Genomic DNA, 275,982 nt, shown 5'->3' with positions numbered 1-275,982 from the left:
CATATCAAAATTGTACATTCAATAAGTAAGTGTAACATCATTTATGAGTTCAGAAGTTGACATGATACGTGGATATCGTAACAAAACTAAATATATATTATATAATAAGCTGGAATACGATATTTGTAATTAAATAAAGACGCAGTTTGCTTGTTCCTACGAGTACACGTACATTAAATTAATTGTTTCAATATATTGTAGCTTGTGCATATTTTATATTACAACCAGTTCTCAAGAAATGACGAAACTCAACAGTTAAAAAATTTCTGATATTTGCTGTCAAATTAGACTACGTGACAGGGTCAAATAACAACGAATCGACCAGGCCAGTATGTAACTCCCTATATATAGATCGACTTGATAGATTAACATCACAATCGAACTTGAAAACCGCAGAAAAAATTTCAAAAAAGTTAATCGAATATGGGAGTAAAGGAAGTTACTGTGCACATGACTGTAGGAAATGGTGAAACTAGCTACGCCAACAATTCTGCCCATCAAGTAAATTACACAAAAAAGATATTAATTTGTTTTTTTTAATGTGATTTAACCAATGTATTGTGTGTTTATTCTTTAATCTCTCAGAAAATAGGGATATCGAAAGCGAAGTATGTCTTGGATGAGTGCCTCAAAGAAATGGTCGCGGATAATGGCTTCTCGAAATGCTTCAAGATGGTTGATTTGGGTTGTTCGTCTGGACCCAACACGCTCTCTGTCGTCGCTGAGATAATTGACACGATCGGAAGGTTGCGTAAGCTGAACAACGTTGATCACGAGTTGCCTGAAATGGAAGTGTTTTTGAATGATCTTGAAGGGAATGACTTCAACAACTTGTTTAAGTTGCTGCCGAGTTTTTACAAGAAACTGAATGAGGTGACGGGAAACGAAGGGATTAGATGTTTTGTTTCTGGTTTGCCGGGATCTTTCTATGGCAGACTGTTTCCAAGCAACACTCTCAACTTTGTTTACTCATCCTTCAGTCTCCAGTGGCTCTCAAAGGTATACATGCATGCATGTTTCTTTGGTACCGCTTGTTGGATCTCGGTTTTCTACACGCCCAAACGCTGCGGAATTTTTAAAATTTTTATTTTATTTTGACAATCAAAATATGTTTTGCTTTGGGCGCTCGTATGATTTTATCATAAACATTCATAGGATGTTTAAAAGTTATACCTTTGGTGAATAAATCACGTGGCTCCAACTAATCCGGTATAAACGGATTAGCTCTTGATTAATCCCTACGAACTTTCTTCAAGAGACCCCTTTCTTTCCTTCTAATTAGGTCCACGACTGGATGATCTATTCCTCTTCCAATTTGCACTAGAAAATATGGAAGAACTTTTGCGTAGAGATATAACACGAAAAATTCGACTCAATAATTTAATCCAAATTTTCTTTTCTTTTTGAAGAAATTTTCGAGAGCTTTTGATGAATTGTGATATGAGATTCTCGAAAATCCCAAGTCCTCTTATTGGAGGCTACCTTTTATTTTTTATTTATATATTAAAAACAAAAGCTTTTAACCTAAATTCCACAATTATAGATTTAGATTCCTTAATTAAATCCAATGGGCTTTGTTAATTAAATGGACTAGTCAAACTAGTTTAATTAATTATATTAAAGTCCATTAAGAACTTTAATCATTTAATATGTTGGACTTGTACTCCTACAAGCCCATTAAACATATCTCCCATCATATTTAATTTAATATTTAATAAACTCAACTTTTGAGTTTAATAAATTAAATTCATTATAAATTCAACTCCTTTAATTTTATCACCTGCAAAATTTAATATTTAATAAACCCAACTTTTGAGTTTAATAAATTAAATTCTCAAATTTTATAAATTCAACTACTTGAATTTATTATCTCCAAATTTCATAAATTCAACTTCTTGAATTTACTATCTCATAAATTCAACTCCTTGAATTTGTTTTTTCTCAAAATTTAATTATCATGAATTCAACTCCTTGAATTTACTATATTATAATATAAATTCAACTCCTTGAATTTATTCTCTCAACGGGAACAAACGATCCAGTGCTTGTGTGACCCTCAATGGTTCAGGGATACAGCTAGCCGTGGGTTCACAACTCCTTGTGATTCAGGACATAATCCTTTATTCGGGCTTACCCTAGTTAGCCCCATTCTTTTCATCAACACCTTGATCAAGAATGTCAGAACTCATTTCTGATTGCACCCATCGGATCATGGTAAGAGCGTCTAGTAGCATCGCCCCATGATCCCCCAGGTATCACTGATAGTGCCTGCAAGAACCAGTCGATTATGATTAACGTACAGTACGGTCCCTTCATCTCATATATCCCGATCGAATCTGCAACCATTGGTTCATCGAGGGTTGCATATTAATTCGATAACTATATGATAACTATAATAGTGGCATCGCGTGTACTATTTTGAGAACTCCTTCTGTAACGTACATCTCATACTCTGGCCAGAGATTCCATGCACTATTATTTCATCAGATCACATAGGATATCTACACCCGTAGGTGAGCGGTGAATCCCCGACTACAATGCACTGGCTCCTATATGTGTCGCAACTGTACCCAACCTCGCCACCTGATGACTCTCCTGGAGCCGGTAAACGAGTCAAAGCACAGCCCTAGCATATAGAGGCTTAGTGTTGTCCCGGGTCGTAAGGACTAATGGTGTACAATCATAACCACAGACTTATCCTCTCGATGAATGATAACCACTTGGAAAGTCCGATGGAGGGTTGTTCGGTATAATCATCATATGACTACCCATCTGCATGTTTGGACATCTCTATGCCCTTACCAAGAAACGCAGTACACAACATCACAGATGCTAGTCTCGAGCTCAAGCGGCCTTTATCCCTGTTTTAGGCAGGCTGAATCGACTAGGAACGAATTTAGAATATACAGTGTTTACAAATGAGTTTCAACATCGAATTACGATTCATTTGTATTAAAGCATAATCAAGGACTTTATCTATGCTGTTTGCATGGGTATACAGATAAAGTATAACAAGACCATAAAAAGTTAAATTATATTAAAATAAAGATTGCTTATTTCACTTGAGTCAATAAATTCCCTAGCCAACCGTTGGCTTGCAGGGCATCTACTCTAACACCGCTGTCATCGGGTATATAATATTACATTTTAATTAGAATCTGTTTCATAGTTTCAAATGCTGCAAATGATGTAGATTCCTGAAGGACTGGAGAATAACAAAGAAAACATTCACATGGCAATGGCAAGTCCCCCGGAGACATTCGAAGCATATGCAAGACAATATCGCCAGGATTTCACCACATTCTTGACTTCACGGGGTGAGGAAATGGTCCCGGGTGGTCGTATGGTTCTCACATTTGTCGGCAGAAGTGTCGAGGACCCGTCCACAAAAGATGACTGCGCACATTTCACACTTCTTGCGAGCTCACTTCTTGAAATGGTGAATGAGGTATATCGGGAAAAATAGATTGGATATTCATATTTATGACAATTTGATGTTATAACCAAAGAACATAGATATCAGAGACACATGGATGATGTCTACAAAGTTTGTATATATACATATAATTTGCACGCATGATCATCAAAATAATATTTCTAACCAACCAATCAAATTAATGAACCAGGGACTTGTGAAGGAGAGTGATTTGCATTCATTCAACATGCCTATATACACACCAAGCAAACAAGACGTGGAGGGAGTGATACAAAAAGAGGGATCCTTCAATCTCGACAAGTTCGAGGCCTTTCTAGTTCCTTGGGATGCACATGTTAAACATGAAGATACACTAGACCAGATTTCTCATCTTGGCGCAAACGGGTCCGCCCCAGACCACAGCCGTGGAAAACACGTCTCAGATTTCATCCGGGCTTATACAGAACCGGTATTGACGAGCCATTTCGGGAGCTCCATCACAGACAAGTTGTATGGAAAATATGCAAAGAAACTCGCTGAGTATCTGTCAACGGAGCAATCATCTTTCTACAATATTGTCATTTGCTTGAGAAAGAAATGAGTGCTGATAGAAAAGTTGATCCATGAAATCACTTTAAATAGTTCATGTATTAATAAATGTTCTTGATATTATCCAATAAAAGCCGTGTACGTGATTCCTATATAAATTTAGTTTAGTACCATCTATGCGTTAATAATTGTCAACGAAATATCAGCAGTTTGATGTTTTTGATAAGAATTTACGTTTCGTACCCAATTCATGCGAACAATTTTACATGATAAAAATTGGCAATTTTGTTCTTATTTTATCATGAGTATTGATATGATATTGTTAGGGGTGTTCATTAAACGGTTTACATCGAAAAAATCGACCAGACCATAAATTTCGGTTTTTTTTTGTTCGGTTTTAACGGTTTTTCGGTCGGTTATGGTTTTGATTTTTTTTACTTTCGGATTTTTCGGTTCGGTTATCGGTTTTTGAAAATTTAAAACCGAACTGACCATTTAAAATATAATAAAATAATTAATATAAGTAATATCATTAGGTTTACTATTTTACCGCCTTGCCTTTCTTCTAAACTTTTCACCTTCCACTCCAATCTCTCTACAGCCACCATATCAAATATTTCTTAACTTCTTTGTTGTTTTTTTCTTAAAATATTGTAACACAGGTATGAATTTTTTTTAATCATTTAAAAAAAATGAAGGATACCCATTTACACAAACCATAATAACCGACCGTAATAACCAAACCGTAATACAAAAAAACCAAACCGGACCGAATTATAATGGTTTGGTTTAGGATTAGGCATTCGAAAAACCGTAAACCTAAAAATCAAACCGAAGTTTATTAAAACCGAACCAAACCGACCGTTGCACACCCCTAGATATTGTACACGTGTGTGCAACATATGTACATGTTAGCACCACACGATCACCTCATCAGTACCTCATTGAAAAATGATCAAAAATTATGAAAAATAATATAACAAATTAAAACTAAAATTTGATAACATAGATTACAAAATTGCAAATTCGATAAACTAATAAATATGACAAAAATTGTAAATTTTCCTAGAATATGAGACACTTATAAATTTGAGGAAACTTTTCATGTATGTAATTATAAAGAACATATAGTAACGACTAACGACCACTTCATTGACATTGATACTTAATTTATATGGTGAGGCTCAGCAGATTCTTGTCTTTAATAAAAAATTTCACTTCCATATCATGTTAAATTTTTCTAGAATATAAATTTAAGCTTTTGTAAAACTGGATAGTTAATTTGCTGCAGTTCACATGTACGTACATAGAATATTAATTAAGAAAAATACCATCTTCGCACTACAAGAAATTTTACATTTGACGACGCATAATGTGAAATGGTACCATATGACGACATGCGGTGCGTCGCGATGGATCAGATTTCTTGTAGTGGTTATTGGTTGAATGTCTTTAATCGGTAGAAGCTACAATTATAACCTCACCTAGCTACTAATACTAGATAGAATCTTAAACAAACTAGAATATATTTTGTCATTGAACTAATATTATATATTTTCTGATCAAAAAATGTACCAAAGAATGTTGTAATCCATCGATTCTTCGTATCCGCCTTCTTCATCTTCACGCCATACATCCGAACGCCCTAATGTTTCTGAGACGACACCTCATCGTCATCCTCGTCGTCGTCATCGTCTGAACTGTCGTCAATACCACAAAAGTCATGAGGATCAACCTCAAAATCATCAGCACTGCTCTCAGGGTCAAGAACATGCAACATAGACACTTGATGAATCTGTTGATCTCTAATCTTAACAAGGTTCAATTCATCTATCATCCCCGGATAATCACTAAACCCACGTCTTTGAATCTTGAAAAGCATCAAAAGCAAGAAGCGAACACTCCTTTCTATCTCTACCTCGTGACAAACCCTATGAAACTCCTGAAGAACAGTCCTGAACTTGATGGGCAAGAATTCTTTGAAAGTCGAGCCACATTCAATGCAGAACTTCACCGCAACCTCGACGTGAACCGAGTTCGGATTCCCCATCAGAAACAAGCACACGTCATTCGCCAAAAGCGGGTAAACGACCAACTGATTCACAAAGTGCGCCAAGAACGGGGAAAGAACCCGCAATCTTTTCATGTTACCGCTTCTGCCATCGTAATTATACTCGTTTTTAAGCTTTAAAAGAACCCTTTTCACCAGCAGAAGCCCCAAGTCAGGGAAATTAGAGTTGATGATTGCCACTAAAGCAGCATAAACATTGGTTAACCGAGGAGAATTCATCTGGGATTTCATAATCTCTTGACAGAACACACCCCTACCCTCAAACAGATCTTCCTTCGAGATTTCTGCCGCGATTTCTCGGACGTTGGAGATATTAACGTTGCTCACTAGTTCCGTGATTCTTTCTTTCATGGAGAACCACTTAATCCTCTTTTCCTCGACGATCTTTACACATTTCTGCGTCAGCCAAGAAGATTCATTGGTAACAGAAGACTCTGTGTCTTTGGATCCCATTATACTCTATCTTGAATCACTTTTTTCCTCGTTTTTTTTGCCAAGAAAATCGTCGTCGCAAGTAGGAGGGTTTTGAGAATTGTTTAACTATATAATAATCAATTAGAATTCTAATAGGATTGTGATTTGGAAAATTTCTTCTGATTGGGCTACAAGTAAACTTGTCAAAGAAATTGTATCTTAAACGCGCAGGACTCTCTCGAGCATTAATTGAAAAAGGGTAAATAATCTGATTCAGGGGGATTCTTGACTTAAATAAATCTAAGAGATAAAACAGATATTTCCTTTTAAATATATTGTGATTATATGTCCTTATTTGTTTCAACTTTTTTTTTAAATTATCACTTAAAGTTAAATAAAACAACTATTTATTCAAAGAATTGGTCTCTTTTGAGACGGACTCACGGTTCTATTTTCGTGAAACGAGTTATCTTCATTCATACATACAATACAAAATAATTGTTTCAATTTTTTTTAAAAAAATTTATCACTTAAAGTTAAATAAAATGACTATTTAATCAAAGAATTGGTCTCTTTTAAGACGTACTCACAGTTCTATTTCCGTGAAACGAGTCATCCTGATTCATACATACAATACGAGATAATATTTTTGATATAAAAACTAATATTTTCCAAAATCAGATCAAATATTATCTCACAAAATTAACTCGTGAAATAATCTAACAAGAATTTTGTGTTAATCGAGTTAAATATATAATCATTGCAGAATAAAGGGCCAACAAATTCAGATTTATATCACGAAGAAATTTTTGTTTTCGTATTTTCTGATATTTCACATGTGAGAATATATATTTGAGCACGTGCTTCGAATGGAAATACCGCGTCAGAGTCATTTTCGGAAAATAATTTTCCGAAAATCAAAATTCATAAATAGTAGATATTTAATTTTTTTTTTATTTTTTGTGTCAAAATCTGAATAAAAGCAGCCCAAATATTCTAAAAGCCCAAATTTTAGTGTTAAAATCCGAATAAAAGCGGCCCCCCATTTATGCTTCAGTTTACAAACAAATCAACCACTTGCCCTGTTATCAAGTCATCTTTCAAAAAAGAAACAGTCGTTTATTTTGATTTCAAAAATAAAAATAACAAATTTATTTATTTTCTTTAACTCAAAATTTAATAGTAATTAATATTAGCGACTGGGCACACACATTAAATTTGTAATTTAATACATAAATATTATGTTTGTACATATTTTGTTTTTCAAGTTTAGTTATAATATTTACAAAATTAAATATAATATGGAATTTAGTAAGATGAATTTAATTTTGGAATTCAAAATATTTCACCAAAATTAGTTTTGGAGTGTCCTAGATTTCACATAATAATCATGCAATTAATTAAGATGTTAGATTAAGGGTGTATGATTGATAATAATAATGTGATGAGTGACCGTTTGGTAAGTTTTCGTACGACAAGCTGGTGACGCTACGACATTTGATATAATTGTCTATATGAGCAATAAAAGAGTGACATCGAAGTTTTTGATTGGGACATGGTCGACGGTAAGTAAAGAGTAAGACTGATCTCTAAATTTTTTTTAGACAAAACCAGCAGATAGACACGCATCTCTCAGGACACATGAATCTAATACCTAGACTCATTAGCATCCAAGTAGGTGCATTTTGTGTCACCACGAGTATAAAAAAGTAAAATTACAATTTGGTCAACAGTTATAGTTGGCCTGACGGTAAACTCTTGATCATATTGTACTTTTTTTTAAATGATTTATTTTATAAAAGGTCCTCAATAATTTTTTTGACCTTGAACCTACATACGCTACCTTTTTTTTATGCGTTTTGGGTAAATCAGCAGGGTAAATGCAGTAGTATGAAAATCACGATGACTAGGTAAACAATACTGAACAAATTCAGTGTGATGGACTCAAATTAGGAAGAGAGAGAAAAGAATTGAATATCTGACATATTGATAAGTGTCCGCCACACACTAAAATCTCAGCATCCCCTTGGGAGCAAAGGTCCTCTATATTGATTTTACGGAATTTGTGTAGTAGTGATATTAAATTAGTGTTCTATATAATTCCGAATTATTCAACGAGTTATTCAATTAATTTGCTAATTTATTTTATATCACCAGGTGCAAGTGGTTATAACTATTTATCAAAATTCATATAATTATTCGTTGAATAATTCGAGTGGATGGGGTTCAATTTGGAACCCTCATTTGAAATCATTAATAAATTCTTGGACTTACTTAAAATTAACCTAGAAAAAAAAAACATTTGAGAAGATCTCACTAAACCAATTTTATGATACAGATCTTTAGCTTGATTCAATTCATGAAAAAATATTTCTTTTTATCATAAAAATATTAATTTTCAATTAAGTATGGAGAAAGATGATCCATCATATAAAAATAAGAGTATGTATTTTGTGAGACGGGCTCACGAATCTTTATCTGTGAAACGGGTCAATCCTACCGATATTCACAATAAAAAGTAATACTATTAGCAAAAAAAATAATATTTTTTTCATGGATGACTCAAATAAGATATATGTCTCACAAAATACGATCCGTGTGACCGTCACACATAAGTTTTTGCCTAGAAATAGATATGTAGTAGATGTGTGCATACTCTAAAATTAGTTGGTTGAACCAAATATCTAGTGGTCCAAACTTGCCATCTTAAGAACAAGAGGCTAGTTAAAATCATCATTATTATCTTCCAATTACTCTAATCTTTATCGCTCGTGATCATCGTTCACCCTCGATCCAACGATTAATAATCGTTCTTTACATTATAATCGATGCAACTTAAGTTCATTTATCAACTCTATGTGGTGTAATGACCAAATTAGGGGTTTTTAAAAATAAAAATATGATAAAGTTTAGGTAGCAAACATGGTGGGGACATCGGATTTAAGCATGAGATTATGGGAAATTAATACGATAATTTAGGTCCGTGGACGTGTTGTGATTGGTGGATAGGGAACCCCGCCGGTGTGATTATCAAGAAAAAGTCGTTAATTAATATATTATTCTCCATAATACAACAAGCTAAGAACGAGTCATCAAAGAATCCAACCACTGTGTTTACTTGGGGGAATACAACCTTTTTCCCCTTCAAATATTCTTAATAATCTCTCCAAAGTTATGAAACAGATAAATAATAAATACAAAAGGGCTTTAGGATTTTATAATTTACGATTGGTTCAAAACTCCTTTAGATATTTTTATATAACAAAAATATTGTATAAAAGCAAGTAAAAGTTTATTTATACGGATTTATATTCGTCAGACGAGTTGAATCGATTCATATTTACAAAGAAAAGTAATTCTTTTGACGTAAAATGTAATATTTTTTCATTGATCGTGTCAATTTGAAAATCTGTTTAAAAAATTGATATATGAGACCGTCTCATATGAATTTTCGTGATTCTCGTTGAATTTGGTGAATTGAACTTAGCATCTTGAGTGTATCTGATGGTCAATTATTGTTCTTTAGAAAAAAAGATGTATGTTTTGATGGGCCATTTATTTTATGTAAATATTCAAGTCTTTTATATTACGACATATGATTTGTTGTTAGTATAAAATTCTGATATGTTATCATTTCGATCTTAGCCATTTTTTATTTTTTAGAATTACCAGTTATATTAATTAAATTGGTCTTTTGTTTGCCGAGTGAATTACCCATTATGTTTTGTAGAAAAAAATTTATTATTCTTGATAACACCACCAACCACGCTCTGGATTTGAGGCGTATTGTTTTTGAGTATTTTTTGTGAGACGATTTCATGAATCGTATTTTGTGATAGAATGAAAGCATCGTGACAAGTTGGCCATAGGACCACTCGCTAGCATGTTAGTCCCACTATGATTGACTCCATAAATTTGTCCTAAAGTGAGAAATTATATTTAAAAAAATTTATATTATAAAGTTGAAATGTGCAAAGAAGAAGACAAAATATATATAAATAAGTAGGAGTGTGTGATGGTAGATTGATGGTCTTGACAAGATCGATTCGATGGCAAGAAGAGACTGGTAGATCTTTTGAAACCAGATTGGCTTTAGATTTACGTGCGCTCTAAAAAAACTAATTAAATCTTTTTTAAAAAATTAGGAATTAACCAAAAAAAATTTAATTTGTTAAAAACTTTCTCAGAAATTCAAAGATTCAGGCTCCGTAATAATTAAAGCAAAAACTTATGTGAGACAGTCTCACGAGTCGTATTTTGTGAGACGGATATTTTATTTGGATCATCCATAAAAAAATATTACTTTTTATGCTAAGAGTACTACTTTTTATTGTGAATATCGACAGGGTTAACCCATCTCACAGATAAAGATTCATGAGACCGTCTCACAAGAGACATACTCAATATTTAATACTTTCATGTTAAAAACACAAGAAGTCCTATTTTTATCCAAGATAAACATATACATATATATATATGTGTGTGTGTGTGTGTGTGTTTACAAATACATTTAATTGCTTAAATTGTTTTTTAAAAAGTATTCACAATTAGTGTCGGTGTGCGACTGAAAACGTAAATGAAATATATGATTTATGATGAACTATTGTATTTAGTACTTACATAGATTCTGATGCCCCCGGAATTTGTGGGGGGTGAGAAATAGGGTAAACTCATTTTCATATATTAATAATGAACTCATGTTTTTGTCAAAAATTTTAATAAATTAAATATCCTATCTATAATTTTTGTAGAAACTCAAACAAAATTAATTTCTCATCATTTCGTGCATTACTATGCTTAATTTTAGAAATTTTACGTTATAAGTTCTCAGAAACAATTTATGTCATGTTGTTATTGGTAATATCTATCAAATATTTTATATATTTTATTATGGGGTATGAAAAATTCATTCATTCTCCCATGTTCATTCATTAGTCGTGTTTCAATATTTCAAGTGTTAATTATTTATATTGCGAATCATATATCGTCCTAAGATTTTTGGGCTCCGAATGTCATATGCCTACGAGCTTCCGCTTGGTTAGTCTGAGCTTGGAGAAGGTATGCGAGAAGACAGGAGAATTGAAGAGTGGTGTAAATTAATGACACCTGAAAAGTGTTTTATCACATGAATAATTATTACTTTCATTTAATTTTTATTACAAATTAAATTTAATATTTTCCTGCTATGATATCATCTAACAGATGAGTTACAGGGTAAAGAGTTTGAAGTTTTATTTTTCTGCTAAGTCATCGCCTAGCGGAGGTGTAGGACCGAGTGCTTACCGCTTTACCAAAAGCTATAGATAGTAGTAATGGTGCAACTAAAATCTTTTAAACCGCACAGCAGCTCAAGCACCACGATTTGATCGCTCTACCAAGCAGGGACAATTATTGCACCCAACAATCTCCCTCTCAATAATTGCACTCCTGACAATCAATGAGAATCGAACCCGTGACCTTGGCTCTGATACCAATTGAAGGACTGAGTGCTTACCGCTTTTTCAAAAACTATAGCTAGTAGTAATGGTGCAACTCAAATCTTTTAAACCGCACAGCAGCTCAAGCACCACGATTCGATCGATCTACCAAGCAGAGATAATTATTGCACCCAACAGGAGGAGATAGAATGTAAGGAGGTGAAAATTATATTTTCACGTTAACGCATATATTAGAATAGGAATAAAGAGGTGAGGAAGATGAGATTTTACTAGCAGAGAAGTAAAACGGTGGGGAGATGAAAATTTCATTTTTCTTTCTAAGGCATATCTTAGCAAAAGAGTTATGAGGTCACGATATTAGAGTTTTTTTTTTCTGCTAAGGTATAATCTAATTGAGATGGTGAGGGTGAAGTTTGGACCCTAGGTAGAGAAGCTTGGGAAAGTGTGAACGAAGTTTGTATTTTTGCTGCTAAGCTAATAAAGATTTAAAATTTTAATCTTTTTAATGCCATTTTCTGCAATTTTAGAGGTAAATTTTATTAGGAGTATTACCGCAAAAGAAATATTTGTTTCTCACTTCAATTAAAAATATTTCTAACTTTCCGACAGATAAATATAGATTTATTTGAAAAATCACGCAAACAAATGTACTTTCAAAATAAATAGAATAGAAAACATTAACAAGAAACTAAATCATTCCCGCATTCAAGCTGGCTTATTATATTTCAATGCCTCTAACGCTTTGTTTGTTACGCGGGCGATTATCTTTTCTCTTAGGGTTCGTAAGAGCGATGATTTGTATGAATCTTTCTTTCCATGTGGTGTTTTTTTTATTTGACAACATCAAAATTATTATTAATATTCCCATGTTTAGCTAGCTACCGACGGTGGAGGTTGAGTCGAGTTAGAATATTTCAATTTTTTAAGGTTTCGGAAAACTGACCTTGAAAAAGGACACCCAAAGTGATAGCTGCACTTGCCAATCACAACATAAGAAACTCGAGTAGAATTATTATTATTATTATTATTATTATTATTATTATTATTGCTGTTGTTTTATTTTTTGTTGGGTGCAATAATTGTCCATGTTTGATAGAATAATCAAACTGTGATTCTTGAGTTGTGTGGTTTAAAAGATTTGAGTCGCACAATATACTACCATCTATAGTTTTTGGTAAAGCGGCAAGCGCTAAGTCCTATATTTTTTAAAAAAAAAAATTGCATCATAATATATTTTAGTGAATGCAATAAAATAGTTTTTGAAAATGTGTGTCATTATTGGGCATTATTTTTTCCACATATATATAAATTATAAAATCGAAATAAGTAGACGAAAACTTACCATGAAAATAAAAAATAATTTTTGTTTACTTGGAACAACATGAAAATGTTTTATTTTTTATGTAATATAGACATAGTTTGAATCATTTCACGAATAAATATTCATATGATCATCTCATAAGAAACATATATATATATATATATATATATATATATATATATATATATATATATAAAGTCATCATGTCCCTTCTTTATCCCTATGTGTCATAATTCATAAATAAAAATTGATGGATGTGTGTGAGCTTTTCATTAGATGATCGAGGGAAGTAATATATCATTTTATTCTAGTCAAATAATATTTTAAATAAATAAACTATATATAAAGTAACTTAAGTAAGTAGTGGAATCTATAAACTTTTCCAATATAATTAGTATTAAAAGATAGATCTTATTAATATTTTCCGATATAATTAGTATCGAACGCTTGATATTTTATCAAAAGTTATAACTCGTAGTAACAGTTCAACTGCTCTGCAACTCAAAACTTTTAAATCGCATAATAGGACAAGCAACATACATGTTTCGATCGTTCACTTGATAAGAACAATTATTGCACCGAATATTAGTGTTAACAAATTTAAACTAAAAAATTTCATGATTTAAGCTCTCACTTCTACATGCGGTCATGAAATAAATTAGCAAATACAATATATAAATAATGTCATCTTTATTTATTTATTTATTTTTGTAACATAATAATGTAGATGTGCACTGGATAAATAATCAGACTAAACGCAATAGTTTGTAAATCACGTCGATCAGATAAAACCATCTAGACAAACTTTGCGTGAAAAATTCACACATCTTTATTGACAAAATATTTATTATATGATACGAAAATAAATCACATATTCATAACTAAAGTTTCGTTAGATGATCATCATGAAGGCATATTTACGTAAGTATATGACTAACTGGAATATTGCTTATAACTAACCACGGGCGGAGCCATGTGTTGCTCACCGTCCGGGTGAATTTTTTTCTCGATATTTTTTATATATAAAATTTTGTCTTATTTACCGATAGAAAGTGGCTCTATTTGTCAATATTAGTTCAACCATTGTTTAAAAAATTTTAGTCCATGTAAAAATAAAAACCTGGCTCCGACACCGATGATGTTTTACAAAAGTTGAACAATGATTTTTTTATAGTTGTCAAAATATTAATATGCATTTGATCCAACTCTTTTTTCCATCCCATTTTAGAATTTTTTTTATGTGTATCTTTCAGGAGAACCTTAATTTGTAATAACATGTGTATTATAGTTCAATTCAATTAACAATTAATAAAACAATCTCACACGGTACGATGGAACATTAATATTACAACCCAAGCATGGATGGATGGAAATTCATGAATTTTAAAGAAAAAGTTGGTTATAATATATATATATATATATATATAGCAACATGACACCAAAAATGTTAACATGTAATCGGAAAATATTAACATGACATAAAAAATTCCTGATATGTTCAACGTCACGTCAACAATCCTGCGAAATATGATTAAAAACCAACAAAAAAACAAAATTATAGGACTAAAATTCGACTTTGAAAAATTAAAACCTGAAAACTTACCGGACTAAAACAAATATGAGTAGGTCTTTTGTGAGACTTTCTCACAAATATTTATATATGAGACGGGTCAACTCTACCGATATTCACAATAAAAAATACTCTTGGCATAAAAAATAATATTTTTCATGGATGACCCAAATAAGATATCTGTCTCACAAAATACGACTCGTGAGACCGTCTCACACAATTTTTGTCTAACGAATATTTCCCCAATAACAACTTGAATCATATTGTATTTCAGCACAAGTTTGACAAGTAAATGGATAATAAAGAATGCTATATATATTATACATTAATTACACGAATGGATGATAAAGAAGCACAGCCTCGTCTGATTTAACCCTATTATATATATTACGGGGTATTATTACTGCTAAAGCTAATGTAATAATATTTTACTGATGTCAATGCTCATGTTTTAGACCATTTTTATTTTCTGTCTCTCTCTCTCTGATCATTGCACTCCATCTTCGACCTTTTTCTTTCTCCCCACTCGATTCCCCTTGTTTTCTATTCGCTCTAGGGTTTGAATTCGTGTGCTTTAATTACTTTATTCATTCATAAAATAATTCAGATCATTTTTATACTGTTTCTTCTTTGCTGAAAATTATTATTTTTCCTTGTTTCCTGTTCTATCTTAATTTTTGTTGTAGTATATGGCTGGTTTGGACTTAGGTTCAGCTTCTCACTTTGTTTCTCAACTCCAGAGAACTGAGCTCCATCTTCAAAGATCTGAAGCTGATGAATCGAATCGAAACCGGTTTTCAAATGAAAATACTGATGATTCCCAGCAGGGTTTCGATCTAGTCACCTCAGGTGATGCGGTGGAGCGTAGGCCCAGAGGCCGTCCGGCGGGATCCAAGAACAAACCTAAGCCACCGGTAATCATAACCCGGGAAAGTGCAAACACACTACGGGCGCAAATACTCGAGGTGAGTAGCGGCTACGACGTGTTTGATATGGTGGCCACCTATGCGAGTAAGCGGCAGCGAGGGATCTGTATATTGAGCGGGACGGGCACGGTCACCAACGTTAGTTTGCGGCAGCCCTCCGTGGCAGGCGGCGTCGTTACTTTACAAGGCCGGTTCGAGATCTTGTCATTGTCTGGGTCGTTCCTGCCGCCGCCTGCGCCGCCGGGAGCCACGAGTTTGACTATATATTTGGCTGGCGGGCAAGGACAGGTTGTGGGAGGAAATGTTGTCGGCGCTTTGATTGCTTCGGGGCCGGTTATTATCATTGCGGCATCGTTCACCAACGTGGCCTATGAAAGGCTGCCATTAGAGGAAGAGGAAGCAGAACTCCAGATGCAGACGCCGCCGTCGGTGTCCCAGCCTTTGAATGGTGGTGGAAGTGGAGGATTACTGGGTGGCAATCAGTATCCCGATCCATCGTCAATGGGGCTTCCTTTCTTCAATCTGCCACTCAACATGCCTAATGGACAGCTTCCAATGGACGGCGGTGCATGGACCGGAAACTCCGGTGGCGGTGGACGGTCATCGTACTAGGGCACGTTATATGGTTAGAGAATTAAGTATCAGTAATAATTCTCTTCAACTTCTTCCATTCTCTTGTACATTCAGAGTTTTACTATATTGTTTGTGCTTATCATCAGTTAAGACAAGTAGATCGATGTTGCTTGCTTTAATTGAATTTTCTTCTGTGATGAACAAAATTATCATCTTTAATTTTCTGGAACTTGTGAAAATAATTTAATTAAAGACTCGAGACTTTGTATGCACATTTCTTTAATGCAACTTGCTTAGTGCTTTTATATATACATATATATATATTTATATATGTTTAGTTTCTCTCGTACCAAAATACTTAACAAGAGACCAAATTCCTCAGTCTGTGTGTTAATTGCTACATTTATAAGTAAGAGACCAAAAACGTAGACTAATGCAAAATCTGAAGAAAAATACAAGTGAATTTACATGATCTATCAATAATGATATATAATAAACAAATCAAGGAATGTGCATGGTCTGATGAAGAATGATGAAAATAAACAAGTACAAGAAAAAAATTCTACCTTGAACAATGGTAATAATAAAAAAATTGAATCTTTTCTTGAGTTTGTTATGATTTATGCTGAGTTTTTGAATTAGGAAAATAGTAGATTGGACAAAAAATTCCTCAGCTCATGAGTTTAGCTAAATGTACGTAGAATGCACAATGTATTAGAGCTTGGTAGAAGATCAAAAACTTTCTAGTTATAATTTTTATGGTAAGAGGAGCTTAAGCTATAATCCCATATCAAATAAAATATAAGTAATATATAATGTGTTATCTTCTAAGGAAAATTCAGAAGATGACAACATATAGATATATCAAAGTTGAGGCTAATGTCTTTACAAAGATTTTAACTCACTCTTAGTGTTTTTGGAATATGACAATCTTCTCCCAAAGATACAACTTCAACTTATAATGATATCAATAACCAGTGAACGGTATAAACTCTCTTTACTTTTGAAGATGGAAGAATGTAGGCAATATGAAATGCAAGTATGTTCAGATTTTCTGAAAAACATTTTTTTATATGATATTTGATCAAGCATTTAATATTGTTAATCTGAAGAGACATGTTGATTCAATAATATGGGTGTCTCTTGGTCCAAAATAACTGATGAGAACATATCAAAGGCCAACATTTGAACATAAGGATATCAGAAAAACTCGAAAAACCACTCGCCTGTTCGTGAAACTGGGTCATGGGTTTTGGGACGCCACTTTTCGGGTGCCCTAATGACCAGGATTTTCCAAGCAGTATGTTACGCACTGGGGCGGCCAAAATCAGGCAGCCCTTGTGGCACTAGGGTGCCCATTTTTGGGTGCCCTAGTGTGTCCTCTACTGTCGGAGCACTTCCCAGATAGCCTTTTGAGCGTTGGTTTTTACTCACTATTTTCTTCTGAGTTTCCTATTCCACTTTGCTTAATTTCCACTCATTAAGTTCTAAAATTCCAACAATATATGTACTTCATACATAACATTCTAATATTTAAATTAAAACATATCTGATCCTGATATATTTATGTATCAGGTTGAATGAACTTCACTTCCCAATCTTCTGGATCACACGTCATTGTATCTAACAAATCATGTGTACACCCTAATGACCTATGAATCGATTGTGTCACAACTATTTTCATTCAGTTGTATATATTACATATAATATATCACATGTATAAATGAGAAATTGATTTTAAAATACAATCTTCTTTGTAAGCATATAAACTTAAATGACTATAAATGATATGATGCTTAATTTGTTTTCTTCTTCTTCTTTTTTCCCTAAGCCGCCCTACTTACATTTAAGATATTTTGATATCATTTTTTGTGCAAATGACGAGGTTCGACATCTTTGAATCGTTCCATATACCTCTGCTACGTACGTATGTTTTGGGATGTTTTTACTTAATTAAGATCTGTGCTTCTACGATATACAATTTAACTAGCTAGCTCCTTAACGATCGTGAAATATAATCACTGGTAAGAATTTTAAATATGTACTTCCAGACACTGGAGATTTTAGAAAACCCTCGTCTTTGAAGTTAATACGATCGTCCGTCCATCTGGTTAAGCTTAAGGAAAAGAAGCCCAATTAGCATTCCATATTTCCTCTCTAAATCATGGACTCTTGGCAAAAAGAAAAAGCCCTTCCAAAGGGCCAGAAGCTCGGCCTTTGGTGTTTGTCCCATCCAAAGAAAAAAGTAGGACCTAAGCATCCTTTCCAATGATAATCCTACAATAATTTACTTTCCAAAACAAGCCGAACAAAGGAAAGGCTGCGATACTTTCTTTAATCCACTTTCATCGATCTTATTATATTTATGTTTAGCATATATCATTTCTATGCTTTCACGAGAAACAACAGATAATAAATTAAAAAAGAGGATTCTCTAACATTGAATCCAAGATCTCAATGAACTACGATCCTCTTTACCAAGAACTTATCATAACAAAAACAACATTTTATTTTAGAATGATCGTTGGGTTAAACGAGCATTAGTGAGAGTGCTATTGAGATGAGTAATCTCCTGAAAAGTTCACGTGCATCAAGTTGTTTACGTTGCGCCGCTTGATCTGGTTGGTTAGGTAAGTTGTAAAAGAGTGACACCAGATCTTAATGGGTAATTAATGTCTCTGCTGAACGCATGGTCGACGGCAGTGAAATTATAAGACTAATATTTGTGAGATATGATACAACACCAACAGAACACGCACTTCCCCAAACTCATGGGCCTAAAAGCTCGACCCATTAGCACACAAATAGATGGTGCACTATGTGCTACACAAGTATAAAAAAATAAAATTATACATTGAGTAACATCATTAGCTTTTAGCCTAATGATAAACATTTGATCATAATATCAGATTGATAGGTATATATGTGTGTTTATTTTGTGATAGGACCCGTGAGACCGTCTCACACAAGTTTTTGCCTAAATTGTTTATATTTTTAGAAAAATTACACTCAAAATTTTACTTAATTTTACATCTTCCGCAATTGAATTCGACCAAGCCCAAGGTTTTAATATATATTAGTCATATGTATCATAATCATTTTTTAAATTTTAATACATAAAGAAATTAAATTATATAAAAAATTTATAAAACATCATTTTAATCTAATTAACTAAGAAACATGCCACGTTGAACAAATTTTTTTTACTAAATTTAGTTGTTCTGTAAAATAAAGTTGCCGATAAAATTGTAAGAAGTATTTTTATTAATATTTAGCATTATAATTAATCTGGTTAAAAATCGTATATTAAATTCACTATTTTATTAAAGTATACGAAACTATTTGTTAGTAGATTCTTTACAATTTGTCAAGACCTCTTAGTTTACTGGCAAGGATGAGGACCCAAAACTAGGGTCAAGAAAAAAAATTATATTTTCGATATATTGAGGTTAGAAAATATCGAATTTATCGAAATTTTATGAACGGTAAGATATCGATACCAAAACAGTATCGTATATATTTGAAATTTCCGGTACATATCGAAATATCGAAATAATATATATTAATTTAAAATATATATAATATTATAAATAATAAATTTAAATTTTAAAAAATATAATGTATTTTTCGGTATAAAACAGTTAATACTGATACCGTACCGAAATATCGTCATACCACAATATTTCGATATGTTAATAATACATAACGAAAATTTGCGTATACCAAGTCCCGACATATCGAAATTTTCAGTACAATATGCATTTTCCAATTCGATACGGTATATCATCCCTACCCAAAACCTCAAAAGATCATGGATTAGAGTCTCGCTTTTTAAATTGTTTAGTTAGACGAAAATTCTCAAATCTCCATTGTATAGAAAACTAGCTTTTTCAGAATTTTCCAAAAAAATTTATAATTAGCGGCTGTATTAATAAGTAGATGCACGTGTAACTTCCATTTTTTAAATATTACACGTATGGAACATTTGATCTTGTCAGAAATGTAAAAACTTGCGTGAGACGATATCACGGGTCGTATTTTGTGAGACATATCTTTTATTTGTGACATCCATTATAAAATATCATTTTTTTATGCTAAGAGTATTAATTTTTATTGTAAATATCAATAGAGTTGATCCGTCTCACAAATAAAGATTCGTGAGACTGTCTCACAAGATACCTACTCTATGAGAAAATAATACTCGTTTGTGTATATACAGTACTAAATATTTCTTTATTTTTATTTATTTGAATAGTATTTATTTTAATTTTTAAAATTAAAATAACTTTTCTTTAGGTAAATCAATGATACTTGGTGGTGCAAGATTCCACATATGGATGAACCACTCCAAACAAATCTCAACAACCTGAGGGAATTGGATATAATCTATAGAATAAAGCTATTTTATTTTTCCTACATATATATTTCAGTCATTTAATATTCAAAGTTTGGTTACGATCAAATAAGTAAAATGGCAAAAGAAGAAAAGAAAGTCGAAGTAATCACTGCTGTTTACAAAGCTTATTTGCATTGCCCAAAATGTGCAGTCGACATTCAAAGGCCTCTCATGGGAATCCCAGGTCTGTTTTTAATCAAATTATTAATCCTCTTTCTTCTTCTTTTTTTGAAATTAAGTACATAATGAAAAGGAAAAAAATGCCATTTGATCTTCTATGTTTGTTTATTTGATATTTTGGTCATCTATGTTGTCAAAATCAGTTTTAGTCGGTTATTATTATTTTTTTTTTTGCAATTTTAGTCTAATTTCCGATGTAGCGCTGATGTGATATTGATTATGTGATTACATGGAGCCGATGTGGCCCTAATCTATGTAGTTTCACATCAGCACGATAACAAAAAATATAGATTGCATGAAGACTGAAATTTGACAATATATATAAATGACGTTTTTTAAGATGTAACTAGCTCTAATAGTAATGTTTTTATTTATTTATGCAGGAGTACAAAATGTGGACGTAAAATTTGAAAACGGTGAGATTACAGTTAAAGGTATCAATATTGATGCAAAGAAGATTCATGCACGCCTAGAGAAATGGAGTAAGAAAAAAGTTCAATTTGTCTCGGAAAGTAAGTCCAAACTGGATGAAGAGAAAAAAGTAATTAATTCCCCACTTTTATTTGCTAATACATTCATTGTTTAGAATAAACGAAAAATAATCTATACATATATATATATATATACATACATATATATATATATACATACATATATATATATACATACATACATATATATATATATATAAATCATAACATAATATTTAATTTAATTTCTTGTGTCGGAAAAATGAGAAAGATATAGACAATTATATATCCTCTCAAAAGAATTTAAAGCTATATATCCATAATTAACTCAAAAAAAATTATATTTTTGTTGTGCATGATGAATTAGACTAAGAAAAATAAATATATTATTATTTATCATCAATTATTTAATTAATAAATTTGAATTAGATCAAGGAGACCATAAAAACCATTACTATGAAGGCTTATTTGCACTGTGATGAATGTGAGAAGGAGGCACGTAGGAGATTGCTCAATCACAAAGGTAACAAACTATTACTAATTTTCTTTTTTAAAAAATTATTCCCACAAAAACCCTTTTATTTTCCATTATACATATAGTTTGATATCACATATGAAAACCATTTAATAATTTGAAACTATATTTGCAGGTGTACATAATGTAAAAACGGACATAAAAGCTCAAACTATAACGGTCGAAGGTGCGATAGAATCCGAAAAACTCGTAAAATTTATGCGCGAAAGGGTTCACAAGTACGTTGAAATCATACCACCTAAGGAGAAGAAAGAAGAGAAAAAGGAAGAGAAAAAAGAAGAGAAAAAGGAAGAGAAAAAGGAAGAGAAAAAAGAAGAGAAAAAGGAAGAGAAAAAGGAGGAAAAGAAAGATGAGAAGAAGGATGAGAAGAAAGTAGAGAAGAAGGATGGGAAAAAAGTCGGAGAATTTAAGGAAATAGAGAAAATAGAAGTTAAAAACAAGGAGGGGGAGGTCCCTTACTTCATCCATTATGTGTATGCACCTCAATTGTTTAGTGATGAAAATCCGAATGCATGTTCCATTTTGTAGGTTATAATTTGTAATTATTACATTTTATGTAATGACTTTTTAAAAATATATATACAATTTTTATTCACAATTCAGGATTTACAGTTTTCTGGTTACCAAATCAAGAAGAATAGGTCTCTTGTGAGATGGTCTTATGAATCTTTATCTGTGAGATAGGTCAAACATACCGATATTCACAATAAAAAGTAATACTCTTAACATAAAAAATAATATGTTTTCATGGATAAACCAAATAAAATACCAGTCTCACAAAATACGACCCGTGAGACCGTCTCACACAAATTTTTGCCAACCAAGAATATGTCTTCATAGATAGGTAGGTGCATTTTAGTTGATATCATTAATGTATCTTGAAAATGTTTAAAAAAAATCTTTAAGAAATTCACATGTAATGATTTTTTTTTTCTTTGGTTTAAATTGTTTCCCAACTCTTGCATCAAAACAAACTAATCATATTATGGAGTTAAAAGTAATAACTAATAAGGCACAAAGTTGCACGAAATACAATTCATTCAAGATCGAATCTTGATACGTTGTTCATCTATCGTGCTTATTAATTATGTTAATCACTGAGATGACGCTCGTCTATTGCAAGAAATATAATTATATGTTTTACAAAAAAAATATGGTGGGGAAAAGTTTGTGAGTCAAAGCTGTCGAGTGAGAATAATAATAAATAAAGTAAAGTACATTAAATTTATTTTATTTTATCTCTTGAAAATGGAAATTTTTTCAAGAACATTTTGAAAATTGTAGATTTTGATAAATGTCGTTTCAGTCGATCATGAAACCTTTTGTTCTAATTTAATTTTAAAACCCTTATGAATAAATCTTCAAACTAGCGACCAGTCAAATTTTGCTTGTTTTGGACATATTGATTGGCTGTCTAATTTGTGATAATTCATCCTTAATTTGCTTAACTGATAGAAATTAATCGTAATATTGGGGTATTTTACGTATTTGCAATCTCTACAAACAGTGATCATGGATTTTTTTCATACATTTTTGTTAAAAAAAATCTTTAATCACTTTTGTTAGAGATCATTACGAAGATGAGACCGGTCTTTTAATTTGCAAACATGAACAGTTCTTGTCGATATTTATGAGACGGATTGATCCAACTCATATCTAGTATAAAAATTAATATTTTTAATATAAAAAATAATATTTTTCACGAGTTAATCGGATTGAAACTTGAAACATGTCTCACATAATTTTTCGTTGAATCTTTAAAAAAATAATATTTCCGAGATTATCATGATTACAAATGAAACTCCAATAAATCGAAAATGACATAACACTTAATGATCTAAGATATAATTATTAAATCCACGGAAAAATCAAAGCATTAATTAAAGTATTTGAATATGTTGCTTTAAAACGAAAAATATTTTCCGATGTATATAATATTATTTAAAATTAGCATAGAAATATAATCTCGGAACCAAGGAAACTGATCGTGCCGTTGTGCTCACATCAAGTTGGTGGTTGGGCCGCCGGGCATGTTACGAGCGTATCCGGTTCCGGTGGTGGCACCGGAGCCCACGTTGGTGGTCGTATCAAAACCGTCACAGTCATAGGGATCTTGTGGGTCGCCGCCATGAGCACTGCCATACCCAGTGTTGGTTGAATATCCAGGCGATGCCGCCGGGTAATTGGGATGCCGAGCATAAGCGTAAGAATCCTGCGTGGTGGTGACCATGCAGGCGACGGTTCCATTGTTGGGATTTGGATGCTTTCTCTCATGCTCCTCCACCTTCCCGACGGCTTTGTTGACGTGGAGATCCATGGCCGCTTCAGCTTCTCGGGCCAGTCTCACCTCGCGGGCTACCTCCACTCGTGCTTTGGCCAACTCTCTCTCTTCCTGATAAAAGTCATCAAAATCCACATTGACCGCCAAATTTACGTCGTTTTGACAAATGTGCAGCCACGTCATCATAAAAATTCAATAATAATATCATTTATCTAATTACAATATTTAAATTAATCCTCGAACATAGTTAAATATCACACCACAATATATATATAAGTATATATAACACATAGACATATTTTAGCTAATGCAGAGAAGCAACATCAAAATTCATGATATTACTAAAGGAATGACCTTTTCCTCTTGTTTTGCATCGGCCTTGGCTTTGCGCATTGCGCTCATGTCGTTCAACTTCTCCTTGATTGCCTGCATATTTCTTTTTACCAATACGAAACTTGCTGTAGTTGTCTTTTTTTAAGTTGAAGCAGATTACAGCATTACACCATAGATTTATAGGCCATGCATATGGCTTCTTCATTAATAGCTATCTCCTTTGTCGGGGAAATGGATCTCATTTACACCAATCTTTGGTAGAAACAAACGACACTTGTTAGAAATTGAGGTTTTCTTTCTTTTATAAATACCTACTTTTGACTAAATCATCGTTAATAAATTTTAATAATAATAATAATAATAATAATAATAATAGTTCTTTCGACTTCGATCCCCTCCGCTGCAATTACAAAAATAGATAGATAAATTTAGAATTGAAAATTTGGAAAAATAAATAAATAAATAAATATGTTTTGTTGGACTGTGGAATTTGGATTAGACAGCCGAATCTCTCGTGTTAGAAGTTTGAAATAACGTATTGACATGTTTTGGAGGATTTTATATTTGGGTCAAATTAAAGAAAAATTATAGTATTTTCCAAATATTTGCCATTTCAATTCCAAATATTTGCCAATGAAATGTTAGTAGAAGTACCACTTTCACCGTTTACTATCGCACTCAATCCATATCGTAAAATTTAATGATAAATAAAAAAAGTTTAATAATTATCTAAATTTCTAATTGACCACTTTTTAGATCTGTATTGTAAAATTAGATGTAATTAGTATATCGCTTTCTTATATAACACAAAACCTATTCTGGGACAGATCTTCTATTTAAAATATTTATGAAAAAAATATTATTTTTATGTCAAAATATGAATTATTAGTGTAAATACGAACACAATTGGCTCGTCTCTCAAAAGAAACCTATTACTTGTATAAAGTGATCAAACTATAGTATAAAGCACAAATCAGGAATCGCCCCGCTAAGAAAAATCGAACCAAGACCTGCCATGCCCCAAACCCGCAAGTCTAATTCGAGTTGGACCCTGCAAACCTGTTAAACGTAATTTTTGTTCAATTTTTAAGATTTCTGCACAACAGAAATAAATAAAATATTCAATATAATAAATAAATTATTAATAAAAATTATTAATTTATTATATATATGAAGACGGATTTATTAAAACTTGTTACCCGTTCGGACATGCTTTTAGAACCTTTGGATCGTATCTAAACCCAGTCGATGTGGGTTTAATATGAGGTCAGATTTAATTCGGCTCAAATAAAGATATGGCTCACAATATTCACAATAAAAGTAATACTCTTAGCATAAAAAGTAATACTCTTTTTTGGATGATTCAAATAAGAGATTTGTCTCACAAAATACGACCCGTAAGACTGTCTCACACAAATTTTTGCCTTAAAAATAATACTACATTTCATTTTAAACAAAATACTAGTACACAATTTTTCCCCTTTTGCTTATTTATCATAATAATAATGATAATGATAATTTTCGCTTTAACACCAATGTAATTTCTTGAACTCAACAGGAAAACAAGGATAACGCCGCCACCTTCCGCCGTGCAACTGCAAGATTTTCACCACCCTTTCCGTGGTCGGCCCACCGACACCGCCGTCCATTTGTAACAGCGACACCAATCTTCCCACCGCCCCACAAACCAATATTTCTTCCAAAACTCTTTCACTCGAATGATAATTTAAGATCAACCAAAAAATCTTCACACCAATTTTAGTAACAAGATTCGACACGTTCATCATCTTCTTCGAAACAGCAGCAATCCCCATTCCATGTTCAACAAGAGCCAATCTCCCTTCCGCACATTCGCACATTAACTTCATCAAATACATAATTTTCTCACATTTCCATCTGTTTGAATCCGGGAGAAGTTCGACCAGTGTACAAATCGCTCCAGCTTCGATGGATTTTAGCCTGGCTTTTTTTGACGAATCCAAGATTTCTACCAACACTTGCAAAGAACAAGAACTTGCTTTAGTACAATTTTCATCAGATAAAATGTCTAACAATGTTTTAAAGAAATCGATCCCATTTTCTTCTGCAACATGAACATTCCATTGATAATCTGATCTTGAAATCTTTTGTAACACTGAAATCGTGCAAAATCTTGCTTCTGAACTGCCTCTCTGAAGCATGATCGCCATGGATTTCATGCACTCAGGTCTCATCAAGATATGAAGGATCCTCTCATCTTCTTCTGAAAATGGAACCTGATTCAAAACTCCTAGAGCCTCCTCACAAGCTCGGAACGCTGCGAAATCCAAAGATTCGGCTAAAATCTGTGTGATTATCTTCACAAGAGCCTCGACTCCTCCTGATGCCTTGAAATCTTCCTTAAACTCATCACTCATTTCAAGAATATCCCCGAGTTTTCGCAAACAACTTACCTTAAACGGTGTCGAGTCAATCGTTCCAAGAATCGAGACGAATTCATCGTGTTTACTCGAAACGGGCCCAATAAAACCAGGTTTCTGATATCCTTTTGAGATACACCATGCATATATCAAGTTCTTGAGGGTATGATTTGGAGTCACGTCAAAAACCTCGACCATCTGCATAGTTGCAGGACATGTCGTTTTCTTGTAAACGTAAAACCATTTTTCGATGTTTTTCCGCTCGTAGCTGACGCCTGTAGAGATCGTTACAGGATCTTTCATGAGCTCCGTTGAAATGGGACATCTAAAATCTTCAGGAATGTCCATATTTTTCTTTCTTTAATTAATTCAGAGAAGATTTTAAAGCCTCTATAAACATGGGAAATGTCTGAATTCTTGAGGGCTTAAGCAAGAGATTTGAAAGGAAAAAATCAAAAACAAAGTCAAAACTCATGTAGATTGCTTGCACTCGCAATTGCAATTGAAGGCTGTGCAAGTGTAGAGTGGAAAAGGAAGCCCTTGAAAAGTCGGATAATTTTGAATACTTTTTGCTGAAGATAATAATATTAACTTTCGCCCCAATATCTTAGTTTAATTGCTGTTTAACCCTATGATGTTGTTTCATGCAATAACAAATTAATAAATTATTTTGGTTTCACACTAAATCAGTTGTTGGAATAATAAAGATTAAATTTTGGTATGTGGTTAGTAAATAACCCAATATATTTAAATAAAAATATCATATTTTTTAACTAATTTCGTTTCCTATCATCTAAATAAAACTTTATGTTTTCCTAAGATATCATAAACTAAATGTTGAAATATCATTTAAAGTATAATATGTATCGTTTGGTTCGTGAAAAAAGACGACGAAAAATATGGATTTATAAATATTTATATTATTTTCAATTTCGTTTTCAACTGTACTGTTTCAATTTAATTTACATATTGAAATACTCAACACTTGAATAAATACGAATGTTGACTTGAATAGAAAAGTTAATAAATTTAATGCAAAAACTTGTGTGAGACGATCTTACGGGTCGTATTTTGTGAGACAGATCTCTTATTTGGGTCATCCATGAAAAAATATTACTTTTTATGCTAAGAGTATTATTTTTTATTGTGAATATGGGTAGGGTACATGTCTCACATATAAAGATTTGTGTGACCGTCTCTCAAGAAACTTGCTCTATATTTAAAATCATTGGACTTTTGTTATATTGTTGAATAAATAAATATTGACTTGGCCTCAAATTTGACTCGATGATTTCTTGTGTTGTCCCTCGCTGCTAATTAATGAGATATAATTTATAATTTGGTTCAAATCCAAACAAACACAAATTTCATTATTAAAGATAATAAGAGAATGTTTGCAATTAAAAAAACAAAAACAAAATAATTTTTTTTAGTGTTTATTAGACCAAATTTTAGCTTTGGCTTTTGATCACTTTAATAATAATTAGAATCTCAAAGCTGGTCTCGATATGATTTTTCAAAAGTGATTATGATATTTTAATTAATAAATGAAAATTTCTTTGGACATTATTATCTTCAATATTTTTATAATATAATAAAAATTTAACATTTACATTCACTTTAATAAATGAAGAGAGATGTGTTTTTATTTTCAAAGGCTTAATAATTTTTTCTATTTTTTATAAACTATAAATTTAATCAATTTTACAAAATATAATATTTTGCAAATACTCTTCCACTCCCTCCAGGAGGTACCGACTGAAAACATTAATTATGGTATTGGTTGAACGATGGGAGTTGAATTTTAGACATCCTACATTTATTTATTGAAAAAATAAAATATACTATCTAGCAAAAATGTCAGATTATATATTATTATTAATTTTTGCAATTTAGGAGGTGATATTATTAAAAATTAATTATTATTAAAATAATATATATTTAAGTTTTAAAAAAATTATATAATTATAAAAAAATAAAAATAAAAAACTATTCTTTCGTTATTTTGAATTTTTTTAAAATATAATATATGTCGATTAATTTTTTTGGCTGATAATCACTATCATATATTAAAATTTTAGATTGTATTAGTTTAAGGCGATAAGATGGTGCTTATCGTATTTACTGTATTGATGTCGACAATCAACTTAAATAGATATTATTATTATTTTTATGTGATAAAATAAATATTTTTAGATCAAATTCAATAAAATTAATGAGAAATCATTTTTTCAAAATTGAGTAACTTCGTAAAAATACTCATTCACAAACAATTTTGTGACATGGTACGTGTTCGATACATTTGAAAGATAACAATAATTGTTACATCAATATTTTTATCCAATTTGGTTGTGATTGTATCCACAGAATCTCTCATAATGTAGACAACTTATTATTCCTAAAGAAAAAATGAAATATGTGATCATAAGTAAACTATGTATAAATTATAAAATTTATTTTATTAACATTTACTATGTGTATTCAAAAACAACGCCAATAAGTTTTATAAGGCGTCCTATTATAAGATGTGTACTTCCTTTAGAATTGGTTTAAGTCTTTCCATTACGAGACATTTTATATACCATGTATCATGAACTTTGTAATATAGAAGAAAATTATCACATTAACTAATGTGTAATAATTAAATTTTTGTACAAATTGGAGAATAATATTATTTACTTCTCGAGTCATGAAAGAAAGATTTCAAACTTAACGTCTCATTGTTCTCATTGTTTCTATATGTAGGTAGTTCATAACAGCATACAAATTAAGTTTAAAACATTTCTGATTATTGAGGGTAATTTAATGTCTATTTGAAACCTTTTTGAATCTCTTTTCTAATTTTATTGTGCTCTTTTATTTAAATTTTAAGAAGACAGTTCGAGAGATACAATATACATATAGTTTTAAAAGAAAACTATTATATATTAACTCTTTCAAATTAATGTAATCTCGAAATAACATGCATTTTGGATCAAACATTTATGATTACTAAATGTTAATTTAACATCTATGAGAAAACCTTGTTTAAGTGGTAACTTTTAATACTCAACAATTTTTTTAAGAAAAATTAAATAAATTAATTAAATATTGTATTTTCTTTTTTAATAAGTAATTTGGGCTGAACTTTCCTGTTTTGGCAAAAAATTTATATATATATATATATATTATTATTATTATGTGACGATCTCACGGATCTGTATTTATTAAACAAATCAATATTTTTTATATTTGCAATTAAAATAATATTTTGACATAAAAAATAATATGTTGATGGAGGACCCAAATAAAAAACCCGTCTTACAAAATTAAATTATGTTATCGTTTCGCAAGAGTTTGTGCAGCATACAATATTAAGTATTATTTTAAATTTTTTTTAGAAAACATTTTTAAACAAATAATATTAATGAACCTGATTCTTTTCAATAACATATATCCGAAAAAAATCAAATATTTTATCGCTGTATATATATTATACACGATTAAGCATTTTTCAAGCTTTTGAAATCATAAAAATAATCTAAATTAAATATTAATGCAGCTGACAGGTAGAAAGCAAAGATAAATCAGCTGCATTTATAAATGTCGCGGTTTTTCTGATTAGTTGAGCTGTCTCTCAGGTTATTCACTTACGGAATGGACTTCCATCTCAGTCCAACTACATTTTCAAGATACTATTTAATTCCAAGGCCCTACATTTTTAATTTGAAACCAACCCAGTATATCATATTCCAAGGCACTGTCATCTTCTTTGTCTATTTACTTCTGCATATGTAAGAAAATCGAACCAGACCTTAAAAATAATTTTTTTCTTTATTTTGATTACTTTTACATTGCTTATTATTCTGATCCGCCTTAAGCAGAAGGAATGAACCAGTTGTTAATTGGATTTTAAATTTGGGCTGAAATTTAGTTTTAGAACCAGTACAAATCTCTTGATACCGTGTAATCCGCCTAGCGACGCCTAGCCACCGCCTAAATGGCCTAGGCTCTAGATGCTAGTCTGGGTTCCGACTAACGCCTAGCGAATTTTAGAATCATGTTAATAAATATAAATGATTCAAATTGATGTAAACGGAACCAGAATATGCATCCTCTGAGAAAACCTAGTATGTTATGAAGAAAACAATACACCCTTGCAAAGGATTCAGCCTCCAGAACAAAAATAAGGAAATAGAAGCAGAAATAAGAGCAGAAGCATAAAATCCTAGAACCACCTTACACAAGCTTCGTGAATAGTCTACAAATACACGAAACAGCATAGCTCTGCAATCAATTCGAGCTAGCATAACACTAATGTATCTCTTGAACCAAACAAAACAAAATGGTAACAGAAGATAAATTAAGAACTGATTGCACATATCATGTTGATACATGCTAAAGATAGGACGTATTAACAGCGAGCAACAGTAAACTTAATGTATCTCTAATGCTATGACCATATTAGAGGTGATGTAAGCAAAAAAAGAAATGCTGAATCAAATTAAATATTGCTACAAAGAAACAGTGCGTCTATAGAGAATTTCATCTTCACTGTCAGCCTCTTCTTCTGATACAATCTCACTTCCTGAAAGCTCTAACTTGCCACCCATAAAAAAGGTTGGACCCGTGCTCTCTGCATCTATATATTCTCCTTGTAATCTCTCTTCAAACCTCTGATCACTACAGTTAAGGAACCAAGCCAAAGAACATCTAATCCCCTTGCTCTGTAATCTCTGGTACCTTGGTTTAATCCTTGATTCTAAGCTGTAAGTCAAGTATTCAGGAAACTCGACAAGCTCTTTCACTGGCCTTCCTATTTCAGTCTTGTAATAATAATAACTGTTTTTCATAAGGCCGATTTGTAGAGCAACTAATTGAGGGCACTTTATGACCATTTTTGCTACATCATCGGGAGAAATACCCCGTCCAATAAGAAATTCTACAGGTTTCATAATCACCTTTTGGTTAAGGCTAACTATCTGCGGCATTTTCTCCACCACTAGAGCAAATCCATCAGGACTGATCTTGAGCTTCAAATTGAAAAAGTATTGTTGTGATGATAATTTTGCTTTCAAAGGGAGTCCAATAATTTGTGGATATTGTGCAATAATTGAAGGAAGTGCTTCTCTCCGAACACCAAAACTCATCAAACAATCAATGTTTGGTTTCACAGTTTCTTCAAGATTATAACCAAGAATATATGCCCGCTTCTCAAACATTCTTGCCAAAACCTTCTTCGGTAAACCCAACGAGACTAAATACTCGACAAGTGGTTTTATCATTGTCCCGACTCGCATCCCCAAGATATATGGATACTGAGTCACCATTGGTCCGATATCCCGAGGGTTAACCCCTATACTAACCAAATAAGCAACCGAAGTACTCATCGTTCCTTCAAGCTTGAAACCTAAAAGTTCTGGATATTTCATCAATACATACCCGATATCTTGTTTTTCCACATCAAGCCCACGTAAACACCTAATAACTGGAGCAAGCTCCACCACTACACTAGCATGTAAGCATTGAGGATAATTTTTCACAAACTCGCCCATTCTTCCCCTAGGAATCCCAATCTTTTCCAAGTATCCCAACACCGGAATGATGTTCTTACGCACACTGCAACCTAGCATTAACGGGTATTCATTAAAGTCATCGATAGTGAGGCCTATTTTCTGCAAAAATTCGACTCTCTCGCGCATTACCTCGACCGTGGAGGGCAATTCAAGTCCCTCCAATTCATCTGGGATTATCCCTATAGATTTCAAGTAGTCGCAAACAATAACCCTTGACACTAACTTCTCCTTCCGGCCTTGAATTACTCCCCACGTGACCGTGGGCATTTCATATTCAGGAAATTTCGATGAATTCGTCGAATAGGGTTTTTGAAGCGATTCTTCAAAACATGCGACCGGGAAATTTTGGAGGTGTTTCAAGAATGCTATCAGAATCGGATTTTCCGAGGCTACTCGAACTACGGCTTTCAATTTTTGGACTTTCCTCACAAGCATGGCCATTTTCAGCAAATTTAACTCAAAATGAAGACAGATAGATTAATATATTCTCAAAAATTCTGGGTACATGCCCATACATAAGCGGGAAAACTAATCTCCGAAAATCTGTGAATTCATCGGACACATTTGTGCATAATAGAGAAGGTGTTACCTGAATTCGAAGGAGTAGATGCCAAACATGGCCATGAAATGGGGGTTTGGAGGAGAGGAGAAAACAGAAAAGAGAAGAGGGGCAAATAGGTCAAAAGGTTTTCGAACTTATATCCCATACCAATAATAACAAGGAACCGAAATCGGTAAATCCGGTCCATTTAATTTTAAAAGCAAAATAACAAGAGACCGGCCGGTCCTTTTAATTAAATATATTACTTTGAATGGCGGTCCTTGCGGTTTTTTATTTGCAATCACAGTTTTTTATTTGCAATCACAGCTCTTGCCGATCGAACAAAACTATTCAATAACTGAACCGATATAACATTTTTTTACCAACCAAATCGATAAATTTATATAAGTAAAATCGAACCGATATAAAACCGAACTCAACCCAAATATACGATTTTTTTTTTTGAAATGTAATGTCAGAAGAATTATGATACCATCTAAGCTAAAAATTATATTGAAATTTCAATATTTTTAATTTATTATATACATTGATACCCTCGAGATAGCCCGGGTTGTGCCCGAGTCATGGACGATTCTTGTGCCCGGGACATGGACGACCCAGGATACTGGATGGATGGCCAGAATCAGGACAAGTCGGCAGGAAGGGTTCATCAGGAGCCGGGCGGGTGAATGCCCGGGACGTCTCCTCCCCGGGCCACTGACGCCCGGGTTCTCGTTCAAGCTCCCGGGAACTTTCTACCCGGGCCACTTCGATATGAGCACCGCACTCGAGTATACTAGCAGAATAGGATGTGGACGACTGTCCCATCTCTGACACCAGGCTGATGGGTTGACAAAATCAGATGGGCTGGATGTGACCAGTATGAGATTTGACATGTCAGAATATAGGGTGTGCTCAGCCGTCCTACTATAATTAGTAGGTAGCACGGAGAACGAGGTCATCATTACTTCTCCTACTATAAATATCAGGTTCTCTCTTTATATTTACATTCATTCATTCACACCAATATCACAACCATCACTTGGTTACATTGGTTCTTGGCTTGAATCATTCACTGACTTAAGCATCGGAGTGGCCACGCCGGATACCCCTCCGGCGCCCATTTACGTGGTTACCTTCTTGAGTGCAGGAAATCCTCTCCGCCCGGGAAAGAAGCTTCTGGTTCAGATATCTACATTGCTCTTATTTTTTCATTATTTTGATAGCAGATCCGGTGGAGCACCCGACCCGGCTCGTTCATTTCGCCCGGATCGCATCATTGGCACCGTCTATGGGAAATTGAGCTCAAGACGTAGATATGATTTTCATTCAAAAATAAGCCCAACTCTGCTTGGCAAACATACAAGTCCGACAAGCTCGACACTCAGATCTTATATGTGGATTTCATATGGGTTCAAAGCTCAGCAGCTATCCCGGATTGGCATGAAGAGCATTTTCTATGCACTCAGTAGCATACAGCTATATTAGTCACCTAATTTAGCTCAACCAGAGAAATTTTACTCTACCGAAATTGAATTCGTATTCAATATTTTCAGGTTAGTGATTTGATTTTTAATAAAACTAATATAACAGGAGGAACAAAAAAGTTAAAAGCCCGGGAGGTATGAGGCCCCGGCATCCTATTTAAAGCCCGGGAGGTATGAGGCTCCGGCATCCTATTTAAAGTCCGAAAGATATGAGGTCCCGGCACATTCTTGGAAGCCCGGGAGATATGAGGCCCCGACACATTCTCTTAAGCCCGGGAGCTATAAGGCCCCGGCACATTCTTGAAAGTCCGGGAGATATGAAGGCCAGGGCTCCGCACCCTTGTTATCTATTAATTCCAGGGATCCGTACCCTGGCTCGGGGCTTCATACCTCGACCATTTATGAAGGCCAGGGCTCCGCACCCTGATTATCTATTAAGTCCAGGGATCCGTACCATGGCTCGGGGATCCGTACCTCGACCATTCATGAAGGCCAGGGCTCCGCACCCTGGTTATCTATTAAGTCTAGGGATCCTTACCCTGACTCGGGGCTCCGTACCTCGACCATTCATGAAGGCCAGGGCTCCGCACCCTGGTTATCTATTAAGTCCAGGGATCCGTACCCTGGCTCGGGGCTCCGTACCTCGACCATTCATGAAGGCCAGGGCTCCGCACCCTGGTTATCTATTAAGTCCAGGGATCCGTACCCTGGCTCGGGGCTCCGTACCTCGACCATTCATGAAGGTCAGGGATCCACACCCTGGTTATCTATTAAGTCCAAGGATCCGTACCCTGGCTCGTGGCTCCGTACCTCGACCATTCATGAAGGTCATGGCTCCGCACCCTGGTTATCTATTAAGTCCAGGGATCCGTACCCTGGCTCGGGGCTCCGTACCTCGACCATTCATGAAGGTCAGGGCTCCGCACCCTGGTTATCTATTAAGTCCAGGGATCCGTACCCTGGCTTGGGCTCTGTACCTCGACCATTAATGAAGCCCAGGGCTCCGCACCCTGGTTATCTATTAAGTCCAGGGATCCGTATCCTGGCTCGGGGCTCCGTACCTTGACCATTTATGAAGGCCAGGGCTTTGCACCCTGGTTATCTATTAAGTCCAGGGACCCGTACCCTGGCCTAGTGATCCGTACCCTGGCTCGGGGCTCCGCACTTCGATCATTCTTCATGCTCGGGACACGTAAGTTCCCGGCACCTCATCCCATCTCTAGGATACATGAAGCCCCCGATGCTTTTACAGACAAACTAAATATTTTCCATGATCGGACACACAAGACTAATCGGCACAGCGAGTATGACTCTAGCCCGACTATTTAAGGAGATAGTTATGAAACCCTCGGAATAGCCCGGGTTGTGCCCGAGTCATGGACGATTCTTGTGTCCTGGGGCATGGACGACCTATGATACTGTATGGATAGCCAGAATCAGGACAAGTCGGCAGGAAGGGTTCATCAGGAGCCGGCAAGTGAATGCCCGGGACGTCTCCTCCTCGGGCCACCGGACGCCCGGGCTCTCGTTCAAGCTCCCGGGAACTTTCTACCCAGGCCACCTCGATATGAGCACCGCACTAGAGTATTCTATCAGAATAGGATGTGGGCGACTGTCCCATCTCTGACACCAGACCGATGGGTTGACAAAATCAGATGGGCTGGATGTGACCAGTATGAGATTCGACATGTCAGAATATATGGTGTGCTCAGCCGTCCTACTATAATTAGTAGGTAGCACGGAGAACGAGTTCATAATTACTTCTCCTACTATAAATATCAGGTTACATTGGTTCTTGGCTTGAATCATTCACTGACTTAAGAATCGGAGTGGCCACGCCGGACACTCCTCTGGCGCCCATTCACGTGGTTACCTTCTTGAGTGCAGGAAATCCTCTCCGCCCTGGAAAGAAGCTTCTGGTTCAGATATCTACATTGCTCTTATTTCCTTCATCATTTTGATAGCAGATCCGGTGGAGCACCCGACCCGGCTCATTCATTTCGCCTGGATCGCATCATACATATATATGGTTAGTATTTGCGAAGATTTTTTCGTAATTTCAATATGTTTTTCATGAAAAATTGAAAATTGTATAAATTAGCTCTAAAGAAACTACTCGGAAACTGTGTGCGCACGTTATTTCCCATAATTAAAAATAAATCTATATAAAATATTAAATTTTTATATTAAAAAGTATATGGTAAATTAATGTAGAATAATATGTATTACATACATGGATTTGTGTATACTCTGGAATTAGGTAAAAACTTGTGTAGACGATCTCATGAATCCTATTTTGTGAGACATATATCTTATTTGGGTCAAGAGACGTACTTTTAGATGGATCTCTTATTTGAATAATATTAATTTTTATTGTAAATATCGGTAGAGTTGACCCGTCTCACAGATAAAGATTCGTGAGACCGTCTCACAAGAGACGTACTCTTAAAATTAATTTGAATAATATACACATACAACTATATTATCCCTGATTTTTTATGGATCTATAATATATCATACTAAATAAAAATAATAATGTATCAAATATTTAGAGTAACTATCTTGACCATTTTAACAAATGAACAAGACTACATCTTTGTTTTATCAATAAAAATCATTATAAAATTTAAAATAGTTAAATAATTTGTTAATCATAATCAATAAAATAAAAGAATAAAAATAATTAATTAAATTTAAAATATATGTGAATTACACATTACACATGTTTAGCAAAGAAATTATAAAAATGTAATAATAATTTTTTCAATAAATAAAAACTAATTTTTTTTATTATAGTTTGCTTATAATTAAATAATTAGACAGTGTAAGATATTAACATCTTGGCAGTGTCATCACGTGGCAATGATCCACTTATCAGGTGACACCAAGTCCCACTCTCCCTGCCTTCTGTGCTCCCAATGTTCCAAATTCCAGTCATCCATCACACTCACACACACTTGAGTCTCTCTGCTTTCATAATTCATAAACATTGTTTCTGTAAACCCGTCAAGATTCTTGCTCTGAAATTGTGGGGGGATACGTATCATACACGCAGACGCGCGTGCCAGAGTGTGTGTGAATGTGAGCGGGCTGAAGATGGGCTGTTTGCAGTCCAAAACTGCCAATGTCCGCTCCCCTGATCAGGAATCTTCACAACCCGACTCAAAACCGGATCTGGGTATTCTTTATTTTTCTTTGTTTTGTTCTTCTCAGCAGTCTGTTTTGATTGGATTTTTGGTGTGTGTATTTATGTGGTTCAAGAGATTATGTTGATTCCCACATTGTTAGTTATTAGTGAGTAATGATTTTACTAGCGTACAAGGTTTTTGCATCGTAATTGATTTGGCATATCTCGTATCAGTTACAGCTAGTTTGTGTGGAAATTGGGTCTAAACTTATATTTTGTTTCTGGGGGAGATTTGCAGAAATGGGTGAATGCTATAATATACATAGAGATGCTAGTCTTGCAGGAGAAAAAAGATAAGGATTTTGAGCAGACTCATTTGTGTGACTGACCCATGCCTACTTGCTTAGAGTCACGTTCAACATTTGTTTCAGTTTGGAACTCATAAAATCACATTCGTTCCTTTTTGAATTCATTCTCCTTGACATAAGTTTCTGCATGATAGGTTTGCAGTTATAGTTTGTTTGGCATGTACACAAAATTTGTTGCTTAATGTCCTACTGTTTACATGTATTAAAACTGGAGGATATACGGGTTCTTGTATGATCTTTAAATGTGTTTTTGAAGGGAATGGTGACCCAGTGGATCAAGATCAAGTCCCTGCATTCAAGGAATTTGGGCTTGCAGAACTTCGTGCAGCAACAAATGGATTCATCAGCGAGCTGATAGTTTCCGAGAGTGGGGAGAAGGCACCTAACATTGTCTATAGGGGGAAACTTCGAAGTAATCAGCTTGTTGCTATTAAGCGCTTCTCGAAGCAGTCTTGGCCTGATGCTCAGCAGTTTGTGGTGAGTTCTCTTCATCTTAAGGAGGTTAATCTCTTCTTTTATTCACGTCTGCGTAATGTTTATTCCCGAGTTCTTTAAGATGGTCTGAAAGTAGGTCTTTGGTAATTTGACAGTTTGACTTGATGTCTCGTATTGTTAGATTATTTTGTCACCTTATCAGTAATAAATTAGTATCAATTATACTATTTTCAGTTGCATATTGCGTTATGATGGTTGTAAATTTTTATGGGTGGAATTATTTTGAGTTATTGAAATTTATTGATTTTTGTTATAGGTACCTCCCAAAAAATGGATTTGTGGTCCCGTTTTTATCTATTGGGACTGAATAACTTATTTGTTATCTAATATGGTTTAATTTTCATTATAGATTTGTCTGTTTTGGAAGCATACTTTGCAGTTCTATGCAATCAATTTAAACCAGTTATCTTCAACAGCCGAGCTCTATTTGACTAAACCACTTGATTGTTTATAATGACAATTATGTTTATGGAAATCTGTTTTCGGGAATATTTTGGTAGACTTTGAAATCACATTGTCAATAATGATGCTCTTGATCTGATTCATTTCCAGGTAGAAGCTGCTGAAGTTGGCAAGGTTAGACATAAGAGATTAGTGAACTTGATTGGTTGTTGTGCAGAAGGGGATGAACGCCTGTTAGTTGCCGAATATATGCCCAATGATACACTTTCAAAGCATCTCTTTCACTGTATGATTATGTTTTTTCTCTTGACTGATATGCTTCTGAACGTCAATTTCTATTTCTATTATTTCATTTCACGACTTATTCTCAGTTAGCTGATCCCCCTGTTTGGACATGATGCCACTCTATTTCGAAGACATTTTACCAAAACACAGTTTTTTGATTTCTTTTGCTGTCTCTTACTGTGTTCTTACATGTTTGGTTGTAGGGGATAAACAGCCTTTGCCATGGGAAATGCGTTTGAGAGTTGCATATCACATAGGACAAGCTCTTGACCACTGCAATTCTGAAAATCGCAAAATCTATCACGACTTAAATGCTTACAGAGTTCTTTTTGATGAGGTCAGGTAGCTTGAAATGAATATTCTTTCTCATTATTGCCATTTTCTACTCTTCCTTTGGTATCTCTTTCTGCAGTTATGAAGCATGGGAAAACGTAAAGGATATGTTTTATCTCTCAATTCTGGAACATGAACTTCTTCGTGGATGTTAAACTCTCTGATACTCCCTTAGGTGTCATTTTACTTGAGATGCACAAACTGTCTAAATTGTCATAGAAACATAAAGAATATGCTCTATCAATTGATACCGAATAATAGGCATCGAGATTTACAAGGCTGATTGGATTAGTTTATGTACAGGATGGTGACCCTCGACTATCCAGTTTTGGCTTGATGAAAAACAATAGGGATGGAAAGAGTTATAGCACCAATTTAGCTTACACTCCTCCTGAATTTTTGCGTACAGGTAAGTTCATGTGTGGTGCATCCCTTGCAGCTATGCCCCATCATTTAAGTTCTGTTTAGCGTAATTGTTAAGTTTCATTCTTGTATGTATTCTACATGACTCAAACCAAGACTTTCGTTCTAGTGAACCAGGTCCTGCACCACTTGTATAATTGGTTTACAACTAGTTTGTTGAATATAGAATGCACATCCATGGGATTTTAATTTGAGAATCTTTACTCTTCATGCACTGTTATTTGTGTGTAGAGCTGCGGCCTAGATTTCCAATTGAAACTAAGTTGAAAAGAAAAACTGAAAATGACAACTGTTTTTGCCTGAAATTCTCTCCCATTTTCATCTAGTTCTTTTTCTCACATCTGAATATATAAAGGCATATGTCTAAAGTCTATCTGAATTCCATTTTTTAGCTCGGCAGATTATCTACCTGCATGTTTGTAGACAATCTTCTTCCATCTCACAGTAGGATTATTCCTCATGTTTTCATGATATAGATTATGTCTGTGTATAGACTCTTACAAATAAGGGTGAAAATTCCTAGCCAACCAATTCCCTCCATAAGTTTTTTTTTTTTTTTTTGTGTTTTTGACATTTGAGGAATTCTGAGAGAAATATAAGAAGACTGTTGCTCTCATACATCTTTATCGTGAAGATTGACTTCCATTTGATTGAGTGCTTAATCATAGGCATAACATGAAATTTGTACATTTCCTTTTGATACTAATGGATGCAAGTTACTGTGCCTTCCCTATCTTGACCGGTCTGAAAGATTGCATGTCTATACTTGCTAGAGAAAGCAGTATATAGTCTTTTCATATAGTTGTCATAGTTTATTGCCCTTTTCAGTTGAGTTATTCTTGTAAGGACCTCGGCAATCAAAACTGTATCTCGTGACATCTTCTGCAAACTTTGTTGGTTCTGTACGTTGTGCACTTTTTCTATTTTTGGTGTCTTGAAGTACCATATTCAGATTTCAGCCATTGCCCAATTTGAAAATTTATTCACTTATATGTCTTATGCTCTTAAGCTAATTCAACTTTTGAACTTTTCGACCTGATATCATTTCTACATGTGTTTGAACTCCATACTGTTTTGTTTCCATTTGGTTCTTATCAATTATCAAATCTTGCAATGTTCGTCTTCTAATTGACTTCTCTTTGCAGAGTATAAATTATAATAATCATGCATACTTGGTAAATTACCATAACCCTTGTTCAAATTTTTGATAATTAAACAATCTATTTCATTTCTTTGTACCTTTTCAGGGAGGGTGATCCCAGAGAGTGTCATATATAGCTACGGAACCGTTCTTCTGGACCTTCTGAGTGGAAAGCATATTCCACCTAGCCATGTATTCGTTCTTCCCTTACTAAGAGTGCTAATGTTTTGGTTACTTGCGTGATAAAAAATGAGCAATTGGCCTTATTATATATATTGTTAATATTTCAATATATGAAAGTAAACTTATGTGCAAGTTCTTTTAATGAGTCTCTAGAAATTGAATGTCTGTTTTTCCAGGCATTGGATTTGATTAGAAGAAAAAATGTTCTGATGCTGATGGACTCGTCTCTGGAAGGACAGTATGCTAATGAAGATGCTACTGCGTTGGTTGAACTTGCCTCAAAGTGCCTCCTGTATGAGGCCAGAGAAAGGCCTGATTTCAAGTTTGTTCTTACGGCTGCTGCGCCTCTTCAAAAGCAAAAAGTGGTAAAGCTGGCCATTTTTTCATCTGTCATTACATGGAGAAGAATTGTTAGAAATGAGGGGAAAAAAGTTCTGGAATCATAGTTGATATTATTAAGATTATATCATATTTTTATATGATTTTATTGTTAGGGAAGCTCTTTTGTTATATGCATTCAATATATTTTTCTCTTTGTAAAGAGGTGAATTTATATTCTAAACTAAGATAGAGTAATAAAGTTTTAGCCCTTTGATCACTGGTGTATGTTTTCTTGGGCAATTCGCGTAAATACTCTTGTAATGAGTTCTCTTCATTGTAATTCTACCGTTTTAAATTTCAACTGGGAGCAGCTACTGAGCTTAATGTACGAGATTGACTTACAAAGATAATGTTTTTCTCTGCTGTTCTAGGTTGCATCACATATACTAATGGGTTTAACAAGAACCCCTGTGGTTCTCCCGACAATGTTTTCTCCGCTTGGAAAGGCTTGCGCGAGGATTGACCTTACCGCTGTTCATGACATCTTGCTCAAAACAGGCTATAAAGATGAAGAGGGTGCAGACATTGAGGTCAGCTTATCTTCCCGCTCTATTTTTGTTGGGAACTAATAATTTTCGATTTTGTGGCGCTACAATTGAAAAATGGTGTGTGGACCTCTTTTATGGTTTAAAAAAATTAATTGGTATCATGATCGTCAACTATAATTTTTGTGGTATGATAACAATAAGTTCTACACACATGATTAAAACAAATTAAAGTCATCTTATGTTTCTCAATGTAAGTCGGCACACTCTCATGTTTGTATAGGTGTCTCTTTTGAATACATGTTTTTGTTATCTATTCCCGTTTACTGTTTGTGAGAGGAAATTTTGTATCATGCACGCTTACTTTATGTTGTAATTGGTGAAGCTTTCTTTCCAAGAATGGACACAACAAGTTCAGGATATGCTAAATACGAAGAAATTTGGCGATATTGCATTCAGGGACAAAGATTTCAAGAATGCAATTGACTACTACTCCAAGGTTTCTCTTTTTTTTCTTCTTCTCATTTATTTGGTTTGATGGTGTAGCCTTCTTTCTGCAGGAGACTTCATAAATTCCTCCAAATATTCAGTTTTTAAACCGAAGCTAAGCATCATGTATAGTTTGCAAACGAAGAGTCTGAACTCACTGGTCAGTTTTTCAGTGTTCATCTATTAGCATCCCAAATGCAGTGGTTAAAAGTTCTTTCGAGGGTTAATACCTGATAATACATTTCATAAGCGGTTCATTCTAATGTTTCTGTTAGAAATTAAAGAACAATATATTTAACATAATCTGATTGTTGGTTAGTTATAGGAAAATTTCCTACCATATTTATCCTAAAAACTAATATATATTTTTTCACGTATAGAAATATCAAACAAATAAGAATTGATAGAGTTTCAATACTTTGGCCATCGTGTCATGATCCAAGTTCTTTATGATTGAACCACGTAAAATTCTGTATGAATTGTTTTCTATCCTCACTATATTTTTACAGCTTTAAAGTTCTGCAGAACTCTGACCTGTAACCGTTTCAACTGATCATCTATCCACAGCTAGTATCAATGATGTCTGTTCCATCTGGCACGGTTTTTGTGAGGCGGGCGTTTTCCTACTTGATGGTAGGCCAACCTGAACTAGCATTGAGAGACGCTATGCAGGCTCAAGTTTGCTTGCCTGAGTGGCCTACAGCCTTTTACATGCAAGCTCTGGCCCTTTCTAAGCTCGGAATGGAGACTGATGCTGAAGACATGCTCAACGATGGAGCCTGGTTCGAAACTAAGAAGCAAAATATTTGGCGTAGGTAAACTACTACGCTGCAGTATTCTCAGAAAGCTGGTTTTCTTGCTGCTGAAGGATTTAGATTCTTCGATGCAACTTGCAAGACTGGACCGACGAATCGAGTATCAGATTGTTGGACTGGTTGTTGCTGAGTTTGATGAGATGTTACGGTTTGATGATGGTATTTCTTGTAGTTAAGTAGGTTCGTACAAAGAAATGAATAAATCACTTTTTAGGCCAAAAGTTGTGGAAAGTTGAATTCATTACTTGTGAATTATGATTGCACATTGGGCATCAAAGTAGTGTGATTTGGGAATCCTAAATATATTCATAAAAGTTACATTCCATTTTAATTCGGACAAGTTTTGAACTAAGTAGTTTGACTGAAATTAATATGGTCACACTACATAATTAAAAATATGAAATTCTTGTTATAAACATAGATAATTATTTTTATTTACTTAGATTTAAAAAAGTTGTGATCTAGATAAATGTAGAAAGCTAAGATCCGTAAATATTTGTATTATGTTATTTTTCTCTATAAATAAAGTGATTGAGTTCAATGAAATTTTTGGTGAGTATGAACTCAAGAATTTTTTCTCTTATCGTATGAATTATGTCTATCTATATCTCTTTTCTTTTATGATTTATATTTGTTATATAACAATCAAGAACCGATGAAAACAACTTAAATTTAGAAAATGTGTTTTAATCTGTGAAAGTCATCATGTTATCCTCCATATGTTAAGTGGGTTTCATTAGAGGTGTCAATTCGGATGTGTCAAGTGGATACATGGCACTATTATAAAATTGTCCAACCTAAAAACTCTTGATCTGAACCTGACTCGAGCTGATTTTTATTTTTTAAAAATAATTAATTAAAAATTCAAAAAAATAATAATATTTTTTTAACACATAATAACAAAACATGTGCAGTATATTATTTAAATTTGAAAATCGAATCATAGAAAATTAAAAATATATCTACTAAATCAAATAAATAATTTTTTTTAAAAAAAATGCACAAAATAATATTAAATAATGAAAATTTTATGATATTAATCTACAATAATTTTTTTAAAAACATATATAATATATAAAAATGTGGACAATATTTATTATTTTTTAAACAAATAAATAAATTTCTGATCAGCCTGAATTTACCCGAACCCGATTACTTTTTCGGATCATATATCGAGTTCAACTTAGTCTGACTCGAAATCCGATAACCTCCAACTCAAACTTTATTTTTTTTGGGATCGGGTTAGCGAGTCAGCTTCTATTTTAACACCCTTACTTTTATTACATTTGCTTAAAATTAATTTGAGTAGGTCTTGTGAGACGGTCTCACGAATCTTTATTTGTGAGATGGATCAATCCTACTGTTTTTCACAATAAAAAATAATATTTTTTTCATTATTGATCCAAATAAAAAATCGGTTTCATAAAATTATCCGTGATTTCACTAAAAATTAGGTGTCACCATTCATACGACATAAGGTCCCACATGAAACTCAAATTGAAACAAAGTTTCACCTAGAACTCTGGATTTCGAATGAAGTTATTAAATTAAATATCGAAATCTGGAACGTAAGAATGAATCATGAAAGATAAAATTTAAAAATTAACTTAATATTTGACAATCCATTGAGAAATAGCTAAAACCCTAATCCCTAATTCTCTCACCAGTGATCACAATTCTGGTACCTGAATGGCTTCTCTTGCCTGGTCCATGAGCAACCTTCTGAATCCCCATAAAGCTTTTCACTCAACTCCTCGAACCTCATCACTCATTGTGAGATTTTGTTTTTCTTGCATGTATCACACCCTGATTTCTCTGAATATATATTGGTATTTGATGCTATTGTTTTTCTCGTAGAGCTGTGATAATGTGTTGGAATCGATGAAATGGAAGGAAAATGGGAAACCAATCACCGTCGGGCTTGATCATAATGGCCAAGCTACCCCGTTTCCCAGCTTCTTGACGAGCCCTAATCAATTATTGGACAGAATTCCGGCTCAGAAGAATGATACACGGCTTCGTATTTTTTCTGGGACCGCCAATCCTGGACTTTCTCAGGTTTCTGCTTGCTTCGTGTTGTGCATTTGTTTGCGTGTAAGAGGGGTGATCATGTACTTTTCAGAAAAAGAAAATCGTTTTGCTGTCATTAACGTACTGTTGGAGCAAATTTACATGATCGAAATGTGAGACTCGAATGTTTGACATTCTTGAATTTGGGTCTCAGTGTTAGATTGTGAGAACTTGGAATTGTTTACAGTTCATCGAGCTCGATTACAGTGATTAAATTTATGATCTAAGTGCAGAATTAGTGTTGGGTGGTCTCTCGTCGTGCTGTTCCAGCCCTGCGCGGCAAATTTCCAATTAAAGTTTGTTGCTCCTATTTTGGTTTGAATTGCTGTGTGAAAAATATCCTGTTGCTTCTTGAGTTTCTCTGAATCTCTTTATGGATTTTCTCCGTATTTTATCTATTTTTTTCTCACTATATTGCCATATGGGCAAATGCTTCATTTACAGGAAATTGCTTGTTATATGGGTCTGGAGCTTGGAAAAATTAAGATCAAACGTTTTGCTGATGGAGAGATTTATGTCCAGTTACAAGAGAGTGTCAGAGGATGTGATGTGTATCTTGTGCAACCTACATGTCCACCAGCCAATGAAAATCTCATGGAGCTCTTGATAATGATTGATGCTTGCCGGCGGGCTTCTGCCAAATATATTACAGCTGTTATACCTTATTTTGGATATGCACGGGCTGATCGAAAGGCAAGATTTACTCCTTTTGTTCTCCGTAAAGAAAAAAATGTATATCAACATGGATCACATGTGATTCAGATTGCAAAATGTACCAAAAATAACACACAAACTCTGGTTGACTCGGTTATCTCATGTTGAAATCTGGACTTGACGCTATACAAATTTTGGGGAACATGTAAATTATAAAGTTTGCCCATCTGCTCATCCTTGATCCTAGACTCTATCTGCCCATGATAATTGAGATATTTAAACATCACCTAGTTGTATTTTCCTTTGGATTCTTTTCATGTTATGTTTTGGGATGTTTTTACTTTCACACTCAGGAACTGATAACATGTATAACTGGCTTCAATGTAGTAAATCACATTTTATGTGCTTCACCTACCGTTTGATTGATGCATTTTTGAATATATTCTCTTCTTCTCATTTTAATTATGCACTTACATTTTAGACTCAAGGACGTGAATCAATTGCTGCAAAACTTGTGGCAAACTTGATCACTGAAGCTGGTGCAGATCGGGTCCTTGCTTGTGACCTCCATTCAGGGCAGTCAATTGGTTATTTTGACATTCCAGTGGATCATGTGCATGGACTGGTGATATACCTTTTTAATTGTTGCTGCGATTGAATTATTAAAGCTAGTTGACACATATAGGTATTTCACGTGAACTAATTCCTTCTCCATTTTTTGTATATGTGGTGGTGGATGATTGGTTCATACGCACACAAGCAGCCTGTCATACTTGATTATCTTGCCAGTAAGACAATATGTTCTGATGATTTGGTTGTGGTGTCACCTGATGTTGGTGGGGTTGCTAGAGCTAGAGCTTTTGCCAAAAAGTTGTCCGATGCTCCTCTGGCCATTGTAGATAAGAGACGCCATGGGCATAATGTCGCTGAGGTTAATAATGTTATCTCTTAATGGTCCCTCGCTAAAATATATTTATTATTTGTCTGTCTGATTGATTGACAAATTTGTGTACTTTGATTATAAGATTCATATTAACAAATTAATATGGAAGTGGCTATTACATCCAATGGGTGATCTAAGATAGGCCTTTCCTGTTGTAACTTGTACTCGTTCTTGATATACTTCAGCTGTCTTAAATATAAGAAAATCAAATGCTCAGGTGATGAATTTGATTGGTGATGTCAAGGGAAAAGTAGCAGTGATGGTGGATGACATGATTGATACTGCTGGTTAGTTTTTTCTCACCTCCTGACTCAGAATCCTTTCTTTTCAATCTGGAACAATTAAGGAATCAAAGTTAAATATAAATAATTCCTGAAAAATGATATGGCAATCTTACATGAAATACGATATTGCCACAAATTAAGTGTGTATCATATTTGATTTATCAGGGGGTGTGAATTCGGTATTTATTAATGAAGAAAATTTATTAGAATAATGGGGAAAAAGGGTATGAAATGGAAAGAAGAATGCTTGTACATGATGTGGTGAAGTTCAGTTTTAAGGATCATACTTTCAAAGAGTTAAAAGTGCTCTAGCTGGCAGGATTTACTCTCGTTTTAATTGCTGCACTATGGTGACCATAGGATTACTTCTTGCATCCTGTTCTGTGCTAATTCATAGGTATTAGTTAGTCGCTTGGACCCAATATTTTATGCATCTACCATTATTTGAGGGTCATTAATTGACTGTCAGTTTTAGTTACTTCGTCTTGTTTTTTGTATCCATGGTTGGAAACTACATTTACTCCAGATTATTTGCAGGGACTATTGCAAAAGGTGCGGCTCTATTACATCAAGAAGGAGCCAGGGAGGTTTATGCTTGCAGCACTCATGCTGTTTTTAGGTAAACTTTTTGACGAAATTTTGTTAATAACATGTAGGATGGATCAATGGACACCAAATTCGATGTTACCAGTAACAATTAAATTAACTTTTGAGTTGCGTTTTAATTTCTACAAGCTACACATTCTCTCCCGAACGTGTTACAAGTATCAAACATTCGTGGTGTATATTTGCATATTTGGATTTGTTGAGCTGCTTGAAAATTTTTAATGGATGGCCAGACCTTAATTCTACCAATTTTTCTTGAAGCGGTGTATTCCTTTAATAGCAATGACATTCATCTTTTGATAATTACTGTATGTATTCATTTTCAGTCTTCATGCTGAACATGTTTTTCATTTAAAATTTGTCTTAATTTGTTGCAGTCCTCCCGCTGTAGAGAGATTGTCGAGTGGTCTGTTTCAAGAGGTTATCATAACAAACACTATTCCAGTATCCGAACTGAACTATTTTCCACAGCTTACAATCTTATCTGTGGCAAACCTCTTAGGCGAGACTATATGGCGTGTGCATGATGATTGTGCAGTAAGTAACGTTGGTATTTTGACTATTTAAAATAGATTTTTTTTAATCTATTTAACCCGGTTCCCTGCTTCAGTCCCAGCCAAAAAATGTTGAAAAGATGAAACACGATAGCAGTTTGTACAATTTAATTAAAAGATGTATATATATGCACTAAACTGTTATTCTACTTTATTTGATCATCGAATGTCCTTATTTTTGCCTTTCGCTAATATTGTTCAAAAATTTAAGTTCTGATTTTTTCCCCTTTTCATTTCAGGCAGGATTCGAACCTTACTCGAGTCTGGATATCGATTGATGAATTCCAGGTCACTCGTGCATGCATGACTCCAAGATTGTAATTCCAATAACGCAGAGCTCTTAAATGAATCTTATAGTGTAAATTTTCAAGTATTTACCCCCATCTTGAGATTGTAATTGCAATATTGCAATGCGTGTAAATGGATATTGTTGCATCTCTTGAGATTGTAATTGCAATATTGCAATGCGTGTAAATGGATCTTGTTGTATCAAAATTTTCCAGTAACAGAAATGTGTCCCCAATAGGATTTCCAAATGAAATCGTGGCATTCTTGAGCAATTTCATGCAACTTTATTTGCGAGTGTTTCTTAATCTTATTTGCTGTAGGCCCGTAGATTGATTCCCAGCAGCTCTGCTAAGTAGAATTACTTCTTGATAAGCTGGAAAACCTGGAAGGATATGCCAATGATACCATTGGTTGAAACTTGTTGGGAGTTTGTCTGACAAATGTATGGCAGAACTAGAATAATTCCATTTGAGCCAATGCCTGGCTTCAATATCCAGAGTTTCGGGGGGATCAAAGTTATTGCTGCGACTTCGGAATGGCGTTGAAGCTCTGTGATCTCATAGAAAACTCTTTAATTAACCTGGAAAAGAAAGAATTTTCCCTTTCCAATAGCTTTGCTGGTGTGTCAAACTCAGCTATTCTGCCTGCTCAAGAGAAAAGCAACAGTCGTGCATTAAGATTAATACCAGTAAGTAGGAGTATTTGAACACACACTAGGAAATTTATTCGTGACGTTGGTTCTTACCATCACTCAGAACCAAGACAAGATCGTTGTCTGAAATGATTTCTTTTTTCAGTATCGTATATGAGTTGAATCTTTCCAAGATGTAATATTCGTTTAAATTTATATTTGTTCGTTGTTATAAACTACCTACATATGGAAACAACGAGAACAACGAGACATTAAGTTTGAAATATGTCTTTCATGATCGAGAAGTAAAGATTATTATTCTTCTATTTGTAAATTTTTTAAATTATTACGTATTACTAATGTGATAATTTTTTTCTATATTACAAAGTTCACGGATACATGAGAGTATAAAATATTTCGTAATGGAAATGATTAAGCCAATTCTAAAGAAAGTAAACATATTATTAGAAGACACCTAATAAAATTTATTGACATTGTTTTGGAATACACATAGTAAATGTTAATAAAATAACTTTTCTGATTTATACATAATTTACTTATGATCACATGTTTCATTTTTCTTTCGGAATAATAGGCTGTTGTGTATATTATGAAGAGATTTTGTAAATAAAATTACAACACATTTGGATAAAGATATTGATGAAACAATTATTGTTATCATTTAAATGTGTCAAATACGTGACATGCCACAAAATTGTCTGTGAATGTGGATTTTAACGAAATTAATAAATTTTTAAAAAAGTATTTCTCATTATTTTTATTAGACGTGATTTAAAAATATTTTTTTATCACATGTTAAAAAATAATAATATATAGCTTCTCGAAAATTAAAGAATTAAACATGTATTAAGGTTGGTGGCCGACATCAATACACTAAACACGATAAACATCATATCATTGCATTAGGCTAACACGATCTAAAATTTTGATACATGATAGTGATTATTAGCCAAAAAATTAATCGACATGCGTTGCATTTAAGAAATTTTTTTAAAATTAACAAAAAAAATAGTTTTTATTTTTATTTTTTATAATTACATTTTTTTTAATTTAAATATCTATTCAATTTTCACTAATTTTTAATAATATCTTATCTCGCACCGATTAAATACTAATATTATTAATATAAATCAAATTAAATAGAAAATTAGGTAGATCGGCAGAAAATAAATAAAAAACAAATTAGATAGACTACTTTATATATATAATAACAAAAAAAAAAACCTTGAATTTGTTAATTAAACCCATATTTGAAGACTACTTGTCGCTCAGCAGCTTCGACAAAGTGATCTTCCGTAATGGAAGATCCTTGCTCAGTGAATAGCCCCCGGAGGATCCTAAGCTTCTCCAAAGACCGGAGAGCTCGCGTACCGCCTCCGGATTCAGACGACCGGTCTCCCACCGGATTCGGTGTTTCCGGCGAACACGGACCTAAACTTTCAGAAGTATATGGCTTTGTCGGATCCATCACCACGGTTGTCGCTACCGGTGAGTTTCAACTTCTCCCTAGCTTTATATGTAATGTTTGGTTAATGCACAGGTATTTTAATTCCCTCCAATGCTTATCATGTAAAATTAGACTTTTTCCCTCTGGTTTCTTGGGACGCTATCAAATCGGGCTAAATTTCTATAGATGAATTGGGAAAATTGGATGAATAGTAACACAAATTTACCGGCTACGCATCATTTTGTAAAAGTCTTTTGCTATATGAAATATATGTATATATTTGCTTTCTATGACTGTCTCTGCCCCGTTCCTCTCTATTGGTTCCTCCCCAAGGTTTCTTTAGCGGATGAATATTATTGAACTGTCTGGATTCGGTTTCTCTTCTTCCCAATTCAAGAAATTTATTTGAATAAATGGATGCATCATGATAGAAATTTATGAGTTTGAATCCTATATTGTGCAAAGCACAAAGCTGGAGATATGCACAGCATGGTGCTGCTGGATCCAAACCAAAATTTAACATATTGAAGATTGCATCATTTTCATTCTTCAAGATTGTAGGACAAACAATTTGATTAAAATTTATCCGTCTTTTTTTTTACTGAAACAGCCATTTTCATAGTGTGGGCCTATTTTCCGGACCATTGGTTACATTCCATGGGGATCTATTACTATCCAAACAGGTCAGTATTATGGAATATATGCTTTCCTTGTCTGGTTTGGAACGTTTTTCCAGTTCTTTTTGTCCATTCATAAACTTTTTATATGCTTATTCTGCACCCGATAGAAAGTTATCTAAGCTAGCGACTTAAAGCATCTAACTTTAGTAAAAAGAAGTGGTCCCAATGACACTGATTATTCGTTTTTCTCTTCTTTCTGTTATAGATCAGTTCAAGTTTATTGAGGTTACTCCAATCTAACACTCCAATGAGATTGGAGTGGTTTCCTTCTCCAGTATACTACTCAATTCGGATGAAATATAATTGGGATTAAATGTTTCTTATTGATTTTTGTCACAAACTCACCAATGCTACAATTTGAAGTTATAGATTATAATCAAGTAAAGGGGGTCAATTATTGGAGAAAGAGACCGGGCATGGTTGTCAATGTCACAAGGCTGCCAAGGGAATATTTTTGATCTTAATAGGGAAGTTTATTTGACGGCTTAGTTTTAGCCAAATTACAAACCAGTATGCCTGCATGGATAATATAATTGCGATGTTGGTTCAGCGGTTGCAAGCTTCACTAAATGTTTCCACTTGCATATAGTTGTAATTTAACATATGATCTCCGCTTGAACAGTCAAATGTTGTGTAAGTTCGTAATGAGACTAGTCGTTCTTATGATATGTTTGCGAAACGTTTATGTGGTATCTTACTTGAAGTTGTCTATAGGATTGGGTTATTCTCTTCTACTATTGCGCGCATAACTTTTCAGGTATTGGGCATTGGCTGTGCCGACATATCTTATTGTTACAATCGTACTGGCAATTGGATTTTATATTGGCCTCAATTTTTTGGCTACCCCTCCTCCTGTGTCCTTGAGCTCAATTTTTGGTAGGCTGACTCCTTATGAATTGCATTACGTTTGTCGTGCCTTCTTCTCAGGCTTTTAGTAGAACCTGAAACAAACAGGCTTAAGAAATAATTGTGATGGGACTTGACTATTTACCTCCGAGAATTTTATTTCCTTGTTTCTGCTCTCCTTTGCAGATGAATTCAGTAGGGAACCGCTGGATACAATCCTTTTACAAGATGACGACGGAGAGTATCCCATTGAACCTATATCAGATATTGACGTCAACCAAATTAATGACATTATGTTTAGCAATCTGAACGATAACCCTGACACGGATATAGTCACTTAATTGTTGTTTTATTGGGTTACGTTCTCAAAATCTATATATTATCTGGTGCAGGATGTCTTGTCCTTTTGATTCTTCTATCACTTATCTAAGTTTATGGAACTGGAGTTATTAGAAAGTAGTTCTAAAGAATCAAGGGAGCTGCAATTGGTTGGAACTGTGCCTTGCAAACTCGTGCGACTGGAAGTTAAGTGGCAAAAGTTGAACAAGGAATTTTGATGCATACTTTGTTAAGTTGTAATATAATTATAATTCATTGCTCTCCTGGACCTTTGAGGAAATATCCAACAAGGTATTTTAGCTTCAAGAAAAAGAAAAAGAAAGGCATTTTGGAATAGATCAGATCATGTTTATGTTCCCTTCGGCAAAAGGAATGGTCCCAAAGAATGCTTTAACGTGTTGTATTCTATTGAGTTGATGAAGACTTTTAATGTGGCATGGCAAACATGAAACTAGAAAGTACACTAAGCCAGAGCTAAGAGATCGTAACCCAGATGACATCTTTTGAACCCTGCATTTTCAAATCAATGTTGACATGTATTTCCACTGGTTCTTTGTGTTTCAATGCTATTAGGATAAATAAGCAAAATATGAAACACCGAATATAACAGAAGATGACTTCTAATTTATTTCATTATGACGTACAATCTAAGCACAATGTAACAGATCAATTTGCAACTAAGGACACAAATAAAACTTCATTGGAAAACGTATATTTTGTACATCCAAACATGGTAGCCTACTCATTTTTGTTGTGCCAAGGAGTGGTTAGCTATGCAAAACCGGGGTGATATGTAATATTTCTATTGACATGAGCTATCATATCCCATCAACCAACCATATCTCAGTTAATCATCAACGGATCTCCAGGATTCGTTCAATGCGCTCTTCGTATCTGTGCAGATGTGTAACGAAATCAAATCAGGAAATGACAATCTGTTTTATGTCCTTGGCAATATCTCACGACCTCAGAGTTTCTTGATTGCTTTCAAGTTATTTTTCTTTGCTGACTGAGAAACTAGCAGTTCATGCACCCTCCACTTCAACTGCAAGAGAAACACAAAAGCCACAAATATATTAGGGTTTGTGAAAAAAATGTCAAGGGAAATTGTTACGTCTCTTGGACTACACAAAAGTGCAATGCAGTCAAATGCAGCAACTACAGAGAACCAAGCGTTGCGTTGAAAGTGTTAATATTGGATGCTGACTTGAGCAAGCAACAGCCAGAGTGACAAATGAATATGTGGAATCCCTGTCAGTAAATATAGTATGCAATTTGGTGTGATTAAAGGTGTTTATTAACCAATAGTTGGACCAACTCGTGTGAATGTGCTACCAAGTGCACTGATTTTCTAGTGAATTTCGTCTATATAGGTGTATCATGCGTTATAACATAAAATTTATGTATAGTGAATCTCAACTAATTTGGAATTAAGAATTGTACAGATGATAGCAATTATACGGTTTGCGTGTTTCTTTCATTGAGATAATGTTAGCGTCCGTGTAGTCAAGTATTTTCATGCAGGCATTACGGGTCGTTGAAGATAATAATAATGGATAAGTAAACAAAAGATAAATTCATTGCAGCTGCATTTTGTTCCCCTGCAAGTTGTCAAGATCAAGTGGAAGTTTAAATGCATACCTCATCAATTCCCATTTCATTCGTGACTGAGACACGTATAGCTCCATCAGGTACAATTTGACGATACTGTGCCAGCTCTGAATTATCGGTATTGCTATCTTCTGTGATGAAGACGACGGGAGAATCCTTTACCAAATCACACTTGGAGACCATATCAAGCCAAAGATGGTCACTCAATCTCTCTTATTTCTCCGTAAATGGCAAACTGTTTAAAAACCAGCAAACATGCAAAAATGTGAATCAGTACTCATTACAGTCCACAGCATAATAATGCAGAGAGAATTCCTGCATATTCGTCACTCAAAATAATAACTTCTAGAAATAACGGGAGAGTACGGTAGCTTTCCAATACGCAAAAGTAAGAATTATACCCACTAACAAGGAAAATAAGCAACATAAAAAGTGTCTTACCGTCATGTCTCCTTAATAGACCAGGAGTATCTGTTACCTAATAAAAACCTGAAGTTGAGCTTCAAGATAGATGAGAGATTTTGACATAAGGTCGATCCCTCTAAATTAAGTGAACCTGAAAATTCTGGAAGCTCGAGTTGATGTGCCCCATCAGAATTCCTCTGGTTGTGAAGGGATAATTGTAGACCTGAAAAACTAGTGAATAGCGACTAGTTGACATTAGAATTTACAAGCTATGAAAAACAGATAAATGGAGTAATGCATAAAACAGTTTATGAGGTCTGACCGTCCAGATACATACCTCAGGCTTTGCTGTTGATAGTAGACGTACCAATGATGATTTTCCTACATTAGGTGCACCAACAAGACACGGAGTGTGTGTTTCCAAATCGACTACAGGCATTGCCCGCAAAGTCTGTAAACATGTCAATCATAAAATGTGAAAAATTACATCCACCTTAACTAGATCAGCACTACCGAAATGCAACTCGTATTTTAAAGCTTATAAACATTTCTAGAGGACCAACAGAGTATATCATAAGTTATATAATTTACATAACGAGAGAAATCATACAGTAGTTGTTGAACTGCTTATCTTATCTATTATCTTATATTTAATTAGTTGAATAGGAACTTATCATCTTATCTTTACTTATCTATCTTCATTATATCTTTGTATTTTAATTCCTAGGATTAGGTTATCTTATCGCTTTATTTCTTCATTTAATCCTTGTAACCTAAACATTTGATCAATAAGAAAATACGGTGCTTTTCACCGATTCTCTATCTCTCTCTGTTTCAATTTCAGTAGTTAATATGAACCTTTACTTAACATGGTGCTTACATTGATGTTTTAAAATTCATGCCCTTTCCTTGTAATCAATCCATCACATTCTAAACAAGACAATTGGGTTCAACAATTCATCCACAGATCTTCCTTCACAACTAAAAAATTCTTCAATTTTATTCATTCCCTGCAGAAAAAATCCAAGCTTAGGACCTACAGTCAAACGAACTTCACAGTATGCATGTGTGGAAAAGCTAACCTCACTCAAGCGCTCCTCAGCTTCACGCTTTGAGAGTGACTGACAAGAATCATTTAAATATTCAGCAGGAATGCTTTTGTAACCAGTACACAAATATAGCCAAGTCTATCATAGAGTCAATGCAAAGCATAACTTAATTGAGCTCCAATCTTGGAGTGAGAGAGTTACTAAGTATGCAATTGATAACTTGTTTCAAAGATCTAGTTGGTGCCTTTTCCATCTTACCCCAAACTTTATGGTTAGCATCCAGCTCGGGAACCAGTTAACATCGCCTACACTGGTCTATAAAATTCAGATGCTCCATTTACACTGTAACTTAAGTTCCCATTATTGCAAGTGTAAATAATTATTATCAAGGGAAATTTATAGCTGTTTACACCGTGAATATTCGCTAGTCAATTCAATGTCATATTAATTTTCTGAAATTAATCAAGACCGTGATTCTTACATCTAGATAGACCCAATTCAGATACGGTAGTTTACATCTCACAGCCCTCAGAAATCAGCCAGTTCAGGGTGTAAAAAAACATAAAACGAAGTCATATTAGTTTGATTTATGCCCCAGCTTAGTCGATGTTTTATACATCATACGAAAAAATGGGCTTTATTTAGAAATAAGATAGTTGGCAGAAGATGTAACTAAAACTAACACAGACCCCTCAAAAGGTCAAAACTTTTTGATCTTGACCAGGATACAACCTAGTTTGTTGCTGATATACTTTATATTGAATGAATAACGAACAAATGTCTCACTAGGAGTAATGAGAATGTGAGTCATGGTTAAAATATCCCAAGTATTATCAAGTATCAAGAAAATGATTCAATTGCAGTTGCCATAAACCAGGCTTTTACTGAGCCAAACTACATTAACCTGAAAATTGAGAAATTGTCTAATTATTCATCGTTTCCTAGTTGTTACAATGGTGAATTCAGAACAGATAGCACCGACACCATAGTAAAAATCAACTGATGCAGAAAATACAACCAATTTTCTCTGCATTTGGTTTTCGCTCAGAAAGATCATACCACCCATTTAATTTTCCAACAATTGCAGAGGAATGCATCCATCGGTTATCCACTCTAGAAAGTCAGAAACCTGGTGGACTTTCTTCCAAGCAAATTAATCCATGGATTTTATTTACTTTAACTGAAACCGTTGGAACAACCAATATTTTCTACACAAAAGAAAAATACTTACACCGGGCTTTTGCTCCCTTGCGAAGTATCAGCACTTGGAACATATCTTCCATCCACGATTCCATAGGCAGTGGTCAGCATTTGCTTTCTGAAAAACACCACCAGGCCCAAAACCTTCGGAGGCGCAAAATTAAGAACTACGTAAAATAAAAAGGCAGCATTTTAGATGATAAGACAACGAGAAAACGAGCAGAAAACACCAGCAGACAAGATTCAATGTATCTTTGGGAAAACCGCGTCTTCTCAAGAGTAGAGAGGTCGGTGGACTTGCCGCAGCTGGATTATACTTCACGCGCCGTTCCAATTCCGCGTCGCAAATCGACGCTCCAGAGGGCAAGGGAGCCTATTTCTTGGGCCTCTCTTAGTCTTACAAATGGGCTTTCCAAAAAGTTTTTACGGGCCGGACCGCTATTGGGCTGTTCTATTTACTGAACAGTAATAATGCAAACCCCGGAATTAGCCTGTCTATTGAAGTTTTGTAATTTTTTTAATTATATACTATTTATTTTCGATTCAAAACTAAATGTAAATTTCATTATATGTTTAAAAAATTAGAATTAATATAGATTTAAAATAAAAAAGTGCTCGAGAAATGAAATAAAGGTAGCATTTTGTCCTACATGAGTTAATATACTAAGCTTTATTTTGTGCTTTTTTCGTGACATTTTACCAATATTTGTTACTTTTCATTATGACAACGATACTTTTGATATTAATTTATTTTTTTTTAGTTGGGATAAAAGGTTTGTTAAAAAATTGTGTTTTGAATCTGAAATCTCGTTTTAAATTTGAGATATTCATGTCAGATGAGTTATAAGTAATAATGGGATTATACTAAAATTTGATATGAATTCGTCATAGTAATAGGAAGTTATTAAAAAGGACATTATTGTTGATTTATATTGTAAAAACATAAATGAAAATAAAACTAAAATAAGAATGACATTATCTTATATAATTTGGGAGGCGAGACACATGTCCACGATAGGAATAAAGTTCCTTTAGTATATTTAATTTAACATTTTAAATTCCGAATATTCGTTTATTAAAATGGCAGAATCCGAAGGAACTCGAAATGAGTTCTCAAATTCTCAATTAATTTTTTTTAGTTATTTTCCAATGGTTTCATATATTAATCGTGTCATTCTCTCCTCCAAAATAAATTCAAATGTTTTGTGTCTCAAAACAAAATCATATCATTTTTTTATATATATTACACACTCAACATATACACTCATATGATATCGATGAGATGATAATAACATATTGAATGTAGTGAAACATATCGAAATTATACATCCGATAAACGAGTTGTGTGTAATGTGTATACAACATATCAAAACTCTGTAATCATGTTTGACTTTTAAAAACGTAAAACTAAAAAAGACCATTAATTTTATAAAATAAAAGTTTTTATGTTTTTTTCGACAATTTTATTAAGACTGCGAAAATGTAACAATAGTTGCCCGAAAATGATAATATCACACGAGAGCCACAGAAGCGCCAAAATCCTCACGTTTATCGCTCCAACTTTCGGGAGACTTGGCGAACAGGGTGGCAGCTTTTTCGTCGCGCCATGTTGCCTCTTCTTCAGCAATGCTCCCTCCATTTTAAGCCCAGCATCAATCCCCTCCTCCTCTCCACCCCACTTCTTCGAAATATCTCGGCCAATTTTCGAGCCTTTTCTCCTAGGATGACCTCATTCTCAGTAAGGTACTACACATACACCTATATTTTTCACTTTTGCTCTTTCTTTTCGGCATTGGGTTTTGTCTTGTATTCCCATCGGGCAAAGATTGTGTTTTTATTGGTTTGGTTTTGATTCTGAGCTTCACTTCTGGTGTCATTGTGGTTTTATACTGTTACTGCTTGATTCAACTAGTCACCCACCTCCCATTTTTAGGTCTATGGTTGGTGAAATTCATTTTGAATGTGGGAAGGAAGATTGAATATGATCAAATGGAGTCTTAGCCATCTGAGTCTTGCGTTGTGGATGTTCATCTTTATTGCCAAACTATGTGGATATTGTGTTGTATTGCGTTCTCTGTTCACAATATTCCTGTTATTCAAAATTCGGACATAATCTTTTTACCTTCATTTTTATCAGACAATCTTCACTTGGTTCTATTGCTCCTTTGGAAGCTATACTATTCGATATAGATGGCACACTATGTGATTCTGATCCTCTCCACTACTACGCCTTCAGAGAAATGCTTCAAGAGGTTTCTTATTATTTTTCTTTTTTTTTTTTTTACTTTCTTAAAAGTTGGATTATTTCTTTGAAATTGCGTTTTGATGAGGAGTGGACTCAACGGGGGAGTGAAGGGAGCTCATTATGTCAATTTAATCCACTAATGCAATACCTTATTTTGTTCTGAACATGCTGAAGTTTTGTTCGTTTTCCATATCGAGCTTTTAACCATAGCCTGAGAACCTAAATGTAATTCACCTTTTACTTTCTTGTTCTTATTCCTACTCTTGTTTTTGCTTTGATTTGTTTTGTTTTGTTTTCGCAACTGAGCAGATAGGATTTAACGGGGGAGAGCCCATAAGCGAGGAATTCTTCATAAAGAATATTAGTGGCATGCATAATGAAGAACTCTGTCGTGTTCTCTTACCAAATTGGGAAATTGAAAGAGCCCGGAAATTCATGGATGATAAGGAAGCAATATTTAGGAGGTAAACTAAACTAACAACATTGAAGTTTCTATAAAGAATTTTGATTAGAGGAAACGAATTGACTTGTTTGAAGGAGTAGATTTTACATTTCTTCAAAACTTCTTCGCAAAATAGACGGGCTTCTTCTTTGCGTTTTCATTTTTATCTGAAAGGGTTAACTGGCATTATTCACCTCTTGTGGAGTTGCCCCGCCCCTATCTGTTGAAACTTGCAATCAGCAAAACAAAACTTCGTGTCTTTTGATCCATTGAGCAATCCAATAGTTTTCTTGTAATATAAATTTAGGATATTGTTTTAGACTTAATTGGACAAAGTAAATCTTCTATATTTCTAACATTCTCATTTCTACACCTGTTTTTTATCATCATGTATTCGAGTTCTTTTGTGATAAAGTCTTTCAGAGATATAATAGCTGATACTTCATAAAAACACAGACTGGCATTGGAACAATTAAAACCCGTCACTGGTCTTGATAAGTTATGCAAATGGGTCGAAGATCACGGTTTAAAACGGGCTGCTGTTACCAATGCACCACGACCAAATGCTGAACTGATGATCTCTATACTAGGCTTAGGAGAATTTTTCCACCAACTTATCATTGGTAGTGAGTGTGAACGAGCAAAACCTTTCCCAGACCCTTATTTAAAGGCTCTACAGGAACTTGGAGTATCATCTGCCCACGCCTTTATCTTTGAGGTTCGATTTTTCCCTTAACAAACATAATTTTGGTAATAGATATATTCACGAACCATTCATTAAAACCCCTGAACATTAATGTGTTTTTTTTTTAAATGAAGGATTCTGTTTCCGGGATAAAAGCTGGGGTGGCGGCTGCAATGCCTGTTGTAGGATTAGCTACGAGGAATCCTGAGAAGCTACTATCTGATGCCGGGGCAAGTGTCGTCATCAAGGATTTTGCTGACTCTAAATTGTGGATGGTTTTAGAAAATCTAGAAAAGAAAACGGAGGCAATGGAAATCACTACTTGAACTGGTGACTCCTTTACTCAACATGTTCGATGTTTTAGCTCCAATTTATTACATTGTCAGGGGATTTGCAAATGAGCCACTTATCAATGACTATGGATTTCACCACATTGATACAACATCTTTAGTATTTTCAGAGAAGATAAATCTAATTGCATTTTTTAAGGGTTAACGAGGGAAATTTCCGCATCGAACTGTTTTTGGGTGCTACCTTAGAGTATTGTCTTAAAGGGCATTGCCTTTGAATCCATATACAGGGGAGACATTTGCCCGAACATCAATTAAATAGAAACGTTATATCACACGGGTTGTTGGCATGTGAGTTGTGACACCCTTCGATTACACCACATATGCTTATTCCATGAATAAATTAATTTAAAACCGGGGATATGCTTGGTTCTAAGCATGTTTATCGGTTCATCGATTCCGGATCTGTTGGTGCGGGAACTGATCAGAACCATTTTTAGTTCCAACCTTGGAACCAGTATGAGGTAATCCAAACCTCGGACCGGTTCTATGCTCGGTTCCAGTCCAGATCGAACCGGTTCCTGATTACAGGTTGGACTATTATTATTTTTTAGTATAAAATTACTTTAATTAATAAACATTTTTTATTTAGTATTTTGAGTTTAAAAAAAAAAAAAGAAGAAGAAGAAGCGTGAGCTACGGACAAATTATTTGACTTTCGGTCTCGGGCTACCTTTTTCCCAATCAAATGAGTGAAACGCTCCTAAAATGGCTGAAAATTGACATGATCATAGATTCAACCGAAAAGTTATTGGTGGTGTAAAATACTAATATGTAATAATATTAAGTGGAATACGAAAACAAAAGATAAATGTTAACCTTGAACTTCAAATGTGACATAAACGACATTAAGCTATTCCGTGAGGTGAAAGAATATAATGTTCTAGATGCCTGTTGCACTTAAAATTCCTTGAGAGTTGTGAAAGTTCAAACAATACCAAAAATGGTTTGATGAGGTAACCGAAATGAACCAGTTTCGCCAAGATGGGAGGACCAAAGGCAGATTCTAAACACAGATCACCAAAAACTTGTGTATATAACAATAATATTAGAGACGTTGAAGTCGTAGATTCATCACTGATATCCTTACACAAGGATAAGGTAGTGCAATGAATGCTAGGTAAAAAATACATCAATCAAGCCAAAAAACGTAAGAATGAATCCCTGTTCTAATGACAATCAAGAATCTGTAAGCCTTGCTACCGTGTAGTGTATTAAAACATACAAATTACAGAATAACATGTCTAAGGCAAACCTGAAATTCATCGAACCCATGAGACAGAATCAATCTCATCCCTTGCTTTCTTGTATAATTCAAGCCTTTTAGCATATTGCAGCCTCTTCTCCATCAATGCTGGATCTTCGTCTAACAACTCCGCGAGTTGCTTACCCTACACAAAATCACCGAATGACAACATTTAAAAAAATGACAATCCCAGGTAACACAACCATAAAAGAAATAACTACGGCAGACATTTAATTTGAAAGCAATTATGCAACCGTCTATTTTCTGTTAAATTGTTAGTCTAGATTGAGTACCAATTACACGATATTCCAACTGAAAATGGGTGACATGGAATATAATATAGCAAAACAATGTGAGTCTTACAAGACTTTCCCATCAAATTTTAGAGAAACAAATATCATTATGAAAGAGGAAACATGGGACAGTACCTCTTTCTTCCCAATTAGAATGTAAAAGTGATTTAGCAAATTCTGTTTCGCCTCCTTCACTTGACAGTAAACCACGGCCTTCGGAATTGAGTTCCTCAGAGTCTCAGACACCATATGAACATAAGATGAAACATTTGACCCTATCCTCCTGAAATGTCCATCGCCATAACGATCAATGGGTGGGGGTGGGGCAGCTGCTGAATTTTCCCTTGGATTCTCCTTTGGGTTACCCCCTGGGTTTCCCACTTTCTCAATTTCCTGGGGAAGTCTCCGGAAGAATTCAACAGTCAGGTAAGACGATTCCATATCAACCAATCTAATCACTGTTTTCTTGCCCTCCTCACGAAATCGTTCCAAAGCTTCATTTGATGCCCCAGCTATTGCTGATTGCAGAGATGGAAAACGCTTCAATTCCTGAGCACATAAATCAAGAAACAAATGACGCACGGGTACACCCAAAAACATAACCCAAATACAACTATGAATAACCTAAAATTAACCTGACACTCCCCAATTGACTTCCTCACGAGTTCCTTTAGAACGAAGTGAACCTGAACAATAGTTTTGTTGGTCGGTCATGGGTACATAAAGACATAAAACAGTCATGAGGGAAAAATGGCTCCAAAAGATATACTTACAGCATCCACAGATGCTTCGGCTGGCCCCCTAAAATAATTTAGTGAACCCTCAATAAGTCGTCGGTAACCTTGCTCAGGAGCAATCAAGTGTGGTTGATAACCATCAGCTTCTGATACAATCTTTTTTACATTCTGCAATGAGAGATGCCGATCAAATGGAAGCTTTCTCAAAGCAGCTGGCAGTTGGTTGTCAAAAACTCCATAAACTCGATCGCCGCCCGGTCGGCTGACATGATAAATACATGCTGCTAATTAGAACCATGAACCATGTGCAAGCATAGAACAAAGGAGGTGTAAAATGAAAGCAATAGCTATCAAAAGCACAGATAGAAACATTACCCTCCATCAAGATGCTCCTTGAAAATTCGGTCAAAAGCACGACAAAGTTCTAAGATGGTGTACAATTGAGCCTGAAACATATACTTCAGTACCAAAATTTTTGTTCACGTTCTAATAAAAAATCACAATTAGGTAATAAGCTCACCCCTGCATCGACAGCTACAGGCCTTCCGAGGTGGTCCAGCTCAGCATCTAGTTCATCAATGCTTTTGTTAATCAGTGAAGTGATACTTGGTATTCTAGCCCTTATGACAGATTCCAGATGCTAAATAAAAAAATCAACAATCTGAGCCTCAGATGAATTAAACAATACTGAGCACTACGCATGCATGCAATGAGAAAGTCAAATTTAAATGTAAAACAAGACTACCTTCGAAAGAAGCTTTGCAAGATACTCGGAGCCCATTTTACTTGACAAGTGTCCATAGTCAGGACTCGTAGCAAAATACTCACGTTCCTTCCGCCGAGCAAGAATCATATCAACATTTTTGTTAATATCTTCTTGTGAACGATTCACGACACCCACCCATGGATGTTGTAAACGATATGATCTTCCTTCCAGAACCTATTGAGGGTGTCATAAGAAAGTTATTGAGCAAGTTGAAAGATAGAATCTCTACATGAAAATTTTGAAATGCAACAGCAACACAACGGAAGAGAGACTAGACAACAACAAAAGAGTTACGAAGATAAGATTTACACAAAAAATTGGAAGACAAGAAGCAAATATAAACACATCAATAAACGATCGTGAAACTGAATTAACAACAACATGAAACTTTAGGCGCTTAATACAAGAATGCTCAGCACAGGGAAACAAATGTGTTTGTACGAGAATAATACCCACTGGCAATAGCAAGTTCTTGTCTATGAAAACTATCGTGGTTTCAACAGAACAATACATGTCTATAGTTTATATTTTTCTATAGTTCACCCTTTCCAGAGGTGCTTGTGCTCGAGTACGTGTGTGTCTAGAAGGTACTGATAGGGACAAAAATTTACATCCACTGCATTAGTTCCTTTATCCATCAGATCTAGCTTAGTCAGCACCCCAAATGTGCGTTCACCTGCATAATTGCAAATAGAGCCATTAAAATTACAACACAAGTAACATGACAAAGCTCAGTCAACGTTAGTAGTTTAATTTATATCTGATAAGTAAAACCTACCAGATGGATCCACTTCTCTTGCGAGTTTAATGGCATCTGAGGTTGCTATATCTTGGTTCGCAGGAGATATTGCCAATATGATACTGTTGGGCTGTGCACGACACAAAACTATCAGCATAATTGTTAAGTTGCAACAAAAATAGAAAACTCGCATTTAAAAAAAAAGCAGCCTAATAGCCAAGCAGTGAAAAGAAACTAATTAGCTCCAGAGTAATGAAGACACCATGAAATTGCAATAAATCTTTTACAAATGCTTCCAATTATTTTAATCATATAGAAATATGTGCATTCAAGGCTTATGATCGAAGAATATTGAGTTTACACAAAGATGGTAATGGATACTAATTACTAAGAGATCACAGTTTTATCTTTACCTTCTCAATATATGAGCGAACCATATTTTCAATATCTTGGACAATGCTTTCTTGTTGCCCCTCTAAAAAAAAAAAGAGTTTTCTTATTACACAAGATTCATTCAAATGAAATTGCTACCAGTGGAGGGAAGATAAATTTACCAACAGCAACTTTAGTCAAACCAGGCAGATCAATCAGAGTTAAATTGACAACTGCAGGACAACGATATAGAAAAACCCTCATGTGAGAGAAAAACAACATTCAAAAACTCAAAAGCGGAATTTTGGTCATCCTCTTTCTGCTGAGATAATCAGAAATTATTGCCACAACACGACATTACCATAGGGGGAGTAGATGCTCAGGTGAATAGGAACAGGAGAAATCATCTTTGACTTCCCTGTGACTCTGTCAGTTTCATCCTGAATCTCCTGGCGAACCAAGGCTGCATGAGAACACGCGAGGACAGATATATTTCCTTAGTTTGGTCGGTACCAGTGAAACAGTTGAGATTACTGATTTTGGAACGATAATGGTAAATAATAAAAATGGCGTGTAGACACCACAACAGAAACCTTAGGAGAAATAGGGACTTACAATGAAAGTAAACTAGGATCCTACTTAGTACCCATGTATGAAATTTTTAACTACGATCAAATCCCACTGAAGTGAGATCCTTTTTTTAACACTAAGACACTGACTTTTGCCACTTTCTATCAAATAATTACATAATAACCTCAACAAGTAAATAAACATGGAGGGCCGTACAAGCGGAAGGCATCACAAATAAAGTACTTGGACCAGAACAAAGATAATTTCTAATTCAATCCTAAACAGCACATACAGAAATCAGTGAATCGCCTCCGCGGTATATGCCCAAACTCAGCATATTCCTGCTTTGCATCTTCAGTTTGTTGCAGTTGCAGCACCAAGGGCCGCCTTGTAACAATGCCTGCAGTTAATATTTTAAAAAGGTATGCAGGATATTAATGAAGTAGCCCCATTAATCAATCAACTCAAGCATGCACTTTGAACATAACCATCTATTTCTAAGAATAAAATCATACAGATAAAGCATATGAACTAACCAAAGCCTCGAGGAAGAAAATCTCTCCCCACGATACTCTCCAACACGGATGACTTTCCCGAACTCTGTTTTCATTTCAAAACAAAAAACCCTTCCATATGAATCATAAAATAATCACAAACCACAAGATTGCCCAAAGAACTTATCTTACAACTAAAATCGACAAAAGAAAACCTATTTACTAACAAAACTAAAAACATCTCAATTATATTTTCATAGATCAGCTAATTTTTCAAGCCATTGACAAGAAACTCACTTAGTTTACATGATATAGCAATTCACGTAGCGACAGATACCTCGAAACAGCCGCAAAATTTATCAAACAAATACCTGTCCACCGACAACGGCGACGGAAGGTAGAGCATCCCAGAGAGAGGAAAAGGCCTCGTCACCACCTCCGTAATCACCGAGGGAGGTGCATGCCATTTGAATTCTGTTCACCAGCCCGATCAAACTCTCCATTGTCGCCATAATTCTTTTTGTAAAAAAAAAAAGTCGACTTTTATCCCGTTCTTGAACAACAAATACTACAACAACAGATCAAAATCAAAATTGCGACTAACGCTCTGAATTCAACAGGAGAAAAATATTGGTAAAACAATCAACAAACTTCTAATCAAAGTAAAAGGAGGACAAAGTGTTTGAATGAGAGAGAGAGAGGAGTTGCCGAGTTGGCGTTGGACTGATTTTTTCAAACTTTGGAATAAACAGGTGATTGCAGTTGGCCCTTGAGTTATAGAAAATTGCATATTCACCTCTTTATTTTTTCAGAGTTGAGATTCATAACTAGTTATTATTTTTATCCCAAATCGATTAAATTTATCCCGTCGTTTCGAGTTAAAAGGTAAAATAATAGTGTAGAGGTAAATAATTCAGTATAATAAATAAATAATAATATAGTTAATAATTAATATTTGATTTGACTGATGAATAAAAGTTTGTTTGGTTTAATTGATTAAATAAATTAAATTTGAGATAAGATGAATAATTATTATTTTTTCTTTTCAATAACTAATAAAATATTAATAACATTATTTATTAAGGACATTATTATAATTTAAATTCAATGATCTGATTGATATAATATAAACAATTGATTTATAAATGAATAATATTTTTATAGTTCATCTAAGAGTATTATCCTTAGCTATATGATTTTTCTATATTGCAATTATTTCTTGCATTTTATATTGAGCATATAAAACTACTATAGCAATTCGAGATGTCCTTAATTAGTTTTCAAAACCGAATTGTATTTTTTTTTTGAGGCAAAAACTTTTGTAAGACAGTCTCACGTGCCGTATCTTGTGAGACAGATATCTTATTTGAGCCATTCATGAAAAGTATTACTTTTTATGCTAAGAGTATTACTTTTTATTGTGAATATCGATATGTTTGACCCTGTCTGACAGATAAAGATTCATGATACCATCTCACAAGAGACATACTCTTCTTTTGATAAACAGTTGACATAATTACTTACATTTTTAACTATTTTCGTTGTAATTTTTTTAATGATACATATCATTAAACAATATTAAATTTATAGGAGAGTATAAGTATTTAGCAATATAATAATAATAATAATAATAAAGGACTAAACGGCGGCAACAACTCCGTGATGTTAAATGGGGCCAATTTTTATGTAATTGAGGGAGTTATTGTAGTAAGGTGTAAATTAAAAATAAGAAACTGGCGCGTTATATATTTATTATTGTGGGATCGGTTAAGAAGTTTCCCAAATTTTGCGTGAGTAATGAGGCGAGTCTACGACACATCGAAAGCATTTCTCATCATATTTCCATTTCATTAATTTGTCTTTTACGTGTTTAAATCTCACGAAAATTATATATATATGTATATAGATAATGATGTCGACCAGATGAATTGCGTTGAGCTTAGTATATAATTACACCGGGTTAAGTTGATTTGGGCTCGGGTACACTCGAATTGGGATTACAAGTACCCGAGACGAAAAATCTGTACACTTAAGATAACAAAGAACGTTAGTGGAGTGTCGGAAGATTTCTCAGCATGGTCACCCCGACGCTCAAGTCAATCCAGTGTTAACTCGAGGCAAAGTATAACGATAATGTACGTTCTTTTGTATAAGAATATTTGAATGCATTAATGTCATCAAAACCGGTATTTATAGGAGAAAAGTCAATGATTATCTTGTTTTCAGTGTTCAATTTCCACTCATGGCGATATGGTAGCACATGCCCTGATACTATCAAATCTGACTGCACAACTACATATAGCCTAGTCACATCACTCTTACGTATGTTGAAAGACTTAACAATTATTATTGAAATATGGCGTCCATACACGTGGTCCTGGAAGTTACACATGTACTAGGGTGCTCGGTGGATGGCCGTAACGTGGAACACTGCCTACTAATTATACTACCCGAGCTCAGCGGAGAGGCCGGCCTCTTTTGAGCAATGGGTGATTTGCTCAACTTTCTTGGTCCTCCTGATATCAAAGGTGTGTATGGACTTGCTCTTTTTCCTGCTTTCTTGGCCTCCTAATTTCCTAGAAATCAGGCTAAATATGCCTGGATACCTCCAAGATGACCCAGATACTTCCGGGGTATCAATATCCATTTCTGTCAGTTAAGAAAGAGACGCACTTGAGGTTTGAATCGGGAAGATATGACATTCTAATTTATCTATTTATTTAATGATGTAATTGTGGCGGAGATGAAATAGAACCAAGATGGTTACCTATGATACAAAATTCTTTTTTTTTTTTAATATTCTCTCCTATTTTAAATGAGTAAAGATTCATAATTATTTTAAAATAATCTATCATTAATAATTTTATTTTATTTTTTATATAAAAATATTAAATCAAATATGTTGAAAATAAGAGTTAAAATTATTGAATGTTGAAAATAAGAATTGTAAATATTGAAATTTAGTGTGTGGTGATATATGTAATGATATATTTATTTTTGGATTATTTCCAAATAAATTCTATAAATATGTCTCTCAATTTGTGAAGAAAAACATAATTGCGTGAAGAAAATTTTATAAAGTGTATAGTTTAATATATTTTGTGAATTTGAAATTTTTATTTTTTACAGTAAATTTTTACTTTTAACACGTTATCAGCACGATACTCGAAGGATCTCCATATTTTGCCAAATCTCTAAACACAAGAAAAAGGTAACAATATTCAAAAGTAAAAATATTTATTTTATTATTTATTTATTTTTATATATCATGTTTTTATATAAAAGAAGTCTATGACATATCATTAAAATAACGTGATGTGATTATATTATTATACTGCTTATATATTTTTATTGTGTTACTACTTATTTATTGTGTATATATATATTTGAATAATATCATGTTATTATATAAAAGAAGTTTATGACACCTCATTATAATAACGTGATGTGATTATTTTACTGTTTATATATTTTTATTGTGTTATATAATTATTATATATATGTGTGTATAATGTCATAATATTATATAAAAGGAGTCCCTAACACCTTATTATAATAATGTGATGTATATACATAATTATTTAAACATGATTGACATTATATACATTATATTATTACCATAAAATGTACATATACATACATTTATTTTTTTAAGATTTTGTAACGGTCATAAACGGTTATAAACGGCTAGTTTTTACCCTATAAATATGATTTTACAAACAAATTCAATCACTCCAAACTTACTCTTCCTCCCTAAAAAATTTTTCGTCAAAATTTTCGAAAAAGAAGAAAATTGTTCTTTCAAGGTTATTTTGTATAATTATTTTGGTTATTATACTCACTAATCTTGTATTTATCGGAGAATATCTGTCTCGCATTTTTTCTTTGTTTTTAAGAATGCTTGTACTTATAATTTATCCATTATTTTGTATTGTCATATTAATAGATTTAGAACTTAACTAATAAAATATATTGTTATTTTTATAGTATCATTGTATCACCATATCAAATTTGGTAAAGCTCGAATTTGTTGCACTCGACATTACGGGAAAAAATTATATGACATGAACTCAAGATGTAGATGCATTTTGAGTCATTGGATCTAAATGAGACCATTAAAGAAAATGATATCTCATCATCATAAAAAAAAGAAAAGCTATGATACTTTTGCGTCGAAATCTTGATAAAAGATTAAAATATGAATATCTCATTGAAAAATATCACATGGCTTTATAGAAAGAATTAAAGAAAAGATTTGAACATATAAGGAAAGTTATACTTCCGACTGCCTGTGATAAATGGAATACGTAAAGATTTCAAGATTTTAAGAAAGTCAGTTATTACAACTCGACGATTTATCGAATAATCTCGCAGTTAAAATTTTGTGGACATAAAGTTACGGAATCAGAAATGCTTGAAAAAAATATTTTTCACTTTTCACGTATCAAATAACTCTACAACAATAATATAACGTGCGTGAATTTGCTAGATATATACTAACACTTGGATTAATGCATTATATTTTTTAGTGGGTCAACATTATGTGGACAGTTTTGGCACTGTCATACCAAAGTAGTTAGTATAAAGTCATGTATATATATAGTATATATAAAGCATTTGAAAAAATCTTTTGTAACTCAAAGTCAGCATTAACTCATTGAAAGTCGAACATAAATTAGAGATAAGTTGGAAAAAAAATCGGAAAAAGATAGAGGAATGTATAAAATTTATTAATAAACTAACATCAACAAAGTCAGCTAACAATTATGATCGTTGTAAAAATGTGAATAAATTTTGGTGTGATATTAACGTAACAAAATTAGTTAATACTGAGGCGTTAAGTTTAATAATGAATTAAATTCCTCTCCCAAAAAATATATTCGACTATATTTTTACCAAAATGAGTGACGGTGATCACTAAACATAATGACGGGATATCATGCTATATTTTATCGTAGACGAGGAGAATAAAATGAGTTGAACGTATTATCAAATGTATATTCAATTATTTATATCTATATATTAATATGTGATATGATTTTTTCAATGAAATCTTATATATAAGAATGAATATGAATCATTAGATTAATTTTTAAATAATATAATGTCATTAACCGAGAATGATATGATATTTATCAATAAAAAATGCTCATATGACTTGCTGCTTAAGAAATTTCACTATCTACTAGGCTACGTATATTTTGCATTAAAAATTGACATTTTATTAATAAGGATAATTTGAAAATATCAACAAAAAAAAAATCCTCACCGATGTTGCTGTTCAATCATCGATGAGTCTCGAGTTTGCTCCTGGCTTGCTTTTGTTTGGAGTTTCTGATTTCTTCTCTCCACAGCAGCAGCGAACAAAGGACAACAAATAAGTATACTCTGCTTGTTGCCTGTTGTTTTATGTTGTGGTGGAGAGAAGAGCTCATCACACGTTTAATTGTCTCTGTTCTCTGTTGTGGTGGAAGAAAAAACACGCGACACGTTTAGCCGGGCCAAAACTGGCCAATTCACCCTTATTATCGATTTAAATAAAGTAGATATATGAAAATATTATTTATCTAAGGAATAAGATATTTTCGTAAGAATTAATTAGTATAATATGCTAATTGTCGAATATATATTTATATATATAATTTGAAATAAATAAATCCATGTAAATAAGAGTTAATAAATAGAAATCGACGAGTCTCGGGTTTGCACCTGGCTTGCTTTTGTTTGGAGTTTTCGATTTCTTTTCTCCACAGAGACGGCGAATAATGGGCAACAAAGAAGTATACCCTGCGTTCTCTGTTGCGGTGTACAGAACAGCTCGTCACATGTTTTATTGTCTCTGTTCTCTATTGTGGTGGAAGGAAAAACACACGACACGTTTATGATTTTAACCTACAACCAGGTCAAAACTGGTCAATTCACCCTTGTTTTCGCAGAGATGTATATAAATGTAAACGGATTTACCGGAATGCGATATTATATTTATGGGAAAGAAAATCAATCCCTCGACCAAATCTCTTTCATATTCTCTAGTGCAATTTGAAAGAGGAACATATTATTCAGTCGTGGACCTGATTAGACGTAACAAAAGGAGTCTTTTGAAGAAAGTTCGTAGGGATTCATCAAGAGCTAATCCGTTTATATCGGATTAGTTGGAGCCAAGTGATTTAATTCAAAAAGGTATAATTTCTAAACATCCTATGAATGTTTATTGTTAAAATCATACGAGCGCCCAAACAAATCATATTTTGATTGTCAAAATAAATAAAATTTTAAAACTTCTGCTGCGTTTCCAGGTCAAAACTGGTCAATTCACCCTTGTTTTCGCAGAGATATATATAAATGTATATAAATGTAAACGGATTTACCGGAATGCGATATTATATTTATGGGAAAGAAAACCAATCCCTCGACCAAATCGCAACCACGAACGACACAATTTTTAAAACAAAGCCTAAAGTATTTGAATAAAATAGAATTACGTAGGAACGAAAAAAAATCAAGAGGTTGACAAACAAATCAAATTTTTGAGAAAAAAAATAGTAAAAAAAAAAGAAAAAAAATTGGAGAACGATTTGGGATGTAGAATAAATGTTGATTTGACGCCACAATTAGGCAAGTGTTGGCCCTCCACTTACCCTTTTTCCAATTCTTTGCCATTTAAATCAAATCCTCATCCATGTTGCTGTTCAATCATGGATGAGTCTCGGGAGCTCATCAAAAGTTTTTCTTTAAATGTTGCTTTGTACCTAAATTTGCTTGGCTCTTCACTAAAAGAAAAATGAAAAAAAAAAATAATAATCTGCCTAGTTCTTTGTTTGCGATGGCCCTCTGCTCTGTAGGATTTGAATCTTTCTTTTCTACACATATTTGTTCCTGAGCTTTTCGACATAAATTTGTCTGGAATTGACGGCTGGACACAATGCCCTTATGATGCACATGTTCTTTTGATTAGTCGAACAAACCAAATAATTCGAACTCGCTTTGACAGCAATAGAATGGCTTCTTAGACCAGAATATCTTGCTATCCGATGAGTGTTCATGTGCACTGTTTTCCAACTGAGTATTCAATGGAAACTTCGGAAAAACCTACAAGTTTAATCTTATAAATGAATAATTTGGTTGTTTGTCTTAAAATTATGTTGACGAGCTCACATTAGTTTTTTACTTTTTTAAAGAAAAACATTATTTAATGACTTTCAAATTAAATGATTTGACATCTAATACTTTTTAAGGATTAAAAACATTTCAGCAATTGCGAGCTCGAATAGAGTTTTTTTCGAGTCAACGCCGTGTAGTTGCGCAGCCACAGTGTTTATATGAACAGATACTAAACTAGTAACAACTTGTCTTGGTTATAGCTTCAAACGAACACATTTTCAAAACATCGCAGAAGGTTATTTGTAGATGTATTTTTACAATTGCTTTATCAAAGGCATTATTTGATGTGCTTTTTGTACAGTTGACTTATCAAGATGGTATTGCCATATTTGAATCTGAACATTCTCCAGCACCATCACAAACATTATGTCTGCAGAGAGGACATACCCTGGTGAAGCAAAGTGAAAAAGTGAGAAAATGAGTTATTTAAGGTATACAGAGGATTGTTTTTCCTGGTGTTGGCACGACCCTTCAGTCATGTTTGGCGTCGTTATACCCACAACGAATCATGGGCCTGAATTCCATAACGTTTAACACGCTTGTTGCACCATATATTTGTAGAATGAAATAGGTATCATAGTCATGAAGTGACAAGGGAATACCTATTTATTTCTTTCAGCCATTTATCGATACAAGGCACATGGTATTCATGATTGCACGGAAGAACTCTTAATCTGTCCCCATCTTCATAGTCAGCTAAACAAATATAACATCTGTCGAGTATGTGACAATGAATCAGACCAAGAAATTAAACTAGAATAATACGGGTATCTGCAATTTCACATGGCAAGTTTGTGGCCGCCTGTGATTTCTTTCCAATTCAGATGTAAATAAAAAATGAAACATAACTTGAGAAGACTTACTGTTGAACATAACTGGAATAACGCTCGATGTTTTTAACCTTCTCGTGATACTTGAGAGGAAAGGTATCCACCAGAGACTCTGGAGCAGGGAGTGGGAGAAGGGATTCTGAGAGTGACAAAGATTGATGATGGATTTCATTCAAAACCTGTATAATAGATATAGAGTGAATCAATTCAGTCACCGTAGTTTCAAGAAAAAACTACTGTGATAGAGTAAGAAGGGAGCTGGTAGGCGTGGCCACCCCCAGCCTTCTATTTTCCAGAAGGATGTTATAGCTTTACCTATTATCATATATATAAAAAAAATCATATTATCATTCATTTCGTTTCCCCCAATTTTTTTTCAAATGTAGTTTCACCCTCCCTCCATTGTTCGTCTGGCTCCACCATTGTAACAGAATGTACGAGCAAGATCATAATCAAAGAACAAAGGTTCAATTTCTCGTTCATAATCATTGATTCTGCAAGCTTACATTTAAAAAACTATTTGAAAAATCATCTCACACCAACATGTTAAACTAATCCATATTTAGACTCAGAGACCATGAATCATATGAACAGTAATAACAAGCTTGATGATAATAATCGAGTTAACACATAAAATTGATACCTTTCGTATAGAATTGGTTTATTCCAAATGTTTCAAGCACGCGAAAAGTATGTTTCTTGTCAAATGTTGTTCAAAGCACCGTAACTAGTGAAGAGCTAATCAAGAAAAGTAAATAATGAGACCGGAAGTCCGTGGAATCGAGGATTTACCTCAAATAATGCCTCGGCAAGCATGATTATTCTAGAAATACTTTCAAGAGTACTGGATTCTTCAGCCGTAAGGAAGGAGTTGCATGAGCACGTACCATCAGGGTGGAGTCCGGATACACACAATGTGGTTTCCCGGCCTTCCTCACGAAGGTCACTGCCTATAATCCTTTCCGGTATCTATACATTTGAATTAAGTAAATGTACAGGGTTTAATTTACGTGTAGCATGAAAGAAACAACAAATCACTTTCAATAAATTTTGATCGAGCTTGTAAAGTTCTGGTATAGGTGCTCTTACAAACAAAAAGGATTCAAATTTCTTTTAGTATAAATTATGTGCGTCTATAACTTGATGATAATAAGCATTTGTACCAATAACTTGGCCAAATTTAAAAAAGAAAAAAACGAATATAGGAAACCTCGTTTGTAAATCAAAGGTATGCCCATACATTTTCTTATACAAGCTTCTTCTGAGTGCCTAAAAACTCACATTTTTAGGCTCTGTGTCACATCAAAACTGAATTAAAAAAAAATCACCTCCGAAGTGAATTGCCGTCTCCTTTCACTTCCATGATGACGTCTGGAATCAAGATTATAACCAGCTCCATTATAATTGAGATTACCACCTGAATCGAAAAGCCATCTCATATGGGAGCCAGGATGGTCATCGGCAAGATCACCGGTTAACAAAATGGTTGGTGATTCGCTAAAGCTGCGTCTTGATAGCCTCCTACCGTTTATTCGTGACTCATGGCTTCTTTCCCCAAACAATAAGTTTGAAGAGGTACTCAGCTCATCAAGATGAAGCACGTTTCTCAAATCCTGATCACTATTAGATACAAATAATCCTGGACTAGAAATGGTTGTCACGTGAGAATGGTCATCTCCAGGGAATTGAAATCTCGGCACAGAATCAGAAACTACAGAAAGAGACCTTAAATCAGAATAATTGTAGTCTAAATCCACATCTGCGCGTGAAACAGTGAGTCCCTGTGAAAGACTTCTTGATTGATCATGGGCTGCGCAAATGAAAGGCGTGATTTCTGCCGTTGCATCAGCAGTAGATACACGATTTGTTGCATTTTCAGAAACCAATTCTTCACCAGGCTGTTAAGAGGACTTGATTGTGATTTCATGACTTCTATGTCAAACAATTAGAAATAAAAGAATGTATTCTGGGATTATATTATTATGAATGCAATCTGTGACATTATATGATTGTGATTTAGTTTCAGGAAATATTTAGTGGTCAATAAATGTCTAAAACTCTGGACCTTACGTCATGGATGTAGGTCTTAATGGTCGGACCGTGTAAAACCTACGCTGCCGCACATCTCTTGTCACTATATTTTACCATTTAGAATTCAATGTACAATTTCTTGTAATCACAATGAAAACATGCCTGAAATGGAAGTGATTCTCTTGTGTTTGAGAAATCTATATGATCTCTGCTTGTTCGAAGATTTATCAGTGAAGATTCCACAAAAGCTTCATCGACAATACTGCTATTTCTTCTAGAAGAGTCCCCGTTCTCATAAAGGAAACTTGTGCTTACCATGTGTGGGCTTAACACTGAAGATGATTCTACCATCGAGTAATGAAAGTCGTTACTGACTGGAGCTATTTTTTTAGTAGCGGTAACAAACGACTTTCCTGGACAATCTTCTAGCTTCAAGGAACAAATTTAAGAGTCAAAGTCGGTACTAAAGATGAGTTATGGTGTATATCCTCGCATAAAGATTTAAACTTTAAGGAAAATCCAGCTGAAGCAAAGCATATTTTGACAAGTTCATACAAACAAGACCACATGAGCAATTATTGCTACTCACCAATTCCCCTCCCTTGCACCTGAATCAAATATGTGATATCTTACATAAATTATTGGACCAGATATAGTTAGCCACTACATCAAGAGTTACAGCGGCTAGCAAGTAATGGTTGAATTCAGATATTGTAAATCATCTGAGAGTTAAAGCAACAAGTTCCAAGTACTCTACTATATAGACTATAGACAACAGGTGCATAATTATATTGTTTGCAGCAGATTCACTCTTCGCCAATAACTAATCCGATACAATCAATTCCAACCTATGCTACAAGAATACAACCTTTTTAAGATGTCAAACGAACTGAAAATTCGGCCGAAAGCTAAATGAAGCATAAACATAGTTTCATGTTATGAGCCCAAAGCCATTTGACCCATCATTACCCATCTCACATCTCCAAAAGAACAGGAAACGTATCATATATGATATTTCATCCATTTTAAGATCAAATGATTCTTAATTCTAGCAGACATAACCTACAACAATCACATTCACATAATCTGTAGGAAAGCAAAAGAACAAGAAACCAAACAACCTCAAAGGTTGACCTCGAATTGAAAGAAGCACAAAACAAAGAGGAAAGTTTGCGTTTTGTCCGGTTGATTATGGACCCACTTGGCCCGGACAGCTTTCTCGGCGACGATGACGATTTCGACGAAACCATCGGACTGCTGTTCGAACCCATTATTCCCCAGTTCTCGGAAAGTTCAAGATTATTGTGCCGTATAAAGAAGAAATTAATGAACATAGAAAAAGGAGTGGAGCAATATACTCGTGAAAAAGTCTCCGGTCTGTTAACGTATGATGTAGGTTGGTTGGGTCGCCTGTTTAGAAACAGAAACAGAAACAGAAATATAATATACATACATACATACATACATATATATATATATATATGATAAAAACTTGTGTGAAACGATATTACGAGTCATATTTCGTAAGATAGATTTTTAATTTTGATCATCCATAAAAAAATATTATTTTTTATGCTAAAATTATTACTTTTCACTATGAATATCGATAAGATTGACTGTCTCACAGATAAAGAATCGTGAGATCGTGTCATAAGAGACCTACTCTATATATGTATATCCTTCTCCCTAATTTTTATATGGACAAAATTAAATGAAAAAAATAAAATAAAATAATGACAGAATTTTTTAGAAATGATAATACCAGAAATTGGTAAATGTTTTCAAAATTGGAAAAACTTAAATTAACATAGTTGTCTAAAGAATAAGAAAATTCTTCAAATGCCGATTCATTGGCAGACAAAAAAAATAAAGCGAATTTGAAGGCTTAAATGAAGGAAATTGCTTAAAATCTAGAGTGAGGCACGAATATCGTCCGTTAGTCCATTTACAATCACAATAGCTTTTTTTTTTGTCCAAATTCGACATTGCTCAAAATCCCTTCATTTCATGTCTTAACGTGTCAAAAAGACGCATTGCACCGTTCAGATAGTTTACTAGTGTCTTGTGAACATATTTCGTATTTGTATTGTGATTATTTTTTTTAAGTTAGTTAATTTGTATGTAAAATTGTGAATAATTATATTGAACGTATTTTAAATTATTTTTTATATTTTTAAAATTATTATTTGAACAATACGTAATTTTTTAAAAGCGTGAATATGTTCTTTGTAAGACCCCATGTTCAAAAAGCTTATTACTTATTATAAAATCAATGAAATGGATGTCCAAAGTTTTTATAGATAGATTAATTTATAAACTATTTATTTATATATTACTTATTTGAGTAGGTATCTTGTGCGAATCTTTATCTGTAAGACGAGTCAACCCTATCGCTATTCACAATAAAAAGTAATACTCTTAACATAAAAAGTAATATTCTTTTATGAATGACCCAGATAAAAAATCAATCTCACAAAATACAACCTGTAAGACCGTCTCACACAAGTTTTTGCCTACTTATTTTTATCACTTGACAGATTATTACGACAATTATTCATTAAAGTTGTAAAACTCAACGACTTGTGGTTTATGAATAGACAGACGTTGCGATAATATCTATTTCAGCGCAAACATTGTTTATGTGTGAAAAATTTAAAAAAAATTATATATAAAATAATATTAAAATAAAGATGATGAAAACATAGTTTGAAAAATAATTACCTAATTTTTTCTCTTTAAAAAATAGAATTGAAAGACTTTAAAAATGGCTCTTCTAGGAAAAGTAAATAATTTTAAGTTAAACTCATCAAATCAATTGAAAGCTACGGGATCTCTATTATAATAATACAGTATAGAAAATGGTTAACTGCTGTTATCTTACTTAATATCAAAAAACACTGTTGGCCAACAACCTCGTACTTCCAAGAAACAGAAAGTACCATGAATACAACTAAAATATCTTCTCATTCTGTAAGCCGAATGTGTCAGCACGATCCCCGCCAAGAATATAAAAGAAAAACTACAAACTCAATGTAGCATGGTAATTTGTCTCAGTTGCCAGATCCATGAATACATCATTCCTATAGCACAATATATAGAGATCATCATCAGCGGTAAAAATGGTAGTCGATCCTCAAAAATGATGGGATGCAAAAATTGTCCCCATATCTCAACCACTATTAACCCAAACAAGTAGGATTGTCCCAAATATCCAATGGAGAAAACAGGGATTCCCGATTTGTTTTCCTTTGTTTCCTTCATGGGGGAACTCGGCTTTGTCCTCGGGAAACGAGAGGAAAACCCGAGCCAAGCGAGAGTAGCATAAAGAAGAAGAAATGTAACTTTGATTGGATATTCTTGGGCTTCAAATAGAAGAGGGAAGAGCGAGTAGCAGGACACTGCGTGTCATAAAGCAAAGTTTTGAGATCAATGGTCAATATAACTATTTCCATATAGAATATGCAACCAAAAATATTAAAGCGGATTCTAAAAATTATTTTTCTTGATTAAACTAGCTTTTCCCCCCAATGGTGGGTGCCTACAAGCTTAAGGAATTGTAGAGGCAGAACTGGTCGATTTCATTTTCATTTTCATTTTAGAAAATGCTTACTTCGGAAAACATAATAAAACATATATCACATACCCTGCTTTAACTTCTAAAATGTATTTCTAGTAAATATTTCCTGTAAAAACCCAAAACATATCCATAATTACTAAGAGTTCCATCATGCCTCATCAAACAATTATGCACCTTTTTACTTCAACTGACAGAAATAGATCCTTCTTCCCGAGCAATGCCGTGTCAATTCAAACCAAAAAAGCACAATAAAAAGTAGCTCTCACTCCAATATACCAAGGTTCGCAAGCTCTACATTCACAGCAATAGATGCCCTTTATTTTTGCTTGACCACTCAATATCTTCTATATCCAAGACAATTTATAGAGCTATGACTTCAATGAGTCAATACTTAATTATGTGTATACATTATAGATCTAAACTTACGAAGTCCACAAAATGATAAAACAGACTAATATGCTATATCTCATTACATGCAACATAATGTTTTATGGGATTTACAAAGCTAAATGAAGAAAAATAACAATAATTAGGAACATAGCATCTTTTACCTATGGAAAGAAAGAAGTAATGCTTTGCATCATCCGCACTTTTAAGGGCTGTAACGGAAAGGGGAATCACGAAGTGAAGTGAAGCCTTCTCATGAACATGCCAACCAAATAGAAAGCCACACGTATAAGCGTAGGATACCCATCGACCAACCATTTTTGGTGTGGGATTTCTCCAAACCTTCACTAGACAAGGAGATATTGCCAAGAGGACCAGGATGAATGTAATCATCGGGGTGATCTGAAAATTTTAATCAGCGAGAAAAAAGTATTTAGGAATGGGAAAAAAACTCGCAACACACGATAACGGGATGGGCTAAACATTTTACCCTGGGTAATACAGAAAAAGGCGAGAAATCACCCACTAAACCGCCAGTGAATGAAGCTTTTGGAGCTTCAATATAAAAACCAAGCTTCACGAGCAAAAAGGCGAAAACTTTATCCAACATTATATAAAATACCCAGAAATTAGGAGCCCAGTATGCATGGCAAAGTCCCCTGCCAAAAGGAAACATACGGCGGAAAACTTGTTGTATCTGCAAGAAAGAAGTAAAAAGATAAAGCGATCTGTTAATATTTGTTTGCAACGTACCTAAGACGTAAAGCATACAACCCAGCAAAAATCTCTAATTATAGCATGAAATGAATACAAGCTGCTAAATATTTCACCCACATGTGGAAATGAAATATTTGGACCAGAAGGAAGATTGCAGTTCATTTATAAGCCTCTGTCATAGGCAAACATCCCTCGCAAATCCACCAACCAAATATCCAATTTTCAGATATTATTTTTCAAGATATAACTCTGAATTTGAGTTATTTCCAGTGTGAAAATGTAAATTTCTAAAGCAAAAACGCAGCATTGAGTAAGTTCCGAATGTGTCAATGACAGCTTAAATCAGCTTAGCAGTCAAATATTCAGATAGAAACTCAACTTCACTATCTACAAGACAATACAGAAATACAAGATTCAGGAATGCATATTATACAATTGGAGTTAAAAACATCGTTGCAATTTGTGCATAACAAGGTAAGATTCTACCTGTCCGTGGTACAAAAAAGGCCCAAAAGCAGCACCAAAAAGAGCCAAAACAGTGGTGCCCAGCACCACTAACCTCACAAATCCCTTAACCCAGCCACCCCTACAATAATGCCTCAACAAATATACAAAATAAACGGGAGCAGCAACCGCAAAAAGGTGCTTAAAACAGAGCAAAACGGCGAATACAAATCCTCCCATCACATCCCTCCCATTCTCAAGGCATGAAATTGACAACAACAGCATCCCCAACAGAAACCCATTGTACTGAAAATGCAAATGGTCAACTATAAACAACCCAGGTGACCAAATAACCAGAATCCAGATAAAAAACCTCTCAATTTTCCTAAAGTCTCCGCCTTTTGTCAATCTATAAACCGAATATATCAAAACGACGTCGGTGACTATCACGGAGAGGCGTTGGAAAAGGATGGTGAGGTCTGAGGCGTAGTTGAGGCCGTCGTGGAGGTGGGTCATGGTGGGATCCACTCGGGATGCGAAGAATGAGAGGAAATTCTCGAAGTAAGCAAAGAATGGTGGGTAATCGAGGGTCCATGGGCTAGTTGTGTCGGAATACCAGCGGGAGAGAGGAAGTGAATGTGTGAGAGCTAGCCAGTTGCGGTGAACTTCGAAATCGGTGCTGCGGTAGGCGGGGATAAGGAGGAGTTTCACGGCAGCGGCTACTAGAGCCGGCCAACAAATGCCGACTATCTGGCGGCGGTGATGGGGGAGCTCCTCCATCTCGGCTAAGCCTGTTGTGCTATCGAAACGTCCAAAATTATCATATAATTTCTTGAAATTTTTATTTTAAAAATAATATAAAAATACTAATAATATGTTATGAAAAATTACTTCAAATTCAAGTTCTGTATCTGAAAAAAAAAAAAAACACATTTATTTAATTTGAAACAAAGATCACTAAACGAAAACAATTAGATTTTTTCCTTTAAAATATTTTTAAAATTGACAGTATATTCATTAAAAATATCTTTAATCTCTTTGTTCCCCAAGTCTGTTCTTGTGTCTAGCAGTAAAGCAATATGAGTCATAATAGATGGTGAAGTGCATAAATAAAATGTAAAGATTCACGGTTTGCGCTCATCGCTCGATGACCGACATATCCAACTATTGATTGTATGGGTCTATGGAAATAAAACAATGTGTTATCATGCTATTGAGTCGATACATTGAAAGATTGTAAAATATAGATTTTCGACTTGTGCAATCGTATTCTAAATTAGCGACGAAATTAAAAAAATCGTGATACCTCATGGATGGACCCACTATCCTTGGCACATCCCCAGTCCAAATGGAAGACAGGCCCACCAAGGGCCCAGGTATTCTCCTATAAATACCATGTTTGAGCGTTCAAGTAATTTCAAAACCTGCGTCTGGACTAGTGACACTTGCTGGAATCGGATCCTAAATTTTTCGTGAGTATCAAATCGTCACGTTTTTTTTAGTGATAATTGCTTGTGGTCTATTATCATCACATTATCATACAGACAATTTCACCACGAGTAGATGGCATATGTGGTAATTGCTATATGGTACACGCAAATGAACTGCACGAATAGTTTTAAATTAATTTTATCATTACTTTATTTCTGGAATTACGTCCAATATCCAAATTATTTTAAAAGTTTTGTTGTATTATAATCCGAATCAATTTCCATATAGGATTAGATTTTCATTTCAAAATACTTTTATATACGTATGTGTCTCGAATTTTTTTTTTTTTTTTTTTGTGTTTTTCTTAAAAGAGTAGGTCTCAAATGAGATGGTATCACGGATCTATATCCATAAACGAATTAACCCGACTCATATCTTAAATATTTTTCACGAGTTAGGTCAGATCGAATATTCGTATCACGAAAATAAATAATGAGACTGTTTCATAAGAGTTTTATGTTTTTTTTAAAAAAATACTTTAGGATGTGAGTGCAAATTACCCTTCCAACTTGTATACCAAGGTCAGTATGCATTTTGCCAAGGCAAATTACTCAATTTTTTAAGGTTAAAAATTATTTATGATCTATTTAAATTGGGGTATTTTATGCATATTTGATGTAAACAAAATATTTGGTAATCAATCATCGACCCCAATAACTCGATTCCAGATATATATGATGGATTTAAATTATTTAAAAACAAAAAACAAAAAACAATTTAGTTGATTCATTCATCCAATGGTAACCAAATTAAAAATATGGACAATACACCTGGTCAGGCCTTTATTCCAAGTACTATTTTATTTCCAAAAAAGAGAAAAATGTTCTGCAACACTCAAATTACAAGATTGGGTTAAAAAAAATATTCAAATTAAAGCATAGATTTACCAACTAAAAATATACGAAAAGTATGATTTTTGGGTTTCAAAGTCAGGAAGTTGAAAATAGAAAAACAGGTGAGAGTAAGGAACTAGAAATAATTTTTCCTTAAATAGATATTGAATCATAATTTATGTTTGGCAAGAACTTGTGTGAGACAGTCTCAACTCTCACGGGTCGTATTTTGTGAGACATATCTCTTATTTGGGTCATCCATGAAAATTATTACTTTTTATGTTAATAGCATTACTTTTTATTGTGAATATCGGTAGAATTGACTCGTCTTATAGATAAAAATTCGTGAGCCCGGTCTCATAAAATATATTTCTTTATGTTTAACTCGCACATTAAATCTCACTTTAGTTTTGGAATAGTAATACTAAATAAACACATGGCTACCATTGGCCGCTATAATTTAGACACACCACTCGATAGACTAGGAGAACCGTGACGTCTAGGCAACAAACGCCATGGAATGGGCTTTGTTGGGCCCAAATCCCAAAGATTCTTCGTTGGATTTATTTAAAGATAGTGGATCCCATTTGTGTCAGTATACGGAATGCGGGGTCCAGTCCGACGCAGCTCCGAGGTGTAGTGATGGGAAAGGCGGAAAGGAAAGGAAACGTGTGGGGGGACTCGTGAAGAATAAAACACGTGGGTAAATGTTCCCACTGTTTCATTGATTTTACAGCACTATTTATTGATAGCGGATCCCATTTGTTTTTTTAATTAAAATATGTTTTAACTCACAATCAAACACAAATTTATTTTTTTCAATAAAGAAAAATTTTATGAAACCGTTTCACAGATTAATTTTATGAGATGAATTTCTAATCCGACCGCTATTGAGAGTTATTAAAAAATCGTTACACGAGAATTGTCTAAATATACAGAAGCAAAATTACTCAAAAAACCGAAATAATTTGAATATATTATGTTGCTCCTTAAAACATTCAATTTGACGGCAGTACGAAACTACCTCTGATGTATATTGAATTCCATTATACAAACACTACTATTACAATGGTTGCTCAAATGCCCCGACAAATAATATTGTAATTTGCTAAAACTATAATAATAAAATAAACAAAATATTTATATAAACTTTTTTAATACACATATAAAATATTAATTAAATTTAAATAACCAAGCAAATGTGTCCACCTATTGATCTACATAATTAATTAATCCATAAAAAATGCAATGACATCGTGTGGCAGAAAAGTTCTTGTATCCTTTCACGAATCTTTATCTGTGAGACGGGTCAATCATACCGATATTCACAATAAAAAATAATACTCTTATCATAAAAAATAATATATTTTTCATGGATTATCCAAATAAGATATATATATGTCTCACAAAATACGACCCGTAATACCGTCTCACGCAAATTTTTGTCTTCTTGAAAATCTATTGAATAGTTGGATATGAGGATAAATTGAATGATAAAAATAACATAACTATTTTTAAAACTATAAGAATTAAAAAACTTGAGCCAAAACACCATACGTGTCTTGATTAACATGTTTCATGGGAAGTAATATAAAAAAAATTAACATAAAAATTCACGTGCGACCATCTTATTACTCAATTTTATAAGATAAAATATTAATTTTGTGATAAAAATATTATTTTTTACTATAAATATGGAATGAATCAAGTCATCTCACAAAGACGTCTCGTTTTTTAATACATATGATTTATCTATATTATATATAATAATTAGATAAAATAATATATTAACATAATTTTAGAATTCTCATAATACATCTCTTTCTCTTTCTAGCCTTTTATTTATTTTAATTTAATTAGCAAATTAAGTTCATGTTAATAAAATCTTAAAAAACTTATTAAAGACCAGAAAAACTTAAATTTTATTTTTTAAACAAGAATCAAATGAAGATACGCAATGTATTATTATTATTATTATTATTTAAAATGTTGAACACATTCCAATGTACCAGCAGGCGTCAGCCTATCATCACAAACCACGTAATCTTATTGATTCCTCTTTTTTTTTTTGGACTTATAATATTATTTTATTATCATCAATAATTTTAAACAATGGAATAAAAAAATTGGACTCCACCACACTCGATTGCCAGCTTTCCCAATTCCATCTATATAAAACCATAGCTCCCCACCAATGTTTTCCTCTACACTTAACTTTCTTCTCCCTAACCCCCATCGTGCACCGTCGCATCCACCGCATGGCCGCCGTGGAACCACTGTCACTCACAAACATGAGGTCTGCGGCTGTATGTTACACCGGATGTGAATATGAGCACTTTAAACCCCATTTTCTTGATTATTGCTTCCTTTGCCATAAACATCTCTCCCATAATAGTGATATCTTCATGTACAGGTAGTTTTCTTGCCAAATCAGTTATCTGTTAATTCTCAGAACCTTCATGTTTTTATGCTGTGATTTTATTTAAAGATGTGTTTTTACTCCATAGCAAACTTGCATTTACTTTATAAATCTGGTATATATATTGATCATGGAAAGTTGAAAATTCTTGGGTAATTTTCAGAGGGGACACTCCATTTTGCAGCCAAGAGTGTAGGCAAGAACAGATTGAGATGGACGAATCCAGTGAGAAAAGATGGGAAGTTTCTTCCTCGTCCAAGAAATCAAACTCAGAATCTAACAAAGAATCGCATACCAAGAAAACTGTACTGACGGGCACAGGTGGCCGTCGCTTAAAGTACAAATTATAAAAAAAATTAATTACTTCTCAAAAGTAAAAGTGATCAGAGAGAGAGAGAGAGAGATTTATCAGGTTTTTCCAAGCATCCAAGGCTCTGATTCATCAAGAAAATGAAGGGTCTTTCGATTCAGAGCTGGAACTTAATTCTTCTTCTTTTTTCCTGAGATTTGAATCGGTGTAATGATCTGTACTGATTTAATAATATCGGTTTCCACTTTCCACTCAATATGTTTCATCTGGCTACGGGCTACCTATATATTTACCTAATGTCCCAAATCATAATAAAAAGCAGCCATATATATATATATATATGTATATATGTATGTATGTATGTATTATTCGTGGATGTTTACTGAGCTACCCGGCAGCAACTTCTCGACAAGAACGACAAATCCATTTTGTAAGTTTACAGTGACATCTTCTAAGAAATTACATATTGATTCAATTTATATCTATCATATAAAATAATATTTGTTTCGTGAAAATAATATTTTCATGATTTATATCGTATTGAATATTATCTCACAAAATTGACTAATGACACGATTTCACGATAATTTTTGTGAAGAAATTGTGAAACAAAATGGAAAAACTATTTTTACATTCCAAATATTCTAACTATTAAATTTGTAAGGAAAAAATATAATGTACATTTTCATATATACAAATATATGTGAACATCTCATCCTTTAAAAGACCAAACCAACGAATGAGTCCGTTGGCAGCGTTGCATATGCAGAAAAAAAAAAACAAAAAAAAAAACAAACAAACTGATTTAAATACAATTTTATGTATGAGAATTTCATATTTTAATCTTTGAAGTCTATCAGTAAAGGCAAAAACTTGTGTGAAACGGTCTCACAAGTTATATTTAGTGAGACGGATCTCTATTTGGGTCTTCTGTGAAAAAGTATTATTTTGTATGCTAAGAGTATTATTTTTTATTGTGAATATCGGTAGGGTTGACCCGTTTCACAAATAAAGATTCGTTAGACCGTCTCACAAGAGACCTATTATATTATAAATTGGGAAAAAAGTTGTTAATAAAAAGAGTTTCGTGCATTCAAAAATTGTTTCATATAAATTATTTTTACGACCTCTAATTTTAAGATTTTGGAGAAAAATAGAATCCCAACATAAATTCGTAGATGAAAAGATATGCTTTACTGAAGTTATAACAAATTGTATCATATAAATTATTTTAACGCCCGTAATTTCAATATTTTGGAAAAAAATAGAATACCAACATAAATTTGTAGATGAAAAGATATATTTTACTGAATTTATAACTTGTATGATCTAATTTGTTTCGTATATGCATGTTATAAACATACATAATAGCACAAGCTAAAACAATTTACATTCTTATGTATATATTTTTATATATTACGTATTTTAGATAAAAAAAAAAGTATTAAAGTTAAAGTAGATGCAAAACATGGTGTATTATAAACTATTATATATTACGTATTTTAGATAAAAAAAAAAAGTATTAAAGTTAAAGTATATGCAAAACATGGTGTATTATAAACTATCAGTGTATTTGTTTAGGTATTATATTATTGGAAATTTTCAATTTTGATTTAATAAGTTTGTTTTTGTAGTTTTGATAATTTATATTGACAAATTTCATTTTAATAGTTATTTTTCAATTTTTTTGTAATCTTAATTATTTTTTTACAAAAATACTAACATAACATAGCATATTTTAGCATCATGTCACCATCACATCGATACTACATCACTAAGAAGTGGATAAAGGGTAAGAATTACAAAAAAAAAAAAAAAAAAATTTGCTTTTTTTAATTATAAAAAAATCAAATATAATATATTAAAACTGAAATTCGGTAACTTTAAGTTAAAATCGCAATCAGACAGATATACCAAAACCAAAATTTAAGTTTTCCATGTATTAAATATTTGATGTGTCATGATAATTTTTTTTTCCTACCAGCTATTGAGATTAAGCTATGCCCATGTAGGACAATTTTTTAATCATCGAAGAATTACACATATTTTACGTAAAATTTGTGTAAAAATCATACATATCATACAATTTATATTAAAGTAAAACAATTATTAAACTAAATTAAACTAAATATTAAAAATGCATGAGTTGTATCTGATCTGTAAAAAAAAAATTAGTTAACCCTATTTAATATTTAATATACATTAGTTTGGTTGGTACCAAATAAAGATGGATTATATGGTAAAAGTAAAGATTTCAAATTTGAATAACCATAATCCAAGTAGATTTACTACAATTTTATTTAGTATGCAATAAATTAAATTCATCACATTTGGATGCCAACGAATAGCAAAATTACTCACAACTTTAAACAAAAGAGTTAGATATAGAAAATTTTCCACAAAGTTTTGCTTACTCGATATTAATTATAAAAAGATTATCGATCGATCTATGATATATAAAATAAATAGAAATTTTTATTTCGAATTTTTCTGAGAAACTTAGATCTAAGAAAATTTTGTTCATTAGCGCTAAAAAAGTTTTGAAGTACGACGGCGGTTTGATGTTTGCATCAGATTTTACGAAAAACTTCGAAGCAGATAGAGACATTTTGAGAAAACACAAGATTAGAAGAGAAAACAATGACATTTTGGATTTCGTATACCCAAAAAATCATTCGAACTTTGAAATCAGACGAGATTAGAAGAGAATATTTCAAATCAAACCGATTAATAAAGATGAACTGGAAAGTAAAAATTACAAAATTAAATTGCTCCGATTGAGTAGATTTACTATAGATTTAGAATAACTTGTTATAAAATTCACTCAAGTTAATTTGCAATAGAAAGTCGGGATTCACATTTTATGTCGATTAATATGGAAAATAATTATTAATGACAATTTAAAAAGTAAAAAAGACAAAATTAAATACTGACAAATATCACATAGTGCTGCTGACTCAACTTGAAAGTTCAAAGCGGGATGAAAAAATTGGTACCCCACAAATGAACTCATCTTCAAACCAGCTTTTATTGTTTGATTCCACCAAAATCTTTTTATTTTATTAAATCTTTGTGAGGTAAAACACTTTCATCTCTGGGGCAAAGGAAAAGATTTGCCTGTGCTATTTGTCTCCAATTCTGAGAAATGGTATGCTTCTTGATCTCTCATCTTTCATTTTATTGTTTTTCATTTTTGTAACATGAAATGTTTTCGACTGTCAGTGATACGATGATATGAGATGAAGAAGTATTGATTGATTTGTTTCCGATGAATTTTTTAAAAAAAATCTAAATATGACGATAAGATGACGTACAGATTAGAAAGAAATGATTAGTTGATCGATGTTAGATAAAATGAAATATTTTTTGTCGGCACATGAAATAACGACAAAAGGGCTGAAAAAGCTAAAAAATTAGATTTGCGACGGCGATAAATCTAAGATTTTTTCTGACCCACTTCTTTATTTTTTGTTTGTTTTTAAATTTTCCTTATTGGACATGGTTATTGTAAGGACCGTGTATCGTATTATAGTAAATCCCGTGTGATTATCGATAATTATGAAATTGTCATGTGATTATGTATTTGATGTATATCGTGACAATGAAGTGAGAAAATGAATATTGATATGAATTGACGTTGTAAGAGTTCGAGTGGAAAAGCCGGACGCCAATATAATACCAAAACCAACCTTTGGTACAGAATATGTGGCGCCCGGGCGGTAGAAAATGACCGCCCGAGCGCCAGTGTGGAATAAGGGGTGTTCTCGGACAGAACATACCGCGCCCGAGCGGTAATTTGTGACTGCCCGAGCGCGGTGCAATTGTACTCGGGGGCAGAATGTCTCGCGCTCGGGCGCGAGAATTCTACCGCCCGAGCGCCGAAGCGGTGGGGATAAGAATCCCTTCTTTCTTTCTTTTCCTTCGTCAGTTCATTTCAGCAACTTCGAGGGAAAGTCAGAGATTCGATTTTCTTCCGTCCAAATCGACTTCGAAACGCTGTCTAAACGCGAAACAAATTATATATTTGTTATCTTCGCGTCGAGAGCTTCTGACTGAGGTAATTTTCTTCTGGTTCCAGCAGCTTTAAATATCAAAGTGCTGGAATTAGGGATGTAAATGAACCAAACCATTTGTGAGCTATTCGAAGCTCGATTCGATAAAAGCTCGTTTGAGCTCGTTTAATGAGGCTCGTTAAGATAAACGAACCAAGCTCAAGCTCTACAATATTCGGCTCGTTAGCTTGTGAACATGTTTGTTAGTAAATTCATAAGTAATATCTTAGATTGAAAAATAATAATTTTGATATTTAATTTATTGATTTAACACATTAATTATGAAATATATAGAAAAATATATTAAATTTATTTATTATAATAAATTGACAAATTTTAATAAGAATATTATATTTTTTTCTAAATGTATAATTTATTTTTTAATGAATTTAATGAATATTTAAATGTACAATTCATATTTATTGAGTTCGTTTAGGTTCGATAAAAGCTTGAATAAGCTCGTGAGCAATGAATATATTCGTTAAATAAAGCTCGAGCTCGGCTCGATTATAAACAAACCAAGCTCAAACATTCAAGAGTTCGGCTCGGCTCGACTCGATTACATCCCTAGCTGGAATAACATGTATTTGAAGTTGAAATTCCTATATGTAATAGAATAACCGACAATAAACTCATATTCGAAGTCGGAATTGAATTATGATATGATTTGGATTTGATATGAATTCTTGAAGTTTCAAATGATATTTGAAACTCATATTAATGATTTTGGATTATATTATTGATTGGAATGAATATGTTATTGATGTAGATAAAGTATTATACCGATATCTTCAGGCTACATCAACCGGAAACGAAGAATTGAGGTATGTTGCGACCGGGTAACATACGACATGTATCTGTATTATATGATATATGTTGGATTGGTTTGATTGATTGGAATGAGAATACATGTCTATATGCCTTAATTGTGGAGTTTATGTGGCATACATGACACTGTGATTGGAATATCGATGTATAAAATAAATGTTTTGTTAACACACATCGTTTGATGCATACATCGATACATGACATGTACGTTGAGCTATGATCCTTGGATACCCTGATATGATCTCATTGGATTCTGGGGTTTGTGAACACAATGCTATGTTTGATATTACATGACCCTTAAAACATAGACATTTGTGGCCCCGACGATTCATATGAGATTTGGGATTTGATGGCGCTTCGTCGACGCTATCATACGAGTATCCTTATTGAGGCCGGTGTGCCAGCTCGAGCATTGATTTGATAGCGATTCGTTTGATTCTGACATGTGCTCAGTGGATGGGCATTTGACCCGATACCTCCACGACATACATGCATTGCATACCATATATCATTGTTTAGATACTTATGGTATATATGATGGTTGTTCCATACGGAGCTTTGCTCACCCCAAGGGGGCTGTTGTTGTCTTTGTGTGTGGACAATGGCAGGTACTCCAGGATATCAGAAGACCGTAGATGGTACTTCTGGAGGGAGTCACAATTTGAGTTGAGGTTTATATTTTGTTCCCAGTATATATGTATATGTATTTATATACCGGGACATGTCTCGAGGATATGAGTTGTTTGTATATGATTGGTTTTGATTACGTGTGAGCATGTTTACGATGTGAGATTAAATACTATTTTTAGTATTTAAATTATAGAAAAAATATTTCGGGCTCATTGTAAAGAAATTTTAAACTCGTTTTCCGCTGTAATTAGTTAACATTAATCAAAGTGTATTGTAATAACGATTAAGAGCTAAGGACCTCACAGTTATCAAAGTAAAAAGGTTGTAGATAAAACCTGATTTATTTTGTTTAAGGTGTGTGACAAGTATTATTAAATTGTAAGTTAAAGTGTAGATTTAAATAAATAATTAAAATATGTGTAGTACTAATACTAATAATATTTTAACTTGTGATCAGAGGCGTGAAGGAGCAGGATCGGGGAGAGATGACGGGCTTGAGAATGTTGCGAGAAAAGTAGAAAGGATTTCTTCTTCAAGTACTCGAAATGTAAGTCATGGATCGGGTGGAAATGGAATCTCTTCGCTCAGGGGCAAAGTGGATGTTGTGGAACAATCAAGGAACAAAGTTCCGACCTTCAATTATGCAAATCCTGGTTCAAATGGAGAATTCGGCGATCGTGATCGTGGAAGATTGGGTAAGAGGAGGAGAAGCGAAATTAATGTCAGGCATAGAGTTGATCTCGATATTGGTAAACTATGTCGCTCATTTTCTTATGTTTTTCTTCGCAAAGTTTTAAGATGCAGTTTATTTCGCTAGTTTGGAAACTTTCGTTCAATGTCGTGTCGGTTTTTTGTTTTTGGTTTTTGGGAGTTGAATCAGAGTTGTTACATATTTTGTCACGTGTTTGTCTTCTTTATCCTGTGTTTTATTTACGCTATTGCTTATGTCATCTGCGTTTTGAATTCGAGAGTTGGATTGTGGGAAAATAATGTTCGTCAAGACGAGTATTCTACGTCTTCAGCTTTTAGATACGTGACACCATTTTGGCACGCACCTCCATTACCATCATCATCGCTGCAGATACTGTAATGAGATGGAGCTAGAAAGCCATTGAAGTTCAATGAGAGGAGATGGAGACCCAAGAAGAAAAGCCATTTCTTTTTTTAAAAAAACATGAAATCCAATACCATTACTCTTGACTGTTAACAGTCACTTAACAACATATATGATAGTCAGTAAAAAGCTGGACTCTCCTATGACCTTATCTATGTAACTGGTTGAGGTGGATTCTTATATTGGGATGAGGGTAGACACATGTTTGAGAGGTAAGTAGAAACTGAAGTGTGAAGGATTAAATATCAAGTGTTTTTCTCAAGAGCTTCTCGATAGGAGGACTTGAGTAGCTTTAAAACTGTCGCATTTTTTACTCTTACCATAATTTGTTGCTACACCGACTAGCTGAATGAATATTGTGTCACGTGTCACCAATGAGAAAACTCTTTTTGATGTATTTTTAACTTTTGTCTTTTGCGTTTCTCTTGTAGCTTATGAACTAAAATGTACTACCCTAGGAATGTAAAAGACCTTGGAAACCTAGAAATACGAGAATGTGTTTATTTTGTCAAAAGCATACTAAGGATATGAATGGGATTGAATGGCAAAATTTGCTGCTAGCATGGGTTGCTGAAACTTAAGCTGTAGGTGATTCACATTTTTTTGTCTATGCGCAGGGAGTGATGACGAATACATGGATCCCGATGATATTGAGATTGAGAAAATTGATGAAGCTGAGTTTAGGAATAAGAGAACACATTCCATGCCCAGGCCCTCAACCGAGCAAGAATCAGATGAAGGTTATTCTGCAGCCACTTCCAGGAAACATGTTGCAGGTATAAGCACAGATATATTCTCTGCTGATCTTTCTAGATCCTTTTCTCCCAAGAATTCTTGGCAACCGTATAAATCAACTTCATTTGTAGAAAAAAAGTTTTCAGTTTGAATTTGTTTCTGTTAGCTAGAGTTTGATTTGGATTTTACAGCAACTTCTTATGGAACCTTTTTATCACATAGGTTATGACCATATACAATAGAAATATAGCCCTGTAATGTGTTCAAGGATTGGAAGGTATTCTTCCTACAATAGAATGTCTTCATGTGCAGATCAAAGTTCAAAGGGCATCTAGATATAACAGTTTTAGGATTCTACAGCCTTTGTAGTCCTCTTTCTGTGAGATCAAGTACTATTCGATTTGTCTTATTAAAGATCTACTGTCACGAATCAACAAAGAAAGAACAATCTTCAGAATTTGATTTTGCTGCCTCTTCTACTCTTTTCTCCTCCACCTATTATACTACTTCTCGAAACCCCAGGAGTTTAAAGAGCCTGAGAAGGAAAAAGCCATTGCGGCCTATGTAATCAAATCTTACCCTTCTTCTACTCAACCAAGAATGGGTGCTACCTTCTTAAAGAAGTTATTTAAAAAGCTGTTGTAAATAATGGTGTTGATGCCAATTGGCGCAACTTTATTGCAGGGGATAGCGACAAATATATGGATCTCCAGGACATTGAGATTGAAAGAATCACCAAAGCTGAGTTTATAAAAAAGAAATCAAGTTCTTTGTCAAAGATAAGGACCTTAGCCAGGCAAGAATCAAATGAAGGTTATCCTGCAGCCACTCATAAAAAGACATCAGAATGGATGAAAAAAAAGATATTCCCTACTGGTCTTTCTGGATCCATTTTGCCTGAGAATGCTGGCAATGATTCTAATCATTGGCTGCTGGATAGATCAAGTTCATTTGTCAAAATAGGTGAGGGTATGACCTTTTTTTTAATAATCTGCTATCTGTTACTTGGATTCTGAATTTCAGTCACTGGTTTTGTCATGAAGATATAATTAGGCAATAAAATAACAATAGTAGTACTCAGGCCAAGGATACTGTTGGCAAAAAGATGCATCAGTTCCATCCTGACAACAAATATAGGATTTACATTTCTCTTCTCCATGAGAACTCTGCTTTTCATATATTCTTTTAATGCTCTTATTGTTGAAGATCTCTCTCGCTGTCTGAGTCATATGCTCTCAACTCTTCAGAACTTGATTTTGGGGTCTTCGACACTATGCTCTTCCACCACTACCCCACGAATTTAGTAAGCCTTGAAAGCCTAATGAAAATTGAAAAGACTAGAGTTTTAGTCGCCCTTTTCTGTAGGAGATTTTCTTTTCATCAATTCTAAACTGTTCACACATTGAAGATCTCAGTCAATGTTTGAGTTGCACGTTGCTAAATCTTCAGAATTTAATTTTGCTTCTTGTTTGACTCTGTCCTCCTCTGCCACAACCCCAATGATTTAGAGTGCCTTGGAAACCTTAAGGAAAAGAAAAGACTGTCAGTTTTGTTGATTTTCTTCGAGATTATTTCTGTGTTAAAGAAACAAGAAATGCAGTTTGCACTACTTAATTAGTTGTTTCATCTCGTTGCAATATCTGTGAAGGGAATGGCCATGAAGATATGGTTCCCTGTGGTGTTGAGATTGAGAAAATCGATGAAGCTAAGTTCAGGACTGAGACACCTCGTGACATATCAAAAATAGGCCCTGCAAACAGGCAAGAAATAAATGAAGGCTATGTTGCCACTCCTTGGAAGAAAGTTGCTCGTGTGGGGAAAAACATATACTCTTCTGCCCTTTGTGGATCTCTTTCTCCTAAGGATGCTAACAACAATTCTGATCAAGGAGAACACAACAAGTGGAGTCCATGTGTGGATAAAGGTGATGATTTGGAATTCTTTCATCTTTTTTTCTAGGGTCTGGATCTTAAGCTTTGGAAATATTGTCGAGGTAATCGGATTGGGAGATGTTTTAGATACTGTATGCCTTGAGATACATTGAATATAATGATTAATGCAGGATAATGACCTTTAGGCCTGCCATTTTGTATAATCGGTTTTGGAAGAAGTTAAACTGGTTTGTGGTGGGATGGTAAAATATAAGTTAAACTTCTCAACAGGGATTGCCTGAACCAGAAAACGAATTTAAGTATTTATATAATTTTTCTGCAAGAAACTATTTTACGAGTTATTTCATCTTGATGATGTTGTGTCTATGTACGTGTTCAAGTCTTTTGAACTTCGCACTCTTCTATTACATGCTGGGTTTTGTAACACATGGAATTGATAGAGCCTTGAATGCAAGAAAAAAACCTGGATGTCTTGTCACTTGACTTAAGATGTGTCATGTTAAAGAAGTAAGTGCTGCAGTTCTGTTAAAAATATTACCACTGGTACACCTTAAGTAGCAGTTTCCTTGTTTTATGTATTCATTCTAGGGAATGACGATGAAGATATGGATCCCGAGAAAGTTGTACTTGAGAGAATTGATGAAGCTGAGTTCAGGAATAAGAAAACGCATTCTGCGCCAAAGATAGCTGCCTCAACCAGGACAAAGCAAAATGAAAGATATTATAGGAAGAAAGTCAAGTGTGTGAACAAAAGGATATCTAACTTTCACTTTAGTTCCCTTTGTTGTGTGGATGTTAGCATCAATTCTAATGGAGATCCAGACAAATCAAGTTCATTTATGAAAGACGGTGATGATTTTATTTATTTTGTTTTACCGCTTGCCAGTTGGCACTTGACCTTAGATTCACTTCTCAAGCAAATTTGGTACTGCTACTTAAATAGAAATTTCTGATGTTTTATGTATTAATTCCAGAGAATGACGATGAAGATATGGATCCTGAGAAAGTTGATGTTGAGAGAATAGATGAAGCTGAGTTCAGGAATAAGAAAACACATTCTGTGCCAAAGGGAACTCCTTCAACCAGGCAAAAGCCAAACAAAAGATATTCTGCAGTGTCCTCTGGGAAGAAAGTCAAATGTGTGAGCAAAAAGATATGTAACTTTCACTTCAGTTCCCTTTCCGCTGAGGATGTTAGTGTCGATTCTAATGGAGATCCATACAAGTCAAGTTCATTTGTGAAAAAAGGTGATAATTCAAGATTTCTGTTTTACCTGAATGCAAGTTGGAGCGAATTTGGTCCTGTTTGGGTCCTAAACAAGCCAGTAGCTAAAAATGTTTGTCTTCAGAGTTAACATGAGTGCACATGTTAATGTAGAAAACAGTGATACCTCATTTGCCCAAAGATCTTAACTAGTTCGGGTTTGCATAAATTCTAAGTATCCAAGAGTTCTAAGACGTCAGAAACTATTAAACGGATGACTAAAATGTTTCGACACCCGTATAAATCACACTTTTTGGTGGAACTCCTCAATTTACCTTTTAAACATCATGTCATAGACGCAGTCAGCTGTTTCAGTTATAAAGATCTTTAAGATTGTCTAATATTGAAATTCACTGTACCAAATAATTGGATTCATGCAGTTAGGTCAGTGGCTACGGACTACTGTCATGGTAACAAATCAATGAGTTGTTTGAATGTTGGAAATTGTAAAGAAATATTGATGGCGAAGAGCATATTAATTTGGCATCAGGATTTGCAGTTACTTAATTATGAGGAGCTAAAATTTATAAATACAGAGGTGAAATGAAAGGGAACATGCATTGTGAATATAACAGTAATTTTCTTTATATCACAGACATATAATAATGCTGTTTGAGCACTAGGTAACTTGCTCATATCGTGTTATTACTCTTTCATCATTGCTGGTTTAAATTGTTGAAGTTTTTCTCATATCTAGATGTTTGGATATTTAGCTTTACTCTTAATATTTTTAAACAGATTAGTTTAGTTTAATGTAACACCTTTCATGATTACATTATTTTATAGAAAACTGATTTGCCATGTATGACAGCCATGGGGAGTGAAGCTGAAGATATTGAGTTTGAAACGATGGGTAAAAAAAACTGCATCAAAATAGAAGACTCTATTTACTTCAGAAGAAAGAAAATTGATCAAGAGTGGGACAAAAATCTCCACTATGATGTCAACAGCTACCATCATGAATGGATCAACTCTAACCCAAGCATTCAGTCCTATAGAAAATTGAATCCTAGCGGCAATGATGATGATTTACTAAAAGTCGAGAAAATCTGTTCAAGCGGTTCGGAACATGATAATGAACTTAGTATTGCAAATCGGGCTAGGTCAAAGACAAAGATAGTGAAACCATCTCCTGATGTTGATAAATATTCGTCTTCCAGTGATAGTTTTTTTGAAAGCAAGGATGATGAAGATTTTAGAGTGGACAATTTTTCCCTCTCTGATAGTTATGAGCCACGGTGCTATGATGTACAAAAAATTGAATCAGTCAAGGTGTCAGTGGCGAAATGCTCATATTGCCGTAAGCAAGAAAGAACTGTTGTATGGTGTTCTTCCAAGAAATGGCACTTTCCGAATCTTTACAGAGTAGAAACAAAATGCAATCAGCTCTCTTCTCAGGAACGGGGATGCTCTTTTAGAAAGAAACAGCTGAGAATCGATGCCTCAAGCAAAAGAAATGAGGAAGGGACATCATACATGCCACATAAAGTCCCTGAAGAAAATTATGACAAAAACAAAAAAGTTTGCGATGATTCAACTGAAGAAGAGGTCTTTAAAATAGAAGTGATGGTATACAAGGGAACTTATCAAAATGCCCAAACTTAGAGCTGTTGTACACTCAGAAGTATGGTGATGAAGCAGGAGCCAACAGCTCCAAGGACCACTCAAAAGATGAGGATAGTGGTCCGATTGATTTTGGGGTTCAGATTGGTTGTAGTCAAGCCGTTTCAGGTTTCCATGTCCATGATAATAATGAAAAACTGCCTGTGGCTGATGAAACAGAGCACCTGAGAAAAAGGAATCAAGTTTCGTCAAAACGATATGATTTCTGGAAATTGCTGGCAGACTCTGTATGGAAAGGGGACAAATGCCTGAAGAGATAGAAAGTGATCAAGGAGCTAAGCAGGCACCTGTACCTAAAGTTCAAAATAATCTGCCTTTGAAATTCAGATTTGAGGACGAGTTACCAAAAACAGTGGAAAAAACAGAATACGAGAAAGAGATAGAAGGATTGTTTGCAGAATCAGACTTTTCTTGGGCATTGGTGCAGATGGGTTCAATTAACTTCCCCGAGGTAAGTCCAGCTTAATCACCATTTATGATCTCTGCCCCCTCAAAGGCAGGCTTATCTTTTTAATAGAGAATGTAAACAGTCTCAATGACTATTTTATGTGGTATGGAGATACTCTCCACATTTCAGCTCCTCTTAAAATTTCTATGCCCCATATAGAAATTTCCCTGGAAAAATGACTGGACATTTCTTTTATAACTAAAAAAATTGAAGAAGTACAATTCCCAGCCACCAAAAACGTCTTCTGCCCCTGAATTTATCAAATGCATGGTTTACGGTATAAGCCATATGAGGAAGTATGTTCACATGTGTTCCACTATTGTAAATTGTCGACCTGAAACTCCTAACCTCGGAATGCTGATAACCGTGACAAGAACCACGCTATTTGAAGAACCAGATGACCATCAGCTGCACCTCTATATAGCTGGACTAATTTTTTTCCCATGAGCAAGAGCTAATTTTAGACCAACATAGTTCAAGAAGTGTGATGGGTAATGCTCTTTCAATGGCCTGCAGGTTCATAATGTGGATACAAATGCTCATGGTGAAGAAACTCAACTTACCCGGTGTGCCAGATGGGATCATTAGTTGTTCTTGGAGGATGACATGGGGTTAAGATGTATATATTGTCCTCATGTATAGCTTGGACCAAGAGATGTAATGCTCGTGTAGAGCAGGGGCCAAATACAGGTTTCATATCCTTGTCAATTTGTATAATCAACTTTACAGTTTCAGAAGTGTAATTCTTCCTCCGATACTGTTCCCGAATCCGGAAAAATGTTGGCTCTTCACCTGCATATTTGCAGACTGTAGTTACTGGAATCGTTTACTTCTGTTTTATGAAAATTGACTGCAGCATATTTATTTTTATTGGATAGCTTATAGTCATGGATTTCCCATTATTCTTCTGTAAATTTAAAGATTTTAATTACTTTAATTTCCGGCAGTAAGACGACTCCTAAAAAATTGCTCTATTTTTCATTTTCTATCGAGGAAATGTTTGTCCAGCTGTATTTCAGGCTCTGACAAAAATTCACCTCCTCCGAAAACTGGATGGCATTTCAAGTAATTTTACGTCGATTTAAAATGGTGACAGCCTAATTGCAATAAAATGCAACGTCTCTTCAAAAATTTGGTAAATGGGTTTTGGGATGAGCTTACAATTTAAAAAGAAATCGAGCTACAACCATTAATTGAGTTAAAATTGAATCAATCGGCCAATTTGTTGGTGAAATTGATACGTAGACTTACCACGAAAGATGATTTTAGGTGAAGTTTATTTAATCCCTTTTGTTTTTGCCAGAGAGTACAACTCAAACAACAAAGAAATCTGAAGTAATTCCAACAATCAACTAAAAATGCGGATGACATATGTTATATGCAAGTATAATAACAGTTTGGTCACCGTTGAAGGACATAAAATACTCGATGCTGCGTATTATTGGATGCTCTACGGATCCTTGTGATAAAATTATAATAATAAAATTCTTGACAAAATTATAGCATAAGAACGTAAAGATTAGCCCAGCGAAAAATCCCCCTTTAATTTATATAATATAAAGAGGGAACGGAATGAATCTCTACAGGTTGTATATGAGCATAGCAAGCCCCTAAAGGAACTTATCTAATCTCCAAGATTTTTTTGCGCCCGGAGGTCTGAAGTTTTCAAGCTGCAGATTAGAGCTTGAACGCATCTCGCTCAATATTGAATCACCTTTTACTGATTTGACAATCTCCAAGATACCTCCTACAACTTCGGCTGCAAGCCCAATTTCTACAAGACTCCCTTGCTCTTCTCCACCTTCATATATCAAACGCCCAATTGCAGAAAGACCAACAATGTTTTCCAATATAACTTGTGCAAGAATACGACTTAGAAACTCTGCTGCTCTAGGGGCATCATTTACAGTATCCTCCAGGACGGAGAGAACATATTCAAACCTGCGAGTATGAATAAATATTCAGACAATGTAACATACCAATGCGTTGTTTTATTCAAATTAAACTAGATGTAGCATACCCTTTGATGAGCTGATCCTTGTTTATCATGCCATCTTGACGTTTTACGAGGCTAATAAGCAGCTTCGTCAAGAGATCTCTTTCCACGTCTTTTTTCTCAAAAGAATCGATGACCCAGAGAGATATCATAGATGGATAAAAGCTGGGGGTATTCAAATCCTTGATGCATAAAGCAACTTCATTTTCGTCTCTCGCGCTGGAGAAAATGCAAACAGATTTTCAAGTTTACTTATATCAGCACATAATGCGCGATGTCTGCTATAATTCAACAAATTAAAGTCAATAGAAATGAACATCCTCAGAACAATATTTTAAAGTTCAAACAACCAATGAGGGACGGAACTAGTGAATTTACTATTACTTACATTATATAAGAAAGATGATAATTAAAAAATTATTAATTTAATACGACCAAAAAAAATAAAAAATTTATCTAAAAAAGAAAGATAAGATTCAATACAAAAGTGTTGAGTTTCATCAGTGACATATTTTATAGAAATCAAGTTAATGAAAAAGGGGAAAAAACAATAAATTAAACATTGTGATCCAATGTTTTAATAAAATTATCTTCAATAATAAGTATGATATTTATAAAAATTAAACATAAACCTTTTCATCGTACTCAGTTTATACCTTTTCATGTACCTAGTTTCTCAAGGGGAAAATCAACCCTCCAATAACAAAGATAGGCAACCTATTCAATACTGTTTTCCTCTTCTTTTTTTAATGGTATACAGCCTGGGATCAAAGAGCAGAGAAGCAAGAACATCTGACCTTTCAAGGAACATGGAAATATTGGATACCCTCAAAGGCGATCAATCACACCAGAAAAACAACATCGGTTTTCAGGTAAATTGCCAAACTTCTCTTTCTTAGGGTTTTTAGATTTATCGTGTAACTTGAACTAATGACATTTTCCTAGTTCCATTACATTGGACGTACTGCTCAATGGCACACCAGCGGTCATAAAAAAAAATACTGGAGACAAGTCATACCTGTAGAACTCCTTAATTGCAGCCATGGACTTGTCCCGCAGGCGCTCTTCCGGCCACACTATTTCTGAAGACACATCTTGCATACTTAATGGGGGTGCACCACGAGTAGGTGGAGGAGCAGGAAGAGATCTATCAAAGCCATGATCTGCATTTCTAATTTCTCTATTGCCATGGGCAACTTTTTCATCCGGTGGATGCGACTGATCATAATTGGGCGGAGCAGCAAAAATGTCTGGCATATATCTTGGTGTGAAATCCCCTCTTTGGCCATAACGATCTGGCATTGAACTGAATCCATTCAGACCATGTCCCGTCCTCCTTGAATCTCCAGGATTCGGCAACTCAGGCAGAGGAATACTAGGTGCTGATGGCTGCCCCCTGAAAGCCATTCCCCTTGCAAGACCACCTTGAGGCCCAAGAGTTATAGGCTCATCCCCAAGAGGTCTTTGAGACAGAGGAACAGACATTGTCCTACTCTCAAGGGAATGTCTCTCTTCGGTCCTAACATCCTGAGAACCATAACCACGTGTCTGAGGTGGGACAGCACGAGAGCCGCTCAACTGGGAATTTGGAAAAGGCAACATACTAGGAGTTCGAGGAGCAAAATCGACAGGTGGACCCCGTCTGACAGAGCTACCCATACTCGGAGCACGACCTAACCTACTAGCTTGTGCTTGCCTCTCTTGAGCAGCATCTCTGTGTACCTCGTCAATTTTTTTTGGACCTTCAACTTTCCTCCTCTGCTGCCACCTATTCTTTCTAAGATCAATAACATCTTTAAGCATGAACCTTACCCTAGATGACAGCTCCATATTATTTGACATATTAGCCATAATGTCAAAATAGGCATCCATGTGTTCCTTTGCTTTAGGATGATCTATCATCTCACCGATCGTGCTCATCAATTTGCACAACGCTTCAATATTTTCTTCATCGGGAGTTTGATACTGACCCAACAACTTATTAATGCACTCGTGCATTATTCTCGCAGTCAACATTTTTTTCTTGTACAGCTCTCCAATTAGTCTAATATTACCCAACATGCGTCTCCTCGCTTGGAGTCTCTTCTCTTCTCTCTCTTCTGCTGTACGTTTATTCTCACCTTCTTCCTCTGCTTTATTTGCTTCCTCTTCCTCTCTTTCTCCCCTCTCAAATTCTTCTTGACATTTGTTCAGGAGTAGCGTTTTGAAAGTGATTGTTTCATTGTCCACTCTCAAATTAGGTAAACCAGCTGCAAGGTGAAAACAGAAGTTGGCATACATTTCGCAAAAGGTGGGCTCCATCAGAGCTTTATCAAAAATCTGAGAGATCACCCCTGACAAAGTAACAAAATTGTCAATGTTCACTTCTTTCACTTGTTCGAACAGCTTCTCGAAGTTTTGTGGGGTAAGCTTGTTCAAGATAGACTTCAACTGCCTCTGTTTTGCTTCTTCCTCATCAGTGATCTTACCAATCTCATATTTTTTCTCAGCTTTGTGCATGACTTGTAGAGGGGTCTGAGGATAAGGAATCAAACCCTTCTGTAAACCAGCTCCACGTTGCCACCTGTCAGAATCGGAGTTATTTCTTTGCAGGCCTCCCTGGAGATCAGGGGACTGGATTGACCCAGAGAGAATGCCCACAGAATAGTGGACGGATGTCTGACCCCGTGGATTCCTTGGAACACCATAATTGCCTCCATGACTATTTCGAAACCCGGTAACATTACCCACATAACCAACGTCTACTCGCGTGTCTCCTCTACCTGACACGAGGTGTACAGGAAATTTACTCAATTTTTCCTCGTTTCCCAAGTCACCTCCACGTCGATCCAACCTTGAGCCTCCAGCTGGTCTATCAATGTTTCGTCCAGGACTAGGATGTGGCTCGCGTGAAAAACGGGAACTAGATACCATAAATGTGTCCACAACATCAGACATAATTTCAAATGCTTCTGGGAGATCAGTACATTGCTCTGCAAATTTGAAGAGGAAATCTCGAGAATACCGTTTTATCATCAAGCCATCGCCATCTCTATCATGACTCTGAATTTCATTATTTAAAGAATCTGGCTGTGGAGTAGGGATTTCAGCGGCATTTTCCCAATCATCTGGCGCAACTCTACTTTGAGCTGGTTTCTCAGTTAACAAGGCATTTTGGTTAGGTACATCAACAGATGTCTGTTTGATGCTAGAGCTTGAAATGTTTTTTAAATCCTCTGCAAGCGTAGCGTTTTCTTTCTTTTCCTCGGGACCCTTGTATGCCATATACATATCCGAACTCGTACCGGCAGCTTCTGCTTTTTTATACAACTCTTTTTTTTTCTTCTTTCCTCTGAGTACAACACTTTTTTGCACACTTGTATCTGAAAAGATGTTCTCTTTGGTGATAACTGCAGAAGGAGAAATTATGCCACAACTATTGAGGTTATTATCTTCATTTTCATATCTCAAAGGACCTTCAAGAGATGCAACTAAAACGGGGGAAGACTCCTGATCTACCGCAGCAGGCATTGTGCTAATGTTGTCAGGTATGCTTAATGGCGTGTCTGAAATTATAATATTTATATCTTGAGCAGATAAACCGTTCACTGATGCAGAATTCTCAACACCTTCACAATATGCTGCGTGAGTAGACTCAAATACATGATCATCCATTTTGATATCATCATAGCCGCAACCTGAAGGTTCTTTTGTCTTTTGCTTTGCCCGTTCCAATAAACCATCTGCAGTAGATGCAACCTCCTGCAATGAGCTCTCCTCTACTTCACAAATCTCTGATGATTCTAAAGAAAGAGGTTTCGTTAATGTATCCAAACTATTCTGATTGGTGTTCAACATCATGTCTTCTGCATCTTCCTTTCCACCAAGTGAGTCAGGTTTTAACCGTCTGCTTTTTATGTACGAGTTGTCTAAACTCTTAAGTGTGTCACTGGTCTTCCTTTCTGCAGCAACTTCACTTGAAACTTTGGAAGCCTCAGAAGACGCACCTACAGTTGTTGAAAACAATTCTTGCACAGGTTCGGATACAATATTAGTTCTCGATGAAGCAGATTTAGCTTTTACAGCTTCAGTTTCTGGAAGTTGAAGAGGATAATTTAAATGAGAGGTTGATTGCCAGCTGACCTGAAAGTGTGAGTTTATAATTAGAGGGATTTCTATAAACTACTAAAACGAATTTTGGCATTCAATTAAGTTAACCTTTTAATATAGCCTATAATTATGTTAAGTTCCAATATAAACTCTAAACCAATTTTTTAAACTTCCCTTTGAACCGTTTTTACATAAACATACAAGTATATTATTAAGTGCAAAGCCACAAGTTCATGATTAAAATCTGAAAGTTTATATATAAAAAAACATGTAAAAATGGAATAGCGAATTTTCCATTAAAAATAAGTTGCAGTTTTTTTTATAGAAAAAATAAAGTAAAAACAGTTCCTATTCTGCAAAATGGGATAGTAGTGCGGAATCATTTTCAATAAATAGTAAATAATAAACATAATAACATTAAATTTGATAACAAAAAGTTAATAAAAATAAATGTAAACAATTAATGATTGCCAGCTGACCTGAAAGCGTGAGTTTATAATTAGAGGAATTATCTGAAAAAGGCCTTCTATAAATTACTAAAATGAATTTTGGCCTTCAATTAAGTTAAATTTTTAATACAGTCTATAATGATCTTAAGTTCCAATACATCTTAAACCCATTTTTCAAAACGTTTTTTTGAACTCTTTTTACATGAACATACAAGCATATTATTCAATGACAAAGGCACAAGTTCATGATTAAAATCTTAAAGTTCATATATAAAAAGAACATGTAAAAATGGTGGGATTTTCCATCAAAAGTGACAGGTCAAATAAAAGATAAGTTGGAGTTTTTTTGGAAAAAATATATTTAAAACAGGTTTTTGCAAAATGGGATAGTAGTGCGGAATCATTTTCAATAAAAAATAAATATAAACAATAAAAATAATAATGTTAATTCTAATTATTATAATGATTATTAATAGATAACACCGATACATTTAAATTAAATATCAAATCTAAAGTTCAAACATTTAAAAATAAATATTAGTACGCTCGAAATAAAACTATAATGCATTTGATCTATCAACAAATCTGAAAAAGTGGTGTATAGGTTTTGTCAGATTCCGCTAACTTTCTTAAAGTGATATGGGAAAAAATTACAAGGTGGAAGCCTTCTTATCTTAAGAAAGGATTTGGAACAGAGTATTGCAGGAATTGGTATGGAGTTGATATTTTCAAGAGTGGCGCACGCTATGTTTCTTTTGGACCCCCAGGATTACCCAACGGATGGAAATGTCACATCTTTTGGAATGTGGTAGTTCATTGCTTATTTTGTTCAATTTGGTTGGAGCGAAACAGAAGAATTTCCAACGATATAGCAAAGTGGTTTGGGAAAAGATCAGATTTGGTGTTGCTAGTTGGACAAGAAAGCTTACAGAGTTTAATAATTCTCTATCTCAGATCAAGGACTGGAAATTTTTATGTTATTGACGACAAGTGTAGTCTTTCATGAATTGTGCTTTTAAAGATATCTTATTCATCTCCCTATACTATGTTTTCCTATTTTAATATAATTTCATTTCATAAAAAAATACAATCTGAAATATATTTATTTAAATTATTTTGAAAAATGAATTTTCCTTGAGTTTTGATATATAATTAAGATGAGGAAAATGATAACCTTGAGTTATTATAATATATAATTAAGATGAGGAAAATGATAATTAGGGTGGGATTCTTAGATAACAAAAGGTAATATTACATAATACTTAAAAATAGCCTTCTAAGACGGGTTAGACTAAGTAAATTCCCTTATAATTATGCCAAAAAGCCACAGTAAACTTGCTCAAAGTTCACTGCTACATACAACTGGACTGCAAACAACAAATAAATACCTGATCCTGCTGGCCAATGTTGTCTGATTTATGCTTGTTTTTGATGGGATCGGGAACAACCACTCCATTACTGGCTTCCTCAGTCAATGTGGTTGACTTTGATGCAAAACCATCACCAGCAGCAAATTTAACAGCTGAAGTGGCGAGTACATTAACCTCTACATCAACAGAACTTGATGGCAGCTCAGAGGTCAATGATGTTCCTGGTCCAGGCTTTGACTCTGGCAAAACACCAGAAGCTGAAGGCCCAATTTCTTTTTGTGGCTGGGGCAAATCATCCATGTGTAACTTTGAAGGCTTCAAAGATTGCGCCTTTCCAACAGATATAGAACTTGTAGGTTTTAATAACTCTTTCTCCCCATGAGGGTCAATGGCTGGTTTTATTGTCACCTGCAGAAAATGATGTAAAAAGGTCGTGACATGTTTAAAAACTGACTCCATCCAAATTGACTGTGTACACATTTGAGGAATGGTTTTTTCAAGGGTAATGCGACAATGCATGAATAATAGTCACACGAAAAGCAATAACCTGGTTATAAAACTTCGGTGGCTGAGAAGTGGGCGGAACCTGAGTACTATTAGGAGGAACAGAGCTAGCAGCGGGAAAATAGAAAGAATTGGCATTGTAAAAATTTATCAGGTGATTGGGAGGAAAAGATGGAATATGCTGTGATTGAGGTTGCACATTAGAATGTGACCTTAGACCAGGTGAGCCATCAAGCCTCAACTCTTCATGAGTTTCTGGATGAGTGATCTTCACGGTTTTACGAGAACCGCCATATATGACAGCCTGCTGCTGAGGAAACTGTGGGACCATATTCATTCCTAAGTTTCCCAACTGAGAAGGTAACTGAGGACCCATTGGTGATGGAAAGTTCAAGGCCTGTCCCTGATGCATCATTCCTTGAGACTGCATTGGATGTGGTGGAAGACCTGAAACAAACATGGACTGCTGCACTGGTGGGTTACCCATCGGCAAGGGCATCGGCATCGGCATCGGCATTGACAATTGCAATGATGTTCCTGACATAGACTGAGATTGAATTTGTGGATTGGTACCGCCAAACTGAACAGCGACTTGTGACTGGTGAAACGGTAGCTGCATGGGCACACCAGGGACAGAGAGTACAGAAGGCTTCTGAGTTTGAGCCATAGGTGGTGCAGCGGAAACTTGAGTATCCCTCCTAGACAAGGACACTGGCTGAGATTCACCAGCATTAGATTGGTCAAAAGTCCCAGCATCCTTCTTTGTCGAAAGCTGTTTGGGAATAGATGAAAGTGGTTTTGCAGGAGCAGCAGTTCTTAAAGATTGATGCCGGACCTGTCAGAAAATGAATAATCAAATCATCTGGTGAGCAATTGAACTTAACAGAATAACTGCTGTTATCACCAAATTTTGGATCAAGACAACAGGCACACTAACAAACAAAAAGAAGTTGCTTGTAGGTAGCTCAAAATCTTGTCATGCTCGGGTAAAATTTGAAGATATAAAAAAGATATCATGAATTGCTGCTACAACTGGAAAACCACCAATCACCAGAATCCTCAAAGTTGATTCCAAGGCAAGGCCAATTTTTTCTCTCACTATTTCAAAACGCTGGTGAGAGAAAATTAATTAATTTAACTTCTCTGCTGAAGTTTACATCAATAAAAAGATAAATTTCCCCTCCAAGAAAAGGATCATAAAATTTTATTATCTCTCTCACGTGACTAATTATTTTCATTCCATTTTGTCCATGCAACCCAAGCAGACTGTAAAAAATTAAAAACCATCCTAATATTATACAGCATCCAAAACAATCATACGCTTTATCTGTTTATCAAAGTTCGAAAATTTGTATGGAGAAAAGGAAAGCATCTGTTTCTCATCCATTACCAGGGGAAAATAATTTCATACGAGGTAAACAATTGGATAATAGAAACAAAAAACCTGATCCTTTTTTTGTTCATCCAAATTCGGTGGTGCAGAGCTTGTTCGAGCAGGTATCTACAAACAAATCAGATAATAACCTTGTGTTTCAGGAGAGAAAATTATTAACAAGAGAAAATGGGCTGAGAGAGACATTAACTCATTCTTTGCACTTCATTACCTGCGCACCATTCATTAAACCAGGACTTATGGATCCAAACTGCAAGGGAAATGACCTTGATGCATCTCCAGGAGCTGGAAAGTAGAAAAAAGGTAAAAACTGTCAATCATGCTATTGTCTAGAAATCACTATCTTGATCACAATGGTATACCAGTAAATAAATGTTTGAAAACAAATCAACAGCTTAAACTATTTAAAATCATTCGCCATACGTTTAGCAGGTATAGTATGGGCCTTGGGTTCAGAACCAGCAGTAAAAGGATTGGACGACGGAGATGCAACAGAAATATCAGAAGATGGAGGCCTTGGAACAACTTGGTTGATTTTTTGAGGTGTAGCATCCATCGAATCGACATTGGAAGCTGAACAAGTAACTGGAGCATCAGACACTCCTAAATTAAGTCATAAAAATATGTTCAATCAGACAACAAAAATCCGAAACATAACATCAAGCAAGATCAGACTCTGTTGTAGCAGGTTAATATTAATCCTTCTCTTTTAATTGAAATTTGTGTTTGGGCAGGTTTTTGTTTGTCCACAACAATTACGCCACTTCTATTCCCTATACTTTTTTTCAAATAACCATCAGAATCCATCAATCCTTACCAATCACATCAATCTTCGAAACATGTTAAACACTATATCAAAAATGTTTTCTTCTCCTCTCCAGTGTCTTTTATATTTCTAAAATATCTAGAGCACAGACAGGCAAAACATAAATCACACTTAAGTTTGCAAAAGATAGCTACAAAAAATGTGCCGTATTGTTTCAGGCACGCCTGGGGATCCAGGCTCTCCAGGTGCAAGTTAGTGTACCGAAGTTATCCCAGATGCACTAACATCGAAGAGAATCACGCCTACATGACAAAGCGCGGACTCCAGCTGGGCGACAAAGCGCGACACCAGGTGCAACCATTTGTGTCCAATAATTTTCATACAAAAATTAGGGCTATTGTATTTGGGCAAATCTCTATGGTTTACATCTTTAAACACAACCATGCTGGAGTGAAAAAACCCAATCTTTTCACGCACAAAAAAACACGTCGTCCTCGTCCTATGACGTCATTATGTATTTTAGGAATCCCACTATACATATTGTGCGTGAAAAGAACATCCTTTGAGTCCTGTAATGTAATTTATTTCAAAGGAATCTGATCACCCTAAATCAACTTCCAACAAAAACGTAACCTGCAGATGTCCAGTAACAGCAAGCTCCAGAAAGTTCTATTAGCACTTTCTTTATTATTTTAGGGCGATGCTTACTCTTTTCTTTCATTTACTTTCATGGTAATTACAATTGTTCTATTGACTAAATTTATTAGTTTACTGTTTTATCACCATTTTCGCTAGTTATTTAGGTTTTATGGGCTGAATGGCTGATATATGACTTCAAGGGAAAATATCTATGGCTTACGTCTGAAAATCAAAGTTTATCGTTAGTAATAACAATTAGGTGGCTATCTGAATTTGGAACATGTAATTCATAGTTTATGAGATTTTTTATCATTTGACTACGTGGAATTTAATTGACAAGAGTTTGATATATGTATATACAAACATCAATTTTCCAACTTGTGGTGCCCTGCCTTTGACAGGCGTGTGCTTTGGACTGTCATAGACCCCTTGGCACCTTGTGGGTCACTTGTGCCCTCAATTACTATGCATATGGCCTAAAGTTTTAGTTGAATGGTTTGGAAAATTTTGTATTCAACATCAAAATTTAAGCTAATGCACGCACATAGAAGGTTAACCAAATACAAATGGAAAAAAGTGAACAACTCACTGTTGGCTGGCTGCTGCTTGTGAGCGTCATTCTGCACTGCATGCGATGTATACAAATTACTGAAACCTGAATTCACATTCGGGCTTCTAGGCCTTGACTGTACTCCTGGTGCATTGCCATTATATTTCTTGACACTGCATCTCACAAAACAACACACGAAGGCAATTCACTAGTCATCATAGAACACACATAACACATACCAACTTTAAGTGGAGCCAACATCCATAATCAAGCAATCGATTCACGCATAACCACATGCATGAACAAAAAACAAGTCGTAAATGAGCGAAGAAAAACCCTAATCTGGCGTTTAATAATATGAAAAGCATACCCACGATTAGAATAATTTAAGGGGGCGGAGGAGGCGCCGCCACCACCCTTACTGGAGACACTCCCGGAGAATTGGCGCTGCTGATTGAAGCCTCCAGATCGATCTGGTTTCTTATGCTGCGTAGACTCACTCCTGTCAGCCTTTGATGGATTATGGGTCATAAATCCTAATCTTCGGGGAAAAAAATCGACACTTTCCCAGAAATCTCAGTAAATTTGTTACCCTACACAGATCCACCAATCAATCAAAGTCATCAAAACCTATATTTTCACGCACGCAAAAAGAGGATAAAAGAGGAAATAATCTAAACGGCGGCTAAGTAAAAAACGAAAGATTGCGTTTCATTACCAATAAAACTAAAATTACCTGGAATGTAGAACGTCAAATTAGGGTTTTCGATATAAAACGGTAACCATGACCGCACATCCACGGAGCAAAATAAAAAATAAGAAGGAAGAAGACGAAGAAAATCTGTGTTGAGAACAGTGATTAAGAAGTGCAGAGATTAGAAATTGCGAAAAAGACAGAATCGCAGTAATTGCATTTTTATTTATAGTTTTTCCGTGAATCTTTATTGGTCAATCCAACCAATATTCACAATAAAAAGTAATAATCTTGGCATAAAAAATAATATTCTTTCATAGATGACCCAAATAAGAGTTATGTCTCACAAAATACGACCCGTGAGACCGTTTCACACAAATTTTTGCCTAATTTTTATTTAAACCCGACGAATGGTTCCTCGGGTCTTAAGATAAAATTTAATTTAAAAATAAATGGCCAAAAATATGGCATTTTTTCAAAAACAAAATATGGTCATATTTTGGCAATTATTATTATTTCTCTGAAAAAATATAAAGTTATATTAATGTCGATGTATATGTCTCTGTTTGATAGTAATTTATATCATATAGGTGAAGTTATTATTATTGTTTTTTAAACTTGCATTTCATCTGTTTATAAATTTTAAATATTAAATATAATGTATATAACGTAAAATGAAATATAAATAACAACTCTCTTTTATATAAGAATAAAGATGATGATATAATATATAATTCAATTTACATATAATCGATGTTATTCATATTTTATTTTATGAATCGCTTTTATAAATAAATTAAAATAACATAAAGTATAATACAAATAAATGATATCGACATAAAAATTTTGAGTTAAAACATGTTAACGTGGCTGCTCAATAGGTTCGTGTAGCGACTACTGGATGCTGCGTATTATTGGATGCTCTACCGACCCTTGCGATAAAATTATAATCATAAAATTCTTGACAAAAGTATAGCATAGGAAAAGATTAACCCAGCGAAGAATCACCCTTTAATTTATATAATAGAAAGAAAGAAAGAAAGAAAGAAATCTCTACAGGTTGTAAATGAGCATCGCTAACCTCTAAAGGAACTTATCTAATCTCCGAGATTTTTTTGAGCCCGGAGGTCTGAAGTTTTCAAGCTGCAGATTAGAGCTCGAACGCATCTCGCTCAATCCTGAATCACCTTTTACTGATTTGATAATCTCCAAGATACCTCCAACAACTTCAGCTGCAAGCCCAATTTGTACAAGACGCCCTTGCTCTTCTCCACCTTCATATATCAAACGCCCAATTGCAGAAAGACCAACAATGTTTTCCAATATAACTTGTGCAAGAATACGACTTAGAAACTCTGCTGCTCTAGGGGCATCATTTACAGTATCCTCCAGGACGGAGAGAATATATTCAAACCTGTTCGAGTATGAACAAATATTCAGACAATGTCACATACTAATGCGTTGTTTTATTCAAAGTAAACTAAATGTAGCATACCCTTTGATGAGCTGATCCTTGTTTATCGTGCCATCTTGACGTTTTACGAGGCTAATAAGCAGCTTCGTCAAGAGATCTCTTTCCATGTCTTTTTTCTCAAAAGAATCGATGACCCAGAGAGATATCATAGATGGATAAAAGCTGGGGGTACTCAAATCCTTGATGCACAAAGCAACTTCATTTTCGTCTCTCGCGCTGGAGAAAATGAAAACAGATTTTCAAGTTTACTTATATCAGCACATAATGCACGATGTCTGCAATAATACACTATTAAAAGTCAACAGAAATGAACGTCCCATAACAATATTTCAAAGTTCAAATAACCAATCAGGGCCGAGCCAGAAAATTCATATAAATTATCTGACAAAAAAGGAATAAGATAGAATACCAAAATTTATCTGTGACATACACGGAAATCAAGTAAATGAAAAACGACAAAAAAAAACAATAATTTAATCCTTGTGATCCAATATTTTAATAAAAAATAATTTCAATAATTAGTAAAGTATGATATTTAAAAAAACATAAAAATATTAATATTAATTAAAAGCTACATGGTGGAGAAAAGAGGTTTGAAATTAGAGACAAAAAAGAAATAGGAGAATTGGAGTATATTAATTTTGGACTACATTATGTCATTTATGAGTTTATTTCTTATTTCTTATATTATTTTAAATGAAAATTAATATATAAAAAACAAATGGGGCAAGAGGAGGGGGCGGTGCAAGTACCTGCCCCCCTTTCCCTCCGTCTCTGCAACCAATGAAACCATGATACACACTGGTGGCCAAACATAGTAAGTTGTAGGTATAAATGCAATCTCTTTGTCATCTGAGTCACCTTTCCAAATCCACTTTCAACATGATAAAATACTTGAATAGAAACTTTCATAAAGTTCCAAACTTCCAATTCTTCATCCAAGTATCATTTTCAAATACCATAAACAGCAGTTACACTGTAGCTTCCCATCAGCTTGTTTCTCAATGAACAATTCACTCTCGAATTAAAAGGAATGACACATCATACTGAGTCTACATACCTTTTCATGTAACTGGTTTCTTAAGGAGAAGATCAACCCTCAATTAACAAAGATAGACAACCTATTCAATACTATTTTTATTCTTTTTTTATAATACACCCTGGAATCAAAGAGCATAGAAGCAAGAATATTTGACCTTTCAAGGAACATGGAAATACTGGACACCCTCAAAGGTGATCACACCAGGAAAAGAACATTAGTTTTCAGGAAAATTACCAAGCTTGTCTCTTTCTTAGGGTTTTTAGATTTATCATGTAACTTGAACTAGTGACAGTTTCCTAGTTCCATTATTTTTTACTTGCTGCTCAATGGCACACCAGCGACTAAAAAAAAATACCGGAGACATGTCATACCTGTAGAACTCCTTAATTGCAGCCATGGACTTGTCCCGCAGGCGCTCTTCCGGCCACGCTATTTCTGAAGACACAACTTGCGTACATATTGGGGGTGCACCACGAGTAGGTGGAGAAGCAGGAAGAAATCTATCAAAGCCATGATCTACATTTCTAATTTCTCTATTCCCATGGGCAACTTTTTCATCAGGTGGAAGCGACTGCTCATAATTGGGCGAAGCAGCAAATATGTCTGGCATATAACGATCTCGCATTGAACTGAATCCATTCAGACCAGTTCCCGTCCTCCTTGAATCTCCAGGATTCGGCATCTCAGGCAGAGGAATACTAGGTGCTGATGGATGCCCTCTGAAAGCCATTCCCCTTGCAAGACCACCTTGAGGCCCAAGAGTTATAGGCTCATCCCCAAGAGGTCTTTGAGACAGAGGAACAGACATTGTCCTACTCTCAAGGGAATGTTTCTCTTCGGTACTAACATCCTGAGAACCATAACCATATGTCAGAGGTGGGACAGCACGAAAGCCGCTCATCTGGGAATTTGGAGAAGGCAACATACTAGGAGTTCGAGGAGCAAAATCAACAGGTGGATCCCGTTTGACATAGCTACCCATACTCGGAGCAAAATCGACAGGTGGACCCCGTCTGACAGAGCTACCCATACTCGGAGCACGACCTAACCTACTAGCTTGTGCTTGCCTCTCTTGAGCAGCATCTCTGTGTACCTCGTCAATTTTTTTTGGACCTTCAACTTTCCTCCTCTGCTGCCACCTATTCTTTCTAAGATCAATAACATCTTTAAGCATGAACCTTACCCTAGATGACAGCTCCATATTTCTAGACAGATTAGCCATAATGTCAAAATAGGCATCCATGTGTTCCTTTGCTTTAGGATGATCTATCATCTCACCGATCGTGCTCATCAATTTGCACAACGCTTCAATATTTTCTTCATCGGGAGTTTGATACTGACCCAACAACTTATTAATGCACTCGTGCATTATTCTCGCAGTCAACATTTTTTTCTTGTACAGCTCTCCAATTAGTCTAATATTACCCAACATGCGTCTCCTCGCTTGGAGTCTCTTCTCTTCTCTCTCTTCTGCTGTACGTTTATTTTCACCTTCTTCCTCCGCTTTATTTGCCTCCTCTTCCTCTCTTTCTCCCCTCTCGAATTCTTCTTGACATTTGTTCAGGAGTAGCGTTTTGAAAGTGATTGTTTCATTGTCCACTCTCAAATTAGGTAAACCTGCTGCAAGGTGAAAACAGAAGTTGGCATACATTTCGCAAAAGGTGGGCTCCATCAGAGCTTTATCAAAAATCTGGGATATCACCCCTGACAAAGTAACAAAATTGTCAATGTTCACTTCTTTCACTTGCTCGAACAGCTTCTCGAAGTTTTGTGGGGTAAGCTTGTTCAAGATAGACTTTAACTGCCTCTGTTTTGCTTCTTCCTCGTCAGTGATCTTACCAATCTCATACTTTTTCTCAGCTTTGTGCATGACTTGTAGGGGGGTCTGAGGATAAGGAATCAAACCCTTCTGGAAACCAGCTCCACGTTGCCACCTGTCAGAATCGGAGTTATTTCTTTGCAGGCCTCCCTGGAGATCAAGGGACTGGATTGGCCCAGAGAGAATGCCCACAGAATAGTGGACGGATGTCTGACCCCGTGGATTCCTTGGAACACCATAATTGCCTCCTTGACTATTTCGAAACCCGGTAACATTACCCACATAACCAACGTCTACTCGCGTGTCTCCTCTACCTGACACGAGGTGTACAGGAAATTTACTAAGTTTGTCCTCGTTTCCCAAGTCACTTCCACGTCGATCCAACCTCGAGCCTCCAGTTGGTCTATCAATGTTTCGTCCAGGACTAGGATGTGGCTCGCGTGAAAAACGGGAACTAGATACCATAAATGTGTCAGCAACATCAAAGGTAATTTCAAATGCTTCTGGGAGATCAGTACATTGCTCTGCAAATTTGAAGAGGAAATCTCGAGAATACCGTTTTATCATCAAGCCATCGCCATCTCTATCATCACTCTGAATTTCATTATTTGAAGATTCTGGCTGTGAAGTAGGGATTTCAGCGGCATTTTCCCAATCATCTGGCTCAACTCTACTTTGAGCTGGTTTCTCAGTTAACGAGGCATTTTGGTCAGGTACATCAACAGATGTCTGTTTGATGCTAGAGCTTGAAATGTTTTTTAAATCCTCTGCAAGCGTAGCGTTTTCTTTCTTTTCCTCGGGACCCTTGTATGCCATATACATATCCGAACTCGTACCGGCAGCTTCTGCTTTTTTGTACAACTCTTTTTTTTTCTTCTTTCCTCTGAGGACTACAATCTTTTTCACATTTGTATCTGAAGACAATATTTTCTCGTTGGCGATAGCTGGAGAAGGAGAAATTATGTCTAGACTATTGTGGTCATTATCTTCATTTTCATATGTCAAAACACCTTCAAGAGATGCAACTAAAACAGGGGAAGACTCGTGATCTACCGTAGCAGGCCTTGTGCTAATGTTCTCAGGCATGATTAAAGGCATGTCTGAAATTATAACATTTATATCTTGAGCAGATAAACCGTTCAGTGACGCAGAATTCTCAACACCTTCACAATATGCGGTGTGAGCAGACTCAAATACATGATCTCCCACTTTGGTATCATCATAGCAGCAACCTGAAGGTTCTTCTGTCTTTTGCTTTGCCCGTTCCAATAAACCATCTGCAGTAGATGCAACCTCCTGCAATGAGCTCTCCTCTGTTTTACAAATTTCTGATGATTCTAAAGAACGAGGTTTCATTGATGTATCCAAACTATTCTGATCGGTGTTCAAGATTATGGCTTCTGCATCTTCCTTTCCACCAACCATGTCAGGTTTCAGCTGTCTGCTTTTTATGTATGAGGTGCCTAGACTCTTAGCTGTGTCACTAGTCTTCCTTTCAGCAGCACCTTCACTTAAAAGATTGGAAGCCTCAGAAGACGCACCACCTACAGTAGGCAACAATTCCTTCACAGGTTCGGATACAATATTAGTTCTCGATGAAGTAGATATAGCTTCTACAGCTTCAATTTCTGAAAGTTGAAGAGGATATTTTGAATGAGAGGTTGATTGCCAGCTGACCTGATAGTGTGAATTTATAATTAGCTATTCTCTAAAAAAGCCTTCTATGAACTACTAAAATGAATTTTGGCCATCAATTAACTTAACTTTTAAATATAGCCTATAACTATGTTAAGTTCCAAATAGATCCTTTAAAACCAATTTTTTTTAACTTTCCTTTTAACTCTTTTTACATAAACATATAAGCATATTTATTGAATTGCAAAGGCACAGGTTCATTTGTAAAATCTGAAAGTTTATAAACAACAAAACATGTAAAACTGGAATATGGAATTTCCCATCAAAATTGATAGCCAAATAAAAGATAAGTTGGAGTTATTTAAAAAAAAAGTAAAAACAGTTACTATTTCGCAAAATGGGGTAGTAATGCAGAATCATACTTTCTTTTTCTTTTTTTTTTTCTTTTTTTCAATAAAAAGTATGTGATAAAAACAATAAAATTAAATTTGATAGCAAAAAGTTAATAAAAATAAAAATAAAAATAATAATGTTAATTCTCATTATTATAGTTAATAATAATAATAAACGACATTGATAAAGTGAAATAAAATATCAAATCTAAAGTTCAAACATTTAAAAATAAACATTAGTATGCATTAGTAAAGATAAAACTACAGTTTATTTGTCCTATCAACAAATTTGAAAAAGTAGTGTAGAGGTTGTCAGATTTCACCGACTTTCTTAAACTGATATGAGCATTGTTTTTAATTTATTCAATAAAAAAAACAAATTATTCGGTGGAAACCTTCTTATCTTAAGAAAAGAATAATGCTTGATGAAATAAATTTATTTAAGTAATTTTAAAAAGGAATCTTACTTGAGTTGTAATAATCAATTAAGATTAGGAAAAGGAAAATGATAATTATGGTCTTTTAGGATTTTTAAACAACAGAAGGTTGTATAACATAATACTTAGTAAAGAAGGCTATTTTAAAATAGTCTTCTTAGATGGGCTAGCATACGTCATTTCCCTTATAATTATGCCAATAAGCCACAGTAAACTTGCTCAACGTGCACCGCCACATACATTTGGACTGCAAACAACAAATAAAATACCTGATCCTGCTGGCCAGTTTTGTCTGATTTTTTATATTCGCTTTCAAAGGGATCAGGTAATACTCCATTACGTACTTCCTCAGCCACGGTGGTTGACTTCGATGCAAAACCATTGGCAGCAGCAAATGTAACAGCTGAAGTGGCAAGCACATTAACCTCTACACCCACGGAACTTGATGGCAACTCAGATGTCAATGATGTTCCTGGTCCAGGTCTTGACTCTGGTAAAACACTAGAAGCTGAAGGCCCAATTTCCTTTTTTGGCAGGGGCAAATCATCCATGCGTAACTTTGAAGGCTTCAAAGACTGCGCCTTTACAACAGATATAGAACTTGTAGGTTTTAATACTTCTTTCTCCCCATGAGGATCAATGGCTGGCTTCATCGTTACCTGCGGAAATTGATGTAAAAAGATCGTGACATGTTTAAAAACCAACTCCATCCAAACTGACGATGTACACATTTGAGGCATGGTTTTTACAAGGCTAATAATACAGCAAAAATAGAATTACACAAAGCAACAACCTGGTTATAAAACTTTGGTGGCTGAGAAGTGGGCGGAACCTGAGTAGTAGTAGGAGGAACAGAGCCAGCAGCAGGAAAATAGAAAGAAGTGGCATTGTAAAAATTCATCAGGTGATTGGGAGGAAAAGATGGAATATGCTGTGATTGAGGTTGCACATTAGAGTGTGACCTCAGACCAGGTGAGCCATTAAGCCTCAACTCTTCATGAGTTTCTGGATGAGTGATCTTCACGGTTTTACGAGAACCGCTATATTTGACAGCCTGCTGCTGAGGAAACTGTGAGACCATATTCATTCCAAAGTTTCCCAACTGAGGGCTCATTTGTGATGGAAAGTTCGAGGCCTGTCCTTGATGCATCATTCCTTGAGACTGCATTGAATGCGGTGGAAGACCTGAAACAAACATGGGCTGCTGCACTGGTGGGTTACCCAGTGACAAGGGCAATGGCACCGGCATTGGCAATGGCAATGATGTTCCTGACATAGACTGAGATTGAATTTGTGGATTGGGACCGCCAAACTGAACAGTGACTTGTGACTGGTGAAACGGTAGCTGCATGGGCACACCAGGGACAGAGAGTACAGAAGGCTTCTGAGTTTGAGCCATAGGTGGTGCAGCGGAAACTTGAGTATACCTCCTAGACAAGGACACTGGCTGAGATTCACCAGCATTAGATTGGTCAAAAGTCCCAGCATCCTTCTTTGTCGAAAGCTGTTTGGGAATGGATGAAAGTGGTTTTGCAGGAGCAGCAGTCCTTAAAGATTGATGCCGGACCTGTCAGAAAAAGAATCATCAAATCATCTGGTGAGCAACTTGAAACAAGCATAATATTATACATCTAAAACAATTATAAGCTTAATCAAAGTTCGAAAATTTGAATGGCCAAAAGGAAAGCATCTAGCTCTCATCTATTACCATGGGAAAATAACTTTCATATGAGGTAAACAATTGGATAATAGAAACAACAAACCTGATCCCTTTTTTGCTCATCCAAATTTGGTGGTGCAGAGCTTGTTCGAGCAGGTATCTACAAACAAATCAGAAAATAACCTTGTGTTTGAAGAGCTAGAGTCATTAACAAGAGAAAATGGGGTGAGAGACATAAGTGATTATTCGCACTCCGTGTAAATGAGACATACCTGCACACCATTCATAAAACCAGGACTTATGGATCCAAACTGCAAGGGAAATGACCTTGATGCATCTCCTGGAGCTGGAAAGTAGAAAAAGGAAAATTGTCAATCACACTATTGTCTAGAAATCACTTCTTTATCACAAGAGTATACTAGTAAATAGATGTCTGAAAAAAATCAACAGTTAAAACTGTTTAAAATCATTTGCCATACGTTTTGCAGGTGTAATAGGGGCCTTAGGTTCAGAACTAGCAGTAGAAAGATTGGATGACGAAGATGCAACAGAAATATCAGAAGATGGAGGCCTTGGTACAACTTGGTTGAGTTGTTGAGTTGTAGCATCCATCGGATCGACATTGGAAGCGGAACTGGTAACTGGTGCATCAGACACTCCTAAATCAAGTCATAAAAATATAAACAATCAGAAAACAAAAACCTGAAATATGTTATCCAAACACATCAATCTTCGAAATATGTTATCCAAACACTATATCAAAAATGGTTTCTTTCTACTCTCCAATGTCTATTATATTCCTCGAATATCTAGAGCACAGACAGGCAAAACATAAATCACGTACATTTGCAAAAGATAACTACAACAAAATTTGTCGTATAACCATTGTTGTTTCAGGCATGCCCGTGGATCCAGGCTCTCCAAGTGCAAGTTAGTGAACCCAGAGATACTCCAAGTCATAGTTGTCAAAGGCGACACCAAGCGAGGACCTGGCGCCTGGGGTCATCCCAGACGCAGCGATGCACTAAGGCGAGCCCAGACGCTTGCATGGACCAGCCTAGGAAGTTTAAGCGCGTCTGAGTGAATTTTTTTTAATTACTTGTTTAAAACAAAAGACCCAAATTCAAACCCTAGCAACCCAAAACCAGAATCGGGAGAAGAGAGCTCTGAACAGAAAAAGAAGGATAGGACATCTACATCCAAAACAACCAGAAAAAGACCGATTTCACATCTTTTGAATGAAGAGGAAGAAGAAATTGATAGTGATCAAAAAAATGATGAAGACCAAGAACAATACAAGTCCGAATGTTCTGGGGACTCTGATGATTTGATAAAAGAATATGAACTTGATTTGAATGAATGAAGAATTTTAATCATGTTACTAATTACTTTGAATTTTTTTTTTGTGTGGCATTGTGACACAATTATTTCATATTTAAATATATTTATTCTAATATAAATATATTTTTAAAAAAATTAAAAAATGTGTGTCTTGCTTAGGTAAGACGCGCGCCTCGCCTTACGCCTTGCGCAAGGCCCCAGGCTTCATATCCTTTGTGCGCCTTGCGCCCTCGACAACTGTGCTCCAGGTGCACTAACATCAAAGAGAATCACGCCTACATGACAAAGCACAGACTCCAGCTGGGATACAAAGTTCAACACCCAGCTGCAACTTTTTGTGTCCTGTCAATTTTTTTAATCCACAAACATTAGGGCTATTATATATTTGGGGCAAATACCATGGTTTACATCTTTCAACACATCCATGCTGTAGTGAAAAACTAAATCTTTTCACGCACAAAAGAACACATCCTCCTTGTCCTATAATGTAATTTATTTTGAAGGAATCTGATCACCCTAAAGATCAACATCTTCCTACCAAAACATATCCTCTAGCAATGACCTAAATTTTTAGTTGAATGTTTCGGACAATTTTGTATTCAACATCAAAATTTAAGCTTATGCCCACACATGAATAAGGTTCCTCGAGAACTAATCAAAAGCATCTCAATCCTCACAACGAGAAGGTTAACAAAATACAAATGGGAGAAAGCAAACAACTCACTGTTGGCCGGCTGCTGTTTGTGAGCATCATTCTGCGCTGCCTGTGATGTATATGAATTACCAAAACCTGTCCTCACATTCGGGCTTCTTGGCCTTGACTGCACTCCTGGTGCATTGCCATAATATTTCTTGACACTGCATCTCACAAAAACACACACAAAAGCAATTCACTAGCCATCATTTAAGCCGTATAACATAAACGAACTTTAGGTGACGCCAACATCCATAACCAAGCGATCAATTCACGCATAACCACATGCATGAACAAGAACAAGTCGTAAATGAGCGAAGAAAAAACCTAGTCTGGAGTTTAATTATATGAAAAGCGTACCCATGATTATAATAATTTAAGGGGGCGGTGGAGCTGCCGCCGCCACCCTTATTGGAGACACTCCCGGAGAATTGGCGCTGCTGATTGAAGCTTGCAGATCGATCTGGTTTATTGTGCTGCGTAGACTCACTCCTGTCAGCCCTTGATGGATTATGGGACATAAATCCTAATCTCCGGGGAAAAAATCGCCGCTCTCCCAGAACTCTCAGTAAACTTGTTACTCTACACAGATTCACCGATCAATCAAAAACCATCAAAACCTATAATTTTCATGCACGCAAAAAAGGGAGAAAAGAAGAAATAATCTAAACGGCGGTTAAGTAATAAAACGAAAGACTGCGTTTCGTTGCTAACAAAACTAAAATTACCTGGAATGTAGAACGTCAAATTAGGGTTTTCAATTAATGGCGGGAACCATGACCGCACATCCACAGAGCAAAATCAAAAAATATGAAGGAAGAAGAAGAAAATCTGTGTTGAGTACAATCCTAGCGAAAGAGAAAGAATAGTATTATTATTTTATCCGGAAATAATTGCAGTGAAATAAAATATGTATGAACACGTCTTTCATGAAGTGACTCACGAATTTTTATCTATGAGACGGATCAATCCTGTCGATATTTACAATAAAAAGTAATAATCTTAACATAAAAAGTAATATTTTTTCATGGATGACTCAAATAAAATATTCATACCACAAAATATGACCTGTGAGACCGTCTTACGTACGTTTTTGTCAATATGTATTTATTGATGATGTTTAAATCATGATATTTTTATTTCATTAGTTAAAAGGAGAATTAGTGTTGAAAGCAATCATTTTCATGTTACAATTTTTGTTTTGTAACTTTTATGTCATCCACAGTCGTTATTTTTCGACATCTAATTAACATTTTCGTAAAAAAAATAGTAAAATCGAATATATATATATATATATATATATATATATATTAACATTTTATTGATTCATTAACCAAATATAATTAGCACATTAATTTGAATCAATTAATCATCTATTAGTTCACCATAGAGTTAGGTTTATATATACATATATACACCATAGAGTAGGCCTTAAAGAGTGATTCATCCTGCATTTTCCTTTTGTCTGGTAAACAACTTATGTTTATATGATTACTAGTATCTCGCGTATTTGATATATATGACATTATTTTAATTAATTAAAATTAGTAGATGATAACTTATAAATGAGCATTCTCTTTGATGTAGAATATAATTCAAAACATCATTTGAAATGATGGTCTTGCATGCATATTTCAAAGGTGTTGAGACTTCATATTTGTAATGGAGTTTATATTATTTGGTGAAGTCGGTAAAAATGGATTTAAATAAACCATAAAAATTGGATCTGAATGCCTTGAGAATTGGATCTGAATTATTCAGTCTAACAACAACGGTAACGTCCCAAAAATTTGAAAATTCATGTGAACCACATGCATATAAGTTATCAAATTTTTATGTATTTTAATTTAATTATTTAAATACATTAAATGCATGATTTTAACATGAATATGTTTTTTAATTATTGGTTTATTAAGATTGCATGATATAGGGCTTTTAGCGATTTTTCATGCTCAAATGAAGAATGGAGACCGATGACAGTTAATGAAAAGTGTTTTTATTAAATAATTATTTTTAATTATTTAATATATAGTGTAAATAAGTGAGATTTTCGAAAATGGGCCTAGGTGGAGTATTTTTACTCGCCGGATCTTATTTAAACCGGTACGCAAATTTTAGCGACTCGAGAGACTTTTTGAGGGTCCAGACAATATTTTCAAAAACGTACATAAACAAAATATTTTTGGGGAGTGTTTTTGGGCTTGATGAAATTATTTTATTGCTTAATAGGGCTAAACCCTTCCTATCACTTTATTTTTAATTAAAGGCTCATTAGCGTACCTTATATTATAACCTAAACTCTATCCTAAAAACCTTAAGCCTGGTGTAAGCTATTCCGCCACCCCTCCTTCATCCTCCAGCGGGTATTTTCGAGAGTTTTACAGCAGCCCCTTCGAGTTTCTCCCCAAGTTTTTCATAAAGCTCATTCCCCGTCTCTTCGGTGCAAGTTTTGCGCGTCAGTATCAAGGTTTTCGAGCGTAATGACACAAAGACACGCCTATATTTCGTTTTTTTACATCATTCACAGCAATATACGTTGTTTGTATGTTTTTGCATAAGAAGCCTTCAATCTAACGTGTGGCATAAGTTTTTGCGATTTTTGTCATGAAATATGCAAGTTCTTTACATGTAACTCACGTTTTTTGTTGTTCTTGTGTAAGGGACTACTGATTTGAGGTGCTAAGGGGCCGCACGTGTGAAGGTGTTGGAGTCTCAGGTTGGCCACGTTTTGGTGAGGATTGATCGCGTTTTTTGTTTTTATTTTGTTAAATTTATAAATAGATATTAAACAAAGATAATAAATAATTTATTTATTTTAAGAATATACTATTATATAAGATTTGAAGTAAATGTTTGGAAAAACGCATTATTTTATTGTAAAATTTATGCCGATGGATTTAAAATTGAAATTTCGAATTCTATATTCGGTACCCACATTTTGTGTCATACATGATATATAACAAAATGAATTCGACACCAAACTTGTTTCGTATATCGAATTTACGAACTTTTTAATCAATTCTTCAATTCAATTTCCATTATTTTTTAAATAAATTTTAAAATAATAATAGTTTTTTAATATCTATATTAATTTCAATAGTGCACGCAACGGGTATTTGCGTTCTTTTACTCCGAATGTCGTAGTCAGTGCCTCGGTGTTACATACAACACCAAACCAAAATGCATCTTGTACCCTCCATTCTGGGCAACGAAGGGTCATAATTCAATAGCAACAGATTACATACAATGTACCAAACACAAGACATAATATCCATCCCAAACTCCAAAAAACTATCCTAATTCGAAGGATAAAAACTTGTATATAACTCAAATTTGAAGAATTCAAAATGAAAATTATAAAGATCAAATGAGCAGTACATCACTAATGGCGCAGCAAACCAAATGAGTACGCAGTACATCACTAATAACGTTACACAATACCTTTTCTCCACAAACACATGTGCACAATCAACAAAGGATGTCCCTTGCATCTAACTACATAAATAAAAAACAGAAAATCAACGGAAAGAGGAAAAAGTTTCTAAAAATGTATCTTGAAAATGTAAAACGTAGAAGTATAAGAAGTATAAATCACAAACAAGCCGACGTAGTTTTATGCGGATATTGCCAGGCGTCCAAATAAAACCGGAATATCATAATGAAAATGGCTTAGCATACACGTCGAAAGGTTCGCATGCAGTTAATTGTGGCTCCTGTCGTCAAGAAAAACAATTAAGATCATCAACGGTAGCTATGACACCAAGAAAACATTCGAAAAGATGCATAGAATTGGAAGAGCTTCTAGCTTCTAAAAACATTAATAACAATGCTTCTTGATCAAAGGATCGCATTTGTTGAAGAAAACATCCATAGAATGCTCTATGTAGGAACTAGAAATATAGCATCGTAACAAAGTTTGGTCCCAACTCGTGGTTTTGAACTTTAGAGTTCGTTCATGTTTATGTATCACTGCAGCGTGGACATATACAAAATTTTATATAAATATAATTGCTGAATTTTAAAGAAATAAAAATATGTTGTATAGAGAATTCTAACATAACATTTAATAGCTAGGACTCTATTAATCTATTCTCTCTTTCCATAGAATTTCAAATTACACTTTTAATTTTTATAAATGTGAAAATATATTGGGATGAAAGAATAAGCTAGAAAATTTTTCTAAGAAGTAACTAATCACATAACATCATCAAAATTTGATTCCAATATATATGTTTTGGTTTATAATAATACCTGTCTGAGGCCGCCAGAACTAACACTACCTCCTGTGAGAAGCATAGTAAGAAGCGATGTAACAGCACCATCACCAAGACCGCCACCTGAACTGCCAGCATCTCGAATAGCTGCACGCATGGCAGTTAATATGGTCCCATACGTGGTTCCATGCCCGCGCTCGATGGCTTGAATAAAACAGAAGGTCATGGCACCTGTTGAAGTGATTTTTGATAGAGCCTAATCGAAAGATAGAAGGAAAATAATACCTTAACAAGTTTCTTGTTTCATAACATAATATTTTAATGTTCCTATCAACATTCTTAACTTACAGAGGTATCAGCCGAGGTTTGATCATCATCACAACCACTAAAAGAAATTACCTCACCACCATTTGTTCCTTTCCACACACCTGATCGAGGACGATGGTCCTCCCACGCATATTGTCCACTCCTGTTTTGATATAAGAAGCAAACCATAATATTTAATACAGCAAAAAGAAAAGCATTCTTTTGGTACAGAAAGGAATACTAATGACTGACATACCCACACGACAATTTAGTACTACTACTCAAGGATATGAGAGTCATCATTATTTTGAGTCTACATGATTAAATGCCACCATGAAAGCAATCGAAAAGTTTCAAGAATCCTTATTCTATAAATCAATGGAAACACCAGCCTCCAAACATCTTTCTTAAAGTTTAGAAGCTTAACACCATTGCTTGACATTTTGATCAAACAACAGATAACTTCCATTTTATGTCATGGTAATGACCCTTCAAGGAATGATTCATAAATAATAATGAGATGGTCACTATAACATTGATCATAGAACCTCATCGCCTTAAGTGGTGAAGGCATTGATATTTTCTTCCAACATGCTTTTTCTTGGATGACAAACTTGTGAAAGTGAGGAACAGACTGGTCATTACCAAGGTTCAGTTTTATACAGAAAACAGCTACCGAATAACTGAATGGATTACTATACGGTGCAGCTCAATTGACATGAGTAACTAATGGATACCAAACAAGATCAACAAGAACATAACATTACCCTACCATGCAAGTAACTGAAGAAACAACCCAATTCAATTTTTGATTAGCCAACTGATTCCATTGATCCCATTTCTACAAAACACCGAAAACATTCCAGGTCTAGGAACTAAGTGCCCACAGTTTGTTTTCCCACTTTAGTGGTTCCTGTGTCAGTAGCCTAATCTAGAGAAATAATGGGCTTGGCCACATAATAGATTAAAAATTAAAACCCATGACCCCATGCAGTATTATATCTAAAGCTAAACATGAGGATGATTAGTTGCTGTCTGTAGAGAGGGAAATGAGGGTAAAACAAACATAGATAACATTGAAAGAGAATTGAATTTATTGGAAACTTAAGCACCACACTTGTCTAACATATTTGGCAGATGACAATCAGTATCGTGTTACATCTTACTTTGGCACCATTTATTATTAAAATTTTATGAGATACCAGTCGTGATTCCAAAAACTACACCACCAACTTCTAATCAGATATGATAAAAACACAGGATTATGTCACTCTTGAAAATATAAATAAAAGGTATTTTAAGCCTACCTATTCATCCGGCATAGAAACGGTAAATCAAGAACTGTTCCGCTATGACACGCATCTATTATTGCATGAAGCTTAACACCGTGAGGTAGAGGTCTCACAATAGATGCATTAATCTCGTCATCTACAACCATACCCTGTGTTTCAAAGTCAAGAGGACACAAGGTTTCATCATATCCATCAACTTCATCTCCATTGTAGTTCCTTTGCCTTGAACCATGGCCAGAATAATGAAACACCAAGGAATCTCCTGGTTGACATCCTTGTAAAAGCCAATACAATGCCATTCGCATATTTTGCTTTGTTGGAATTCTGTAGGGATCTCTTTCTTCTTCTGCATTTGGATTGATTATGAAAGAAATGAGAGACCTTATATTCAGAATACGCCATGATAGTCCACTTCCCTTAATTCCATGACAATTAATGACTAAAAACCATTTAAATAGAAACATGGTGGTAGCAACCAAGGCAAAGAAAAAGTATTCACTTCATAGTAATTGTGGCCACAAAGACGGTAAATTAAAACCAATTGCACAAAGAAAAATAATAAAAATCCCCCCTCAGAAGGGGCAGCTAAAAGGGTACGACAGAGCTTGATAATGCTGTTTTCCTGAAGCTATCAAATTATAATATCTCCCCACCTACATTCCTCTTAAGTAATTCAACTGTATAGAGGGAAAGAAACAGTTCAAATGAGGTTCCTCGATACCAAAAATAAAGAATGACATTTCAGTATAGACAAGACCACAGAGCATCAATTAAGCATTATCAGAGTACCCCAGTAGTCTGTCAATGAAAGAATTCCAACAGTGTAGCTCACTGCAAAAATTACACTATGAATTAAAATAATTGATAAATTGTAACAGCACGATTAACTGTTTAACATTTCTAGGCCCCATATCGAAATGCATAACTGACTACCAGGAATTTTTAACCTTCACTATGTTTGCATCGAAAATTCCACCTGCACTCTTAAATACCCTGAGCACAAAACACCCGATTCCAGGGAAAACAAAGAAGATATTGCCACTTCAAGTTTTACCGAAGCACTAGCCATCTTTGTGTCTAACTCCCAACTTTCTCGAGAAAAGGAAAACACAGATAGCCACATACATACAAAAGGAACGAAAATTGCAAAAAGACGGGAATTCTTTTCAATCTTTCTCGATTTACCAGTGAGCATGAGAATCGAAGATTCTGGAAACTGGAACTTATTGATCAAGAGATATTTCATGCACTTAGCATCATTTAAGCATCCCTTCAGCTCGTGGCGGGAGAACCTGTACGATATGCCGACGATGACAGCTTTTTTACGGCCGTGAGGATTCGGGGGAGGGTTCGGAGGCGCGTGGTTGTAAGGAGAGGGAGGAGGCGGTGGCCCTCGAGTCATAGGCGCGTGATGTGGTGGTGGTGGAGCGTTCCGAGGGTCGCCCATCTGCGTAACAGCCTGACAAATGGCACATCGGATGGATCGGGCGCCATGCGGCAGCTGTAACGGTGTACGACAGTGGGAGCAATTCACTAACATGAACATAGCGGCGGCGGTAGGAGTGGCTCTACTGATCGCCGGTTTGGAGAGGAAGTATTGTCAACATATACGACGTAGAGAGGTTTAGGTAGATTTTGTGTCGCTTTCGTAATAATAATTTGGAGCTACATAGAAATGAATATACCCTATTTTTTATTTTGAGAAATTGATTATTCATAATTTTAAAAATAACATTCTTTGTTATATATTTTGTATTATGTCTTATTTAATTAAAAAATCTTAAAATATCTTTTTCTATAAACACACATGTTTCATTTTCGTGATTCATTTGTTTAATTATTTATTATTTCTCTTTAAGAGTTGATTTAACATTTGTTCTGTTTTATTTAATTTACAATATATTAATTTTTTTAATACTACTTACTTATATCAATAAAAATATTTTAATAAAATTATGAATTGTTAGTTTAAATGAGTATATACGAAACCATCAAGGTTATAATATTTTAATTACTATTTTTGCTCATCTAAAATAATATAAACAAAATCACCAATCACCATGGTTATGAAACAGTAATAATTACATCAATGTGAGTTTATACAAATATAAACAAAAAATATGATGGTCTCAATTAAGTCTTTACTTTATTCCATGCTAACAGTTTATGAGTATGCACAACAAACCTTCAAAAAATAAAATGTATAAAAATGATACTCGACAAAATAATTATATCAAATTATCACCACTCTATGTCCAAATACATGGAATTCACAAGATTATTTGAGAAATTGTGAAAATCAAATAAAGAGTTTGAGATAAAGAAACTGATGGTGAATAAAGTTTAAATGATAGGGGATATCTATGTAATTTGATATGATAAAAAGACTATTTTGGTAAATTAATTTAACTAAAGACTAAAATTGATTATAGTAATTGTATGAAGTCTATTTAAGAAAATCTCCCTATTTATTATTACTAATATACGGACGCATGCGTCGCGTGTTTGTATAATATTTTTTATAATTTATTTAATTTATATTTAAATGAATATCAAAACATAATTATAAGAAATAATGAGGGACTATATTGTAATTTTGATATATAAATAAAAAATAAATTAAAAAATAAAAAAATAAAAAAATGACCTCAATAAAAATTGAACCTATAACTTAAATCCTAAGAAACAATGACTAATTACATATAACTTGCATTAAAATTTTAACATTTTATTAATATATATAATTATTAAAACAGACTATGACACCAAAATTAGTTAATCTAAGTGTCTCGAACTTAATAAAATAGTATAGATTATTTTGAAATAAACAGTGGGCTTATCAGGCCCATAACTGGGCTTGGGCTTCCTAAATAAAAGCAAATAATGGGCCAAGTGTTGGACTTCAGAATTTCTTACTATATTTCTGTCTCGATTATGCAATATACATTTTACCGCAACTAAGTCTACCTAGGGTTTCTGCTCCGCCTGCGGCTCAGCTCCAATGGTACACCCCCCCCCCCCCCCCCCCCCCCCCCCCCGCTCTCTCACACACACACGAACGCATAAGCTACATCGAAATGATTTTCTTGTTTTCGAATCTCTATTACATTCAGTGTATATTTTTAAATGCTCGTTTTGTAATTGAATCTGTTGAAATACGAGTGTTTAAATTTAAGGTGGGTGAATAATTAGGGGGTTAATAATTATTAATTTTCGTTTTTATTGATGGCAAAAACTTATTTTTACGTGAGGATTGGTAATTTGTCTTTTGGAATGTAGTATATGTCTCTTTAATCAACTTTCCATATTTAACATCATTTGCTTTCGGAACTAATTTTATTACCCGATCATTGTCATTCGTTTGCAAAGAAAGAAACACACCCACAAACATGATTTCAAAATTTACAACACTTTATTGGTGTTCCAAAGTAAAACCAAACACACTACCAGAAGGTACTATAAAAACTTTATCTTGCCCTACCAAAAATCTCCCACGTCCATCAGTTAACTGTGTATTCATTACCGTTCTTTGCTTTGTGCAGGCCAAGAGAACCAAGAAGGTTGGCATTGTTGCGAAATACGGTCAGTTGTATTTCTATGAATGTTTTATTTCTCAATCTATGATTTATCCTTTCATTGTTTTCTTGTGTGTATATATTGGTTGTCCGGTTCTTTTCCCTTAGCTTGTTATTTGAGAGATGGAGATGATGAGTTTAAACTCTGTCATGAATTTCTTACAACCATGAAAATAGTTTTTTGTGATTTTCATTTAACAGGTTGACATGAAAGTTGAATTTTGTGTGGTGGCCACTTCTTTTGCATAGCCGTTCCGTTTAATAACTGGAAGATTATACTCCTAATATGCAAAATCGATTTTAATTTCATCTAGGGGTAGTAATTGTTGGTCCACGCTCCTTGCTTGTTGCTTTGCAGGAAGGTGGTGATGGGTTAACCTCTGTTGTGGATACATTGTGACCTTAATGTTGCAAAAAAGTGGTCTTTCGTGAACTTGTAGATCTGAATGATGAGTCTAATGGTAGTTCAGCCTTTTTAGTGCTCTAATGCTTCGTTATTTGCAATTTTTAGCCATTTATTGGGTGCCACTTTTGTGGATTCTTAGTGGTAGAGTCAGAATTTCATTTATTCTGATACCCTGCTGCGTTTTGATGTTGAAGAAAAAACTTTGCAGGCACCCGTTATGGTGCTAGTTTGAGAAAGCAGATTAAGAAGATGGAAGTAAGTCAGCACAGCAAGTACTTTTGTGAATTCTGCGGGAAGGTTCTTAGTGAGATAGTTCTGTTACATAACTCATTTTTAGCACGATCTTGGTCGATTATGAGTGTAGCACTTAGTGCCATAGTTCTGTTACATAACTCATTTTTAGCATGATCTTGGTCGATTATGAGTGTACTTAGTGCGATAGTTCTGTTACAGTATGCAGTGAAAAGAAAGGCTGTTGGCATTTGGGGATGCAAGGACTGCGGCAAAGTGAAAGCAGGCGGTGCCTACACATTGAAGTAATAATCTTTCTTATCTCCATGTTGTGTAGATCATTTGATATTTATGCTTCCTTTCCTCACTTCTATGTATATATTCTGTTTTGCAGCACTGCTAGTGCTGTGACGGTTCGGAGTACCATCCGGAGGCTGAGGGAGCAGACTGAGAGTTAAATCAGTGAGATTGTCTTGGCGTTGTTTTCCTACTTCATATTTTCATCCCTAATTGAAGTGTCCTGACTGCATAGTTGTGAGATTTGTAGCAACTATATGTGCTCTTCCAGATTGTCTCCTCAATCCAAATAGTCACCATGTGTGAATCTTTATACGATGCCTATTTTGTCACATCCAAATCTCTAAGCGTATTTACCAAACAACGTACAATCCTTATATCAGGAATTTTGTAAAAATAAAAATTAACATTAAACTTATTTCCACCATACAACTTGTGCAGAACATATAAATCTGAAAAATTAAACCGTCTGAATTTCATATTCTTAAACTCGTGTTTAACTCTCTAAACGTAAATTATTTTTGGATAACTACTCTTCGGTTTAAGTTTAAACTTACCTCCATATCGTACATCAAAATTGATTGACATAATCGATACAATGATAGAGAAATAAAACATGAAACATAAAATAAGATGGAACAGACCATCCAATTTTTAAACAATCAAGAGTTATTTAGCGTCTTAAAATTCCCTAAAGGGTTTCATGATTTTTTTTCTAATGTTTGGAAGTACCCGGAGTTTACGCGACATGTCTTCATTCAAAAAGATATGTAAAATTCCACAATTTTGTCGTCAAGTAGACAACTTGTTAGATAAAATAGATTAATGGTTATATTTTGATAGTTTTTTTCCGCCAAGTTGATTGAATATAATTATTTTTATTGTATTGTGTCTGAAGTCTGATCAGGTCTACCATTGATTATGTTAAATTGAGTTTTTTTTTTTTAAAAAAAAATTCATTAGAAAAATGTTGTCGTCAAGAGTTTTCTGATATAAAAATAATATTCCCGAATTTAAAGCAATTTTTCCTCAAAAGTAAATAATGAAGTTTTATCATGTTCTTATTATTAGAGGTGAGTATCCTAAGCCGTGGAAAAATGGAGATTGCACATTCGTCGAATTAGTAACAATTTGATAGTAACCTGACAACACTCATTTGTCGGATCCTGGTTTTATTTTTGAGTTGGAAGATAAGATTGGAATTATTAATCATCAATAAATAAATATATAGATAAATGATTGGATTAGTGGAGCTCAAGAGTGCACGAGTTTACCATTTATATTTTGTGATTGGAAAAATTATTAGTGTTTATCCAATTTTTTTTTTTTTTTCTGAATGAGAAAGCAGAAAATGACATTTTTATCTACTTTGCAAAAATTGAATTCCTTATCCAAAAATAATGGTATTGAATATAGATTCCAGTCCAATGCAAATATGCAATATAGATTGCCTTTCTTCCAACTTCAAGCGAAAGGAAAAGATTTACTCTTGAGTTCAGACACACACAAAACATAGAACAGAACAACTTGATTAATAATATACATATATTTCTTAATTTTCTCAGCACGTACACATTACTGCATATACAAGACCGGGCCGGATGGAATAGGAGTTCCCCTGTATACCATCATCACCCAATCCCATACCCATCTATTTTAACTTTACAAAAATTAAGAAAGAAAGAAAAGAAGGATCTTAAAACCGCCTTGGGAGAGAAATCCCTCTCCTCTCTCGCCGCGAGTTTCTCGAAAACTCAGTTTTCATCAAGAAACAACGTTATGTTTGATCAAGAAAAGTAGTAAACTTGAAGCGTGTCGCAAATACTGTTGAGTCGTATCCTGTGAAGATCTTTTTGGCTAAAATTCATCACTGGTTCTAACGATTGGATTGGTCTTCAGTTACAAAGTTATAAGCCACAGGAACTGGTATTTCATCGCTATTGCTTCTATGATGCATCTGTTTTTGCACGGCTTTTACAGCTGCAACTCTGGCTGCATTGGCTGCCCGATTAGCTGCTGATACTGCTCGGTTAACTCTCTCGTCTACCTTGGCCACTTCATAAGCTTTCTCCGCTGCTCGTCGAGCCTCCTGAAAGGTTACGAAAACTTTGTAAACCTCCTACAAGATGGAAACGTACCCTAAATTTCCATTTAACAATTCTTGATAAGATTAAGCCCCACACCACCTTATCTATCACGCATTACTTAAGCTGACAAATAACATTGGAGAATGGCAGTGGAACGTGAAAATTTTACCTGAACAACGTTAAGCACTTTTGAGTGGTTAACAGCAACAGGAGAAACGAGAGAGATGGTGCTCTGAGTGCTAGGCACATCAAGAATTCCATTTTGCCAATGGCCTGATTGAGTTTCTCCATTCCTGAAAGTGTACAATCCGAGCCCCTGTCTTCTACCCTCATGCCAAGCACCTTCATAGCGGTGGCCGTTTGCGAAGAAATAGACCCCGAACCCATGCATTTTATCAGCAAAGTATTCTCCAGCATATCTATCCCCATTCCTGTGCGGAGAAATGGTGGATCAGATATTTAATTAAAATTCAGAAACGATAAACAACCATTATCTGCAACTCTTGCATTAACTAATGTTGAAGTATGTGGATGGGATTATTCTCAGGTACAAAAAGTCACCGAGGATTCTACTAAAGGGATCATTAATCTTTTAAGCCTCACCTGGTATCAACAAACGTCAACCGAAAACTGCCCATCAACAAACAACCTCAAAACGTAAAGGACAAAGAAACTATAGTAATCGAATACACAGTTAATCAGATGGAAGAGAACACCAAAGACAACGATAAAAGATGCTGGACATTTGAATCATATCCATACAATACATAATGTTCAGAAAAAGTCTTTACTTGTCTAGATATGTCTTAGAACACAGCAAAACTGAACAACATTTGAGTATGTTCGAACTTCAAGCTCGAACACCGAAATGCGCTAATCAAACAAATAATAAGCCTGTAAGAGTGGTCAATTCTGAAGAAAACGTTTATTATATTACCTAAAATGATAATGTCCAAGGCCATGTTTAACACCCCATTTAAATTCACCCACATACCGGCTCCCATCCTCACAAGTATGAATACCACACCCATGGCTCTGCCCATTACACCACTCCCCAGCATACACATCTCCTGTATAAAACCTATACACTCCATAACCATGTCTAAGTCCCTGCCGATGCTGTCCTCTATACCGGCTCCCCCGAGCCCACGTCTCTACCCCATAACCATCATACTTGCCATCTATCCAATCCCCTTCATATCTTCCACTCATGTAATAGTAATAAACCCCATTGCCATTACATTTGCCCTTGTGAAACTCACCCTCGTACACATCACCGTTGCTATACGCCTGCACATAACACCCCGATATTGACTTCTTATCTGCCTTCATCCGCGACCCAATTGACCAAAAAACTGGTAAATGCGACCGACTAATATGATCCTTCGAGCTAATCTTGATCGGTAACGATCGGGCAAGGAACAACCTTATAGTGGGAAGTCGTGGAATGGCCAAATTCAGAGAAAACAAAAGCGCCGCGGAGAAGGCAAAGGCGGAGAGGAAATCAAGAATGAACGAACTTGAAGGATGGGAGACCAGAAAATAAAAGAAGGGAAGGCTGAGGAAAAGGATTAAGCGGAGGTGAAGGCGGAGGCGGAGGCGACGGCGCAGTAGGCGGAGGTGATGGTGGAAATGAGTCAAGAATTTCTGAGACCTGGTGCATAAAAGATTGAATCTTGTAGGTGGGTTCTGCGCGGAAACCCCGTATCTATGGAGGGCATTCGACAGAGTCGGAGTTTTGGTAAGGGAAGCGGCGAATTGCTGCTGAATATTGGGTCTCTTGAAAGGAGTGGTGGGCCTGAGGGCAAACGCATCATTCGACTCCTGCTGCTGTTGATTCTCATCATCGATAAGAATCTGTAGGGTAGGATTATTGACGGAAGAAGGCTGGTGAGGACTTGATCGGATATTATGAAAAAAGTAGGGGTGTTTCTGGGAAAGGTAAGAAGGGGTGAGGGGTGGGGTAGGGTTGAAATCGGAAGAGACGCCGCTGCTTTCTGTTCCGATCTGTACTTCAGATTTCTTCTGATGCATTAAATATACGAAGCCAAATCTTTTCCCCGGAAAAAAAACTTCAACAAAGAAAAACAATATTTTCCCCAATTCCTTGCGATCCCGATCCGTTCTTCTTTTCCCTTTATTATCCTCTGCGATTAGCTTATCTCTTCCCGTTTCTTGAAATGGAAAGTAATGGAGGGAAGAACGTAATTGCGGGTTCCTATGTACGGAGATTAGTGCTAGAGTACGTGAGAGAGTAAACGAGGAGCGTAGAGTCCGAGAAAGGAATGGTGCATGGAGAAGGATGATTTTGAAACCAGAGGCGGCCGGCCGTGGAAGGAAATTGCCTCTGCCTTTTTAAATAAAAGGGTATATCACATTTCTTTGAATATTGCATTTTGACCTCTTTTACTTTCTATATTACAAGTTTGCCTCATTTCTCTCTCTATATATATATATATTCACATGTCCGATCACGCTTAGCATCGAGCGTTTATAGGTGGCTTTTTAAGTCGATCGTCGAATCATAAGCTAACTTTCCAAAAAAAAAAAAAAAAACGTTTCCAGGTGACTTCTTAAATCGATCGCAGATTGATAAATTATTAGAGTAAGTATATTGTGAGACGGTCTCACGAATCTTTATCTGTGAGACGGGTCAATCTTACCGATATTCACAATAAAAGTAATATCTTAGCATAAAAAGTAATATTTTTCATGAATGAGTCAAATAAGAGACTCGTCTCACAAAATACGACACGTGGGGATCGTCTCGCACAAATTTTTGTCAAATTATTATTCCGATAATCATTTAATTACCACGAATACAATTATTAATCGAAATGATTTATTTTTCCTTGATCAAAGAACTAAATAACAAAAAATAATTTTTTTTACTGACACCATATATTTGCATGTTATATTGGAAAAGTCTATCACATTATACGAAAACAATAATCATCCAAAAATTATATAAATAAGGAAAATATTTGTCCATCAAATCTAATATAATCCCAAATTACCCAAATCAATCATGTTGTAACAACTTGTCAACTAAATGTCTATGGCCAGATTTATTACCAAATTTTCATAATCATTTGCCACGTGTTTGAATTAGAATTAAGAGGGGTCGACCAAGATCATATATTCGTGTCAATTATTTATGTTTTCAAATCTCAATTTAAAGAAAGAGAATGTTTTTTTATAATTTGGTAAGAGTTTTATTTTATCATAATTCAATATAATATTAAACTTGAGTCGAATTTTAATGTAATTGATTTAAAAAAAATCTATAATAATCTTGATTTATAATTTTTAATATCCAAATAGCCGCAAAATATCTATACATTTGCCCATAGAGGGGGAAAAATAATTAGATTTGACATAAGCTAATCCTTGAGCTGCAAACATGGTTGACCACACGAAATTGGTTTTAAATTTTTTTAAAAAAAGAATTTAAAAAAATGATACGTTAACCATGTCTTAATGACCATGTTCTATACATCATATAATTATAAGAGTATGTTTCTTCTGTAATGATCTCACGAATCTTTATCTATGAGACGATTCAATCTTATCGATATTCACAATAAAAAGTAATACACTTAGCATAAAAAGAAATACTTTTTCATGGATGACCAAAATAAGATATTTGTTTCACAAAATACGATCTCACACAAAGTTTTTCTAATTGTAATTCAAATTCAAGATTTTTAATTATCTATTATTCCTTGTTGGACCAATTCTCCGGTTTGCCTTCCACAAAACGATATCACGACTATTGCCAAAAGGCAAACAGAAGTTTGAAAAGAGGGAAAAAAGAGAGAGTTGATTTTGCTTTTCCTGAGGTTTTTAACGTTTTGACAAATAATATAGCAATGGTTTGCGTAAATTGTTTACTTGTCAGATGAAATTAAAAACATACATTAAAAGTTGTTTTCTGAACATCAAATTAAATTCAGGTTAGATTTAGAAATATATTATAAGACACTATAGCGTTATTATTTATTTAATATATGTTTCAGAGAACCCAAGATTTAAAGACAATTATTCATTTCCACTTAGTTAATTTACTAAAATATTATCAAGATAAGAAAGAAAATGTATTTTACACACACACATATATACTAGTGCACCGACACACGCGTTGTGTGCTTGTATAATATTTTTTATAATTTATTTTAATTATATTTAGAAGAGGATCAAAATATAATTATAAGAAATAGTGAGGGACTAAACCGTAATTTTGATATATAAATTAAAAAATAAATTGAAAAATAAAAGAATAAAAAAATAACATCGGAATTGATTTTATAACCTAAATTTCAAGTGACAATAATTCTATCCACTAAACTACATATAACTTACTATAAAATTTTAAATTTTTTTAATATATATAATTAATAAAACAGACTATGACACCAAAATTAGTTATTCTAAGTGTCTCAAATTTAATAAAATAGTATAGATATATAAATAGACACATACACAAGGGAATGACTTTGTCTTTTAAAAAATATTAATGAAATATAATTTTTTAAGTGATCAGTACAATAAACTAATCATAATATTTTAAAGTTTGACTCTGAAAAGCATAAAGAAATATCGGTGTAACTACGTATCTATGAACATACCCATCCCTTTCTAAAATGGCTGACATTTTTAATTCACAGAAAATGACATCACCTTTTGGACTTATATACCTGGCAAGGTCCACCCCATCAAATTTTTTTGGAAAGAGGGTTTAGATATAAAGTTTTTTCCAGTATATTAAATTAAATAGATCTGAAAACATAATATATTTTCAAATAATTTATTAATAAAAAAATTTCCAAAAACTTATAATCGTCTCGATAGTTAACTTTATGATAAAAATATCCAATATAATCTGACTCATGAAAATATATTATTTTTTATGTCAAAAATAATATTTTTTTTATAAATATGTCTCAAATATATAAATTAACAAGACAATCTCACAAAAAACTTATCCTAAAAATCGAGCTTTGTTTTGCGCAAAAAATATTACATGTATCAATATTTTATTAAAATTTGTGCTATTTCTTAACATAGTTGAGTTAGATTATTTTTTATGATACGAAAATTTTTGTATTACAACTTAAATAATCTATTAATAGTTTTTAAACTAATTGTAGGGGTAATTTACTGTACGGTAAGCACGGCGACTCCTTATAATTAATAGATGCTTTTACTTTCAAAATTCTATCATATATTTATAGAGACGTAATAATAAATAACACTACAACCACTGATTGTTAAGATGGCGCGTTAAATAAATATAGTTGGTTTTATGAGAAGAAAATCATTTAGGTCACAACCTAAAATTAACACAAGTAAATTTCGTTTTAAGATGTTAATTTAATCAAGTTCGAAAATGGTTTTTTTTTTTATTCGTCAAATTGATTTCGTTAGCCAACATATCCAATCGAAAAACTGGTTTAAAATAATTTAAAAATAAAGGATCGGTTTGAAATTAGATCACACATTCACTTGACTGATCTTTTCCAAGTATTTTTTTTAAAGCCATTAGGCCAATATCACTTGTTGTTTGCTTAAACTTGAAATTGCTCCTCTTCTACCTTGCCAAGTGATGATAGTAGCGTGTAAATTGTGTAATTGAGACAAAGAAGCGACAAATTTAGCACGCCTTTCTCAATTTTGCTTTAAAGTTAAATGGAAAGCATCGTAATCCCTCAAAAAGGAAGCGATTAAAATATTCCACAAACGTGACGAAAATGATCTGAGATCTTAAAACTTAAGGGATTGGTTTGATTTTTCTTCGTGTGGATTAAAAAGACAAGTATATGATATCCACTAGTGAAATATACCCATGCTTAAAATTCGATAAGCCCAAACCGTAAGGCTGACATAAATTTAAGTATGCACTCACGTCCTACAATAAAATGTAGCTTACAAGGTTTCAGTTTGCGATCTGAAAACGAAAGTTAACAAGAAAGACTTACACGAGCCCTGTAATTTAATGATGAATTTACTCAACAGATAAACTATTGCTTCAGCATCAGTTAAGTAATGTGCGACATTGATACCTTCTGGTGCGTTTCAGCTGGCGAGCTTAAACTCCCTTGTGTGTCGTAGAGGTCAAATGAGTAATAAAATAAGAATTAAGAGCTCGCTAGCGGAGGAGTGAGAGCTTGTTCGTCAAGGCTTGTGGAGCTTGAAGCCAAAGACTCGGGGAACATAGCTCTGCGTCGGCTTTTGTGGCTTGAGATGTCCATAAGTCATCAAGAACAGATGTGGGAATGTTGTTCCGAAATACGATCCATCGATATCTTTGACAGTCAAGGAAATTGTATCTAAAACGATGCAAAAGGATGCTAAATGGTTTCAAGCCATCAATAAAGAAGTTATTTGAAACACCATCAATCAAGAAACCATTATAAAATAGTTCCCTCATTGAGTGCCTCCCCATGGGCAATTATAGAGATTTTATACACACGGTCAATACAAGGGTATAAAACGGAATTAACATGAGAGTTGTAAATCTTCTTTGCGCCAAAGCACAACATACAATACCCAAATTGTTTAAATTTTCTATCATGCTTGTGGGAGAATTGAACTGTCCATCCCATCAGATAATTGGAATAGACTCGGGAGAGTGTTTATTCAGCAAGTTGTGCATAACCATAGAGATATAGCTTATATAGATCGAAATTCACACAAGTATCAGATTGTGAATTTGACCATGACCGTGGCACTTAAATTCTCTTGTTATTGCATCATACGCGAATCTGGCATCTACCCGAATACCAAGAATCTGAGCGCATATGTCAGATAGAGAGTGAAGGGACAGAGTTACAATGGATAGATGCACCCAATATTAGCATGCAAAGGAACAACACAATTAAAGAATCAAAACAAGAGTACAATGTAAGGAGGATACTGCCTTGGTATTTGGATCGGGGGTAGTAAATATCTTCACATTTGGGACAGTATATCTTCACCGTACTTGAGCGGGGGATGTCTGATTGTCCAACTGGAAGGCAAGGTTGTCCAGAGCAGTAAACTCTAGGACATCTTCCAAAGTCGTAGCTTTTGTACTTCTCCAACTGTTTTAAGTTCAAACTCAAGTTATAGGAGACTAAACCAACACAAAGAGAACGGTCGCTAACCTACAAATGAAAAAACTTATTCATGTTACCATTGCAGCCATTCCCTTGGTTGTCAAAATGTATCTGACATGAATCAGGCCATAGAGCATTTCTGCAGCTGATTCTACCAACTCATTCTGTTCCTCAGTAAACATATCACCTACATGAAGATCATACTGATGAAAATACCTTTTAATTTTTATATAATTAATTGTAAACACATGTAAATTATGATAAATTTAGAAGTAACTTTATAATATAAAAAATAATTAAAAATAATAACAGTTCTACTGTTAGAGCTCCAGAATTTAACAAATAATCGATTTTAAGGCTGCAAAGCTCGAGCTCGACTCAAAATGGTTCTACAGCTGTTAGAGTTGGACTCAAGAAACTAGAAATTACTGGAAAAACTCGAGAAAGTGTCGAGTAATTTGCATATTAGGTCCATCCTGACAACCAAATAGAACCATGATCCTTCATATCATAACCTCGACTAACAGTTCAGTTCGGAAAAAAGCTCCTTTTCATTTTAAAACAATTCATAAAACTGAGTGCTTACACCATACCTAACAGAATCGTGTTTCTTTCGACATAAAACAACTTAAAAAGACAGTCAAGACCACAGTTATTTAGGGTGCAAGGCGCACTATGGCACAATGGTGTCATGCAGCCTTTGGCGCAAGGCAAGGTGCGCGCCTCATCGAAATGAGGCACACCATGCATATTTTTTTAGAATGTGTATTTATGAAGTGCGTTTTACTACAATATTAAGATCAACAGCAACAAAAGTTATATTTCACACGTTATTGAATGATAATATAAATCAAACGCTCATCAGCAAAACCTGACATAAATAAAAAATAATTTCAACCATCAAATTACTAGAGTTCTCTTTGCTTACCAATGTTACCGATTTGCGGTTGACCAAGGACGAGGCACCAAAATTATATTTTTTAGGTCTTCGGCGCAAATACAAAGGCATATGTAAATTAATTTTAATTGTAGTTGTGGGAAACTAAATGCAGATTTGGGGAATTAATTGCATCCAGTAAATTTAGGGAAGGGAAGGTTAATCGCAAGGTTTTAGGGTTTACAACATGCTGGCAAATCACAATTTATGGTGATTTTGTGTACTGGGCTTAAGCTATTTACAAGGTTGTAAATGGCAGGAGGCGGTGGCGAGGCGGTCACTGCCTTGGTCGCCTAGGCGGTTGAATTTTTTAAAGTAATTTTTTATAGATAATCATACAATATAATCACAAATACTCATCATTTTTTATGTAAAATTTGCAATTAAATAATGTTTAGCACAAAGAACCTTCATATAATATAATATGATCTAGATAATGTGCAATTAATAAAGATTCATCATCATATGAATGCTATTATGCTAACAAAGTGATATAATTACTTTTACGCAGCGGACGGTGGGCGGCGGACTGTGTGCGGTGGTTGAGACTTGAGAGTTAAAACCAAAAATAAAATAACGAAAGTGAGGTGTGCTAGGGTTTTGATATTTAAAATTAGTTGACTTTGACTAAGTTTTTAAAATTGATGACTAGGTTTTTAAAATTGTTGGCGACAACTTAAAATCCTTGACTGCCCGCCTGCTCGCCGCCCTCGTCCGCCGAGCCCGCCGCTTCGACCAGCCTCCCCAACGCCGTATAGCTTGGGCCGCCTAAAACACCCGCCTCATGAATAGACGGTGCGGGACCATCATTTAGAACACTGGCTATTTATAACCATGATGAAAACAACAATTTAAAAAAGGCAATGACACCAATATGCTTACCATGAGAAGATTCAACATCCAGAATTAGGTCAAGCGCATAATCATAATAGGGAACCTGACTGCTCAACCCACATAGGTTAAAATCATCTTGAATATATTCATCATCAACCTCACAGAAGAACTCATTTCCTCGCAAGTTACAAAACCATGAAATCCAAGATGTGTCATCCCCATCAGAGCCACTGACGTCAGACTCTTCGCTGTCTGTCTCAGACTCCTCTGAAAACAATAGAATACAAAATCACATTCTTTTCATTTTTAATCACTATACAGCTGCATACACAGCACACAAACAAAAACATATATGTCCACAAGTGTACAAAACCAGATTCTTATATTCAAGAATAGAAAAAGAATCCACTGCAGATCACGTCGAATGTCATTCACTCTGGACTCAAGTGCAAGGTGCGTGGCGAGGTGCACAAAAGAAGGAAAGAAGAAAAAAGGAAATCTAGTGTTAAATGCAAGGAAATAAAAGATTCTAAACGGCGTTCTCTTTTGTCTGTCTGACTCATTGTAATCATTATATTTGCTCGATAATCTTACTCTTTAATTAACGGCTATTACAAAATAAAGGAAAAGTAAAAAGGTGTCTTGTTAAGGAATCAACATCTTACCAACTTTGACTGAACAATCACCTACCATATGGTAGAGTTTGATTTAGATACCATTTAAGGATCGAATAGATCTTATTGGTTCATATATTAATGAGAGGAATACTACTCCAATCAAGACAAGGGAAAAAAAGTGAACTTGACCGGTCCACATTTGAAGTGCCCCCATTCATTATCATTTCTACCCACTAATGCATTAATGTATAAGTCCTACAATGAACACAGCTATCTTGTACAACCCTTAAACGATCCTTAACATATTTGAGGCACCGCTACATGATGCTTTGACACAACATAATCCGTACCTCAACATTACAAAAAAAATCTTCAGTTTCAAGATCATAAAAATGAGAGCTCACAATTACACAGATTGCAAAGGCATCTCATGCAGTTATACCATATACTACATCAAATCATCACATAACCAACTAATCGATCTTACGATCACAAGTTTCCTTACAAGTTAAATATGTATTTTAGGCCCAAATGACAATTTCAAATTTTAAAGGTCCTCTTTCTACTTAAATGATGATCCAAAATACAATTACTCTCACTCATTCACCAAATTTCTAGGTCATTCCTTGTCCAACCCACAGAACATACAAAGAACTCCGATATTCGATATATCAAATCTCATATTCTTAAAAAAAATTGATTTGATTTTTTAGATATGTTAGTTTATGCTCTTTACTTCCATAAAGAGTGCCATTCGCTTTGCGCTTAAAGCCCAGGGACACTGGTGCGCTTTTAATTGCCATAAAAGCACTGGAATAATCATGTTTAAATAAAAACACAAATAAATTCACAAAAGCCAGTTTTATTTAGGAAATCAATTTGTCAACAATGATATCCGCATTCGCAATCTTACTGACAACTTTAGTTATCCATCATCTGATCCAGATCTACCAATTTCACAAGATAACAGTTACTAATGCAGAATAAATATGTCGCTCATCACTTGAATTTCACATACTTTAGAAAGGCGAGAAAATCATGAAAAACAGTAACCAAAAATGCACTAAATTGGAACAATTTTTTTTAAAAAAAAAAACTAAGGAGATCAATCACCCACCTACGGAAAACAGTCTGAAAAAGAAAATAATCAACCTCAACAAAATAACCAAATTACCATCGGAGCATTTGTTCTTGCTAGTATTGATGGTAGATGAAGATCTATTGTCCCGGTGGTCGATACCCTTTCCGGCAGCCGCGGTGACGGCGGAGGTAGACGTGGTGGTAACGGCAGCACCCTTGTTTCTAGATGTAGAAGGAGACGACCTCTCCAGATGTTTGTCCAACGCATCGTTGATTCGCTTCCGATCCAGTAAATCTCCCCCGCCCTTGGACGAGCCACCTCCCCCGCGATCTCTGTACATATTCATCTATATCCGAAGAAAAATAACCAAACCCTCTACCAACCCAACTGGATAGATTCGTGCAGTGCGTCTGCCGCGCAAGAACGAGACGGAGAGAACTAGGGTTTTCTTTCTCCTTACACAAAGGCGAGAGAAGAGAGAGAGAATGGCTCAGCTGGAGCCTGGAGTGGAGTTGGTTGTTTTTCAGAACGATTGGTCTCCAAATTTATTTATTTGATTTATAATTATATTATATTAATATATCTATTAAAATAATTTGTATTTAATTTTAACTCGAAAAGATCTCAAATTCGATATATTCGAATATAAATTAAATATTTTCATAAATGGACTCGATTTATTCACACATTTTTCCTATTCTGATTTTTTTTTTCTTGGTTTTCCTCAAAATTTATATTGTAAATTGTTTTTCTCCAAAAACAATATTCATGTAATACTCTCTACTCGAACTTTATTTTTTTCAACTTATCGGTTTCCTACCAATAACTGCGAGCAATATTTTCAAAAGCTCAATCTCCATGTCATTTCTATTTAAATAAATTTTATTAGATTCAATTACATTTCTTCTCATCTTTGTAAATATTAATCAGGTAAGTTATGGATTTGATGATATATTATGTTACACACGCAATGCGTGTTTATATACATCAAATGTAGTAAAAAAACATCTCTATAATTTTTGCAAACATCTTTATAATTTTTGAGAAAATTAAGGAATAAAATTGTCACAATAAATTTTCGAGGACTAAGAATATCCAAGCCCTAGATTTAAACACGTGAGAAGAAAAATAATCATCGAATACAAAAAACTTATCCAAACATATATTTTGAGTTTTTTTTCACTTATAAAATACTAAAAACGTTTTTAAAATACTTATCTAATCGGATGCTATTAGTTTAGGGTGTTGAATAAATTCTCTAACTGCATGGAATTCAATCATTGTACCCACATCATTCGATATAATATATCAAACAAACGACCCAAAAATATTATTCATAATACCATGCAAGATTTGAAATTCTGAGCAACTAACTGCAAAGGATAATTTGTCAACCTAAACTAGTTTACAAATAAGCGATGAATTTAATATTTTCTAAGAAAATAGCTAAGAATCCTATAGCCAAGTTAATCTGCAAAGGATAATCTGAACAATGCTTTATGCTGGTCATCCAAATCGAAGGATTTTATTGTATTTTAAATATCATAACATATAAATTTCGTAGGGATTAATGAGCTGTAAGACCAAAATTGGATACTGTGACCGTGTCCTAAGAAAACTACATGTAACATTCCACCAATCAACCCAGACTTTCATGAGAATAAAGACCGATTCCTATTGCGTTCCAGACGCGCTTCCCTCTGCAAAGAGAAAGCACAAAGCATATTTGGTGAAATATAAACAAAACCAATTTTGAAACGAAAATATCAAGAAAGAAGAGAAGGTAAAAATGTTGGCAACTATGGTTGAGCTGTGTACCTCCTTTTTCTTGCATTCCTTGTAAATGTCAAAATGGTCTTGACATTTACTCTTGTCGGTGTGATACATTTCTAAGCCTGCAATAGAGATGAAAGAGATATACTTTTGAAATTGAAGGAGACTTCCCAAGTAAGTCCGTGTATAAAATGTATGATCTGTGATGGAGGAATCATGGAAATAATTGGTCCATCTGCGTAGTCTAGTCCGGGGAAAAAATCTAGAATGTTGAAAAAAAACTCACTAGTCGGGCAAGGTTTTAAGATTAGAAGAGTCGGTGGTTAGCCATACTCAAACACTATACGTAAACCATGCTTTTCTTTATCTTGCATATATAATGAATAGAACAAATCATCTTTTTCTATACGAAACATTATATTTCTTTGGGTTTACTAGAAAGTTATCATGAAGAACAATGGAAACATTATAATTCATGAAGTTGATTAAGTAATCCGCCTTCGATATGTCTAGACATTTGGAAACAATATTTTCATTTTATAGGACGCCGAACACGTGAATGATCTTGGAATTAAAGGAGTGTGTTGTTTGCAAATTTGTCCATCTTCTCATTCAAAACAAGGGTTCCAAGGGTTGAGTTTTGAAAACCATATCGAACCACCAATCATACTAAATTCTCCACCGTCTGATAAGTGGTCTACCAGAACCAATTACTTGTTTGCACCAACACTCAAACACCATCAATAGTTTAGAAAAAAGAGGGAGATATAATGGACACAGATTGTGAAGACTCCTCAACTTGGCTTCAAAAATCAGTGCTCATTGAAGAACACAGTTGATCACAAATATTACTAGTTTGGAGGGCTCGTTGCAAGAACACCGGTGCTCCACCGCTCAATGAATTTGTACTACCAAGTACCAATTAGACACGGGCGGTTTTTTAAAAAACACTCGGAAGAAAATTTAATAATTACAATTTTTTTTTTCAAATCTTAAATAGAGTATATCCATTCAACTATCAACAGAGAATCAGTATGTACAGCTTGACATTAGATTATGGGCAGTGAATCTACAAATTCACAGTCTGTGCCAACTAAACATAATCACAACACAAATTTGAAAGAACCAAAAATAATCCCACCATCGTTTTCACTCCGATATCCACCCCTTCCAAAGACTAGCCTAACAAACACATAAATTTTGTGCCCTAGACAAAATCCTTGATCCCCGAACTCCTTCCAATCAAATTCCATAATAACAAACCATTCAAATTCGAGGAAATACACAAATCATGTACTTTTAAGAGCAAAGAATCACAAATTCTACATAAAAACGACCAATTCGTCGAATAGAAAAGACCCAAAAATCAAAGTGAGCATCCAAAATAAAGGAGACAACAGAAGCAAAGGGCTTACATTTAAGAGATGCGGTGTAAGCGGGATAGCATTCGGAATCGGAAATTCGAGCAGCACTCGGATATGCGGCTTTCGATGTTGCCATCAGGACTCTGTGTTTCTTCCAAAAGATCTAGCTATTCAATTTGAGCAAGAATATAAATACAGGATCCAACTGAATTGGGCTCTATCTTGGCCCAACTAATTATTCTGCCCCGGACAATATTTTTGAAAATTAATCTTGGACTTGTTTGAAGGGCTGTCTTAATAATATACTCAGTAAAAGATATCTATCTCTCCCTTCGAAATCAGGTTGGGAGGTACCGAAGGGAAATATAATTTTCATATTAAATTGATTTTCTTGATATTATATTTTTTTGTTGATTTGATTGAGTATAATATTTAATTATGATTTTGTCTTTCTAGATAATTATGTTAATATTTTATTGTGATATAATATCTCCCTTAATTTTAATTTCATCTTGATAAGATTATGTGGAATATTGTGTTTTACTTTTCTAGATATTATGTTTATGATAAAGATTTTATAGATATAATATTTATGATAATGATTTACATGATATGATATTATTGATTTTGTTTCTAATATAATTCTTGTATATCATATCTTATAGATTTCCTTGAAGATAAATCATAGAAGATGAGACATTTATAAATAAGAGATGGAGATTCAAATGCTCAGGAGGAGAGAGAGAGACGAAGAAAAATTGAGAGAGTTTTAGTGGATGAGTTCACATGTATGATTTTCGTGAAGGTGATTTTCTTGGGAGCTTAAAAGAAAGAATTTTCGTAGGAAAAATTCAGAGAGTTTGTGTGTAGAATTTTCGTGGAGTCGAAGTGTTTTTCGTGGGAAGTTTTCATGAAGAGTTTTCACGTGAGAAGATTTTCTTGGAGTTTTTAGTGAGAGTTTTTCTTGCGGCTTCTTCCTCTCGGTCAATATCCACTCATGTGTGCACGTTCAGAATTTCAGAGAAAACCTTATTCAAGAGACGTGCTGTGATTTAAAGAGTTGTGATAGGGTGTTGCTGTGAATGTTGAGAACATCTGCGGACAACATCTGGGAAGAAGTTGGTCGAAGATTGCTTCTCGTGGATCTAACTTTTTGGCTCACGTTTTTGCTTTCTTGTTTTAGTTTTATTCTGGTTGTTTGTTTTTAGAAAGCATTTGTTTTCTCAACTTGTTGAGGAAATTGATTTTAGTGAGAATCACTAGTGATTGGTTTTTTGTAAACGATTGTTTTTTCTAGTGATTAATCTTGACCATCTATTTATTTCAAGTCAATTTGTGTTATAAAAGTTAATTTTCCGCTGCACGTAGATGTTGTCCGAGTTGTTGTAATATCTGGCACAACACCTAATTCTGACAAAACACAAATTTACTATTTTTAATCTTATTCTGATATTTTTATTATTTGTGGCATCTGTCGGACAAAATAATCCTAACAGGTACCATTACAACTAGCGATCGAGGTACACGCGTTACGTATATAAAATAATATTAGACATTTGAATGTTGCTTAATCAATAGATAAAAGATTAAACCTTAGATGCTGCAGAGTTGAGTAGAGGGCCATTTGTACGGAGACTGAAATTTCAAAAATAGAATTGAGAGAATATGCGAAGATTACCGGTTTGGAGAGGAAATTTGTTCTTCATTGTTCAATCTCCAGTGTGCAATATCTCTAAAAGATAGATTTGCGATCAAAGCAGTTTCTTTCTTTAAAAATGGGACGGGAGAGGTTTTTTAAATTTGAAATAGTTTGCTCTCGAACGTGGAGGAGGATGAGAGATGGAGATTTTGAAATTGAAATGCAAATGAAGCATTTTCTTCCAGTAACGTGGGTGGTGGGCCGGTGGCCCTATGGTGTTGATATTTTGAAATTGAATCAATTTCTTTAGACGTGCAATGAGAGAATAGAGAGTTAAATTCTAAGATTAACATATTTGAGGGGCAAAAATGAATATAAATAATTTGGTGTCCTCATTGACAGTTTTTATAATGTGCTAATCTTTAATAAAATAGAATAGATATACGTAGAAGAACTAACCCACCCTCACGAGAAATGGTTGGCAGACCACCTCCCGTTAGAGGCCGGTGGCCTTCCGAGTTACTCGAGAGGTGGGATTAGGTCTGGCTTGTGGGCTCTTTGGTCGGCTACATTATTGACTAATCGTAAAGATATCTCTTTCTTGACGATTTGGGGTTAAAAACTAGAAATATAAGAGTTAAAAAATTTAAGAATCTCATTTACAAACTATCATTCAGAAACATAGATAATAAAAATTACTACTTACTGAATATACCAAAATAGCAAGAAACGTTAACGTGTGCAAAATATGTTGGACAAACATATGTATAAAAACGTATGGTGTTAATGTATTTCTCCTGCTTATTGGTAATGCCTGGTTAGTGCCCAGGCCACACCAAGAACTAGATCAAGTTCTTTGAACTAGCTGGAGAATCACCCAATGCAAGTGATGTCCGAGGAAGAGGAGGTCGGATGGTCTGTAGGTCTGGATAAAATGATGAACTCGGATATTTGGCAACCATGTTCTCAGGAGTTGACGATTTGAGGTTAATGTTATGATAGTGGAAGTGGGTTCACTGTGGAGACTAACTAAGAAGGTAACCGGACGCACTGGCGGAGCCAGCATCGGCCCAGTGGACCGATGCCTACACTGGGCCAAATTTTTTTATATATGTGTGTATATATATGTCTAAATTTTTAATTTTTATGTGTTATTATTATATGCTTAGCTGTCTGTACTGATCCAATTTTTTCAAATTTTAGACTCAATTTTTTACATGTTATTAGTATCAAAATATACATTTTATAGCCTTCTGTATGTGTTTTCTCTTCTCGAGTCACGAACGTCATAAACTTTGTTTTATAATTTTATGCTTTTTCCAATCGATAATGAATTCATGCTTATTTTTCGAACGTATATTTTATATTTTATATCATATTTTGTTTTGATTTCGGATTTTGTACACGCTGTTGTTCGTCATTTTTCGGACGTTTTTCCATCAATTATCAATGCTACTGGCTGTGCGTGACTTGTGTCCAAACTTTATGACACATTATTTTTAGTTGTCGATTAATCATTGCTCTTTTTTTGCTTTATTAATTATAATATATTGTTGCCTACACTGAACCAATATTCTGGCTCCGCCCCTGACCGGACGAATTCTGTGTCCGATAAAATACCAATAATTATCCGAAATGTTTATATGCATAATAAGCGGTGATAAATGAAGAAATGGTTTGAGCAAAAAAAAAAAATCGAACGTTATGTTGTTAGGTTTGTCAACAATATCAATAATTTAGTGATTCTCGTGACACCAATAGGATCCGTGGCGCAATGGTAGCGCGTCTGACTCCAGATCAGAAGGTTGCGTGTTCGATTCACGTCGGGTTCAATCCCCTGCGTTGAGATCCTTCTTTTAGTCGAATTTTTTTTAACTATTCGACTTCTGTTTTTCATTCTGCTTACATCGCAACTACCGCAAAATTAAACATTTGACTGCAATGCACAATTGTTTTCAATTTACTAAAATTCAAGTTAAAATTTTGGTGATGCAATATGGCCCTTTATTTAACTTCATTTTGTTGGGAAAAGGTAAAAATTTATGGTAAAAAGTAAAAATCTCAAACTCTCAAAATTTACCAAACTACACACTTTATAATATTTTTCTCTCTACTCAATTGTGATTTTCTTCACAAATGAGAGATCTATTTATAGGAAATCTTTACAAATAATCCAAACATAAAATACATCATTACCTACATCATCACACACTAATTTTCAATATTTACAACTCTTATTTTCAACATTCAAATATTCAACATTCAAATATTCAATACACACATTTTAAATATTATTTTCCAATACTCCCCCTTGTGATGATGATCATGATACGATGATGTCTTCATTACGTGTTTTTGTACTGCCTCGTTAAAAACCTTACTTGGAAAAACCCATTGGGATAAAAACCATGATAAGGGAAAAAGGGTGCAGTCACGTAAACTCTCTCTGATGTTGACATGAACAATTCTTCACAAATTTCGTAGATTGCGCATCCCAATATTATATATGTGCTTTCTGAATATTGACGTAGGAAGTGCCTTTGTGAAGAGATCTGATGAGTTTTCACTTGATTGAATGTGACGAACATCAATACATCTATTCTTTTCAAGCTCCTTGGTGAATGCGAATTACTTAGGAGGAATATGTTTAGTTCTGTCGCTTTTTATGTATTCTTCTTTCATTTGAGCAACACATGCAGCATTATCTTCATATAGTATCACAGGCTTCTCATCAGATGATAATCCACATGAAATTTGGATATGTTGGGTCATTGATTTTAACCACACACATTCACGACTTGCTTCATGTAGTGCAATAATCTCGGCATGATTTGATGAAGTTGTTACGAGCGTTTGTTTCTAAGAACGCCAAGATATTGCAGTGCCTCCACGAGTAAATACATATCCAGTTTGGGAACGTGCCTTGTGTGGATCAGATAAGTATCCAGCATCAGCATAACCAATTATACTTGGATTAGCATCTTTTGAATACAAAAGTCCCAAGTCTGTCGTTCCTCGTAGATGACGGAATATATGTTTAATTCCGTTCCAGTGTCTCTTTGTTGGATATGTGCTAAATCTTGCCAACAGATTCACGGCAAAAGATATATCAGGCCTTGTACAATTTGTAAGGTACATAAGGGCACCGATGACACTTAGATATGGTACTTCTGGACCAAGAATATCTTCATCATCTTCACATGGACGGAATGGATCCTTTTCTATGTTTAATGATCTAACAACCATTGGAGTACTTAAAGGATTTGCTTTATCCATATTAAAACGTTTAAGGATCTTTTCTGTATAATTTGTCTGGTGAACAAACATTCCACATTCTTTTTGTTCAATTTGTAAACCCAGACAATACTTGGTTTTTCCAAGATCCTTCATTTCAAATTCTTCCTTCAAGTATGACACAACTTCTTGAATTTCTTTATTCGTTCCAATGATGTTTAAATCATCAACATATACAGCAATAATTACGCATCCGGATGTTGTTTTCTTAATGAAAACACAAGGGCATATTGAATTATTTACATATCCCTTTTTCATCAAGTGATCACTTAGTCGATTATACCACATTCGACCTGATTACTTTAACCCATATAATGATCTTTGTAATTTCACAGAATAACATTCCCTGGGTTTTGAACTTTGTGCTTCAAGCATCTTAAATCCTTCAGGGATTTTCATATATATATTACTATCAAGTGATCCATATAAGTAAGCTGTAACAACATCCATAAGACGCATTTCTAAATTTTCAGATACCGCCAAGCTAATCAAATACCGAAACGTAATTGCATCCATCACAGGAGAATACGTTTCTTCATAATCAATTCCAGGCCTTTGAGAAAAACCTTGTGCAACAAGTCGAGCTTTATATCTTACTATTTCATTTTTCTCATTTCGCTTTCGAATAAAAACCCATTTGTATCCAACAGGTTTTACACCTTCAGGTGTAAGGACTATAGGTCCAAAAACATTACGTTTATTTAGCGAATTTAATTCAACCTGGATGGCATCTTTCCATTTTATCCAATCCTGTCGATTTTTACATTCACCAAAAGATTTTGGTTCATGATCTTCGTTATCATTTATGATGTCGATTGCCACATTATAAGAAAATATATCATCAATTTCATCTATATCTTTTCGGTTCCATATTTTTCCAGTATTAATATAATTGATAGAGATTTCATGATTCTCGTCAGTTTGTGGTTCTGACAGAACATTTTCATCATCATGTGTTTCTTCAGGAACACCATTCTCTATTTTGTGATCATCATGTGTTTCTTCAGAAACGTCATTCTTTATTTTGTGATCATCGTGTTTCTCTATGAATTTTCTTTTTCGATGATTTTTATCCTTGGAACCGACTGGTCTTCCACGCTTCAGGCGTTTAATGACATCATGAGTATCTTCCATTTGTTTCTTTGGAATTTCAATTCGAGCAGGGGCATTTGCAGCATGTATATATGATTTAGTTACCCCTTTTGTGTCTGCAAATGCATCTGGTATTTGATTTGATATTCTTTGCAAGTGTACAATTTGTTATACATCTTTTTCACATTATTTTGTTCACCATGTAATTTCCTTTTCGGTATGTTTCTGTTCTCCCCCTAACATTGGGAAGATTTCTTCATTAAAATGACAATCAGCAAAACGTGCTGTGAACACGTCGCCTGTCTGGGGTTCAAGATATCGAATGATTGATGGACTATCATAACCGATATAAATTTCAACCTTTCTTTGAGGTCCCATTTTCTTTCGTTGCGGTGGTGCAATATGCACATACACCATACATCCAAAAATTCTCAGATGAGAAATGTCTGGTTCTTTACCAAATGCAAGCTGCAATGGGGAGTATTTATGATATGCACTTGGTCTGATGCGAATTAATGAAGCAGCGTGTAAAATTGCATGTCCCCATATAGAAATAGGGAGCTTTGTTTTCATAATCATTGGTCTAGCAATCATTTGCAGACGTTTAATCAATGATTCAGCCAATCCATTCTGTGTATGTACATGAGCAACATGATGCTCAACAATGATTCCCATAGACATACAATAATCATTGAAAGTTTGGGAAGTAAATTCACCAGCATTATCAAGTCTAATTTTCTTGATTGTATAATCGGGAAATTGATTCCTCAATTTTATTATTTGAGCAAGTAATCTTGCAAATGCAACATTTCGAGTTGATAATAAATATACATGTGACCATCTGCTGAAGGCATCAATCAATACCATAAAGTATCTGAATGGTCCACATGGTGGATGGATTGGTCCACAAATATCACCCTGAATACGTTCAAGAAACATTGGTGATTCAGTTTGGATTTTGACTGGTGATGGTCTTATAATAAGTTTTCCAAGAGAACATGCTTTACATTGAAACTTATTATTCTGAAAGATCTTCTGGTCTTTCAGTGGATGACCATGTGTATTTTCTATAATTCTTCGCATCATTGTTGAACCAGGATGTCCCAATCGATCATGCCAATTGGTTAATATCGAAGAATTATCAACTACCATGTTTGATTCAATGAGACTTATATGTGTATAATGCAATCCAGTAGGGAGCATTGGTAGTTTTTCAATCACATATTTCTTTCCTGATTTATATGTGATAAGACACATATATTTCTCATTCCCTTCATTCATTGTTTGAGTATCATACCCATGGGAATATATGTCATTAAAACTCAACAAATTTCTTTTCGATTGTGGTGAATACAAAGCATCATTGATCAAAAATTTTGTACCATTAGGTAACAAAAATTGTGCTTTACCACGTCCTTTAATCAAGTCTACAGGACCTGATATTGTATTCACCGTTGTTTTTGTTGGTTTTAGTTCCAAGAAATATCTTTTATCTCGGAGGATAGTGTGCGTTGTACCACTATCGGGTATGCAAACTTCAGCTTTGCTCATAGCATTTTCCATATTTGAACTTCAAAAAAATATGCAATGAAATAAATTACTTGCAATATATATTTAAATATAACACAAATCATAATTATACAATAAAACATTATTCTATGAATACATGAAAAATAGATTATTGTACATTTATATTCTACCATTATATTGTTCATTTTCAGAGAAATCGTTGAGAAAATCTGCAGCATCAATATTATTCATTTCTATCCCACCAACATATTGATCATTTCCAGAGAAATCATTCATAAAATCACCAGCATCAAAATGAGTTGAATCACTCAAACGGTCACTGCGTTCAGTGAAGTTGGTCTCCTTTTCTTTCCCCTTTAATGATTCTTTATAAAGTTTACAAAGGTGCTCAGGGACTCGACAAACTTTGGACCAATGTCCTGGAGTACCACATCTGTAACAAGAACTTTCATATCTTTTTAAGTGCTTCTCATTAACACTTGTATTTTCATGATGTCTTTTCTGTGGATGGTTTGAGACGTTCTTTTGAGATGAGTTATAAAAATAACTATCTCGATTATTTTCAAAACCACGGCCTTGACCACGACCACGGCCAATTCCACGTCCACGTCCACGTCCACGTCCACGACCTCGACCTCGACCTCGACCTCGACCTCGACCAAAACCTTGTCTTTGAATTTGATTTTGGTTTCCAGGTTTAAATTCATTTTTACTTACAGCATTTACTTCTGGAAATGCTGTTGATCCAGTGGGTCGGGACTGATGATTTCTCATTAATAGCTCGTTGTTTTTTTCCGCCACAAGAAGACAGGCGATGAGTTCAGAATATCTCGCGAATCCACGTACTCTATATTGTTGCTGTAGAGTAATATTTGATGCATGAAACGTGGAAAATGTTTTTTCAAGCATCTCAGATTCTGTGACCTCATGTCCACAAAATTTTAATTGCGAGATTATTCTATACATCGCCGAATTGTAATCACTGACTTTTTTAAAGTCTTGGAATCTCAATGTATTCCATTCATCCCGGGCGGTCGGAAGTATAACTTCTCTTATATGTTCGAATCTTTCTTTTAATCCCTTCCTCAAAGCCATGGGATTTTTTTCAGTCAGATATTCACATTTCAATCCATCGTCGAGATGTCGACGCAAAAATATCATGGCTCTTGCCTTTTCTTGTGACGTGCATATGCCATTTTCTTTAATGGTCTCGCTTAGACCCAATGACTCAAGATGCATTTCTACATCTAGAGTCCATGGCATATAATTCTTTCCCGTGATGTCGAGCGCAACAAATTCGAGCTTTGTTAAATTTGACATGGTGGTACTAAAAAAAATTAGTATGCATTTTATTAGTTAATAATTATTGCAATACAAAGTAACGGATAAACAACAAGTACAAGTATTTGTAAAAATAAAGAAAACGCACGAGGAGGATATTCTCCGATAAATACAAGACTCGTGAGTATGACAACCAAATAATTAAAAATATCCTTGAGAAAGCCATCTTCTTTTTTCTTCGAAAAATTTGATGATGAATAATTTTTAGAGAAGAAGAGAAAGTTGGAGTGATGGAATGTGTTTGTGAGATCATATTTATAGGGCAAAAACTAGCCGTTTTTTAACATTTATGACCGTTGGGGTACAAAAAAAATAAAGGTATGTATTTGTATAATTTTATGGTAATAATATGATATATATAATATTAGACATGTTTAAATAATTATGTATATCATATCATAATATTATAATGAATGTCATAATTTATTTTGTTTAAAAACCTTATAGGCTTTTATACTTGTCGTATCCCTTACCGGGAGTGTGGGATGTCGTCTTAACATCCTCCCATGATTTATAACAAGTTTATGAAAAATTTATTTTTATTATTTCTAATAATAACATTATATTGTATATTAAATAAATACACAATAAATAAATAACAGTAAAATAAATATAATTATTTTTGTTACCTTTTTCTTCTGTTTGGAGCTTGGAAAAGTATGTAGGACTTTTAGAGCTTCGTGCTGATAACGTGTTGTGAAAAAGTAAAAATTTATGGTAAAAAGTAAAAATCTCAAACTCTCAAAATTTACCAAACTACACACTTTATAATATTTTTCTCTCTACTCAATTGTGATTTTCTTCACAAATGAGAGATCTATTTATAGGAAATCTTTACAAATAATCCAAAAATAAAATACATCATTACCTATATCATCACACACTAATTTTCAATATTTACAACTCTTATTTTCAACATTCAAATATTCAACATTCAAATATTCAATACACACATTTTAAATATTATTTTCCAATACATTTCAATTAATTACTACAATTTAGTGGAAAAAAGTTTTATTTCATTATACATTTATATTTTCTTACTTAAGATAAGAAAAGCTTTCAGTTTATCTTTTCCTTGGTTGCCATGAGAAATTAGTAAAATATCATTCGGGAAAATCCAGTTAATTAGCCCATGGCTGCCTAAATCTGTAGTTGCACCATTCTTCAGTCACATAATCATAATGATTAATCCAAGTCCATGTTTTCAGACATACGTCTCAATGGCATAAATCGGAAAGTTAAAAAATTTAAAGCAAAAACATTCTTCCCCTCCGGCAATTTTGTTGATATATAAAAGCATAAACAACTTACAAAGTTTTGGTTACAGAAGAAATCAGAAAAACAAATCAACATGAGAAAACTAGTGCGGCTGGGATAAAACGAAAATGAACAGAACCCAAGTAATTTAAGAATGCAAAAACATAAAAAGGGTCTAAACATGATGGGAGAATAATAAAATTTAAAGGCTGATTTACCAACCGAACTTAATTTAAGACCAAAATTCAGTACAGTAGTTTACTGGTTTACAGGAGGCCTTGTTCATTTTTTAATCTTCAAGTTCAAACCAAAACCATAATGACTCCATCAAATTTAAGCTCAAACTTTATCTGAAAATATGAAGATTATCAAGCTGTGAGATCAAGTAGCACACATGCAAATCCTTAGCAAACAAGGCTCCTGTTAAGTCTAAAAACTGCATCCTTTAATAGTTACTGCAACCTCTAAATTTTCAGTCTCTAAAGCAAGATTCAAAATTTTCGAAGCATTTGTAACAAGTTTTTCCCACAAATATGGGGAAAAAACCATTCAAGACCACCCCTGTTATAAGGAACAGGCCGGGGTTAAATTCCTTTTTCAACTTCAACCTCTCTGTTCTTTTGCAAATATCTCCCATTCACACACACAGTTGTCTACTTCTCCCACTTTGACAGAAATGAAGGTAATATCATGCTAAAAACGGGTCTCGGTCTCCGTTACCCACAAAGATCGTGAAATACACATTCATAACTTCAAGTTAGGTCGAGTTTCACATATTGAAGAACGACCAGCTCTAACGTACACATTCAAATAAAAACATAGCTTTTAGACACAGAGCAAAGTTAAGCTAATCAACTTAGGAACAAGCCATAACATATCCCTAATCGGCTTCCTCATGCCTAGGCAAAATGAAACAAAGAAATTTGAACTTTCCAGTTACCAACATAAAGAGATGCATAGTTCAACATATTCGACACTCTTTGCTCAACCAGTGTACAGTGCATAAAGCAATACCAAATCCCTAGCAAAGAAGCAACTCAAATTCTAGCTCCAAAATCCATTTTTAGCACTAAGGTACCAATAAAGAAACAATATCAACTCCACTCGGATGTTGAGCACAAAAGAGATCACTATCTTCAAAAGTAATCATAATCTAGCTCCTACTCAACTTTCGTGCTCAGGAGATGACAATTTCTTCGCCTTTTTGGCGCGTCTCTCAGATATTGTTTTAGCAAATGCCTCCACGATCCTCTGTTGCGATTCAAGTATCATTTCCGTCCTCTTCAACTCCATCTGCATTCTCAATTTCTCCATCTGCCGGGCCATATCCATTTTTACCTTCTCCGTTCTCATAATCCCCTCTCCTAGGGCTTGTATAGCCTCCACAATCTCACCAACACCAGCAGCATCATCTATTTTTTCGATTGAAATCTGAGCAGCACGCTTCCCTGATTCACTATTCCTAAGAAACCCATCCTTCAGAACCTTACTAGTAGTCCCGTAGCCAGTAGCAACAGAATTAGTAAATCTAGGGTTAGGGTTATTATGATATTGACCATCGATGTCGTTGAATCCACCGTACGCTTTGGACATGTCGGGCCCGGCTGATACCATACCGGGGATCTTGATCCGAAACCCAGATGAAGACCCATTACCTGCAGGGCCTTGATTATCGAAAATATCGACACCCTTCTGATTCTTACGATACAGATCGTTAATGCGCTTGACGCTGTTTCTATGGCCAAAATCATCTTCTTCATCGTCGGAGGAAGGTGGAGTGGGGTTACTATGACCCTTTTCCATGGCGTGCATGCTCTGGAAGTGAGCCCACGACGAGGAGAAGCGGCGGACGCCTCCGTGTGCGGCGGCTCTCTGGATCTCGGCGCGGTATCGCTTTCGAAGCTTCTCCATCTTGTGCCGACACTGCACGGCGGTCTTGGAGGGGCTGGCGTGGAAACGTGACGCGACATGATCGGCCACCTCTTGCCAGTGGTTGGCCCTGAGGTTTCCGCGGTTCAGAGAGTACCACTTTTCTTTGTAGGCGTCGATGAGGACAAGAGTTTCCTCCGGTGACCAGCACGGCGGCGGGAGGCGGCGAGTCGTAGGGGCGGCAATAGCGATGGAGGGGAGGGCAAGAGTGGCGGTGGGGATATTGTCATCATCATGGGGGGAGGAAGAGGAAGGGGATATGGTGGTAGCCATGGTGAGATGTGCGTAGGATAATAGATGTGGCGGAGGGTAGTGGAGGAGAGGGTGGTTGTAAGGGCATAATGAATGACAGAGGGTGGGTGGGGTAAGGATGTTAAAAGAGAAGAGCAGGGGCGGCGGCTGGGCTGACTTGGGGATCTAGATGGATGAGTGGCCACCGCTTAGGGTGGGAAGGCTAACGTGCACCAAGGGTGGTGGAGGGACGTTAACGTGCGCTTTTTTATCCCTAATTTGAACGGCTGGCTTGATTTTTGCGAGCGCCGCCTCTGCCGGGTTTGGTGGCGGGCCGGGGTATGGATCCCGCTGGATCGAGAGTACATGCGGCGGGGCGGGCAAAGGGTTTTTTTATGTTAATTTTTTTTTTTTAAATAATTTTTCTAATGTGGATGGTCCGGTTTTGGAGCAAAGGACCGCTGCAGCTTTTCCAGTGCAGCGTAAGCAGCAATAAATTGTACGTGTAAGTGGACGCAATGGGTTTAATAATTTCGACCATTCATTGAGCTTTTTTTTATTATAAATAAAGTTTTTATGCGTATGCAAAGTAAAATAATCAAAGGAAGAAACAAGCAAAAGAATTTATCTATTTGTAAGTGAAGATTTGAATTTTTTGATTGTGTACATTTAATAATTTTTATTATTTTTTAATTTATACTTAATAACTTTTTAAATTTTATTTTTATATGTATTATTTCATTTTTTGTTAAAATATTTTGTACTAACTTACTATTTTGACAATTTATTTCAGAATGACGGAAAATCGAGGTTCATAATATCTCAATATTCTCCATTCACAAGTGACACATATGTCAAATGTTAATTATATTGTAAAAGATTCTTCAGACAATCTGGTTTGAATTTTATATATTGAAAATTATTTATACAATCGTGTCAATTATACTGAGATTTTATGAGGTTTTACACACACAAAAATTTATGGTTTTTTTAGTTATTAATTATTATACTAGATACTACTAATGTTATTAATTATTTATTATCAATATAGTATTATTATCTGTTATTATTTAATAATTGTTTTAACAATAACAATGATTAATTATACGTGCCAATTTATTATAATTATAATTATAATTATTATATGAACTGAAAGGAATATTTTATTTCTAAATTATTTGTTGATATTGATATTCTCTATCTAAATTTTTTCCTTTTTAGATCATAAAATTATGCTTGATTTATCTCTATATTGTTGAATTGTATTTCGGTTTTTGATTGCAATCGAACTCTATGAAGAATCACAAAAGAAAAGGAACCCAGAATAATAAAGAATACAAGGGAAATTTACGTGGTTCGGCTACAATGCAGTCTACGTCCACGGGAGAACAGCCAACTTTTATTCTTCAATATATATCTCTCTGCACAGATCACATCATACAAGACTTTCAATTCTCTCATAGTAAGAAAAGAAATTATAATCAAGCCTATATCTCTTGATCTATTTGTTCTATCTTGTTATCTTGTTTGGAGTATCCCTTGTTGGTTTCTATGTAGAGTCTGGACGAGCGTCGTGTTATTTCCACAATGATCGTAGGAAGATATATATCACGCCTCCTTATCCGAGAGACTTTTTCCTTCCTAACTGACCACCCTTGTTGGTTAACATGTTTCTTGAACTTCTTATTTGTTGCATCCAGTAGCCTTGCTTTTGGAAGACACACATTCAACAATAGATATTATAAGGGGTTTTTGAGAGAGGAGTTTATGCAGAGAAGAAAGCACGAGAGTAAAACACATATTTACTCTGAAGCTTTGTGTGATCGATTGATCACTTTGTTGTGTTGCTGATCCGTGTTGAAGACGATCGAAGGACAACACTCGTGTAGAGTACTGTTGCTTGAACAGTCTTGGCAGTTTTTGTTTTATGCGACACAAGACTTGCATATGTGGTTTTATTGAGTGGTTTTAGATGCAATTTATTTTCTTGGGTTGTCAATGAATATTATTTTATGCTTGTCACTAGCATTAATTTTTGTAAACGATTTACAAGTTTTTCTAGTAATAACATTTGCCACGAGGCTTTGTACAAGTATACTCATACATAATTAAATCTGTCTTATTCATGTTATTATAGTTAATGTGTGTGTTAATAATTAGTTTCCGCTACATGTGTGCTGATGTTGACAATACCCAAACACAACACTAACCTCAGATATACACATCGTAATTTAGTGGGGTGTATTCAATTCAGAGTTTTAATGACTTTTTCAAATGATAGACTTTTATGGATTTGATATATTTTTATTGAATTTTACAGAATCTCACAGATTTATAAACACATTTATGTGGATTTATATAGACTTTTTTGCAAGATTTTTATAAACTTTCGTGAACTTTTTTTTATAGAATTTTATAGATTTTGTACTTAATCATAACATATTATTTTTTTATTAATTTATTTGAACCAATAATTAATTGACATATATAACATATTCAATTTGAAATTATTTTTCAATATTTATACTAATAAATAAATTTAATTATTTAAAAATTAAATAATTTAATCTTTACATGTGCATATATGTGGGTTTGTATGCATGTTTGGAAATTTTTTAAAATACATCAATTGATTAATCTGTAACCTTATTTTTAAATTGATAATATACATGTGAAAAGAATATTATTATTATTGTGTGAATATAATTTTGTATAAAAATATCATAGCTTATATATTAATTGAAAATGCTAAAATGAATTTAAAAAATCATGGTTGTTACGAGACTATTCAATTATTAAGAATTAAACAACATTTTTTTGGATCATCTTTTATTATTATTGAATATTACATTAATTTGTATAAATAATAATTAAAAATTACAAAATCAATTCTATAATTCAAAATGTCCTGTGATATTAAAATAAAAAATTATAAATGAACAATCAACAAAAAACGAAAAATTTGAAAAGAAAAGATGAAAATATATATTGAGATACATTTCGAAAATTTGATAGAGTGATAGAGATATATGAGAGTAGAGAATATAAGAAGAGATATGATGTGAAGCGACAGAGAGAAAAATAAATAGCTTGTGTATGAGTTAAAAGTTTTAAAAATCCATTTAAATCTTTGGGTTGAACCAAATACAATTTTTTACAATTTATAGTTGTACCTTAGGCTTTAATGTTTGTATGTTAATGAATTCCATGAAGTTATTAAAAGTTTATGGAAAATTTGAATACCTATAGACTTTTATAGAGTTTTTAAAAGTTAATGTTGAATACCACTTGACTTTTTAAAACTTTATGAAAGTCTATTTTGAATACCACTAGACTTCTATAGAGTATGTAAAAATCTTAATTGAATACATCTAGACTTTTAAAATCTACAAAAGTAATTAAAAGTCAATAAATCTCCTTATTGAACACACCCCTTTTATTTCTTGTTCTTTTATGATCAACAACACCCTTTCAAGATTAATTAGTGCAATAATTGTCATCATTGCTAGTACGTCAATCAAAATGTGTTGCTTGTGTTGCTGTATAATTTTAAATATTTGAGTTGCACAATTACCACTAGCTATAGCTTTTGTTAAAGCTGCAAACGTTCGATCCTACATATATGCTACAATGGATGCATGAGAATTAACGACAAGCTCCATTTCGATCACAAGATATATTGAATATGTAATTTATATTTGAAAAAAATTGAAGAACACGTGATTAAGACACACACATTGGCGAGACTGGCCTTCGGCTCAAGTGGTCTCACCCACTTTCCTCTGTAAGCGGCTCATGTTCGAGCCCTCCTTATCCCATAGTTAGGAAATCTCAAAAAAAAAATAAAAATAAAAACACACACACACAGAGTGGCGGAGCTACATTCATTGTGCCCGGGTGGTCCAATTTCTTTTAAAAAAACTTATGTGTAAGTTTTGTATAATATTGGATTAATTTGATATTAATACGGGTAGATCAATTTAAAATATTAAAATATTCTATAGTTGAAAATTATAGTCTAAGTAGACCATATTTCGCTCCGCCATTGGTCACACACATGTACTGATGTATATATATAATTATGAGAATACCATAAGTTTCATGAAAACTTTCTCCCCTAAAAAAAGTTTCATGAAAACTTGAAAATCCGCACACAAACACGTAAATATGTATAAATCATGTGAGATTTTATAACTAGCTAGCTCGACTAGATCACTAAATTCTTGTGAACTGCAAGAAATAAATCTGTATGCACAATAAAATAAATATAATATACATTGTAAATTACTAGAAATTCAACAACAAACTGTAACTTAAAAAACAAAAAAACAAAAAAATTTACACGACAACCTCAAAAAGAAGAAGAAGAAGAAAAAAGATTCAGAATCCGTAATCATAAACTAACCATGGCGATTAAAATCAAATTTCTTTTTTAAAAAATAACCCACCATTAATTAATGCTATACAGCAAGTTGGTGTTGTTTTTGATGGGCCGATTCATCTTGAATGTTTACCGATTTTCCAGTACAGAAAGAGTGTTGGTCTTCTGTAAAACTAAGCTTAGGAATATAATGAAGAATCGTAATTTGTCTGTGGAGGTGAGAACAGTAGGCGTGGAAAGTGGAGGGGCTGACATTCAAATGAAACCCTAAACCAAATAAGAGATCCACTTCAAGAAAGTTTATTTCAGTTGTGCTGATTCCACCAATCTTTGCGTAGTAAGCATTGTTGTAGTGCCTGACAAAATTAGAGGGGGTGTGGTTATGAATAAATTTATCAGGGGCGAATTAATATATACTGTAGTTAAAATTATATGAATCACGATCAGAAGAATATATACTTAACCGTTTGATGCGGAGGATGAGATATCAATTGATTACATATATTTGCTTGATATATCCAACATTTTACTCAAGTCATTCAAATGATAATTCAAGTCATAAATCATTATTCTATTATATATATATATATATATATATATATATATATATATATATATTGTATTATCGTCTTTATATGGTCATACATCATTCATCGTCTAATCCAACAAAAATTCTTTTGTCTGTCTTTGGGTATGTCCAAAGATAGAAATTTGCCTGCGTTGCTAATGATTTTTGAGGCTAGGTCTTTAGTTGGGTGAGATTAATGTATAATATGGATTCGTTAACTAATTTAATATCACCCTGTAAAGAATCATTAATAACACAATTTGACATTAATAGGCACTTGCGAACAATTTCAAACACGCATTTAGTAAAGTTTAAGTGATATGCTCAAGTAATTTATTAATTTGAAACAAAATATTAAATTTTTATTTATATATATATAAAAAATTAAACAATATCATGTGACATATATGTAATTTTTAACATTTTGTTGGACCGTAGCTTTCACGAATGAATGCTAGATTGAGACCTAAACCATATATAGCATCCGCACAATATTTGAGTGGCTAGTGTTCCGAGAATCAAATTATTAAAGTTTTGTAAACAAATATTTCCTTTGTGAAACGGTCTCAGAAATTTATTTCCGTGAGACGGTTCGATCCGATTTATATATTTAGTGAAAAGTAATATTTTTGACATAAAAAATAATATTTTTCATATGTCGGGTAGAGTAAGATATTTATCTCATGAAATTGACATTTGAAATGATATGATATGAACTTTTTTCTTTAAAAAATATGATGGAATGAGGTGTAAGCTGGATTTTGTCCATGGACCTAACTTGTACCTAACTTGTATTATTTTTGTAATAATTAATAATCAAGAAATTAAACTCTACCGATAGGCGCTTAATTAATTATCCCCAACAAGTATTGAGTTATACTCAATAAGAAGAAGATTGATATAACTAATTAGTTTCTCAATGAAAATAATATTTAATGTTAGAAATATAATTACTAGTCATATATCACTCCCTCAAAAATTTTAGAGCTAGAATTTGCATGATTTTTGAACTCTTAAAAAAATTATACATTAAATCGAATTTTTATTTATTTATTTTTGGTCATCTGATCATCCCACGTTTGCTAGGTCTGCCCGGATGTATAAACCGATCGACCCAAGATTTTTGAAAATAAAACTCAAAAAACAAACAAATAAATAAAAGCAATGGTTTCGAGATTAATTATAATCTGCGCTGACCTATCATCCATGAACTTTGCAGAAACCATGACGCTAGTGATGAGCAACCTGTGTACATTGTAAGAATTGATCTGCAACTCCGGCTGGCGCTGCGTGAACCGATCAAGATAAACGTACGCAACGACGTAGCAAGAAGGGCTGCAATTTGCGTACTTAAAAATTCTTTGCAGGTAACTGTGAATGGAGATATTTGACCTTACGAGGCCATGGAAGGCGGAGATTTTCTGGGGTTGGAATTCTGGGTTGAGGTCGTTCGATTCCGCGATTCGTTGGAGAAGAGAAGAGAGGAAGGTGATGAGCTTGGGCGTCATGTTCGGGCTATCTAGTTCTGCCATTGTTGTCTAGCTTGAATTTTGGAGTGTGATATTGTAATGTAAAAAATTAAAGGGCACTCGCCACTTTATGGTCTATCTATATAAACAAACACTACATAATATTATATACTTCACATATTTTGTTTCGAAAATTTATTTTATTTATGATATTCTATGAAATAAGTATGATATGAGATTTATAAGATGATTTTAAAAATTTACCCTTACTCTCTTATATTAAATAAGAATATAAATAAATAACATTTTAATAGAATATAAATTATTACACAAATAAATTTAATACGACAAAATGTTGTCAAGTTGATCAAATGAACAAATTGATGTCACATTTGGTCGAAAAGTTAATTTTAATATGAATTCCTGAGGAACAAATATACAGTTTTAATCATGAGTAGGTCTCTTGTGAGACGGTCTCACGAATCTTTATCTGTTAGACAAGTCAACCCTATCGATATTTACAAAAAAAAGTAATATTTTTAGCATAAAAGTAATAATTTTTCATGGATTACCCAAATAAGATATATGCCTCACAAAATATGACTCGTAAGACCGTCTCACACAAATTTTTGACTTTAATCATAGGAATGAACGAGGGGAAAGTTCATCTTCATCCCTTTTTCATCATCCTTTTATTTTCGAAAACCAAAAAAATCAAGCCATAATATTTTAGTAAAATTAGGCCTATCTAATTATACCAAAATATAGCTAGATAGGTATCAAAATATAAGTGCTAGAGAGGTCTATATTTATAGACAATTCTCAGTACTAAATCTACTGTTAAATGTTTCTCTTTTTTTTTAAAAAAAAAAAAATTATAAGTGATGATAACGTTGTAACTCAAGTCTTTTACTCAGTATACTAACTGAAACATCATTGTTCATAACAAATGTATGACCAAACAATTGTCATTTTTACTAACAATTATAGCGATAAATTACCGTACAACTAAAATTTTTAAACAATATAATATCACAAATACCACTGTTCGGTCGGTCTTCTCAACCTCGCAATCATCGCATCCAACACTAAGACACATATATAATGCAGCATCATGTGCTTATGATTGATTCTAAGGCGTAAAAATAAATAAGTTGTTTGCACCCTTAATTGTTGCCTTAATGATTGATACAAATATTATATTAGTTAAAAATATGAAAAATTAAATTGTATGGCTCATGCCAATACAGTGATTAAATTTGTTGCTTTGTCATTTCAAATCCCCTTCAATAATTAAGAACATGGAAGCAGTATTGTGGTTTGCGATATTATTTGACTTTTGATCTTCGGTGCACGGATTCAAGGGGCCAATTGATTTCATTTTAGAACATAAAAAAACTCTTGATTTGTCACATTTATTATCCCAACACATTTTTTTTAAAAGAAACAATCTCAATATATATCTTTAATTAAATAGTAAACTTTTTATGAGATGGTTTCACGTATTTATATTTATGAGAAAGATCAACAAGAGATCCAAACTTAAAGTGGAAAGTAATACATTAAGCATAAAAAATAATATTTTTTAATTCATCGAGTCATGTTGAAAATTCGTGTCACAAAATTAACTCGTGTTACCGACGTACTTAATTTTTTGTATTCAAACAGATATGGAACTAGAGTGCTCGCATATTTTTAATTACATTATATTCTCTTGTCAGGTTTGAAGATTCCAAAAACACATTATGTTACTCTCTGTTGATAACAATTTTGCCGGGAAGTAGCATGTGCTTTTCATTAAAAGCTAGCAAGAACAAAAGTATAATATATATAATAAAAACAAATAAGCAAAATAAATTAATATTTGGTTTCTATAATAATAAAGATATTTTTAAAAGTGCAAAACAAGTTATCAAATACGAATTTTCTGGGATTAGTCATGGCCCATATAGATTATAGACGTAGTGGGTCTGGGCCAATTCTGGGCTAGATTGTATTTCCATTCATTTTGTCTTTGGTGGTCCAATGGGCTACTGAGCTCGCTCGTTTCAAGTGTCAAATCACATCATATGGTTATTTAGAATGACGAAGGAAAGTAGTCAATTTAATTCTTTAAGTTGTCATATATTTTTGTCATCTAGTTTGGTTTTTAGTCTTATTTTATCGAAACATTGACATAACATTAAACACATCATTAATTTTCAATACTGCATCAGTATTTTCTAATATAATTCAATAGTTTTCGGTGTCACGTCAACGCTACCAGAAAACAACAAAAAAAATAAAGTCGTAGGTCTATGACACATCTTCAAAAAGTCCAAGTACCAAAACAAAAAAAACATAACAATTGGACTATAAAAACAGCTGTTTCTTGAAATGATTACTTAAAACCATTTATTATGCACAATTCAAAGCATATCAACCACACATTAATTTTTAAAAAAAAATTTGACAAATATGAAATACAAATTTATTATTACAAATTTCGTAGGATATAAGTATACAACAAAAACATTAAAATTAAAATCTCCACCGAGTCATAACCGATTTACATTGATTTCCTATTTTTTCAATGTGGCAACCAAAATATATTTGTTATATATTTTTATATTTTAAATAAATGAGCAAACATAAATTTTCATATCCCTATGGATAGATATTACACCAAGTTATCAGGCTTGTGATCAACTAAACCCTCAAGATTTGCAACATCCCATTTCACGGAACCTCCTTCTGTCTTGCTCAACACTGCATGAAGAAAAACAACAGGAACAGTCGCAGCAATCGTCACGAAAAAGTGAATCCCCGCGCGCTTAAGAATCATCTCAACCCCACATCTAACAAACAGAAGAAACAGCACGAATCGCCAGTCGATTATCTCGTGAACCCACGCATGACTAGGCAACGCACGCTGCAAAAGAACGTATAGGAACGCCACTTCCGTGGTGGCGACCAGGTATACGATCAAGACCTTGCGTTCAGACGCGAGGGTTATGAAGAGAACGGTCCAGACAAATATACCATAGTATAAGCTGAATGTTCCTAGATTCTTTATGATTCTTGCTGCTGCTGATTCCTGAGTTGAAGGGATGTTGAAGGGGAATGAAAAAGTGGAAGTTTCAAGGGTTTTTGTCGAATCATTCGATTCGCGGTGGTCGTGGGAGCCGGAAGATGGCGGAGTGGGGGTGGATAGACGTTGAATGGTGGTGCCGTAACCTTCCATGGCTGAGTTGAGTGGAATTCAAATAAAGAAATTAGTAGCTTAAAGAGTTTGTATAATCTTTTGTGTGTGTGTGTGTGTTTGTGTGTGTGTGTGTGTGTATATATATATATATATATATATATATATATATACATTTTTTATGGCACAAAGTATTCCAATGAAATGCAAAGTCAATGCTAGACTTATCGATCTTTCATAGGACCCTTGGTTTCCAGGAAGTTGCTCTCAGTCTCAGAAGCATGCTAGGTCAGATTTATTTATTATTTTGTTTACTTAACCTATTTTGCATTTTAAAAAATTCATGTGCCAGAATTATATAATCATGAAAATTTGTATGATAATTTTTAATAAAATTTGTGTAACTTTAAAATAATTCTATAATATTTAATAAAATGTTTTAACTCATTTATTTATAAATTGAACCAATAAAACATTTATTCATGCGTAGTCAAGTCAACTCTAGACTTTTATCAACCTTTCACCGGTCATATTAAGGCATGCCGACTTCATATCCAATGTTTGAGTAGATATCTTGTGAGACAATTTCGCAAATCTTTATATGTGAGACGAGTCAATCCAACCGATATTTACAATAAAAATTAATGCTTCTATCATAAAAAATAATGCTTTTTCATGGATGAAATAAGATATCTGTCTCACAGAATACGACCCGTGAGACCGTCTCACACGAGGTTTTTATCATAATATTTAAGTATCTATCAATAATTGTTTTATATATGTGTTTTTTTTTGAGAAATAAAAAAATGATTTTGCAATGGCATATCTAGATTGTGTTGATCATTTAATTTTGAATATATATTAAAAATTTAATCATTTATCGTGTGTGAGATAAATTTTTTTTGAAAAAATTGATTTCATAAAAGAAATAGAAATGAAATCTTATATATCACAATTCTGAAATTATATTTATAAGTAGAAACATCTTTTCAAAAGGATGTAACAACATACACACCAAAAAATGTTTGAAATGGGACCCAAGCAAAAAAAAGGTCACAGAAATTTCCACACATAATCGGGGCCCTCATTGCCAAAATTTCCCGGGATGGCGGCTCCGTTGACGACCCAGAGCAGTATTCATCTCCTGCGCTTGGCCCTCTCCTGCAGAAACATCACTGCCCAAGTCATATCTCCGAGCACCGACTCCATTATAGCCATGGCTTCATCCGCGGAACAAGAATTCATTGCTGACTACAAAGCGAAGCTCGACCGATTCCCGCGCTCCCAGTTCCTCTGGAGCTCCAAAGTTGCTGCCAGAATCGGGGAAAAGATGGCCATCCGCCTCAAAGAAGTTGGGGTCTTGAGCGTCCAAATTGATGCGCAAGAAGAGTTGTCGAGGCCGATTCATTATCGAAAAATGGTACGGCCATTTTTTGAAAGCGTAAAGTCTGGTGGGATAACCGTAGCCGGTGCCGAGTATTTAGTATTTCTGGGTTGATGATGATTATCTGGTAAATCCATTTTTCAGGTGTATTTTCTTCATTTTGTTCAGTTTAAAATGTTAAAGATTTAGTCTTTATTTACGAAATGGTGGGTAATAGATTGCGAGCATTGAAATTGTTATCCCTTGAACTTGTGGGGCATTCTTTTTGAACCGAAGCATTTGTGGGTCGTGACGTGAATTTTTCTTTGCCGTCATGTTCTGTTACAAATTTGGATGAGATATATATGCTACGAGATTCATTTTAAATCTTGCTTCCAACGCAGATTTCGTTAATTTTGATTGGTTTCTCTTTCTCCACCACCTTGAAGAAATGGGGCTGAAAAATTTTCTGATAAGGATGTGGCTGGCTAGTATGTGTCCATTACTGGTAACAATTATCAAGAATTTGCTACAATTTGGTTGGTTTGTCTCGGGGAAACATGTGTTACGAATTATTGAACTTAAGTTTAATGCTTGAAGTGGAAAAAGATTGTGGTAATTTGGATTGACAAATCGCCATTGGAACATCAAAATTCTGAGTGAAGAAAAGTGTTTGATTGTGGATAAGTTATATTCTATTTGTTTGGATGGTTTTATGTATCTTCGAAGTTTATAATAATAGAGCAATCCTATCCACACTTTTTATATGAGTTCCACATGAACCAGATTGATTAAGAAGTGAGAGGGAGATAAGTCTTCCGTTGTACATAAATAAAATCTCTCTGGTCCATGTATCGAACACAATACCAAAATAGTACTGATACGCGGACCCAAGGGATAGGTACGACGGGGGCAAAATGGTTTTTTTTTTTTTTGGAATGCATTTGAAGGACGTGACTACTCAATGGGAAAATGTACACATTAATTTTATATATTTACGGTTTGATATTCGTTCACGCCTTCTAAACTGCTATTTCTTGAAATTGCGGGCTATTCTTTCCATGTTAAGAATTTGAGCATGAGCTCAAGATTAAAATCTAAGAGATATCTTGGTTTTCATTTGACATGAAAATGCAGGAGCAACAAGTGTTTTCATGCCATGCAACGAGAAAGAATGGGTTCTCGTTGTTACTTTCGATTCACTTTTGTGACCGTCTTCATCTTCCATCTTGTGAAGTTTTTTTCATTTCAACACTTGTTTGGTGCAATTTATCCTTTTCACCTTTATTTTGCTGATGCATTCGTGAACGTGTGCAAAATCTTTTTTGCTGGCCGAAAAACAATATTTGGTCCCCAGATGGGTCGATGTCTCACACAAGATTTTGCTACATATAGACATCAATAACTAGAGGACCTGATATTGTTGGGGAAGAAGAATATGAGGCAGAAAGCAAATGTAATAAAGAAGAGGAAAAAGATAGACCGGAGTTTACGTGAATATCATTCTCTTCAATTAAAGACCATTTACATATGCTATTTATAGAAACAGAGTAAAGCAAATAAAAGCAAATATTAACCAATAAGCCACTAATCCGATTATCTAACTATGGGATCCACTAAATCCTAACTAAGCAATAAACTTGAGCCACTAGCATGACACGTAAACTAAATAAACTTGGTTGACTCGACCCTACCCCTGCTGGCAGTGCCCGCAAGGATCGATCCAACGGCTCGGATTTTTCCGAGTCAATTTTTTTTTTACATGGAGGTGGGCCCGGATCACTCATGTTGAGTGATCCGGGCCGTTCATTGCCCGTGCGGGCACTGCCTGCACGGGCAGGGTGAAACAATCCATAAACTTTGACTTATTCTTCAAATATGCTTGGTTCGGGAATGAAATTTTGGATTTTTGTCATAAAAATTGCTGCTTTGTTGTCACAGAAAATCTCAGTTGGTCCTTCTTGTTCTTGTTGAAGTTCAGCTAACATTCTTCTCAACCAAATGATTTGACATGCTGCTGCAGTGGCTGCGATATATTCAGCCTCTGAGGAAGATAATGTTACCGTGGCTTGCTTCTTTGAGCTCCAAGTGATTACTCTAGACCCAAGAGTAAAAATACTTGCTGAAACACTTCTCCTATCATCAAAGGAACTTGCTCAATCGCTATCTGTGAAGCCTCATAATCTGAAATTTGAAACTTTCGAGTACCAAATCCCATATTCCATTGTTCCAGCAATGTAACACAAAACCCTCTGCCATTTTTCAGTTTTAGCTGCTTCTTCATAGGAAATAGGATCTGAAACAATAAGAGAAAAGTGACAGGATACATATATATCAGTCAAAGATCTAATCCTTCTCTGCGGTATCTCATCCGAAGAACTTTGACTTTGTGATGTGCGAGGAGAATTTGATGATGTTGAGGATGATGAAATTGGAGAAGCCATAGAAGAACTAGCTGAAGAATTTGTTGAAGTTGGCTCTTGAAGTTCATTTGAAGATATTCCATTGACCCAAGGAATATGTTCTTGCACTTTTTCATTGTAATCCCAACTTGCATTTTCTTCAAAAACTACATCTCTTCTCACCAAAAACTTTCCATTAAGAGGGGTTATATAATCTATATGCTTTAGATTCAGTACAATAACCAATAAAGCTGCAATTTTCAGATTTTTCATCAAGTTTATGATGAAATTGAGAATTCACCAAAGCTTAAGCTATACAACCGAAGACTCTTAAATGACTTACAGACGGCTTTGTGCCACGCCAAGCTTCGAATGGAGTTCGATTCATGACAGCCTTTGTTGGAGATATATTAAATAAATATACTGATGTTGCCACAGCTTCAGCCCAGAAATCATTTGAAAGATTTTTTGCTTGTAATAAACTTCTTGCCATCTCTACAACAGTCCGATTCTTTTGTTCAGTGATGCCGTTTTGCTCCGGAGTGTAAGGAGCTGTCAATTCCCTGTGAATGTCATTTTCTTCACATAAAATATTAAATTCTTTGGACACAAATTCTCCACCCCTATCCGTGCGAAGGACTTTGATGCAAGATTCACTTTGTTTCTCAACTTCAAATATAAAGTTCTTAAATTTCTCATATGCTTCAGACTTGTTTTTTAAAAAATAAACCCAACTCATGTGACTATAATCATCAGTAAAAAGCAAGAAATAACGACTCCCACCAAAATATTTAGTCTGCATAGGCCCACATAAATCGGCATGAATTAATTCAAGACACTTTGAAGCTCTCCAAGCCTTTCCAACAGGAAAAGACTTTCTAGTTTGTTTTCCATATATGCATCCTTCACATACACTGATAGAACCAATCTTAGGTAGTCTGAAAACCATACCTTTTTCACTTGATAATTTCAGACCTTTGACGTTGAGATGCCCATATCGCAAATGCCATAGAATTGAGTCAACTTTTCCATCACCAACAAGAACAAAATTCTCAATGCGTGAAACTTCCAGTGGGAACATTTTGTTTTGTGTCATGTTGATGGTGATCAACGTATTTCCTGAATTCTTTTCCTTAGTAACACATGCGCCATTATCAAAGGAAATAGAATATCCACATGACATTAATTGTCCCACACTAAGCAAATTATATCCCAAATCAAGTACAAATTGAACATTGCGCAATAGCTTTATTTTACCATTGGTGGTTTCAATGCCTACTGTACCTTTCCCTTCAACTTGCACATCTTTACCATTCCCAAGCCGCACCTTCACTTTTTGTGTCTCATAACATGGATTTTGTTCCCGTCATATTGTTTGAACAACCGCTATCTACAAACCACACACACTTGAATTATTGTCAGTATTAGAATAAACCTCCTCTTCATTCTCTGCCACATAATTCATTTGCTGGTCTTTGTTTGGACTATAAGCTTTTACATGTCCATATCACTTGCACTGATAGCATTGAACACCATTCTTGTTATTTATGTGCTCACTGGTGTAACTTCGATTGCCAGTCAAATCTACCTCTGCCTCGTCCTCTACCAAAACCTCGACCACGACCATGACCACGGAATCCTCCTCTTCCACGGCCTCTAGTTGTTGAGATTTCAATTTCTCCAAGTTTTGAGACTGCCTCCTTCACTTGAAACGCCCTTTCTTCATTTTTTTCAAGTGACCTGTTAATTCTTGACTCATGGGCTTGCAAAGACCCCATTAGTTCATCCAATGAAAAAACTGACAAATCATTAGATTCTTCTATTGCAGCGACAACATATCAAATTTTGGAGTTAAACTTCTCAATACCTTTTCAACGATAGTTTGGTCGGTAATTTTCTCTCCTTAAGACCACATTTGACTGATTATTGCCATTGCTCTTGACAAAAAATTAGTAATTGATTCTCCCTTGTTCATTATCAAGGTTTCAAAGTCTCGTCGAAGTGACTGCAGCCGCACCACGATGATTTTTGAATCACCTTGAAATTTCTTCTGCTGAATTGACCATGCTTGCTTAGACGTGGTCGCAGATGCGATTCTTGAGAAGATGCAGTCATGAATAGCCTGCTGCATAATTACCAATGCCTTTGAATCTCTCCTCCTATTCTCCCTCAACATGCTTTCTTCGTCAGGATCAGTAAACCCATGTTCTACCAAGTCCCAAAGATCTTGAGATTTGAGCAGAGCCTTCATACGGATACTCCAGAATTCAAAACCTTCTCCTTTAAAAATTGGAATGAGTGGTTGTGCAGCACCCATTGCAGAATTACTGTTGGCCATGAAAGTCTTTCTCAAAGTATATCCCTCAACTCATATGTTTTCACTGTACTCTCTCTCAAACCTGTGCTCTGATACCACAAATGTTGGGGAAGAAGAATATGAGGCAAAATGCAAATGTAATAAAGAAGAGGAAAAAGACAGACTGGGTTTACGTGAACATCAATCTCCTCAATTAAAGACCATTTGGGTAAAGCAAATAAAAAGAAATATTAACCACTAAGCCACTAATCCCATTATCCAACTATGAGATCCACTAAATCTTAACCAAATTGACTAAGCAATAAACTTGAGCCACTAACATGACACTTAAACTAAATAAACTTTCACTCATTCTTCAATAGATATTTCCTTGTACCTTGAGTGTGTTTCTTTTCTCAGCCCATCTTTTTAAGAACAGATCAAGTTGATATCGTCATCTGGAGAAGATGGATCATATTCAGGACTGAAACAGCTATGGATACTAAGAACCGGCAGATTTCAGAAAACGGCTGGAAAACGGTAGTTGTGTTTTATGCCAATTGGTATATGGTTGCTGATCATATGCAGTCTCTCTCGTAATCTTTGTGGATTTAAAGACTCGTTTATCTTCATATCATAGGTGTTTTTTGAATGTTTGCACCTGAGGAAGAGGGCGATGGAGGCGTTGTACTTAAACGCTCAAGAGCCATTGTTGGCTCTTCTTGTGTAGTTAATCATATTAGCATCATACTTATATTCTTAAATGTACTTGTTTCCGAGTCCAAGTATCTTAAAAATCTCGGAAGTTTAATTATGGTTGCATCAAAAAATTTTGATGTACTCCTGTCTAATTCAATTCATCTGAACAACTCATCCACCTGAACATGAATGTCAACTATAATCATCGTGTGTGTATGTATATGTTGCTTTTATCTATCAACGGGCCGCGTTTATCAAACTCTTTCATCATAATTTTTTTATGCATACGAGGAAAAGCGACGGGGCATGCATGCTTTCTTACCAAATCAACTGGAGTTACTATTATGCACTAGATAACGCTCATCAAAATTCTCAAGTAGAAAAATCCAAGCACAAAAACTGGGGAACTCATGATGACATTCTGACTGAAAAAAGGAACTGTTGGCTCTGTGAGGTACATCCAGACTTCACTAGTGCATGAGCTCATATTTCTAAAAAAAAAATTAATTGGTTAAAGCAAACAAAACAAGAAGAAAGGAGCAAACAACATAAGCTATGTCACACAAACAATTAAATTCACACTCACACATATATGAATCATAATGAAATTTAGAACATGTCTAATGTACATGCTATGTGTTGTATACATGATAAGAGATGGAGTTAATTTAAAATGAGGTGAAACACTCCAGTTCCGGGGAATTTGAATCGTCACAAGGCGAGTGGTTGTGTCGGCCTTCGTAGGTCGTTATTACCATCCGGCAGTCTTCCGATAGCCGCTCTACCCTCTTCTTGACTCGGCAGTTGCTGTGAGTACATCGGTAATAACTTCTGCGTAATAAAATTTGATGAAACCACATCTACGAATAATATTCATATAATAACAGAAGGAAAGTTTAAATCCTGCATTTTACTCCAGCTTTATTTTCAAGAAAGGCGAATGATCAGTCTGAAATACAAATACACAACGTAAAGTTCTGAATAATAGGACAAACAACGTGTGGCTAGCAAGTAGGAGCATAGGCTGCACTTGCTTTTATCAAAAGAAAACTATAATTTTACGATAAATGTACAGCACAAAATATAATTCAACACTAAGTTAATTAGGTAGTAGAGTGGAAGTGGTAAAGGGATAGTTTTGGCTATGATAAAGTCTCCTCCATGAACAAAAAACAAATTTTAAAAATAAGGTCGACTGGATTGTTATTTTAATGAAAAAAATAGTTTTCCAAAATAAACATTTAAATAAATCTTGCCTGTATCATTTCTTGAGAAGCTCAAACTTACGCCTTCAAATGGTGGACAGAAGTTAATATCAACTAAAACTTTCAATTGAGATATTTGCTTCCATATTTTGTACTCCATTTATAAGCTTAATGTAATAATAAAATCTAGGAACGATTGCGGATGAGTTATAACTTAAAGGCATGTATGACATCAAATTCTCGAGTTTACGACGAAATCTAGAAATCGATATCAGTTATGATAAATCCCTAGGATGGCTAAAAAAAAATTCCAGTGATGGTTGGTATAATGTTCGGATGATGATGTGATGCTATGCCTTACATCAGTCAGCCGTCAGGTTCAGACATCGTAAAGAAGATATATATCGTATAATATTTAAATTATAAATTCCCTTTCTCCTCTGTCTGAAAGAATTCAAAAAAGAATCGAATTTGAAGGAAGAAAGAAAATATGACTGCAACAGTACTGTACTATCAACATTCTCCTCCACTCTTCACACCATTATAGCAATAATTAGTCATCATACTTTCATATCTATTTTCACCCAAAAAAAAGGATAGCTCAAAAAAATAGTAAAACGAAAATTAGAAGAATGGCTAATAAGAAATTAGGTGATGTGAATTTGTAATTCTACATTTCAATTTTAGAAGTTTTTTTTTTATTTGTATGTGGTTGTTCATTTCAATTTTAAAACCTTATTTTTTCCATAAAAAATCACTTCTTCTCTATATTAACTTCATTTAATTCTCGATAACTCTCCTAAAACAAATAAAATAACTATTTCAAATATAAAATTCATCAAGATCAAGTCAAATATATTTATTATAATATTCATCAATAAAACCCAATTAAAGTATTTGCCGATATATTTCTCATACGCATTACGTATAGCCTAGATGTGTGACAAAGTACACGAGAAATCTAGACACAAAACTATAGTCTTAATTTGCATTTTGCATATGTACATATATATATATATATATATATATATATATTAAAAATTCATAATTCAGTATGACCAGTTCTTTAGATTGTAAGTAAAAAAATTAAAACAATAAATTACTAATTAAAAGATTCTTGAGTTTTGGTGCAATTAATATGAAGTGTGCATGTACCTCGGATGAAGGCTGTTCTTAACAACTTTCTGTCCATATTTCCTCCATTTGTAACCATCATCGAGAACATCTATGTCACTCCTTGTCTGAAAACAAAATCTTGGTTCCCTTAGTTTTCTCCTCACCTTGACTTTGTTTTTATCCGATGAACAATTCCTCCACCTGCAAAACATATTATGCGACTCCCACGATTTTATCGAATAATTTGTCATAGACTTGTAAAAATCTAGATCAAGATTCAATATCTAATATTATAAAAATCAAACACTGAGTGTACATAGATGCATATATATAGTGGAAGGTAGCACTTGTCCTTCTCAGATTTCACTGAATATATTCATTCATTCATCACATTAACATTGGCAGGCATCATTGAGACAAAAAAGTATTCTTTCGCGGGATTTCTACGATATTTTAAGATCTTTCACTAACCAAACATAAGCGAATTGAAAATCACAACGATTAATTCTGTATCTGTTCGATCCCAACCCGACATTTTAAACATATTATTCATATTTATTTATTTACGCCTGAGCTTTTTTCCGACCAAAATTCTTTATTTCGGAACATTAATGTTATATAATGACGCTTATCTTGTATTATTGAGTGCAGTAAAAATGTAAACGACAAACCTAGCTAGCTTCAATATTTGAAATATTATATTTGATATGTTGAGAGAATCTGAAAAATACAAACACCCCCAAATATTGTATATATCGGCCTGATCTTGATGAAAAAACTCCGTAGGGTTTCACTGTAAGTCATTCACATGAATGTGCGTACGTACGTGATTCAGATCCCTCTTGATCCCCACTAAAAAGAATATGAACGCACGATAAATGGAATTTGATCATGATAAGAGAAACTCCCAGATCTTGCACTTAAATAGTAAGAAGCCATGTCTGAGTTGAACTTGAAGATGTAAGTCTTTTCTTGGTGAAGTAAGTTGAACCAATTTCGTGAAAAAACAAGGAAAAAGACAAGGGATCCAAGAAAATAATAAGATACCATGAATTGCCACCTTCATTGTTGTTTGCACTGCAATTTTGATAGTTTACGGACTTGGGATCCAGAACTTCTACCTGTAATATAGATTTTCTCCATTTAGTAAAATTTCAGAAAGAAACATTTTTCTTTTAATTCAGAGATAACAAAAAATCTTGGACTTGAAGCAACGAATAATCTAAAAGTAATGACAGCAACTTAAAACCTAAAAGTGTAGCCAAGATTTCCAAAGCTAAATGAGTACAAGAATCCAACTACCTGATCGTTATTCCATGAGGGTCTGTTGGCAAGTTGGTCGGTATGATTGAACCTTAAGGAACCATTATCGGTTTCAGCGGCAATTTTGCCGCCTCTGCCGCCGTTTATGGGAGACTGCAGCGATGACGACGGAGGCGTTAAAAAGCTCACGACCTGATTATGATCTTCGAACTGTACAAACCCCATTTCTTGATGAAGGCGCAGAAAAGGGAACTTGTAGCTGATCATAAATGGGAGACAGTCCTCTTTCTCCTTCCATTATTTGGATCTTTTTCTTAGCTTTTTTTTCAAAGAAAATATTGATGATGAGTTGAAGAAAGAATAATCAATTTCTCTGTGCCGCTCTTCTTTCTTTCCTCCTTTTTCCCCTGCTGTATTTGCTAGTGGAATGCGGGATATTATTGCATGTTCACAGTACAAACGTGTGGGGGCGTAATACTTGTATTTGTGCTTCTTCAATGGGGTGGTGTGTTTTGTTTTCTTTTGGTCAACTTGTAAACGCTGGATGGAATATTGTGCAGTGGATTTTGAGATTATTGCTACTCGTGAACAAACAATCAGCTTCATGTCTTCGTAGCTGAGGTATATTTGGATCGATCATTTTCAGCCCATAAATCCTTTAATTTGTGTGGCAATCGTGTATTATCTTGATCATCACTCTATTAAAACATATTATTATCGTCGATGACTTATAACTCATTTGACACGAAAATTCCAAATTTTAAACTGAGAGGTCTTGAGTTCGAAAACTTGTTGCAACAAAACCTTCCACAGCTCAAAAAAAATTCTATCACTACTTTATATTATAATCCTAAGTGCAAATAACATTTTTGAAATCTTAAATACCCTATATGTTATGAAAATTGATATGTCTATACTATATTATTAGGTATAGTATAGATTAATAAAGAAATGTATTATCAGGAAAAAAAAATAGACGAATTATAAATGTAGAATCAAATATTTGTCATTTTACCAAAAGATATAGCTGGTGGTAACGATGCAATTTAAATATTTTAAATTGTATAACATCTCAAATCAGGGTTCGAATCACTTTCTCATAAAAGACAATTATTGCATTCAACAATCTCTCTCAATAATTACACTCCTTGCAATCAATAAGAATTGAAACATGACTTTAGTTCTGATACCAATTATAGGATCAAGCATTTTCAACTTTACCAAAAGATATAGTAATGCTACAACTCAAATACTTTAAATTGTATAACGTACAGTTCAAGCGACATGGTCTGATCAATATCTCAACAGAGACAATTATAGTACCATAACAATATATTTCGTCGTGATTTTCTTCTATGCAAAACCAAAAAATATGCAGTCTAATGAAGTTATAATTACAATATTATTATTCGAATCGATACAAAAATTTTAGGACTTACGCGAAATGGAGTTGGGAGTTACGGGCAAACGATGTTTGGTCATGAAGTTATAATTTCTAAATGTTTAGAAAATTTATTAATTTTGGGTCTTTTGATAAATTTTTTTGAATTTAAATTTATTTTTCCTAGACAAAATAAAAAAAAAACTTTTTTTAATTCCCTAATTTATTATATATAACAGTAAATTGACACGATATAAAAATTATTCTTTGACTAATAAGAGTTGTTCTTATATTAATGTGAATGTTTTATTTTCAGAGTCAACATTCTTGAAGTACTCGTTAACAAGAGAAACAAATATGTAATTGATGTAATTTATTATCTTAAGAAAGTGGATAGATGTTCTCTTATGGTCACATTGTTTATAAAATCTTTTTCAATATCGGAGTTAAAGTTCATCAAAATTTTTCTTCAATCAATCATGTCATAAATAAATATTGAATTGATTGACAATGTTATCAATTGAAAAATATTACTGAACAACGTGATTATACAGACTGAATTAGTATTTTTAGCTTTAAAACGGGAAGATGAGTTGTTTTTTAGTGATGATTTTGGACATGTTTGATCTTAATATTATTTAATTAAAATAGAAATATTTTAACTATTGTGTATTGTTTGATTACTTATATCTCTTTAATGTATTGATTTAATTTAAAAAGTTGTTATATAATTAAAAGAATATGAACACACATCATGATTATTAGGAGAGTTTTTTTAAAGTTACTCGTGCCCAAAAATTGTTAAAATCGGCTTTGCATATCTATGTATATCTATATACACACACAAATACGTGTATATAATTTATAATCAATGAAATAAATACTAATGGAATATTCGACTTCATAAGATTAGCTAAAAAAATTGTAATTTTATATAAGATCGATAACGCAAATTCGCATTCAGAAAGTTGTGATGCATGATAATATAAATATATATATATATATATATATATATATATAATATAAGAAAAAATATTTATGGGTGATATATACACTTTAAAATTTTGAATATAGATAAAAAAATTAAATACATTTATTTTCATCAATCTAAAAATAAAAAATTCCTTGAATCAAATAATTCCAATATTTGATTAATAATCTCAATGAAAAATGATTAATATTACCACAAATGGAAAATAAATAACTGAACTCAATTTCGACATTATAAAAAATTGAAACTGCAAATAGAGATAAACATACCTAACGAAAATTGCAATGACATATATATTCAACTTGGTGGCACCACAAACATTCTAGAAATTTGCTTAATTATATTCATTCTCCATTTACCTCTTAATGTTAGTTATTTATTAATTCATTTTGGTTTACATGACTTCAGACAGATAAAGTAGCTATCAAAGCTATGCTTGTCAATCGAGTATGTGATTTTGGACTCCTGCGGATGCGAGAAGGTGAAGCTGCTCCTACAGTCCTCTTAAAAGAGGAATATAAAAAAGACCAGAGTAAGTTGGGTTGGGGTAGAGAGCCGTAAGCGTGGTGGAGGATGACGGAGAACATGCTCGTACGGTTCATGGAAAGATATACTAAACTACTTGGTCGTTTTGTAAATTGAGTTTATTGCATAGAAGTTCACTCACTCGTGATCCCTCACTGGTCACCATATACACAAAAACAATGAAATTCAAGAATTTAAAACCAATTTTTTTTTTGTTTAACCGAATCTCGCCTTAAATTTTTTACATGCTATAACGTTTAATTCAATATAGAATAGAAATCAATCCGATTTTAGATACAAATTTCATTATAGATTTTGAATAGGTACACAACACTTGAAGTTCAATTTCATTTTGAAAGCGGTGACATTATTACTTAAGGAGCAATGGGATCTAATATATATATATATATATATATATATATATATGCGCGTTTTATTTTTATATTTATAACGAGTTGAGAGAATTTATATATATTCGATACAAGTACAAGGCACAATATCCCAGTATAATCTTGTGATCAGTGAACTTAGGTACGAACCCACATCATTGTTCTTAAACCATAAATAGTTTGTCAATTTATTTCCAAAGAATCTTCTGCTTCAATTTGGGGAAAAAAAACAAAAAAACAAAACAGAAATAGCTTCAAGTATGAGAAATAAAAAAAATTATATTTTTATCTTTTCGTGCTATCCTTTACGTTGAAAATTTTCAATTTTAATTTATTATTTTTGACTTTTTGTGATTTTATTCATTTTTCTGATATATCGTCGACGTGTCAGTAATATGACGTTAATGTGTGCAGTGTCACACAACACTTTCGATGAAAAATCTAAAATTATCAAAAATTAAAAAATACAAAATCAAAACTAAAATCGCAAAAATATAAATATATACAGCCAAAAAGCATTTTCCCCTGTTAAATATTGATGTACGCAAAGCCATGGTGCCTATTGGATCATGCTTTAGGCAGTAATATTTGAAAATAATTTCCCCCCAAATTAAAAAAGAAATCTACCTTTTTGTTTTGAAAAGATTTGCTACATAGAATAGCATAAATTAAGGCGAGCACGACTAGATTCTGAGGAATACGACACAACAACAGTACTCTAATTTTTTTTATATATAAAAAATCAGATATTATAACTTTAAATTTTTACTTATTAGAAAATTGACCTCCCTTTTAATCATGTTATTGGTCGATTATCTAGTTAATCCACTGACTTGCATATTGTTTTCATTTGTTATAATTTTTTATCAGAATGCTGATGCGGTAGCGAAAAAATAATAATATAACATTGAAAAATGATGACATGAGATATTGCCAACACGTTAGCATTGCGACAAAAAATAATTAAAATAAAAAAGAACGTGCAAATCAATAGATTAAAACTCTAAATTTCAGTGATATATAACATAGATTTTTTAAAAAAAGTACTTAGAAGACAAAATATGTTGTTTTTCTTTAAAAAAAAAAACACTACTTGGTCTTTTATTCTTTTAATCGCCTTCTCACATATATTTTAATGATTTTATTGTAATTCGACGAGCAATAATGAAAATCCAAATTATATAATCTTTTTGCTGCGTATATGAGATGTGATGGAAGGACAATGTATCCAATCATGTCACCCAAGCAATTTATTAATTTAATTTTAAATAAATTTAATTTAGAATCATCAAACATCATACTGTATAAATTAATTATTTTCTCGTAAATTATTACATAAATAAATTCAATACTAAAAATCATGAAATGAAGATTCTGTCCGCAGAAAGTGATTGGATACTGATAGAAATTCTGACAATTTCGTAATCATGTTTTTATATATCAGCCACTCCTTGCGTGCGCCTTGGTAATAATAAACTATCTATATTTTCATATTATATGTACCAGCAGCGTAATATACAATTAAAATATTCAATAAATCAATTTAAGTGTGATCAAAATTTTAACTCGAGTTTCACTGAGAGAGAGAGTCTTCAAATTTTGTAGTTGAGTAGATCGGCCTGAAATCGAGGTACTGCACATATAGAAATAGGGTTAGAGGATGTCATAGAGTTTTTCGACTGTGATTTCTATAATGCTTGAGTTGATTCAGAGAGCAAATTTAAAAGAGATATATAATAGTGTTAAGTGACCAAGAGAATGTGAGTGTATAAAATCACAACAAATACTTAATATTTATAGAGACAGGAGGAAGATTGTCCAAATCCATATATGCAACTCCCATCTATTTTATCCAACCGAAGTGGGATAACTAATACATCCTCATCACGTCCATGAACGAACATTTAAAGCGTGAAATTTACCAATGACTCAACTATGAGCAGAACGGATGGCCCGACTACAAGCAGTCCAACACATAATGATAGAATCTTTCTTTGATAACATGTTAAATTTGAGACTTGAACTCAACTCTAAAAATTAGTTAAAAACAAATTTGTTCAAGCTCACACGCAGAACTCTCACGAAAATTTACACGAAACAATTAATAAATATGATATGATTCACTGACCACAGTCAAAATTTCAACTGAAAAAGTTGGTAAAAATGGCGCAAATTTCAGTCCATCAGTACATGTATTCAGGGAATATGTGAGGATTAATCATTAGCTATAACATCACAATAAATTTGAATTTTTACTTATCCCTATTCTCAAGAAATATATAGCCTGGACAAAGGTTTTTCGAGTAAAAGAATATATTCCCAGGTAAGGTCCCAACAGAGGCATTCATCCAGTCCCAACACATCAGTTGGATAATCGGAATCAGATTCACTGACCGTCGTTCAGGCTATACACACTTCAGTTCTCTTCTCTTTGGAAAAATGTTTTGACATTAGGATATCAAAAACCGACGTCTTGCTCAACAACTGGTGACCAAGTCGCGCATGCTGTGGTTCATAGATGTATTCATCTTAGGAGAAATTTAGTTTATCATAACGCGATTTCATTATTTTTTACAACATATGTACACGTAGACTTGTTATTTTGATAATGAATTACCCTTGCATTAAAAAAAAAATTATTCCCAAGTGATCCCCACAAAAAAATATAATTGAAAGTGTATATATGAATTTTAATCTGCCTGTGCTTTATCACTTAGACATACCCAAGTTTTTCTATTTCTTAGAATCTATATTACATTTTTCTTTATTTTTTTTAAAAAAAATCATTTGGTTTCAATCCATTACATGACATTTCTGACACTGTCGATACCCACCAAAGAGTGTGGGTAGTGTAATACATTTTGAAAATTCTAAAAAAAAAAAACTATAAAATAATTATTATCCTCTGCAACAACAGCAATAAATAAAAATAATAATTCCCTGATCTGAATTGCCACGATACTCATAAATTAAAAATAAACATGAATCAATCAAAATGCATTATTAAATTTAATTTTCTTGGTAATGTAAGATTTAAGAACCTTACTATATAATTTTTGTGTTTATCAACACGAATTCGATCGTTCCGATCATTTTATTGCTATTTTATTAGCAGCGAGGACTTAATATATGGATATAATTTAATGTTTTTGTTGACTTCTTTGTAAAAATTTCCCTTTTGAATAGCAGTTGTGGAAAAGTGAACTCATATAAGAATAAAATATTATCTTAATTAAATAATCATAAAAAAATAATTTGTCATTTCTATACTTTTTCTTACAGAACTATAATATTAATATTTCTGCCCGTGTAAATCACCCACCCACCCACACAGACATATATATATATACATATATATATATACACATATATAAAAGTGATTGTCTAGGATATACAAAAAAAAAAAACTGAGAAAATCAAGAAAGATTGTTAGAAAAAAGTTTATCCACAGAAATGTGGTACTGTTCCTGATACGTATGGTGCTGTGTGTAACACACGGGCGGTGGTTCAAGAAACATTAAAAATAAAGTTCTGAAAGAAAAATATAGAAATGACAGATTATATATATATATATATATATTATATATGCTAGTGTTTTTGTGCACACAATTGGTTTTTTTTATAAATAATTTTTTTTAAAAAAAAATTTATTATAAAAATAAGGTAGATGATGGAGTTTTGCAAAAATTAAGACAAACGTTAACATCAATGCAAACATTCTGCAACGTCCGCCACTCATATCAGCGGACGCTGCAAATTGCAGCTTCTGCTGCCTCTGCCTTTTTATTTTATTAGTTATTATTATTATTTTTCATTGAATTTGGACACATATCTTACATATACGTTGATTTAGTTTTTTTTTTAAAAAAGAAAATGTTGTGTATACATGTCGATTCATTTATTTTTTATTTTTAAAAATTAATAAATTTGACCTCCAACTTCCATTTTTTGTAAATGGACTAATTTAAAGATAAATTAAATATTTTAAAAAATTAATTTTAAAAAGCATTTTTTATAGGATTTGTGATTATTTTGTTATAGTTAATCATTATTTAGATAATAATGATGCGAGTATATTAAACATATCGTTTGTAAGAGATAATATGTAATAATGTCAAAAATTAACTTGACCTGTCAACCTAACACGAAAAATATCGGGTTAGGGTCGAGGGTCTTAGGATTCGGGAAAAAAAATTGAATAATGTTGGGTTGTGATTGACCTTGATCCAAATACCCGAGTTCACCTGACCCACCTGAACCATTAAAATTTTTTTGTTTTTTAAATTTGAGGGCTAATCCCAACCATATATATTTTTTACCAAATATTCACATATTCGTTTAATCTCTCCGCCTCTCCTTATCTTCAGCCATCGAAAATTTGACTAGTACAAAAATGTGTAAAACGTTGGAGAAGTAGAGCTTGAAACTTGAAAATTATTTGTGATAATTGATATCATAAATTTTCATCGTACAACATGTATTAATAGTTTTGACAATTAGAATACTAAATTTAAATATTTAAATCCATGAAATATAATTATAATATTTATGCTAGTTTTGTTATTATATTATTAAATTAAAATATTACTATTATTATATGTTTTGAATTTTTATTCAAATATTTTGTTAAAGAATAAAAAAAACTAACGTTGCATAGTAACCAAAATTAGGTCGGGTTGGTTAGTTTCGAGTTCATAGTTTTAGGATTGTTCGAGTTTGGATTGAGAATTTTGTTTTAGTTCTCTTGCTTCAACATGATTCGAACCCACTCGAATTGACACTCCAAACAACATGTGAATACATTTTTGAAAGCATATATTAAATGAAAGTATATTATTTTTTAATATGGTGTGTACTTTCTTCAAAATTTGCACATGTGATTTAATTACCATTTCGTCCTAACACTATATATTGATCTTGATAATTTGTGTGTTATTATTTACGAATTATAAGTCGAAACCCCACGAACTATCTAATTTTGTAACAACTTAAATATTGTAATCCATCATAATTGATATTGCGTGTGAATTTTATTTATTATGATGTTATTACAAGAATGGGGTAATAGAATTTTATATGAAAAATGGGACATGAAGCTCCACTTTGAATAATCTTGGTGGCATTGGAAAAAGAAGTTTACCTACGGATCCGACAATCTCATGATTATTCATTAAAATTTCAAAAGAGCAATAGATATTGCAAGTTGAAGCAAATGGGGGTATGTATGTAATGTAAGTATGTGCTGAATTCCATGCAATAATAATGAATGCTTCCTTTCAGTATCAAATCAACCCTTTAAATCTCTTCCAATTTTCTATCATTACCACACTCCTCTTATTTGGTGGTGGATCCCCATTTCTTCCTTTTCACCTCCAATTTTTATTTTCTAGGGGCTAATGTTTAACTTCTTAAACCAAAAATGTGAATTTCTGGGTTCAGTTGAATCCTTGTACAAAAAATAAAGATCCACTTGAGGGTCGATTCTAATTAATATAACAATCACATACTAGTTTAAAACCAATAATTTATTGTTTTCGGGATGTTAAAGTTGGTGGAGTAAGTAAGTGAGAGACCAAATGGTCACGAGTTCAATTTCTTTTACCAACATTTTTTGATCGAACATGTTACACTAAACTTGACTAATATGGTTTACATGATTGTCGTAATTTGCATACTGACAACATTAAACTCAAAGTTTTACCTAACATACACCCAAAAGACAGTGGCGGCTAGTTCCTTTTCACCATTAAAAAAATAGTAATTTGTTGTGTGCGTGTGTATATTATATATATATAATAGAATGTGATAGTCATCGTACCATTGTAACTCATAAATCACAAGGTAGGGCAGGTGAAAACACTAAATTTGTTCCAACTCTATTGAGGAATACCGTGATATATAGAATCCATGTAAATAAAGACCATCTTGAAATTTTTTTTGGTTCCATTCTTTGTTTTATAATTATTCCGTACACACTTTGGGGAAAAAATGAGAGGAGGAAAAGAATACAGCTTATTTTATGTAAACACGTAAAAACTTTTTCCAGCCGTCTAATTTATATGTAATCCATAAACACCAGCAAGTTTCAACAAATTATTTCACACTCGAAACCAACTAATTTTTACGTTTCCTGATCCAAAGAGATAATGATGAAAAATATTAAATTAACTACGTAAAAAGATACTAGTTACTTCATAGCATTTGATGCAGATGAATTAGTTTCATATTCGAGCGCTCGTAATTGCTCGGGGTTTTTTATATATAAATTTAATTTAAGGAAAATTTGAAAAATAACTTTGATCAAACTAAGTTTTTTTAAAATAACCCTCAACAACGAAGCGATTGATAGTAAGAACATAAAATGTTTGAAAAAATTTATGTGAAACTTGCTTACCCACAAAAGCCCAGATGACAGGTAGTCAGTACCTGATTTCTGTCAACTTAACCTGTAATCAGTTAATATTCAAGATTGAGAACTATACCACCAAACCATTTGACATACCAGTGAATATAGGTCCACCAAGTTCAACTTTCTGCCGAAAGTAGCCAATCCAAACACAATGTTTTGATAATAAACTCATCCAACACTCATCACTCGAACTTAGCTTAAGAGTGTTTGATAGTTAACCAACACACTCGAGCTTGTTTATTGAGACCAAACATAAAAGGATGCAAACTAAGTCCATAATGAGAAATGAAGGTGCGGACATACAACAGGGATCATTGTTTCTCCGCCCATCCGTTGCGATCTTTTCATCAATGCTGCTATAGGTTCGTCTCCATCCAACAGAAATCCCGGAACAGTCTCTCTCCTTGCACACAAAAGTAATAAAGTTATGACACAATGTCAGATTAATTGATGAGCTTGAGACAATGAATCATGATTCAAATTGTTTCCCTTCAAGCACTGCACGAAAATTGAAGTATTTTAGCACACTATGATTTCCATGTAGAGTACGTCTTTCAAAACAAATTCATTCACACGCAGCATATTTATATCTGAGACTTAAAAGTAATTCAAGAATAAAATAACCATATCTAACACGTGTAGTGTATATATCCCAACTTGCTCGAAAGTACTACCTCAAATAAGAGCAAGCAGCATAAGTAAATACGTATAATAGATTTGTATCGCATTTCCTCTGCTCTTAAGTCTCGTCCTCTTTCGTTGTATAAGCCACAAAATGAGTAACCTATTATATTATTGATATGGTAATTTACCTAGTTTTATAAAAGTAGCTGACTCCTTTTGTGTAAACCAAAGTTGATAAAGGGCAAGACGCATGGATATCATAGAGCTTAGGGACAAGGTGAGGCACACACCTTTGTATACGGGGACACATTAAGAGATAATACACAATAAATTTAAGTATCTCAAGAAAATTTTATTGCCTGTCATCCTCATGTATTAAACAATGTTTTGAATAACAATAAACAAATATTCATATATTTACAAGCGAAAATCAATGACTATCAACAATATGTGCTAAAAAACGCCTCAAGCCTTTAAAACACACCAAGGATAGTGATATACTTGTCAGGGCGCATACTTGTGTATTTTTAATGAATACAGAGTAAACGATATTCCATGCTATTAGATACAGTGTAAATGATATCTCAGAGCTTGGTTTGCCATTTGAATTGAGGTGAGTAGGTTAATTATTACTGATACATGTCTTAACACATGGCACATTGAGTTTATGCACTAGAAGTTTCGATTTACATACTAATCGCATAAAGAGAGTCCAGACAATAGTACCTTACCTTGTGATGTTCTTTTCAAACTAAACTTTATTTTGTAGTTCCTGAGCAATCTTCAGAAATTTCCTAAATTCAAATTGAAGCACTTTCTTTGTCCAGAAGCAGAAATAGAGGTGACGAATAAGGCAACTGTTTTAGAGGCTACATTAACCGTTTGCAATGCATAAAATTCCTTTGGATCCAACTCTTGTTGCTCCTGGCTGATATGAATTTTCTCCAAAACTTTTGCATTTTGGAGAAAAAACTTCACGAACTCCAGCGAGACTACAGAATAGCGGGATCCTGTAATCCGAACCTCTTTGAGATGATGTGAGACACAAGCCAAGTCCACATATCTGGACTTCCAGTCATACTCACACCCCTGGAAATGAACAAAGTAAAATGCATTCATTTGAGGATAGATGATTTAATAATCTTGCTCGCAGGGAAAATTGAAGAACAAGTAGAATCTTTTGAGGTTGCTTAGTGAAAAACAGACACTTCCTTTAACAAATGATCAAATATTGTAAGTGAAAACAAGAAGAATCTTTTTGAGGTTGCCTAATTAAAAACACACTTCCTTTAACAAATTATCAAACTTTATAAGCGAGACAAGTGAGAGATACACTTATCGTTTCTGGTCAAGAGCACATACTACAACACACTACCTTTTATTTTTTCTAACCGGAAAGATACCCCTCTTTTCCCATGGTTCTAAGTTTCATATAAGGCTGTCCGTTCGAGTTCGGGTACCAGACCCAATCCCATCTAGGGGTGGGAAAAAATACCGAAATACCGAAAACCGTACCGAAAAAATACCGAACTTACCGAAAAAATCGATATACCGAACATTTCGGTACGGTATCATACCGTACCGAAATTTTTGGTATCGGTATAAAATATTTTTTTTCAAAATAATTTTTTATTATTATTTTTTTTTAAATTTAAGTTCGGTATACCGAAAAAATGTCGATATACCGAAAACATTTTCGGTATACCGACAATTTTTCGGTATACCGGCAAAGTTTTCGGTGTTGGTACGGTACCGGTATGAAATTTTTCCATACCGAAAATTCGGTATACCGAATTTTCGGTATCGGTATCGGTATGGAAAAATTCCATACCGATATTTTCGGTACGGTATACGGTACCGTACCCACCCCTAATCCCATCATGTCAGTTAATTTTTCAAAATTTCGGGTTCAGTAAAGCCCTGAACCCACCTATTTAGTATCGGGTTGGTCTCGGACAATAAATTTAGTACCAGATTAGGTTCGGATACCCAACATATAAAGTAAATTACGCATCATACATATTTTTTTCATTTACTCTTTCACACTTTTTAACTTTAGTCGATAACTCAATACCATTCTTCGTTATTTCACTTTGGTGCAGAGTTAGGCTTTCCAAATTCCACTTGACAAGCGACTCGACCTCTACCCGTCGCTCTCTCTGACAGACTCTTAGTGCACTCGTCGGACGACTTGACGGACATGCATGTCGGAGGAATTTAATGTTTGCAAATGCTTTTAGAATGGTAGATCTGGTTTACGTTCTGGTTTATAACACTAAATGAAGGAAGCTTTGTGAAATCATTTCTGATAATTTTGAAATGTGTTTAGCTGCGTTAATGCACGACAAGATAGCATCAAGGCTTTCTTTGTTACATTGAGTTACATTTGAAGTTCCAAAAACTTTGGGTACCCAGTCGGGTAGTAATAATTTTTCCCGGTTCGAGTAGCAAAATTTACTACCCGCGAACTCAAGATACCCAACTTGATGCCCACCCCTAGTTTTGTACATTCTGGGAACATAATATACGTGTAAAGACATCCTATCACAAAAGATGATTATATCAAGCAGAATGCAGGCATCATGCACATAACCATGCAAAGCTAGATTTCATCATCATTAGTAACAGAAAATTCATCATGCTGGTTCAACAATTACAGATCTGCAGTTATTGTCCAGGAAAAAAAATACCGATTTCCCTGCTATTACAACGTAGAATCAATCATTCATATAAACATGAGCAATAAAAACAGTTGTTACAATTTTTCTCATCAATTATCAGATCGAGAACAATATACTATAATTGATGAAACCAAGGTCAAAACAACAGGTGGTACAGTTTTAAAATTTTGTTTCAGGGGCTGGGCAGAAGTAAAAGCAGCTCCAACCTACAGGTAGCTTTGCCTCGCAAAGGAGGTGAGAAGAGTCGAGACAAAAATAAAAAAGCTCAAAAGCTTAACAATATACAATAACAAATTATGTATGTGTAGGAAACAATTATCTATTATCCATTGTAAAATAAACTCAGTGAAAAGGGAACCACACACTTGCACAACCTCAATTGCATGTGACTCCACCATCAACAAATCACTTCCCAAGGACAAAGCAAAATTAAAAGCACTTACCCAAGTGAAATTCATGGAAAGTATTTCAAGATTGGGTGTCAGCTTGAGTAAGTTGATTAACCCCTCTACGTAGCGTGCAGTATATACCATACCTAGCCTCAAGGACCTTGTATTTGGTAAGTGGCGCACCCATCCACTCCAAGCCCTAGAGAGATACTAAAACAAGCAAAATATGACAAATTAACAGTAATGAGTAAAATATAAAAGAGAAATACACATGTGGATAAGACTGATGGACGGTCATTTTACAAAGAAAAAGTAAAGACGGCAATACGCTGAACACACATGACCACTAAAAATCATTTATAGAAAGAAAGAGTAAATATAGGGGATATGGCTCTCTTATATTTATGTATTTCCCCTACAGGGAAGGGTTTGGTTTGGATTTTTTCAGAACTGAAATGAAAAAAACTTCATAGATTAGATTACTCTTCGCAAGTTGTTGCCTAGTCAATAAAGTAACTAAAATCATAAACCATTGTAGGAGAAGGGGTGAATTCAGGGTTTTCAGGGTTCAGACAGGTTAATTGGCAGCCCAACCAACTAAATTGAACCTTTTGGTTTGAGAACGTATATAAATGTATACTTTTGTGAATCGTCGATAAATGTAACATAATATCCTAATCCTCCAAGGGATGTCACATGACATGGGCCCCATACATCAGTATGAACCAGCTCCAACTTTGCTGTTTTTAGTTCTCAACCGTTTTTTGAAATACTAACATTTTTCTGCTTTCCAAATATACAACATTCACATAGTTTGTGTTCAACGATCTTTAATTCTAATAGCTTCCGGTATAATGCCATAAACTTAAATTAGCTCCAGCACCCACAGCTACTAATGTATCTCTGCAACTGGAAGTCATATAAAGTGTTCCAGTTTTCTTTCCTCAAGCAACAATCGATGCTCATTTGTTCACTTTCAAGGGACCATCACCAAATGTCACATTATGGCTTTCGTCATTGAGTTGTCCCACTGAAATCAAATTGCGTGTCAATTTTGATACATGGTTTACTTTGTTGATTTTTCAGACAATAAATTTGACATCTTTATCCGGATATCACTTATACCAACTAGTTCCAAAGGTTTTCCATGAGCCAGGAAAACTTTTCTGTAATCGCCAGTGATGTAATTATCGAATACATCACAATTACCAGTGGTATGAAATGAAGCTCCTGAGTCCATAACCTAAGAATCAACCTGGCTTTTTATTTTTATTTTTTATGATCGAAAACTATGATTTTATTATAATAAAGATAAGTTTACAAGGAAAGCGGATGAGCAATCCGCAAGACACCTCACAATTTAGGGAAGAAACACGACAACTACACTATCGTCAGGAGCAAATAAATTTCCAATCCCTAATCATATTTGAGATAAGCAGATGATCAAACTTTAGCATCTTTGTCGTCCAAGTCGCAACTCTGAATCAAATCTTCTCCCAAATGTTGTCCATTGACTCTGATTTATCTTTGAATATTTTATTGTTGCGCTCCAACCAAATTGACAAAAAAAATGCAATGAACTACGAAGTACCAAAAGCTCCCAATTCTTCTCCCGGTAAGAAATCCTGGCTCCATAAAAAACAAGTCCTGTGACCATCTTGGAAGAGTCCATTCAAAACCCAACTTTTGCAGAACTTGGATCCAAACACCACTCGTGAAAGACAATGCAACAATAAATGGTCTTGATTCTCTTCTTGTTTCCGACCTACACTACACCATTGTGGGCATAAGGCGTAGCTGGACCAACGTTTTTGCAAAGCATCACAAGTCGGCAGTTTTCCTAAAGCCACGATCAACGAGAAAAATTGAACCATATGCGGGATAGATACTTTCCATATGTTAGAGTAGTACATGAATAAAGGGAAGTTGGTAACCGGAAAGAAGGAGGCGTAAAAAGAACTAACAGAAAAAGTACCGGAAAACTCCCCCAACCAAACCCGAACATCCTCTGTGCCCAAACTCAACCAAGCTGTATCTAAGACTCCTAAAAGAGTGCTGAACTCACCCAATTCGACGTCATTTAACGCTGTTCTGGAACACACATCCCATTGAATGTTGGAATTACCCTGAAGATCGACGACAGAGAAGAAGTGGTTGTACCTTATTGGTAGGTCCCAGGGGAGAATTCATGAGACCTTTCATTTCATTCCTCTTTCTCTTCTCTGTAGCCTTAGCATTAAAATCCGCTAGATCATTCCTATATGAAATAGGGGATTTCACAACAAGTAAAAACTCACCAAATAGTGGAAGGATGTCGCAATATCGTTTGTTACCTCTTTAAAACCAAGAGACTGCTCCACTCCTCAGAAACACTAACTTAAACCCAGTGACCAGATAGTGCAAAATTCAAACCAATGCATGCCTGGAGGTAAGACCGTCTGGCATGGTAATCTGGAAGGCATGGACTTAGATAGTATGTTTGGCTTTATTGAGGCTTATGTGGTATGTGATGAGTTTCAATCAAAAGAATTTTTTTCACCCAAAAAAAACGAATGAGATTCCCTTTTTTGAGCACTGCCCTAATCAACTTATGACAAGTCGTGTTAAAACAAGAGATAAATTTCCAAGGACTTCTAAAGGTCGAATTCAAGTGACTAGTTTCACCACAGCTCCAACAATTCAAATTCTTTTCAAAAGTGATTTTCCTTTTCCATTTCTTGACTTGGATCTACCGTGACATCTGTTAGAACTCTTTTCACCACTCCTGCCTCTTTCTATGTTCTCGAGATTTAGAGCAGATCTTGATGATGTCTATTCACCTGAATCCATCATGCAAACTTCTTCGACAATAATTTGATATCTGACATTATTGAATTGTAGTTATCTTTTGCCAACAGAATTGCCAACTGCAGGTCGCATTGATTCCCAATTATTTTGGTAAAAACGCCAAAAAAATAGTGCACGAATCTCATCATCAAAATTTATTTCAACTGATGTTAGCTGAGAAACAATCGTGTCGAATTCATTGATTTGTTTAGCCACCGAAACACCTTCTCTATTTTCAAGTTGAATAATTTTTTCACGAGATGTAGTTTGTAATTTGTTGATGGCTACAACTTCTTGCTATACATATAATTTCTAATATGTAACTGCAAGAATGAAAACTTTATCCCGTCGAACTTGTTGATACCTAGTCCCGATCCATCATCTTCGGCCATCGCTTCTCGAGCCTTAGCAAAAAATCTAAAAAATCTTTTCTGATATGGAAAATCAGACAAAACTGTAACCACATAACATACTCAGAATTCTAAGAAAGTTTACAAAAAAGCTCTTATACCAGTTGTTGGGTCATACACCGAAACGATGACGATCATGATAGGGAGAAAATTACAAATGTATACAAAACACTCAATATTTCACAATCCCAACCCGAGTATAACCGAGAATATTATTTCTCAAACTTATTATAAAATAACATTCAATTTTTCTTCACACTTGAGTTGCTCTCTTAAGCTTGAGATGCTTAAAAAGCTTGGATGAGATATCTAGTAAATGAGCTCTATATATATCAAACTCTTCAAATATGAAAGCCAAACACAAATTCAAACTTTGCTAGCCATCATTTGGTCGGTAGTGCAGACGTTCGGATTGGACAACAAATGTGAACATATGCACAATTTTCTTGCCTACAATTTTGGTCAAAAAACACATGTTCAAATCTTAACATCAATACTCAAAGCAATGATGATCTCATTTCTCTAGAACATTCAGACTAACAGATTATAATAATAAGAACAATACTGGTTTAATTATCCATGCATACTACTCAGTCCCATATGAGGCACGATACATTTTTTCAAAAAAAAAAAAAAAACTAAACTCAATAAGGGACTATGTAAGTATAAAAAAAACTCAGTCAGTTGTACAAAGACAAAAGGACCCTAAACTCTTTTAACAATATGTCTACAGTTTTCACAACCTACCATTATCCTTTATCTTTCTATTCCAAATTACAGTTAAAAAGAAAGTCAAATGGCCTCACTAAAAAAGTGAATAACAACCAAATAAATAATTCCACCATAAATGCTGCAAATGCTCATATATTGCTCTGCTAGCAATACCCTTAGAATCTCAACCAAGAGTATGGCTGTAAAGTGAGCTATAGAAAACATTTGTTAGACTATTACATCGAATCTTGATTGACAAAAGCACTAAATGTTTGTTCCATTGCATACATACCAGAGGAACCATTGATGGTAATGATAAATCTTTTGCACAATTAAGAGCAGAGATCATTGCAGCCAATTTAGGTTGATACAGTACAATAAACGTCTCATAGGACACCTCAATCACCGCATGCTTCACAGATGACGTATTAGAGAACTCCCAACATATTACTGGCCCATTATAACAGAAGTTCACGAGGTTTGGAGTGTGCATAATTAGCCTGCCGTGAAATAAATGTGGGCTGAATATATTACGGCGCATATTCAAAAACGTGAACTTCTTAAGGTTTGGAGCTGAGATATTGAAAACTTCGAGAGCCTGCATGCGACAATATTCCAGAGATAAGTTCTCCAGAACACCACAATTGGTAAACAGTTTCTCAGTGATCTTAGCATCATTGAAATAAACTGTAACCAATCGCAGACTTTTCAAATTTCCAAACGCTGTGTCATAATATCGCCTCACTGCTGACAAAGATTCAGAAAATCCAACGCTGAACGGAAAATCATCTACAGTAAATCTAGCCTCAAACTCAAGTTCTTTGACATTTTGCGCAGTAAAAAGACCAAGCAACAGATTAAATTGTTCGACGTCAAAATAATGACACAAAACACGAAGCTTAGTGACTTGAGGTGCCTGTCTCATAAAGAAGGTCCAGGAAAAGAATACCCAAAACTTTGATAAACACTCATAATAACTCATCTGCAGATATGGATCCTGGAGTAAAAACACATTGAAATCAAATTTCAAGCTAGGAACCGAACTCCATATGTTCCTCCAATTATTTCCTAACGCACTGGTCCGGACAACATCATTGGCATCGAGAAACGAGAGAATGTGATAGAGAAGATCTATAGGCAGATTGCTTAGCCTATCTTCATGGACTAGCTCGATAATTTGGGCACGCTTAGTACATGATCTTTTGTAATATGCATCCTCCATAGATGACAAGAAAAGATATAGCAGAAAGGATATGCTTGAAATATACTTCAATTAATGCGATAAAGCATACTGCATCAGCTTTCTGCATTCAGAAAATATAAAACTATCAGGTACTCAGGGAAACATCCACTTACAGAGTTTTAGCAATAGGATGCAGAATAAATCTGGAAAAAATGTTTAACAAAACAAACAGTGGTGTTTACACTCAATAATTAAACAACATATTATTTAAGAGAGTATCCATTCCTGAAGAATGGTAACAAAAACACAGTGAGCCAAAGTGCTTGTGATGAACTCTTTCGAACATACGGTGACGTTGAAAAAGCTATGTACAGACTATATAAGCTACAGTAATGCTGAAGATTTTAAAACTGGTGATACAAGATATATGAAATAGATAATTTATGAAACTAAAATATCAAAGAAATCGACAGACAGAGCCAAATTAGAGATTCTAGAATTAAATCGAATTAATCAAACAACTCATTTTGGTGCAAGTAACTAATGCAAAATTGGCAAACAAAATTAGTAAACTAAAGATGCGCATCACCATGCTCATCCATAATATCCTCGCAGGATCAAATTGGTGCTTAAGAGTAAGAATAAAAATTCATCTTCAAAACAAGTAAATCAAAAATATAATAAATTGAATTGGATCAATGTTTTATCCTTTTCGGGAAATTGTTCTCGGCATCACAATCGGCGAAAAAACATTAACTTTGTGTGAAAAGTATATAATAACATGATAAGAAACCTACTAAGAAAATTCATTTAGTCTAATTTAGCATTAAATTTGGGTGCCATAAATTCAAATAGAAAAACAAGATCCGAAACACAAAATTTACAAATGACCTGACACTCGTTGCATGATTATACCCAAGCAAATGAACATAAATCCACTACGGGTCAAATAACGCTGAATTGGAAAGAATTTAGGCATGCTCTTATAAATAGATGTAGAACAAAGATAGGGGAAGGAGGGGAAAGAGAAGGATCTTCACGTTAGAGGGGGAGGCGGCCGCATTACAGTAAATAGGAAATAAGAATACCTAAAAGAAGAATGAAAGAAGGAAAGGCAGGGAAAGAAAGACAATTTAACTGAACAAAATTTACTTCAATTAAATTAACAAATCCAGTTCCTAACCATAAGATTTCATTTACAAATCTAAAGAAAGCGCATTTTGAAAAATGAAAGCAAGTAATAAATATTTGACTGCACTAATATTGCTCCAAAAAAATTACAAGTCCAATTGAAGAAAAACTTTTAGGGGAAAATTAAAATCACATAAGGAATTTAATGTTGCATTAATAAGTAACGGTCAATGTATTTGTCAAACAAGTGCGGAACTGCTCCCATGCACAAGCAAAATTGCGTTTAAAGCCATAGCAAAACCTTGGCTGGATCTTGGGCTTTCTCCCATGTTCAAGGTGTACTATGTTAACACCCTTCATTCCCTGCCTTTTCTATCCCTTTATTTGTTTAGTTAAAATCAAACGCTTATCGATAGACAAAAAACTATGATTGTTAGCCAAAACACAACTTTATTTGCCTATACTTGTAACAACAGAGAGCCCCATATGCACTCACTTGGACATCCATGGTTAGATTGTTAGGCCCATGAGTCCGGGAAGAAGCGTACCTTACTACTGGTGCTCATCTCACCTTAGAAACAGTTTTATCCTTTCCTTTGCTGATGACATTGTCTCCAACAAAGCTTACCCATTAAGGTCTGATGTCCCTCTCTTTTACGACCCACATAGTCAACAAGATCATACAACGTTGCGCCAACAACTTGATGTACGAGAGCTTCCCAGGAAGCCACTCATCCGAGTACTTCTCTCACCACGAGAGCTTCTCAGGAGGTCAATCATCTCAGACTTCTCTCACTCATGCACACTTAACCCAACAATTTTTTTTCCTTATTCTCACCATGACATGCAATATGCAACAGTACCTGTTATAAGATGGTGAAAATCTCTAGATTGAGAATTAAAATTTTACGTCGATGTTAAGGATAAAATAATTCATTATCAGACAATTTTTTCTGAAACATGCTATAATTTTTGCAGAACCATTTCTTGTTGATAAAACCAGACTGCACCGGATCATCAGGAATCTTGGTGAATTGCATCTAATCAACACTGCTGAAAGGTGCACTTGAGCGTGTCTAACAATAAACACAGCTAGAAATTTGTTACGCTTCAAAATATGATTATATGATGTAGCACAGGAATCCCATCACAATTGGGGCTAAGAAAGAAAGAAGCCATAGACTGAATCAATGGCATAAATTCTCCAAAAGGAGTTAAGATAAAATTTACTTACCAAATATAATTTAAAGAATCAGCCGACCAAATAGCACAAGATAGAACAAGCAAACAATATAAACTGCAAAAGACACTTATCGACATTATAAAACTTTGTACTAAAAAATCCAGCATGCAAGTGTAAGAAATTCACCCAAGAGCATCTCAGATTTCTTGGGATGAAAGACCCATAAAATTCTAGAGCAAAATATCAAACCACATCTATCCTAAAAAAATTGTGGTCGTAGGGTCGTAGCTTAATGCATCCAGCTCATCTCCTTCGAATCAAAGGAGAACCCATTTCACTTTCCACCATATTTCCTTCAATTTCCTGAAATACACAATCCAACCCAGCAATATATTCTTCCCAGCAGAACCATTTTAATACTAAAATTCAATCAGCGGGTAGGTAACGTTTATATGCTAGAGCAAAGTGAATTTTAAGCATCCTTCTTTGTGTGTGGTTATGAAATAACTCCAGCTAATTCTATCAGCGCATACACTAGCTTCCTTAATTTCTGCTCTAAAAAAATATATAACGCAGATAAGATTAATGTCAAACATGTCATGCCTGAAGAAGGAATTATAATTACCTTACAAGATTGCAAACATGAAGAAATATGCATAACACGAAGATAATCCTAATCATTTAATAATGACTATATACCTTTAAAAAGAAATCCAACAACTTCAAAGATTTAACCAGCATATTCCCTTCAACCATCCATCCGGCTAAAATACAGAGGAATTCCCAAACACAGAACAATTCCCAGGCAAGGCAACATAGGAGGGAGGCGCGCCTCAAAGTCATTTTGCTGGTAGTCATTGAAACTCCTAAATTATGAAAAGTTTCCGATACATATCCAGACACTGGAAAATCCCACTGCTTCGAAATGTTCATCATTTCGAAAGTGTTTTGTGGAGAATACGAATCGTATATCACGGTCTGGCACGGGGGCGCTCGCGGGAGAAGATGTTGGGGGGTGCTTTCTCTCAGCCTTTGATTTCTACTTCATCGGACCATGACCGTCAGCTGAAATGGGTGGATTACAGAATAAACAATCCCTTTCTCAGCCCACTTTAAAGCCCAATCTGTATTTCTTTTTGAAACCCAGCCCATATTGATTTCTATTATGAAACTAAAACTGAAAGCCCAATTGGCCCAAGTCAGAGTAATATTGGAGTAATTTTTGTGATGGAAAACTCTCTATTTATTAAACAATATAATTTCCCTCAAATTTAGCACGAAAATACAACTCCAGCTCAATGCATGTTTGATTTTAAATTATTTATATTTATACATTCTATTAAATAATATATCAGAGTATGAAAAACCATCAAATTCAATTCAATATTACTGTTCCACAATTAACATATAATATTCAATTATTTTTCTATCGAAATTGCATACTTTCCTTCTTTTCATTAAACTAATTGTTTCCTTTAAACGATTACAATATTAACTCATTTTATATACGAACCAAGCAGGTTCAAAAAATATTTGGTTTGTATGAATATGTTTGAATTTTTTTTCGATCCGAACTCGAGTGTAAATTATTTTGTTCGATAGTTTGCGAGCCGTAATATATTTTTTTAATATAATATAATTATATGTTAAATAAATTTCAATCATTTCATGTACTTATTTTCGAGCAATAGTTCGAATAGTTTGAGAATATGTTCGAATCTTTTGAGCGGAGCTCGAGCTTTAGTTCGCGAATTTGAGCAAAAATTTTACATTTTTCAAACTATTCGGTAGGCTTTCATCACAGTCTGAGTTTAGCATGGAAGACGAAACATGGACTCCGAATTTAGTGGTACATAATGGATCCATTTGGTAGCAAAAGAGAATCGAGTGATTTTAAATAATTTAAAATAGCTTTTTAAATTGTTGAAATTACTTAAAAAATATCAAGATTCTGAAATTCACTGGGAGCTAGACCTAGTAGGGAACCAGACCAATATATAGCGCCTAGGTTTCCTAGGTTAGGACCAGGCGGATTTCATGGTATCAACATAATAAATAACATAAAATATGTGTTCAAAATTACATAAATAATAGAATATCACAACTTCACTCCACTTCTTCGTAATTTTCAACTTGTTTGTCATTAGACACAAACTCGATAGCATCATTGTGATCATTCTGTTCTTCGGATGCAATATCATTATTGTGAATTTTTCGGTGACCGCCTAGGCTAGCTTATGCGGCCTGACAACACTTTTTCACACCACCTCATAGGCTGATTTTCAGAATACTGAAAAATATTAATGAATAACATTGTATTTTTGTATATTTTCTTTAAATCAAGTAAAAATGATTTGTTTTACATTTAAAAATTTAAATGGTAATTATATGCATACAAATTAAATTAAAAATATCTTAAAATAAATATGTACTCAAAAGTTATGACCCATAATTTTAGAAATGAAAACTTAGGTTGAGATCCATGTAGGAAGCATGCATAGCAAGCCACTGATGGTAATACAATGCATAGCGATTCAAATCTCACGGAAGTAATATGTCTCTGTTTCTTCTTTAACGGTAAAAATCATCAATTAGATTTTGTTTTGTTCGCGGACAAGCCTTTACGCGTTTTTAGCTAATATTACTCCTTTTTTAAAAATTGAATATGATAGTAATATTCAATCCTTTATTCCAGTATCGATTCCATTATTTGTACATTCATCTTTACTTTTCGACGTGTTTTTCTAATTTCTAATTTTATAATTATAAATGTAATCGATATTCTGAGTCGCAGACTCTATATTATACATTTATGGAATTATACATTCTCGATTATTCGAATTGGTTCGTCCAAAAGGGTGCAGAAAATGTGTCAATTAGAAGTGTAAACAAAACATGAATCCAGTTTGTAAGCTTTTCGAACCGACACGATAAATATTTTATTAGTATTTGAACTTGAACCAAACTCGAATGCGCTCAAATTTATTTTGTTGATAGTTCGCAACTCGTTCGTGTGCTTTAAGATTTTATTACTATAATATTAACATATATTATATACACATTTCAATCTTTTCAGAAGTTTCGAGCTCAAATCTTAATATCCAAACAATAGTCCAAATAAACTCGTGAATAGGTTTGAACATTTCGAGCTTAACATGAACGCGAACTTCACATGAATTACTTTCTAAGTTCATGATTTATGAAATTTTATCCTTTTAATAGTAACTTTTGTAGGGAAAAAAAAGTAGCTTTGTAATATCTAATTTGATCAAGAAAATGTTAAATACTGTTCAAATATGATTTTCATTCAAAACGAATGAATCTTTTAAACTAAAACAGAATGAATTAGTGTTCAATGAACTTCATATAATTATTTAATTACCCGGGTCGTCTCCGAAATACACTAGATCAATAGCCATAATCAAACTTCCCAATCCATATGTAATTAATGAAAAAGTTAAAACATAAAATCAACCAGATCCTTTGTCCACAGAGAGGGTAATAGAGTAGGCTAGGATTGTACATTTGTCCAATACAAAGAACGGAGAAAATGCATATAATTTCTACACAGTTCAAGCCATGGCATTACAGATGATGGCACTAACCCATTGCGTATTTCTGAGTCCAGCTCCTTGCAGTTTGCTCATATTTGGCACGGTCCGTCTTATACATATGAGCGATTTCCGGTACCAGTGGATCATCAGGATTTGGATCCGTCAAAAGAGAGCAAATGGAGAGCAATACCTGAATATAATCAAGTCAAATAACTACCTTAAATGAAAAGAACTCGAGATCCCTACAGTGTAAAAGGAGATAGCTAGCAAATTAGTATTTTTCTTTAACAGAAAAAAGACTTAATATGACAATACTAAAATTGGCAGCACTATCTCATTGTTGCCCCTTTTTGTTTTTTGTCAGCCACAAAAACAATTTCCCAAACTCAGTTCAAGAAGGAGGTCCCAACTCTGAGATCAATTATTCAAAGTTGGGCTTTAACCGGCGTGCACACTTGTGAGTAAGATAGGGAAAAAAAGGCAGTAGAAATTAGGATGATTTCAGAAGAAATTCCGGTTCGCTATAAGGAAAGTTAGGTGATAAGAAAAAAGTTTCCGGACAAAGATATTAACCTTAGAAATAGTTAGGGCAGGACTCCACTGCTCCTTCAAGATATCAAGGCAAATACTGCCATTGCTGTTTATGTTTGGGTGAAAAACTTTTGTCCTGAACGCCACCTGCGAAAATAAATACAGAGAAAATGAACTTTTCTATAAGCAACACTGCAAAGACAAATTAACATCGTGGTGTAGTTGATAGCCCTGACAGTTGGAACTATCATAAACTGGAATTAAAAACAAACTTGATACAAAAAACGACCATCAATGAATTTGTTAGTTTTTGTGATTACCGATTAACAAAAGCTAAAACAAAACTGGGATTCAAAACAAAAATAGACATGCAAAGAATTCTACCGGCTATGCAATGCCCGACAGGAGAGTACCGCTGGTTAATGGTTATTTTTCACCTGGAATGCCAGGAGTAAACATTTACCCCATCCATTAATCACCTTAGTTCTCAGCACCAGCCAAAAGCATTCACTTTGTTGTTCTGATGGCATCAACTCAATATTCTACGATTGTTATTATTTGCATTTATATAGGGACAATGCATATTTTCTTTATTTCGGTCGACTCCAAGAGAACTATAGTTACTGCATCTATTTTTTCACAATACAAATGCAAAAAGAATCCACTAGCTATTTTCTGCAACACATAAATATAAATATTCTTTTAATTCATTACACCTCTAATCACGCTGCCAAACCGTAACAAACACTGGCGGGACATCTAAAAATCTTGATGAGGGTCAAAATCACTGGAAGTATTAAATCTCAGTTACAACATATACAGAAAAATCACACAAACTTTGATAAAGCGAATGTACGAAAACTTGTACACATAGTCAGACTCGGAATATTATGCGAAAAAGATGATGGCCATCCACAGAGCTATATTCTTATGTATATTCTTATACGATACTAAAGCTTCAGCTGACTGGATCCACAAAATTGCCTCCCAATTAAATAAATTGTTTTGTCTTATTCTCCAACAAAATCCTGGCACACACTAAATCAAGAGGTGATGCTAGAAAGAACCATAAAAGAATCCATACAGAATGGCGGTTGAGGTACTCGTCTTCTGTAAGCTCGAACCAACCGTTCTAAAGAAAATTTACTATTCACATACCTTCGGAGGTTTGAATGGATAATCAGGGGGGAAATGAATAGTGACTAGAAAAACTCCTCCTGCATAAGGGCTATCTTGAGGCCCCATTATTGTTGCTTGCCAGTGAAACATATCCTCCCCAACTGGACCTGCCAATGTCAAAATAACAAAAAGAACGTCAACATCTCCATCTATAGAAAACATTTACATATTTACTATCACCTACAACCTCGATCAATAATTGTTGGTAAAAACATACGAATGAAAATGCCAACTCATACACTATTTCATGGAGAAAAAAAACAGTATATGAAGTGTTTCAATGATTCTCCAATTTTAAAATTGTATGCCGATCTACCAATTTAGTAAGCACCAACGGTTAACTAATCAAACATGAAAAACAAATCTTCCACCTAATCCTTGTTAATGCATCATGGTCACTTAGTAAGAGTCGAAGCGTCAAATTTCTTCATGGAAACCCACAGATCAACATCCGAAACGCTCTATACAAAAAATGAAACACAAAATTAAAACAAAAACAGGGTAAGAAAGAGTACCAGCGCTACACGAAGTCGGTGGATCTTTCTGGAGATCCTTGAGCTCCTTCAAAATCCGTTTCGAAGCCATTCAACAAATCGGAATCTCCGATCTGGTAACTGTAATTCAGACTAAAAAGAAGAGGCGACAAAGGGAAAGTGGTGAGACAATGCGAAATTTGTGTGAGAGAAAAAGAGAGATGTGGCTGTGCTGACCCGATGAATTCGATTGGAAGAAATTTGATATGTTAAGAATTTAATTAATAATTAATTTTCGTCTGGTTGAGCAGCTGCGTCTCCGGAAACTAAACAGACTTTTACAAATTACGACACATTTTCAAAGAAAATTAGTATATTTTTTAAAATATTTAACTATTTTAATTTATCATTTATTTTTTTTATAAATTTATATATAAGCATTTTTTAATGAATTACAAACTATTGTTGGTTAAATTTGTTCAAGTATATTCCAATATAAAATATATAAAAATTATTTACTTTTAAATAATATATATATATATTACGGTCAAATCTTGTAATTTATTGAAAAGCTAATATGTCATTCTTTATAAGACGAAACCATAGAGGAAAATTCTCATTCTCCCACATAAAATGGGATGGGGAAGAAATAGCAAAAGTAGCGATCGCATGTGCAATAACATTTGTCGATCGCCAAATATGACTAAAATTAATGTCACTTTGAGAATCCAGGAGAATTCTGATATCTGTAGCTATGGACCTACGTAACTGAGGTTCTCTTCTGGCCTTGTGACTGCTTGCACCGCTAGTAGAAAATCTGATGTAACTTGATGAATGTGTAAGTTGCTCAATTGAATCTGTAATCCACCTTCAATAGCATGTCACTATGTTGATGAAAGTAGCAATGGTAAACCGGTCCAGTTTAATTGGAACCTAACGATCTTAGCGACAGTTTATCAAAACCATTGCCAAATCCTGACGTATTCCAATTGAGGGAGACCAATGTCGGTCTTATATGCGGTAACTTAAGATAGTAAATATGAAAATAAAGAATAAATTAGATATCGAGATTAAATGAAAAACACTAAAAATTATTAGGGTAAAACAACAAATAAGATGAAAAGAATTTTACTATAATATTTTATCGTGTACAACCGCTCACTGTGTTTCCAAAGAGAACACACTCTCTCTTAATACATGAGAACAAACACCTCACAAATATTATAGAACTAAACACTCAAATGCTATAAGATGAGAAAAGAAGCCGATGAATGGATGATTTCTGAATGAGAGGAGGAGCGCTATAAATAGAATTATTCATTCATGTGAAAACGCGTATAAAAAACGCGTTCAGTCTGAACATATCTTCTACCTTTCATTTTATTCAACAAAACCACCTTCCACCTAATATCCTGTCTGCCACCAAATATTTTTCTGCCCAAAACCAGTTTAGCGACGATCTTTTGCAAACCGTTGCAATTTTAACTACGGTTTTGTAAAATCTTAACTCTAGAAGTCAATAAAGACGTTTTTCAAAACCGGCGCGGTTTTTAGCACCAACTTTTGTAACAGTCTTGGTTAGTTGCAAATCTGATACCAAATACAATAAAAAAATAGTAAAGGGGGTTGTGCTTATTAATATATATATATATAAATGGTATATAGGATGGGGGGGGGGGGGGGGGGGGGGGGTGCGTATTTCATGACCAATTTGTCTAACAATAACGAGAAGCGGATGTAATGGAACGACGGTAGTTGTTACTAAAGAAAAACAAAGGTCAATCAACAATGTAACATCTCAACCATATATATCTTTTTATCCCAAGAAATCCATATCAGAGAATTCGTGAAAAAATGAAATCTATAGTATCTTCAGAAAAATTCCCCGTGTGTATGTATATATGTGACTTGGTCTGTGCCCTTCAATCAGAGGTGGGAGCTAACCAAAGCCTTCTCCAGAGTGATTCTATCGTCTGCACAAACAAAAAATTTGAACTATTTTTTGTTTAAATTTTGAACTTATAGAGGACAAGAAGAATAGGCATACCAATCTTTTGATGAAGTGAAGTGTGACAGCAGGTGCATCTGTGAAGAGTGTAACCGAATGCTTCACATAGTCGGCATCTCCTCGACGAATATTTATCACTAACTCATGGCTATATGCTACCACATACAGCATGAAGTACAGATTTGCGACGTATAGCTGCCAAAAGAACACACCATTCAGATACAACTTCAAACGCCATTTTGTTTCACATAAATTGTGGCCAATCTTACTTACGTCTAGGAAGGTCCAAAAAGAAATGTAGTAACCAGGAATTGCTGAACCAGCAAGCAACCCAATTGGGATCCCGAAGATAGAGAGGCCCACGCCTACAAAGCAGAGGAGAAGAAAGCTTTGTGTCCACATGGATGCTGCCCAGAAACAGGCAAAAGCCATAGACATTCCCAGCAGTTCACTGACTAGACAACTTCAGAGTTATACATGCTTTAGTATTCAAGAATTAGAATTGTGTTTCAATGAGGGAGAAGGAAATAATAGCAAGCCCAAAATGAGATCTAAAACAGGAAATAAAATATAATACCAAGGGTCAATGAGCCTAGGACCAATTGAAGCACCTAGTAAGAATGAACCAGCAATCAAGAGACATGTCCTTTTCTTCTGCAAACAAGAAACGGAAGAGCTGGAAGGCAAATTTGCATGAAACAATTTGGTAAGAAAGTTGGAAGAATTCAATACCTCGTGCCAAGGTGGCACAAAATAAATGCAGATCGTGGTAATAGAAGCGCCGGTCACGACAAATAAACTTCCAATGTCCCCGCTACAACTCAAGTAGGACCCAAATGCTAAACTTGATAGAGCAAAAGCCAGAGAGAGGTAAACCTGTATCGTCATCCAATCATGGTGAATATATGGAGAAAAGAATATCAAGATATATATGACCAGGGGAGAGGATTTGAAGATTTGAGATGGAAGAAATTTTCACAGTTTATGATACGATGAGAATTCACTAGTGATTGTTGAATAATCCAATGACAATAACAATTTCTTGGCGTATGGAAATCACTGGATTGAGTTTCTGTAAGAAAATATCAAAAGTCAAACTAGAACAACAAAGATGAACCGTGCAGTTAATTAACCTATCTTCTTCCTCAATGGCGTCCCAATGTGATTCACTTACGTTTTTTAATCTTGGCCAAAGACTGAAAAATTTGAAGTGATCCGCAGAGAAACAAAGGTTTTGATCCATAATTACATTTTATATAAATACTTTATCAGAAACATGTGACGACAGATTCCTTTATGAATTTTTCATCTTCCTGAGGTAAATAGAAGAAAAATCGGAAAAGAAACAAAATCAGAAGTGCAGCTTGAAAAATTGCTAACAATTCTGTAAACAATATCAAATTATGAATGCAACTACTTCATTCTTCATCTTCTTGTTAAAGGAAAAAGAAAAGATTAAAAAGAATAACTAATCATTAATTCTGGAAAGGGAAAAATGAAACCAAAATACCTTCTTCAAGATACGGCGGACGAACGGCCGGTCTCGGCCGTTCACTACTTCCGTAATTCTCCATTCCCGGAGAAAGTAGTTCCGAACAGCGTTAATTGCACACGCAGATAACCTCATCGTGAAGAGTAAAAGAATTACAGACGAAGAAGATGAAGATGAAGAAGAGTGAGAGGGGAAGATGAGGGGACGAGCTATTTTGCATGCGTCGGGAGTATGTGAAAAAGTAAATGAGTTGCCCCTGAGGTCAAATATTTAGAATAATTACGCTGATTTTAGTGAGGACCTTGTGTATTTTTGGAGAATTTTATAGGGGTATTTTGGAGAAAGAGATACATGCAATCGCGCGGGAATAAGATGTATTTTTTTTTAAAAAAATATTAAATAAATAACTATAATGCGATTTAGTAGTCTTTCCTACTTAGCAACGTTTTTTTAAGAACTTAACAACCAATTTCATTAGTCTTGAAAGGTAATTAATGGGTTTTTTTTATTTTTTTTATTATACTTGATGATTTAGAAATTAGTAAAAAAATTCAGAAATAATTTAAATTTACATCAGTTTACGGTAACTCTCTCTTCCGGATTAGATAGCTCTCCAATCACCTGAAAATGAAAGTGCTACGGATTTTTCTTGAAGTTTTAGAACGAAAGTAACATAACATAAACTTTGAACAAAAAAAAGAGGAAGAATGTGAACAAGAAGGGAAAGGAGAATGTGTGGAATGTCGATAATGAGACGGCAAAAGTTGAGAAGGGAAAGGAGAGGATAACGAGGAGGAAAAGTAAAGAAGGGAAGAGGGTGAGGAATGTGAATAGCAAGGGTGACAGAGTTATGGACTTATGGTGTCTGCTTCTATGTTAATGGAAGTATAAACAGTTTTGCAAACGCAGGTAATATCCGGTGATGCTTTGTAGAGTCTTTTTTTTTCATTTTTCCCATCTGAAAATTTTATTTTTTATGATATGTGGTGAAAAGGTTTGAAAACTCTTGGAAACTAGTTATATAATTTGGCAACACCGGGTTAAGCTACCTGGAAAGATTTCTTGAGTTTCACGCTTCTACTTTTTTAGGCAACGAATTTCTCTACTACCAATATACACATATCTATGTTAGCTTAATGCCCATCCAGATTTTCTTAGTTCATATTTTTCCTCACTAAACGATATTGTGACAACCCTGTGTCTGGTCACTATTGACTGACTTGATTTGCTCTCTTTAATCAAATGGATGGGTTTTCATGACTGGAAAATGTCTTATTTTGAGGTAGCTGGAAAATGTGTTATGTATCTATACAAGTTATATGAAAATATTTTAAATTTTGTGTCAGCGTAGTAAATGAGTACTTGAATGAGTTTGATAGATACATGTTACTTAATTAGGCCTGCATTGGTTGCTTGGTTATTGCATTATGTTATGTAGATTGTCAGTCAATCTGACTATTCTTACTATTGTTTTGACAGTACTGAGCAATCTAATTGTTCGGGCTAACTGGAATTATCTGCGTTTGTTTGCCAACATTTTGGTATAACATTTTTTTTTTCTGTGAGATTAGTTGCCAGAAAAACTCATCTTATGTTTGGGGCTTAATCTGTAAAGTTACTTTCAACGACCAAAAATAAACTCTATGGTTGCTTAGATTTTCCAGTTTTCTGCACCGAAAACATTATTATATATTATTATTAACATTATTTTTTGGACAGATTTGGAGATATAGATAATATATTCATATTCGTCACAAACTATTTCAAGAATTTTAAAAAATCTCCGAATTCGAACAAATAGTTGATCTTCAACTTCGTTTTAGGTTTTTCCAGTAAGATCGGTGTTGGGATATTCGGGTGACTCTCAAGTTATGGGCTGCAAACGGTTAGTCCAATGGTTATGGGCTTGGGCCATTCACAATCTGTTGGACAGTTGGCAGTGCCGTGGAGTCTGAATACTCAAGGAAGAAGCCTGTATATATAGTTGGACTCCAAGAGAAAGAAGGCAACGAAGAAAACACGCTTGAAGAATATATATCAGAGAGGACTCCGCACAAAGAAGGACGGCAAGAGTTGAGTGAAGGTTTTGAGGGAATAATCTCAATTGTAATTCAACTTAGTTTCTTGGTCGTGCACTTGTAAAACTCTCTGTTATTCTAATAAAGTAAGCTGCTCCGTTCTTCCGTGGACGTAGGCTATTCAATAGCCGAACCACGTAACTCGATCGTCTTCGCTGTTGACTTCATAGACTTGGTCTGTTGTGATTGCATGAGTTGTATGCTGTGATTCTAGTTCGGTTATTCTAACAATTGGCACCGTCTGTGGGAATCGAAGCTACGTCCACCAAGATCAAGAAGATGGGTTCCATGAAACTTGATATCGAGAAGTTTTCAGGAAACAATGACTTCGGCCTTTGGAGAATCAAGATAAAAGCCATTCTAATACAGCAAGGACTGATAGAAGCACTAAAGGGTGAAGATGCAATACCAGGTGAGTCGAAAGAGAAGGTGCAAATCCTCGCCAAAGCACAAAGTGCCATCATCTTGTGCCTTGGAGATAAGCCACTAAGGGAAGTTTCAAGAGAAGCCACGGCTGCTAGCATGTGGAACAAACTAGAAAACATGTACATGACGAAATCCTTAGCTAACCGCCTATATATGAAGCAACGTCTATACTCATTCAAGATCGGAGATGAAAAAAATGTATCTACCCAAATTGATGAATTCATCAAAATTCTGGACGATCTTGAGAACATAGATGTTAAGATGGAAGATGAGGATAAGGCTCTAATCTTGTTAAACTCTCTTCCAAGCTCATATGAAAATCTGCGGGATGCCATGTTATATGGCAGGGAACATACCATATCTCTTGAAGAAGTTCAGTCGGCTGTACAAGCAAAGGAATTACAGAAGAAGATCTAGTCAAGTGAACATACGCAAGGTGAAAGTCTTACCATCCGAGGGAGAAATAATCTGAGACCCTCGAAACCTGAAAGAAACCGGTCAAGATCCAAAAGCAAAAACAGATACAGATGTTTCCACTGCCATAAAGAAGGGCATTACAAAAGGAACTGCCCTGATAGAAGAAAACAATCACAAGAAAAGCCAAAGAACAATGCTGAAGCCGTTGTGGCTTGTGATGGCTATGAATCTGCTGAAGTATTCTCAATATCAGAACAAAGTACTTGCAACGATTGGATACTTGATTCGGGATGCTCGTTTCATATGTGCCCTACTAGATCATGGTTTGAGACCTTCACAGAAGTCAAAGAAGGCCTGATACTACTGGGAAATGATATATCATGCAAAGTGAGGGGCATTGGTTCCATAAGACTCAAGATGCATGATGGTATGGAGAGAATTCTAAGTGATGTAAGATATGTTCCCGATCTCAAAAGAAACTTGATCTCTTTAGGAACACTTGATTCAAGTGGATATACATATAAAGCTGAAGGTGGCATACTCAAGATTCAAAAGGGGTCATTAGTGATCATGAAAGGACTCAAAAGGAACTCTCTGTACATACTTCAAGGATCAACAGCAGTAGGCATGTTTGCTACGGCACAAACCACAAAAGATGTAACAAAACTTTGGCACCTCAGGCTAGGACACGTAAGAGAACAAGGCCTAGCCCATCTATCAAAACAAAACCTGTTGTGTGGAGATCAAGTTCACCACCTGGAACAGTGCGAGTATTGCATCCTTGGGAAAGCCAAGAGAGTAAAGTTCTCAAAAGGCACTCATACCACAACAAGACCTTTTGAGTATATACACTCCGACTTATGGGGCCCCTCGAGAACTCCAACACATGCTGGAGGAAGGTACTTCATGTCCATAGTTGATGATTTCTCAAGAAGAGTGTGGGTCTTTGTACTGAAAACAAAAAATGAGGCACTGACCAAGTTCAAAGACTGGCTCATTGCGACTGAAAATAAACTTGACAAGAAGTTGAAATACTTAAGGACGGACAATGGCCTGGAGTACATGTCACAACAATTCAAGGAGCTTTGCAGAACCAAGGGAATCACAAGACACATGACAGTCACTGGCACCCATCAACAAAATGGATTAGCAGAGAGAATGAACCGTACCCTCCTTGAAAGAGTAAGATGCATGATGTTAAACGCTGGCCTTCCAAAGACCTTTTGGGGAGAAGCCATAACCACGACATGCCATCTATAAACAGATGTCCGTCCAGTGCAATCAACTTCAAAACTCCCATGGAATTGTGGAACAATAAACCATCAAATTATTCAAAACTAAGAGTCTTCGGGTGTCTAGCCTATGCTCATGTTAAGCAAGATAAGTTAGAAGCAAGGGCTAGAAAGTGCATTTTTATAGGATATCCAGAAGGAGTAAAGGGTTACAAAGTCTGGAACCTAGAGAGCAATGGTCCAAAGTGCTTCTATAGCAGAGATATAACATTTGATGAGTCCATAATGGGATTTCAGCAGAAAACAAATGCCACTAAAGAAAATAGACTGATCACTGATGATATACAAGTCGAGGTGGAGCCCATGAAAAACACTTCAAACATTGAGAATGAGATAAGCCATGAGAGAAGTCCGGACTTAGAAGTACAAACTCATCAAACAGAACATGATTTAAAATCCTACATGTTGGCCAGGGATAGACAAAGGAGGGAAATAAAACCTTCGGACAAGTTTGGGCATGCTGATATGATCTATTATGCTATGACAGTAGCAGAGCAACTGGAGCATGATGAACCAAGTTCATACGAGGAAGCTGTATCAGGAAAAGATGGACGTAGGTGGATCAAAGCTATGGATGAAGAGATGACCTCTCTGTACAAAAAAAACCTGGAAGCTTGTTGATAAACCGAAAAACCAAAGGGTGGTTGGATGCAAATGGATATACAAAGTTAAAGAAGGAATGCCTGGGGAGGAAAAGACAAGATACAAAGCACGGTTAGTTGCAAAAGATTTCACTCAACAACAAGGTATAGACTTCAACGAAATATTCTCTCCCGTGGTCAAACATTCCTCTATTAGGATGATCCTATCTTTAACAGTACAATTAAACCTTGAGCTCAAGCAACTTGATGTGAAGACTGCTTTTCTCCATGGAGAACTCGAGGAAACAATCTATATGAACCAACCAGAGGGCTATGTCAACCCAAAAACCAGTGGGATGGTGTGTCAACTTGCAAAGTCCCTCTATGGACTTAAACAAAGTCCAAGGCAGTGGTATAAGAGATTTGACGAATTCATGCTAAACAACATTTTCACGAGGTGCAGCTATGACAACTGTATGTACATCTACAAGCAAGAAAATAAGATCAGAACTTACCTTCTCTTGTATGTAGATGATATGCTAATTGCCAGCACAATCAAGAACAATATGGAAGCTGTTAAGCAACTTCTGAGCTCAGAATTTGATATGAAACAACTAGGAGAGGCTAAAAGGATCCTAGGAATGGAAATCATGAGGGACAGGAACATAAACAGACTTTTCTTGTGTCAAAACTCATACATTTGCAAAGTACTTCGGAGATTTAACATGTATGAGTCCAAACCAGTCTCTATACCTATCCCTCAGTATCTTAAACTGACTCAAGAGCAGTCCCCTGTTACTGAAGAAGAAAAAGGAAACATGCGGCATATCCCCTATGCCAGTGGAGTTGGAAGTGTTATGTATGGAATGGTCTGCACCAGGCCTGATTTATCCTACAGCATGAGTGTTGTGTCAAGGTATATGGCAAATCCGGGTGAAACTCATTGGCAAGCTCTCAAGGGAGTATTGAAGTACTTGAATGGTTCAGCAAATGTTGGGTTGTTGTTTGAGAAACAAAACAGCCTGGAGAACCCTATGGTTGGATATGTAGATTCTGATTTTGCTGGGAACATAGACACAAGAAAATCTATCTCAGGTTATACATTTACAATGTATGGTACAGCTGTGAGCTGGAAAGCCTCATTACAATCTGTAGTAGCCTTGTCAACTACAGAATCTGAATACATAGCTCTTACAGAAGGGATTAAAGAGGCTCTATGGTTGAAGGGAATGGTATTAGAGCTAGGCATACCTTAGGATAAGGTTGTGGTACATTGCGACAACCAAAGTGCCATACACCTATCAAAACATCAGGTCTATCATGAAAGATCCAAACATATAGATGTCAAGTTACATTTTGTCAAAAGATGTGATATCTAAAGGGGAAGTTCAGGTGAATAAGATTGATACAAAAGACAATCCAACTGATATGATGACCAAGTCACTGCCACAAGCCAAGTTCGTGCATTGCATGAACTTAGTAAGGGCAGTGAAATGGAACTGAACTAAGATAAAGAAGGGAGCAGCCAACTTTAGAGTCAAGGTGGAGATTTGTTGGGATATTCGGGTGACTCTCAAGTTATGGGCTGCAAACGGTTAGTTCAATGGTTATGGGCTTGGGCCATTCACAATCTGTAGGACACTTGGCAGTGCCGTGGAGTCTGAATACTCAAGGAAGAAGACTGTATATATAGTTGGACTCCAAGATAAAGAAGGCAACGAAGAAAACACGCTTGAAGAATATATATCAGAGAGGACTCTGCACAAAGAAGGATGGCAAGAGTTGAGTGAAGGTTTGAGGGAACAATCTCAATTGTAATTCAACTTAGTTTCTTGTTCGTGCACTTGTAAAACTTTCTGTTATTCTAATAAAGTAAGCTGATTCGTTCTTCCGTGGACGTAGGCTATTCAATAGCCGAACCACGTAACTCGATCGTCTTCACTGTTGACTTTTCATAAACTTGGTCTGTTGTGATTGCATGAGTTGTATGCTGTGATTCTAGTTCGGTTATTCTAACAATCGGGAACCACGAGTAAAATTGTCATGTGCTCATGTTCCAGCTAACATATAATAAAATTTGATGGACGTTTTCTTCGGACATAGCATTGATTGCTTAGCAGTATTCAGGGGTTAGCAGATATCATCTGAGTGGCATGGACTTGTTTGTCTTCTTCTTGCTTGTGACAATACAGATTTAGATCGTGCTTATTTATAATGAAATAGATGCGATATGAGATTTTTTTTTAGGAAAAAGCGGTTTTATATTTAAGAATTGTTTGATGTCAATGATAAAATATTAATTGATTATGTAAATATAACGTTGATTCAAGTTAATTTTATTCTATAAAAAATATAGTTGATAATAGAAAAACAACTTTAATATTTTAAACCTTACAACATCCTAAACACTAAATGTTGATCGTTCTCCTAAAAAACGCAGTTATTGTTTTCTAACATTATGTTATATTATAAACTCAAGAAAGATATCATCTCAAAAAACTTACATATTGGATAGTGTAACATTCTTAAGTTTATAAAAAAATATTTATTAATTTTAATATTCGATGCGGGATATTTTTAACATTTTCGACGTCCATGACAGCTCACTCTAGAAAATTTTCACTCATCTTTTAGTATTTAGTGCATACATCATGCACCTTAATCTAACATGTAATTTTTTTATCGAGACTGATATGATGGTAGCACTTTTCTAGGTCGTTATTTCTGTTACGTTGACTCTCAACGAGAGCACCAATATTAGTTTATAAATCCTAGATAAATGTTATCCCAAAAAAATTGTATATCGAGTGGTGTAACCTTCTTGAGTTTATAAACTATTATTTGTTAATTTTAATATTCAATGTGAAATATTTATAACACAATCGTGATCATTAGATATATGTATAATGAGTTGAATTAGAAATTTTATAGACAAATATATAACTCTAATCCATCCATCCCAATACAATTTTAAAGAATTTCCTACTTGAAATAATATCAAGTATGTGAGACGATTAATATCATTTTTAAATGATAATTAAAATTGGCTCATACATGAAAGGGCGATTTTAGGAATGTGCAAGAAAAAATATCCAGAGTGTCGCTATTTATGTAGTGAAAGCATTTTCCTTTTTGTGTTTCATAAGTTGAGTGTAGTATTTGATTACTCATAAGTACTCAATCATTTGTTTATGTCCTGAATAAGAATTATAATGTGCTTGAAAGACAAATATAATTGTAATTGTTTTTTTTTACATGACTATGAAAACTAGAAAAATCTCATATATAATTGAATTATATTAAATCAAAAACACAAAAAAAATAATCATAAAATACGTAATTTTTGCAATGAAAAATATCTCATTTATTTAATTAAAATTTCTACATTATATTTTTCGTGTAATTTTATTTTTACAGAATTTATATGATTTTTTTTAAGGGATACGAACATAACAAAGATGTGTCGAATACACCAACAAGATTCATCTTTGGAAGCATTTTATATATGCAGTAAAAGTAATACTAGTGACAGAAAGAATGATATTTTCCATGAGTTGGTCAGGTCGAAGATATGTCTCACAAAATTGACTCATTGATCTCCTCATAATCTTTTATTCGTTTTTTTTTAAAAAAAATATCTGTAATACATTTGCACTTGTAATGAGTAATGATTATTATTTACTCAAATTCTTATTATTTTAGTTTTTCGAGCTTATTTATTCCTACAATATTCCAACCCAAATACATTCAACACTTGAAATTAAAATATTCGACCAATACTAAAAACTAAATAATCAAATTTATTCTATAGGCTGCTATCTTTATATAATTGCAAAAAAAATAATTTTTATGGCTTAAAAAATTTATATTTATTTTATGATACATTATGCAACGGGTTTTAAAAATAAATTGTGTATATTTTTCTCCGGGGGTCCGGAATACGCCAAGTTATATATAAGGAAGTTTGGAAATAACCTCAACTTTCACACTTGGGGATCTAACATTATTTTAGAACGAAGACAAAAACTTGTGTGAGACGGTCTCACGGGTCGTATTTGTGAGACGTATATCTTATTTGGGTCATCCATGAAAAAATATTACTTTTTATGCTAATAGTATTACTTTTTATTGTGAATATCGATAGGGTTGATCCGTCTCACAGATTAAGATTCACACATGAGACTCACTCATAGATGAAATATTGTAGTGTACGACATACCATATTTTATGCTACAACCAACAAATTACGTATCTTATCTTAATTATTATTCAAACTACTTATCCTCGACACTTGTACACCATTAGATTAATAGGTATCTTGTCAAATAGTTTCACTAGTTTTTATCCGTAGGACGGGTCAATTTTGTTCATATTTACAATAATAATTAATATTTTTGGTATAAAAAATAATATTTTTCCACCGGTGAATTAAATAGGAGATCTATATCATAAAATTGACTCATGAGATCGTCTCACAAAAATTTTTGTGTTGATTAAAAAAATTATATTCCTCGTCAAAATCATGTACGTGAGAATCGAAATCTTTTGAAAACTCTTTAGAATTTGAGACTACAATGCGAAGATGATAGTTGCATTTTGATTAGGTGTCAAATGCACTAGTAAAAAATATTACTTTTTATTATAAATATGGATCGAGTTAACCCGTCTTACATATATATATTCGTGAGACCGTCTTACATGAAATTACTCTTATTATTTTTTATTATTAATGTGGATTATAGAAAAAAAAATATAACGTCTTTGTTTGTTTGTTTGTTTTTTTTGTTTTCCATTCTCTCATTTCAAATTGCAGTATGACTTATAATTAATTGTTATGACTATAATATTACTTCTATTTAAATATAACTCTAATTAATTAGATTATAAAGACACGTAATATATGCATCGATGCACACATTTAAGAGGAATAGTATCGCAATAAAATACAATTGGGAAGGTCAATCAAATTATTTTTCTTTTTCTCAAATTAATGAATCTGTACGGCCCCAAATATCGAAGGGCCCGAACCGCTGCATCGGCCATAAACAAGCCCATTTTATGAATTTTTTTATTTGAGTAAAATTTATTTTAATAAATCAAAAGTATTAATGAAATTGATTTATTTCTAACTATAACCGATATACACAATAGATATGGCCTAGAAATTGAAGGGGTACGATAAAAATCCCTCAAATTATCAATATTTAAACAGTAAATTTTTTTTTAAAAAAATTGGGACCTTAAAAATATTCAAACTTTAGTTTTATATTGAATAAACAAAAATTTTCATAGTATAAATAATGATATTTAAATATTTTGTGAATTTTCACTCATGATTATTGGAATTTAAGTATTATAATGTAGAATTTATTTGGTGGAAGGATGGCTCATAAATAAGTTGACAAGTATTTGCCGAGAATTCGTTCTTCCCTATTAGATATCTTTATGAAAATTTTAAGTAAATTCTGGTACTGATCAATGTATTTATAAAGATAAATGTGTTTGTTTAATATTAATTAATAGATAAGGTAAATGGATGAAATAATAACTTAATGTGAGGGTAAAATCAAATTTTGGAGTTAAATTATAATCATTATTTACCGAATAAATCATTATTTATCAAAATTTTAACTAATGGCGATTTTGCAACTCAATTTTTTAAAATTGTACAATAGTCCAAGCGACGTGTTTCGATTGCTCCCTAATAGAATCAATAATTGCATCTCAGCAATCTATCTTTCAATAATTGCATCTTGTAATATATGAGAATTGAATACATGATCTTAGCTATAATAAAAATAGTAAGATCGAACACTTGTCGTTTAATCAAAATATATAAGTTGATTGTATGATACAACTTTTTTTTTTTTCAACTGTACAGCAGCTCAAGTGTCACCCGTCGATCCTCCAAGTATTTGGTAAATCGATAAATACTCAGTCTTAAAATCGGTATCATAATCAATGTCACATGTTCAATTATCATGGATTACAAGGAATATAATTATTGTAATGATGATTGTCGGGATGCAATAAATGTCCATGCTAGGAGACGAAACATGTGATGTTTAGCGCTAGGATCTTTGTTCTAGCCCAAGTCGAAAAGTAAGGAGTTCCAGAAAAAAAAAGGATCTTGGGCAAAAAATTTAATTTCTATAAAATTAATTGACATCTATTATTTTATATTTTGTTAAGAAAATTTGTAGCCAGGGTATTATCAAATTTCTAGCTTTACCGGTGCAAGTGTGGGCAGGCCAAGGTAAGCTCCGTCGATGTTTGAGCTGTTATACAATTTAAAATATTATAGTTATATCATTAACAACAGCTATAACTTTTTATAAAGTAGAAAACTTCAAGTCTTACATATATAATAATTTATTAATTGTTCATATATCAAAATGAATTTTCTTAATATCTTTCTGAAAATAATTGAAAGCTAGCTATATTTGGATTTCATTTTCGTAAATATTTTTCTCCTTTTGAAAATAAAACGGATATTTACATCTTAATTTTTTTCAAAATATATTTTAATTCACTAATCATATCACAGCATAATTATTATTTATGACTTCAATTTTTATCACTTAAAAAACGTATTCCATTTAACTATATTATTTTCTAACCTATTATATTTTATACTTTCAAAATACTCTGCACAACATTTAAGACTGAATTCGTGCATGTAACTAATTATATGACACAATATTATATGTTATGTCAATTTTATTATTGAAACAAAATCATTTCAGAGTATTTTCTCTATTTGGAAGAAATTCAGACATTTAAAAGGATAAAATAAAATATGTGATATATGTTTTAGGACGTGGTATAAAAACTAAATTAACTATGTAGTTCGAAAAATATTGTCCACCAGATTAAAATCTTCTGGCGACGCCCCTGGATATATCACACATGTAAATTTAATATCACAATTTGAATCATCTCCTTGTCAAACTTCATCCAACACATTTTAAATTTAATACTCATGACATTCATGTGAAATAATTATTCTTCTTTTATTTCTATTTTTATAAAAACTAGTTTGCGTTGCTTTAAAGATGGCTTGTTTTAATATCTCATTTGGCACAAATCAATTTTGAATCTCGTGGCTAGCTAGAAAACAGTATTATATTGACTTAAATTATTCATCATACAATATTTTTTTTTATTAAACTTATGGTAATTTGTGAGAAACATGCACGTGGATAAAAACAAAATAAAATAGGAAAAATAATTATTGAGTATATTTTCTTTTCTATTATAAATCTGAGTTTCTTATTGTACGTACTGGTTATGAATGTTTAAAAAATACCACAATTTTTTTTTTAATGTTAGTGAGCGTCCTAATAATTAAAAAAAGTAATTATTGAGCATATTTTATTTTCTATTATAAATAAGATTTTCTTATTGCACTGGTTATGAAGGTTTCAAAAATACCATAATTGTTTTTTTTTTTTTAATGTTAGTGAGTGTCCTAATAATTAAAAAAAGTAATTATTGAGCATATTTTCTTTTCTATTATAAATATGATTTTCTTATTGCACTGGTTATGAAGGTTTCAAAAATACCATAATTGTTTTTTTTAATGTTAGTGAGTGTCCTAATAATTAAATTAATAACCCTCTCAATCGAACGAATTGATTTCTATGCATCATTAAAAAAAATTAAGCTTCGCATTCTCTTAAAATATTACTCAATCGTCATAAATAAAAAAATAATCATCTTGTGATATTAATTTCATTTTTTTAAAAATTGAATTGTTAAAAAAATAAAAATTATAATTACATGATCAAAAACGTTTTATCAAACACGAGAAAACTAATTCATTATATTAAAAAAATATAACATTCACATAAAACCTTAAATACCTACCATAAATCGAATTATTGAAAGAAAAACTGAACCCTAATTCTTAGGGTTTGTTTCAAGGTTACAGCTTGCATGGAACAAGCTTTAACGAAACATTTAACATAGTGTTACGAAAATCCATCGGACTCGACACTAGAAAAAGAAATAGATTGCTCAAATGTGACAAATGCTCACATGCACAATATGTGACATGCATTTTGTGTGAATCATTTAAGTTGCAAGTTTTTATTATTTTTGTGGATTAACGGACCCAAAAATTCATACTCGAAAATAAAACATTCTGTATTTTTTGACGAAAATCTTGCATCTTTTTTTCTTTGTAGAATTTAAGTCAAATGTGATGATTTTTCACATAAAATGAGGATTATTTTCGGCTTTGTCTTTGTGCTTTTTTTTTTTGAAGTAATTTAAGAATCTTTCAAAAGGGCATGTTCTATAACCTAGTTTTATCCCAACCAACCTCGTGCCTATAAACACAATTCAACATTACAATATTCCCTTCGGTGCCAAGTGACCATTTAACTTCTACGTTATGCAATAAACAGTCCTAATATGGAAAGCTTGAGAAAGAACACCTGGGGCGCTTATGCACTTGCAGCATGCATGTGCTCGTTGTAGGGTTGTTAACAAGTCGAATTTATAATTCATTTACTATTTTATCCCTTATATTATTGAGTGTCATTGCATCGGTGTTCAGATAAGTTTGCACAGTGAGTGTCCAACATATCAAAACTATAACCAGTCTCATTCGCACGCTTTCGTGCGTATCATATGTGTGAATGCAATTTTATAACTTTGTGTTTGAATTGATGATTTTCAAATGTGTTTTTGTTGTTTAGAGATGTAATACTATTAACTTCAAATACATTCCTTACATGTTTATACAGTATTTCATGTTAATAAAATGTATTTCAGTTTCATCCAAAAATGATGTCATTTGTAATTCATATTTTTTATTATTAGTGTATAAATAAAATGTAGGACCGAATGCTTACCGTTTTACCAAAAGCTATAGCTAGTAGTAATGGTGCACCTCAAATCTTTTAAACCGCACAGCAGCTCAAGCACCACGGTTCGATCGCTCTACCAAGCAAGGACAATTATTGCACCCAACATAAAAAATGTTTAAATTTAAGATTTGATCTATTGTTTTATTATAAACAATAAGAATAATCGAAATCAAAGATTTCAAATATATCTTCCCAATTGCACCTTAAACGAATCAATGGTCCCAAATGTTTTATATAAATAATCCTTGAAAGATTATAGTGATCATAATTCATAAATAACTACAAATGTCGTAGGATCAAATATATATAAGTTACAAAAAATTGTAGCTAATAAGAACGATACAAATATTTTAAATTATAGCTAACAAAAATGATACAAATATTTTTAAACTGTACAAAAATATCAATGCTCCTTCATATAAAAGAGAAAAGATAATGATTGCCACCAAAAAAGTAATTTTAATGGGTATTGAGATGTCATTGGAATACAGAAGTAAAATAGATTGCCTTCGGTGTCAGCTATCGTCATTGACTTTTTAAGCTTTACTCTCCATCCCGTCGGGCACATATTTTCAGAGGACAAAAATTTGTGTGATACGGTTTTACGGGTTGTATTTTGTGAGACGGATCTCTTATTTGAATCATCCATGAAAAAGTATTACTTTTTATGCTAAAGATATTATTTTTTATGCTAAAGGTCACTAAGGTTGATCTGTCTCACAGATAAATATTTGTGATACCATATCACAAGATACCTACTTTTTTTTTAGAGAGCTTACGAGAACAGTTCATAGAAAGAGATAAAATTAATTATAATAACATTTTAAATGGATGGCTTTTTAAATTTTTTTGATCCTTTTGTGTTACTCTGACTTAAATTATCTTTTGTTTTCTCCATTTAAATCCATAAGTCAGCCTATCATATACATACACGTACTTGTCAATTATTTTTTTTCATAGTTACATATTTTATGTATATAAAATAAAATTTGTTTATTTCATATTTTACAACCCCTGATTTTTATTTCCTTTTCTGTTAATTGTTTTACATCCTCAATTGATATGAAATTTTAAGCAGTTTTATTAATCATTGACCAAAGAAGCTTAGACTTCAGTAGACAAATAATTTAAAAACGTTTTAGTTTTTATAACTGAAAAAACTTAAAGTATATATTTAGATAAAATTTTTGTAAAACGTTTTCGAAAAATATTTTTTTCAAAAAATGTTCTCTAAGTAAAGTTTTTAAAAAACAATTAAGAGTTGTTGTTGTTTTTTTTGTTTTTATGTTTTTAGAATAACCAAAAATCTCATCAACTCTAATATAAATTAGTTGTTCAAATAAATATTTATTTTTAAAATAATTTTTAAAACATTTTTATAAAAGTGACTTTTATAAAAATGTTTTATAAGTATTTGTCCAAAAGTAGCTTTACTTTTCTGCCAAAGGCCAACATATGTGATATGATCAATTGAGAGATAATCGTCGAGCTACAATAATTTGGTTTATGAAATGTTGAACACCGATGAATTAAATCAAGTTTGATTTTCAAATCAAGCGGAAGACGTTCAAAATAATCTTTCGTAAAAATCGATTAAAAATTTTAGTAAAACATTTAAAAGATATGCAAATTGAATGTAAAAATGGTTTGGTTGAAGCATTTTATCAAATATTTGGTATGTAATATTTTGATATTAGAATAACACATAAAATGTTTTGACAATAGATATTAAAAACGATAGCGAGCAAATAAATGCAATAAATAAATATATACAAATTTGTTTAGAGATGTTCGGGGATTAACAACTCCTAATTCATCCTTTTTCTCTAAAGAATGATCCACCAGAAGACTTTGAGTTATACAACTCCTTTTACAAAACCCATTCTCACTTAGGACTTATCCATTGCCTAATCGAAACTCCTAGCAACCTCTCGATTGTAGGCCGCAACCTCACAATCCGCATAATTTTTAACATCTTTTTGTCAATACTACAGACACAATCTCTAACGTCTTTCTGTGAGGACTCACTCATCTAAACTTTGAAGCTCAATTCTCATGTGTGTGAGGATTTTTATAATATTTGTATATATCAAACGTATCCCTATCCTTGAGCTTGGTCTCATTCTAGCTAATTATTTCACGTATGCTGCTCATACTTTGAGTCTCCTACCAAACTTGTATTTGATCTTCAAGATGATGTATGTATAGGCTCCAAGAATGTTATATATGTTAGACACAAAAATATGACTGTTTGGGAAGATTTTGGACAGTTTGTAACATTAAAACAATCTTTTCCGCCTTGCAGGATGCTTTTACCAAGCCTGAATTAGTTTGAGGTCCGCTGATAGTTAGGCTCGTAAGTTAGATTGATCATCCATTTGGCCTCGTTAGTCCCAGAGTTACTTCACTGACCGGAATACTTAGAGCTTGTCAATTAGGCTAAATCAAACCGATGAGGTCTACTCGACTTGTGAATATGATTTGTAGATAATCATATTAGCTTCATTATTTGAATAACTGAGCTGATTAGGCTGACCAAAATATCACAACTGCTAATTCCAAACTTATTATTATTTTAATTGCAATCAGTTTGGTTTTGCACCATTAATTTGCCTATATAACATACGATTTGTCCAAGTTTTGTGAAATACGACTTATTCCAAATAGAGTTTATTCTTGAGTCAATTTTGCGGCTGGTCATTTTTGTCGCCGAGCTGTGAGATATCATCGAAAAACTGAAGCTCACCAGATTTTCAGTTTGTTTAAAGTCGAATTTCAACTTCCATCTTGTGTTAGTAATTTCACATTTGAATAAATATAATAGAAATATAATAATAAATTTAGTTATCATAAAAATGAAGACCGTAGAGTTTCTAATCCCAACAATATGCTTTTCACAATCATGGTTAAGGTAATATGGTTCATTTTGATCTTAAAATCACATTCACCTTTATAATTTTTGAAAATTTTCGTTTTAACACAGTAATATTTTTAAAATTTTCATTTGGTGTTTGTGGGATGAAAATTGAATGTTACTTTGAAAATGCAGGACAAAAAAATATAGGATTCGAAATATATATAAGAATAAAATTCAATTTTGATATATTTTTATGTGATGCATATTCATCGTATACACTTATGTGAGCACCAATGAGGTAACATTATCTATTGAATGTGATGAAACATGACATTCAAATAAGTGTGTATAGTATATGTGTAGCATATCAAAACTATATATAGTTCATGTATAAGTATTTTTTAACTTGATTGTTAGAATTTCGAAATGTGAGGTTTCACGCATTAAATAAAATCAAGAGCTTTAAGAATTGTCACAACGACTTATTGACATTTCCTATTTCCGAATTTCAATAGGATAGAATACATGTCACTGTTTCAATGAGGTCATCTGTAGGATAGAATTTTTATCAATTTATCAAAATTATAGTTGGTGGTAACAGCGCAATTCAAATATTTTAAACCGTACAACAGTTCAAGCACCACGGTTCGATCGTTCTTCCAGCATGGACATATAATACAATCAACAATATCTCTCCCAATAATTGCACTCCTTGCAATGAATATGAATCGAACTCGTGGCTTTAACTTTGATACAATTGTTAAGATCAAGCACTTACCACTAGGCCAAAAGCTATAGGTGTTATACAAGGCGCAAATTTATTTCATTATACTTGTGGCAGCACAGACTGCACCTACTTGAGTGCTAATAGGTCTGGTTGTTAATTTTATGAGTCAAAGGAGCTGCGTGTCTATCTACTGGTGATGTCTTATATCTTTTAGAGATCAGCCTTACCCTTTCTCTACCATCGGTCATGTCCCTAACAAAGACAATATTACCTATTAAGATCTATCGTCACTCTTTTACGGTACTCCTAGTCAACTAACTCAAGCGGAACAACATCAGCAGCTTGACATACGAGAACTTTCCAATAAATTACTCATCACAGTACTACTCTCACTCATGCATACTTAACCAGCATCATCAATATCATATTCTTAAATTTTAAGATTGAATAATCATTTGTGATATAAGTATAAATGCACTTATTAAATGCATAATAAATTATTTTAAATAAATGAGTTAATTAAAAACATTATAGTTTTGAAAGATATAAAACCAAAGTGAAGTTACATGTAATAATAATGAAAAAAACTTGTGAAGTGTATATTTATGAACAACAATGAGAAAATCATTTTTATACGAGGAATTTCACTTTGAAGAGTGATCTACACGTGGTATTTGGGTCGCTGAATAATTTAAAATATTTAAATTACAGTTGTATCACCAGTTATAACTTTTGACAAAATGACAAACTGGATACAATTGATATTCGAGTCAACGTCACATGTTCGATTTCCATAAATTAAATGAGAGAAATTATTGAGAGTTGGATAATTTTGGTGCAATAATTGTATTTTTAAGAAAAAGGTCGATACGTGATGATTGAATTATTTAAAAATTTTGAGTTTCATCATTACCATCAATTATAATTTTTGGTAAAACGACTAACACTCAATTCTTATAGATGAAATCGCAGGTTTAAAAAAGAATAAAAAATTTCCTTTTTGGTACTTACAAAAATGTCAGAATATGAGACATATCTGGTTTGGATTGGATACTTCTTAAGAAAATCGATTTTGGGTAAATTTCATATAGTATTGAAATATATATTTTTATTTATTATGTTCAAAAGAATGAAATTTTATTATGAAGTCAACTCGCGTAAAAATCTGTCCAATGTATGTTACACAACATAATAGAATTTTTTTTTAAAAAAAATATTATGCTTGAGGTTAGAATATAATAAAATTAGTATGATATTTTTTAAAAGTGATAAAAAAAACTATAAATGATAATTAAATTGGAATATATATATATATATATATATATATATATATATATATATATATATAATATATAACAAATTTTAAAATAAATAAAATCTATATTTATTTTGGGAGCTGAAAAATCAAACCATGTCTCTCTTCTGAGAAGGTTTTTCTATAGGTGCTGATATAATTTTGCTTCTTGTACTAAGTACTTTCTTTTAATATTTTGGTCATTATTTACTTTATTCAGTTGATTTATTTTATTATTATTATTATTGTTTGAACGAATAGAACTTTAATTTGAATTTGTGCACGTTATGTATATAAATATATACATTAATGCATGAGCCTAACAAGGTAACTATTTAAGCATCAAAGTTATATTGATATGAAATGATTTGAAATTGAGAAATAAATTTTATTCATGATTTCAAACGATACTAATATTGAGTATATTTTAACTTAATTATTATTAAAACGAAAGATTATATTTGAAATTTTCTTACCAAAAAACTAAACTTTAATAAATATTCAAATACAAAATAAGTATGTACGTATAGGCACACAACAAATCATGTATCGGTCATTCTAAAAAATAATAATCATATATGAACAATATGAAAAGCTGTAAAATGTCAGCATCAATCAAAATTTGAATGAAATTAAGTAACCTAAGTTTGCGTTCCTACTATATTCTCATTCCACGCGACGCACCCTTTATTGTCATTATAAAAGGCCAATTCCAACCTCTCCATTTTCTTGCAAATTCAAACACAAAGTGAATTATATTATCTCACCCCACTACGCTGCCCTACCCCATTTTTGAGCTTCCTTGCAAAAATCAGGCAGGCATGCGGATTTCGACTATTAAATGCGTACGGCCATGCACCTCATCGAATGTCACAACTCAGCACCCCACTGTCACTGATACGAGACCCACCAAGAAAATTAGTTTAAGCCAGCAAAATTACTTAAAATGTGGTTTCTTAGATAGCAATGATGGGTCCAAGAACTTGGCCTTGATGGAACCAGCCAAGGTTGGCAAGAGGTGGAGGGAGTACCAGGGGATCAAGAATTGGGAAGGACTGCTCGACCCACTCGACGAAAACTTGCGACGCGAGATCATTCGTTATGGGAACTTCGTCGAGGCCACTTACCAGTCCTGCAATCTGGACGTTTCATCTCCATTCTGTGGTACTTGTCGTTACCCTAAAAGAGACCTGCTCAGTGAGTCGGGATTCAGGGAAACGGGTTATAGAGTTTGTAGGAATCTGACCGCTAATTCGGGGATTCGATTGCCCCGATGGATGCCATCCTGGATGGCCTTGCAGTCCAGTTGGATCGGTTATGTGGCGGTTTGCCAGAACAAGAAAGAGATTGCCAGGCTGGGGAGACGGGACGTGGTCATTGCATTGCGTGGCACGGTGACTTGTCTCGAATGGCTAGAAAATCTGAGGGCAACCTTAACTCCCCTCTCCAACAACACCCACCACGGTTCTGATTCCGACGGTTATCCCGATCCTGACTCGGAGGTACCGATGGTGGAGAGTGGATTTTTGAGTTTATACACCTCCACGTTTGAAAACCGGCCAAGTTTACAAACTCTGCTGAAACAAGAGATATCACGAATCCTGGAAAAATACGGGAATGAACCGTTGAGCTTCACCATCACCGGCCACTCCCTTGGGGCAGCGTTGGCTACTGTCGCCGCCTACGACATCAAAAAAACTTTTGAAAACTCGGCCCTTGTCACCGTGATCTCCTTCGCGGGGCCGAGAGTCGGGAACTGGAGCTTCAGGTGTGAGCTGGAGAAGCAAGGCACCAAAATCTTGCGCATTGTCAACTCCGATGATCTCATTACCAAAGTCCCAGGATTCGTCATAGAAAATAACGAACAGAGTCAGTTTTCAGACAATATTCAAGTCAACAACGTTGCGGCGGGTCTTGGCGGATGGGTTCAGAAGCTTGTGGAAGGACAATGGGTCTACGCCGATGTTGGCTGCGAGCTGCGACTGAGCAGCCGTGACTCGCCGTACTTGAGTGGCATCAACATTGCCACATGCCACGATCTCAAGACTTATCTTCATCTCGTTGACGGATTCGTGGGTTCGAACTGTCCCTTCCGGGCTACCGCAAGAAAAATAATTAACAAAAACCTGGGCACCGGATAATTTAGTCAAGTCCCCTTTTCCATGTAAAATTGGGTCTGATTAAGGAAAGATCGAGCCCGTGATTGTAAATAAATAAAAGTGAAATTAATTTTGTATATAATTTTTTTTAAAAATTACTGTTTTCGTTTACACCTACATTCGTACAATTACTTAAAAAAATTACTGGTTTAATTGACCCTACATTCGTACAATTACTTAATGCCGTCCAGTATGGATACAATAATTGACTTTTTAGTTTCCCATCATGCGGGAGAAGTTAGAATCGCAAGTATAAAATTGGGTGCATGTCGTGAAAATCCAAAAATGTACCCGAAATCTAAAGTCTGGGATAAAATTCCGAGGTCGAGCTGAATCTACGTAAACTAAGGAGTACTTGAGTTTCCTAGTCCATAAGTAATGCGTTCTACCACGTACCTAATTAAAATGCTGGACGGTACTAAGAACACTACAAAAAAAGCAATGCAATAAGACCGGGAAGTGTAGCTGCCAGAGAGGTGTCACGGCACCGTTTGTAATGGGTTTGAATAGTAGGAGCGTGTGTGGAACCGCTTCGACGGAGCACTTGTAGCAACGGTTCACCAAAACCGCTCTTATCGTCGTGAAATTTGAGAGCCGTTTGTTAGGAAATTTTTCTCAAAATCATGTTTCTACATATATATGAACATGATATATAATAAGCGGAAGCTTAGTCGAGTGTTACCTCCGGTTATTGAAAAGTTTTGATTTCTCTGTTTTTCCTTTCGACTGAAGTCTTCTAAGCACTCCGTCCTCTCGATAGATGTTGTATAATTTTCTTATGATGTGTGTGATTAGGGACCTCAATCACCGCTATTTATAGGCGTTTCTCATACCATCGATGAGTGTATCGGAGCCGAGAGTCAAAAGAATAATCGTGTATGCATCTCAATTTCTAAAGTTGAGACGGTGCATGTATCATTTTTTGTCAAAAATTGTAGGCAATGGCCGTCGTCATTTCCAACACGTCTGTTCTTCTTCTGATATGTGTCAATTTTTCTTATACCGTTTTCAAACAGAACCAATTTTAATACGTTAGCAGCGGTTTAATAGACGTATGAAACGGTCACTAGAACCGCTGCAACAAATTCTGACATATTTTACACAAGGCATTTTGCATGATTCAAGATCAAATCCAAATTTCCCAATTTTTTTACCGTACGTCTCACATATTCGCAGCAAACGTGAATTCTTTTCTTGTTTTTTTAAAAATTCAAGCTTCCGAGATCCTTCAAAAAATAATAACAATCCAATTCCGCGCTGTTGCTGCAGGAAATAAACTCACTTGTACAGGTAACTACACATGTTATCCATCTTCTACTTTCGTTAAAAATTGTTTTACAGACACTACAAGAAAATATATCATCAACAACACTCTACGACAATTGTTTTTATTAAAACCGTTGTGTTTTTTCTTTTACAACGGTTTCAACAAAAACCGTTGTCGTAGACTAAAAAACCCGCTTATAGACAACGGTTTTTTAAAAACTATTATCTTTGATGTGTCTACGACAAGCGTTTTTAAAACCGTTGCTATGAGCGTGTTTTTTTTTGGGCTACAACAACGGTACTATCAAAATTAAAATTTTTGATGGCATCATTCGCACCATTTTGAAGGTACGACATGTGAAAAGACTGACGAAAAATCTTTTGTCTTTGAGGCAATTGGATGATATCGGGAGCAAAACTCGAATTGAGAACGAGATCATGAAAATTTTGAAGGGCGCGCTTGTCGTTATGAAGGGCGAAAAAGTTGCTGCAAATCTGTATGTACTTTTGGAAGAAACACACAAAGAGGCAAAACTAGTTGTTGCATCAATTGGTTCAGGAGAAGAATTAACAGTGTTATGGCATAAAAAGCTCAGGCATATGTCAGAACGGAGATTGAAAATTCTCTCAGAACGAAAGCTGCTGCCGAGACTTACTAAAGTGTCACTATCTTTTTGTGAGCACTGTGTTACCAGTAAAAAACACAGATTAAAGTCTGGCACTTCTACTGCCAGGAGCAAAAGCATATTGGAGCTGATTCATTCGGATGTTTGGCAAGCACCGGTTGTATCCCTAGGAGGAGCGAGATACTTTGTCTCGTTCATTGATAATTTTTCTAGGAGATGTTGAGCGTATCCAATCAAGAAAAAATCATATGTTTTCCAGATTTCAAAGCGCAGGTTGAACTTGATTCTGAAAAGAAAATCAAGTGTCTGAGGACTGACAATGGAGGAGAATATACCAGTGACGAATTTGATGCATATTGTCAACATGAAGGCATCAAAAGACAATTCACAATGGCTTACACACCTCAACTGAATGGATTGGCGGAGCGATGAATAGAACCTTGTTGGACAGAACAAGAGCTATGTTGAGGACTGCGGGTCTAGACAAGTCATTTTGGGCAGAAGCAGTCAAAATCGCTTGTTATATTATCAATCGTTCTCCTTCAGTAGCGATTGATTAGAAGACTCCGATGCAGATGTGGACTGGAAAACCGACAGATTATTCTCATTTGCATACATTTGGAAGTCCAGTGTACGTTCTGTACAATGAGAAAGAAAGATCGAAGTTGGATTCGAAATCCAGAAAATGTATCTTCTTGGGATATGCTGATGGAATAAAGGAGTTTCGATTGTGGGATCCTACTGTTCACAAGCTTGTCATCAGCAGGGATGTTATCTTCGAGGAAGATAAAGTAAAGAGAGACAAAGGCACACCGAATTCAGAAACTACTATTTTTCAGGTGGAAAATAAGACGGACGAAGGTCAAGTTTCTTGTGAAACAATACCAGAGCACGAAGAACAAGAACACGTTGAGTCTGAAGTTTCCAATGTGAGGCAGTCAACTCAAGATAGAAGACCACTAGGTTGGCTTTCAGATTATGTCATTGAAAACGACATTGAATATTGCCTATTATTAGAGGATGGTGAGCCATCAAGTTTCCACGATGCTACTCAAAGCTCGAATGTATCTTTGTGGATGATAGCAATGTAAGAAAAGTTGGAGGCATTAAACAGAAATAAAACTTGGGATCTTGTTACACTACCACGAGGGAGGAAAGCCATTGGAAACAGATGGATCTATAAGATCAAGCGTGATGGCAATAACCAAATGGAGTGGTATCGTGCTAGATTGGTGGTAAAAGGATATGCTCAGAAAGAAGACATTGACTTCAATGAAATATTTTCACCTGTGGTTCGACTTACAACCGTCAGAGTAGTGTTGGCATTGTGCGCGGTGTTTGACCTACATCTAGAACAGCTAGATGTAAAACGGCGTTTCTTCATGGAGATCTTGAAGAAGAAATCTATATGCTCCAGCGAGAAGGTTTTGCGGAAAAAAGCAAAGAGAACTTAGTTTGCAGGTTGAACAAATCTCTGTACGGTCTCAAACAGGCGCCGAGGTGTTGTTACAAGATATTTGATTCATATATCATGAGCCTTGGATACAACAGACTAAGTGCAGACCCTTGTACATATTTCAAGAGGTCCGGTGATGATTATATCATTTTGCTGTTGTATGTGGACGACATGTTGGTAGCAGGCCCCAACAAAGATCATGTCCAAGGATTGAAGGCACAATTGGCTAGGAAATTCTAAATGAAGGATTTGGGACCAGCAAACAAGATTTAGGGATGCAAGTTCACAGAGACAGAAGTAACAGAAAGATTTGGATTTCGCAAAAAAATTATTTGAAAAAAGTCTTGCAACGCTTCAACATGCAAGATTGTAAGCCAATATCGACCCCTCTTCCTGTTAACTTCAAGTTATCCTCTGAGATGTGTCCTAGCAGTGAAGCAGAGAGGATGGAGATGTCTCGAGTATCATATGCATAAGCAGTGGGAAGTTTGATGTTCGCCATGATATGTACAAGACCGTACTTTGCTCAAGCAGTGGGAGCAATTAGTCGGTATATGGCGAATCCTGGACGAGAGCATTTGAGCACTGTCAAGAGGATTCTTAGATACATTAAGGGTACCTCAAGTGCTGCATTATGTTATGAAGGATCGGATTTTACACACAGGGGCTATGTTGATTCAGATTATGCAGGTGATTCTGATAAGAGAAAATCTAGTACTGGTTATGTGTTTACACTTGTAGAGGGAGCAGTAAGCTGGGTTTCAAAACTGCAAACAGTCGTAGCGTTATCTACTACGGAAGCAGAATATATGGCAGCTACTCAATCTTGCAAGGAGACAATATGGATTAAAAGGTTATTGGAGGATATCAGACACAAACAAGAGAATGTTCCCTTGTTTTGGGATAGTCAGAGTGCCTTGCACATCGCAAAGAATCCAGCCTTTCATTACAGGACGAAACACATTGGAGTCCAATTTCACTTTGTACGAGAAGTAGTAGAAGAAGGAAGCATGGATATGTAGAAGATCCATACGAAGGACAACATAGCTGATGTTATGACCAAGCCAGTGAACAATGAAAAGTTTGAGTGGTGCAGATCCTCAAGTGGCCTAGCAGAAACGTAAGTAGCGGGGAATGACAAGAATGAAAAGATGTGTGGAGATGTGTTTGATTCTCAATCAAATCTCCAAGTGGGAGAAATGTCGGCAAAGAAATCAAAAGTGGCAAGCATTAAATGAGTCAACACGTTTTTTGCAGGTTTATGAAAGTTGGAAAATTTGACGAATAAAATTTGAAGAGGACAAAACACGTTTTTAACGCGTATTCACACGGACAATGGGCTCTATAAATAGAGCTCCCCCCTTCATTCTGAAATCATCCCTTCTTCGAGTGTTCTCTCATCTTATAAGCATTTGAGTGCTTAGTTCTATAATATTTGTGAGGTGTTTGTTCTCCTGTATTAAGAGAGTGTGTGTTCTTTTTGGAAACACAGTGAGTGAGTTGTACACCACAAAATATTATAGTGGAATTCTTTTCATCTTGCCATTGGTTTTTACCCAAATAATTTTTAGGGGTTTTCCACGTAAATCTCGGTGTCTAGTTTATTCTTTATTTTCGGGTTTTATTATCTCACATTCCGCACGTGAGACCAACATAAAATTATGAAGATATTAACTTGTAGCAGTATGGAAGAAATAAGCCATCCAGTAAAAGATAAATTTAACTGATAAAAATTATATAAAAACAACAACTACATATATATGTTGCAACAAATGATCTTGTAATGACTATATAGATGGCAACTACATATGTTCCAACAAATACTGTCTCAATGGCAGCAACACGGCTTTTACTGTAACTTTTTTTCCCGTTGAGTACTTACATATTCAAAACTGTTCCTTTAAACCCGAGGCCAATCGAGCTATGAAGCAGAATGGGAAGTCCATTCATGAGTAATCATAGTTGCAATTGGATGGAGAAAGTAAGAAATTGGTGTGGTTTGACTAAATTTTTACCAATAATTCGATTGGTTTCTTTAATTGAAAACAAATGGGGTAAACGCCAAATATTTCTTGGTCTAGGGTAAGAGTGAGGTCTCATGACCTTTTCGGTCTTAAGTTCAAATTTCACTTATGTGAGTATTTATATTAGATTTAGTTTAGATAGCCTCTTCTCCCATTATATATATATATATATATATTTAAAAAACAGATTGGTTAAACTCGTATTTTCAAAACAGAACTGGACCAGACTAGCCAGTTCGGACCGACAGGTTAGACCAAGACTGATCACTAATCTAGTCCTCAACACACATAAAAACTGTTTTAACTGTCAAATAAGTCGGACCAGTTATTATTCGATCATACTGGTTAACTATTTTTTTATAATTTAATTGTTTCTTATTTTTAAAAACTTATATTTTATTTTTGGTTATATATATATATATGATTATTTGGAATTTGAATTTTGTGAAAAATATTATTTTGATAGTATTAGTATATTAGAGCTTATTTTATTTGTAATATTTTTAAAATATATATTACGTTTAATATTTTGATTATATACATGTTGTTTAGACTTTAAATTTTGGTAAGTATATTGTATTTATTGTTTATATACAAATTTAAGGTTTTTAAAATCTAAAATATTATTTATTATATTATATTGCTATTTTATATAAATAACAATGTTCCGGTCCGATCGTTCGGTTGAACTGTTATTTTAATATATATCGATTCGATCAAGGCCTGTTTACGAAAACATTGGGTAAACAAAATTTATACAACAAGTATATAAATTTATAAATTTATTTTTCCAAAACCAATTTTGGATTAATAAAAAATTATTTGATAAAGTAATGGATCACGCATTCAAACTTTGATGTGATTCCTAGTGTTACTATTTCAAGAAGAAGATAAAAATCGCATATATCTTGGTATATGATGTCAAATCTCGTAACCACCACGAACGGGGTAAACAAAAGAGATACACTTTTGCCTCTAATCCACCCAAATATTTCTGTGTCATTTCATAATCTCATCCATGCAATATTAGTACCGACAAAGAAGTTGATAAATCCTAAAAATCCAAGTTGTGCAAGAAATCAAGACTTGCAAAAAGTTTGAAACTCTATGTCACAAATGTTATCGAACATTAAAACTAATCACGAAGAGCTTACAAACTTAAAAAATTTATACCACCTAATAGGCATATCTTTTGAGATAGTACACATTTTTGTTTATAATCTAACATTGATGCTTTAGCTGACAGTCGGCGTAGAAGAAGGAACAACCCTAGAAAAGATTTACCGTTGGATCAATGTCGAAAAAAATTATAAGTCGGAGTAACGTGTGCATGATGCATGCACTGAATACTGAAATGTGTGTGAAAGTCGTCTAAAGTGATGTCGTCGTTATGTCAGCTTCTCAAAGGGTCCGCTTTGCAACTTTATTTCCTTGTACTTGTGGCAGCGTAGAGTTCTTTTATTAATAATTGTCTTGATTATTGTTATTCATCTAACTTGAATTACTTCAATGTTTAATAATTTTGAATTTAACTTGAGGACATTATTAACACGCGCGCACACGAATAGATCCAATAGCTGTAATTTTTCATCCTAAATTTCAATTTCTTGGGTCTGGATTCTGGAAGAAGACATTCAATTTTCAATAGCTTGCAAAATCTAAATTTCAAATGACAAAAAGAATTATGCAATTTACTATTTTTAAAATTCAATAGTTGTTTGAGTTGACTATGTATGAAAAAATATATAAAATACTACAACAATTAGAGATGAGAATGAGACGGGACGGGACAGGTCGGGTGCGAATTTGTCATCTTCATCCCCGTCCTTGAATTCCATCCCCACCTCCATACCCGTCTCGATTCTCACTTTTTTCCTCTCCGAACCCGAAACCGCGGGAATCAAATCTTCATTCTCGTTTCAAAAATATTAATGGTGCAAGACGAAATGATCCCGAACCAAAACTTATTATTAGTGATAATAATAATAATAAATAATATTATTTTAAAAAACAATAATATAATATTATTAATACTAATCATATTATTATTTTATTATTAATATTATTTTCGGGACAGGCTCGGGGATGAAGATATTAATCTCATATCTGCCCCGAACCGAATCCAAAAAAATCGAAATCTGCATCCCCGTTTCAGGTTTTTTCGCGGGATCTCGAACTCGTGAGGAAAGTTCTCATCTCCAACAACAATCTGAAGGTATTCGATAAATAATTGATTATATATTTATTACATATATAAGATTCGATAATTAATAAGTTGTACCAATGCGCGCGTGTTTGATGGCTCTCATGTATTCACGATACTGCATGTGGTGTGGTGCCTGTATTACTTTATAAAAATTGATAGTTGCCAAACACATGCAAGTCTTATAGCTAAAGCTAAAAGATTCTATCAAATGGCGATGCCACGACGTGGTCGCACTTGTAATAATTTTTTAGAAGAGTAGTTTAGGATACAAAAATAGACGTCTACGTCAGAACAAAAGTTTTTCGTTTTATTAAAATTATAACATATGATAATAACAAAAATTTAATATTTTAAAGTGTATATCAGTCAAAGCATCACGATTCGATTGCTCTTAGAATATGGACAGTTATTGATGCCAATACTCATAGTCCTTGTTGTCTACGTTAATCGAACATGTAACTTTGATTCTTATATCAATTGTAGACCGAACGTTCGTTGATTTACCAAAATTTATAACTGATGGTAATGATACAACTTCAATCTCTTAAATGGTACACCACCCTCAGACTCTACGATTTCATCGCTCTCATAACATAGACAATTATTGCACCACAACAGTTTAACTTTAAATATATAAAAAAATATTTATAATTTTTTAAAATGTACATTATTCATATTGTCCAAATTTATTAAAGTTTCTCAATCAAGCTTGAAATTTTATCCAATAATTGATTGCAGATATTGTGTTTTAATATTTTTGTAAAAAAAAAAAAAAAGAATTCTTGCATGAAAATAATTGAGTTGTATTGAAATAAGTTCCACTAGCTAAGAATGTCGTGGGATCACTAAATCTTGAACGAACTGTAGATATATTAATTGATTAGAACCGAATCCTACTATCATTACGTTGATATATTATTTTTTATTTATTTAAGGTTTGATATATTCAAACGCAGCAAAAGTAACTGCAGTCTCTCTTTTGCTAAATTTAAAAAATAATAATAATTAAAAATTATACTTTGATGTATCTTATTTTAAATTACAGTATCATCTCAATTATTATTAAAAAAAATTGACACAAGATCAAATTTTACGAGATTATTTGAAAATATTATTTTATTTAAATTTGTAATTTTTTACACAGTATTATACCCAAAAAGAGCGAGTAGATGTGTTTTCCCTTAATTATTAATTTTAAATATACAAATGTTTATTTTATTCCTAATATTTATTCATTTACAATCACTCTAAATTATTGTCTTTAAGATTAAAGAGGTGTCAAATTTATTTGGTTTTCCATTTTATTTAAGAGTAAGTCTCTTGTGAGATGGTCTCACGAATTTTTATATGTGAGACGAGTCAACTCTACCGATATTCACAATAAAAAGTAGTATTCTTGACATAAAAAGTAATAATTACTTAATTGATGGCCCAAATATGATATATGTCTCACAAAATACGATCCGTGAAACCGTCTCACACAAGTTTTTGTCTTTATTTAAAATGATGAGAAAATTTATCGGTAATTATTTAATTATTATTATATTTAACGCATTAATAGTACTGGTCGGTGGCTGTCACACAATTACTAACTATAATATAATACCTTTATTTAATTAGTACTGTCAATAGATATGACCCTAATTTTTTACTCTCTCACACACTCTTATATATATATAAGTGGGATATTTATTTTTTTCGTGAACTTGTCCAACTTTAGGTTTTGTTCAATTAAATTTTCAAATTTTGATTGGTACATTAACTTTTAATTTTCGAAAGTTTTAGTCTAATTATTAATGTGATATCTCACGAGTCAATAATTTTCAATGACACGTCGGTATTTTTCAATGTCATGTAACTGTTTTCTAGCTCCACGTACATTAGCATTTATTGTTCTCGTATCAGCAGTTTGATTTGAATAACAAAAAATAAAAAATCAGTACACTTAAACCAAACTTTCAAAATTTAGTGGACGAAAATCCAAAATTGAGAAGTAGGGAAATTTTTTCCCCTATGTTAACTACTTATTTTTCTTTGTAACTTTAATTTTATTCTTTAATATAGTTTTTTGAATTTTTAGATCAATGATTGCTTCTTACATTGTAATATGAGTCGTTAGTTTCTACGATTCATCCGAATTTACAAAACGGGACTTATTATATTGAACGTTGAAAAATGATTTTCGGAAATTCTTAAATGATTTACAGTATAATTTGAAAACGGCAACCAAACACCGATTGTCAATGCTTAACAATCCTCCTTTGTCAATGCTTCTATCACATGATGTCCTAATTATATTATTTTCTTTGGATTTCCGACCACCAAAAATATTGCGTTAAGAAAAAGAAAAAAGAAAAATTCGTTAGTTAAGTTAGTTTTAAAATAAATGCAACTTTCTTGGAATTTACTAGTTAGTAATTATAGTTCCGGGAAAATTTGTAAAATAACATCGGTCAACTGTTTAATTAAGCAAATGACCTCCTCGTGTGTTTTTTACCGAGGTTAAAAAACAAAATACCCCGTAAACATCAAACGAGACTGAGTAGTCATTGTAATTTTCGTTTTTTATCACTTATGATTACACACATGTATAAATATAAGTGACTCGACTATAACAACAAAGAATATAGATAAATGATAAAAGATACGCACTTTAATTTCAAAAATATATTTAGAATAGTTTTGTAACATAAAAAACAATGTATAATCAAACATTTGAAATCAGAGTAAAATAACGATCACCAAAAATCCCAACCTCTCGGATATTTTATTAATTTTTGCGCGCACACACGCATCGACATGTGTTGAACTTCCATTTAATTAATCAAACATGTGAAATTAGAGGTAAGTCCTACAAAAACCTAAATTTTTTTGAAAGATTGGAACTTTTAGTCACAATTAATTTTTTTTGTTTAAAAAATTTAATTTTCTTTTTCTGACTTTGAAAATTGCAATCAATTAGATACCCTATAATGCCATCATAGAATGTAATTTGATGACTTTTTAGCAAAGGAATGGTCACAATCGAGCATGATATGTGGAATTGCGTCTTCTTTGAAAACATGCCCCAATTTGTGGTCTCATTATAAAATTTTGACTCTTACAAACTTAATTATTAAGATATAAACCTAATTAAACGTAGTACTACGGAAATTTCTAATGTGAAATCGAATTATCGTGTATCATGTGTTTGTAATAAATATCAATAATAATTAACAGTATTAATGATATTTAATTAATAGTATGTATCAATGATAATAATAAATAAAATATAGCTTTTTGTAAGTAATCGTGCCACCTAAAGTAATTGACTCTTAACCTTCCGTCCGTGGACGGAATAATTGTTTTTTTTTTTACAATTATTTAGAATAATATAATTAATAATATGTGGCATTTATTCAACCATTTTCACTACATCATATGTTAAAACAAGTCGGAAGATTGGAATTCAAGACTTTAAAGTTTCATTTGGTAAGCGAAAAACCAATGTCGACTTTTTGTTAAAACAGTTTTCAAAGTTACAAGAGTAGGTTTTTTGTGAGATGATCTCACGAATTTTTATCTGTAAGACGGGTCAACTCTACCGATATTCACAATAAAAAGTAATACTCTTAGCATAAAAGTAAATATTTTTTCATAGATGACCCAAATAAGAGATTTGTATCACAAAATACGATCCGTGAGACCGTCTCACATAAGTTTTTGTCAAGTTACAAAAAGAAAACATATAATATTGAGAATAATATTTTATTAAGTCAGAGATCATGTATCAATTAATGAATAATTAATAAATTATTTTCAATGAACATGAATTTAATTACATAAAAAAATCATTGCATATTATATTTATTAAATTCATAAAAAAATAATAATATTTGTTGTACATATATACTTATATAAACAAGTAAATGATTTTCATTTTTTTATGGTTAAAAAATACACCTTATATTAACTAAACAAAATCCATTACATTATGGGAATACAAGTCACTTGTATCTATGAGTTCAATGAGAAAAGTTAGAGATGAAATTTAATTAAATTTGAATCAACAATAGTTTTTGGGTTGTAATAATTGTCATGTTAAGAGATAGATCGAACCCTGATGCTGTTGTACTGTTTAAAATATTAGAACTACACTGTTACTACCATCATATATAAGTTTTGGTAAAACGATAAACACTCACCTTACAAGTAAAATCATATTTTACTAAATTTTCCTCGATATATTTGTAGTTATAGAGAATTATTAATTAATAGTATTGGTGAGATCGTAGATTTATAGAAGAGGCTTCAAAAGAAAAATTTATATTATTAAATTTTGTAAGACATATATTTTATTCGAGTTACTCATAAAAAAATATTATTTTTTATGTCAAAAATATTACTTTTTATTGTAAATATTGGCATGATTGACACGTCTCACGAATAAATATTTGTGATATCGTCTCACGAAAAACCTACTCTAAAATAGACTTGCCTAGAAAAATCTCGATATGACATCCTCGTACGTTGTACAAACCGAAAAATCACATACGTAAATTTTATAATAAAATACTCAAATTAAAACCAAACAACAATATTCAAAGATATCATCGCGCACCAGGACTAAACAAATAAAATCACGTGAAGAGTACACTTGTCACTCCGAAATAAAGTCCACGCGATAGTGAATAAAATCCAAAACATGTGGGCTTGATAAACTGACAGAGAGCCTCATGGCGTTAGTGAATTGGATCTAGAAAATGTAAGCCCAAGATATTCAATCAAAAGGCCCATGTCCATGCTAATTAGCCCAGCAATTTTGACAATTGGTTTACATGGAAAACATTGTCAAATTCCAGAAGAAAAGTCAAATTAGAATGCCCGAAAATTTTGAAATCTAAAATTGTCGAATCTGTTATACAAGTGAAAGAAAAATGGAACATGGAACGTTTTGCATCTGACGATCAAACTTCAACGTATTTCATGTGCATTTTATGCACTTGGAAATTATTGTATGAAATGAAATATGATCAAAGTTCGAATATAAAATCGGGTCAAATCGAATTTTCGTGAAATCACAATAACTATCCAAATCACAATATCGAACGAACTTTTAAGATGTTTTTTGAACTTTTAGGATGATGAATGAAAATTCTATGTAACAATATGTAGTGGACAAAAATATATGTATATTTTCAAGTTTTTGATAGTCTATTCGTATTCTATTGTGGTAGATATCTAAATCTGATCCATGGGCGATTGTGTGAGCCTACTCTTGATTTTACGTTAGCCACCACCTAGAATCTTGGTATAGATGAGAATGATTTCTCAGGTTGTGACAATGACGTCACATTTTGAAAAGATTGTCCTAAGATTCTTCTATATTACTCGAGGTGAAATTGTAGTATAAGTAAAAGATCTATTCATCGTTTATAATAAATAACCTGCTGCCTATTGATTCAGTACGTTCCTATCACCTGGAAAAGTTAAAATTCATTTATATTCATAAATAAAAAATAATAATTTAAAATTGAAAAGTTATTTTAAAAAAATTAATAAAAAATAAATCACAATTATAAACTACAAAATTCACATAAATCTATGAAAAAGTTTACAAAAATATACAAAAATCTTGAAAAAAAATCTATAAGAGTCTATGAAATTTGTTTTACAATTCTATGAGATTCCATAAAAGTCAATAAAAATCTATCAACTCCACAAAAGTCATCATTTAAAAAGTCATTAAAAATCTTTGAAAGTATAGAATGAATACACCCCCTGAGTTTTCTAAATCTTCCTCACCTCTAATAGTTGGTATTGCCGACCAAGTTTGGTATTCATTGTATAAATAAAATTTAAAAATATCAACTAACACATATAAAAGTTATGTATTTTCCAAAATCAGCCGTCAAAAAGAAGAATGACAAACAAGACTAGGCACACTTTATCAATAATAATGTATTCAAGTATTTGATCTCCTAAAACCAAATAAGCGAAAAACACAATAGCGTGTTAACTTGTCCTCCTTGATGATAATCGACTATAAGATCTGTTCTTCGATGACAATCCGTGATAATCGACTAAAAATCAGTTCTTCAACGACGGCTCTTCTCATCCTTTACACTTTTATCCATCTATGTCGTTTGTACGGTGAGGGGAGTATATTGGCTTGTTGAAGATGGGGAGTAGCCAGGTTCACTAGGAGAATATCCTGCACTTGGACTGTAAACAAGCCTAGACAAAAATAATTAGGATCAAATGAAGGCAATTTCAACTGAAATTTTATTGTCAAATTTGTGTGCTCTGCACTCACCTGTACTGTGGAGAGCTAGCACTAAAGTCAGGGCTAGCACCAGAGCTATATGCGCTGAAAAGTAATGCAAAAAGACGAAATAAGGAAAGAAAATAGATTTTTCCCGGAAAAGAATAACAGATGATGTCCCTCTAAAATGTATGTAGCCATCAGTACTGACAATGTGAAGTTGTGAACACCAAACCAAGTAACGTGTTAGTGTTGATGACCCTTTCTAACTAAGCAGCAAGCCAATTTGTATACATAAATCAAAACGGTCCAAAAAGATTTTAGGGGAATCAGTTGCATAATGATAGTTCACGAAAGGATTCATGTTGTTGGTTAGCTTATTGATGTGTTCCTAACCATCAAAGAAAGTGGCAAGTCAAAAATCAAGATAAAAGCAGCCTCCAGAATCCTGGAAAGAGGGATAATTGACAATAGCAAACTACTAAATAAACCGCAAATTAAGAAAGGACAAAAGAGAACAGCACGTAAATGTGAGTACAGCTATGCATTGAAAGTAAAATGCACAAGGATTTCCAAATTACACAATGCCGGAAACACTTACCTGCTTGGACTAGAAGGAGAATAAGATGGAGACGTTGGGGAATATGACGGAGATGTTGGGCTGCAAAACAAAAACAAAGTAGTACATTAAAGCCTGCAGATCCCTCACTAAACCCAACACACGCGTTTTCCGATTGCCCTCCAAATCAACACAATCCATCAAATATAACAATTCTGACAAATTTTCGTAGCTTCAGGTACTTGGGAGTCGATAAAAACCTACGTAGAAGACAAAAAGTAAGTAAAAGATTTTGTCAGTTTACCTGTAACTCGGAGAAGAGGGACTGTAGAGACAAGGTGTGATCTTTGGACTTGTAGGTGAATACGCAAGAGACGGGCTGTATCTTGTTGAAGGGTTGAAACTCGGGGATGTAGGACTGTAACTTGGAGATGTAGGGCTGTAATTAGGGGAGGTGGGACTGTAACGAGGTGATATGGGACTATATGCCGGCGAAGTTGGGCTATATGATAGTGAAGTTGGGCTGTAAAACGTAGAGGTAGGACTGTAGAAAGGTGAGGTCGGGCTGTAAGCAGGAGAGGTCAGGCTGTAGGTAGGAGATGTTGGGCTATACCTGGGAGATGTTGGGGGGCTGTAGATCGGCGATGTTGGAGTGTAGGAGGGGCTAGTAGAAGAACATGCAGGAATTGTTCGGCTATACCAAGGAAAGCGAGGACTATAGGTTGGGGAGGTGGGGCTGTAGTCAGGCCCAGGGTATGATGTGGTATACCGAGTGGATAATGGGTCATACCCAGGAGATGTAGCAGGAGAAAACGCCATTCTACCAACATAAGGAGAAAACTGAGAATCGGTAGTTGGAGAAAATCGCAGATCTGGACTCGGTAAATAATTCGGTGACATCATGCCATCATGATATGGCGTCCCAGTGAGTGGGGAACGAGCAGCCGTCGTGCCAAAATCTAGTCCACCATCAATGTAACTAGGTAGTGGAACCTCAATAGCTTGCTTTAGCATCTCTTCGTTCAGATACAAGGAACAATCTCCTGTGCCAATTGGGGCAAGTTGTCCTAACATAATATTTTCAGTGACACCCCTGAGGCGATCTGTTTCTGCATAGACAGCAGCATCCAGTAGAATGTCAACTGTTTCTTCGAATGAGCACCTCATCATGGGGCCAGTATCATTGCGGTTGATGCCATGACGAGTGATAGCCATCAAATGACCACGGTAGGTCATGGTATCACACAGTATAGCCAAATGTCTATAATTCACGTAAGATCCATCAAAAGATATGACAACACGCAATTCATCTAGCAAAGCTTTCCGAACCGCCTCAATTCCTAGAGCTTCAATAACTTCAATCAAGTGATTGCTCGTTGTTCTCTTTGCATCAACATCTTCATGACACATGACAGCTAAAAGATTGACGCCCTCGGTATCCAGCATCCATTCATTCTCAGCCTTGAATCCTTCATTTTCATCAAACCTATTCAGCTTACTATTCTTGATGAACACTTTGTTGATATCTGGAATGCCTCGAAGAGCCATTTCTGTAAGCATATTACTTTCAATCTTTTTGAGGAACACGTCATCCTCTGCAGATTCATCATTCACATCACCTTTCGGAGCTTCATCATTCATGATACGAATCCGAAGGATCAGCTTTTCGGCATTGTCATCATTAAATATACAAGTCAGATCATCATCAAATTCAAGATTAATCTTCTCTGCTATATCTGCCATGCTAAGCTTCTTGTCCACCATCATTTCCCGGTTTAATTCTATACGAAGCAACCAAGGAGAGATTTTGTCTGGGTTAATCTCCTCATCTGGTATCTCATAATAGGACTTCACCAATTCAACATCTTCCTCAATTACTGTACTCATTGGATCTGGATCATACCATACCTCCGTAGCTTGTGTAACACTTCGCAAAGTAGTGTATTCGAGTGCACACTGGACATTCTTCGCCCTCTCCTTAGTTTTGCTCACATCAGACTTCAAGTATACTGAGAGAGAGGGTGTTTTTATTTTTTTAGCAACATTAATGATCTCCCTCAACCTTGGAACACCTAAAGTAACATTCTTGGCACTCACACCAGCATAATGGAAAGTATTAAGAGTCATCTGAGTTGCAGGCTCGCCAATAGATTGTGCGGCAACACAACCGATCATTTCCCCAGGTGCTACAAGAGACTGCAAAAAGCGAGATTCTATCTCACCAATAACCCATTCGAAAGCTTCACGTGTAAGTCTGTATTCCTTCAAAACCCTTTTACTTGCCAACGCACTGCGAAGTAAAATATTAAAAAACAAAGTAGCGTTCTTTTGTGCCTCCATACTCAAATAATCATCACCAACAACGACCTTAAGCCTTTCTTGCAACTTATCAACAGCTTCAACAATCTCCATTGGGTGAATATCAGAAGGTCGACGGAAATCAACCTTAAAAGTCTTCTGTGCGTTTAAGACAAGCCTTCTAATATTAACGGGCAAAGGCCAAGAGTTATCACCAGTGGTAGCAATCTCTGTCCCAAGTTGGTATCTATCCACTTCAAGTTTCTGAACCTCAGCGTCAAATACATTGCGGATTTCACGAATTGATCTAATATCTTCAACATGTTCCGGCACCATGTAATTAGGATTCCAGTTTGGATTATCAAACTCATATCTGTACATGTCATCGAAATCTGTCTTTTTCAGCTTCAATGAATCCAGGGGTTGAGATTCAATCCAAACAGAATCCATACCATCTTCTCCATAGAGAAATTGAATCACATCCCCCAAAGAATTCCTGACGGTCCCATCATACTTAACCATTATATCCTCCATCGCCTTCACCAATCTCCTTTGAATGTATCCAGTTTCAGAAGTTTTCACTGCAGTATCTATTAAACCTTCCCTACCACCCATAGCATGGAAGAAAAACTCTTGAGGAGTCAGCCCCCTAAGATATGAGTTCTCCACAAACCCGCGACTCTCTGGGCCATAATCATCTTTCGTGAAGTGAGGCAGTGTACGATCTATGAACCCAAAAGGGATTCGCTTGCCTTCAACATTCTGTTGCCCCACACAAGCAGTCATTTGAGATATGTTGATAAAACTTCCCTTAGATCCAGCTGTGACCATCGCCTTAAGGTTGTTGCTTTCTGACAAGCTTTTCTGGGCACTGCTACCAGCATCATCACGGGCCTTATTTAACACCTAAGACAAGCACAGCAAATCAGGCTTCCGATCCTCAAGTCTTGGGAAGCAAGAATAACATGTTACATACCTGGTTCACTCTGTTTTCAAATGACTCCATCATCGTTCTACCAGGTTCAGCCTCCAACTGTTTTTCTTGAGCAGCTCTAATGAGCTCTTTCACTTCATTCTTTGCGTTAGAAATAGTTTCATGAATCTTCTCCATTGTTGAAGCATCAGCAATTGTGTCAGCAATTCCAATGCTAAAAGCATTCTGCAAAAGCCAATAATTGACAAGCCACTGCGTGTGCCCCAAAAATTTGCGAGCTGCATCTGGACCAACCTCTTCCCTGTACGTATTTCCTTTAAATAAATAATATACAGGGGGAAATGGCTACCGTACTATAATTCCTCAAAAGTTTGTATTCAGTTGATACACATACAAATATGCAGTCTCTTACGTAAGGAACTAAAACCATGCTAATCAGTTACCAAATCCAAGCACGGAATCATTTTACCTATGCCAAGCCCAAAATAGAAAATCATAGCAAGTACAATAGTGAAAAAAGGTATGATGTGAATTAAGATATTAATAATTTTTGCCATGAGTTATTCTGGTCATATAAAACAGTAGCACGAAAGTATAATACCTTCAATAGGCATTTATTTTATTTAAATCTACAAAAAAAACAAGAAAGATAAATTGTATTACCTTCAAACAGACATTAGAGAACATGTGTTGCTTCATATGAAAATAGAGAATGTTATTCTTCCAATTAATCTTGGAGTTGTAATTACATGTTAATTATAGCAGAAGTTATCTCATTTTCGTTTTCTTCTTTCTAATGCATAAAGACTCCAGTATTCATGCCAATCAATTCAATGTTAATTCTTGCATGATATGTGTTGCAACAACCACAATATACAACCATTCATAATTTTTAAGCACATTATTTCTAAAGAGATCGTACCAAATAACATGTATAAGACTTCCAGTAGATGTCCCAAGTGTCTTCTTGCATAGAGTGCCAGAAAGCAACTCCCCTTTCTCTATTCGTACTTGAGTATCCCCAGGAGTTATAAATCCCCTTTCAGTTTCTTGATGCCATGACGAATATCTCAGCAAATTTATTTGTTTTGGTATGATTAAATTGAACACTTGTTTCCCAGTCCAGAGAGGCCGAGGTTTCAAAATTGCTGGAGCAGGTACTTTGCCATCAAAATCCTCCCACCACATCAGAATGTTCATGAAAACATCCTACATATAACCAAATATTAAGTCAGAAAAAGAAGATACAAGTATACCAGTAAATAAGCAGAAAAGAGAGGAACTCCTAGATGCCACCTTCTCAATAAATGTATCCCTTTTAGTAATTTTGCGACATCCTAAAAGTGTATCCTGGACTATTCCCATGACAGGACGATTTGCTTGAGGTGATACGACGCATTTTGGAACCATCATTAATTCCAGCACTTCAGCTCTGGTTTCAAATGACTGAGGCACATGCATGTTCATTTCATCCCCGTCAAAATCAGCATTGTAGGGAGAGGTAACAGATAAATTCAAGCGGAATGTTGAATAAGGCATTATTTTGATTCTATGCCCCATTATAGACATTTTATGGAGACTCGGTTGCCGATTGAACAGGACAAAATCTCCATCAATTAGGTGTCTCTCCACCTACACCACAGATTAAAGCAACTGGCTCAAAATACAGAACAGTATTCTAGGCCCCTTCTACCTCATAGGGAAAATCTCACCTTATAGCCAAGTTCCAGATGTTGATCGCTGCTTTTCTTTAAGTACCGGAGATCAAGCCTTTGTCCATCATCCCTAATTATATATTTGGCACCAGTTTTACCAGGTGGAGGGTGCGATCCATAATCTACAAGCTCTTTCAACCTGGTTCATGATATCAAATTTCAATGAATAACATCAAAATTTGCAAAGAAGATAACAAATAAAAGAAAAGAGAAAAAAGAACGACCTCTCAATGTTATATGGGGTAACAGTTTCTGGATATGTGAGATTTAATGCAATACTCCAAGGTACGCCCAGTTCATCGATATTGATGGTTGGATCAGGTGTAATCACAGTACGAGCCGAAAAATCTACCCTCTTTCCCATCAAATTACCCCTTATTCGACCTTCTTTTGCTTTAAGTCGGCTACATATGGATTTAATCGGCCTGCCAGATCTTTGAGTAGCCTGATGATGCCAACATACTATCAGGTTAGATAAGTGGTGTTATCAAGAACATATAGTGTTAATCAGTGTAGCTATAAGAGAAGATACTGTACCCGGGGACTGTCCTGGTAATTCGTTGTCAAAGTATGTAGCTATATGGAACTGCAACAACTGTGCAAACTCAGAGATAATATGCGCGGGTGCCCCATTTCGCTCCTGTCGCTTCAAGTTTTCATTGTGTCGAATGATCATTGCAAGTTGATGGGTTAAATCATCCTGCATAAAGAGGTTCAAGAGTCAAGTCTCCCACAACGAAAAGCAACTGCCTAGGGAGTGGCACTGTAACTTTTCAATTATAAGAGAACAGAACCCTGACATACTGATTAAACCTACAGAAAAACCAAAAATAAATTAATGCCCATGACATGAAGCTCCTCAAAATTGAAGAGATCAAGAATAAGAGGCTTGCCTCACTCCTAGAAGAAGTATCCATCATCACGGAAGGTCTAACAGGTGGGGGAGGAATTGGAAGAACTTGAAGGATCATCCAATCAGGGCGAGCATATTTTGGATTCAAACCTAACAATTGACAATCTTCATCGCTTATTCTCTTCAGAATGCTAAGAACCTGAAACCAACAGCAATGAGAAATAGCTTATTATTACAATCAATTTTCACTTGTAATGCATGATATGAGACCTTCTCTGCAGTAAGAAGTTGTTTCCTTTCAACAGGTTCAGGAAGCTGCTCCTGGTCATCATTTTTCTTCTTGTGAAGCTTGTACTCGGCTACCATCTTCATGCCATCAATAGAAATTTTTGGCTGCTGAGCACCACATCCACCCCTAGACTTCTTCACCGGTTCATCAGAATCTTGACCTTGCACATCAATCTCATCACCTCCTTCACATTTGGATTTGTTTTTGCATGCATCTAAAATCTTCTTTAATCTATTTTTTGGGTTCTTAATTCTCATTGCTTGCTTAAACTTCGGCTCTTCCTATCAAATTCAAAGCACAAATGTTAATATCATACAGAATGAATTTGTACATGGGGTTTTTTTTTTTTTTTTTTGTTTCTTGTTCGGGAAGATTCCTTATATAAATCAAAGCAAAGAGAGGTTATTGATGTAACATACAAAATGAAAAAATACTATGCACCAACAAAAACAATATAAAAAAGGTTATTCTAACAGTTTCAAGCTCACTGCTATACGTTCCCATGCAGGAAACGAGGATGTTGAAGATGCAAACAGTTGTATGAGGAAGCGAGGTGAACTCAAATGTATAAACCAGTATAATTGGCTAAAATGTGTGGAAAAAATGTCTCCCTTTCTGGCATAAACCACATAAGCGTAACTGTAACATCACCTTTCTAGTGCTAGCGCACCCAGTCAATAATATAGCAGCTTTGAAAAAATAAATTTTGAAACAACTGTGGAATCCTACCAGCTTTCTACCCATAATTCAGGTTGGGATCTAACTGGATGCAAAAGCTGTTGACAAGAATTGTCCTCAGAATGAAATATCAAAATATTTAGCAAATAATTACTAAATCAATTAACTATATTAAATACTTTACGGTGTTGGTTAACGTTCTTAGTGAAATCCAATCTTCTTCATCCTGCTCAATCTTGAAACATAAATAACATATTCACGTGACTATACAATGAACATGTTTTAATCACACCCCCGCAATTACTGCTATCATAGGAGGATCAGACAATGAAGTGCTGATATGATACATACATTACACACTTGGAAGTGGGAAACATAATAGTTGTACTAAAGATTAAATATATATAAATAGCTTAGGCATCTAAAAGGGGTACACCAAAGTAAATCCTGTACACCTCCTTCACAACGAGGAGGGTTGGGCAACCTCATTTCCCTAATTCAATAACTACCATCTTAAACTTGGAATATTGAAGTAGTTAATCACCCTGGTTATGCTACTATTTTCTTTATCCGAGTCATTCACACCACGAGGAATTTTTTTATATATAGAAGTAGCAATAGTCATTGTTACTCATTCATGAATCATGATGGAGTGAATCAATTAGTTCAAACTACATGAAAGGTTCAAAATTGGATGACATCGTCAATGATAATGTCCAGAGCACTGCCTCAACATTTTGGCAACTCACAATAAGTTATAATGCACAGTCTGTCTTTGCAAACTCGGAATTTCAAGAAATAACGAGGGCATCAGATATACCTCGTCAGCCAAAATTTTAGAGCAATTAAAGCAAACACAGCGGAGAATGCTGAGAACAGTCTTCATGAACCCAATATGAAACATGGGTTTTGCAAGCTCAAGATGACCAAAGTGACCAGGACACTCGGCCATGTTCGCCATACAAGTCTCACACTTCATCTTCCGATCAATCGTCCCCATACGTGGGTCGCTCAAACCCCCTGGCTTTGGCTTTCCTCTCTCGGTCGTCTCGCTGTGCTCTATGTGCACCACAGACATTTGCCTCTGCAAGAGACAAACCGGAGTAAAGATTAAAAAAACACCGTCACGTTCAGTCGAATTATACTCGGATTAAACTGAGTTATTTTTAGTTTATTACGATTTCATCAGGGCTTAGTATTCCGAATTGGACGACGCTAACTTTGGCGACCTCCGCCGGCGAGTAGGGGAAGCGCAAGTCCATGGATACAGAGGATCGCGAAATCCAATTTTAGGCTTTCCGGATTTGGGAAGTAAACCTGTTAGGCAGACAAAATTATTCGAATCTTCTTTCAAATTTTCAATTAATCTAGGTTTTCTTAGCGATTTGACTCAATTTTCATAATCTGTCAGATATCGGAATTTCTGGGATGCACGGACATGGATTTCCCACAGACCTCTTGAAGAGGAAACGAAATACATTTCCCAGGGATTGATGTGGTATTTATAGGCGAGGACGCAGCCGTAAGTTTCATTAGGGTCTGTTTGGTATTGGAAAATATATTCCCATATGGATATGCAATCAATTGGGCATTAATTATTTAACCCAAATTCCATATTTTTAGAGCGTTTTTTTTCCTTTTAGAAGAAACTTCGACTTTCAATATACGCTACTCTCATGTCTCATACTGTTAAATATAGCTCTCAATCAAATTAATTTTTTAAGTCGAGCTTAACGTAATAATTTTAAAACAAATCGAGCTCGTCGAAATTTGATTTTTTGCATGTTGACTATCTCGAGCTCGAATATTTTGGTATACTTACAAAAAATTAATTTAATTCATGTATGATAAATCATTAAAGTATATAACTTATTAGGGGTGTTATTTACACGGGTTTTTTTTAAAAATAATATAATTTTTAAAATTAATTTCAAAAATAATTTTTTTAAAAAAAACGTTTGACGGAATGTATATCAAAACTATCGCAAAAATTAAATTAGCGACGGTTTTACAAAACCGTCGCTAAAATTGCATCAACGACGGTTGATAAACCGTCGCTAATTTATAAACTGTCGCTATTCCTGGAGCCCACCCTAATTCAAGGTCCTAGTGACAGAAAATAATATTTTCGTACTCGATAAATAATAAATTGATCAAATATATCAAATGAAAATACCCGACACCTTGCCTTCTGCTCTGATGCGAAGGGTGACTAGGCTGATGGGAAGACTGGGAGGCTGCTGGAATTCTATTACTTTGAGCTCCACTACCTGTCTAGGCTGATATATTGAATATAAAATTCCGCGATATAACAGTAAAATCTCGTGATATAATAATTATAAATATCGTTCTAACAATATATTGGTAGTACATTTAATATTATTCATAAAAAAGTAGACTATAATTTATAAGTCAACAGGATTTTCAGACTCCGTCTTGATCGAAAATCATGCTGGCCAAACAAACCAAAGTCAGCCATCCCTGACTCACTGAAAAAACCAGGTTGAATATTAGAGGTTCCTGAAAAAACTTATTTCGTGATGAATTTTGTCTGTTTTTTTTCAATGTCTTCACTACAACAAAAATGGTTTTTCGCAGCGCGCAAATTCTTTTTCCGCAGCGTACATTGCATGCTGCAAGCCGTTGAAAGTTCATGATTATCCACGGCATACATGTATATGCTGTTAATACTATTATTAGCGTGCAATGTACTACGTAAATGAAAAATAGCAAAATTTCGGCATAAGCGACGTCAATTTTAGCGACGGTTTTTATATATATTCCATCGCTAAATGCCGTAGCAAACACCGACCGCGCTTACTAAACGCGGACTGCTTCTCCACGTGTGCCCATGTAAGCAGCGTCCGCGCTTCGTAAGCGCGGATTGGATTAGTTTTGCAAACGTTTTTTTTTTAAATTATTTTTGAAATTAATTTTAAAAATTATATTATTTTTAAAAAAACCCTATTTACACTCCAAAAATGTTAAACACACTCAATTTTAATTTGTCTATTTTACAAACTGACTATATTATCCTTTCATATTATTTAATAAGGTTTCAAAAATCATTTTAAATTTTTTTTACTTTATCTTTTACTCTCATATTTTGACAAAATCTATACCTAATATAAACTAACTTCCATATATAACTGATAATAAATGAATAAAAAGGTAATCAATTATTTTTAGAAAAATGATATAACTAAGATTCAAAATTATATATAATAGCTATTTTGCACGCGCGGTGCGTGTGTGTAAATTTTTTTTTATAATTATCGAGAGACTAAAGTGAAATTTGACAAATTATCGACGGACTTTTGTTGTAATTAAACAAATCAAAACAAAAGTGTTTGTTGAAATTAAAAATAAATAAAAATCAATGTGTAATATTGATATCACATAAGGACAAAATTGGAATATGTAAAAACAGACAAAGACACTATTTTGTCTCTATTACAAAGATTTTTAATATATATATATATATATAAAAACCATCTTCAAACATAACTTATAATCATATTATCTTGATCTTTAAATTTTTATATAATCGCAAAAATATCAAATATAAATTAATTCTATAAACATAGGCGTAGTACAAAATTTTAAATTACGTTAATTTATGTTACTAGATACTTTAATTATCAAAATAATAATAATATGATTTCTTAATTATTATATTATATTCAAAAGTATAGGCATACTATATTGGTATAGAATCATAATATTTTGTCTATTTTTTATTTATAAATGTGTTGTGAATTTGTAATATTGGCATAAAGTATAAATTAAATAACATAGATAATATTATGCAATCACTCGATTTGGTTACCAACAAAATAAAATTATTAAAAATCACAATAATTCAATTTATTTCTAAGTAAGGAAATTAAGTAAATATCTTCAATAAAATAAAGAAAAATTGAATAATTATTTTCAAAAAAATCTAATTAAAATATGAATATTAAATATCTTCTCGGAATTTCATTTTATTTCTTGTTCAATTCTTCAAATATTTAATTAACTGAAATAGAATATTGTATGGGTTTCAAATTAGTAATCGATAAATTGAGCTAAACAAATCAAATTATACATAAAATTTTAGATAATAGTTGATATTTAATTTGATTTAACCAAAGTTTTATTAAAAAAATTGTAAACTTCGTGATAAAATATAAATATATTAAATGTTTTGCATTTCAAGTGCAAATTTTTTATTGTTTGATTAACTATAGAATTAAAAATATATTAAATATTTAATAATAAGCGCAAAAATATAAGTTGGAAAGTTAATCAAAACTTTATGTATTAAGAAAACCATAAATAAAGGCAATCTTGTCATATGGTAGAATAAAAAAAATATGGGTATGATTAACTTTGAGTAAATAGCATTTCCCAATTTATTAAATAATTAGCAAAATACTAATTATTTAAATCGAATTAAAGCTAATAAGAAAAGTAATAATATAACAGCTCCGGCTCAGAGAAATTTATAGCTTGAGTTTATTATACTTGAGCTACTAAAAAAATATACAATTATTATTATTATTATTTTTTTTGAACGGATTATTATTATTATTATTATTATTATTATTATTATTATTATATCACGGTGCCACGTAAATAGACGGATTTTGCTAGATCCGAGTTCCATTCTCTTACACGATGAGTCCAATTGGGAGATACGAAAATATAGTTTTAATGAGAGAGACTACAGAATAAGAAAAATATTCAAAAATTAATAAATCACAAAGTTATTTTTCATATTTATATTTATAATATTTAATAAAAATATATTATAATAAGTTAAAATACTTAATTTATATTTAGCTAATAACAAGAGAACTTCATAATCATATACCTTCATATTAAAGATATAATAATAAATAATTATTTCAGTACCAAAATATTATTAAGAACTAAAATTAAAGAGTAATGTATTTATTATTTAATATAATTTAAAATATAATTAGATATTTAATAGTATACTTATATAAATGTAAAGAGATCTATAATAGGCGGGGTGGGTCTAAGGCGAGTTCAATAAGTACTAGAGCTCGCCTCGAACTCGTTGATAGACCCGCTTCTTGGGTCTAACTCACTCCAAATGAGACGGATTTAACACATTGTCAACCTCATCGTCACGATTAATTCGTAATACATATCTTGATTAATTGGACATCAGATATAAGCACAAACTCCAAGAAACGGATATGGCTTGCTGGTCTCATGGGTCATATTTTGTGATACAGATCTCTTATTTGAATCATCCATGAAAAATTAGTACTTTTTATGGTAAGATAATTACTTTTTATTGTGAATATCGGTAGGGTTGACCCGTCTCATAAATAAAGATTCGTGAGACCGTCTCACAAGAGACATACTCATAAGATTTTTGGCAGAGAAGTCGACATCCTTACTTTTTTATTTTCAAAAAGTTCCACATGAATGGAAGATCTTTTATATGAGTCAGATGTCCTTTGACTCAGTAAATTGTTATTTATGAATAGGCAGATATTCGAATGAGATGACGGTAAACAGAGAAATACGATTCACACAAGAATTAATAATACAATACTGGAAAATTTATTATTTTCACGTCACCACAAATCTTTATCTAACTCGCATGTAACTTTGGGCCCTATGGGTAACTTCGTTACAAGTAACCTCAAGTTAAGTACGTAACATGGAAATCACATTTATTAGGAAATAAATGATTTGTTCTAAAGCGTGAAATAATTTTCTACACACATGCACTCATCTATCTCCTCTATAATTTGGATTTAGTTTACAAAAAGGACCTTTTCAAAAAATAGTATGTTTTGTGAGACCGTCTTACATATCTTTATCTTTATCTGTGAGATTAGTCAATTATGTCCTGATTTATAATAATAAGTATTATTCTTTGAAATAAAAAATAACATTTTTAATGGATAACACAAATAAAATATCCGTCTCACAAAAATTTTTTGTGTTGTGTGATCTATTTTAGAAAAAATAAAATACGTTCTCCACTTATTTCAATACATCTAGAAGAGCTATTTTTTTAAAAAAAAATAACAAAACAAAACACGTTAAGGTCAGTTGACCATAAGGGACATCCGCATCCGTCGGAATTAATCCATGTTAATAACTCTCCATCTCATCAAAAATGATGGGGTCCACGAGCCACATATTCATTACATTAACACTTCCTCATTATTAACACACACCCACATTCATTTAATTTCAACTTTCATTATTTATGGGTCCCACTGTCCACTTACTCATTTTTTTTTAATATTTCAATATCTTTCTAATATTTTTAAAATTTTACAACAAATATTACTAAAAATAAATAGTATTATTATTTTAAAAATAACTTAATTCCAATATTCATTAAAATATTATTAAGAAATGAAAAAAAAAAAGTTAGACTCTTTTATTTAAAATATTATTCAACACAATCTCTTTAAAAAAAACACAAAATACAAAGAAAACGAATTACGATAATCGAATATAGTCGTTGGTGCATAATTTTGCCGTTTGAAAATAGCCGTTGGTGATAATTAGCGACGGTTTTTGAAAAACCGTCGCACATAGCGTCGGGTGTTAAAAAAACCGTCGCAAATAGCGACCTTTTTTTGAAAAAAAACATACGCTTTTCACTTTGCGACGGTTTACGAAAAACCATTGCAAAGTTGCGATGGTTTACGAAAAACCGTCGCAAATTTCGAAATAACGCCGTTCATTCTGATGAATTTCTTGGCTGCCATGTCAGCCAAGATTATTAATTATTGCGCCCACATTGGTGGGCGAAAATTAATGGGTGTTATTAACACCCATTAACCAACCAATGTGGGTGTCCTAATTTCATCTCCGACAAAAACGCCGATTTTGATTTCTTTTGGACGGTTATTCTTAAACACTGAAAAATTCCACTTTTGTACTTTTTGTGACGATTTATCCTAAACATGGGAAATCCACGGGCAACTAAAAAAATCTGCAAAAGGACATAAATGTGAAAAGAAACAGTTCCCAAATTTTGAATCCACGAGTGCCTTTGGAACTGAATCGTATTGATGACAAATACGTGGAATATTGGTGGAAGACCTGATGAAAACGGTATGTGCAGTTGAGGTTTCTGCAGACATTGAAATTTTAAATTTTTTGAAATATAAATTTTATATAGCAATAAGGGGTTTTTAAAAAAATATTAATTGTTTTTGTTGTGTGATTTAAAAATAGTGTAATAACATGTTATTATCGTTTACAACTTTTAGTAAAATGATAAGAGTTCGATTAAGCATACATTTTGTTACGTTATATGCAATTTCTGATATCATATCAGTTTATAAAAATAAATATTATTTGGAAATAAAAATGCGAAGGAGAACTAAATAACAGATTTATACGAGTCGAAAAAATATAACATAAAATGAAAAGACGAAATTTTACAAAAAATCTCATGAATCGCCCAAGTGTTGGCCCAAGAAAAACAAAAGAAGTAAAGGTACTGATATGGAATCAATCGAAACTTTTTCACATCCTTTGATGTACTTGTCAAGACAAAACAGAAACATTATTGTTAACTACCTCTATAACAGGATTTCGAGTGAAGCTGGGTTGCAAGGCTTCCTCTTGTCCAGTTGGAGCAAGATCAAGCATTTGGACAAACTCATATGTTGCCTCTTGTTGTTTGTCATTTGGCTGCATCGATGGGGCCGTCTTGTCAAAAGATGGGAATTGGAACTCTCTGAAATCCTCGGCAGAAGTGAAACATTCAAAAAGTGTGCCTCTCGGTGGTTGCAAAAATAGAAATATAAGAATACATTTCAAAAAGTCAATCAAATTACGGCAATTCATCAAATGAAAATGAAAAGAATTTGCATCATTCGAATATAAATACGGGCATATGTCCAAGAAATAAGACACAATGACAAAGAATTAGGGGAGAATTTAAGGCATAAATTCTCAACATAAACTCTTCAAATTCAAGAAGATCGGCGAAGTTCAAGGCATGAATCAAATCATCGTGTTATTCATCAAATTCAAAAAGATCAACGAAATCGTTTTCACCGTGGTCTTTTTCAAATAATTCAAATTCAAGAAGATTCGTGTTCTTCATTAAATTCAAGAAGATCGAGTTTTTTTAATATCAAATTCAACAAGATCAAAAAAATCGTTCATCGTATTCTTCTTCAAAATCAAATTCATCAAATTCAAGACCAACAAATTACAAGGTGCGATCAAATACGTTCTTCCCGTTTTGAATGTTAATATGATATCAAGGCATTGACCCATCGAATTAAAGATACAAATATCAAATCATCCTCCACTGAGATCAAATACTCAAGAAATTCAAATTCCACAAAAAAAATTTCGTTGAAGAAGATAATCAAGAGATCATTAAGATATTACATCCACAAGTCTTTATTTAATATTAAAAACTTTAATTTCTATCCTTATTCTTTTGAGATTTTACTAGAAATTTGTATTGCAATAACCTAATTTGATCTTCCAAGCCCAAGGCAGACTAGTGGTAAAATTTGTGAATTATGCTTTTCAAATTCAATGTTGCTTTTATACTGTTCAAAATGCTTAATATGTGACCTAATTAAATTTCAAAAGAACAATGTGTGAAACATTGAATGTATTTCTCCTTCATGCTTTCGGCCAAACAAAAAAAAAAGGAAGAAGAAGTATTCATGCATGAACCTTGATTTTTAGTAGTTTAATTTCAAATCAGTATAAGCATAATACACAAGAACTTAATAGATTCGGCAGAAAGATCGATGATTATTTAGATATATCATATATTAAATTGGGAGTATGTCTTTTGTGAGACGTTCTCACGAATCTTTATCTGTGAGACGAGTCAATCTTACCGATATTCACAATAAAAAATAATACTCTTAGCATAAAAAGTGATACTTTTTCATAGATAACTCAAATAAGATATATGTATCACAAAATACGACCCGTGAGACCGTCTCATACAAGTTTTTGCTTTAAATTGGAATCGACGTCGGAAAACATAAATGGTATTTTTTTTAAATATAATGTGAGTTCTACCACATAGATTATGTTAATTTTATATATCATATGTTCGTTAGATTATTTAGGAAGAAATTATATTAAAAAAATATTTTTTTAAATTCAAGTCTAAAAGGAAATTAAAGAAAAAGAGTTACATCCATTCAATGCAAGTAGATGCGTCCATCTTATTCCACCATGCAATTCAACTGACTCGAGAATTCAAGATTCTTATTGAGGTTAGCGGCTTATTTTATATCAGAAACACAAAATTTTATACAAATATTTAGTCCCACGTTATGAATTTCAAATTACTACAAGTAGGAGTGATATGAGTTGACCGATTCAAATTTGCAGTCAAAAATAATATTTTTGGTAATATTGTTTGAGTTAGGTCGAGTCAGATATCTATATCATAAAATTTGCCCTTAAGACGGTCTCACACGAGTTTTATATATATTAAGTACGATACTTTTAGCGTAAATAACTTAGAGACACAAAAATATTTAATTCCATAATTACATTTCTAACCCTACTAAAAACTTTTTGAACAAAATTTTCATTTTTAAATCGAACGATTCTTCTAAATTGAAAATAATTTCGTGTTAATTGTTTAGTATTATTTGATAAAAATAAAAATAAAAATAACACATACAACATGTGTATCTTTTACTAGTATATATTACAATTTAAGTGGATAGAAGTCTAATATTTAAAGACACTATTAATTAGCAATTTAATGTCGGTAGAATACTTAACATGCCTATCTACATCCGACCATATAGGGATAATCACGAACCATAGCACATTTCAATCTGTATCATATAATTAGTAATTATCGGATTAAAGAAGCATCATTTGTTTTTGGAATATTTAACGTACGGATTTAATTAGCCAAAAAAAAAGGGTAATTTATAAAATATTAGAACTTTTAAACAAGATAATTAGCGATAGAAATAGATTGGGTGCATATTCTCTAGATAATCATCTTATTAAAGGATAAGCTATTAAATTAAATTTGTTTATAATTAATCCCCAGCTTTTTTAAAAGAAAACCCTTCACGGAATAATATTCATGGACATTCAGAAAAACGTTTCTTGCAAGAAAAACTTAACCGAATTGGAAAAGAAGGGTAAAGAAAGTGTACCAAATCTTTATTGTATTGGATGGTACGGTCTTCTTATCTTATGTTACTTTAAAAGAAAAGGAAAAAAAAAAATGAGAAATGGCTTGTAGCTTAGACGGTCTTCTACCACCGTATAGGCGGAGACTCTTGTTCGAGCCATTCCCTTCTCTTGTATGTAATTAAAAGAAAAAAGAACTTTAGTAGTATAGAAAGAATTTTCTTTAGATTTTTTTTCAAAAATCATGTTCTACGCATCGATGAAAATGATAAACACATATGTAAAAAATGAATAGATTATTACTTCCGGTCATTGAATAATTTGCAACTATTCTTCTTTCCTTCGATTTTAAGCATTTTAAGTACTTTAACCATATGTGGATGATGTGGATGATGTATTATTGTTTTTATATAGTGTGTGCTAAGGGACCTCAAATGCTAGTATTTATAAGCAATCTCATACCGTCAATGAATAAGCTCGGGAGCTCGATAGTTAAAAAAAATAGATGCACACGGGTCTCAAAAGTTTAAAATCGAGACAACATATGCACCGTTAATCCAAAATTCAGACTATTGTCGTCATCGTTGTCAACACAATTATTTATCCTTTTATCTTGATATGTGCCACGACACAATATGATTTGATCCCGTTTAATTTAGTATAAAAATATGAATAAATGAAAATTGTACAAAATTATATATGTGTGTGTGTGCGCGCGCGTGCGCGTTATTGTTGGGTTTTGAAATACTAACATTCTTGATTTTAATGAGAGCAAAACTTGTTATTTTTTTATAATATATTTACTCAAGTGTGTATTTGCTTGTTCAATTTAGAAGTGAGAGGTCGCTGCAACAAAATTCCAGCACACCTTAGTTTCTGGAAAATTGAAGTATTTCGATAATATATCATTGCTCGGTGATTCAAATGATCAATCGTTAAAAAAGGTTAAATAGAAAACTCAAATTACTGAACCAACAACACGAATATGAAAGTTTCAATATTATATATAATACAAAAACTTTTTCAACAGTTATATTCTTGTTTCAAACATTCATATCATTTTTAGAAGCTATAAATACAACAACTTGAAGATCAAATACAAGCATTGATAGATATTCAAAGCATGAGCTTATTATATAAGAAAAATTGGCTAAAATGAGAGCAAGTCCAAATATGAGGATACAATTGAAATATACATAGACTGTAAATGATTAATTTCCCACATACAATCACTCACACATATACATGAGAGTTGAGCTTGAAGTTTAGATGAATGAGTCTTCACACAAACACATTAAAGATTGTGTTTGCAGTCTTGTCATAAGAAACGTTAAACATTATCTGGATTGTGAGATTGCATCCTACAATCGAGTGTGTTAGGAGTTTCAATCAGTCAAAAGATAAGTCCTAATTTGAAAAAGTTTGTATAAGAGTTGTATAAATCAAAGTATTCTACTGATACATTCTTAGATAGAAGAATGAGTGACATATGAGTTGTTATATTCCGAACATTCATAAAAAAAATGTTTGCATCATTATTTTATTGCTATTGTTTTTAAATTTCATTATTTAAGTATTTTACGTGTTCTTCAAATACCAAAATATTACATACCAAGTATTTGATAAAATACTTCAACCAAAATGTTTTTAAACATTCAACTTGCATATCTTTTAAATAATTTACCAAAATATTTAATCGATCTCTACGAAATTTTATGCAGGACCGAATGCTTAGCGCTTTACCAAAAGCTATAGCTAGTGGTAATGGTGCAAATCAAATCTTTTAAACCGCACAGTAGCTCAAACACCACGGTTCGATCACTCTACCAAGAAAGGACAATTATTGCACCCAACAATCTCCCTCCCAATAATTGTACTCCTTGCAATCAATGGGAATCAAACCCGTGACCTTGGCTCTGATACCAATTGTAGGACCGAGTGCTTACCGTTTTACCAAAAGTTATAACTAGTGGTAATGATGCAACTCAAATCTTTTAAACCGCACAGCAGCTCAAGCACCACGGTTCGATCATTCTACCAAGCAAGGACAATTATTGCACCCAACATTTTATTTTAGATTTCTTCTTCTTAATTTGAAAACCAATATCGATTTAATTTATCGATATTCAACATTTCAAAAATAAAAATATCGTAGCTCAGCACTTGTCCCCTAATCGGTCCTATCAATGTCTTGATATTGAGATTGAAAAAATAATTGTTGAATTGAAATTTGAAGTGGTGATGTAACAGTGTGCATGCTTTCATCTATTTTTACCAAAAATAGAATACTCGGTGGGTATTCCAGAAAGAAATTCCACCAAATTCTAATGAATCTGTCGACTTTTGCGGTTAGTAGTAGATGGCGAGCTTTATGCGTGCACGAATGAACGATATGAGTTCAAAAACCAGTCGATACGTCAATCATGAAATTGTAGAAGCTATAGTAATAAGTTATAAAAGGGCATACTCAGTTGGTTAGCATACGAAATATCATGCATTTGCACCAATCACCTTAGGGAAAACATTTATTAATTGAATATAATTTTAAAAAATATTTTAACCAAACTTTTGAGTCTAGCCGAAGAGAATATAACCTATAAAATATTCTTACGTGTGATCATTTCCAATTTTGAAAGAAATTAACTATAGTTGGCTAGCAGCCTTCGAGTGAGGTTATTTTGTTGGATCAATTTTATTTATATGTGATTATATATGAATAATTATATGTTTTGAGTTGTCTATTAAGTTAAGCTCAACATTAAAGTGATCGATTAAAGTTTTAGTTTTTATGTTTTAATGTATCTAATAAGTTGTGAGTCTTTAATAAGTATAGACGAAAGTATAATTTCTATTTTTACGATGAACTAAAACATAAATATCAAAAGATAATGATAAATATTACATATATATGAGTCATGGTCCTCGGATCCTGTGCGACCATGTTTCCTCTTTTTTACTTTATTATAGAACATAGTTCTAAAGAATAAAGATAAACTAAAAGATTCTCTGAAAGAAAAGAGTGCGTATTTTAAAGATTGATTAAGCTTCTCCTTAAATTTTCAATCAAATTTTTAGTAATTTAACACGATATATTTTTAAGATGTGAACGTTAACCAACGTATTTAATTTTTTTTGTACCTTTAGAGTGTTCAATATATTGACCGGTAATATGTGATTTCAAAGGTTATATTAGTGAATTCAGCCACAAAAATTTGTTGTTTTATCATGGGCAAAAACTTGTGTGAGACAGTCTCACGGGTCGTATTTTGTGAGACGGATATCTTATTTGGGTCATTCATGAAAATATATTACTTCTTATTGTAAATATCGGTAGGGTTTACCCGTCTTACAGATAAAGATTCGTGAGATCGTCTTACAAGAGACGTAATCTTTATCATAATGGCTCTTGTTTTTTAGCACAAGTGTCGATGTTTTTAAGACGATGCATCTTTATGCGTTATTACAATGAGAACAGCCAAATATCGTCAAATTTTTTTTTGTTGATGACATTGTTAGGATAGTTGATGTCTTATAAATCAATATTGGTACTTTATCATGTGGAAAAAAATCCCACCAAATCTTTAATCGTATTTTAGAGATATTTTGGAATATTGCGTGGATGTGTTCAGATTTAATTATCGTATCAAACAATTAATTTATATTGTTAGGAACTCTATCTCTATTAATAAAGGGCTTGTAATCATCATTATCTGCAATTCTTTACGGTTTTAATATGTAATTCAATTCACATTTTTTTTTATCACTGTACTGATTTAAACATCGAAGTGAATACACATGCAACCGAGTATTCTTGACATTTTAGTTTGTCGAGAGGAATTGATTCGTTGATTGGTTTGAGGTATTTCCATAGATGTTTCCATATGTCATGTCTTGTTTAGCATCAGTATCTTGAAAATGGATTATTTAAGAAGTTGTCAAAAACTACATTTTCATATAAATTAAATAAATAAAAAGTCCAAAATCAAATGTTAAATTGAGAAGTTTTGTTTTATATATTGGCCACTGATTGGTCCTCATTGATTCCACCTGTAATAGTTGAGTCTTAATATTGAAAATAAATTTAGAGGGATAAATAATTTTATCTCAAAAATATTTTGATTGGGTAATATTATTGAAATTTTGTTATTGTCAATTAGGTCATCAGTAAGTCAATCAATGTGAAGTTGAACAAATAGCTTATCAAGAAAATCAGCAAGGAGGGTAGACTAAAAAGTAATAATCATAAAGTTGTTTCTAGATGTTCGGAGATTTAAAAAACTCTTATTTCACAATTTCTTCCTCATGGAAGGTTTGCATTAAAAGAATTTGGTAATTACAAGTAATTTGAAATCATTCACTTAAGTGGAACTTAACAATGCATAACTGAAACTATTGGTAAAACTGAAATATAAATACTTTGAGCTGTCAGACTTCTAACCCTCAATTACACAGATTTCAGAGAGAAGTTCTAAACAAAAATTTGATCTCCAAAATGATCGGATAATGATATATCAGCTTGTTATTTCAGTTTGACTCTCGAAAATCTTTTACAGAGAAGATCGGTTTGCTTTTACAATCCGAAGATAGATGATGTAATTAACTATCTTAGAGCTTGATCAATTTATCTATTTATAACTTTAATAAACTGCAACGATAATATTTTCAAATATTTTTGTTTTCAATTGAAGATGTCATTCATTATTGTCATGTCATCGTCCTTTCTGATATGTATCTGACATTCTGTTTAAGGTCCAGTGATTGTTAGTACGGAAAACTTTATACGATATTTCAGCTGGGCTCTGATATTTAATCAATGAAAATACCGATTCTTCAGGAATATATGGATTTATCTGACTGGTCAATTAGATAGCCTGTCAGTTGGGTTTCATCCAGTCGACTTAGAATCGGTTTAGCTATCAGTATTACTTCTCATGTTTTATTAGTCTGACTTTATAATCATTTATAGTTATTAGTTCAAGTTACTTTCTTGAATTCAATTTGGTTATGTTTTGTAATTATCTTTTGGATCAACAACCCTATTCAATTATCGGAACTTAACATTTTTCAATATTGAGCTTTCTGTCCACCCATCAAAAATGAAATAAATGGTTTATTCATTGAATATTGGTTGGGAGTTATTATATATATAAAAAATTATAATGAATAAATCAAAAATAATATTATAAAAATAAGTTCGAAATTAATCTATCACGTTTTTAATCTTTCCGCTAAAATGCTGACTTGTTATTTTACCTACACCAAATGTTTGGAGTAAGTGGAACCAAATCTAATTTATTTTCAACAATTGGCTATTGGAATTTGGAAGATGGAACAAAAGGTTTCAATAAACACAATATATTTATTATATATATATATATATATATATATATATATATATATTATAATTTTAATATAATGTCGATTTTTATGTTCATCGGTTGAGATAACATTCACAAGATGTATAATTCTGATATGTTTTATTATATTGAATAAATCGATGTTACTTTAACTATCATCGTAGATATAAAAGGACGAGTTGACTATTTATAAAATTTATATTTATAAAATTTTACAAATTATATATATAACGTAAAAGCACTTTCTTTTTCAATAGATCAAGTAGTGCTTGACTTGGGTGTTCGATGATGAGTCATAAGCAAGTACATTCTCACTCAAAAAAATTAATTGGATAAACTGTGTATATTCAAACTAATCATTATATTGAATATCAACCTTTATTCTTAAAAAAAATGAAAAATTTTAAAGTATATCAAATCATCTAATTTTTCAATCAAAATTCCGAATGTGATTTTTTTTTTTTTTTGTCTTGTGGATTTTATAGGTCATGAAATTAAATAGGTTAATCTGCCAAAACTCATTTCACTTGCTCACATAAATCTTTTCAACAGTCTTCAAAATGTCAATTATTTATACCATTTCAGACAAAGAGTCATGAAATAACGCACAGCATCAACAAAGATCTGTAATTTCAAATGCCTCAATCCGAATACGATCTTAAAAAAATTCTGGTATACATTACGTACAAAACATCACAATTTCAACCGTCGCGCATCCGTTGCAACAATTTCTTTGATATATATCAAGAAAAGTAGTAATTACTCAGTATTTAAATTTTGAATTAAAAACTAATAGGATATTTACGCCAGGAGGAAAAGTTGTGTGATGTAATCATAGTCAAAATTGTGCTCACGCAGATTTAAAATGCAGTTAATTTTTCAAGTCCAAAAGGAGGAGTTGAAAAGGCCGGTTAAAGGAAAAGAAAACGCTGCGGTCTTTACTCTGAGGCGCGTCCTGTGGATGGCACGTGCCTAAAAATGTGGACGGAATAATTCAAATTTTCTCGTTTATTAAATGCCATATTGTTTTTATTTAATAAATAATGAGCCAATGTCAAATTCGTCAAACCATCTTCCCAAATCGTTGGCTTTGAATATCATTTGTGTGTTACGTTTTGTGGCGTGTACTCGATTAAACGTGATGTAGAGTTTAAAGTATTATAGTTAAAGTCATGAGTTCGATTTTTATTGATGAAAAAGAGTATGATTATTAAGTATGGATCGTTGTGGTGAAATAATTAATCTGTTAAAAATGTCAATTAAAAAGTGAAGTTTATTATAAAACATCAACCAGTCGATCATATATTTTTAAATTTAAATTAGTTTAACATATTCTTGAATTGACTTTAGATTCTAATTTGTTTTATTTGATCTGTGTCGTTTGATAATGTTTCTTCATATAATGTGTTGAACAAATTAAACAAATTAATTAAGGTTAGTTCATTTTTATCACATTCAAGTTCACTGTAATTCGTTTTCCAAAACTCGGTCTAATTTTCAAGCATGACCAAATTAAAATTCGAGTTCAATTAAAAATAAAAAAGAATGAAAATATTCTATTTGATTTGGTACCTACTTCTAATCGAACATATAGATCTTCAACACAATCTCATTCATGAAAAATATATATTTTACGGTTAAAATATTACTTTGTATTATATATATGGATAACATCGATTCTTCTTATGAATATAAATTTTTTTATTACTATTCTGCGAGAAATTTATGGAAATTATCAAATGTTTTTTTTATTTTTTTTACTAGGCAGCTTGAAAGAAAGTGAGCTCGATGGATATATATATATAATATAATATATATATATATGTATGTGTGTGTATATATATATGTATGTGTATATATATATATATATATATATTTTGAACGTCCCCACACAAAATTAATTACACCACTCTCACTTTCACGGGAACGCAACACCGTCCCACCCACCCCCCTTTCCTCGCCCCTTCACCTTGATTTTCTCTACGAAATCATTTCTCCTCGGACTATATAAATTCACATCCTAAACGCAGCCAAAAACATTCATTAATCCTAGCTGTGCTTCTTAACTCAGAAGCCTGAATCAGAACAAAAACAATTGAATTACACACAGCCAACCTCAATAAACTATATCATCCAGACACAGTTTCAGCGCGAAATAGTGCGTGATATGAAGCTTGCGACTGGGGCTTTCAGGCCTTGTAGTAATTCTCTAGTTACAGGGTTCGAACAGTAGTCTGTTTAGTTCGAACAGCTGTGCAGTGATCTCAAGCGCACGGAAAGTTGGTACTAATTTGAGTTTGAAGGCTAACAGTTCTTGGAATTCACAAGGGAATGTTGAGGACCAATGTCTCGCTTCGAATGCTGCGAGGATTAAGGATAAGTGGATGGAGTTTCAAGGGATCAAGAATTGGGAGGGTTTGCTGGATCCTTTAGATGACGGGTTGAGGGACGAAATTCTTCGTTACGGGGAGTTCGTGGAAGCGGCTTATCGATGTTTCGAGTTCGACACATCGTCGCCGGTTTATGCGACGTGCCGTTACCCCAAGCGTACGATGCTGAGTGATTGCGGAGCTGGTGTGGCTGGGTATAGAGTGACCAAGAGTCTGCATGCCACTTGTGGGGTGAACTTGCCTAACTGGACCGAGAGGATATCGGGTTGGGTGTCGACCCAGTCGAGCTGGATCGGCTACGTGGCGGTGTGTAACGATAAGGCCGAGATCGCTAGGTTAGGGAGACGCGACGTTGTGATCGCCTATCGGGGTACCGCAACGTGCATGGAGTGGCTCGAGAATTTACGTGCCACGTTGACTTGCTTGCCTTGCGATATGGCGCCGGAAAACTGCGAGTCGATGGTACAAAGCGGATTTTTGAGCTTGTACACATCGAGCGCGGGGGGTCGCCCTAGCTTACAGGACTCAATCAGAGAGGAGATAAACAAAATCCTAGAAAAATATGCTGATGAACCCCTAAGTATTACCGTAACTGGCCACAGCCTCGGAGCAGCATTGGCGACACTAACGGCTCATGACATCAACACAACATTCAAGCACGCACCTCTAGTGACGGTTGTTTCGTTCGGCGGCCCGAGAATCGGGAACAAAAACTTCCGTCGCCAACTAGAAAGAAACGGCACAAAAGTACTAAGAATCGTGAATTCTGATGATCCCATCACTAAAGTCCCCGGCTTCGTTCTTGAGGAGAACACGCCGCAAAGAACGAGGAACGGGGGCATGGACGTGGCCTCTGGGCTATCAAACTGGCTACAAAAACGCATGGAGGACACACAATGGGTGTACGCAGAAATCGGCAAAGAACTCAGACTTAGTAGCAGAGATTGTCCCTATCTGAGCAATGGAAACGTGGCCACCTGTCACGATCTAAAGACATATCTCCATTTAGTAGACAATTTTGTTAGTTCAAATTGCCCTTTGAGAGCCACAGCCAAGAGGGTTGTAGAGCAAACAAACATCAGGAGAAGCGACGGCGTTTGTTTAGATGGATCGATAAAGCCAAAAGCTAGCAAGTTCCTGACTGTATAGTTTAGATATAGATAGCACATTCATTCATAATTTGTTACGAAGTCGCCTTCCAAATTATTCAGGGAAGGTGGCAATCTCGGGCATTGGCCTTCGCTAGTTGAAGCTCACCAATTCATTTAATTTAATGAAGATGAGCCAAAATTCTTTTGCACAAAAATAAGATCGCACACTTTAATTTCAAGTTTTTGGACATATCGAATTGAACTATGACATTTTGGTGAAAATGGTTTGCTTCCTCATAATATAATATATATACTTGATAAATTTATATTTTTTGACCTTGTATATTTACTTATTTATGATTTTGATATTTAATATAGTCAAATTTCAGATTTAGTCATGTATTTTTTAATTTTTAGTCATTTTTATCAAGACTGCTGACGTGATATTACACATGCTAGTATCATGCATATCATTGCAACATCAACTTCTCATCACTATCACACCAGTATCACGTCGTCAAGATTAGGTCGTGTGTTGTAAAGACTGGCTACCTAGAAAGTCAACAGTTAATAAAGAGTGCTAAGTTTCATATAAGTGAATAGCCTGAAACGAAAAAAGTTACGAGAAAGATTATCAATGACCAGACATTCGGAACATATCTAAGATGATGGGTGTGAAAATGTGCCGTTGAAGAGTCTCTCTGAATAAGGTCAGGGCTAAGACAGAAGACCGATCACCTCCAAGTCAAAGACACCAACCTCAGTAGTTCCATTCATATCCGACCACGTCTCCGAGGGACAGTTGAACGAGCGACTCGTGAATGCAGACGGGTTGGACGAGCCAATTACTCGAACATCACCCCACCCACCAAGTAAAACTAGTGCATGTTGTTGCACAATAAAAAGGAGTAAAATTGCAAGAAAATGAATATGATGAACTAAAATTGAAATTTGAGATCTTTCCTTTACTCAGAGGTGACTTCTACCCTCCCCAAATTTTTTTTATTATAGTTTGACGACAATGATTTGACTTAGTACAAGGAAGAAAATTCCGTTAATTTGTCAGGATTAATATCCATAATCTTTACAAGTTTCACACACACAATATTATATTATATCATATTATATTATATTATATTATATTATATATATATATTATATAATATAATATTTCCCTACCAGATCTGTCGGTGATAATATATGAATCCTGCACGTCTCTTCCTCCCTGAAATCATTTATATAGTATAAATTACGTAAGTAGTATTTCACTAAAATTAAACTACTTCCATTTTCATAACAAATTAAGTGTGTGTATTAAGTAATTTCCGGGTAATTAAGTAATGGATGTCTAATTTTTTAAAATTTATTTAATGTGCCCAACAAATTTCCCTAAACTTATTGTACCGTGACCATCTTAATTTATGCGCAATCTAAAAGCTTAGAATTTCTTCTTCACGTTATCCTCAGACGACCCTCGAAAATTTTGCGTGTTGACGTGACAATTAAAAATATATATCAGATTGCTATTCGAGCAATACTTTGCATGTTTATAAGTAAAAATATCGTCAGCAGAAAATGAGCGTAAAATAAATCGAAAAAAAATCATGTCACTGTATCAAAAGACAGCGTCATTTTGGTTTCAAATGAAAATTGGAGAAATGAACGAGTATGAAATTGATATTATACGTACGTGTGGCTATCTATCTATATTGAGCAAATTATGTCAAAGGGTTGAAGAAAAAGCAATATGACACAGCCGTCGTTTAACTGTTGACATGCGCGTGTTGAATCATCCAATCCATTTTCACGTGTTCCTTTTGTATGTTTTTGTTTATGTGATTTGCACATTTACGTGAATACACATGTACATTGAAACACGTGTTGCGTTCGGATACATTAAACCGAATAGTTCGTCCACTTATTTAAGAGAGATCGATCGATGGGTTTGATTGATTTGCACGAAAAATTTGATTCGAGTAAATATTTAAGGATGGATTTTAGAATTTCGAGTAAATATTTAAGGATGAATTTTAAAATTAGATATATTTAGAAATTTTCTTAATTGTTGTTCGACAAAAACTTGTATGAGACGGTCTTACGATTCGTGTTTTGTGAGACAGATCTCTTGAATTTATGTTGGGTGTCTAGATAAACAGAAGTCAACTTTGATTTTCTTAAATTGTGCCTACACTTACGAGGGTGAACTCAATTTATGTTAATCAATTACTTTTAATGAATTTTGTATGTTTTGATATAAATGTATTTAATGTAAGAGATTTAATCATTTTTAATAATTTTTATAAATTTTAAAAGTTTAGAGATATTCGATCAAAACTTCTGCGTACTCTATTGAACTATAGTGTTATAAATCTTCAATGACTTTTATGGAACTCTACAAACATTATCAACCACTCATGCCAAAGATTTGTAGGGATTTATAATTTAAAAACCAATAATTCGTCTTTTTCCCCTCTCCAAATATCATAATCAGACCCGTCATCTGAGTGAAATTTTGTAAAATAACATTGGTCAATTATTTATTTAAAAAAATGACATCATCAATTGTATTAAATAAATAGTTGACCAAAGTTGAAAAATAAAATATCATCATCTCAGTTTATTATTTCTTAAAATCCTATAAAAAAAAATCATGAAAAACATAATTTAGTTTCTATTAAAATTCTTCACACTTCCATGAAATCATTTTTTGATTATTGTCTTTAAAATTTTTATTTACATTTAATTTTTTAAAATATCATTCCATACACACCGGCAAAATTATTTTCATTAAAATATTGTATCAAAATGAGTAATATCTAATCATTTTATATTTTTTTAAAAGTTGATTTATGTTATTTATATGAAAAAGTAGAAAGTTTGGTATTGCATTTTAGTTCTATTTTTATAATTTGTTTTAAAAGCATATTCAGTAATTTTTTATTCTATGTTATACTAAAAAATTAATATTATATGTCAGAATATATATGAAAATGTAATAGCTATGATTTGAAATTTTTTAGTAGGTGAACTAATAATAATTTTGTAATAAAAAATTTTACTTCATCGGTGTTTAATCGTATTGTTATGCATTACTAATATCAATATAATTTGGTTTGTTCTTAAATAAAAAAATTGTTCTCACCCAATAATCTTAACAATTTTCTTGATACTTATTATATGTTTGCTTGATGGACTCATAGCAAATACTTTTCTGCTCATTGTTTTTTTTTAAATGTATTTTGATTATTATAATTTAAAATAAACATATGAGGATATGTAGAAATATCAATTTCGTCGATATAATATAATTTTCAAATCATCGTAATCATCTCGTTCTAGTTATAAAATCTAAAAATTCCATAAAAAAATTTAAAATATTAGTAAAAATCTTCCAACAGGTATGCAAGAATCCATATAATATTTTTACTATTATGTGATATTCTATAAAAATCAATAAAAATCTATCAAGTTTACAAATGTTTATCATTTAAAAAATTCATTAAAACTCTAGATTTGATTACGACTTACTTTTTAAAATTTTGCAAAAGTCTATGTTGAATATCACTAAATTTAGGGAAAGTCTTGTGTGAGACAGTCTCACGGGTCGTGTTTTGTGATAATTTCTATTGTGAATATCGGTAGGGTTGACCCGTCTCACAAATAAAGATTCGTGAGACCGTCTTACAAGAGACCTACTCCTAAATTTATATGGAGTTTATAAAACACGAGACTTTTAAAATCCACAAAAGTCAATAAAAATTATTCACATTTCTAAATTGAATATATTTCATAAATTTTAAATTATTGATTTACAAAATTTTGCTTAATAGTTTTTTTCCAAGTTTAATGGAAAAAAGGATGAATATATGTTGTCGTTGCTCTAAAAATTTCATCTCGAAGGCTCCTTTCTGGGACTGATATTCAGTTATTTTAGACCCGTAACTACAACCACTCCAAGCTTTTTAAGCGGACCGAGCCCATGATTTTTAATGGGCTTTGTCGTTTAACTATAATGGGCTACCTTTGGTTGGTTCGTCAATCAAAGCGAGTCCAACCACAGTACCTCATCCGATTCAGATTTTAATTACACAGAACATTAAATTGAATTTATAATAAATTTTTTACTTAAAAAATGAAATTAAAAATATCATATTTTAAAATTTTGAAAAATATTGGCACTAATAATTGAAGAATAGTTTGCATTGTCAATTATTGAAATGTAAGACTTACTACTTTTAATAACTATATAAGTTGCTTCATATTTCTCGATTTATTAACGTGTGTTTTATTCGATTGATTTAAGAGACGATTTTCTAAAATGCTTTACTATATATATATATATATTTTTGAAAAAAACACTCCTCGACGTATTGCAATATACAAGAGAAGAGTAGGTCTCTTGTGAGACGGTCTCACGAAATTTTATCTGTGAGACGGGTAAACCCTACCGATATTCACAATAAAAAGTAATATACATAGCATAAAAAGTAATATTTTTTCATGGATGACCTAGATAAGAGATCCGTCTCACAAAATACGATCCGTGAAACCGTCTCAAACAAGTTTTTGCGAGAAAGTTATTTTAAAAACAAAACACACAGTGAATTCATCGACCATAATTTTCTCTTATTTGTAATGATAACAAATCCCTCCTTGCTAATATTTTTTTTTACATGAATGGATTTTGTCCTCAATCATTGATTTAGTGGACCAAATCTGAGGTGAGAGAGGAAGAAGCCACATTTGAATGACACCCCTTTTCCTAATTCCAATACTCTTTTATCCCAAACTTTAGAACCAATGGGTCACCCACCCCTTTTCATAAAGCAAATAGGAATTAATTTGCTCCCACAAAGCAATTTTCTTTTTGGAATTGTGGGTATGGCTCTTTGTTTTTAGTGTTTTAAAAAATGCTCACCTAATCATTTTGATCACTGAGTTTCAAGATTTCATGGGATTGGAGGAGGTTGGTGAATGATGGAGCCAATTAACAACTGATTTTTTTTTTTATTTTTAAACCTTTCTTTTTCTATAA

General features: G+C 33.9%; 34 protein-coding genes, 1 long non-coding RNA gene and 1 other non-coding gene across 82 annotated transcripts; 13 read left to right on the top strand and 23 right to left on the bottom strand.

Annotated features, from left to right (window-relative positions):
• Positions 1-391: 391 nt before the first annotated feature.
• LOC142527474 (benzoate carboxyl methyltransferase-like) lies at positions 392-4,126 on the top strand. The gene is made up of 4 exons (XM_075632287.1): positions 392-501; positions 586-999; positions 3,194-3,448; positions 3,627-4,126. Exons 1-4 carry the CDS (start codon positions 424-426, stop codon positions 4,014-4,016), a joined length of 1,137 nt encoding a protein of 378 aa, XP_075488402.1. The 5' UTR covers positions 392-423; the 3' UTR covers positions 4,017-4,126.
• A 1,483-nt stretch (positions 4,127-5,609) lies between these two features.
• LOC142526090 (uncharacterized) lies at positions 5,610-6,488 on the bottom strand. Its single transcript, XM_075630359.1, has one exon. It carries the CDS (start codon positions 6,486-6,488, stop codon positions 5,610-5,612), a length of 879 nt encoding a protein of 292 aa, XP_075486474.1.
• An 8,737-nt stretch (positions 6,489-15,225) lies between these two features.
• Positions 15,226-17,960, top strand: LOC142526875 (AT-hook motif nuclear-localized protein 23-like). Of its 2 annotated transcripts, none has more exons than XM_075631521.1 (2): positions 15,226-16,348; positions 17,853-17,960. In XM_075631521.1, the coding sequence occupies exon 1, from the start codon at positions 15,468-15,470 to the stop codon at positions 16,314-16,316; it is 849 nt and encodes a 282-aa protein (XP_075487636.1). In that variant the 5' UTR covers positions 15,226-15,467; the 3' UTR covers positions 16,317-16,348; positions 17,853-17,960. The 2 variants fall into 2 exon arrangements, with proteins under 2 accessions (XP_075487636.1, XP_075487637.1); XM_075631522.1 differs by lacking the exon at positions 17,853-17,960 and having other exon boundaries at positions 15,235-15,335; positions 15,465-16,565.
• A 2,762-nt stretch (positions 17,961-20,722) lies between these two features.
• Positions 20,723-22,456, top strand: LOC142527368 (heavy metal-associated isoprenylated plant protein 4). Its single transcript, XM_075632146.1, has 4 exons — positions 20,723-20,857; positions 21,237-21,394; positions 21,753-21,846; positions 21,974-22,456. The coding sequence occupies exons 1-4, from the start codon at positions 20,749-20,751 to the stop codon at positions 22,384-22,386; spliced, it is 774 nt and encodes a 257-aa protein (XP_075488261.1). The 5' UTR covers positions 20,723-20,748; the 3' UTR covers positions 22,387-22,456.
• Positions 22,457-23,760: 1,304 nt separating this feature from the next.
• On the bottom strand, positions 23,761-24,656 carry LOC142527361 (uncharacterized). The gene is made up of 2 exons (XM_075632139.1): positions 24,494-24,656; positions 23,761-24,250 (listed from the first exon to the last, which is right to left on the bottom strand). Exons 1-2 carry the CDS (start codon positions 24,569-24,571, stop codon positions 23,858-23,860), a joined length of 471 nt encoding a protein of 156 aa, XP_075488254.1. The 5' UTR covers positions 24,572-24,656; the 3' UTR covers positions 23,761-23,857.
• A 1,265-nt stretch (positions 24,657-25,921) lies between these two features.
• LOC142526812 (E3 ubiquitin-protein ligase PUB23-like) lies at positions 25,922-27,413 on the bottom strand. Its single transcript, XM_075631421.1, has one exon. The coding sequence runs from the start codon at positions 27,217-27,219 to the stop codon at positions 25,999-26,001; it is 1,221 nt and encodes a 406-aa protein (XP_075487536.1). The 5' UTR covers positions 27,220-27,413; the 3' UTR covers positions 25,922-25,998.
• A 3,624-nt stretch (positions 27,414-31,037) lies between these two features.
• Positions 31,038-33,104, bottom strand: LOC142527543 (transcription termination factor MTERF4, chloroplastic). Its single transcript, XM_075632380.1, has one exon. The coding sequence runs from the start codon at positions 32,865-32,867 to the stop codon at positions 31,365-31,367; it is 1,503 nt and encodes a 500-aa protein (XP_075488495.1). The 5' UTR covers positions 32,868-33,104; the 3' UTR covers positions 31,038-31,364.
• A 4,247-nt stretch (positions 33,105-37,351) lies between these two features.
• On the top strand, positions 37,352-43,721 carry LOC142526867 (serine/threonine-protein kinase BSK2-like). 2 transcript variants are annotated; one of them, XM_075631502.1, is made up of 10 exons: positions 37,352-37,632; positions 38,206-38,426; positions 38,997-39,132; positions 39,335-39,468; positions 39,768-39,877; positions 41,139-41,220; positions 41,388-41,576; positions 41,964-42,122; positions 42,463-42,576; positions 43,134-43,721. In XM_075631502.1, the coding sequence occupies exons 1-10, from the start codon at positions 37,551-37,553 to the stop codon at positions 43,383-43,385; spliced, it is 1,479 nt and encodes a 492-aa protein (XP_075487617.1). In that variant the 5' UTR covers positions 37,352-37,550; the 3' UTR covers positions 43,386-43,721. The 2 variants fall into 2 exon arrangements, with proteins under 2 accessions (XP_075487617.1, XP_075487616.1); XM_075631501.1 differs by having other exon boundaries at positions 37,354-37,632; positions 39,768-39,873; positions 41,135-41,220.
• A 1,265-nt stretch (positions 43,722-44,986) lies between these two features.
• LOC142526725 (ribose-phosphate pyrophosphokinase 1-like) lies at positions 44,987-49,033 on the top strand. 2 transcript variants are annotated; one of them, XM_075631280.1, is made up of 10 exons: positions 44,987-45,154; positions 45,239-45,439; positions 45,896-46,144; positions 46,587-46,730; positions 46,869-47,036; positions 47,266-47,335; positions 47,870-47,951; positions 48,316-48,475; positions 48,549-48,612; positions 48,732-49,033. In XM_075631280.1, the coding sequence occupies exons 1-10, from the start codon at positions 45,071-45,073 to the stop codon at positions 48,797-48,799; spliced, it is 1,290 nt and encodes a 429-aa protein (XP_075487395.1). In that variant the 5' UTR covers positions 44,987-45,070; the 3' UTR covers positions 48,800-49,033. The 2 variants fall into 2 exon arrangements, with proteins under 2 accessions (XP_075487395.1, XP_075487396.1); XM_075631281.1 differs by lacking the exon at positions 48,549-48,612 and having other exon boundaries at positions 44,988-45,154.
• Positions 48,932-49,557, bottom strand: LOC142526729 (uncharacterized). The gene is made up of 2 exons (XR_012815343.1): positions 49,526-49,557; positions 48,932-49,424 (listed from the first exon to the last, which is right to left on the bottom strand). It is a non-coding gene; the product is annotated as an uncharacterized LOC142526729 (long non-coding RNA).
• A 1,104-nt stretch (positions 49,558-50,661) lies between these two features.
• Positions 50,662-53,080, top strand: LOC142526727 (phosphatidylinositol N-acetylglucosaminyltransferase subunit P-like). Its single transcript, XM_075631284.1, has 4 exons — positions 50,662-50,920; positions 51,490-51,562; positions 52,317-52,435; positions 52,592-53,080. The coding sequence occupies exons 1-4, from the start codon at positions 50,731-50,733 to the stop codon at positions 52,744-52,746; spliced, it is 537 nt and encodes a 178-aa protein (XP_075487399.1). The 5' UTR covers positions 50,662-50,730; the 3' UTR covers positions 52,747-53,080.
• Positions 53,081-53,358: 278 nt separating this feature from the next.
• On the bottom strand, positions 53,359-57,410 carry LOC142526728 (uncharacterized). Of its 25 annotated transcripts, XR_012815336.1 has the most exons (7): positions 55,843-57,402; positions 55,641-55,770; positions 55,098-55,211; positions 54,912-54,991; positions 54,797-54,833; positions 54,386-54,590; positions 53,359-53,789 (listed from the first exon to the last, which is right to left on the bottom strand). XR_012815336.1 is itself a non-coding variant. In XM_075631285.1 (6 exons), the coding sequence occupies exons 3-6, from the start codon at positions 55,197-55,199 to the stop codon at positions 53,770-53,772; spliced, it is 246 nt and encodes an 81-aa protein (XP_075487400.1). In that variant the 5' UTR covers positions 55,200-55,211; positions 55,641-55,770; positions 55,843-57,410; the 3' UTR covers positions 53,359-53,769. The 25 variants fall into 25 exon arrangements, 1 of the variants encoding a protein (XP_075487400.1); XR_012815340.1 differs by having other exon boundaries at positions 54,386-54,833; positions 54,912-54,983; positions 55,083-55,211; positions 55,843-57,407; XR_012815339.1 differs by having other exon boundaries at positions 54,386-54,833; positions 54,912-54,983; positions 55,843-57,407.
• A 1,096-nt stretch (positions 57,411-58,506) lies between these two features.
• On the top strand, positions 58,507-60,839 carry LOC142526726 (haloacid dehalogenase-like hydrolase domain-containing protein Sgpp). The gene is made up of 5 exons (XM_075631283.1): positions 58,507-58,752; positions 59,147-59,261; positions 59,564-59,718; positions 60,153-60,414; positions 60,516-60,839. Exons 1-5 carry the CDS (start codon positions 58,616-58,618, stop codon positions 60,705-60,707), a joined length of 861 nt encoding a protein of 286 aa, XP_075487398.1. The 5' UTR covers positions 58,507-58,615; the 3' UTR covers positions 60,708-60,839.
• A 909-nt stretch (positions 60,840-61,748) lies between these two features.
• On the bottom strand, positions 61,749-66,669 carry LOC142526632 (phragmoplastin DRP1E-like). The gene is made up of 15 exons (XM_075631151.1): positions 66,320-66,669; positions 65,991-66,054; positions 65,747-65,854; positions 65,246-65,347; positions 65,067-65,117; positions 64,926-64,987; positions 64,552-64,642; positions 64,385-64,449; positions 63,753-63,947; positions 63,528-63,647; positions 63,383-63,453; positions 63,044-63,269; positions 62,906-62,956; positions 62,406-62,819; positions 61,749-62,122 (listed from the first exon to the last, which is right to left on the bottom strand). The coding sequence occupies exons 1-15, from the start codon at positions 66,458-66,460 to the stop codon at positions 61,994-61,996; spliced, it is 1,890 nt and encodes a 629-aa protein (XP_075487266.1). The 5' UTR covers positions 66,461-66,669; the 3' UTR covers positions 61,749-61,993.
• A 6,538-nt stretch (positions 66,670-73,207) lies between these two features.
• LOC142526686 (uncharacterized) lies at positions 73,208-77,371 on the bottom strand. Its single transcript, XM_075631232.1, has 7 exons — positions 77,092-77,371; positions 76,133-76,399; positions 75,268-75,837; positions 74,732-74,908; positions 73,973-74,118; positions 73,712-73,822; positions 73,208-73,497 (listed from the first exon to the last, which is right to left on the bottom strand). The coding sequence occupies exons 1-7, from the start codon at positions 77,302-77,304 to the stop codon at positions 73,419-73,421; spliced, it is 1,563 nt and encodes a 520-aa protein (XP_075487347.1). The 5' UTR covers positions 77,305-77,371; the 3' UTR covers positions 73,208-73,418.
• A 1,460-nt stretch (positions 77,372-78,831) lies between these two features.
• On the bottom strand, positions 78,832-81,906 carry LOC142527580 (dolichyl pyrophosphate Glc1Man9GlcNAc2 alpha-1,3-glucosyltransferase). Its single transcript, XM_075632425.1, has 4 exons — positions 81,138-81,906; positions 80,425-80,631; positions 80,099-80,336; positions 78,832-79,368 (listed from the first exon to the last, which is right to left on the bottom strand). The coding sequence occupies exons 1-4, from the start codon at positions 81,873-81,875 to the stop codon at positions 78,998-79,000; spliced, it is 1,554 nt and encodes a 517-aa protein (XP_075488540.1). The 5' UTR covers positions 81,876-81,906; the 3' UTR covers positions 78,832-78,997.
• A 7,253-nt stretch (positions 81,907-89,159) lies between these two features.
• On the top strand, positions 89,160-99,656 carry LOC142527234 (uncharacterized). 2 transcript variants are annotated; one of them, XM_075631976.1, is made up of 9 exons: positions 89,160-89,296; positions 92,116-92,407; positions 93,390-93,548; positions 94,192-94,476; positions 95,156-95,431; positions 95,988-96,248; positions 96,374-96,646; positions 97,474-98,736; positions 99,250-99,656. In XM_075631976.1, the coding sequence occupies exons 1-8, from the start codon at positions 89,294-89,296 to the stop codon at positions 98,265-98,267; spliced, it is 2,343 nt and encodes a 780-aa protein (XP_075488091.1). In that variant the 5' UTR covers positions 89,160-89,293; the 3' UTR covers positions 98,268-98,736; positions 99,250-99,656. The 2 variants fall into 2 exon arrangements, with proteins under 2 accessions (XP_075488091.1, XP_075488092.1); XM_075631977.1 differs by having other exon boundaries at positions 94,192-94,470; positions 99,250-99,655.
• Positions 99,657-100,318: 662 nt separating this feature from the next.
• Positions 100,319-111,372, bottom strand: LOC142526364 (eukaryotic translation initiation factor 4G-like). Of its 2 annotated transcripts, none has more exons than XM_075630703.1 (11): positions 111,226-111,372; positions 110,860-111,082; positions 110,529-110,662; positions 108,958-109,137; positions 108,746-108,819; positions 108,586-108,642; positions 107,185-107,976; positions 106,656-107,045; positions 101,748-104,851; positions 100,754-100,948; positions 100,319-100,674 (listed from the first exon to the last, which is right to left on the bottom strand). In XM_075630703.1, exons 2-11 carry the CDS (start codon positions 111,018-111,020, stop codon positions 100,344-100,346), a joined length of 5,418 nt encoding a protein of 1,805 aa, XP_075486818.1. In that variant the 5' UTR covers positions 111,021-111,082; positions 111,226-111,372; the 3' UTR covers positions 100,319-100,343. The 2 variants fall into 2 exon arrangements, with proteins under 2 accessions (XP_075486818.1, XP_075486819.1); XM_075630704.1 differs by having other exon boundaries at positions 108,958-109,107.
• A 720-nt stretch (positions 111,373-112,092) lies between these two features.
• LOC142526363 (eukaryotic translation initiation factor 4G-like) lies at positions 112,093-122,554 on the bottom strand. 2 transcript variants are annotated; one of them, XM_075630701.1, is made up of 11 exons: positions 122,406-122,554; positions 122,038-122,259; positions 121,708-121,841; positions 120,122-120,301; positions 119,915-119,988; positions 119,746-119,802; positions 118,776-119,549; positions 118,252-118,641; positions 114,071-117,195; positions 112,679-112,873; positions 112,093-112,597 (listed from the first exon to the last, which is right to left on the bottom strand). In XM_075630701.1, exons 2-11 carry the CDS (start codon positions 122,196-122,198, stop codon positions 112,267-112,269), a joined length of 5,421 nt encoding a protein of 1,806 aa, XP_075486816.1. In that variant the 5' UTR covers positions 122,199-122,259; positions 122,406-122,554; the 3' UTR covers positions 112,093-112,266. The 2 variants fall into 2 exon arrangements, with proteins under 2 accessions (XP_075486816.1, XP_075486817.1); XM_075630702.1 differs by having other exon boundaries at positions 122,038-122,297; positions 122,406-122,546.
• Positions 122,555-125,025: 2,471 nt separating this feature from the next.
• LOC142526906 (metacaspase-1-like) lies at positions 125,026-129,148 on the bottom strand. The gene is made up of 5 exons (XM_075631566.1): positions 128,675-129,148; positions 127,505-127,835; positions 126,240-126,360; positions 125,929-126,147; positions 125,026-125,390 (listed from the first exon to the last, which is right to left on the bottom strand). The coding sequence occupies exons 1-5, from the start codon at positions 129,033-129,035 to the stop codon at positions 125,331-125,333; spliced, it is 1,092 nt and encodes a 363-aa protein (XP_075487681.1). The 5' UTR covers positions 129,036-129,148; the 3' UTR covers positions 125,026-125,330.
• Positions 129,149-130,398: 1,250 nt separating this feature from the next.
• On the top strand, positions 130,399-132,316 carry LOC142526762 (large ribosomal subunit protein eL43-like). 2 transcript variants are annotated; one of them, XM_075631337.1, is made up of 5 exons: positions 130,399-130,493; positions 131,032-131,071; positions 131,679-131,725; positions 131,924-132,006; positions 132,096-132,316. In XM_075631337.1, the coding sequence occupies exons 1-5, from the start codon at positions 130,491-130,493 to the stop codon at positions 132,157-132,159; spliced, it is 237 nt and encodes a 78-aa protein (XP_075487452.1). In that variant the 5' UTR covers positions 130,399-130,490; the 3' UTR covers positions 132,160-132,316. The 2 variants fall into 2 exon arrangements, with proteins under 2 accessions (XP_075487452.1, XP_075487451.1); XM_075631336.1 differs by having other exon boundaries at positions 131,679-131,767.
• A 1,195-nt stretch (positions 132,317-133,511) lies between these two features.
• LOC142526774 (uncharacterized) lies at positions 133,512-136,438 on the bottom strand. The gene is made up of 3 exons (XM_075631351.1): positions 135,023-136,438; positions 134,255-134,516; positions 133,512-134,087 (listed from the first exon to the last, which is right to left on the bottom strand). The coding sequence occupies exons 1-3, from the start codon at positions 136,117-136,119 to the stop codon at positions 133,875-133,877; spliced, it is 1,572 nt and encodes a 523-aa protein (XP_075487466.1). The 5' UTR covers positions 136,120-136,438; the 3' UTR covers positions 133,512-133,874.
• Positions 136,439-139,945: 3,507 nt separating this feature from the next.
• LOC142526707 (casein kinase II subunit beta-1-like) lies at positions 139,946-145,190 on the bottom strand. Its single transcript, XM_075631258.1, has 5 exons — positions 144,745-145,190; positions 143,002-143,220; positions 141,260-141,369; positions 141,002-141,167; positions 139,946-140,390 (listed from the first exon to the last, which is right to left on the bottom strand). Exons 1-5 carry the CDS (start codon positions 144,995-144,997, stop codon positions 140,260-140,262), a joined length of 879 nt encoding a protein of 292 aa, XP_075487373.1. The 5' UTR covers positions 144,998-145,190; the 3' UTR covers positions 139,946-140,259.
• Positions 145,191-146,261: 1,071 nt separating this feature from the next.
• Positions 146,262-147,984, bottom strand: LOC142526860 (cytochrome c oxidase-assembly factor COX23, mitochondrial). The gene is made up of 3 exons (XM_075631493.1): positions 147,840-147,984; positions 146,470-146,546; positions 146,262-146,351 (listed from the first exon to the last, which is right to left on the bottom strand). The coding sequence occupies exons 1-3, from the start codon at positions 147,922-147,924 to the stop codon at positions 146,304-146,306; spliced, it is 210 nt and encodes a 69-aa protein (XP_075487608.1). The 5' UTR covers positions 147,925-147,984; the 3' UTR covers positions 146,262-146,303.
• Positions 147,985-151,187: 3,203 nt separating this feature from the next.
• Positions 151,188-151,259, top strand: TRNAW-CCA (transfer RNA tryptophan (anticodon CCA)). The gene has a single exon. It is a non-coding gene; the product is annotated as a tRNA-Trp (tRNA).
• Positions 151,260-159,028: 7,769 nt separating this feature from the next.
• LOC142527193 (uncharacterized) lies at positions 159,029-160,567 on the bottom strand. The gene has a single exon (XM_075631928.1). It carries the CDS (start codon positions 160,144-160,146, stop codon positions 159,109-159,111), a length of 1,038 nt encoding a protein of 345 aa, XP_075488043.1. The 5' UTR covers positions 160,147-160,567; the 3' UTR covers positions 159,029-159,108.
• Positions 160,568-164,316: 3,749 nt separating this feature from the next.
• On the bottom strand, positions 164,317-166,643 carry LOC142527086 (cyclin-U4-1-like). Its single transcript, XM_075631803.1, has 2 exons — positions 166,251-166,643; positions 164,317-164,841 (listed from the first exon to the last, which is right to left on the bottom strand). Exons 1-2 carry the CDS (start codon positions 166,583-166,585, stop codon positions 164,565-164,567), a joined length of 612 nt encoding a protein of 203 aa, XP_075487918.1. The 5' UTR covers positions 166,586-166,643; the 3' UTR covers positions 164,317-164,564.
• A 4,082-nt stretch (positions 166,644-170,725) lies between these two features.
• Positions 170,726-176,659, top strand: LOC142527713 (uncharacterized). 7 transcript variants are annotated; one of them, XR_012815511.1, is made up of 3 exons: positions 170,726-171,214; positions 176,204-176,304; positions 176,405-176,655. XR_012815511.1 is itself a non-coding variant. In XM_075632607.1 (2 exons), the coding sequence occupies exon 1, from the start codon at positions 170,809-170,811 to the stop codon at positions 171,199-171,201; it is 393 nt and encodes a 130-aa protein (XP_075488722.1). In that variant the 5' UTR covers positions 170,726-170,808; the 3' UTR covers positions 171,202-171,214; positions 176,185-176,659. The 7 variants fall into 7 exon arrangements, 5 of the variants coding, with proteins under 5 accessions (XP_075488722.1, XP_075488719.1, XP_075488721.1 ...); XR_012815510.1 differs by lacking the exons at positions 176,204-176,304; positions 176,405-176,655 and adding exons at positions 171,471-171,986; positions 172,017-172,197; XM_075632607.1 differs by having other exon boundaries at positions 176,185-176,659.
• A 327-nt stretch (positions 176,660-176,986) lies between these two features.
• LOC142528080 (putative WRKY transcription factor 12) lies at positions 176,987-180,592 on the bottom strand. Its single transcript, XM_075633137.1, is given in 5 exon segments — positions 176,987-177,294; positions 178,824-178,985; positions 179,832-179,905; positions 180,087-180,282; positions 180,284-180,592. Coding segments are annotated over 5 exon segments (657 nt in total). The 5' UTR covers positions 180,346-180,592; the 3' UTR covers positions 176,987-177,131.
• A 9,218-nt stretch (positions 180,593-189,810) lies between these two features.
• LOC142528097 (F-box/FBD/LRR-repeat protein At3g26920-like) lies at positions 189,811-201,939 on the bottom strand. 10 transcript variants are annotated; one of them, XM_075633160.1, is made up of 6 exons: positions 200,698-201,939; positions 200,246-200,560; positions 197,676-198,687; positions 193,491-193,646; positions 191,098-191,455; positions 189,811-190,145 (listed from the first exon to the last, which is right to left on the bottom strand). In XM_075633160.1, the coding sequence occupies exons 3-5, from the start codon at positions 198,603-198,605 to the stop codon at positions 191,150-191,152; spliced, it is 1,392 nt and encodes a 463-aa protein (XP_075489275.1). In that variant the 5' UTR covers positions 198,606-198,687; positions 200,246-200,560; positions 200,698-201,939; the 3' UTR covers positions 189,811-190,145; positions 191,098-191,149. The 10 variants fall into 10 exon arrangements, with proteins under 10 accessions (XP_075489275.1, XP_075489276.1, XP_075489277.1 ...); XM_075633161.1 differs by having other exon boundaries at positions 200,246-201,435; positions 201,580-201,939; XM_075633162.1 differs by having other exon boundaries at positions 200,246-201,430; positions 201,580-201,939.
• Positions 201,940-204,298: 2,359 nt separating this feature from the next.
• Positions 204,299-206,877, bottom strand: LOC142526920 (ubiquitin-conjugating enzyme E2 28-like). Its single transcript, XM_075631585.1, has 4 exons — positions 206,660-206,877; positions 206,124-206,251; positions 205,008-205,112; positions 204,299-204,624 (listed from the first exon to the last, which is right to left on the bottom strand). The coding sequence occupies exons 1-4, from the start codon at positions 206,727-206,729 to the stop codon at positions 204,481-204,483; spliced, it is 447 nt and encodes a 148-aa protein (XP_075487700.1). The 5' UTR covers positions 206,730-206,877; the 3' UTR covers positions 204,299-204,480.
• A 1,590-nt stretch (positions 206,878-208,467) lies between these two features.
• Positions 208,468-210,260, bottom strand: LOC142526266 (bax inhibitor 1-like). Its single transcript, XM_075630529.1, has 6 exons — positions 210,136-210,260; positions 209,358-209,501; positions 209,203-209,279; positions 208,899-209,088; positions 208,665-208,820; positions 208,468-208,590 (listed from the first exon to the last, which is right to left on the bottom strand). Exons 1-6 carry the CDS (start codon positions 210,250-210,252, stop codon positions 208,540-208,542), a joined length of 735 nt encoding a protein of 244 aa, XP_075486644.1. The 5' UTR covers positions 210,253-210,260; the 3' UTR covers positions 208,468-208,539.
• Positions 210,261-229,428: 19,168 nt separating this feature from the next.
• LOC142527456 (phospholipase A(1) DAD1, chloroplastic-like) lies at positions 229,429-230,842 on the top strand. The gene has a single exon (XM_075632269.1). It carries the CDS (start codon positions 229,487-229,489, stop codon positions 230,804-230,806), a length of 1,320 nt encoding a protein of 439 aa, XP_075488384.1. The 5' UTR covers positions 229,429-229,486; the 3' UTR covers positions 230,807-230,842.
• A 13,452-nt stretch (positions 230,843-244,294) lies between these two features.
• On the bottom strand, positions 244,295-250,627 carry LOC142527504 (DNA-directed RNA polymerase II subunit RPB1-like). Its single transcript, XM_075632324.1, has 9 exons — positions 250,377-250,627; positions 250,150-250,291; positions 249,734-250,069; positions 249,360-249,646; positions 248,480-248,738; positions 245,510-248,409; positions 245,248-245,307; positions 244,698-244,751; positions 244,295-244,618 (listed from the first exon to the last, which is right to left on the bottom strand). Exons 1-9 carry the CDS (start codon positions 250,514-250,516, stop codon positions 244,519-244,521), a joined length of 4,278 nt encoding a protein of 1,425 aa, XP_075488439.1. The 5' UTR covers positions 250,517-250,627; the 3' UTR covers positions 244,295-244,518.
• Positions 250,628-250,639: 12 nt separating this feature from the next.
• Positions 250,640-253,417, bottom strand: LOC142526089 (DNA-directed RNA polymerase II subunit RPB1-like). Its single transcript, XM_075630357.1, has 5 exons — positions 253,151-253,417; positions 252,793-253,056; positions 251,276-251,575; positions 251,046-251,204; positions 250,640-250,852 (listed from the first exon to the last, which is right to left on the bottom strand). The coding sequence occupies exons 1-5, from the start codon at positions 253,232-253,234 to the stop codon at positions 250,640-250,642; spliced, it is 1,020 nt and encodes a 339-aa protein (XP_075486472.1). The 5' UTR covers positions 253,235-253,417.
• Positions 253,418-269,521: 16,104 nt separating this feature from the next.
• Positions 269,522-271,193, top strand: LOC142527064 (phospholipase A(1) DAD1, chloroplastic-like). Its single transcript, XM_075631778.1, has one exon. The coding sequence runs from the start codon at positions 269,851-269,853 to the stop codon at positions 271,003-271,005; it is 1,155 nt and encodes a 384-aa protein (XP_075487893.1). The 5' UTR covers positions 269,522-269,850; the 3' UTR covers positions 271,006-271,193.
• The last annotated feature ends 4,789 nt before the right edge of the window (positions 271,194-275,982 follow it).

This window comes from Primulina tabacum, chromosome 15 (assembly GCF_025594145.1).
Source record: "Primulina tabacum isolate GXHZ01 chromosome 15, ASM2559414v2, whole genome shotgun sequence".
Classification (NCBI taxonomy): Eukaryota; Viridiplantae; Streptophyta; class Magnoliopsida; order Lamiales; family Gesneriaceae; genus Primulina; species Primulina tabacum.
The sequence above is the reverse complement of the archived record's forward strand: the minus strand, read 5'-3'. Positions and strand labels throughout refer to the sequence as shown.

Excerpts from the sequence above, each read along its gene's own strand:
- LOC142526090 (XM_075630359.1), bottom strand. The coding sequence starts at position 6,488 with ATGGGATCCAAAGACACAGAGTCTTCTGTTACCAATGAATCTTCTTGG.
- LOC142526774 (XM_075631351.1), bottom strand. The coding sequence starts at position 136,119 with ATGCATCAGAAGAAATCTGAAGTACAGATCGGAACAGAAAGCAGCGGC. Across the intron at positions 134,517-135,022 it reads CTTGGACATTATCATTTTAG|GAATGGGGATAGATATGCTG; the intron begins GTAATATAATAA and ends TTCTCCGCACAG. Across the intron at positions 134,088-134,254 it reads AAGTGCTTAACGTTGTTCAG|GAGGCTCGACGAGCAGCGGA; the intron begins GTAAAATTTTCA and ends GTAACCTTTCAG.
- LOC142527234 (XM_075631976.1), top strand. Across the intron at positions 93,549-94,191 it reads TTCCAGGAAACATGTTGCAG|GGGATAGCGACAAATATATG; the intron begins GTATAAGCACAG and ends ACTTTATTGCAG. Across the intron at positions 95,432-95,987 it reads GAGTCCATGTGTGGATAAAG|GGAATGACGATGAAGATATG; the intron begins GTGATGATTTGG and ends TATTCATTCTAG.
- LOC142527456 (XM_075632269.1), top strand. The coding sequence starts at position 229,487 with ATGCGGATTTCGACTATTAAATGCGTACGGCCATGCACCTCATCGAAT.
- LOC142526707 (XM_075631258.1), bottom strand. The coding sequence starts at position 144,997 with ATGAATATGTACAGAGATCGCGGGGGAGGTGGCTCGTCCAAGGGCGGG. Across the intron at positions 143,221-144,744 it reads CAAGAACAAATGCTCCGATG|AGGAGTCTGAGACAGACAGC; the intron begins GTAATTTGGTTA and ends TATTGTTTTCAG. Across the intron at positions 141,370-143,001 it reads GGATGTTGAATCTTCTCATG|GTGATATGTTTACTGAGGAA; the intron begins GTAAGCATATTG and ends ATCTTCATGTAG.
- LOC142526632 (XM_075631151.1), bottom strand. The coding sequence starts at position 66,460 with ATGGCGACAATGGAGAGTTTGATCGGGCTGGTGAACAGAATTCAAATG. Across the intron at positions 65,118-65,245 it reads GAGCATCTACTCCCCCTATG|TTGTCAATTTAACTCTGATT; the intron begins GTAATGTCGTGT and ends GTTGTCCTGCAG. Across the intron at positions 63,648-63,752 it reads TTGCAAAGCTTCTTTCGAAG|CATCTGGAATCTGTCATAAG; the intron begins GTAGTCTTGTTT and ends TTTTTTATTTAG.
- LOC142527543 (XM_075632380.1), bottom strand. The coding sequence starts at position 32,867 with ATGGCCATGCTTGTGAGGAAAGTCCAAAAATTGAAAGCCGTAGTTCGA.
- LOC142526906 (XM_075631566.1), bottom strand. The coding sequence starts at position 129,035 with ATGTTCATGTTAGTGAATTGCTCCCACTGTCGTACACCGTTACAGCTG. Across the intron at positions 126,361-127,504 it reads TTTCTATGCCGGATGAATAG|GAGTGGACAATATGCGTGGG; the intron begins GTAGGCTTAAAA and ends ATATCAAAACAG. Across the intron at positions 126,148-126,239 it reads AAACCTCGGCTGATACCTCT|GCTCTATCAAAAATCACTTC; the intron begins GTAAGTTAAGAA and ends TCTTTCGATTAG.
- LOC142526762 (XM_075631336.1), top strand. Across the intron at positions 131,072-131,678 it reads TGGCATTGTTGCGAAATACG|GCACCCGTTATGGTGCTAGT; the intron begins GTCAGTTGTATT and ends AAAACTTTGCAG. Across the intron at positions 132,007-132,095 it reads GGCGGTGCCTACACATTGAA|CACTGCTAGTGCTGTGACGG; the intron begins GTAATAATCTTT and ends TCTGTTTTGCAG.
- LOC142527086 (XM_075631803.1), bottom strand. The coding sequence starts at position 166,585 with ATGGCAGAACTAGATAGCCCGAACATGACGCCCAAGCTCATCACCTTC. Across the intron at positions 164,842-166,250 it reads GCAAAGTTCATGGATGATAG|GCACTACAACAATGCTTACT; the intron begins GTCAGCGCAGAT and ends TAATTTTGTCAG.
- LOC142527504 (XM_075632324.1), bottom strand. The coding sequence starts at position 250,516 with ATGGGAAAGAGGGTAGATTTTTCGGCTCGTACTGTGATTACACCTGAT. Across the intron at positions 249,647-249,733 it reads GGGATACATTTATTGAGAAG|GATGTTTTCATGAACATTCT; the intron begins GTGGCATCTAGG and ends GGTTATATGTAG. Across the intron at positions 248,410-248,479 it reads TTGAAAACAGAGTGAACCAG|GTGTTAAATAAGGCCCGTGA; the intron begins GTATGTAACATG and ends TGCTTGTCTTAG.
- LOC142527580 (XM_075632425.1), bottom strand. The coding sequence starts at position 81,875 with ATGGAGGAGCTCCCCCATCACCGCCGCCAGATAGTCGGCATTTGTTGG. Across the intron at positions 80,337-80,424 it reads CTTTTTCTGTATTACCCAGG|ATCACCCCGATGATTACATT; the intron begins GTAAAATGTTTA and ends TAAAATTTTCAG. Across the intron at positions 79,369-80,098 it reads TTACTTCTTTCTTTCCATAG|TGTCCTGCTACTCGCTCTTC; the intron begins GTAAAAGATGCT and ends TATGACACGCAG.
- LOC142528097 (XM_075633163.1), bottom strand. The coding sequence starts at position 198,605 with ATGGAGGATGCATATTACAAAAGATCATGTACTAAGCGTGCCCAAATT. Across the intron at positions 193,647-197,675 it reads TACCATCAATGGTTCCTCTG|TATCTCTCTAGGGCTTGGAG; the intron begins GTATGTATGCAA and ends TGCTTGTTTTAG. Across the intron at positions 191,456-193,490 it reads TTTCCATGAATTTCACTTGG|GGGTGTGAGTATGACTGGAA; the intron begins GTAAGTGCTTTT and ends GTTCATTTCCAG.
- LOC142526867 (XM_075631502.1), top strand. The coding sequence starts at position 37,551 with ATGGGCTGTTTGCAGTCCAAAACTGCCAATGTCCGCTCCCCTGATCAG. Across the intron at positions 39,878-41,138 it reads GAATTTTTGCGTACAGGTAA|GGTGATCCCAGAGAGTGTCA; the intron begins GTTCATGTGTGG and ends CTTTTCAGGGAG. Across the intron at positions 41,221-41,387 it reads AGCATATTCCACCTAGCCAT|GCATTGGATTTGATTAGAAG; the intron begins GTATTCGTTCTT and ends CTGTTTTTCCAG.
- LOC142526364 (XM_075630703.1), bottom strand. The coding sequence starts at position 111,020 with ATGACCCATAATCCATCAAAGGCTGACAGGAGTGAGTCTACGCAGCAT. Across the intron at positions 109,138-110,528 it reads CAAGCAGCAGCCAGCCAACA|GAGTGTCTGATGCTCCAGTT; the intron begins GTGAGTTGTTCA and ends GACTTAATTTAG. Across the intron at positions 108,643-108,745 it reads GTTTAATGAATGGTGCGCAG|ATACCTGCTCGAACAAGCTC; the intron begins GTAATGAAGTGC and ends ATTTGTTTGTAG.
- LOC142526266 (XM_075630529.1), bottom strand. The coding sequence starts at position 210,252 with ATGAGGTTATCTGCGTGTGCAATTAACGCTGTTCGGAACTACTTTCTC. Across the intron at positions 209,502-210,135 it reads TCCGCCGTATCTTGAAGAAG|GTTTACCTCTCTCTGGCTTT; the intron begins GTATTTTGGTTT and ends ATGACGATACAG. Across the intron at positions 209,089-209,202 it reads CCTAGGCTCATTGACCCTTG|TTGTCTAGTCAGTGAACTGC; the intron begins GTATTATATTTT and ends ATAACTCTGAAG.
- LOC142526725 (XM_075631280.1), top strand. The coding sequence starts at position 45,071 with ATGGCTTCTCTTGCCTGGTCCATGAGCAACCTTCTGAATCCCCATAAA. Across the intron at positions 45,440-45,895 it reads CCAATCCTGGACTTTCTCAG|GAAATTGCTTGTTATATGGG; the intron begins GTTTCTGCTTGC and ends CTTCATTTACAG. Across the intron at positions 47,336-47,869 it reads TGACATGATTGATACTGCTG|GGACTATTGCAAAAGGTGCG; the intron begins GTTAGTTTTTTC and ends GATTATTTGCAG.
- LOC142526089 (XM_075630357.1), bottom strand. The coding sequence starts at position 253,234 with ATGGACTTGCGCTTCCCCTACTCGCCGGCGGAGGTCGCCAAAGTTAGC. Across the intron at positions 253,057-253,150 it reads TACTAAGCCCTGATGAAATC|AGGCAAATGTCTGTGGTGCA; the intron begins GTAATAAACTAA and ends TGTCTCTTGCAG. Across the intron at positions 250,853-251,045 it reads ATACTTCTTCTAGGAGTGAG|GATGATTTAACCCATCAACT; the intron begins GCAAGCCTCTTA and ends CTCTTTATGCAG.
- LOC142526920 (XM_075631585.1), bottom strand. The coding sequence starts at position 206,729 with ATGGCTTCGAAACGGATTTTGAAGGAGCTCAAGGATCTCCAGAAAGAT. Across the intron at positions 206,252-206,659 it reads ACCGACTTCGTGTAGCGCTG|GTCCAGTTGGGGAGGATATG; the intron begins GTACTCTTTCTT and ends TGACATTGGCAG. Across the intron at positions 205,113-206,123 it reads ATCCATTCAAACCTCCGAAG|GTGGCGTTCAGGACAAAAGT; the intron begins GTATGTGAATAG and ends TTATTTTCGCAG.
- LOC142527193 (XM_075631928.1), bottom strand. The coding sequence starts at position 160,146 with ATGGCTACCACCATATCCCCTTCCTCTTCCTCCCCCCATGATGATGAC.
- LOC142527361 (XM_075632139.1), bottom strand. The coding sequence starts at position 24,571 with ATGCAGGCAATCAAGGAGAAGTTGAACGACATGAGCGCAATGCGCAAA. Across the intron at positions 24,251-24,493 it reads ATGCAAAACAAGAGGAAAAG|GAAGAGAGAGAGTTGGCCAA; the intron begins GTCATTCCTTTA and ends GACTTTTATCAG.
- LOC142526728 (XM_075631285.1), bottom strand. The coding sequence starts at position 55,199 with ATGCCTGTAGTCGATTTGGAAACACACACTCCGTGTCTTGTTGGTGCA. Across the intron at positions 54,834-54,911 it reads CGAGCTTCCAGAATTTTCAG|GTAACAGATACTCCTGGTCT; the intron begins GTTCACTTAATT and ends GGTTTTTATTAG. Across the intron at positions 53,790-54,796 it reads TCTATTAAGGAGACATGACG|TTGAAGTGGAGGGTGCATGA; the intron begins GTAAGACACTTT and ends TTTCTCTTGCAG.
- LOC142526812 (XM_075631421.1), bottom strand. The coding sequence starts at position 27,219 with ATGGACATTCCTGAAGATTTTAGATGTCCCATTTCAACGGAGCTCATG.
- LOC142526726 (XM_075631283.1), top strand. The coding sequence starts at position 58,616 with ATGTTGCCTCTTCTTCAGCAATGCTCCCTCCATTTTAAGCCCAGCATC. Across the intron at positions 58,753-59,146 it reads ATGACCTCATTCTCAGTAAG|ACAATCTTCACTTGGTTCTA; the intron begins GTACTACACATA and ends CATTTTTATCAG. Across the intron at positions 59,262-59,563 it reads TCAGAGAAATGCTTCAAGAG|ATAGGATTTAACGGGGGAGA; the intron begins GTTTCTTATTAT and ends GCAACTGAGCAG.
- LOC142526875 (XM_075631521.1), top strand. The coding sequence starts at position 15,468 with ATGGCTGGTTTGGACTTAGGTTCAGCTTCTCACTTTGTTTCTCAACTC.
- LOC142527064 (XM_075631778.1), top strand. The coding sequence starts at position 269,851 with ATGGAGTTTCAAGGGATCAAGAATTGGGAGGGTTTGCTGGATCCTTTA.
- LOC142527713 (XM_075632607.1), top strand. The coding sequence starts at position 170,809 with ATGGCGGCTCCGTTGACGACCCAGAGCAGTATTCATCTCCTGCGCTTG.
- LOC142526860 (XM_075631493.1), bottom strand. The coding sequence starts at position 147,924 with ATGGCAACATCGAAAGCCGCATATCCGAGTGCTGCTCGAATTTCCGAT. Across the intron at positions 146,547-147,839 it reads TTACACCGCATCTCTTAAAT|GCTTAGAAATGTATCACACC; the intron begins GTAAGCCCTTTG and ends TCTCTATTGCAG. Across the intron at positions 146,352-146,469 it reads AGGAATGCAAGAAAAAGGAG|AGGGAAGCGCGTCTGGAACG; the intron begins GTACACAGCTCA and ends TTCTCTTTGCAG.
- LOC142527474 (XM_075632287.1), top strand. The coding sequence starts at position 424 with ATGGGAGTAAAGGAAGTTACTGTGCACATGACTGTAGGAAATGGTGAA. Across the intron at positions 1,000-3,193 it reads GTCTCCAGTGGCTCTCAAAG|ATTCCTGAAGGACTGGAGAA; the intron begins GTATACATGCAT and ends CAAATGATGTAG. Across the intron at positions 3,449-3,626 it reads TTCTTGAAATGGTGAATGAG|GGACTTGTGAAGGAGAGTGA; the intron begins GTATATCGGGAA and ends TTAATGAACCAG.
- LOC142526363 (XM_075630701.1), bottom strand. The coding sequence starts at position 122,198 with ATGTCCCATAATCCATCAAGGGCTGACAGGAGTGAGTCTACGCAGCAC. Across the intron at positions 121,842-122,037 it reads TTAAATTATTATAATCATGG|TGTCAAGAAATATTATGGCA; the intron begins GTACGCTTTTCA and ends TGTGAGATGCAG. Across the intron at positions 119,989-120,121 it reads CCCTATTACACCTGCAAAAC|CTCCAGGAGATGCATCAAGG; the intron begins GTATGGCAAATG and ends TCTACTTTCCAG.
- LOC142527368 (XM_075632146.1), top strand. The coding sequence starts at position 20,749 with ATGGCAAAAGAAGAAAAGAAAGTCGAAGTAATCACTGCTGTTTACAAA. Across the intron at positions 21,395-21,752 it reads AACTGGATGAAGAGAAAAAA|ATCAAGGAGACCATAAAAAC; the intron begins GTAATTAATTCC and ends AATTTGAATTAG. Across the intron at positions 21,847-21,973 it reads GAGATTGCTCAATCACAAAG|GTGTACATAATGTAAAAACG; the intron begins GTAACAAACTAT and ends CTATATTTGCAG.
- LOC142526686 (XM_075631232.1), bottom strand. The coding sequence starts at position 77,304 with ATGTTCATTAATTTCTTCTTTATACGGCACAATAATCTTGAACTTTCC. Across the intron at positions 76,400-77,091 it reads ATTCGAGGTCAACCTTTGAG|CTAGAAGATTGTCCAGGAAA; the intron begins GTTGTTTGGTTT and ends TGTTCCTTGAAG. Across the intron at positions 74,119-74,731 it reads TTGCCGAGGCATTATTTGAG|GTTTTGAATGAAATCCATCA; the intron begins GTAAATCCTCGA and ends TCTATTATACAG.
- LOC142526727 (XM_075631284.1), top strand. The coding sequence starts at position 50,731 with ATGGAAGATCCTTGCTCAGTGAATAGCCCCCGGAGGATCCTAAGCTTC. Across the intron at positions 51,563-52,316 it reads ATCTATTACTATCCAAACAG|GTATTGGGCATTGGCTGTGC; the intron begins GTCAGTATTATG and ends ATAACTTTTCAG. Across the intron at positions 52,436-52,591 it reads GTCCTTGAGCTCAATTTTTG|ATGAATTCAGTAGGGAACCG; the intron begins GTAGGCTGACTC and ends TCTCCTTTGCAG.